Source organism: Drosophila nasuta, chromosome X (genome assembly GCF_023558535.2).
Source record: "Drosophila nasuta strain 15112-1781.00 chromosome X, ASM2355853v1, whole genome shotgun sequence".
Lineage (NCBI taxonomy): Eukaryota > Metazoa > Arthropoda > Insecta > Diptera > Drosophilidae > Drosophila > Drosophila nasuta.
The window spans coordinates 32,039,258-32,259,368 of record NC_083459.1 but is presented as its reverse complement, the minus strand read 5'-3'; the positions used below and the strand labels follow the sequence as shown (position 1 = coordinate 32,259,368).

The following is a 220,111-nucleotide window of genomic DNA, read 5'->3' as shown; positions in this document are numbered from 1 at the left end:
TGTGGAATTAATGAATGAACTCGAAGTTGATTTATCTAAGCATTGGTAATTAAAGTACGCATTTGCTTATAGGAACATTCCCTGCTTTTGTAGCATAGCTGTTATGCCCCACTTGTTGCACGCATTCGCAGCAAGACTGATTAAAAAATAAAACAAAATAAACATATTCCAATTTGCAAAGACAACAAAACCGATTCGATTGGCATGCCAAATAGTCGATGGGCAAAGTCGAAGAGAAATTTCTGCACTTGTATGCAAAACAGGTTGATGGGGCCAAAAAGTAACAGAATAACTAATGGGAACTTTGCTACAAACACTGCAATGAAAAGCTTAGCCACACGTTTTTCCCCTGAATTATGGTCGATGAGAATGTTTTTGAATATCGAATGAATATGTGAATCCCAAGACCATTTGATATCAAATATATTACATACATATAGTAGAAAAACTTGCTTTAATCAGCGAACATTTAATTCCATGGAAATATACCCTGTAAACACGAAAGAGAGCCGGGTATGTTAGATATGCGAATGCTGGTAGTAATTAACATATGACTGCTTGCTGAATTGGGCAATCAGTGCCGTTTAATAGAAGTGCTTACTAGGTATTTAAGAGTCGATCAAGTACAATGCGCTCTTAGATATTTGTTTGTAAAACACCCACATATTTTACACCCTCATCCATTATATAAACTCGGCAAGAATAAGTTGAGAGTAAATTAAAAAGCACAAAACTGAAATGTGAACTCATGTGAATGTGTATGTGTGTGTGGGGCATTGTTGATTATTATTTTTATTGTATTCGGCATTTACACATCTGCATGCATACGAACACACACACACACAGACACACATTCACACGCAGTAGTAGATTTTTCATTATTCTTTCTTTTTATTATCATTATTATATGTTTTTCAATTTCATTTCAATTTCATGTGCGCTTTTGTGCGCTTTCAAATGAATTATGCGATAGCGCCGCCTTGGCCCATTGTTGTTGCCACCGCACCACTTTTTATTTTTTATTTTTTTTTGCTGTAGTGCTCCGAAGCAGGGCGAGAGTGTGTGGGCGTGACTTAGTATGTAAAATTATAATAATTAAAAAATGTGCAAGCCGTTGGGGGTAACGGATAAATTGGTGAGGATAGTCCTTGGAGTTGAAACGCATTTAAATACACATTAGGTAATTAGGGAAAGATTAGAACAACTCATAACATCCCATTGACTGCAAACTAATGTATTCTCAACTATCGACAAACGACTTCAAAGTGCCGGCAAGCGGTGTCGTGAGTCACGTTACACGTTTCACGCATTCAGCCGCACATCTCTAAGCGCACACATGTGCGAACTTAATGAATTTCTCCAACTGTTTGTGTGCTTGCTCCTCTCTCTCTCTCTCTCTCTCCCTCTGGACATGACAAGGTGCGAGCGACAGAGCGAGAGAGTGAGAGTGAGGGAGATAACTAGTAGGGACAATGCAAATGTTGGCCCACAGTCGACGCCACTGATTATGACGTTGATTACATTGCGGCCACTGCGCGCCTCCTTCCCCTGCGACCATCGCCCTCCCCCTCTACACTCGTCAGTGGCGCCCAGTGACCAGGTCCTAAAATGTCTGTCGTCCGTCGTCAGTCCGTCAGTTTGTCAGTCAACGGCTGCTGCTTAGAACAATGCGAGATTAAAAACTGTAACAAATTACAAGCAAAACGGCAAATAAATTACAAAATAAAAAGCCAGCTGGAGCAAAAAGAACAAAAACAACAGCAACAACAAGAACAACAAAAGCAAGAGCAAAAAGTTGGCATATGATAGGAGTAGTGGGAGGGAGCGGATACGAGTATCCGGACGTTGAGTTCAGCGAACGGCATACATGTGTGTGTATGCGTGTGTGTGTGTGTGTGTGTATGCGTGTGCCTGTATCCCTTTCACACACAGCAAGCAAGGCAGTGCATGTAGTATGTGTGTGTGTATGTGTGCGTCGAAAACTTATGGCAAAGTTGATTAGCCAACGAAGTTCTAATTACTTTACAACAAAAGCAAGTCGCATCATTTGCCGCTAATTGATAAACAGTATAGGAAGTTTGCTAAACACAGTTCTATGTTCTTAAATAGACAATTGGTCACTAAGTATGAGCAAAAATTAATAAATAATTATTTGTGTATTTCAACAATAATAATCATAATTATTGTGCTGATAATGGAAGCATTCAACTGTGCAAAAATACACTGGTTATGGTTATCATTAATCGATCTTGCTGGTTATCGATTACCCACGCCGTTTATTGCCCAGTCGCTGTTGTTGTTTCAGCTTGTTGCTCGCATTGTTTCAGGCACACACACACACACACACATAGACACCCACACAAGGGTTAACTACAGCGAAATGAAATCAAAATTAACTCTCGTCGAATCATTGGAGTGTATGTGTTTTGTGTATGTATGTGTGTACGTATGTGCTTTTAATTCCCGCCAACGCTGCAAGGTGCCGTTTGTGAAAGGAGGAGAGGTGGATGCTGGATTGTGGATTGCAGGTATGTACGTACACACATATGTGCATATATACACAAGTGTGAGCGGGACGGTAGGAGGTGTCTGAGTGGACGAGGGGTGCACACTGTTTCTATTGCACATGTCGTACTCTCTATTCGTTGTCGTTCCGCAAACAATGCAAATTGCATGAATGAATGCCATTTTGCATTTGATTTCAATGCCTCTGCCTGCTGCTGCTGTTGTTGTTGTCGATGTCTTTGTACAGTGCCTGCATTCGTATTCGCATTCGCATTCAATTTCTCTTTTGATTAAATCAAATGCATAAAATGTTTTCAATTCAAACCGAAGAACAGCAACAGCAGCACAAGTGAAAAGGAGAAACTCAAATCAGAATCACAGCATCATCGGCCTCAGCCGCCACCACGCTTAATTTTTTTTTTTTATTTGCGCGCTAATAGCTGCACAGTTCTGCTTATACCCTGCATGCTGTAACCTAGTGACGTCACAAACATTCATTTCAATCATGGTCACTATTTTGCAGCAGTCTTGAAGTTAAGCATTGAATGTATGGAAGCGTTTACAGGGTATTTAGTTGTGTACTACTTGCGTTTGTCGCGTCTACAAAGTCAATGTTTTGATTTGATTTTTTTACACATATGCCACATGTATGTACATATGTATGTTTTTGTGAGTGTGCGGGTATATCTAGTTTTTTAATTAATTGCACTAAAATTTACCCCTCGACATTGCCCTTGTCAGCCATTGCTTTGGCTTTGTTTTAATTAAGTTTTGTTCTTTTTTTTTTCTTCTCTTCTGTTTTTTTTTCGACTGTTGTGTGTGCTTTTTTTATTTCATTATTTGACAATTGAGACTCAAGTTCAAGGCCCATTTAGCCATGTTGCTCTCTTTCTCTCTGTTTTCCTCATACTCCGACAATATCATAGATTACACAAAACGCGCAGTTTCTATTTTTGAATAGAACTTCATACATATATTTTTGTATTCTTCATGACAATGTTTTTCTCATTTCCTTTCATTGGCCTTCCAAAATTGATAGATTGAGATAGATAAAAATAGCATAATTTGTAATCCATATTTTCTAAACTTACTTAATTATCAATATTATACTGCCCAAATTTTTGACAAATATAAATTGTAAGTTACCTTTCTCTGAGTTTTCAGTATATTATTCTATAAAAGAAAACCAGATATCTAGCTGGGCAATGTTATTTCGGCTGTAATCTTATTAGTTAATAGTCTATTTATTGTCATGATAACTAAATGAAACCAAACATATTGGGGACAATATTGAGAAATAGATAAATGAATAAAGTAAAACATCGCTTATTGGGATTGTTTCAATTTCGAGTCTACCATAAATTGAAAAATTAATTTATTAAAGTAATTCAAGTAAATTTTGGTGTTTTGTTAAAAAATAAAAATAATTTATTGCACTGGACGATTTATTTCCCTATTTTCTTAAATAAAATATAGCACAAAATCTAAATCTGTTTGAAATTTTTTAAGCAAGTGTTTTCCGTTCATTTTTTACTTAAGAAGGCTTCGAATAAAATAAACATTCTGGATATTTAAATACATATATAGTATTTACATATATAAAAGTGGTTCTACTTTCCGTAGGTCTACTGTGTATTGATAAGCTATAGAGATAAACCCTATAATAAAACCCTTGAGTAAATATGGTGCTGGTAATGTAGAATCTGGAGCATTGAACTTGTAGGTTGTAAAATGTATTTTTTGTGCCAGATTTGATCAATATTGATGGTAGGTATCATAGAGATGTAAACTATATACTAATCGAAATATATAGTAAGTGTTAAACACATACAAACACAGATAGATATAAATTGATGAAAGAATAAACTAATTGGCAGTAATATTATACTTTTGTATTCGTTATACTAATTAACACTATAAACACAATTTCGTTTTGTATGAAATGGATGAAATCTAGATATTATAGATAGCTAAACTGAATTTACAATCACGTTTGGCAATAATTGCTATTGAGAGTAAAAGCTTTCGCGGATTTTGTCAATGATAAGAGAGAGAGAGAGAGATGGCGGGAGCAAGTTCTGATTACATATTATGATTTCATTTTGTAACGGAAATAGAAAACAACAACAACAACTGCATTACACACAGGCAAAGAAACAAAACATCATGGATGGCAATGCTTGTGGGGGGGGAATGCGCGGGGGAAGAGGAAGAAGGTAGGCTGGAAGTTCTGACAGCCTGTGAAAGCTTTGTTGTTGTTCCTAGTGGGGCTGCCAACTAGCGTAAACTTGACTGCCTCCGCCTCTGTCTGAGTTTCAATCTGTGTACGTGTGTGTGCGTGTGTCTGTGTGTGTGTTTTAATGCTGATGTGGTTGTGGATGCAATGCTCTTTAGATGAAATCTTCACCATCACTTGCGGGTCATATTCGTAACAAAGATTTTAAATGCAATAAATCTCTGAATTGCAGTGTCATAAATTAATTGATATTTACATATATACTGCATTTTATTATTATTATTTTATTAATACATTTTATGTTTTTACTATTTATTGCATTTTGTCTCTCATTATTTTGTTGATTTTAAATAAATTTAAATATTTGATGATTTTTACTCTTAAATATGAAAACATATTATATGTCTGTCTTAAATTATTCCTTTTTTTAAATGTCATTTAAAGTTTTTGTTCGATAAATTCTAATTAGAAACTATTTTAGTTTGCGAATAATACTAACTTCTAATATAATAATACTAAACTGTATACGCCTTTCTTTTGTCTCGTTGGGCTATCGATATTGTTATCGGAGTGGCCGCATTCATTCGTGTCTAACCTCACAAATCAAGTCTTGAGCAAGAGTATTCATCTGATTCACTTTGTATTGTTTGCATATTTTGTGTTGTGCTTATTTTCTGTTGTCTTGACGTGCCTCCCATTTCACTCACTCGCACTCGCATTCGCCGTGTCTTCCTGTCCCTCTCTCTCTCTCTCTCGTATTGCTGCTGTCTCTGTCACTCTGGGTGCTTGTCGCAAGGCGCCAACATAATCAGTATAACAAATGAGATCCTTGTCGACAGTTGTTTGCTGCTTTTGTGTCAGTGGCATCATCATCATCATTACAATGAGAGCGGGCGGCGCAAGAGCGAGATGGCACGCATGCCACTAGTGCCGTGTGCGAGAACGAGATGCAATGATTGGGGGTTGGCGTTCTGTCAACGCTCTGCGCTGTCGGCTCTTTTTTGCCTGACGCTCTACATTGTTATTGTTATTATTTTTGCTGCCTTTATGCAATGTTTTGATTAATTTTTGCCGCAGCCTCCTCACACACACACAACCCCAATCTCCCCCCTTCCCCACCCTCTTGTTTCTTGGCAAACTTCGTAGCTCTTGCATTTGCCTGACTGCATTTGCTGTTGCGTCGTAGGGGAAAAGGGGAGCTAACGGGGGGAAGGTGAAAGGGGGCGCGTCGCAGTGTTTTGTTTAGTAGTTTTATGGCTCGCTTTCGGTAAACAATGAGAGCTAACGGTGTGCATTGTCTCGGGCCATGGTAATAACGGCACAACAACAGCAGTGTGGAGTGAACGGAGGGCGGTGGGGGGAGGGGAAAAGAACGAAGACGTTGCCACATTGAGATTTAATAAATCAACATGGCGGCCACAGTTACAGTTGTTTGTTTGAAGCGAGCGAGTGAGCGAGAGAGATAGATGCAAGTTTTGTGTGGATTGGGAAGAAAGGAAAAGAGAGGAAGAGAAAGGGGAAGGGGAGAAGGGCGAATCGAGGTTGGCTGCTTTTCCATTTTGCAAATCAATTTTGTAAATTATAACGCATTTTATGCATTTATCCAACTGTTTTGCCAGCATTTCCCACTGACAATTCCCCATTGGCAGCCACAATGAACTCTCAACCAGGTCGGTCGAAATACACACACACACACACACATACACTGTTGGTGTATCAATTATATTGATTGCATTTGCTGCATCTGTCCCTCCTCTCTCCCCTGCTCTCCTCTCCCTGGAGCTCTTTTTATACAGCAGCCTCAGAATATAATGAAAATGCATTTTGTTGCAATTTTGATTGAATTTCGATATGTATTTTATTGGCCAACTACAGCTCTATCTCTTTCTCTCGCTGTGTCTCTCTCTCTCTCTCTCTTTCTCTTGATTCGTTGATGCGTATTTTAATGGTTTTTTGTGCAACGTTATCAATGCTTCCATTGATAAGCGTTTCGACTAATTTGATTAGTTTAGCATAAATCAAGTTGCATCATCAGCTCATCTATTAATTTCATATTGAGGCTAATAAATCAATGCCAATGAAATGTACTTAATATTTGAATCAAATCTTGATTTATTTAAGCAAAATATGGCAAACATTAAATGTGCTAAGCTGAAGAAAATTGACAAGTTTGTTTTAAGCACTTTATCAGTAAGAAAAATCATAAAAAATGTTTTTGGCTGTGTTTTAAATATAATAAATATTTTATAATGATTTCCATCTATTAAGTTACTAACTTTAGAGTGCAAAATGAAAATTCTTATTAAATAACACTTATTCTTATTGCAATAGCATTCAAGAACTCTTAGTTTAAAATGCATTTACAGTGCAGCTTAAAAGTATGCTACCATATTTAGTTGGTTTAAATATTTAACCATCTCACATTCGTCACATATTTGTAAATTTCTCTTCCATTTTTTTTGTTTTGCCAAAAATATTCCAATTTATTTGAGATAAGAGAAGTTTACAGAACTTCTTGATTAAATAAAACTGCCTTATATCAAGCACAATACGAATTTAATCAAGAAGATAACTAAATATCTCAATTAAATTGGAACGAGAAATGTACGTAAAAGTGGAGTTATTTAAAATAAGTAAGAAAGCGACAGTCGAGTGTGCTCGACTTTGAGATACCCGCTACCCATTTTGAATAAAAGCAAAATATTGCGGTATTTTTTTCAAATTATACAAAAATACAAAAATTCTAAAAAAAAAATACCAAAGGTATATTTGTTATATCGATATAGTACCGCATTCAAAATATACCGTAGACGGCACAATATACCAGATTATCGGCTAAAGCAACTAAGACCCCTAGTAAGTAGGCGTTTTTGTCCATACAAAAGTATTTCTTTAATAACTTCGACAATTTTAATTTGATCGCAACAAAATTCTCAGAAATCATAACTACAGTAGTAGTTAAAGTATATACCAAAATTCGCAACTCTAGCTTTAAAACTACGCTTGTTATTCGATTTTGGTTGATTTGCGGGGGCGGAAGTGGGCGTGACAAAAATTTGAAACAAACTTGATCTGCGTGCAAACATAACAAATGCTGTCGAAAAAAAATTATAGCTCTATCTCTTATAGTCTCTGAGATCCAGTGTTTCATACGGACAGACGGACAGACACACAGACGGACAGACGGACATGGCTTGATCGTCTCGGCTGTTGACACTGATCAAGAATATATATACTTTATAGGGTCGGAGATGCCTCCTTCTACCTGTTACATACATTTCCTGTCGGCACAAAGTTATAATATCCTTCTACCCTTTGGGTAGCGGGTATAATTAAATATTCTACATTATGACAATAATAAGCAAAGAAGAAAGTTACAGTCGGGTGTGCTTGACTGTGAGATACTCGCTACCCATTTTCAATAAAAGTAAAACTACTATATGCTGTATTATTCTTAAAATATACCAAATTAACCAACTGAAATTTCAAAAATATACTATATTTGGTATATTGACTTACTATTATTGTTAATTAGTATATTTCAAATATGCCTTTGAGTACAAAAGCAACTAAAACCATTTCTTTGTCTTATACAATTATTTTTAAAAATAACTTCTACAATTGTTATATGGATGGTAAGCAAATTTTCAGAAATCATCAACCCTGTAAGCCTGTTGTGCAATTTTTTTTCGTTTTTGATAGGTGGAAACTCGTCTAACTTTGCAGTTCATAGAATTAAAACACATTTATCGTACTTAAATATATAACGAATGAAATTCATTCTTTTGCTTATGATCTTAATAGTATTGAAATTAATTTGGCGAGTAAATAAATGTAACTGAGGTGGAGGCCAGTCGATAGAATCTATCGGCATCGGTATCGGTAAAAAGTAAATCATCAATCGTCAACGTAGAATGAAATCAGTCGACAGCAGGAAAAAGTATTAATAAAGTTTGAAAAACTTTACTTTCACACATTTTATCACTCATCCATATATTAAGTAATATTAAATTATATATGCAAATAAAATATGTATATAAATTGAATGAAATTATTTCATTTGATCTAAATAGCATTGAAATGAATGTTAAGAGTAAATGAATGAACTTCGTTCTTTTCTTTTTGATCTTAATAGTATTAAAATTAATTTTTCGAATAAATCAATAAATACATTTATGTATAAATTAAATGAAATTCATTCTTTTGCTTTTGTTTAGTATTGAAATGAATTTGACGAGTAAATAAATAATTATATAAATTGAAAGAAAATGAAGTATTAAAATGAATTTGACAAGTATTTTATAGCTGGAGCAGCTAAGATATGATAAATATTTTGCAAATATGTTGCTATATAGTACGTTATGCAGCAGGAGCATGATCGACTAGCAGTTACCCTAACCATCAATTTCGAAGCTGTGACAATACAAAAAAACAAAAACAAAAAAAAGAAAGAAAAACATGCCGAAATCAGCTTGAATTCGAAATTCGAATGCTTTTCATAAAAGCCACAAGGGATAGGGAAAACAACAATGAAATTTGTGTTTGACGACGATGATGATGAAATGTAGAAATGTAGAATGCAAAAATGGAAAGTGGGAAGTGGAAGGTGGAAATGGAATGATGATGGCTGAGGCCTGGCAAGGAAAGAGGGAAAGAGGGAGGGGAGGAGCTAAAGACGCTGGTTAATTGGAATTTTTAATTATGATTTGTCATTGCGAATGCGAAACAAAACAAGCGATGGCGATGACGATGACGAGATGCGGAAGTGGGGGACAAAAAGGAAATGCAAAATGGCATGCCAATATTTTTAGCAAGAAAGAGACAGCAGATATCCACAACAACAAAGAAATTGCATTACGCATGAAACTAGGACTAACAACAACAACAATAACTTGGCAAGAAAATTTGTGTTTTTTTTTTTGTTGCATTTTGTAATCATTTTAATTGCCCCAATAATGTGGGTTGCAACGGCAGCGGCGGGTAAAAAAAACCAGCCTCGACTCGACCCCCTAAACGAGGCCCCCTTCCCCTCTCCCTCCACCGTACCCCCCTGAGCGTCCACAAGCCGCACTTTATGGAAATCATTAAGTTAATTACATTTTTTGCACGCGCCCAAATGCGATGCTCAAAACAACAGCAATAAAGACAGCGAGAGGTGCGAGAGAGAGAGAGCAAGAGAGAGAGAATGAGAGAAGTGCATAAAAAGTATAAAAATACACCGACACACACACACAGACACAAACACATCAAAATTATAATCAGCGCCACACAAAAGCACACGGCGCGCCAGAAGTTAGCTCTGTGTGCGTTGTGGGAGCTGCATAAGGAGCAGCAGAGGGGAAAGGGGAGGGGGGAGAGGAAAAGGAAGAGGAAGAGAAAGAGGAGAAGGCAGAGGAGATGCGGCAACAACTGTAACAACAACGTTGGCGCCTCGGCTTTGCAATCTGTCGGGAATTCATCTAAATGCCACAAATTATCAACTCAATAATGATCGAATTGCAAAATACCCTGCACATACAGAATTAAATCTAAATTGAAATAATCTTGAATTAAGATCTTTTCGATCTTAAAAAGTACAATCTTAAAATAAGTTTTTATGCTTAATTTGTATTTTAAGATTAAAAAGATCTTATTCTAAAAAAAGTACAATCCTAAAATAAGATTTTTAGGTTGAAACAATCTTAAATCAAGATTTTTATGCTTAATTTATATTTTAAGATTCAAAACATCTTATTCTAAGTTTGAAATCTTGAGTCCAAAATTGTTTTATTCTAGATTGAAAAGAAGATTGCTTCATCTTGATTTAAGATCTTTTCGATCTTGAAAAAAAAAATAATTTTGTTCTTGTTTCTTCAAATGTTGGAACTCTCTTCCCTTAAAATTAGAACCTATTGTAATTTCTGGTGTTGTTGCTGTTAGCTCAGTATATAAAAAAAATGCTTTATCCAAAATGGTAAAATTTACTAAAAGTATTTAATCTTCAATTCCAAGAATGTGAATTTTTGTAGAATTTTGATCATGATTTAAAATGTTAGCTTCTTGGTTGAGTTTTGACTTCTTTAGACATTTTAAATTTTAGAATATGTAAGATGGAACTGTTCAAGAAGAATGCGAATACCAATTACAATAGTAGTAATTAATAGTTTAAGTCACAAATCTATACATATATCAACAATTTGAATTAGAAATGTGGAAACAAAAGTGTCTAAAAACCACAAAATTTTCTATAATAAATGGATTGATTTTTTCTGGTGTTTTTTGTTGATTTAGAGGTAGTAAAATTCGTGAATATTTGTTTACAATTTTACATTGATTAAATTTAAATTCATTAGTTTTAAAAAGAGATATATACATATTAAAAAAAATAAGAATTTGTAGTGCTAGTGATAGGAAGAAATTCATTTTAGATCGTGGAATATTTATCAATTTATTTCTAAAGAAGTATCGAAAGTAGACAATTTCATCGATATACCCTTAATCTTAATGGATACAGGGTATGCAGTTATGTATGTATGTATAATAAAAATAAGTAAGTAAAACAAAACAAAACAAAAAACGAAAAGAAAAGATGGAATGAGGAGGAAAACAAAAAAGTGAAAACACACAACATGAGAAATATTCTCATAATACTAATTGCATCGTCACAATGTCATTTTCAGCTGGCGGGAGGAGCGGCGAAAGGAACTGACGAAGGAGAAGGGACAGGAGGAGGAGATGGAGGAGCTAGAGAGAGAGAGAGAGAGAGATGCTGAGATGCCCATGGCGGCGGCTGTCTGTCAGGACAACGTTGACGACCAGGACGAACAGCAGAACAGAACAGAAAATAGTAGAGAACGAGTCGAGTTGAGTTGAGTTGAGATGAAACTGAATTTATGCTGAAATGCAGCCAAGCAAAAGAAACAACAACGAACGACAGCAACAGCAACAACAACAACAACAGCAGCTCAGCATCAGTGATGATAAGGACAACGACAAGCGACATTGCACGAGTCCTGGCAACAAGGACTCACAGTCAGAGACAGACGGACAGACGGACTGACGGCCTGGCACAAAAGAAAATGAGTTGGAAAAAAAAGTAATTAAAAAAGGAAGCCAGCGACAAACTGACGACGATTTGCCGGCCAAGACGAAGCTTAGCATGAGCTACAGCTCAGAGAAGACACATGATTAGAAAGAGAGGCACACAAAAGATAGATTTGTGGAGAGTGTGATCAGGAATAACATCATAGATATCAAAGCCAGAAGTTATAGCTTTGCTCTAAGTAAAATGAGTACGAAATGAACTGGAATGGAACACAACACATTGCAAGCAAGAAACGAAATGGAATGGAACATACAAAAGAAATATAGATATATGTATATAAACATATCTAAATAAAATGAATACGGAATGAACTGGAATGGAACACAACATATTGTAAGCAAGGATCAGAAATGGAATGGAACACAACATAATGCAAGCAAAGATCAGGTGAAAGTATGTATGGAACGAAATGGAATGGAACATACAAAAGAAATATGTATATATATCAAAACGAGCTCTAAATAAAATGAATACGGAATGAACTGAAAAGAAAAGCGTTACATTCTTACAAACAAAGACCAGGCTTTAGTTTCAATACACATAAATAAGAGCTCTAAAAAATATAAGTACGGAACGAACGGAACTGGAATGAAACACGATAAAATCTTGCAAGCAAAGATCAACTGAAAAGTACTTATAGAACGAGATGGAATAGAACACGCGAAAGAAATTGGAGCTCTAAATAAAATGAGTTGGGTACGAACTGGAATGAAACGCGCTATATTCTTGCAAATGAAGATCAGATGAAATGTGTGCATGGAACTAAATGAAATAGAACATCTAAAAGAACAAAATAATCTATCAGGAATTATAGCTTTGGTTTCAATACACATCAATAGGTGGCCTTAGTATGAAACGAACTGGAATGAAACACGAACAAAGATCTGGTGAAAAGTGCACAGATTCACAAAATAGTGTTGAGATTAAGAATAAGAATAACAGCTTAGTACAATTCTGTTATTAAATGTAATGGAATGAAATATAGAAAACAGAAATCAAATGGCCTTAACCTAATAGTGAAACGAAATACAGAAAATATAAATCAAATGGAACAGGTGAAAAAACTTTATCAAAACCTTATCGACCAACTTAAAATGTAGACAGAGCATCACAGAACCGAAGTGAAAGTGCAACGAAATGGAATGGAACACTGATTGAACACTTTGGCAATGTCGCAAGAGCCGAACCATAAAGGTAGCGCAGCTCAGAGCTCAGAGGCACGGAAGGCGGGCAAGAAAAATTCAAATGCATTAACACAACGTAACAATGTGGGCAAATGTTAACATTGAGCGCTAATTTGCCACATGCCGTTGCAGTTGCACTGACTGTGGCAGTTGCAATTCCAGTGTATGACCCGCAGCCAAGTAGGAGAGACAAGAGACGAGACACGAGACATGAGACATGAGACGAGCCATGTGTCAAGTGTGACAAGGATAGCGAATGTGTGTCCTGGCAATTTCAATTGCCTCAAGGGAACATCTTTGCACGGAAGAAAGGAAGGATCGTCGAATTTCAATGAATATTATTTATTTGTTTACCGAAATATTCGGAAAATGGATTTTCCATCATTTCACTTACGAGTTAGCATAATTGAATAATTAAACAAGAATTTTTCATTTCAAGTAATTTTATATTTTTGAAAAGTGATTTAAAGTGGTCCAAACCAACAGCTTTCACCATATAGTTTGAAACATAAGCTCCAAGTCAGCGAAAATATGTACTATTGAACTCAGTTGGAACTATAAAAAAAATTGCTCATTATTATTGTATGATCTATCGGAAATATTTACTATTGGACTGAGTTTAAATTATAGAAAAAAAACATTAAAAATTCGATTTGTTATCAAGTTTTATATCTATCAAACATTTTCTATTGATTATGATTTTGGAAGCTGACGAACAGTTGTAACAAATACAAAACAATACAAAATTTAAATCTATTGTAAATAATAAAAGACTGAAATATTAATTTACATAATTTGATAATCATATGTCAGTCCATATTATACAATGTAAATACTTAAAGATAATTCGACTTTAAAGATAATTATTACCGCGCTTGCAATATATGTTTTTAGAGTCGCATTTCAGTCTGTGCCTTATAAATGGCCCTTTAAGAATGATCAAATTATAGTTACATTAAATTATAAGCAATTTATAGGTTTTACGCTTTTTTGCTTCAAGGATTAAAAAGAAGATTCTATAAATTCATATATCACATAGCAAAAAGAATTTTAAAACATATATCTTGCAAAACTATTAACATTAAGCAAAGATATAATGCAAATGAAAGTCTTTTAACAATTAATACTACTTTTTTTGCAATGTATACTAATTTAGTTGTACAGATTTTGCACTTAATAAACATTAAAAGAAAAAGAATACTAATTATTTAAAAAAAAACAATTAAATGATAATTCTTATTTCATAATTTTTTCATAGCAGTTACGGTTCCTGAATAAAAAATTAAAACTCAAACTTATTTAATGATTATAAAATATTGAATATATCATTTTCGGCTCTTAAATAAAGATAAAAGCAGAATAAATTTATGTTTAATAAATACAAATTTGTTATTGAAACGATTATCTAACAAGCTGTCACTTTCATTTTCCAAATCCATAATAATAAAGATAGAAAACAATAAATATAATGTTAATACAATACATTTACAGAGTTTGTCGTCAGCTCCCTAAAGTATGCAGTGGAAAATGTGAAATCTGCAAGCGGGACGCCATTTTGTTTTGCGGCAACTTAGAGCTGCTGTGTTGCACGTGTTGTAAACATATTTAATCAAAATGCAGCGGCGACACAAACAACAAAAACAACAACAACAAGAAGTTGGCGAAAATAAATAATTAACAGCGATACAGTGGTAAGTGCGAGCGAGACAGCGATAAGCCAAAGTAGCGCAGCTCACACATGCAACGGCACTTGTGGCAAGTGAAAGACCAATCAGCGCGACAAAACAATGGACACACACACAGCAGCAGCAGAGAGAGCGAGATAGACAAAGGCAGAGAGAGAGAAAGTAAGAGAGAAAGGATGAGAAACTTGTCGTTGAAGGAAGGGTGGAGAGAAAGAGGGGAACGGCTTGCAAGTGCTCAGCACGAAGCGCAGGTGAAACGCGTTGCCTAATGAATTCTACTTCCAACAACAACAACAACAACATGGCAACAACAAGGACAACAGCATCAAATTACAAAATTAAAAATGGCGCGTTGTAGGCAAAGAGAAGAAGAAGGAGAACGGAATGAGCTGACAGCGCACTGTGGGGTGAGTGTGATTTAAACTGCTAAATATTTTTATTTTATTTTATTTAGTCTTAGCATAAATATTTTTTTAACCCATCACATATCTAGTTTATTATTATCAAATCACTTGCTAGTTCATTTCAATTATCTTCATAATATACGAAAATAAAAAATGTAGCCCACTGTGCAGCGGAAAGAGAGACAAAAGGCAACAACATGAAATCATTTTCATAATTTCAATGAGACGCTGTCAACGTTGACGTTCATCTCGTTGGTCAACCCTCGCACACGCACACATACACACAAAAGCACACGCACACATACAGCAAGATTCAGCTGAGCTCGTTTATGATTGGCTTCGGCGCAAAAGAAGCAAATGAAATAAAACAACAACACGAGCATAATGCAAACAAGGAATGCCAGCGAAAGCAAGCGGCAGAAGAAGAATGGTGTGGGGGGAGGGCGGGCAGCTGCCACGCCTATGCCTCAGTATTAATAAATAAATATAATTTTAGCGCAAGCGCAGGCAAAAAACACAAACAACAACGTCAGCAACACAGCAACAGCAACAACAACAATAACAAGAACAACAGCAAAACAGGCGAGTAAAACAATGCATGCAAATGAGAAAATTACATCCCTTCATTTGTTTGAACACACACACACACACACATACAAATGCACGCTCTCACATGCTTGCATGCATTGTTGTTATTGTTATTGTTGTGTGCCAGCATCCAGCTGTGGTGGCAACCTCATTTTTACTCCTATTCCCTTCTCACTCTGACTGCATATGCCTGCCTATCTGAGCATGTATGTGTGTGTGTGAACGGGGTGTTGCCGTATTGTTTTGCTGCCGACGCTGGTGTCGCTGCTGCTGCTGGTGCTGGCAGCATTAAGTGATTTGAATTTTATTATTCACAGGTGCATCTCATACTCACACACATTCATGCATTCACATACATATGAGACCATGCATGTGCATGTGCACAATGCAGAGCGCAAAAACAACCCGTTACAGTGGTTCAATGACCACAGAAATTGTAGTGAAAAGAAATGAATGAATAAGTGAAGATAATAATAAATAATTATAATAAATAAGTAATATAAAAATATTTTATTTTTAAATTATCAAACTTAGAATAGGATATATATTTCTTATTATTATTAACAGATCTTTACAGTGGTTCTGTGACGACAGAAAAATCAGTAAAAAGAAATGAATGAATAAGTAATGAAAATAATAAATAATTATAAAAAATAAGCATTGCAACATAAAAATATTTTCTTAAATTTATCGAAATTATCGTTACCATAAAATAAAAAGATATATATTTCCTATTATTAAGAATCCTAAATTCTTACGCTTACCCAAAATATTAATGAACAATAGTAACTAATATACAAAATGTTCTTTTTGAAATATTTAACCTATCGTATCAATTAGGTAAAATTAAATAAATTATTTTATACATATTTTTCTATATTGTATATATGGACATATATTAATAAATGTGTATATTATTTTGTACTACGTAGAAGCAGCAATATATACGACTTTCATAAGTATATCAATACAATACATTAATAATACATCACATTGCCTACTTTCCAGCATGCTTGGTCACACTATGCGGGCGCATAGTTTACCACAGCCCGCCTCCGTAAAGGAAACAACGTTTATAAGGTTTTTGTGCTTGTGCCGTAATTTAACGAAGTCAAAACGAGAAAACAATAAAAACCCGACGCAGCTAGCAAAACAACAACAACAACAACAACAGCAGCAGCATCGCTAGCTGCCTCTATGTGTGGGTGTGAGAGAGAGTGTGCTCATTAAAAGCCGAGCACTCAGCTTTATGCCTACAAATCTGTGTGAGTGCGCGCGTGTGTGTGTACTACTTATATTGTTGTGTGTTATATTTGTTTATGTTTTGCGACGAACGAGCGAACGAACTAGGAAACGAACAAGCGAACGAAGGAACGAACGAATGAGCGAGCTCAGCGAACGGAGGCTGCGCGCGCTCCTTGTCACCTGCCTGTTCTAAGTGGTTGGTCATGGAGAGCGAGATGGCGAGCGGCGAATTTGATAACATGGCGAAGGCCAGAGCGAGATAGTTTTTAACAGACGGCGACATGTTAAAACGATTAACATTAACATAATTATGCTAATGCGGTCGCCTCAAAGCGGGCAGTATTTAAATTTGCAAATAATTTCGTAATTAGCTTGAAATTGAAATCATTTCTTAGGCGCAGTCACATACACATACTTACTAACACACACACACACACACACACGTGCACTGAGAGAGTCGCACACACCCACACACACACACACACAAGCAAACAGCGACATTAGCTCGAGTGCAGCGAATGAAGCTGTTGCTGCTTGCTCGCAGGATAAAAGCCAAGGGACGCTGCCTGCACTTCCGCAGTCGCTGGCCAAACGCGCAGCTCGCAAGTCAAAAATCAAATATTCATTTCAATTTTTTTTTTTCCTTCTCTTGGATGCCATAAATCGTGTGCAGTTTTACTAAAACAATTGTGTGTGTTTTCTATAGGCATAATACTATTTTTTTTTTCAAGTACTCAAATTGTGACATATAATTGTGACAATTCTAAAAGAAGTGCTAAAATTGTTAATTAATTAATGGCTGGGCCATTCATATCGCCGCTACCGGGCGATCTGCTCACCGAATACATGTTCGGACGTCGTCGACAGCGTCGCAATCGAACCACGTTCACGCCACAGCAGCTTCAGGAGCTGGAGGCTCTCTTCCAGAAGACCCACTATCCGGATGTGTTTCTGCGCGAGGAAGTCGCATTGCGCATCAGCCTCAGCGAGGCGCGCGTCCAGGTGAATCACGAACCGCGAATCTCGAATCCCGACTCAAAGTTAATGTATGTCAAGTTGCGACTTTCCTCTCGAAAAGTGGAAACAACTTCAACATAATCTCAGGAATTGATAGATTTCTTTGGTCACAAATACTGTTGATGGGTCAATCACTTTTCCCTAACAAAGTAACTTAGTTTTCACTTAGTTTATTATGTTCAATTTTATTTTATGAACGATCTTGCAGCATTGTGTATTATCATTCATATGGTCTCTAAATAATTATTGAAATCTTTAAAACATTTTAATAGTATTACTTAAGTTGAGGATTATGAATAAAGCTATTCAAATTTATAAATTGACTGACAACTGATTATAAATTTTATATTAATCCATATTCCATTTCATTTGAATTCCCTTTTTTCGTTATTTTGATTTGTTAAGTAGCTGAGCCAGTAGCATAAAAATACAATTTCAATCAAATACATTTCTTTTTTATTTAACAGTAAAAGTATGCAACACATAAAAACCATTTCGTTTTAAGTTGATCCTAAAAGTATGCAACATTTTAAGCGAATTACATTATTTGACTGACCCTAAAAGTATGCACCGCAATTTTGTTCTTTAAATTGATTGGCTGCAATATCTCGTCCTAAAAGTATGCAACTGAATTTGATCTTCAATGTGTTAAGCTGACTATAAAAGTATGCAACATAATTTTAATTTTACAAGTGATTTTCTGCATTTCTGCTTGCTGCTGATTTATGTTCGCCTGGTATTCCACCTGGTGAATTGGCATTTTGATGCCGTTCGCAGCAGTTTCGAGCGGACAACAACAACGATAGATGAAGGCATGATTTTGAAGCATACTTTAAGGGTCAGGCAACGAATCCTTTTTTTGGCAATTCAAAACTAGCCATATCTCGGTCATATCCTAACGTATCCTGACAGGACTTGATTTGCTGAGATCACAAAAAATAGGTCTATCGATTGCCATTCAAGTATATGGAGATCATCTAAGAATCCAACACCTGCAAAATTTCACTCCAAGCGCCTAAGAAAATGTTTAAAATAACCAAATCAAGGATAACTTGAAAACTTAAAGGACGATTCAGATGTCATTTGGCGTGTTGATAGGCCTTATTGATACTAGTTTTTTGACATACAGCTAGACAGGATTAACAAGGATATAGGCGAGTTATAGCCTAATTTCTCTATACAAAAAAGTCCTTGTAACTTTGTTGTTGTAAGGACTTTCGAGGATGTTCCTTTTTAGTCGATCTGTATACGCTGCAAGCTATCTTTGGTCCAAAGGACATTGCGATAGTCCTTCAAACGGCCGATTTAGCCATGATTTTTGGCATTTCGCACAAATTTTCAATGCCTACCCGTTGAAAATTTTTCGAATTTTTTTTGCAAAGCATTTTGAAAATCCTTTAATGCCAATCGATAGCAGTTATGCTTGGGAGTTCAAAAAATGCGTCTTTTTGAAAATTCTTTTCGAAATGCAGTTTAACCAAAATGAATTTTTTGTTCGCATTTTCAAAGGAATAATCTGAATATCCTTTGCTCACATAATGCACCGTTTGTAGGTTTGCTTACTTGGTGCATTAAATTATATACTTACTGAACTTACATTTTTCGTTCTGCTTTTCGGTTTGTTTTTATCCTGTTTCTATATATTTTTCGGGTTTCGTTTTGTACTTACCTTTTTAATAAAAATGCCATTTAGTTATTTTTATTATTACTAAATTGGAATGTATTTTTTGATTACAAGTATACATTCTACAATAAATAATCACTTTAAAGTTCTTTTGGCATAAATTGGTGTTTCTTTTCTTTACATTACGTAGCCGACCCGTTGACGTATTAGGTATATCGTTCGGAGAGTCAAATCGGTTAATAGTCTTTTGTTTAAGCTAACTTAAAATAAAAAATAGTAATAGAAATTAATATTTACAATTATAACAAATTTTGTTACTGTGTTGCAGGTTTGGTTTCAGAATAGACGCGCCAAATGGCGCAAGCAGGCGCGTCTGCAACTGCTGCAGGATGCTTGGCGGATGCGTTGCCTCAGCCTGGGCACGCCGCCAGTTATAGCCGGAGCTGGAGCTGGAGCTGGCAGCCGGCCGCCCAGTGCAACGTCAGGCAGTGGCAACAATCAAATGCCAGAGAATCTGTCGTCGGCGGGCAGTGTCACTGGAGCTGGAAAGGATGGGCTGGGCAATGAGACGGGGGTTGGCGATGTGCCGCTGACCAATGGACAAAGTGCTGCGGCCAATTTCACAATGATGCATCCGGCATTCCAGCAGCAGCAGCAGCAGCAACATCAACAACAGCAGCAATCGCCGCTTGGACAGTCGGAGCATGAGAAGCTTTCGAAAACCTACACAGAACTGAAGCTCTACAAGGAGACGACCTCGCATGGCGTTTCGCAATTGGATTTGGGCGGCATGGCAGCGTTGGCACCCACCTCTGATGAGGGCTCTGATGGCTCCGATTCCGAGGAAATAGATCTCACCTCGGGCGCCTGCATTGATTTCTCACACAGCACCAAATTACAACAACAACAACAGCAGCAGCAACAAGCAGCGGCAGCCGCGGCTTTGGCTGCCACACAGTCACAGAGTTCGAATGGCGTGCATTAACCAGCATTTCTGTTTATATCTACAATTCCTCTCATTTGATTTAGAAATACAAATGCAATTTAAACATAAACGAAACAAGTTCAACTTCTTATTTGAATTCAAATGTGCGCGCCGATTATCGATACATTTCAATGCTAACAGCCTGCTGTAAAGTTAACAGTTTTCTGTAAATTTAACAGTTTGCATACTAAACACAGCTGGGCAGTGTGACCATGCCTGTCACTTTCAAATCGCTGAACACATTAACAATAAATATACACAAGCTTTCGCTTGCTTTAATTATTTAAAAGCAAAAACAATAACAGCTTAATTGATAAAACCTTTGAATGTTTATCAGTGCAATAATTGTGTCGCCAATTAGTGATGACATTTTCACATTTCTGCACATATCGATAACATTGCTAGTATTTTATTAAACAAATAATTTTATTCGGGGCGAATGGTAAATGTTTTGGATTGAACGTTATATTTGAATTTCTTTCCATAACGGATAATGTTTAATGTAATTTGAAATACGAATTCATGTAGAAAAAACATTGACATGATGAAAATATTGTTTGTTAATTATTTAAATTATTTATACGAAGAGTAGAGCATTTGGTTGTCGGCTTGGCCAGCAGCTGAAAACTCTCAGCTATTCATTCAGTGCCTTGTCTGATGAACTAACTTAACTGAGCTGATGATTTTTGTTTTGTTATTTTTTGTTGTTTCTTTTTTTTGCAAGTGTTATGGCAACTGTTTGTTCAGACTGCGAAAATGTGAATACAATGTGTATTATCTGCATTATCGTGTTCTGATAACAGGCCAAAAACAGCTTTGCCATTAGATTGCCAATGTTGTTGGTTGCCAGTTTCCAAATAAATAACGTGACCCTGTTTGCCATTCCACGGATTAGTCATTCCAATACATGTACCTTCCATTCGAAACTAAATGCAGTAATTAAAAAAAAAACGAAAACGAAAACGGGATACAAGCAGATACAAGATTAGAGATTGTAGTTCTCTCGGTTTCCACAGAATTCTATTGCCTCAATCTGGCGTCATTTATATTATTTTTTTATTTCACATTACGCTTGATAAAAAACGACGACTTGGATGACGTTGGCAACGATAAGCCCTGCACCGGATAAGCCCCAATGCTGTTGTGACCTCTCCTCGCACCTCTCTCCTCTACACCCTGCCTTCCTTGCTTGCAAGCGACCAACCCGAATTGCATTACACACAGACACACAGAAACATGCATTCAAGTCAGACTCGCATACACTCACATACGCACAGACGCATCGTCGACATTGTCGGTTAGTACGTGCGCACTTGATTGCAGCGTTCCAGTCTGCCATTGCGACTCTCTCTCTCTCTCTCTTTCTCTTTCTTGCACTTAATGCTGTTGTTGTCTAGGCGATTGTTGTCAAGGCTGGTTGCAAGGCTGTTGAAGCACTGATTGCTTTGCCGAAGATGCCGTTAAACCTACACCTGAATTTGCAGTGGTCAACTCTAGTCTCACATGAAACTAAAAAGTACACATAACCCTATTCTTTTTACCTTAAACTTAACACTTTATTTTCTTCGCTTCTCTGGTTCAATGTATGAACCAGTTTCATAAAGCACAAATAACGCAAGCAATATTTAATAAGTAAATTCCTTATATGTACTGTGAACATATACATACATATGTACACATAGTTATGCTTCTGTGTGTATACACAGCATTAATAGAATCCTTAATCATCCATAAATGAAATGCGGTTGCAGAGTGCTGCGGCGGCTGCAGCGTCAAGCGTGCCCCCGCATAGTGTGCACACACACACTCACGCACACGCACACACGATGGCCAAACATTTTGTCAACGTCTCGCTGCCGACGTCGCGGCGTCGCTGCCCGCGCACTTTCAACTCTGAAATTGAAACTGAAAATAAAACCGAATGCGGTGGCGTCGCTGTCGCTAACTCTATCTCGTTCTCTTCTTGGTACACATGTATGTATGTGTATGTACTATACGCGCTGCTCCACAATGCGCTCCCACTTGCACTCGGGTTGTTCAGTGTTGGGACGGCCAACCGAACACTTGCCGAATAGCAACCGAAGTATGCCGGCTGCGAAGTAACGGCGACTGCGCTGCTCGCTTCATTTTGCCTTGGCGCTTGGGCGCTGCTTCTGCGTCAGGCACTTCGTTGGAGTTGCACGCGCTGCCGGCCCCGCATTCGTGAGCAACAATTCGTGCGAGTCGGACGAAGTCGGTTTATTATTACTCCGATTTGAAGAAGCCTTTTTGCCTTAGCATTTTGCATTGTTTTCATATTATTTTTTTTTTTTAAATATATACATATATTATTAAAGTTTTTGTTGTTGTTTTATCGTGTGATATATTATTCGCTCGTTTAGCTCGTTTTGCGTCGCGCGTTTCGTTCTTGTTGTACTTAGTTACTATAACAAAAATAATAAGTCAACCAAAAAACACACAAAAAAAGCATTTCAAAAGATACGCCAAAGCCAAGCGGCAAAAATTCATTGAACTCTCACTTGAGTTGCAGTCCGAGCAGAGCAGTTAGCAGCGCAGCGCAGGAGCGACCCAGCAACACAGCAACACAAAACAGCATCCCAGCCAGCAACATGTCAGACGGCATTGAAGTTGAACAAATCGTCGAGAGCAAGCCGCGAAGGGTGAGACACTTCTTTTAAATACACATACAGACACATAAACATAAACACATGCATCTACAGTGTACCCTGTATAGTATGAATCGAATATGTGCATTGATTTTATTACTATAACTAATAATACAGGCAAAATCCTTACACAAATATCTTATTTAATACTTAAACAGCATTTCAATATCTGCAGTCTTGTAGAGAGTTCACTGCATTGAGCGAACACTGTAGTTAAGTATGTGAGTGTAGGCATGAAAGACAATATTAAGACAAGCAAAAAGAATTAGGTTCGTAAAAGATGCGACAAAAGGGGCGCAGAGCGCGTGAGAGCGAGCTAGCAAGATTGCCAGAGAGCAGACGAGGGCAAGCAAGAAGAGCACAACAAGAAGTGTGAGAGCGCATTAGTTGGCCCGAAAAAGGAAGAGGAAGCACGAAATGTTGGAGCCACAGACACAGACACAGCCACATTCAGAGCCTCAAGCCCAAAGTCAAGTGTGTGCGCACACATAAGAGTGTGTAAATACATACTTACATAGATATGTATGTGTGGCCGTATATGCATGGGTATGTGTAAGTGTTGGACTCCATAAGAACCGGCCAGAGAACCAGGGCCAGGGCCAGACACTGACACAGCCGGTGCCGTTGCCGTTGCCCAGATAATAAAATAAAATAAAAAAAAAACAGCCCGAAGAAGGAAGTATGAAAAGGCAATAAGAATAAAAATGGACATATTTTTTTACTTCTTATTTTTTTTGGCGTTTTGCCTTTGCTGCGGGGGAGGCTGCAGCAGCATACACAAAAGGGTTGAGCAGCAGCAGCACCAGCCGCAGCAACAGCAACAATAACAACAATGCCATATCAAGTTCAAGTGCGCAGTGGCAGCGGCGGCGAGAGCGACGTCGACGTCGACGTCGACGCAGCTGCACTTGTGCGCACAACAGTTATGTCTGCGTTAGTATGTGTATGCGTGTAAAAACATCAAATGCTAAATTTTCAGCTACTGTGCTGTCGATAACGATTGTTCAAGTCGATTGACGATTAACTGTGAGTCACAAAACAACACAGCTGCTTCATTGGCTTGGCTGCTGCATAAAAACGGGGAATCATCATGAGTCAAGACTTAATCACAGACTTTTTCCACCAGAGCTCGTTGCAAGCTAATAATTTCTCCCCAGTGTGGGCAAGCCTCTCTATGTATGTATGTGTGTGTGTGTGTGTGTAAGCTTAATCTGTCGGAACAGAAACGCACCATTTACGGTTATAACTCAATCAATAAGTCAAAACAAAGCGCACACAAAAAAAAAGAGCCATGAAAATTGAAACGAAATGCGTTCAAGCGAGTTTCAACAAGAGCAACAGCAATAACAACAACGATAACAATAGCAATTCAATGTCAATAAATAAAATAGTACATATTGAATATCGTTTTGACTCGAGGCGGGGGAAAACGCGTCGTATGCGCAATGCCGCATATCAATGGCAAACTAACTGTGATTGCAGCCAACTTAATGAGCATAGGCTCTGGTGCAGCCAACTTAATAAGCAGATCAGCTGAGTAGATGCATTACATGGATGATCCCATGATCTTCACAATCAATTGATCGATTTCGTTAGAAATGAATTGCATTTTTGATTTGACAACAAATAAACATATATAAAAATGACCTCGCAGAGTATTCACATTGTTTAGCATGTGACGATGACGCGACGAGGCTTCCTGATGTGCCAATTTTGGTAAACGAATTGCAACTTCTTATTTATTATTATTGTTTAAAGCATTTCTCAATGCGCTGTGAGTCACATCGCACATCAAGAACCCTCCCAATGCATGAGCAACAACATCGACAGCGACAGCGACTGCAACGCAAGTTCATTCCTTTGTGTTTTCAGCTAAAATAAAGAGAAATAAAAACACTGAAGAATTATTAATACATACGGCAATAAGGCAATAAAACAACAAAACTGAAACAACGACTGCTCCCGACTACAAAAAAAGAACAACTCCAACCCAATATACCACATGCTCTTCTCCCTCTTCTCTTGCTCCGGCCATGCATCCGTTCCTTCCACACTTGTCACGGGGCAAATGAACGCGAGCTCTGCTGTTTTTGTTGCCCCGGCTGCTGCTGATTCATGCGAATTTTGCTGTCAGTTGCATTTTTATTATTTTTACACACACAAACACACCCGAAGACAATTTGGAAAATGTGTTTTCGAGAGCAAAACAGCAAATAAGTATGCAAAACAAAACGAAACCCAAACACCCCACTAACCCCTTCGACTTGATCGCTAACAGCAGATGATCATGATGTTGGTGATCATGGATGCATGGATGCATCGAAAACCACAGCAACACCTTCTGCAACAGCAGCCACAACATGTGGGTTACAGCCAGATATACAGACAGATATAGAATCGCCAGAGATATTTATAGGCAGACCGACAGTCAGACAGGCAGACATTGATCATCATCATCCGCTACGCATTGTTATGATATACGATACAATTCAACATAACCTCACTCAGAATACTTAGTTTACTTATGTGGGGAATGTGTGGTTGGAATAAATTCTATTTATTTTCCTTATGATAAAATGGAAGTGAGTGCTAATAACAGATATTCATCATAATTCAATGTTCTACAATGAAATATCGTGGATAAACGATCCATACTTGACAACATAACCTCACACATTGTGTGTGGAATGCAACGTACGAGTATGGCATTAATATTTATTAGCCTCGCAGCAGATTTCAATGAAAAATACCTGAACAACCTGACAACAAAAATCACCATAAATAAACATATTGCTATGACAACAACAAAATACACACACACACATGAAACACAATCTTACTCACAAAGTGTTGCGAAATTTGAGAACTCGGAGAAATATTTTTTTTTGTTTTTTTTTGTGTTTTGTGTGAACGGATTTTCACTCGACTATGTTGCAAAGTGTTTGTTGCGGTGGCACGCACACATGGAAACTATAGAAACTTCCTGATTGCCTTTGCCAAGAACTTGACTGTGAGTCACTTGATTTTCTGCTTTCGGTTTTCGGTGGCACTTGCCACAGAACAGACAGACACACGGTTGCCAAAGTTTAAAGTTGTTGCCTGACTCAACCAACAGCGGTTTTTCAGTTGTCTGTTGTCTGTTGCACACAAAGTCACAAGTCTCATTGGATTTAAATGGGATATTTGAGGCGCCGCTTATCGCACAAATGGCATTAGTCAACATGAAACTGCTTTAAATACTAAGTATGTATATATAAAAATACATATTTTTATGTGAATCGGTGGTTTGGCCTTTAGAGTTTCGTTTTCTGTTCTTTTCGGTTTTATACCCACTAGCCACAGGGTAGAAGGGTATTATAACTTTGTGGCTGAAGAAGGAAGATGACTCCTCATACTCTTTAAAGTATAAATTCTTAATCAGCGTCAATAAGTCAGTTAAGAACTTCTTTTGAATGGGGCAAAAACAGGTCAAAGTTACTTTGGCTGACAATCTGGTATATTTAAGTACTCTATGGTATATTTCCAATGTAGTACTATATCAATATACCAAATATAACCTTTGGTATATTTCAATATTTTTTAAGGTTTAATCATTTGGTATATTTTGTACTCTATGGTATATTTTTAATGTAGTGCTATATCAATATACCAAATATAACCTTTGGTATATTTCAATATATTTAGGGTTTAATCATTTGGTATATTTGGATGCAAATATTGTTTAGTACTTTTGTGGTAAACTAATTTGGTATATTTTAATAATAATACCGTATCGCAAAGTCGAGCACACTCGACTGTATCTTTCCTATTTGAGTTTTTATTCATTTAGTTGCACATTTTTTTATTAAATCACAACGCCAAAGGAAAAAAGAACAACAAACTGCTGATATAGAGCTACACACAAAAATATGTAGATACAGTTACTGCTACTGATATCGATATTGATATTGATATTGATAGATATATAAACAATCTATATATAGTTTAACTCTTGTATGTGTACATTATTTAATCATTATCGCATGCCATTTGGTTTGAGTAATTGAAATTTGTTAAGTGGAGACAAACAATTGTTTGAAGGTTTCAGGACATCCGACTACTTATGAAAAGAGATTATATACTATATATGTAAAAACGTTAATAGATATAGAATAGATGTAGAATTCAGATATACAAGTAATATTTGGAGTGAATCATTATTCTTTTATGGAACCACTTCATTTCAACACACACAATTACGAACTACGAGATAAGTTGGCATATTTTTAGCTCTCAAGCTCTTCAGATTCGCAACGGAATATGCAAACATTGCACAGCAGCATATAGACTTAAGATTAGATAAAGATAACTGTGACTGCGACTGCGACGGCGAAAGTCACATGAATTAAGCAAAATGCAATGCACTTGGCAACAAATCTTAGCGACTTTGCGATAAAGAAGTAATCAATAAACATTGTTATATTAATAAATATGATTACAAATAGGTGTAACCCCCATATAGTATATCGAACACTATCGATCACTGTTACTTTCGTTACGTGCGTCATGTGGTTGAAGGAGAGTGAGAGAGAGAGAGAGAGAGTGAGACATTAATTAGAAGAACTACTGCGGAAGATTGAAAGATTGGGTGCAAGAACACTAATTACGAAGAAGGCGTGGAGTAAGAACAAGTGTCGCCTGAGTAGGCTATAAATCAATTTCGAAGTCGTGGTGTGGTGTGGCTTATCTGGAAAATACAGAATAGAGAATTGAGATTACGTTTGCGTCAATGCTGCACCCCAGAAAGCAAGTCACACCCCTCCCGCACCCTTGGCTGTGCCTTGACTTTCTTACGTACGTATGTATGTAATTCAAACATGCATAAAACGAAAATACTATATCATAATTGAGGTTATAGCCGACACGCCTCAGTCGGGCAAATGGCCTTATCACAAGTGCCGTTAATTATGGTGCTCCAAATTATGATAGCTACAATAATATAGATACATATGTATATGCGATGCGATCTGAGGCGATCGTCAGCGATCATAATACTAAAATTTATTTCTCATTTGCGCACAAATTATGCCAACAGTTATCTTCCACTCTTTTCATCTTTTCTGCCATTTGGCACACTTTGGCATCTTCATCTTTATTTCGTTGCTTCTTTATTTTGCTTTGTGGTTAATTAATTCAGCCAGAGTTGTGAGTTGAGAGAGCGCTAGAAGCTAGAAGCCAAAAAGCTGGAAGCTGGAAGCGGAGTTTTGTCATCGCCGCTCGTGAAAGTCATTTCATTTTTTTCATTTTTTTGTTGGGGGGTTTTCGATTCTTTGTCCGTTCTCATCTTTCTAATTGTTTCGCTTTTCAGTGCGCAACTTTTCTAATTGATTTTTCTCACAACTCTCGAACAACAGCAATCAAATCGGTCAATGAACGCATTATTATGTTTGTATGTCTGGAGACAGTTTTTCGTTCATCTCGTTCATCTTTCATCTCATATTCTTCTTCGTACCCAAAAAGCAGATCAAAAAACCCAAATAGAATACATTCACAGACCGACAAATGGACGGACGGACAGACAGACAGACGGACGTAGACATACATCATCGTCTGTGCTCAGCTTCACAACAACAACAACAACAACACGAACATTCGCCTCCGTTTCGTGGGGCGACAACGAAATTATATTTAAACCGTTTTTCAGTTTTTCCGTTTCTTTTTTCTTTGCCCCGCAAGCTGATTGAAAAATTTGTGAGGCTTAAATTGTTTCAAATGGAGCAAAACAATGCATAAATCTTGATTGAAGCCGCGCAAAGAGATCTGCTTCCAAATTCCAACTACAGTGAGCTGCAGTTACACTTTCCAAATGCACAAAGCAGCAGTAATATCTGTGGAAAGTCTTATTTAAACAATACTCGTGACATTATGTGGGCTCCCATCCAACCTACAAGCTCTGAATTATATTGATATATATAGATGCTGGTGGCACTCTAAATCTCATTTCGATAATACATAAATAAATGATGAATTCATATGGTTTTTTTTTTCCCCATCTCTGATTAGTCAACATCGTCAAGTTGTATCGAGTTTAGAGTCATAACTAGTTTCCATATTTATAATATCAACACATGCCTATTGCTCTCATTTAAATGGTTTGCATTGTGAATTGTCGTTGAATCATATTTATCATGTGTGTAGATTGGTCGCTTCTCAGAATTAATTAATCAAACAGAGACTGCAGAGAGTTTTACAATATGTTTCTGAGTAGCAAAACTATGGAAAGCTTAGACTTATCAAAGTTCTATATTCGATAAGAACTTTCAGAAGAACAACCGTCATATAAACACATTATTTCGACTAAAAATCTGCTATGATGAATCGAACCTAAAGAAATAAGTGTGTTGTATATATACTCTTTATATACTCTTTTGAAAATATAATAGTATATTGATATACCAAATATTGTTTTCGGTATATTTTTTGCATTTTGCAGCACCAGTATAATAGGTATATATTGAATAATAACGGTAGCATTGTTTTGCTTTTGTAAAACATTGGTAGCTAATTTTAGGTATATATTTTTTTAGTATTTTTCAGTATATCATTTTGATATATCTCAAAAAGAATACCGCATTGTTTTGCACTAGTTTTCGGTAAATTTTTTAGTATAGTGATTTGGTATATTAAAAAAAAAAATAATACTGCATTGCTTGGCTTTTGTTAATAATGGGTAGCGGGTTTTCGGTATATTTTTTAGTATTTTTAGTATTATGCTGGTATATTTTAAGAATAATACCGCATAGTTTTACTGCTATAGAAAATGGGCTGCGTGAATCGTCGCGTTCTTTTAATTTATGGGTTTGTACAGTAGGAAATACTAGACATGGCATATCGAGTATTTTTATTCTACCACAAAATACTAATACTTTAATAGAATGCAAAGCAACCTCAGCAGTTGTAAATAGTTATAGCAAACACATCGATTTGCCAAGCATTTCCATTTCCTATAGTACTCACACGCTATGCTAACATATATTAAGTACTCTTGATAGTTGAGGTAACAACTATATAAATATATAATCGTAGTTAGTTGTGCTTAAACCGCAGACAATGTTGCGCTGTTCGTTATAATTTATTGCATTTTAATTTTCAAGGAAATTCGACAACAGCAAGCAGCACAGTGTGTTGAATAATTTATGCAACACTCTTGAGTTGAACAAATTGAAGAGTTTTGTGCAGCAGAAAGCAGAAAGAAAAAAAATGCATTGGCGTGATTGATTTGAAAAATTTATTGCTATCATTATTATTATTATTGTTATTGTTATTGTTTTGGCTCTTGGCACGGAAACAAAACGAAACCGAGAGACGAAGCCAAACAAAACACAAGCGAAAACGAAAGTATCTGAGTACAGAGCAAAAAAGTATCTGACGGATACGTGCCATGGTTAAGACAAGTTGAAAGCACTTGGCGCGCTGCCTCAATGCGCCGACGCAAAAGCGAACATATAGTATGTACATATAACATAACATACATTAAACATCAGCCTTAATCCCACACGATAAGCACGAAATCTGAAATCGGCTGGCAAAGCAAATGAACTTTGCTGTGGGGAATTGGGATTTTGCAAAAAAAAACAACTGAAACCGAAACAGAAATCAAACAAAACGCAGCAAAGCGGGGCGGGGCAACAGTAAGGGGCGTATTTTTGTTTCCTGCACTGATTACATGCCACAAAAATAGCAACAACAGCAACAATAACTATGTAATCTTTGTAGATGCCACTGGCCACATCACTGGATAAGGACGCCATACGCGAGGCCTACGAGGATGTCCGCTCCGATCTCACAGACACCGAGTGGGCGGTCTTCAAATTCGATGGCGCACAGATCATTGTCCATGAGCGTGGCCAATGCTTCGAGGAGTTCCGCCAGCAGTTTGGCGATTCGGAGCGCGCTTTCGGCTACATCCGCATCCAGATGGGCGATGAGATCTCCAAGCGCAAGAAGTTCATATTCCTCACATGGATCGGACAGGAGGTGGGCGTCATACAGCGTGCCAAAATGTCCACAGACAAGGCGCTCATCAAAGATGTGCTAAATGTAAGTGTCATCCACATGGATGCATCCAAAGACTAATCTACAATTCTCTTTTTTCTCGCCCAGAACTTTGCCGTCGAGCTGCAGGCGGGCGTCGAGGCCGAGCTGGACATTGAGCTGTTCCGTGAGGCATTGAATCGTGCCGGTGGCGCCAACTATGGCACTGGCATCCGGGACAATTGAGCAACGAGTAGAAACAGAGCTGCCTTAACGTCGTCGCTTGACAATCTTCATAATTATTTTTTTTTTTTGTGCAACCTCTTCAATTGCTGACTTAACTCTGCTACTTTTTTTTACTTAATTATTATGAATTAATTTTATGCGATCTTAAAATATTTACTGTACATTTTATGTAATATGTAATAAACAATAATTAAACAAGAAACAAAAACAAACAACAAAAGAAACCATAAAACGTTATTAACTCGCCATCGATGAGAGATCATTTCAAATTCAGCACGATACTTTTCTTTTTCTTTTCTTTTTTTTTTTGCCCATTGTGTTTTAAATTCGCATTTGAAAAGTCAGTTCATTGACCTCTCTGGACGAGAAGTGAATTCTAGAAAGCTGCAGATTGCTTTAAATTTGTATTAATTAAATCCAGTTAGATTTTGCTCTGAACAAACGAAGACTATGCCAAAGTTGTGGACTATTTGTGCACAATTTTTCAAATAATAAAGAAAAAGATAATTCAAAATTGATATAAACAAAAAATGTAGCAATTTACTTTGAGTAACTATAATTTCTTTCTCATTTTTTCATTTTCAAGAAATTCACATTTTGGTAAAACAAAAAAAAAAGTTTCAAAGTTCTCTCCTAAATCACTCTATTTCAATTCCAATTGAATTCATTTTGAACCCCCGCTAAACTATATATGAAAAATCGCTTTGCTCACTTACTGTTTCCACTGCTGACTCGAATTTTCCCATGTTTTTTATGGGTTGCCTGTTAGGTGTTACTTCCGAATGTTGCACATAAATAAATCAAGTGAAATCCTTGGTTTAAACTTGGCTAAATTGTTTACTGAGTTGGCGTTAAACATATTCGGGGGCGGCGGCCAACGACAATACAAAATATGTGTTGTTATGCACTTAGGATCTAGGAATAGCATGTTATTTTTGTATTTTGTTGTGATTGTGTGGATTGGTTTGATGATGAGCATGACTGCGGTTTAATTGTAGATTAATGTAGAGTGTCAAGATGCTTTAAATGAACGTTGTTGATATTGATGATGATGATGATGATGATGTTCTGCTGCCTTAATGTTGTCGTTAATTGCGCTTCAGCGATCCCGGAAGAGTACAGAGTGTAAAGCATCGATGTCCACCTCAACGCCCGATGAGTTTGTGGTCACAGTGCGAGAGCTAAAAAGAACACAAAACAAACACACAAATAAGTTACAGAGAAGAAAGAGTTAGCAATTCGACGACGCTTTACTCACTTGACCGAGTGATTGCTGCGATTCGATGAGTGCGGATTGACGAGCACACAGTGCATGGGCTGGCCATCGAACTCGCGCTGATGATACGCATCCACAGCCATTTCGGCATGCTCCAGCGACTTGTAGATGACCTCGGCGGTGCCCGGACGCACAACACGCGCATCATACATCGGCCCAATGTCGTTGAACAGCTCGCGTATATCCGCTGTCGTTACATTCGCGTGCAGATTGCTGACAAGCAAACGATAGCCGGGCTTATTGTTCACCACACTCAGTGGCAACGGCATCGATATCGATGGCGGACTGCGACGCTGCGAATGCAACGATCCAAGGCCTGGAGCGACAATTCCGCCATGCGACTTCGATTGTCCGCTGCCATTCTCGTTGGCATAGATGCCATGCGAGACCCGAGGATCGGGTTCGCTGCCAAAGAGACGGGCACGCAACGAATCCGGTAAATTGGATGTGGCCACCAAACTGCGCTGTCGTGTATCCCCACTCTTGCCCACATGACCCACAACGTTGGGAGGCGGCGGCAGCGGTGGCAACGCTGGACGCTCCAAGCGATTGCGCGATGACTCGTAAATGGCAAACGGATCATCGTTGATCCCAGGCGATGTAATCTCAACGCCATCCATTTCCAAGCCATAGCCATCGTAGCCGCCATGCGTCGCCATTCGAGGACGTGATCCACTGCCCGGCTTTTGGCTTCCGCCGCTATTGTAGCTGCCCATGTGCAGTGTTCGTGCAATTTCCTCTGAAATAATGCAGCATAATTGATTCCATCTTCTATTCGCTAACCATTGATATCGACATACTCACCATCCTCCAATTGCTGCATGTTGTCATAATCCACATAGCCGCGTGGCACAAATGGCTTGGCCGCAGCGTTGAGGCGGCTCGTCTTGTAGCCGCCCAGATCATCCTTGGGATTCCAGAGCGTTTGCACCAAGCCACCGGGCCGGTTGCTCATCGTAATGATGCGTTGACCAAAGCGACCTTTGTGCACGGCAGCAGCATCGTCATCATCATCATCGTCATCATGCTGCAGGTGATCAAGGTCTCTTACCCGATCACGACCATGTCCGCGAATGCCAGGGTTGCCACCAACACGAGCATGGATGCGCGACGATTGTGGAGGCGGCATTGGCATCGGTGGCATAGGCAGCGGCATGCGTTCCTTTTTCCGCTCGATCAGCATGCTGCGGGCATCGATGCCCGAGTCGCGTATATTTTGATTGAGAATATCGCGTGCATCGATGATTTTGGCGCGTGTTTTCTGTATGATTTTATTGCGTGCATCAAATGTGTTGCGCTGATGTCCTCCAGCCGCTTTATTCAGCGGCTTTCGTGGCTTCATGTGAATGGCATTGCTGCAATAACGGAAAATGGTGGAAAAAACATTGCATGAAAATGAAAACTTGGCAACATCATCGCCATTTTCTTTTAGCGTTCCTTTTTTTTTTTCTTCGTCAACTTACAGCTTTTTCTCATTGGCCCGGTGGGGAGGATTGTTTGTGCGCTTACGCTCAATTATTTCGTCTAGGCTCAAGTCCACGTCCATAGTGTTTCTTTTTTATTTGCGTGCTTTGCGCACACCACAAATATTCTTATAGTCGGCAAATCCGACACCCCATACAATCAATATGATTGAAAAATGAATGGTACAACAAATTTCCACAGAACTCCGGTTTGCCGTCTGCAGTAGAGGTGGAGCATCATCGATGGATATATCGATATCTACATTTTTTTTAGAATATCGATTATACACGACAGGCATCGATTAGTTTTAAATAAATTTTTTATAATTTCACTTAATTATTTGAATAATGCCTTTAGATACAGGAATTTGTGGTTTGTGTATTTAAGGCTATTATATATGTCGTGGTGAGATAATACATTTATAGTACTTACATAGACTTGAAAATCGATGACTGCACAACTGCAGTATTTGTATATCAAGAATTATATTTTATATAATGAGCTGCATTATTTAAAGGTTTTAAAATCTTACTTTTAAAATATTTGAAAATTTATTTCAGCAAAAAAATATATATATTTAAATTAATCGTACAGTAGAGAAGTCGATGGATATTGTAGACTCACATCACCAGGGCCTCAGTTCTTTTGTGGACAGCTGGTTCACGAAATGAACTGCTCAATTGAACTTCTTGTGAACGCAACTACACAACTCTAGTTGTCAATTATTCTTTTGGTTATAATTATTTTCACTCTGCACTCTGCATACGAGTTCTTTAACCGCAACATCACGTCAACAAAAAAACAACAAAAAGTGCCCCCACCTACCACTGCTCTGCTGTAGACGTTGAACTGGAATAGTCAACTGCGAGAGAGATTTCACATCGTTTCGTTTCATTTGCTTCATTCAATCAGTTCCGAGACTAGCTGTAACAAACAGCATTCGCCGCATGCTGAATAAAAAAACACCGCTCCAACAACCACAACAACTACAGCAAAGACAACAAATACGTTATCGATATCAAGATGAATCCCTGCGCTGTGCCCACAGCCGTGCCCGATGTTGACGGAGACAAGCGCTGGCTGAGTATACATCGTCGCTTCATATGCGATTGCCGCGAAAAGGATCCGGATGTGATATTCCTGGGTGATTGCATATTTGAAACGCTGCAGGACACGGACACCTGGAACCAATTGTTTGCACCGCTGCACTGCCTCAACTTTAGCATACGCGACGATTGCACCGAGCATGTTTTGTGGCGCATCGAGAACGGCGCCCTCGACAATGTGAATCCCAAAATTGTTGTGCTACACGTCGGCACCAACAATGTGAGCAACAGTGCTGCCCAAGTTGCCGAAGGTTTGCTCGCCAATGTGGCCAAGATACGCGAAAAACTGCCAGGCGCCTACATTCTGCTACCGGTAAATAATAAGCCATTAACCATCATTTCAATTTACTATTATAGAGACTAGCTATCCGAAGAATTGTAGGAAAGCCGATGCTTATCGATAGGGCGAGCAGCCGGCAAAAAGAATTCTATATTTAAACTTTTATGTGCGTTCTTATACGCGGTAACTATTGGATAACAGGGCTGTGTTGGCTGTGAAGTAATCTCTGGATTGAAACTATATACTAGATATGCACATTTTTATTAGTCTGTCTGTTCGATTAATACCTCTTCTACCTACATATATCTAACAAACTCTGTCGCGCTAAACAATTTCCTTAATAATTTGCTTAGAAATAATGTTTCCTTAAGAGCTAGAGCTTCAATTGGATTCGAAATAGTAAATTGAAATTTCCTTTACCGGGTATATTATAGTGACTGTTAACTTTCTTACTTATTTTTTTCTTGCATTTCATTTGCAGTCGCTGCTTCCACGCGGTCAGCAACCGAATTTGTTGCGTGACAAAAATGCGGAGATTAATGAATTGGTCAAGGAACAGACAAAGGGATTGGATCGTGTGCAAACGGTTGCCATCGACAAGGGATTAGTGCAAGGAGACGGCAGCATTAGCCACCATGATATGTTCGACTATAAGAATCTAACGAATACCGGCGCCAAAAAAATACTCGAACCATTGCATGATTTGCTCTCACAAATTCTCAATGAAAACGAACTGGAACGCGATCTCACTCCATCTGAATAATAGTTTCCTCTCTCTCTTACACTCAATTCAACGTAACTCAATTCGCGAACTCAAGAAAGATAAAGGAGACTAATAATATTCACAATCAATGAATCCAAAAAAGGAAAAACAACACAAAAATCCAACACTCCAAACCTGCATGATCTTTAGCAATGAAAGTATTCACTCGTGTATTTGTTTCGGGATTTCATTATTTCCATTCACTCACACAAAACGCAAGTTTCCTTAAAGCTTCACAATGATATTTTATTTATCTATCCCCTAGGCTTAAGAAGAAAACTAAAAAAAAAAGAATTTGCTCTGCATACAGGATATATACAAACAGATTAGAATTTTGTATTTTGCATTTATATTAAATATTAAATTATGCGTACATACATATTTAATTTAATATGCATATTAATGAAAAGAAATGAAATTTACATTCCCCCCTAAACTCACTTCGAAATACAAAATGCGTAGGATTTTTTTTTTTGGTTTTTGCATATACATATTCATACAACAAGATGTAATTTTATTTGTGTGAAACGTATTTAAGCTCAACACCAGAAGAATCCCACTTAATATTGTATAAAAAAAGAAAAAGAAAAATGTGCGCCAGGAGTGTACACGGCGTACAGTGATGAAAATGTGAAATATGTATGAGATTTTTATATCTGTGGCAGGTAAAAATAATAGGCTTTCAGTTTTGCTGCTTGTAATCTGCAATAAATGAAATGTCTTAAGTATAACTTTGACTTTCATTTCTAGTCAACTGCTTGGTTGGGTTGGGCTGAATAATTTGCAAATAATTGATAAGCGCGCTCGTTTTATCGATAAGAAGATTGGCTTCTGATTGTCTTATCGATGACAGATAACCTACTTTTGAAATCGATGTTTTCCAACATCAAACTCGCAAAATACGACATTTTTCGATTTTCAAAAATGTTTTTACGGATAGAAATTTAAAAAAAAATGGCTGGCATGTAGAAAATAAAATCATATATTTTAAAAAATATAGGAAAATCACAGCTATCGTAACTATCGATAGCTCAGCTGTTCCCAAATATCGTGACTCACAATTGGTCTAATAGGAGACTTTTGTTTACATTTTATTAACTCCAATACTCGCAGTGCGCAGCAATTTATCTGCAACTGGCCACAAAATGAGTTGCTTTGGTTGCAGCCGCAAATATGGTCTCTTCTGCAAAGAGGTAAACTCGACATAAGTAAGCGTTGTTTGCTATTAATTGGATTTGGGCTTTCTTCTTTGTTCTTTGTATTGCAGTACGGTTGTCCCAACTGCGGCTATTCCTACTGCGCCAAATGTCTGAAGCGTCCCATGGCGGTGCCACGGCAAGCCAACAAGGTGCTCAACGTTTGTCTCATCTGCTATGACAAGTTGTCCAAAATGCAGGCGGTCGCCGATGCCGAGAAAGTGATCGACTGCGAAGCGCTGCCCGGCGAGCTTGTCACTAAGTTGCGACTTCCACCAAAGAGCTCGGACATTGAGGCAGCCGATGCGCTTTTCGAGTGAGTAACTGAAGCATTTCCCATTAGAGTTTCAACACATTTCAACACTTGTAGTAACGTACTGCCCTCGGAGGAGTTGGCCGCTGTTTTATCGCCCACCAACCAAACGGTACTTGGCGAGGCAACTCCAGCTCCAACTGCTGCTGCTGTGAGCTCCACAAATGCCGAGGATATTGATGAGAATCTGGACAGTGCAATTAGCAAACGTTTGCAGAATCTCAAGGCTGTGGCATCCACAGATGACGAGATACGCGCTCGTCTTTCAGAACTGAGTGGCATGCCACATCAGAAGAACTATGATAAAAAGGATTTGCTGCTGTCGACCGATCAACGCAGCGACCAAGATAAGATCAAAGATTTGCTGCAGCAATTCATGGGCGAAACGGAGCTCGATCAGCGCATCAATGTGGAGCGCACCGATGCCATTTCTGATATTGAGAGACGTTTGCGTGCGCTGCGCGATGCACCAATCGATGGAGTTGCAAGTGGAAGTGGAGCTGGCATTGGAGCCAGCACATCGAACACAAACACGCCCAGCGACAATGAGGATGAGAACGATGAAACGGTGCTGCAAAACATTATGAAAAAGGTACAGATCGAGGGAGATTAGACTAAAGCACTTTAAGTAATTGCGGATAGTTGTATAGCTTGCGACTTTCACTAAGTTGGTGAACGATTGCACAAAGAAATGCATAGTAGATATCTTTCAAAGTTAGTTAAGATTCCAAAGATGATGTCAAAAGTAACTAATAATATATGTACATATATCTGATTACAATTAACAAACACTTCCCCCTTTCACAGTACGTGGCTGAATCCCAACTGCCAGAAGCAGCAAATCCTCTGGACGCGGAACTCGGGACGACACCAATTCCAGTTCCCAAGGCGGAGACTGAGGAGCTGCCCTGGTGCAACATCTGCAACGAGGATGCCGTCTTCCGTTGCCGAGGCTGTGATGGCGAGTTGTTCTGTGCTCTATGCTATCGCGAGTGTCACGATGACGACGAGGAATATCGCGCCCATGTCAAGGAGAAATACACGGTGCCGCCCAAATTTAAAGAGAATCACTTTTAAATCAATTCTTTGTGCTACCAAAAACGTTTTGTTGAGTTTTATTGATATTTGCTGTGTTTTCGTAACATTCTCCAAAGTAAATTAGCTAATTTTAAGCGTGTGACGTACATTTTTGTGCAATGTACTGCAACTGTCAATATTAAAGTAAATATTTAGCTATAAATCCAAAAAACTGACTCTGAAAATTCAATGCAGCTGAGCTGTTACGATTTCATAAGTAAAATTTGGGCAAACTAGAAAAATTACCTCGAGAAATTATAGCGTAAATTCCAAATAAATGTCGAAGTCATGAATTAGAAAGAGAGGTTTCAGCATGACACGAAAACGGAAAAGTAAAGTACAAAATTCTTATTTCTTGGTAATTCCAATTTAGAAACTTCCACCACAATAAAAAGAACTTATATGGCTATAATTACAATTAAATCAGCTACGCATTTAATCCAATATCGTAAGGCAATAAAAGGTTTTTTAAAAAAGAGTGTCTTTAAAATATGTCTTGTGTGTTCGGATCGGATCGTTTAAAGCCTAAACAAAAGCAAGTTCAACTTATGGCTAAATGCATATTTTTTAATGACAACAACTTTGCAGACATATTTATTTAGCTGCTAACAATTGGCAATCAAATTAACAAGTTTATAGAGCGAGTTTTGTGATAAAACAAATTGGCAAACATTGACATAAAACTAATAAGTAAAAATGAAACAGAAATTCAGCATTAAGCTATATGTACTCCACAAATATATAGATATATATATTGCGTTGTATCTGGTAAATTGGTCAGTTATATATATAGTCTATATATACGTTACGTTATTAATTCGCTTTTGGCTTACAAAACTAAATTCGATGCGTATTGCACAAAACAGCAACTGGAATTCTCATCTAGTCTAAGATATTATGATATATATCTATATCTCTTTAAGGCCCCCAATGCCAATGCCTCTCTACACCGAAATGCGCATCTTTTCCAGATATTTGGGCACCAAATGCTGTGCCGAATAGCGCTCAAATGTGAAGAAATCAAAGAACTTGTCCCGAGTGTGTCGAAATACTTGCGGATTGCGACACCAATTGTAGAGCATTTTGATCAGCGAATTGGACGTATTATATAGATTCTCCTTGGGATAGATTTCAGGATAAACCAGCTTATTGGGCGCAATCGGATAGCATCCACAATATGTCGCCTCCAACATCGCAACGCCATAGAATTCGTGACCCGCTGTCGAGATCACAATGTCGCCGGTTAGCAACGTTTTCACATATTTCTCGCGCGACAAATGTCCAAAATTGATCAGTTTATCGCCCAGTTTCTCCTGCAATCCCTCAAAGGCCTCGGGTATCGCTTGATAACTTTCACCGCATATTGTCACCTTGAAGTCAACTTGTCGCTTATTCAATTCCATGAGTACTTCGACCAGCAACTTGGGATTCTTGTCATGCTCCCAGCGATGTGGCCAAATCAGATGCAGGCAATCCTCTGGCTCCGTATTCTCGGTCATGTCCATCATGTGTCGCTTGTTGGGGAAGGCATGAAACTTGATCGGGAAATACAGCACTTCGCATTTCTTTTCGATGCGCTCCCTGATGTGCTTCAGCTTGAAATCGGGTTGAATGTTGAGGAAGGGCTGCACATTGTCCAGAAACGACATGCGATTGAAGTTCGAATTGAAGAGCACTATGTCAGCGGCCAGACTGTGAATAAAGTGTGGCATTAGGAAATCATTTGAGAGTCTTAATTCAAATACACTTGGCCCTTGGTCTTGACACGTTCACTTTTAGCACGAATTCGGTTTAACATGATTTGAAACTAAGTTCTTTCTTCAATCTAAAAGAAATCGTACATGCTTACAACTAAATTTTGATAAACAATGCGGTATGAAGTTGTTAAAAGTTCCTTAACATCTAGTCAAAGTCAAAGACTAGAAGACATTTCATTATTAAGACCCAAGGGGAAGTGTGTTGGAACAAGCAGAACTTACCACGTGAGTATCTCATTTAGGCCGTATTGACAGTCACGCTCCTTCACCTCACGCACGGGATACACCAATTGATTCTCGTGGAAATAGACAATCTTGCGGCAGGTGACGAGATCGGGACGCACACCAATTAATTCGGCCAGATTGAGCACGGAGCTCGTGATGAGCACTTTATATTCATGCTCTGGCGGTATTAGTTGAGAGAAATATAGCGCTGAGGTGCGGGCGCGCCAATGCCACTTCTTTGCTGGCAAACTGAAGATCTCATAGTCATCCACATTGAGACCTGTGTTTCCAATAAGAAAATTTACAATAACAGCAGAAGCAATAAACATACTTTTACTTACATTCGATAAGTGTGTCGATTAATTGTTTATGGCTGCCGCCGAAGAACGGCTCAATGATTAATATAGGCGGTTTTGCAGACATCGCACTGGGCACTGGCACTGGGATTGGGATTGAGACTTGGATGGAGGAAAGTTGTGCAATTGATAAATATAAATGCGTTCAGTTTAACCTTAACCCTTGGCTAGACCATCTGCACATGTTTCCGCATAGTCCACTTAACGTACACACACACTGTATACACTATGTACGCATTCAGTCTAAGCACAAAGTGCGAAGTTAATTAATGTTGAGTATGAAACTGATAATATATAAATATTAACTTGCACTTGGTGGTCAAGTTGTTGGCAATACTCGACCATGAGTGTTAAACAACAACTGATTTGCCTGCGTGCAAGCGAGACACAACATAAACAAAGCTGTCAAGCCGACTACTACAACTGCATGCAGTCATTTATCGATAAATCGCTTCATCAATTTTATACATTTCATTTTGACGGCTAGAGCTGCAATAAAAATAATTCACATACCTATTACATTATTTTTACATCAATGTTAATGTTAAGAAAATATTTCAAACATTTTACAATAAATCGATGTCACAAACGATAGAGCCTGTTTGCACGAACTAGAATACAACCCTGCACTATCGATATATCGTTGTGAGTGTGAGCATCGGCATCGTCGAACATCAGCCCAAAAAGCACCTGCACTAGGAAAGGTCCGACTATTTTTTGTTCACCGAGCGAAATAATTTCCGAAAAAAATTTGTCAAAATGACCAACGCCTGGAGAGCAGCTGGAATTACGTAAGTTAATAAGATTCACACGCATTCCGCACTGCATTTGCAATATTAGCAAGCAAACAGCATTATTATGTATACCATTGCTTGCATTACGTAATTTGTTGTTTGCTAAAATTGTAACATAAAACTGCAAGTCCAAATGAAATGCATGTGAAAACACAGATATGCAGTAACTCAAATCACTGAATTGTGTGCGTCTTGTTGCAGCTACATCCAATATTCCAACATTGCGGCCCGTGTGCTGCGTGAAGCCCTGAAAACCGAATTCCGTGCGGATGCCACCAAGCGCAACGAGAGCCACGTGAAGTTCACTCCATGGGCTAACGGCAGGCCAGCACGTAAGTAATCGATCGTTGTTGTGTAATCGATAGCAGGATCAATAGCTGTAATCAAAAGGATCCAGGCTGGCGGCCTCTAATTCGATCCAGCTCCATAGTGAGCCTGGTTATTACATAAATACAAATTGAAGCAAACACACACACAGACAAGATGATGTTGTTTAGAGATTGAGATGAAGCGATTTCTAATCTAAAATTATCTTGTATATCTATGTATTAATTACAGATGAAAAAGCATAACTTGCTTGTTAACTGCCGAGTGTGTCAGTTGTAAGTTATATTATAAGTTGAACTGTATTCAACGTTTGCAATTGCTGCATCCACAACCCCAAATACTAATTTAGACTGAGATCCTTGCACTCCGTTTAATGTGTTATTCTTGTTGAGCCAAGCATTTAACAATGTTTTCGATCGATTTGTCCCCCCTCAAAATTATGTGCTCCACGCATTGTAACTGATCTAATAAATAGAGCACAACTAGCTCTTTATTGTTCTAAAGTTTTGTAGACCCTTCACTTTGGAACAAGTGAAAAGGGTTTATATTGTCTTACTAACTGCAAGTTTCATAAATTGTTGTTTAGCCCCACCGTTTATGCTTAATACATTTTTCTAATAATTCTCATATTCTCATTTATATTTAGCTCGCCAAACGGATTCTGCTTAGACGCTCCCATAAAAAACAAAAGATCAACTGGCGGCCCAAACGAAGTTTTGAATGGCAATCAGCTGAGATGTTTCCATAATTAAATTATAACGAATTACAAGCAAGAATTAAATATGAAAACACTTTAAACTCAAACAATACTTGTCGAATAATGGATTTTTTATCTCCTCGATTTTTTTGTTTTTCTTTTTTCTTTCAAATGATAACAAAACACACAAAATTAAATACTAAAAGCCAATAGTTGTATAGTTTGTCCAGGACAATCACCAGATAATATAAGTCATGCTCTGTTGCTTACTGCATACAACGTTCTACGAATCATCAGCCTGAGCGATATTATAGAAATGCGGCCATGTTTGTATCTCCTCGAACAACATGCGACCTGGACTCTCGGTGGAATTGCACTGGCAATGGCAAATCAATCGATAATCCGGATCGATGTAACCATCCTCAACACCGCGGGCAAGCAGATTGCGGCACATGTTAAGGGCATCCTGTGTGGGCAGCTCACGCATAAAACAGCCCACAAAACTAACGCCCAATGCAATCCGATTGTAGCCCAAGGTGTGAGCGCCAACCGCTTGCCAGCCGCGACCCTCGTAAATATTGCCATCGCAGCCGATAAGGAAATTATACGCAATGTCATTCCAGCCACGACTCTCGATATGAAAGCACTACAATAAAGAAAAAACCACAACAAACAAACGGCGTGATTTAGCTATGTAATTGTACCAAAGGAAGTTTATACGTACCTGAATGTCGCGTATTAGGCGCACATTGATGGCTCGCTTCTCAGAACTCTCGGTGGCAGTGTGTACTGTGAAGAAGAGAGATGGTAAAGGATTTACAAATCATTAAAATTGAATTTGTAATTAAATACTTTTCTCTACTTTCGATCGCGTAGACATGCTAAGCAACTATTCAGCATGGAGTTGTTATTATGAAGTAAATGAATTCTTTAATTTTAGCTCGTTGTTAAGCGGGCTCAACTTTAAAGCTGTGTAAAGCTTTAAGAAGTTCTGTCAGTAAATTTAATGAGTCTAGCTAGCTCTAGTCGTTAATATTAAAGTGTTCTTAGAAGCGGACATACATATAAGCATATGCAAGACGTTTTCTTTGCTGAGCTTCACACATTTTAGATGGTTAGACTAGACTTCGTTAAGGCGTTGAGGGTTACTCACAGATTACAACGTATTTAACAGGTAGCTGTAGCTTCGCTGGCTCCTCCATGGGCATCTGGGCCAGCCACGAATGACGCGGCACAATGGAGCACAGCTCTTTGGGAATTTTGAATTCTAAACAGATGCAAAATAATATTATAGCAATAATGGATAAATACAGAAAGTTCAGCACTACGCTTACTCTGACGCGAGATGAAGACATTCGCATTAACACGCTCCTCCGCCTCATCCAGTTCATCAGGCACATTTGAGGAATGCTGCTCGTCGTTGTCTGGACCTGGGGAGGCGACTTTGCGACGCACTCGATGCGTATTGCGTGTGGAGCGTGGTGCGCTGTTTGTGGTCGTTTCGGCAATGATCTGTATGTTGCCATTAATGTTGGTCACGTTGCCAATGTGGACGTTGGTCGAATTGCTGATGTTCACATTGCCAACGGTCTGAATACTGTTTATCGAATTCAGCAGATCCCGCAATGTGTCTCTGATGATGGTGCCTCTGCTATCGCCTAGTAAATTGTATTTATAAATTGAAATAATTATGTTTAATATATATAAATATATATGCTTTACTGACTCACCTTCTCGTGTGCCCAGCGCAATTGTGCTGACTTCTTCGCCATCATCGTCATCGTCGTCATCTTCTTGCTCGGTATATGTGTGCTCACTATATTTGTAATCATCCAAACTGTCGACCACAGATGATTCGGCAATGGATTCCAGTTCATCGTCCTCCTCCTGTGCCTCCAACCATTCTCTTGTGCGCTCCTGCGCCGCTGACAATCTTGGCATATTGGACATATTCTCGCCTGCTTTTGCTTTGCGGCCAGAAAGCTGCGTGTTAACGATGGTTTCTTTCTGCCTTGTGGCGCGTGACGTTTATCAATATTTTAATAAGTATGTTGCAAATATCTCTACTCTATATGTATATATTAACATACGCGTGTATATACTGATTTCGTACTTATTTGATAAGTTTCGACAGTGGTCGGCAGGCAATGCGATGATAAGATTACGGCGTCCTCTTCTTTGACTAGTTTGATGGTCAATGATATTATTATTATTCATATTATTATTATTACTATTATTACTATAATTGGGATGATGGATTAATTACCTTGCAGCCAGGACAGTTGCTGGGATTCACATTGATCTGTGAATTACATTAAACAATACTCAAATACTCAATACTATAAATACAACACCAACACTTGACCGTTTCGTCACATAAACAAAACAAAGTGATCGCTAATTTACGCCTAGTACGCTGTCACTCGATATTTTGCAAAGCAAAAAATCACGACGCATAAATTGTGCTTTGACGTGAAAATATAAAATTGCCTAAATTCGAATTTACCGCAATTCAAATATTGCTTGTTTGGCGCCATTTGATTATTATTTAATTCAGCTACACTATCTACTAATTATCATTAATAATTAGTGATATTCTTTATATTTATAGTCATTAAATTTTATTTATTAAAAAGCATGCGCTGCGTACTTAATATCCAAATATCGATAGGAGTTGCACTGTTGTGACAATGCGCTTGTTCACGCTAGGTGGCGCCAATAATAACTGAGCCCAAAGCTTTTTGTGGGCATGTTATTTTTTTTAGCCTTTGAGCAGCGGCACTAAGCTTATCTTTGTTCGGTTGAGTAATCTCAAATTAGGTGTTAATCGACTTTTTTTTTAGCAATTTACAAATTATGCTTGAATTGGTGTGAGATTTATTTTTTGGTTTTTCCAAGTTATTTATTTACATAATTTTAATGTTTTGATTTCCAGACATGGCAGTGCGCACGAGATCTGTTGGCATTAGTTTGAAGCCAGTGGGCAAAAATACTTTTAGTTAAGCTAGCCCATTGATTTGTTTGTATGCTAATAGGCATATGTAATCCACATATATATTGAAAAAAGGGGCGCGTTTTCGTAGTCGACTTATATGCAAAATGTATAAATTTGAAAATAATTGTTTAAAAGTTTTGACTCCCTTTCCCAAGCAATTTCATATATTTTGAAAAGGCAGTAGATGAGGTATATTTAATTAAGCTTGCTGGTATATTTACTTGAGCTGCATGGTATATTTTGACGGCTAAGCCGCGGTCATACTGCATACTGTAGGGTAGCGCAATGTGCGACCAATGCGAGCTGTGTTTGTTTGCTATATTTTGCTTGCGTAGATTGTGATTGTTTTTGTGTGTTTTTGTGCTAATTATAGAAATAGGTGGTGCCGCAAAAACATAAGAAATTTGAATTGAGCGAATAGCAGCAGCAGCACATATTCAAAATATGCAATGTTTTTAAGCTTATGGCAGGTGAGTGTGCCCCCAAAATTCAGTTAGCTATCAGCGCACGCAATGGAATCATCGTCATCGGCATCGACATCGTCATCGAAGACTGTTATTAAGCGCGGCACGCGAATTCTCAGCGAAAAACCCTTTGCCTATGTGCTGAAGTCGAAGTATCGCCTGGAACGTTGCGACAATTGCCTAGAGGCGTAAGTAGAGCAAGAAGATGTGCATATATGAATGGCATGCATAAATAGTTATCTCACTTGCAGCGGGAAGGTGCTCAAATGCTCCAATTGCCGTTATGTCGCCTACTGCAATCGCAGTTGCCAGCAACAGGCTTGGACGCTACACAAGCACGAGTGTCCATTCCTCAAGCGCGTCCAGCCTCGGATTGTGCCCGATGCGGCGCGTATGCTCTGCCGGCTGATACTGCGCCTGGAGCACGGTGGCGATCTGGAACGCGGCTATTACACAGAGCACGGCTCACGCAAGTTTCGTGATCTGATGTCGCGTAAGTAAACTCATTCGGCTGATAAAGGGTATTCTAAGCTAATCATTGGATGGGCAACCACTTGTGGACATCACTCAAGTAGCTGCTAAGCAGCTCATGTTTATTTTAGAATCAGATCACGCGTTCGCACTCGCTCGCTCAAAACGAACCAAATCGTATTGCAAGCATCATTTTAAATTTAGACATTGGAATTTAGGTGTATTGATTAATAAGCACAAACAGCCCATCATAATTTTGTTAGTTATGCAAGAAATGCAAGTGCTTTGATCTTTTTCACTTAACGGCCACTGTGTAATGCATTAGATGCATTTAGCGGCCTATATTGCTCACATATCTGTGGCACTAAAGAAAAATAAAATAAAAAATGTATAAATAATGAATGCATTAAAATTGTGTTTGCTACACTTTTTTAATGAACTTTGCACTTCATCGTTACCATTTGAGGCCGTTAAGCGAGATATGGCAGTTAACTGTTTTGCTTACCTCACAGTCAACTGTATCTAGCTTGGCTTTTCTTCATGCAGACTATGCGGAGATCAAGAATGATGCCAATCGCCTGGAACACTTGGAATCATTGCATGCGGTCCTCACTGAAATGATGTGTGACAACAAGAACAGCAGCAGCAGCATTGTGCCCAATAAAACCGAACTAATGAGCATTTATGGTCGTGTAAGTGCCACGAGCAAATCCTTGACAACTTCACTTATATATAATATTTACAACACTCTTTGTTCCTTGACAGCTAATTACGAATGGCTTCAATGTGCTGGACGCTGAGATGAACTCGATTGCGACAGCGATTTATTTGGGTGTATCGATCACAGATCACAGCTGCCAACCGAATGCGGTGGCCACGTTCGAAGGCAACGAGCTGCACGTGCATGCCATTGAGGATTTGCCATGCTTGGACTGGTCCAAGATCTACATTAGTTACATTGATCTGCTCAATACGCCGGCTCAGCGGCGTGCCGATCTCAAGGAGCACTATTACTTTCTGTGCGTGTGCAGCAAGTGCATTGATCCGCAGGAGATGCAACAAATGAATGCGGCCAGTTGTCCAAATCGCAATTGTGATGCCAGCGTCAATCCGGAGCTGAGTGAATGCGGCAGTTGTGGCGCCGCTGTAACGCAACAGTTGCGTCTCAACTACGAGGAGATTACAAAGCTAACACAAAGCAGTCTTGACTCAATGAAGGAGGTGGCCTGTAAGTAATTTTAAGCTAACCACATTGATTGTACATCGATTAACGCGCATGCTTTCATTGCTTTCAAAGATCTGGACATGTGCAAACTGTGCTTGGCCAAGCAGGCGGGTGTCTTGCATCCGTTGAACGTGTGGCATGTGAAGACACTGGATGCGGCTTTTGAGGCTGCCATCGATGTGGGCAAATGGTCGGATGCCTTGACATTTGGCCAGCAACTGTTGCCGGGCTTTGCGGAGTATCATGGCGCATGGAATCCATTGTTGGGACTGTTGCACATGAAGCTGGGCAAGATTCAGCTGTTCGAGCGCCGATACAAAGAGGCTGTGCATCATTTGCAGGAGGCACAACGCATTTTGACCGTCACACATGGTCGCGATCATCGCCTGCTATTGGAGCAGCTGCGTCCCTTAATGCTGCAGGCCAAACACGAGATGAGTTGCTAAATGTCGACGTATTTTCAATTCATTTTGTATTTAAATATAATGTAAAATAAGATATTAAAACAGTAGTTCAGAGCAGTTGGAGAATGGCCTAAACAATCTGTGTGATGGCCTTGGCACGTCGATCCGTGTCCTGGAAGAGGGCGCGTATCAGATGCTTGATCTCGTTGGCTTGATAGTTGGCCGTCAGCGGACCGGCGCCATCGCACCACAGTTCGGTGAACTCCTTGAGCGAGGCGTTCATCATGAGCTTGAGCTGTTGCAGCTTTTGCCACGAGCGCACTTGGACCACCTCGTTGGGATCGTGGAATAGTAGCGGCGCCTTCTCCAGCACCACATCGATTAGATCGCTCAATTCGCTGGCCATGGTGGCGGAAATGTCGCGCAGCTTGAACACACGCTGCACCAGTTCGTTGGCAAACGGATGCAACAGCTCACAGAAGCTGCTGTTGTACACTTTCTCCGGCAGCACCTGTTGCCACACGTTCTTGAGCAGCTCCAGTTGCCGCAGACACTGACGCACCAGCTTCAACGGTGCCGTGCCCAGCGTGTGCGGATTGTCGAACTCTACAAAACACAATGAATTAAGGAACAGAACAAACTGTCATTCAAATCATGGATTGATGCTCACCAAAGCCGCTCATAATGTCCATGAGTATGGACTCCTGGTAGTTGATTTGTACGCGCAAATATTTGCTGCCGGTCGACTGCAGCATTTTGACAAGCGATGGAAAGGCATCGATATCCTTGCTGGCATGCTGAGCAATCCAATGGGTGAGATACATGCAATTGTTGTGAAACAATGCCGATTGCTGTGGAATGCTCTGCAACAGTTTCTTGTGCACTTTGGGCACCTCATCAATGTACGTCTCGAGCAAGAGGCCAACAACGCCACTCAACGGATTCGGCGCATCATCGACCAAATTATCCGCTGGCTGTCGCAGTGTGCGATCCATAAGCTTCACATAATCCTGTAAATGGGGGCAAATGTTACGATACATTTTCTGTATACAGTAGCTAGCTAGCTGCTAGCTATGCAACCTCACCTGTGCACTCTTGGAGATCATGCAGCGCGGAAAGAGAAACGGATCGTTGACAACGTTGACGGGCAGATTGTTGGATGCCACCAGCGTCATGTCCTGCAGATCCCGTTGAATGATCTCGCGCGCCGTGGCAAGAACACGAGCCGACAACCGATTGCGATAGTAGGTGTCAAAGAGACGGGCAAACTTAGTCAGCGCCACATCCTGCTCGGGATTGATGACACACATGTCGGCCAGAAAGTGCTCAAACTGCTGGACATCGTCGCGCAGCGTACTCTTTTGGTATTCTTCCATGCTCTCGGGCACTGCGGGTATTAAGCACTGCTCCACCAGCAGCTCCAGCATGCGATCCTTCACATGATCCCCGATTAGTGCAAACACGTGATCATGTTGGCTGCCATTGTTGAGACTGCAATTGAGGCTGGACAACGTTTGCCACAGCAGTCGCAAGTGCTGAAAGACATCGGTATAGTGTGGACGCAACAGCTGCTGCTGTGCTGACGTTGTCTCTGTTGGCTCTTTGATGGCATACGACAGCTGCAGCTCCAAATATGTGTCATCCTTGGCCTGCTCATTGTAGGCCACGGAGACGGGTTTGAGGATCAAGGGCTCGATGCATTCTTGCAGCAGAAAGGCACATAATTTGGCGGGATTGTAGCGCTCTTGGAACAGTGCTGTCACAATGTCCTGCAGCTGTGATTCATCCTTGCTGACCAGCAACGTTACGCACTTGGACGTCTGAAAAGATTTCGACTGCAGCTGCAGCAGACGATCGAAACGTTCCTGCAGCTGCTGTTGCAACAGATGCGCCTGCACATGATACTTGACCTTAATGGACTCGTAGCATTCAAGCGATTGAAAGATGCGCTCCACATCTGGAGGAATATGGTTGCTATCGTCGCTGTATATTAGATCGCGCAGTTTGCCCATCAAATCGAGCACAACAAGACAATCTTTTGTGGCCTTAGCCTCCTCCACGCACTGAAACAAATCGTCCAGCTTAAGTATGTGCTCGCTGACACGCAATCCCAGCAAGAGTTCGCGCAGATCACGACTGCTGTTCGCCAGCTCGGCGCTGGCATCGTTTAATGCCGCCAGACCATCGTTGCTCACCGAGGAATGCAGTTCGCCAATTTCGTCGCACAGCGAACTGCACTTGTCGAGGAACATGTCCGGTGTGGTGTGATTGGGCATAAATTCGGTGTAGTTATCATCAATGTGCTTGCGTACGCGTCCTTGGAAGCGTTCCGTTCGTACAACCATTTTTGCAATTGCCGATTTCACTGAATCGATGCTGACGCCCGTCGACGTTCCATTCTTGTTGTCGTGTTGTTGTTGCTCTTGGAATGCCTGCAGCAGCACTTTACTCTCCATCATGTTCATCACACAATTGCTGCGAATTGGCAAATGGAATATTCAGCTCGGTGCAAAAAAAAATACAAATTTGCAACGACGACGCTTGTTTATATTGTTGTACGTACGTATCGATTATTATTTCTTGTTATCGAGATTAAATGTTAGCGCCATGGTAATTCGATTGTCTCATAATTTTTATCGACTTAATCGCCATCAACTTTGTATTCGCATATGTGATTAATCACATTAATTCAAATTGAACTTGAACTTAGAATTTGGCCTGTTATTTTACTTTTTACATTTGAAAGCATGCAATTTATTGTTTTATTACCTGTATTCCATTGCAGAAAAAATGAGCAACAGTTAATTTTGAGTGTGAACGCTTTCATGTTATGCTTGCATGGTATTTTAAATAGAGCAAAAGATGCAAACATAAATTTTCAAAAATATAACTTCTGTATTATTCTGCTACAATTAAAATACAGCGTGTGCAAGTTCAATAAATGTTGTCCAACATTTTTAATCGTTTTGCACTTTGTCGTCAATCCAGTGTTGTCATGCATTGGAAGCTGCACTTTATTTATTTAAATTTATGGGCATTGCATGCATTTATGAAAAGAGATCATTATATTTTGGTGTCTTTCATCTTAAGTTAATTATCTAATAAATTCCAATGTAATTAATAAAAATTCAATTCGCTTTGAATTTACGTGTTCAGGATCATATCAGTAATCGATAAGTCGTGCAATGCAACTTGTACTTGTGTTATTTTATTAATGTTTTTGTTGAAAATGCATTCATTTAACTAGAAGTGACTATTCATTCCCACGCATAAAATGTAATTCTTGCATTTTATTAAATTGCCGCTCCCTCCGCAATGGCACATTTTTATTCCATTGGCACTTTCGATAACAATTATCGGTAATCTATAATCGTGCATTGCCTTTGGTGCCTTTGTTTTTTTTTTGTTGTCCATTGAACGAAAACTAAATATGGCAAATAAGAATATATTTTGTTATTCAATATTATGCCTTATTCACCTAGCGGCAGTCAGTTGCGTGGAGCCGATAACAATTGGATTGGTTTCACTCGGAGCCGCCGGTATAGGATATCTCATGAAATCAGATATATTAAGCGGAAGCGGCGAGCGTTGCAATGAAGACAACATTTACTCTCATACATCACGTATGTACTTGATCTTGTCTATTGTGTTTGTGTTTTGTTTATACTTTATATGTTTTGCCGCAACAGACCTCGAAGCGAATCTGGACAGAAATCTATTTGGCCAGCATATGGTGCGGCAATATGTTGTGGCCGCCTTAAATGCTCATCTGCAACCAAATAATCCTTCGCGCAAGCCGCTCGTAATGAGTTTCCATGGTACTCCCGGGACGGGGAAAAGTTTTGTGGCCGATAACATTGCTCAATCACTTTACAAGCATGGCTTGAAGAGCCAATATGTGCACAAATATATGGGAAGAGCGGATTTCTCGCATCCGGCACGCATTAATGAGTACAAGGAGCGCATCAAACGTGAAGTGCGCGAAAGTATACAAAAGTGTCCACGTTCACTTTTCATTTTCGATGAGGTGGACAAGATGCCAGCGGGTGTCTTTGATACGCTCACCTCGCTTATTGATTATGCCGGCTATGCCAAAGATGCCGACTATACAAAAGCCATCTTTATATTCCTTTCAAATACGGCTGGCGTTCGCATTTCGGATCATTTGGCTGCACTGATGAAGCAGGGGAAACAACGCGAGGCCACACGACTCTCCGACTTTGAGGAGATGCTAAAGATGTCCGCCTATCACAGCGAAGGTGGCCTCAAGATGACCAATATGATTGATGCCCATGTCATTGATCATTATATACCATTTCTCGCGCTCGAAAAGGCTCACGTTGTGCAGTGTGTGAAGGCCGAGTTTGCGCGTTGGCATGCGGTGGCGGAGCCGGATAAGATTGCTGAAGTTATCAACAGTGCTGTGAGCTATGAGCCAGTGCATAGTCTGTTTGCCACATCCGGCTGCAAGACCATCGAGAAGAAGGTCGCTATAGTAGTCCATGGCCAGCGAGGAAGCTAATGAAAATGCAATTCCTAACTGCCTTTTGCATTTTTATTGTGTACATTTAGTAATAGTAATAGGCTGTTGGTACTTTTAGCATATCAATGCCTTTTACATTTTTTATTTTGTACATTTTTTTTCTTGTTTTTAACATTAAATAAAAAAACAATACAATAGGATGTTGGTACTTTTAGCATATTACCAGGGATTCAGCCATTTGAGGCGGGAATCCTTGCGCAGCAGTTCGGTGTCCCAGGCGTTTTGGCTGCTGATCAAAGTGATCGCGTGCCTCCAGGCGCACCTCGACCGCTCCAATGTCCTTGGTCACCAGGCATTCGCCATTCTCCTTGAGTATGGTGTGCTTGATATCATGCTCTGTGGGTTCGCCGTATGGGAATGTGATGGGTGTCACTTTGATCAAGTGCTTGATCTTCCATAGTCGCGCATTATTTTCGGGTATATTCTTGACGACAGCAAAATCACCTTGTTTGCCATCCAAGCCGAGATCTTTGAGCAAACGTTTCTCCCAATACGGATTGCCTTTAACTGGCTTAATGCGTTGAACGCGAAAAAGCTTGGCGGGCTCAATGGGTGGATCCTGATGATCGGGTGTTCTGTAAGTGTAAATGGCCAAAAATATTAAAATGCCGGGCATTGTTGATTGAGGGTGCTTTCGTTTACCTGGGATAGTAAATAACATTCTCGTATTTCTTACCATCTTTATACAAGAATTTTTTGTTGTGTTTGCCATAGCTGCGCACTGCAGTTACGCTTAATTGCAGCGGTGAGAGGAGTTTCAAAGAATTCATTTTATTTCACAAATATCAATACAAAACCAATTATAAACCAGCTGTCTGGTTGTTATGAAAGCGTGCCCAACAGCGTGACCATATTTTCTTTATTCGAAATATACCACTAACACCACAATCCTAATGCGCGACTGGTATTTTTATACCAATGGGCAACTGAGTTGGGTCAGAATTGCCATTCACACATGCTGTCATCTTATAAGGGATATCGATTGTTCCGATAGTGTTGGTAAACACACCACAACATTTAACGGTTACTTTAAGAATGTGTGTTGTTACATATGTAATTCATGTAAATTCAAATTTAACATACATTGAAGGCAGCCACTGCACCTAAAATAATGGATAACAAAACATTGATTTTTATAACACGTCATATTAAGTAACAAACTTTGTTTTCGCAATAATACATTTAGATCTGTGAAATATGTTCGAAGTATATTGGATAAACATTTTACTATATGTTTGCTTTTTATTTAGGGGCGTTGCTGCGACTCTCAACGCCATTTTGTAATGTCTGATTGGCTAGGGATGCTGCGCTGTCATTGGCTGCGCTTGCGACATCTTATAAGGGTGGTGAACCCTTGTTGAGGTCTCTATAAATGATGCTGCAACATCCGCACATTAACTCAGTGCGTCGGCAAAGCTTTACGTGTGCATAACACCATTGACTGTGAACTAAGAAAACGAAATTTCACAGCAAGTTCCGTGATTGCATTTCTTGTAAGTTTCACTTTTTAGATGTTTCACATTTCAAAAGGTCTATACCTTTTTTTTTTTTGTCAAGGTCTATGCCTGATTGTATTCTTGTGGGAGTAAAAAAAAACAAACGAAATTAAAGCATATTATAAAAGTAACGCGTTCTCTTTGATTTTGGCCATTAAATGCATACGAAATCCTATGTAAACCGCAAATCGTAAAGGGTTGCACCCCTTTGGAAATCCCGCGGGCCAAAACAAATAGAAACGTGACGATTGTTCAGTTATTTGTGTAGGTGTGAAAATATGTTACGAATGAACGAACGAATAACAATAAATACAATAAGCACAATAAAAACAACCGCAAATAATAGAAAACGCAAACAGGACACACACAGGACACACGTGACCCAAAAGGCAAAGGGATACAATTGAACACGGGGTGACAAAGGGTTATGAGGAGTGAGGAGAAAATTACAATCTTGTGTGCTCGACAATAAGATTGTTTTAATAACATTGCTGTTTTATTAAACGATTCTCGAGGGGTTCTCTTTAGTTAACAATTCTACTACTTGTGCTCCTTAAATACTTATAGAATTCACTTCGAATTTTTGTGAAATCATATTTGTGATCTAAATGAATACAAAGCTAAATCATAAACCAAATTTGGTAATAAACATAAACTTCATTTTATTCTGGATTTTTGAAATATATATTTAGGACTATGTTAAGTTCAATCCTAAATTCTGCAATTTTTATTACCTTTTTTTTCAAAAACCTCCATATTATATAAATTTGACTTGTCTATATGAGAACCTTAGCATTGAAGAGTACTTGGGATTATCTAGATATTCTGAAGTTTGTATACCCGCTACCCATAGGGTAGAAGGGTATTATAACTTTAACTGTCTGTCCGTCTGTGTGGCTGTCCGTCTGTCCGTATGAACACCTAGATCTCACAGACTATAAGAGATAGAGCTATAATTCTTTTTCGACAGCATTTGTTATGTTTGCACGCAGATCAAGTTTTTTCAAATTTTTGCCACGCCCCCTTCCGCCCCGTAAATAAAAAAAAATCGAATAAAAAGCGTAATAACAAAGCTAGACACACGAGTATTGGTATGTACAATAGATACTATAGTAGTTATGATTCCTGAAAATTTGGTTGCGATCAGATAAAAATTGTCGAAGTTATTAAAGAAATACTTTTGTATGTATACTTTTGTAGTTGCTTTGGCTGACAATCTGGTATATTGCGCCGTCTATGGTATATTTTGAAAGCGGTACCATATCTATATTCCACATATATCATTTGGTATATTTTTAGTATTTTTGTAGTATATTTGGTATATTTTGAAAATAATACCGCAAAATACATTGCTTTTATTCAAAATGGGTAGCGGGTATCTCACAGTCGAGTACACTTACTTGTTAGTTTTATGGTTCACATGATTATATTTGCCTGATGCTGTTATGCTTGCGCTTCTCACTCGACACCTCCTTGTCATATGTCTTATGCTTTGCATTCCTCTCGTTCCCTTGCAGCAGGTGCAGTCAACGCCATCAACGCCATGGTCTATGACATGACACATTTGGCACCGGCGCCGCCGCAAAGCATCTCGCTGAGCCGCTACTACAACATGGAGCAGGACGATGAGCTGGCGGCGGCCAACAATGCGCTGGCCAACGGGCATGTGGGTCAGGATTACGCCGCGAGCACCACACTCGACATCGATCAGCGTTTTCAGGCACGCATCGCATGCGAGACGGCAGCTCAGCCAGCTCCACCGCCGCCGCCAACGCCGGCGCCTCGACGTCGGACCACACCGATTGCCCACCTGGATCCCTCGGAGCTGGTGGGTTTGTCGCGCGAGGAGCGACGACGTCGCCGACGTGCAACACTCAAGTATCGGACGGCGCATGCCACAAGGGAACGCATTCGGGTGGAAGCGTTCAATGTCTCGTTTGCGGAGCTGAGGAAACTGCTGCCCACCCTGCCGCCGGATAAGAAGCTCTCGAAGATCGAGATCCTCAAGTTGGCCATCTGCTATATAGCGTATCTGAATCATGTCCTAGAGACACCCTGAGATACCGCCAACGCCTCCAGCTGTCGAAGCCAGTTGCCAGGCGCCATGTTTCTCACTCTTCCACACGATTATCAGCCAAACGAACTCAACTAATGATGAGCCATGTAAATCCACAACTATATACTGTATAGCTCTATATATATCTTTAGTCTATTAATGTGTACTATATAGTAAGCTTTAGATAATATCTTTTTTTTGTTAGCATCTAATTACGTGATATCTGTTCAAAAAAGGTACAGCAATAAATTGATTAATCATAATTATTAATCATATATAAATATATATGTATATATTGTACAAAGAAACAGTGTTTTTTTTTTCTATTTATTGAGCACAAGTGTTTTTCTACAGCATTGAAAAAGAAATTCTATTTTTCATAGCATACTTTTTTGGTCATTAAAATATTTCATCATTCTGTTCACTTGCTTATTACTTTTGAGAATATTTATTACACTTTTGATTTTTTTTAAATTATTTATTAAGTGAAGAAGTTCTATAACTTAATAAGTACCTTATCTCTACAGGAATAGTAAATGAAAATTAAATCCAATGTCAATTCCAAGTATGAGGAATATATTTTTGGAGTTGCTTATTAGTTTTTTTTTTTTAATATAATTTTTCTATTATATTTAGTTCGGAATTCAGCTTAATACTTCTATAACAATAGTTTTTTTTTAAATATAATTTTTCTATTATATTTAGTTCAGAATTCAGCTTAATACTTCTATAACAATAGTTTTTTTTTTTTATATATAATTTTTCTATTATCATTTTAAATATAATTTTTCTATTATATTTAGTTCGGAATTCAGCTTAATACTTCCATAACAATAAAGTTCATAAAGCTTTTAGATTGTTCACTTCAAAGAATTTTCAAGGAATGTTGAAAGTTGCAGTGTATCTGCTAGTCGTGCAAACAATTTCAAATCGCACTTTTATTTGCTATGCTGTGGGCAAATTTGGTACTCAGCTGGCGTTGTCAAGTTTTCCATTTGCTTTGCTGTCTGCCAACAAAGCGCCAGCTGCGCCACATAAAAGACACAGCGCCCAGCCCAATTCCCGCCCCCCTTTCTCGTCCCCATCCACTCCCCATTGTCATCTCTCCCAGCTTATAGATATGCAATATGTATGTGTTTTTTTCTCATTCTTTTTTTCTGGCTGTTGGGCCACGCCCCCAACATCCCCCATCCAGCCGACAAAGCATCACAGTAGCAGTTGCTTTCATAGTGTATCGAAATTCTCGAACATAAAATTCAGATATTTTTTTTGCTTGATTTTTGGCCCAAATCAAAAATATACAAAAGTAAAATCCCAAATTCAAGGACGAAATGTCGTTTAACTTTAGCGCGATGCAGGTGAGATATTGCACAGGGTTGTAACCTGTCAGCACAACTAATTGTATCCGCCATTTTGCTTAAAAATACCATGAGAGTAATTGGATGGCACGACTATTAAATACCCTGTACTAGGCACACATTAAGTGAGGTTAGGTTATACACACAGACTTACATATACCCCATTGATACTGACTGGGATTGGGTTTTGGGGCGCAACACGCCCACAACAAGCAGCTTGGCAACTCCCACCGTGGCCCCAATATGTACAACGTATTCGACGTACATATATATGTATGTGTGAATAACCATCACAACAAACAGTCAAAATTCCGACAGGACCCAGCAACCTGAATGTGTTCAGCTTGTCTCTGTCTGTCACAAGAACAACAAAAAGTAAACAAAGACAGGCGACAACATGATGATTTTCACATTCCATTTAAATGTGTATAAATAGATTTCCTTTTATTATGAATTTAAGTATAAGAACTATTTAATTATTTTTATATTTCTTTACGAAAACGAAATGAAAAATGTGATAAAAATAACAAGAATGAAAGTTTTTTAGCGAACATACATACATATAACGAATTGGAATATTTCAAAATTAAATACAATTTTGATTACTTCAAATTTTACCACATTTGTTATTTTTAAATACAAAATGGTTGCCTACTTTTTAATTTTCATTGCACGTAATTTAAATATTATAAAAGAAATAGGATTGTGAGGATTCTATTAATTGCGCTGCTGACGCTTTTGTCGCCTGTCAATTGCTGCGTAGCAAAGCAAACAAAGCTCTTTACTTATTCCCGTTTCCGTTACAGTTACAGTTACCGCTTTTTCTCCTTCCACCGCTTCGTGCTTGTCACCTAAGTGAGCCTCCTCTTGCTATCTCAGTCTCACTAACACGCGCTCTCTCTTGTGCTGCTCTCTCACATGCTGCATTTGGCGAATAGCGACAGTAAAGTTTATTTACTTGGCAACGCTATTCCCGCGTCCCGTTGCCCACAAGCGCCAATTGCCACGCAACTGGAACGTTTACAGTTATTTTCATATTTCTCATTTGCTTTATGCAAACGACAACGCGAATATCTAACGGAATTTCGCGCACAACAAACTTCCGCATGTGTGTGTGTATTGGTTGCACTGTTCTTCTTTCGTTGTGTTATTGTGAGTCGTTGTAGTTGCTGTTTTTGTAAGCCAGGTCATCGATTGTGAGCTGCTGGGGTCAAGCATCTATTTAATGGCATTTCGATTCTAATTGGAAATTGACAGCTGTTCGCAACTGTCCGATTGGTAAACGACGCCAGAGGAGAGCAGAGAGCAGTTGCTATTGTTGTTGCTCTGCTCTGTTGCCTTGCAGTGCGTGAAATTAGCTTAAGTGCTGGACCACAACAACAACAACGACTACGTGAGTGTAGAGAGTGAGAGAACAGCAGTCGCGTGGAGAATTTGCGTGAGTGTGGGGAATACAAGTGTGCGTGTGTGCGTGGGATGGGGAGTAGGCAATTCAAAGGCACAAGTGCAGCAGCAATACAAATAGAAATAGAAGTACAAATACAAATACAAATACACATACAAATACCAGTAGCAACAACGGACACCAGCAGCACTGTTGCACGTGCGTTGCTAGCTTTTTGACTGTCTAATCCGTCGACGCGCGCCACACCATGTGATAAATTGCACCCCAGAGGGTTGCACATTGAAATCATCGACAACGACAAAAAAAAGGGATTGCTGTTGCTGCAATGGCGAGGGGAGTGAACAGAACAGAACAAAGCAGCACAGAGGATAAGCAACTACTATCTGGGCTCATCCTTTAGACGTGGATCATTCATTGTTGCTAATTGAGTTTAAAATCAATTTGTATTTTACGAACGCGTGAACGTGTTGCCCTCGTGTGTCATCGAATCGATCAAGCTAACCTAACCTCACTTTCGAGGGGCTCTTCTTCTTTTATGTGTTGTGTAATTGCCGTGCAAATTTAATTACACTAGCAACGCCTTGCACGCTGCTTAACTACAGGCATCACACCACATCGCACCGCATTCTTCTTTATTGTATCTGCTCAATAGAGTTGAGAGTTGCTTCTTCTGCTTCACACGCACTCAATCAAGCCACGCCCCCCACCTCCCCTGACGACTCGTTCACAATCTTCAATCAAGTGTTGACAACTTGCCACGTGCTTGTGGGTGTCTCGGGGCGTGCCATCCAACGTATTGTATTACCAGCCACAATTTGCATTTTTCGCTTTGCTTTAATTGAAACTTACGAAAATTGCGTGGGAAGCCAAAATGTCTCCAAAATGGCGCCAAAGCGGGGAGCAGCTGCAGTTAACTCCCTCTCTCTCTCTCTCTCTCTCTCTCTCTCTCTGTCTCTCGCAATGTCCCTCTCTGTGTAGCTGCTCTGATAAATGATTGCACATGACTTTGATCCTGGTTAAGAGCAAGTCAAAGTCTCAACGTCTGCCAGCAATTCACAGTAGTTCCTGTTTCAGATACCCTGTATTCGTAACGCAGTGGGGTATGCTATACGAGGGAGAATTGAGTTATTATTATTATTGTGGTAGTTATTTACAAATGAATTCTTTAATTGCTTTGGTTGGTTTTGTTTTGATTGAGTATTTGAAAACATAAAATTAGGTCAATTTTATTTCATAAGTTTTATAATGAATTCGAAATTTATTGTACTTATTTGATATTTAGAATAATTATATACTCATTATATTTTTACTTTGCTTTGTATTTGAATTTATGGCTTTCAGTGATATGATAGTAGTAATGCAGCTTTCAAAAATTAAACTAACATCCAAATACCATATATTTATTGTATTTCACTCTTCCCTGTACTTCTAGGGTATTCGCTCTGGCGACTACCTTCGGGTAATATGCGTTTTTTTAGGCGTTTGTCCTTTTAAAAAGGCAAACACAAACAGGGCATTAAGTGGCATTAGACAAAATGCTTTTTTACACATGTTGCAACACAGAGATTACGATTACGCCGTGTAATCGTTGCACACCCAAAACTACTTCCGAAAGTCCTTCCTTCCTCCCAGAAGAGGGGTGAGTTGCTCCATGGGGTGGGTTCTGTTCTTCACCCATTGCATTGTGCGTTTGATATGGTTGATATGAGGCCTTGCCTCATTTTATTTCGGTTTTGTTTCTCGTTTTATCAATTGGTTTGCTTAGCGCCCATAAATAAAGGTTTTAGCTCCTTCCCGAATTGAAACAGGTGGCTGACTGTCCAGCTAGCTTAACCTGACTCCGAAGGCACTGTCAAACAACAACATCATCATAAATCATGGCAAATAAACGAAACCATCTTCAACTATCGCTTAGATTAAATTTTAATGTTTTTTGAACATTAACTTGAATCTCCCTAAAGGATATTATGATTGATTTTAACTGGTTTACTTCTTCAGGTGTTAAAAGAGTCGGAAGTTTCTAAGTTCATACCTCGACTCTCTTCAACACTCTTTGAGAGCATTTCAATTAAACGATTAGAATATTATAACTGCATCCTCTTAAAACTCTTCTTCCTGCAGTACGAGCGCAGCTTTAGAGCGAAAAGCCTCAGCAACTGGGAGTACCAACGCTTCTCTCCCCCGCGTCCGCGTTCGCTGCAAAAGAACTCGACGCCTGTTTGCGACAAGAACGGACACTTGCTGCCCTCAGCGAAGCGGTGAGTAACTTACGAGTCCCACAAGGGATAACCACTCCCCCTAACAAGCTCCCCCTTTTTCTTGAAGCAGGGACGGCAACTTCTTGGGTCAGTACAGAGGGACATACCATCTGCCGCCACGTATAACGCGTAGTTTTGCCAACAAGTACAATACCTGCCTGAGTGGACAGCATAAGTACGCCAACTATCCGAGAGATTTGTGCTGTTGCCAGTACGAGCAACAGAAGCGGAAGAAACAGTGCGATTGGCGCGAGACCCTTGGAAAACCGGGTGATCCACTGTGGCAGAAACCCGAATGCCAGAGCAAGTGTAAGGGACTGCAGCAATTGCTTGCTATTGACGATCTGCATCGTCGTTGCAAGCACGTCAAGTGTCAGCCCAAGGTAAGTGCCGACTACACCATCATCATGACACGATCCTTGCATCTTGCACTCAAACTGCACCCCGGATATAAATTGGTTCATCTCAGGGACAGGAAAAATTAGTGGCACGCATTGTTGACGCCTCGGCGAGGAATCGAAAACGTCTTCGCAAGCGTCATGTGACCGCTTTCGATTACAATCGCCGACAATCGACTGGTAATCCGGCGGAACAGAAAACCAAGTCTATCAGTAAGGATTCAACCAAACCGGACTCTGACTCAGCGGAGAGAATCACAACGAGATCAACCACTAATGCTCCACTAAAGTAAAAGCTCAAATAACTGACTAATAGTTATGCTAATAAACGACACCTCTCGGTAGTCCAGCTGGTAAACGAAAGGGGTATTTATTTATATATTGAACGACCCCGGAAAGTAATTAGTTACAGTCTAGGCATTTCAGGAGAGACTGGACGTCAGAAGTAGACTAAGATGCTGATTATTCAATGCTAAACAACATTCCAAGGCTAGCAGAAGGTCCCTAAGACAGTTAGGTTAGCTCCTATGTAAAGATCAAGCTGTCAGCTAGTTCCGCATGATAAGGTAGAGACTGGACTCAGAAGTAGACTAAGATGCTGATTATTCAATGCTAAACAATATTCCAAGGCCAGCAAAAGGTCCCTAAGACGGCTAGGTTAGCTCCTATGTAAAGATCAAGCTGTCAGCTAGTTCCGCATGATAAGGTAGAGACTGGACGTCAGAAGTAGACTAAGATGCTGATTATTCAATGTTAAACAACATTCCAAGGCTAGCAGAAGGTCCCTAAGACACCTCTCGGTAGTCCAGCTGGTAAACGAAGAGGATATTTATTTATATATTGAAAGACCCCGGAAAGTAATTAGTTATAGTCTAGGAATTTCCGGAGAGACTGGACGTCAGAAGTAGACTAAGATGCTGATTATTCAATGCTAAACAACATTCCAAGGCTAGCAAAAGGTCCCTAAGACAGTTAGGTTAGCTCCTATGTAAAGATCAAGCTGTCAGCTAGTTCCGCATGATAAGGTAGAGACTGGACTCAGAAGTAGACTAAGATGCTGATTATTCAATGCTAAACAATATTCCAAGGCCAGCAAAAGGTCCCTAAGACGGCTAGGTTAGCTCCTATGTAAAGATCAAGCTGTCAGCTAGTTCCGCATGATAAGGTAGAGACTGGACTCAGAAGTAGACTAAGATGCTGATTATTCAATGCTAAACAACATTCCAAGGCTAGCAAAAGGTCCCTAAGACAGTTAGGTTAGCTCCAATGTAAAGATCAAGCTGTCCGCATGATAAGAACGTAAATGCAACATCTCTGCAGCCGCACAAAATACCGAGCACCAAGCACTGAGCACCGAGCACAGTTAGTGGCAACTAATCAAATGTCTCATCCCCCATCCTTACCGATCATCGATCATCTTCATGTCCATATCGAACACACTTCACACTCCACCTAGAGATCCCACTCTCTATCTCTGTGACTAAAACCGTGCCACCGTCATGTCGCAAGCAGCTGTGGCCAGCACGGGAAATTACAAGTTGCCGGACCTCAGCTACACGCCCGGTGATCTAACCGAGCCGGAATATCGCTTCGAGCAGAAACGTGATCGGGATCGTGATCGTCAGCATGTCTTTGATCAAAAGTTACCGCTAAATCGTCTATACCTAACCGACGACAACGACTTTGCACCTCTAGACAAGCAACGCAACGCAGCGGAATCAACTCGGGAACGGGAACTTAACTCGGCGGCGGGACGACAATTTCCAGCTTTGGCGGCAGCCCAGGCCAAATATACCGGACAGCTGAACAATAGCCTGAACAATAGTGTAGAGCTCTCGGAATTTGATTTTTCACCCGGCAAGGATCTCATCTCGTTGCCACTGGTCCGCACAAGCACCCAAGCGGATCAACCGGATCTCATCAAGAAGATGCCGCTACACTCGATCACCGAGAAACCCAATGAGCGTTGTCCTTCGCCCGTGGTGCCGGCCTATGCCAACTTTGAGCTGGCCAAGCGCATGCATCAGGACAATCTCGATCATCAGCCGCTGCCCGATTGTGTCGCAGACTTGGCGTTCCGCAAAGCCCAAATCAGTGGCGGCCACGGCGGCCTCTCACTCGAAATCGATCCGATTGCAACGGGCGTCGGCGTTAAGACGCACAACGCGGGACCGACTCACTGCACGAAGATGAAAGTCTTTCGACCCAAGACCGGTGGCGGTGTGCTGCCCAAGGCCTTCGCTGGTGGCGACAATTTTCGCGGCATTGGCTCGGCGCCCACCAAAAAAATGGGCGCCATGGATTTGGCTATTGGCTGGGACTTTAAGCCGGCAAATCCCGCCGACGAACCGCGTCTGGCCCGACACATTGATGGCTCCAACGATTCAGCGGGCCCCGCAGTCTTTACCTGTGTGAAAACGCCGCGCGATGATCCACCGAACGCAGAGCTGGGACGTTCAGCGGGTGTTTTTACCAGTACCCTCGGTGAACCGGACTTTTTCGACAAGGACATTTTGCGGCGCAAGACGGACTTTGCCGGCCGCACCCTGGAGCGGGACAACGACTGTGCCTGCGACTACTCGCCGCCAGCGATGCGTGCGCGCAGCGTCTCCCGTGAGTCCAGCGCTTCGCACTGTCGTCGGGCTCCAACGTTGCTGGGCGGGGATCGCAATGGCGTAGGCGCGGCCGGGGGCGGCGGCGTAAGCTTCGGTTTGCCCAGCAACCGGCTGGCGAAGCAGTATCAATCGACGCCCATGCTGGGCGACAAGGCGTATCAGGCGCTGCGCGAAAAATATCTGGGACCCGATGACAACTGTCACACTGAGTCGGCGCTCGGCTGTCATCTTGGCTCGGCCACGGGACCATCGTGCAAGCGGGATCAGCTGCTGCGACGTCCGGCGCGTCGCCTCTGCCACAAGGTGGCGCCAGCACCCAAATGCTGTCCCTCGGCACATGGTCACGGCCATGGTCATGGGCATGGACATGGACATGGACATGGTCACTTTCTGAGCAGCAAAGCGGCCTTTCGAGCCGGTGTTCCCAAGTTGAATGCCAGCGGTGATTTTGTGGGCATCGCACCCGATTGTGGCGTCGGCGGTGGGGGAGCCGCTGGGCGTGTTTTGGTTGTGCCACGACCCCGTCAACCGTATGCCAAGAAGAACTATGACATTGATACGCTGGTGCCACCATTTCGTAGCCAAGGCGGCGGCGCCGGTCAAGGCGGCTATCCCGAGCACTGGCGTCTCGCCAGCGTCTATCAGCATGCCTACAAGCCCATCGATCAGCGACGTCGTCCCCTGCTCCAGACGGTCTACAAGTAGACGCTAAGAGTGGAAGGAACATAGCAAAAGTTTTCCACGTAGTACTTGCTGTTCTATGAATACGATAGCGATATCCCATATCTAGTCTATAAGATCTGAGAAAAGAACCAATGCAACTAAATGGAGGCCTTAAAAATCCGAATTCATTCCAATTGCTCTTACGATAAGCTTCTAATATATTCATCTTCAAATTTAGTAATTAAAATTTGAATAACATTTAAGGTCCTGTCCATAATTGCCTTATGAAACTCTTCCAACTCACAATTCGATAGATGATTCCGGAAATGTTTTAGTGTTTAAGCAAATGCAACTGAAAATAATTGTTAATCAACAAACTTACAGATCAGATTGATTAAATTTGTCCGCTAAATGATCTCCAACAAATTTTTATTAAATTAAGAACTGTAGTCACTTTTTTTTTGTTGTTGTTAGTCAAACCACTTTATAGAGAATGTAAGTTACAAAAATATATATAATAATATATGTATATCTGATAAGTCACATCTACTATAACATGTAGTATGCCTTCTTTCAAAATTTACGAGTTGAATAATAAAACATTATACTGTATTATCAATAAATTCAGTCAAAGAATTGTGCGTACATAATAACTTTTATGTAAAACACAAAAAAAAAAGAAAAGAAAACAAATGTATAAAAAGTCCATATAAATAAACGTGCAAACAAATTACATTTATAATATATTACTAACGAGTAGGTAAAAAAGATGAAAATATTAATATATATTTAAAACGTGCATTTAAATAAAAGTTCAGTTAACTGGCAACAAGTGGAATATAATATTGAATTCATTTATAAAGTGAAGTTAATTGGGTTTGGATAATTTTGGATAAGTTCAAAAGTTAAGTCTCTTTGATATTAAGTCAACTGTTGCAGTTAGAGAACGTCTCTATGAAATCGCAAATTAATCTGTATAAAAATATCAGTCTTTATCTAAACCAACCAGCTAACCGAGCTCCATATTGTATCATCAAAAATGATCGTAAAACTTACAACTAAGTAATGTTTAAAAAAAAAATGTAGCGCATAAATTGCGTTTGGGTGCTTTGTAGACAATCTTTGGGTGCTTAAAGAACTTGGTGATGTGAATGAAGAGAAGATGCTCCAGCTAAGGTCACTCTACTTGGCTGTCGCATAGGCATCCTGCTGACTCTTGTGGAACACATGACGCAACACATCGCGAGTGGAGCGACGCAAACTGTTGCGCAGCGTGTGCTTCTTCTCGTTGGTCAACTGTTCGATGCGCATGTATTCGGTTTGTGGCACATTCGAGCGCAGCTTCATTGTCCGCTCGCTGCTGTCCACAATGGAGATGTCCGCCGGCCGTTGGGATTCCTCCTCGACAAGCGGCTGCGGTTGCGTCTGCTTCTGCGGTCGGCGACGCAAACTGTGGCGTATGCTGCTAATGATGTTGCTGCCATGATGCTGATGCTGCTGCTGTGCAGCAGGCTGTGCAGCAGGCTGTGCTTCCTCGGCATGCTGATGCTGCATGGGATGCATTAGCTTGCGTATGGATTTACGTATAATGTTGCGCACGCCGTGGCCACCATGACTCTCTGCAGACTTGGCGGATTTGCTGGATGCAATCGATTGCAGCGACTCCTTGCTGCCGACATTCACATTGGTCGTTGCTGCCGGGCGATAAGCGCGCACAAAACGCGCTGGCGCCTTAAAGTCCAGCTCATCCTCATCCTCATCGGGTTCGGACTCAGAGGCATAGGCTACATCCTCAGTCACCACAGCAACATCCAGCTGTGGCTGTGGCTGCTCCTCAACCACCACAGCTTGCTCAACTTCGATGCGTTCCTCGATTGTTTCACGTATTTCGGTCAGCGTTTGGATGCGTCTGCAGCGCAGACTTCGCCGCGGTGGCAGCTGCTGTTCCGCCGGAGAAGGCTCCAACTCTTTGATCTCAGTCAAGACTGAAAGATGTTCTGGCTGCTCAACCTCGCTAATTTTTGGCTCCTCTAGCACACCATTCTTGCGCAATTTGGCCTCATTAATGCTATTCTCCAGCTCCAGCTGATAGCGATCCAGCTCCTTGCCAATGTCCATGGTGCTCTCCTCCTCACTGATGGCGCCCAGGGAGCGCTTTGGCTCTGACTTTGCCAGCGGCTGCACTGGCGAGAAGACCAGCTTTTCGGCAAACAGTTTGCTGGGCGTCAGATGAGCTAACTCCAAGCCATTGAAGTCAATGCGATAGCCCATCGAGGGCGCAAATGGTAGACCAATTTTGAGACTAGTCGGCAGCGGTTCCTCGCTGAGAGCCGGATTCTCTACACCGGCTGGATTGCTAGCGGCCGCGGAGATCTCGCTGCGGCGATGTATCTCGAAGGGATTAAGCGAAGCGGGCGCATCACTGCCACGCAAATTGAGCGCTTGATTAACAAAGCACTTGGATGGCGGTGTGGCCACGCAACGTACCACCTAATGGAACAAAATAGAGCGTTAATATGGTGATCACATTTGTTTTTTAGGTAAAACAACTCACCTCATAAGGATTAAACTGTCGCTCGGGCAGCTCAAGATTGAGTGCCGGATTCTCAAAGCAAACGGCTTCACGTTTCTTCTTCTTGGACGGCTGTCGCAACACTTCAAAGGGATTGTTAGACAATGATGGCTCCGGCTGTTTGGCCAGTTCCGAAATCGATTTGAATTCCAGGCCGGGATGACCAACAAATGGATTAATGTTCTCACTGTCTTTGGGCAAGCGTCGGCGACCAACAACAAGAGTTTTTGGCGTCGAGCTGAAGGCAGCGTTAGTGAAGCATGACGCAGTTACAGGAACTGGTGCAGCTGCGTCCTGTACTTTTAAGGGTGGCAGCGCCACAGTTTTGTTGCCAGTTGTTTCCCTTTTGCGTTTGCGCGGCGTCTCAATATTATTGCTTGCCAATGCAGCGATACTTTTTTTGTTTCCAGCATTTTAGCAGCGTCTTTTCTATTGCAACACTTTCTATTAATTAAAACTCGCACCAGTAATATTTACTACAATAAATAGTTAAACCCTTTAAAACAAAACTCTCTGTGTACAATAGCCAATTTGCATGCCTACACAATGCGCACCATTTTGAATTTTCAACCTTCAGTGTTGACAAACGCTTGCAATTACCGAAGCGTATCGATAAGCGCATTCATTGTTCCAACGAATGTCGATTTTCGAAGAAGAAGAGCGACAATTTTAGCGCCAACTTATAATTTCAACATAACTGACGACAACATTTGAGATTAATACATTAAATTACTCATTTATAGTAGAATTGCAACTAACAATCACTTCTATCAAATAATTCAAAATATTTTTTTTGGTTTGACAATTAAAGCGTACGTATCGATATATAAAACGCTGTCAATCAATGGAAAATTACAAATAGAAACTAAACTAAATATGCATAAATTGTGCTTATTACTTATTTAATAATAACTACTTAAATCTCAATGCAATATTTCATGATCTTAATTAAAAATTTATGCGCAATTGCAAGAATAATTCGCGAACGATAGATCGATACGTCCAAGAAAAATTCGCGATATCGAAATCGTCGCTTGACGATAAATTGAACGTAACACGTGTGCGGCGGCGAAAACGGTAAACGGCAGAAAAGTAGCAGCACTTTTTGCAGCTGCTGTCGGTGTGTGTGTGTACGGTGTGTTCCTGTTCCGTTGTAAAGCAGCAGCAGCGCTCGCTCGTCTAGCAGCAGCCCCCCAGAAGCCCGGACCAGCCAGAGCATTAAACAACCCAACAAATGCAAATTGGTTTCAATTCTTCTTGTGCGTGACACGTTCTTTTTTTTAAATCATCAATTAAAAGGTGAGAAGTGTGTTCTGTGCTATGTATAATATTCTTCAACCATCCGTGGAAAATTCAATAATGTGCACATGCACATACATATATACACGAATACTAATGTGTACATGTGAGTCTACGAGTGTGTGTGCGCGTGTGGTGTAACATCAGACAAGTGTTAGTGTTGTCTAGCGCGTGTATGTGTTGCAATTTCACTCCTTCCCACCACCTCCGCATCTTTGTCGCACTACTCTCTTCTCGCTCATCTAAAATGTATCAGCTGCACATAGGAATTCCTTTGTGTGCAATTCTCAGTCTGAGAGAAAAAGAAAGAAAGAAATGAAAAAAAAATGAGCGCGCGGCGTTCCCCAACAACAGTGATTCATAAGAAATTGCGTTAATGAAGGTGAAATGTGGCTCTCGGCAACAAGCAAGAACGAACGAACACAAAAGAAACAGCCTGAGCATCGGTCGCCAACGTCGCACAAAAAGCTGCTGCTGCTCAGCCAAAGTGTTAAGCTGAAAATTTGTATCGCGTCATTACCAAATTTTTTTTTTTTTCTTTTTTTGTGCTTTGCGTTTGTTGAAACAGTTGCTGCAGGCGTTCAATGTACAATGGGTGACATCTGCTTTTCGCTTGACAATAATATCATCTGGATATGTGTTGTCGCATTCTGTTTCCGTTCTGTTTTGTTGCTGCTGTTCACATGTTTCTTGCAGAATTATTGAAACTGGATATAACACACTTAGTGTGTGAGAGAGAGAGAGAGAGAGCGATAGAGAAGGCGGTAGGCGATTAGACTGTATATGCGCATGTATGGGTGATCAGCCAGACGCGGTAGCTTTCCAGCTTTGTGGTCGGCAGCATTCGTCACGATTCGTGTCTCGTGTATGTCTGGCCCGAAAGCCGAGCCGAAGTTCATTCATACACATTTTGATTGAGTAGCGATATGAGTAGAGTGATTGCAATGTTTATTATACCCGCAAATCAAAGAGCAGCAGGGTATGCAAATTGGGCGCCACTTTACAAATACATATAATGAATGATTTCTGCAATCTATTGATTATAACTTAGTTTGAATTAGTCTCTTATCATAACTTTTAGACACTTCTAAAGAATTCGATTTTTCTGGCAATTTGTTATGCGAACTAATTATAACCTTCAGGCTGTTATTATATTGTAAATTCCAGTTAACTGTTAAAACTTTAATCATTATCATTTACCTTTTGACATTTACAGCACAACACACAACATTCAAGGCGACAAATCAGTCGGCAAATATTCTAGACATTTTGATTTAGGCAAACCCTTAAGCTAGAGAAACTCACACCCACAACACAAAAATAAAAAGTATTGTTTTGTAAACGTTGTTGCAAGTTTTCAAATTATAAAAAAAGAGAGAGAAAATGCCGTCGGACGCTAAGAAACGTGATGCGCAACGCAAGAAGGATGCACGCAACAAGAAGATCCAACAGATCCCATCCACGAAGAAGACAAATGGCACCACCAACGGTGTGGAGCGCGAACTGACCGAGGAGGAGAAACTGTGCGCCAAATTGGAGGAGGAGGCACGGATCAGTGCCGAGGCACGCTCCTGCACCGGCTCCTTGGCTGTGCATCCCCGATCGCGTGATGTTAAGATTGCCAACTTCTCAATTACCTTCTTTGGCTCCGAGCTGCTGCAGGACACAATGCTCGAGCTGAATTGCGGACGACGTTACGGTCTGATCGGTCTCAATGGCTGTGGCAAATCATCGTTGCTGGCGGTGCTCGGTGGCCGTGAGGTGCCAATACCGCCGCACATTGATATATTCCATTTGACACGCGAGATACCGGCCAGCTCAAAGAGTGCCCTCCAATGCGTCATGGAGGTGGACGAGGAGCGCATTAAGCTCGAGAAACTCGCCGAGGAGCTGGCCATGAGCGATGAGGATGATGCACAGGAGCAGCTCATTGACATCTATGAGCGTCTCGATGACATGTCTGCCGATCAGGCCGAAGCCAAGGCGGCGCGTATTCTCCACGGTCTGGGCTTTGACAAGGCCATGCAACAGAAGCAGGCCAAGGACTTTTCCGGTAAGTGAATGCGAATAGAATTTTGGACTAAAACTAAATGGATTCGTTCACTTTGCAGGTGGTTGGCGCATGAGAATCGCGCTGGCTCGCGCTTTGTTTGTCAAGCCGCATTTGCTGCTGCTGGATGAGCCCACAAATCATTTGGATCTGGATGCGTGTGTGTGGCTCGAGGAGGAACTGAAGACGTATAAACGCATCTTGGTGCTCATCTCGCATTCACAGGATTTCCTCAACGGTGTCTGCACAAACATCGTTCATTTGACCAGCAAACGCTTGAAATACTACACTGGCAACTATGAGGCATTTGTCCGCACACGCATGGAACTGCTCGAGAATCAGATGAAACAGTACAACTGGGAACAGGATCAAATAGCGCACATGAAGAACTATATTGCACGGTTCGGTCACGGCTCCGCCAAGCTGGCGCGTCAAGCGCAGTCCAAGGAGAAGACACTCGCCAAAATGGTGGCCCAGGGACTCACCGAGAAGGTCACCGACGACAAGGTGCTCAACTTTTACTTCCCGTCGTGCGGCAAAGTGCCGCCACCTGTGATCATGGTGCAGGTAAGAGAAGAAGTTACATCAACATATTGCTTGATCAACGTTTAACGTTTAACGATTGCCTTAGAATGTGAACTTCCGCTACAACGACGAGACGCCCTGGATCTACAAGAATCTGGAATTTGGTATCGATCTGGACACACGTCTCGCTCTGGTGGGTCCCAATGGTGCGGGCAAATCGACGCTGCTGAAACTGCTTTATGGCGATCTTGTGCCCACCTCTGGCATGATACGCAAGAACTCGCATCTGCGCATCGCCCGCTACCATCAGCATCTGCACGAACTGCTCGATCTGGACGCCAGTCCGCTCGAGTATATGATGCGCGCTTTTCCCGATGTCAAGGAGAAGGAGGAGATGCGTAAGATCATTGGACGATATGGTTTGACGGGACGTCAACAGGTTTGCCCCATTCGCCAGCTGTCGGACGGTCAGCGTTGTCGCGTTGTCTTTGCCTGGCTGGCATGGCAGGTGCCGCATCTGCTGCTGCTTGATGAACCTACCAATCATTTGGATATGGAGACCATCGATGCTTTGGCCGATGCCATCAATGATTTTGATGGTGGCATGGTGCTAGTTAGTCACGATTTCCGTCTCATTAATCAGGTAAGTCGTCGCAATAGCTAGCTGGCTCTCGTATCTTATCAGTTTCGATTAACGATGGCTGTTTTTTATTTGAACAGGTGGCCGAGGAGATTTGGGTGTGTGAGAAGGAGACGGTGACCAAGTGGAAGGGCGGTATTCTCGACTATAAGGATCATTTGAAGAACAAGATCACCTCCGAAAACGAGAAGAAGGCCAAGGCGGCGAAATAAATTGATATTCACAAACACAACAACACTACACAACACATCCATCCACACACATCCACATAAAATACACACAGTGAAACACAACAAAACAAACAAACAGACAGACAGACACTTCACAACCTCTCTATCTCTTTCCAAAACGTTTGCCCAACCCTGCCGCTTGCGGAGCCCTGCGAATTGTGTATGTTATATGCGCAATTAGTTTTCTGTTTGCACTCACAGACACTCACACATACACACACACGTACATGCAACAACTACAAATTTCTAGGTGAATTTTTTTGATTTTCAGTGTCGATTTAAATTGAATAAAATGTGAAAAGAAAAATCCCAAATTACAACATTCAAACTACAACTATTCAACAGCTTGTGATCTTAAAGGTGAAAGCCACATTTTCATCTCACACTCACACACACACATAAACACACACACACTGAAGCATCTAGTCCTTGGAAGAAGAAGAACTTGATGAAAACGCGGCTTTGCCTTTGTTTTTTATTTATTTAGTTCAGTTTCAGTTAGGTTTCAACTTAATTTACGCAAAACTAAATACACAAGAACATAACAAAATACAATATAGTATAAAATATAAATACACAGATACTACTACTGCCCTTGTCTCCCTCACACACACAAGAAGTCGTAGCCCATATTGCATGGGTTAGACTGAGACAGCAGCTGCTTAGACATAAATAGTACATATACACACATATAGAAATGTGTATGAAAATGCTAGAAAATCAAATGGAAAACAAAACTAACTGATTTTATAGGTTATAAACAATTTGAAATATGTTGTGCATAGAGTATAAAAACGCAGTAAACATTTTTTTTTATATACAATTACTGAACAATTTAAACCGATTTTTAGGAACAGAATTATTTGTTCTCAACGGAACATAAAATTGTTTTGCAAAGTAAATGAATAAAATATACAATACATATACCATATGTGTGAATAAATGAATATTACTAATATAAAAATAAAAACAATTGGAGGTAATAAAGCAAATGAAATGCATTTTTTGCTGAGTAGATATGTTAACAAAAATATTATATATAATATGCTTGTGAACCGATTAAATTATTTCTTGAACAAACTATAAAATAGCAATAAATGGTTAGGTAGTCTTTCTAATAATCAAACTTAAAAAGCAGACTTTTATTTTCTGCAAGATTTCTGAATTTTTAAGAACTTAAAATATGAAGAAAAAATATCGTGGATCGTAATGAATAAGTAAGTTTAACGATATTTTTGGTAAGAACAGATAGTTTTATTGCATCGGTTGTTAGAGCTCGAATTTCTGTTTTGTTGTTATGTTGTAATTGAGACGTTAACACATCAAGAAACGTTTACAGACGATAGTTAATGTTTACAGTAGTTGGCTTTACGTTTGCATCTCGTGTAGGCACGTTGAAAATGTTAATTGGTAGACTTGATTACACTTAAGCGATATTTTCTTCACTATGTACTAGAATATATATATATATATATATATATATATATATATATATATATATATATATATATATATATATATATATGTATGTTAAATAGTATAATATACAGTTGATGATTTCTCTTCAATAGATCTTGGATAGTTCGGAATAGATGATTTTCAGCAATTGTCGCTCCGTCTGACTCAGAGAACTATGCTCTCTGCCAAAGTCGCGCAACAGCTGCTTTAGATCGCACATCTTGCGCTCCACCCAAGCGCACACGATCTCGGCCAGCGCATATTGCTGCTGGTGCGGCACGAAGGCGCCGGGGCGTTCCACCTGCTCGTTGTTGTAGACCAAACACGGTGCGGCCATCTGGTCTGGGTGAAATTGTGCCAACGTGTAATAGTATTCGATGAGCTTAATGTGGGCGGGCGATTGACGAGCTGGTGGCAAATTCAGATGGAGCAACAAGAGCAGGCGCAGCACCTCAACGCGGCGCAAGAGTTCGCCGTACATTAGCGGAGCACGTCGCTCATAGATATTGTCCACGATGTCGTCCAGCTGCAGCAGTGCGTTGCGATAGTCTTCGCGTTCCATGCTCATCTCGGCGCTCAGCTCCAGTTCATTGATGCGATGTGTGGGCGAGGCAAAGCTGCTGGTGCGTTCCAGCTGGCGTTGCTGCAACTGCTGCAGTTCGCGCAGCACGGCCGCCTTGAAGACGCCACTGTCGGCAACACGCTCCGCCGCATTGTGATAGCAATGCAGAGCGCCTTCACGGAAGCCATTGTGGCCGGTGCGCAAGTGCAGCAGCCGGAACTCGTTGTGGGCCAGCATAAAGGCGCGTGCGGCACGCACATATGCCTCAGCCTCGCGTTGTGGTGACCCGCCATATGATTCACACTTGGCATAGCCAATGTGACACATTGCCGCATATTGCATGATGCCCGACTCCTCGAAGCTGTAGGCGAGACGCTGGAAATCCGCCTGGACATCGGCCACGCTAGGCGCAAAACGTCTAAAGGGGACACGATATTAGTAAACTGTTTTTGCAACAAATGTTAAGTTTACTACTACTCTACTCACTTGAAGAAGACAACGCGTTCGATTTTCTTGATCTTTGTGGAGGCGCGCAAGTATTGTTCAATGGTGTTCTTGGGATACTGTTCCAGTTGCTGCAGCTGCTGATCGCCCAGCTGCGCGCTGCCACGTAATTTATCCATTTTGCTCAAGTACTAAGCATTGCTATTTATTTTGCACTATTATTATTATTGCCACTTAGCCAAACAATCCAACAACAACACAGCGCTATTAATCAGTGTTGTACAATGCTGCATAAATAACAGAAATGAAATACCAGAGGTTGCCGCTGTAACGTTTGTGACGTCACAATAAGAGCGGCGTTTAATAAAAGTGACGTACTAAAAGTGAAGACATTTTACTATATTTTTTTTAATATATTATCAATTTATAAAACCCTGGTTATAAAATCGTACTCTAACATTTAACATAATGACTGCCTTTAATTTTGCGACATTTTCCAACGCTACCTCGCACAAAGGCGAGAAGGCATTGCGACGTTAACCAGCACTGATAGCCACAGCTGTTTACAACTATACATACAGCGCCATTTTTTTGCACAACGCTAGAACAGAACGCAGAAAAATATTGCAGCGCACGCCACGTTCACGGTGCCGCAACTTCGCATTTAAATTAGTCAGCGGTCAGCGAACACATTTCGCCATATACCAATTTTATCGGAAGCGTTAACTAAAGCGGGTAACTAACAATGGCTATTGCCGAGCACGATAACGTTTTCATATTTGTGCCCAATCTGATTGGTAAGTTTCGTATAGGGTAAACAAATGTGACCGCGCGCATAGTGAACCTCAGTTGATTTGATTGCATCCAAAACTAGTTGGACAGCATGTAATTGACATGCAAGTCACGTAGCTGAAAAAATATTTAAATTCTTTTTTATACATTTTTGTTTTTGTGGTTGGAGCTTGTTTGTGTTTTGACGTATGTGATCCACTGTGCACCGTGCATATGTATTTATCTCAGTGTCTAATCTACATGTGTATATAACGCAAACTACACTTGTGTGCGTGTGTATACAATATGCAAACAATGTTATTGTTGTTTTGGCAACGTCTTAATTCAATTAGCGGTTGTTGTAGGTGGCGCTAGCGTTGCAACCTGTCAAATGCTACCCTCCCACTACACGCCCCGCGTTCCGGCTCAAGCAATGTCACCTATGCTGCGCACTAACATTAATACGTCATCGGTGTACACATATATTATTGATTAAAATTGCATTTTGTTTTGATTGGTTTTTCTTATGGATTAATTTGCAGGTTATGCACGCATCGTGTTGGCTCTTATTGCGTTTTGGTTCATGTCCACCAACTATGTGATCGCCGGTTGGTGTTATATAATCAGTGCATTGCTGGATGCTGTTGACGGTCATGCAGCTCGAGCCTTCAATCAGAGTAAGTACTGGCGCCATCTATATTTCACATTACTGCAGATCTCTGCTATCTCATTGGTTTGCTTTGGTAAACGTCAATCATCACACGCCATGCTGACTCACGAACCGGCAAAATGGGAAATGTTAATGCTATTTATCGGTGTTCATACATATGTATGTACATACATAGATATCAAACACACACATGTACCTGTGCGTGTGTAGCAAGTGCGCACTTAATGCTTTGTCTTACGTGTCCCAAAATGGATATGAAGCAATCAATGCCCTCTGGCCATAGGTGTGAAGGGTATGCCATCTTGATGGGATTCCAAATAGTACATTCAGTTATCTGTCTATCTATCTGTTGGAATATAGGTGTATTTGAAATTCAGAAAAGTCTGAATGGGTTCTACAAATTTCATAATGATCGCACAATAAAGCTGTTTACAAAAGAAACAGGTTTTGAAACAGTTCAGCTACTCGCTTTCTAAGTTGTTCAATTTGGATTTTTTTTATTTGCATTATAGGCACACGCTTCGGCGCCATGCTGGATCAGCTCACAGATCGTTGTGGCACCACAGGACTGCTGGTCACCCTGGCCTATTTCTATCCAAGCTACATGTTCTGGTTCCAGCTCTCCATCGCCATCGATGTTGCCTGCCATTGGCTCTACATGCAGACGTAAGTTGTGCAAATCAATTGTAAGTTTAAACTTTAATTGGAATTAATTTTATATTTGCAGGAGTGTTGTGGTTGGACGAACCTCACACAAGGTAAATGATAACGTTGTCATGCGCATCTATTATCAGAAGGATGTGCTCACCTTTATGTGCTGCGTGAACGAGCTCTTCTATGTTTGCCTCTATCTCTTGCATTTCACCTATGGACCCTTGAGTATGTGACAGTTGTGACATTGTCATTTGTAATTTATCTTATCTGAATAACACTTGTTTTATTTAACTTTTAGTACTCGGCGCCTCATTGTTCAAAATATTGGCCTTCCTCACCGGACCATTTGCGGTGCTCAAGGCAGTGATCTCTCTAATCCATGCTTATATTGCTGGCCAGGATTTGGCTGCTGTCGATGTGCGCGAGCGTGTGGAGAAGCGCCAAAAGGCTGAGCCTGTTGTCGGCAAGAAGTTGGAGTAAGCTGGAAAGTGGCTGAAGAAGCAAAGTACTAAGCAACACTATTGATTCCAAATAACTAAAACAATAACTTAATGAAAACAAAAAGAAAACAAAGAAGATAACAAAAAAAAACAAATGTAATTTATGATAGTCAATTTTTAGTTATTAGTACTATGCACTATTGCTAATCTGTTCTGTTGACTTTATTTTGTATTTTATTTAGTTTAAAATTTAATGCGAATTTTTTTCGGTATGGTGATTTGATGAAGCATTAGAATTGTGTATACATATTTATTTGCCTAAGTTAATTATAATTATAAACATTTATTTTGTGACGCTTATACAAACACAAACACAGTGAGAGAAGACAACCAGCTGCAGATGAATATATAATTTAATCTATATAAACAACTGAAAGAAAGAATTTGCAAAAGAACAAACTTGTTGAATGTGTTGAATAATTGATGTCATCCATTTTGAAATGAATTTCTTACTATATATGTATAACCAACTAATTGCATGTATGTGTATTTAATATTTAGTCGTAGAAACTATTGATACCTATTAATTACGAGACCTGCAATTTGAAGGAACCAAACAAAAGAACAAATCATGAAAACTAACTATACAAATGAATAATGTTTTCAAAATGGAATTGCTGTAAGGCGATATTAGTTCAAATCGATTTAAACTTACAGCACAAGCAACACAATATACAAAAGAAATTAAATAAATTAAATAGTTTTGTGTGCAAAATTCACGTTACCAATTTGTTGTTATTTTGTTTTCCGTAAATTGGGCAATTAAGTCGAGGAAACCGCAAACGCTTTGCATAATTTGTCATCTTGAAAACGGAAACGATGTTAGTCAAAAGCAACAAAAAGATAAATACATCCCGAAAAATAAGTAAAGCAAATAGTTTGTTGTGCAAAATTTATGGTGCTATTTGTTTTTTTTTTACACGCTAATTACCACTGCATATTTGAATTGCGCGCCAATCGATGAAAGCAATCGCGCAGCTGACAATTGCCGCCCTGGTTCAGAACAATCGAGCGAACAGCTGACGCACAGTGCTGTGTAGCCCTGGTATCCTGGTAATAAGAGCGCATAGGCAATTTGTTGTCATTCGCCATGGATTTTAATTAATGAATGATACACACACACAGCCAGAGACTGACTGTCAACACTGTGGAAACCGTGAGGATTAACGAAGAATTAAGGACGAACAGCGTAACAGCCGCTCATCATGAAGATGGGAATGGGCTACACAGTGATATCGCGTTTGCGCACCCTGGCACGCTACACAATCGCATACGCTTGTATAACCCATTGCACCTTCGAGTATGTGGGCGACTTTGTACTGGTAAGTGTCGATCAGTGGATCAGTTATGCCATGGCCATCATATGTATGTATATTTCCTGTTCTCCTTGCTGTTGCAGTGCAAAGGACCTTCAATGGAGCCAACGCTGTTCTCGGACAATGTGCTGCTAACGGAACGGCTATCGAAGTATTGGCGCAAGTACCAATCGGGCGATATCATTATCGCCGTTTCACCGATAAATGCCAGTCAATTTATTTGCAAACGCATTGTGGCCGTGTCCGGCGAGAAGATCACAACCCTAAAGCCACATCCCTTGGAAGCTGAATCGGCATCGAAACAACCCAGTGAAATGACTATGGTGACAGATTATGTGCCACATGGTTGTGTGTGGATCGAGGGCGATAACAAAGGCAATAGCTCCGATTCGCGATATTATGGTCCAATACCGTTGGGTCTCATACGCAGTCGCGTTGTCTGTCGCATTTGGCCGCTCTCTGAGCTAACAGGACTTTAGTAACAACAAATTTCTAGTTGCAGTCACAGTTTTTGTGTGTTTTTATCATTGTAAATTATCGAGCAGTAAATTGAACAGCAAAATATTGTGATCGTTAACAGATTGACCAATCAATAGTTCGTGTCCTGTGAGTTAAATTTCCCAAGTTGACAAGAAAGCTATTGATAAATTGCTTGTGAGCGATGTTCCAATTTGAGATGATACAAAATGCAATCGAAACTAATTTCAGTTTTGAGCTTTTGTGTTCTCATTGTAAATAAACAAGAAAATATTCGGTTTGAAACCCAATTTGTTTTCCAAAAATATTACGTATAAAAACATTTACTACAAAACAAAAGAAAAAAACGAAAGTTCAGCACTTTGTACAAATTACAAATCAAGCAATTGAATTTCCCATATTTGGCACTTTTTGTATAGACCACTATCGATCACTTATTGGATTCGTCCTCCTTCTCCTTCACAAAGTATAACTGATACTCCTTCTTCAGCACCTGATGCACCATATTGGCGCACGTAAAGTCGACGCCACGCTTCCGATTGTCCAGATAAGTGCGTGCTACCAAACGATTCGTCTCGAGCACCTCGGGATTGACAAAGTATTCGTCGAGTGGCATCCAACGCACACGCTCAATCTCACGACTGCAGGGCGTCAAATCCAGATTTATGGGTTTCAAGCCCATCACAATGTAAATGTCGGAGCATCCAAAGTTGCCGCTGTGCGAATGCCGCATACAAATCATCGATGTGAATGTGGTGCGTACGCCTGTTTCCTCCTCCACCTCACGCACCACGGCATCCACTAGATTCTCATTTGGTTCCACATAACCGCCGGGCAGTTTCCACATGTTTGCCATGATGGCATGACGATCCGATACAACCAACACCTCGTTCTTCTCGTTGATTACCAAACCGCCGACACCTAGCAGTGTGTGAGCATAATGTGGCAAATTGGAGGACTCGTCGGTGGGCAGCCAGCGATACATGATGACGACACCGGTGCGTGCATGATGAAAATCAAAGCCAGAGGCGGCTAGGATGGGAACCCAATCGGCTTGCTCCTTGTAGACGCGAAACCAAATCGCACGCTTCTTGTTCGCCAACCAATAATCCAGTGATTCTGCAGTGAAAAAATTGTAATTTTGAATTGCCACTGCATTAAACGATTATTATTGCATTTATCGATTACTCTGCAGTTTTTCTTTGAACTGTGTGTGATCGAGGTTCGTCTCTTGCTTGCCGTCGACGGTAACACCACCAAAGCGATCTGCTACGCCACTAAACACATTTTTTGGTGCATCCATGGCTTTAAAGCTGCAAAGAAAATGTTGTTAAATGAGGTCCGAGAGGATCACACTCTTTTTGCTTACGTTTGATATGTGCGAAAATTGCTGAGCGTGCCTTGTAGCTGACTATCGAGGAATCTATTATTGCTGTTATGATTGTTAATACGCTTGGCAGCCGCTTCACCAGCTGCAATGTGCACTTTGCGCCATCTATTGACGACGTTGAGTATGATTGTATTCCTGCGGCTTAACAACGCAACTGGCGACATTAAATCACAAACGCTTGCGGTACGCAATTTTTGAGAAGCCGCTCACTTCGTTTAAAACATACAAATTTTGAAATTATTAATGTAAGCACATACTATAAATATCTTGGCTCATAAAACTAAGCACAGCTGGTTGTTGTTACTACGACAACTAATGTGGATCTAACGCGTACAATTATTATTATCTCCGTTGGTAGCGTTGATAAGGATTACCCCGACCACTTCAATTGGGCGCTAGGTGGCGTTTGCACTAAACAACACGCACGTTACACCCACACACACAATATAAACAGATCAGGCGGCAACCTTGAATGACAGTGAATGTCTTTATGGGCACACATTGAGCGAGAGAGAGTTAGATAGAGAGCCACAAGTGTTTCCGTATTGCATTGACGCATTGTTATTGTTTATCATGCGCTTTTACAGTGTTTCCCTACTCATTTTATATAACGCACACAGCACACATACCCATGCACTCGCTCTTGCACAAACATGTTACAGTTATTTGCAAGCTGCGCTTTAGTTAGAGTTGAGATTTGCCGACAACAAGTTGTGCTAATTACAAATTAATTGTTACACTTACGATTTCGCGCCAGTTTTATTTATAACGTTACAAAGCTCACAATTTAGTGTGTAATGTGACCGAAAGATGTATATAAAAAACGGCACAATCAAATCTCGTTTTGCGGCGGTAAATCTGTTTTTTATTTTTTTTTCGGTGAATTTGCAATCAAGTGTTTGTGGTGCGTGAAAAATATTTGAAGTGTGTGTGTGTGATATAAAAACTAGAAGTGCAGCGTAAAGAAGCGGTAAGTGACTTTATTACTATACTGTTAAGGTAAATTTAAATTATGTTTTCAATTGAATAATTGCTTGTAGCGTTTAAAGATGTAAACAATTATGGATTTTAAAATTCAACCAATTATATGTCAAATCCTCATATAATTTATTAAGCAAATTATCCCCTTCACCTTAAAAATTCATTTCTAAAAATAAGATCTCACTTTTATTCTCTGAGGTGTGACCACAGGCAAAGATTCAGAAATATAAGTTTTAATTCTAATGGAAAATACCACTATGTAGAAAACCCATTTGGTTACACTCCAAAACTGTCCCCTAGATGGCGGCAAAAAATTTAAAAGGGAAACTTACTCATTGCACTTACTTGGTATCGAAAAGCGTATTCGCCACTGGCACGCGCTGTTGCTGCGCACGGTTGTAGTTGTTGCGGTTATCGATAAGTCAAGAGATATCGACGCGCGAACTTGAATTGCAAAGCCATTTATTTGAAACAAACATTGGGAATGTGTAGCTTGTGTGAGCGACTCAAATTGTTGTTGATCAATTATGCACATTTTGTTGTGTTACATAAAAGAGATTCATATAATGTAAATGCAAAATATATAGAATATGAAAAGAAAAATGCAATAAATATGTACGGTATGGTGTATGCCCAATGCTTTGCTGCTGCTGTTGCATCTTGTTTCAACATTGGTTAATTTCATGCGTCGAACTTAAGCCAAGGATGAACGAGGGACGAAATAGCCGATGAGCGAAGGCGCGGATCAAGGTGTAGCATGGGTGTCAGAAAATCGGCAAACTCTTTAGCTTGAACAGCCGACCAATTGTATTTCTCCACCAGTATCTTGTCCATGGGACGCGGCACCAAATGCTTGATCGTAAGCAGCTTGCCATACTCATCGAAAATCTCGTCGGCGTATTCGCCCTGACGAATCAGTGTTTTGGGAATGGGACCCAGCGTTTCGATGATTTGTGCAACATGCGCTTCATCCACCGAGGCGCTTCCTTCCCACTTACTCGGCTCGAACAAATACTCGCCTGTTGCCATCTCCCAGATCAAACAGGCGGCGCTCCACATATCCGCGGACGTATCATAGCCAGCTCCAAGGATCACCTCAATGGCGCGATACTCGCGTGTCTGAATGTCTTCGCTCACATGGCGATTTACGAAACACGAATTGCCCAGATCGGCAATAGCTATCTGCAGATTGCACGGACTCTTGGCCGGGTCCAGTTTCTTGATCAGATCTAAATTGGGCATCGTTTTGGAACGTGGACTTATCACACATTGTGATTTCGGTGGCCTCTTGACGCCCCTTGGGGACCACGATGCGGCCGAGGAACGCGATACTGAGGTTGGCGACGAAGATGACGATGGGGGCGATGATGGCGTCGATGTTGTTGGCGATGCCGTCGAAGCGGATGAGGAGCTTGGTGACGAAGTGGAGGCTATCGGTGCAGCAAAATTAAAGCGACTGCGCTTCTTGGGCACCCGATGATAGTCATCGGTCAGCTGCTGCTTCTCATGCTTGGCCACCATTTTGGCCACATGCTGCATGAAGTCTACCATGTTGGTGTAGAGCTTCTTACAGGCCTTGGAGTTCTTCAGCTGCAGTTGCCCCATGGCGGCATACGACTGCTCCAATTGTGGCTTGGCCATGGCCACCAGCTGAACGATCTCCTCACTCGTATTGGGCGAATCCTCGTCGAAGGCATCGCCCACCTGCTTAACGAGCAGCCGCTGGGTGAACATCATCACATCGTGCTCGTTGAGTATCTGCGGTCCCTCGAATGGCATAAAGGGCAGCAGTCCAAGCACTGCATCCACGGCAAATTTGCGAGACAAAAAGCCATGCTCGGCGAGCACTTGGAGATCGGCAATGCCGCGATCTCGCAACCACTTGCGATGCGTCTTAAAGAAGTTCAACGATGTCTTGGCCTTGCTGCGTAATTTGCGTTTCGCCGTCTTGCTCAGACTGGGGGAAGCCGTCGCCTCGCAACCGGGTCGGGAACCGAGTCCGGAACAGGGACGGGACAAACTCAAGCTGTGCTTGTGGAGAAAGTGAAACGAGGCCTGGGTGGCGAGCATGCGTGGTCCGATGTCATCCGAAATGAGCAGCACATTCTCCGGCTTAATGTCCGTGTGGATGATGTTGCCATTCATATGCAGAAGCACCAGACCCTGCAACAGTTGTTGGGCAATCTGCTTCACATTGTACATGGGCAGACCTTTGTAATTGGAGCGCTGTATCAGCATCAGCATATTGTCGCCGAGCATCTCAAAAACGAGACACTGATGGGTGCCATTCACGCCGCTGGTGGAAAAGTTATCGATCAGCTTAACGATGCGATGCCGCAACGGATGATCACGCAATGTGTTGAGGTGACGCAACAGCATCATTTCATGTCGCGCCGAGTCCGCATACAGCTCATCGGACTTTACAATTTTGATGGCACAATAGCGTTCCTTCAGCGTATCGAAGCAGAGCCAAACAATGGAGTAATGTCCCCAGCCCAGCTTAGAGATGACAAAGTATCGCTGCTTGAGGCAATCTCCGGGATCGATGGGATGATAGCCACCCCGGCGATAATCGTCTGGATTCTCCGATGGATAGTTATAGCTAGAGTTGGAGTTGTCCTCAGTTGTGTTGCCGCCAGCCTCGCCATCATTCTCCTCGGCATCGCCATCTCCATAGCCATTGCCCGTCTCCTGCTCCTGCTGCTCATCAGTATTGATCGTCTCCTGTTTTAGGGTCTGATGTGCCTCCATCTCGTTGTCATTGGTCATATTCTCAGCGTTCATCGCTTGGCAATTCAAGTCTAGCTTGCCCAATGCAAATGCACTGTCATTGATCGCATTCTCCTTTCCTATTGATGCTGTACTCCGCTTCCTATTGCCCTTGCTTGTGCCTTTGCCCGTGCCTTCGTCCTCCGTATCGGATGAAAATTCGTAATAGAAGCCGCCGTCAGCCATCCTCTGTTTAGCTTTGCGTGTTAGGTATTCTACAAGGGTTTGTAGATTGTCGGTTGTGGGATTGAGATTGAGATTGGGGCAGTGTTGTTGTCGTCGTCACATATGGGGGGAAAAATTAAAACGAATATGAAATTTTGTTAATTTTTTTTACACTAAGATTTGCATTTCAAAGGCTTTCTCTGTTCTCAATCTACGTTCGTAGAAATCAATTTCAAATGTGTAGGCAACAGTATATAACGCTGTCTATAGAGTTTTGATATTGATTTATAAATTGCGATAAAGACTAAGGATATCTAGAACATTGTATAGTCCAATTTAAAAGGAAATGTCCTGAATGCTTATTAAAAATGTCCTGAATATTCTTTAAAAAAATGTATAAACAACGATATAACATATATATAATATGTTTAACTTTTTTCGATAAAAAGTTAAAAGGAAACGTTCTGAATATGAACCTCAACATATGTGAAGAACCCAATTTAAACTTTATATAAAGACTTAATCTATATTTAAATGCAATATAAAAAATAAAGATATAAGACAACAAAGGATGCAACTTGAGCTCAAAATACAAATGAGATCTACGATAGAATTATGGTTTTCAATTTTAACCATTTCATTGATATTCTTTTCAGCTTATAGTACATTTTGAATCATATATATATTTTGTAAATTGTAAAAGTATATTTTTAATTTAGTATATTGTGTATTTTATAGTATTTATTTGGATTCTTTTACGATTGTGCAATTGAGGGCATAACCTGGACAGTTTTTTTTTTGTGGCATAGAAGTGCATTGATATGGAAAATTGTATTTGGGGCAACAAAGCGCGTCAATTGTTGTACAATGTAGGACCGGTTGTTGGCTTAAGAGGGGCAGAGTTAACTGTTAATAGTTGTGACAATGCCCGAAAGGGATTAAAAAGCAACAAAAAAATTAAAAAATAGGAAAGGGGATCGATGCAAAATGCACAATTAAACAAAGTCAGCTTGTTGCCTTTTTCCGCGGGGGGTTGCGTACTTCAGGTGCTTCAATTGCACAATTGCTCAATAAAAAGAAATGTGAATGTGAACATAAAATCCATATATAATAATAAAGCCGCCCCATTGAGTGAGACGATTTAGTTTTTCTCCCTGTCAAAACGTTGCATTCTTGGCTGCTGTTTGTATTTTGATTGCCGGCTTAGCGCATTTCTTTTTTTTTTTTTGGGAGAAAAACTTTCAAAAAAATGCGTTGGAAAAAAATGAAAACAAAAATGATTACCCCGACCCTTGTGAACTATTTGCACAGTTGTTTAAATAAATTTGCCGCTAGGGGTTGCGTCCCCCCTCCCCTGTCCCCCTCCCTCAACATCATCGTCATCGTCATCATTCAATAATGCTAGCTCAAATATTGATCAAGACTTTTGGGTTTCGCTGAAGAAGGGAGCCTAGTCTAGTAGCTGAGGGTGCATAGGGAAATTCCCATACCCCTTCCCTTCCCTTCCCTACTCTTCTGCTTGTTGTGTAATTCGTGTAATTGAAGCAATTGAAAGCGCATTTCCATTGTTGTGCACTCACATGTGCATTGTGCATTGTAAAGTCCAAAATTTTACTTTTTTTTTCTTGCTCAACAATTCCATAAAATAGAGTTTTGTTTTTGGGTTTAGAATTCTAAGTATTGTATAGTTAATGCTATTGCGTGTTTTGCAACACTGATTGGTGACAGCCCTGAAAGCAGGCCAAAGTTGCCAATGCTCAAATTGTGGGCGCAGAGTTGCATTTGGATCACGCTTATCGCTTTAGCTCTCTCTCTCTCTTTGTTCGTACTTTCTGTTGAAAGAGAATTCCGTTTGCCTTGTGAGTCATTCGTTTGTTTTCAATTGCCTTTGGGCAATAATCGACATAATTGGCACATTTTACAGAAATTGAACAATAACTCGATGCCGTAACAATGCAGCGACAGCTGCAGATGACAAAAACCCGAAGATGAAGACGGCGCATGCCAAAAAAAACAGAATCGCTGGCAAAAAGGAAAATGAACAGGCAGACAGACAATGGAAATGTGGAAAAATCTCGGCGCAAATAACACCCAAAGGACAGCTGTCTGTGTTGCAGCAGGAGGACACAGCATCTTGGCATCTTGTTTTTTTGTCGCAGGCGTTTGCAGGCGTGCAACAAACTGCGGCAACAAACTGCATTGCAACGCGGTCAATTGGTAATTGGATTAGACTAGCAACAACAACAACAACAGCAACGATTGACGACCAACGATCAACGACCCTTGGCCAGCTTTAGGCTAATCAAGACAACCCTTTATACTTTATACCGTTTTGGATTTCCATTTCAATTTACATTCGACCCGCTGATGAGATGCTGCCTAGAAAAAACAGCGGAAATTAATTTAGAGCCCACAGCGTCTTGATGCTCTTTGCTCTCTGAGGTTGTCCGTCAAACCAAAGAAGGCAAATAGACAGCCTTCTTGCCCCTTTTTTTTCCCACTTTGCCTTGCCTTGCCCCTTGTCCTCTGCCGTCCCGCCCTGTTGTCCGCTTTTACTTTGCTCCTCTGCTGCTGTCCCATAACGAAGGTTGATTTTTATTACATGTAAGTTATATCCATTCACATGAGCGCACACATCATTTGGCTTCTATTTTTTTATTTAACATTTACATGCAGTTAGTTCAGCTTGGACCCTTTGGGCAATTGCAATTGCGCTTAATTGTGTCGCCTGTTCTCCCATCATCAGTAACTCTTTCAACTTTCCCTTTCTACTTTTTTTTTTTCCTTACCAGGAAATATCTTTGTCTCTCTCTCTCTATCTCTATAATAAGCTAGCTCCCTGTCTAAATTTTTTAGAAAACTTGCTGCAGCTGCTGCGTTTTGATTATGCTTTACTCAGGGAATATACAAATTATTTTTGAAGAGTTTCAAATTAAGCTTGGATCTTGTTTCTGTAGGGATTTTAGGCATTTAGTTAAAGGTTCCTAGTCATTGTTTGCAAAGTAAATTAATTGATTCATCTTTACTAAATTAAATTTATGTTAGATCCCATTTTGTTCATTAATATTTTAATATTTTGTAAAGTCAAATATTTGAAATAATTTGAAACTCTTAAAAATGATTGAAATATATATACAAAATTGGTTTTTGGAAAACTTTTTCTTAATCAACACTTTACAAAATCTTTTTTTTTATAGTATTATTATTTATTGAAATAACGAATATTTTTATATAGTAGTGTTATTATTATTTAATGAAATAACGAATGCAATTCAGAGGGGCTAAGGTTTTTTAGTTTTTCCTATTTTCTATAGCAATTTTCTATATTAATTAGTAATTTTATCATTTAGTTGCTTCAACTTTGACAGCTACTTTCTTCCTCTCTCTCTCTCTCTCTCTCAGTATCAGTTTCTATCTCTTTTCTCGCATTTCGCGGATCCGATTTGTGATTCGTTGTGTCGTGTAAATGATTTTCTATGGTTGCGAGTAAGTGAGGGATTTTTGTTGTTTGATGGTGCTCCTATTTCTTCTTTTTTGTTGTTTTTTTTTTTGGCAGCCTGGGAATGTTGTGGGCTGAATGGGCTAGTTGAATCTCGCGATTCATTTATCATGGACAGGCGCAGAGAGTACAGGATATGTGACAGGATGTGACTGGGCACAAATGATTGTTGTGGCCGGTCGCAGCATCCGAGCGGCAGGACAATGGCAATAAAAAAACTGAGAAGTCGAAACACGGAACGAATGCACAGGAACAGAAGCAGGATATGCAGCTGGTCGCGGGTTGTGAGACGGAGGGGGGGAAAAGCGATTGACGGCGACCACAAGTTCGCGCCCATGTTGCGGGTCTCGTAATCCTTTAACGGCATCGGCATCGGGAGCGACATCAACATAAACAAACAACAAACTGCATGAGACCAGCGTGCGAAACTGACCTCTTCATTATGTATGTCAATGTCCTGAAGGACGACAACGGCAACGACAAAGACGACAATCTTCTGTGGGTCAGACTCGATGGCGGCTCACTGAACTGGAAAATTATGCAACGCTCGACGCGATGAGGATTAGCGATCGTTCTTACAGGACGAACGAAGAAGGGAACTTTAGGCTGACCCCTTTTGTCCAACTGCAAATCAAATCAAACGAAAACAAATCAACAACCCGAATCCGCATCCGAATCCGAACCCGACCTTGTTTTTATTGCTTTGTGTCGGACAATTGATTTTGTGACATCAATTTTGGTGTAAACAGCTTTGGTCAGCTTCCAATTTCGTGTTGTCTCAATTCTTTTGAGAATTGAGTTGTCAGTTTATCGCGGATATTCCATAATAAATCAGCACAGCGCATAGATCAACCCAACAATAGATCAACCCATGTCGCTCATTAGAACCAAGAAAATACAGCCCTATTATTGCACTACTTTGATTTGTTCACATTTCTGCTTAAGGATTTGTAATAAGAAATAATAATAATTACACTACAAATATATCAAATTTGTAGTGTAATTATTATTATTTCTTATTACAATTCCTTAAGGCTGCAATCATTACAAGTTTTACAACTCAAATTTCGAATATAATAATTTTTTATTCATAAAGTTATGCTTATTATTTTCACAACTTGATTTATTATTAATTATTTGCAATATTATTAAATTCTAAATGCAATTTTTTTGGTTTTTTGCAAATAAGCATTAAAATCTTTTCTACAATTTGAAGAAGAATAAGAAGAACCCATCTTAAAGAAATAGTTGTTTATGAAGATTAAAGATATCAAACAAATTATTGAAATATTTTGTAAAGTCGAATACATATTTGAAATATTTTGAAACTCTTAACTTTTATTGGGATTGCAATACTGCTCTTAAATAAAAGTAGGAAATGTTTTTTTTTAACAACTAGATTCTTTAAATATTCTAAAATTATGCAAATATTCTACAATTTTTAATTAATGGGTGCTTCTTGTAGAAGAAGTTAGTATATAATAGTCTGAAGACCTTCGTCGCTATAGCTCAACTTATTGCAATCAATAAAATAATGATAATAGTAGTTAGTATGTAAGGACTTTACTAAAGATCGTGAACCGTTTTTCTCTAAGCAATTTAATAACTTAAATAAATTTTATTTTCAAAACTAAACTTTACTTACAATTAAAATAGAGAAATATTAAAATCAGGCGTAGAGAAAGATTTATTTCAAATATTCGAGAAGTACTATATAGATAGCTAGCAAAAACTTTTTAAAATCCTAAATTTAGATAAGTTTTGTTATTTTTTTTTAAATCTTTCAAACTGGAGCACATTTGCCTAAGGATTTTTAAGGATTTTATTATGTTAAAGTTGTGAAACGATGTATTGTGATTTATATGACAGCTAGTAAACCCTTTAGGCTGTGAAAGAGAGAGCGAGAGAGAAGGTGCGAAAGAGATGGTGCATATGACGAAGCGAATCGGAAGTGTTGCATTGAAATTTGTGCAATTTTATAGTACGTATGTGTGTGTGTGTGAGTTTATTTGCAATGTTTTTGGATTCGGAATCCGGGATTCGGGATCCGGGATCAACCCTTTTGATGGGTCTTCTGATTGCTGCGCTGCGGTGGTTGTCAGCTGATTTTAAACGTATTAACCCATGACCGCTTTAGCCATTGTTTATTGCCTAATTTGCGGTTAAATTTTTGATTTTGCCACAATGATTTCATTTGTGAATTTCACAATTTTTAGACAGATTGAGATTTATGAGTGTGCGAAACATTTTTTGGTTTTCTGTTTTCTGTTTTTTTGGCGCGCTGTGCAGTGATGAGGAAAAATGAAAAATGCAAAATGAAAAGAGAGCAGAGTTGAGGTATAAGGAAAGAACCAAGGCAAGGAATTATAGAGAGCGCATTTATCATGGACTGTGGTCGAGTGTGCTGTTGTTGGGTTTTATTATCGCTGCACTGCGATCTGCTAATGACCTCGGCAGAAAATCAATTAAATATTGGGGGAAAGGAAAAAACAACAAGAACGCAAATGGAACTAAAATGTTTACATGTAATGACCCCCGACCACCCGGTAAAAGCAAAAACCAAACTCAAACCCGAAGCACTGACCCCTTGGGAGTGTGTGAGTGAGTGTGAGTGCTAGCAACCCTCTGAGCTTGTGATCCTTGAACCGATCAGCAACAGAACAGAGTTCATAATGATAAACTGTCAAAAGTGCAGCGTTAGTAGATGCATATCGACATCGGAAGGAACTCGAACCCACGCGTCTATCACATTAACACAGCGAACACCGAACGGGAACGGGAATGGGAACGGGAACGGGAACAGGAGCAAGAGGGGGGAGGAGAAGGAAGCGGAGACCACGTCGATTGGAAACTTTATGACATTTGCCACTCGTTTTTGTTTTTTGCCTTTTGTAATCAGCGGGTTAATTTTGCTTCGGTTTTACCTCTAATTTTGCCTCCCTCTCTTTTCTCCTTTTGTGTTTTTTTACGACTCTAACACAAAAAAAAAGAGAGAAATTCGTTGCACGTTGACAGTTTTCAATTAGGTTTACATATCGACAATGTTGCAGCGGCTGCTGTTATGTGGCATGTTGCATTGTCATTTCGTGTGGCAGGAAGTGCGCAACTTGCTTTCATTTCACTTTCGACTTTCGACATTAATGACACAGATTATCATCAGTGGCAACAACAACAAACGATCATTAGGCCACTGAACGCAAACACATAAAATCAAAGTCCAAAAATGTCACGAAACTTGCTGCAAAGGTCAATTTTATTGGCTTTGAGACAGGTGTCAACTCAGGTGGTGTTTTATTAGCTGCCACCAATTTGCGATTATCTCTAGTGAAAGTATATTTAATGAAGAAGTGAAACACTTGCTTAAAAATAACAGCAATGAGTAGAAGTCTTGGTAAAGGCTTCATAAAGTTCATGAACATCTTCACAGTTTTCTCTTTAAGTATTGAGCAAACACTAAAGTGATCTTAAGAAATCTTTTTTGTTGTGGTATGCCAGAAATTTGAATACTCTGATTAAAGAGAAAGATACTTGCTACGTTTAAACAAATTTAATTAAGCTTCCTTTTTTCCTTTCTATTCTCTTTAAAGTGAAGTCCAGGCTCTAAGTTTCATATAAATGAATTCAGTAAAAAACCAACTGAGATCAGTACTAAAAATATCAGTTGCTAAAATATAAAATATTTTATTTATTCTTCTGAGTTTAGCTTTAAAACCATATTATTACAACTACGAATATTTACTTTAAAGTATGCATTAAGATTTCAACTATTTCGGGGCTTTTTTTTTTACCACAAAATTCGGATTTCTGCGACAGAATTTATGATATAAAAAGTTTGATTTGTTATAAGCAAATCTTTCGTGAAAATTTGTCAGAAGTTGAGATCGTCTTTAGAGTTTTCCTGAAGAAGTGAGCTAACATTATTCGTAATTTAGATCATCTGCTTTGCATTTTTATAGCCAGCTAGAAGTTAGGCTCTCCTTTTTTGTTTACTTATTTATTATATTAACATATAAAATGAATTACTTGATTTAATTTACAGAAAAGAAAGTGCTGCTGGCGCCTTTCGATTCTGTTCTCTTTTTTTTTTGTTCTATTCTCTTTAAAGTGAAATCTAGCTTCTCAGTTACAAAAAATCTAAAATATTTTGTTTATTTCAATTCTAATTACAACTTAAGAATATTAGTATTTAAGTTTGGTTTAGCATTTCTGTTATTTCAAATCATTTTTTTTTCCAACAAAATTCTGAGAATAGATTTGTTCTGAAGGAATATTTTTTGAAATTGCCAACAGTTGAGATCGTCGCTTCCCTAGAATACAGTCTGTAATTTACTAGCAGACAAATAGATTCTCTTCTTAGAAGCAATGTTGAGCATTGGCCTTGTAGCCTGACGAACCATTTTGGTTGAGCATTCGGATCCCATGATGGAATCGAGCTGTCGCTCTGGCCGCCGGCTAATCAATTACGTCGAGTTGAGAAAGAAGGGTTAGACGTTGCGTAATACTCAATAAAGTTTGAAATTTTATTCAAATTTAATTGCAGGCATGCATTAATTTGCTTTCGGTTCCTCAAGACCTTTAACTGGGAACCTGATCGCGGCCCGCTGTCAAACGTTTGACAAACTTCCAAAAACAGCCAAAGACGACGCGAAGATGCGACATTCTGACATTTGATGTGCGTTTTCTACGTTCCTCAGTCCCGTTTCGTTATGTTTAACTCTCAATTTGCATTTTCCAAAACACCGCCGAGGGTTAGTTTTCTTGGTCTTTGTGGCCAAGTTGCTTGCGGTTGGGATGCGCGATCGCCAGTCGCGTTGTCGTTTCCACCTTGGAAAAACAACAAAACGTTACGTTGTCCTTGATCTTCACCCTCCTCCTTCCTCCTTTTAACCCCACACACCCTTTTGCGCGCTCTTTTCCACGGGTGAAATGAAAACGCATTTGATTTGTGAAAATTTCGATTTACTTTTCGGGGCATTTTTTGGGTAATTTTCTTTACAATTAAATATGTAAATGCCGCTAAACGTTTAGCGTTTTCTTTTCAAAAGGCGTTTGTTATTGTCATTCACACAGATTAGCCTCCGGGTGCAATACATTGTCCTTGGCCTTGATCCTGGTCGCGGCCTCGCGGTTCTATATCCTTGCCCTACCCTTCCTCCTGTCCCTGCCCCTGCCCCATGACCGCGCTTTCTATTTGTCCAACTCAGCTCTCTGACCCTAAAGAGACAATGCCTAAGTTGATTAGATTGCTTATGAACGCATCTTCGTTTTCGAAATATTTTAATGAGGTTTTTTCTTGATAATAATTCTTTTTTTTTGCCAGTTTTGGTATTTAAAGTTGATTAAAATTGAATAAAATGTGAATAATATAAATTTTATAAATCAAACGTTTAATGAGAATGCAATAATTAGCGTAATTAGAGTGTATTGTGTTACACTCGAATTTTTAACACCAACTCTTCTGTTCCATTTGAATAAAAAGTTGATTAAGGTTGCCATTTAAACACAGCGTAAAATACCAGAAAAAGAGAACACATAAACGACGCGCTCTCTTGCCAAAGCTTTTGCGCCATGTGGCAACATTGGCGTACAGTGTTGGGTAACGTGTGTGTTTGACAATTGTTTAATTGACGAAAAAGTTTTTATACCTAAAACAAATTGTCATTTTGGGCGAGTGTCAAATGTGAGCAATCACATTTTTTCACCAGAGATTTGGGCATTTCTTTTATGCCGCATGTAAGTTTTGCCATCAATGCAACGTCAGCCAAAACATGCAGCAAGTTGAAGCGGCACATGGACAACAACAATTTGAAAGCAGAGCTCCACGCGGTATTTTCTATAATGGCACCTGGTACAATACGCAAGCGTTGCAGCTACCAAGTTGTGTGCTGCCCGAGACGTGGCAGTGGCAACAACAACAACAACAACAACAGTATGCGCATGCCACTTTGCAACCAGGGCTGCATTTGCAACAGGGACTGCAACTAGTTGTGGCTGAAGTAACGCCTCAATTGCCATTGCAGTCATCACGTTCTCATTATCAAATATGCACCTGTCAGAGGGGGCAGCCGTTGGCAATGTTGCACGGTCTACACTTTGTGCAGCCGCATCAATGCAACTATGAGGCTGTGATCAAGCAACAGCAACAGCAACAGCATCTGCAGCAGTTAACAGCACAACACATACAAACTCCTTTAATGCCGCAATTCTCGCAGCAGTTCCACCAACAGTTGGAGCAACAGCAGCAGCCACAACATTTTATACAGCAGCAATTGGAGTTGACGCATTTAAATCAGCAGCCGCAATGTTTCTACTCAACTCAAGTGCAAGGTACAGACTCGCCTCAGCAGGAGATACAACAAGAACTAACTCAACAAGAGTTGCAACTGCAGCAGCAGCAACATTTCATACAGCAGCAACATTCAAATCAGCAACAGCACTTCCAGCAGCAGCTACCTCAACAGCAGTTGCATCTTGAGCTGCAGCAGCAGCAACATGTCATACAGTGGCAACAGAATTCTAATCAATGTTGCTACTCAGCTCAAGTGGAAGTCGCACAGTTTGCGCAGAAGGAGATGCAACAACAACTACCTCAACAGCAGTTGAAGTCTCAGGAGTTGCAGCAACATGAACAGCATACAAATCAGCAAGAGCAGCAGCAATGTTGCTACTCAACTCAATTTCAGCAGCAGCAGCAGCTTCAACAGCAGTTGGAGCATCAAACTCAATCACAACAACAACTGCAGCAAGCTCAACCACAGCAGCAGCAGCAGCAGCAAGATTTCGTGCAGCAGCAATTAGAGTCTCAGCAGTTGGAACAGCATCAACAGGATTCAAATGAGCAGCAGCAGTTGGAGCAATGTTCCTACTCAACTCAAGTAGAGTCCCCGCAGAAGGAGATGCAACAAGAACTACCTCAACAGCAATTAGAGTCTCAGGAGTTGCAACAGCATCAACAGGATTCAAATGAGCAACCACAGCAAAAGGATTTGGAGCAATGTTGTTACTCAACTCAAGTGCAAGACACACAGTCTTCACAGCAGCAGATGCAGCAAAAGTTGGAGCAGCAATCTCCACCTGAACAACAGTTCCAGCAGCAGCCACATTTCGTGCAGCAGCAATTAGAGTCTGAGCAGTTGGAGCAGTATCAACAGCAGCAATGTTGCCACTCAACTCAACTGCTGCAATCTCATCCACAGCAGCAACAGCAACCACTGATCTGTCAACAGCATTATCTACCAGACCAAACCAATAACTATTGTCCACAATCATCGTCAACGACACCAACATCGTTTCCGTCATCGTCATCGCCATCGCCATCGAGCATTTCAACGCCGCAGCCTGTCAACGATCCTCAAATTATCCAAGTCGATATGTCATCCGTAAGCAAGGTTCACATAACTCGTTCATTCGCCAGGCTGGTGATTTCCATCTACAGGCAGACTGAACTCGATGATGAGTCGCCCAATCGCGTGATCATCAATGGGCAAGTGCTCATCAGCGACAGCTCAGACAGCTCCAATGGACAATCGATGAGCCAATTGCATGTCAATTCAGCAACTCAAACGCCAACTAAGGAGGAGACACAAACCGAGGTGAGTAGAAAAGTGAATTTATCGTAGCTAAACAACTTAACTGACAGCAACTTCAAAACTATTGCAGACTCCGATGAGCACAGATGCCAGCGATGAAGTCGACAGCTCAACAGCCGATCTGGAGGAGCTTCTTCAATATACAACTGCAGCTGTAGCGACAGTGAATCAAAATCAATCAAAGTCCAGAGCACAAACCGAACCGGAGCAATTTCGTGCTCCGCGTCGTGTTGCCAAACAGCAGCCGATGCTGCAGCACAATCCTCTCAGGAAAGCACCCAAATGGACAAAGCCAGCTAAGATAATCGCAAGAGAGTTGCTGAATTCGTCAGGATCGAATGAAACATTGCCTAATCGAATTCAGCAAGAGAACGAGCAAATGCCGCATGAAAATTCGGAAGGTATTCTGGAAAAGTTCGAGTTGGTAAATTCAGAAACCATTCTGAAAGAGTCATTGACAAATTTGCAGAAGGTCGAGCAAAAGCAAATGCAGCAGGAAGAGTCTGGAAAAGTTCTGCAAAAGATCGAACAAGTGCAAATGCCACAGAAAAGATCGGAAACAATTCAGCAAAAGATCGAGCAAATTCCACTGCCGAAGAAAGAGTCAACGACAAATTTGCATAAGATTAAAGAAAAGGAAATGCTACAGGAAAAGATCGAGAAAATGCCACAGAAAAGTTTGGAAACAAATCTGCAAAAGATCGAACAAATACCAATACAGCAGAAGGATTCTGAAAGAATTCTGCAAAAGATCGATGAAGTGGGAGTGCCACAGAAAGAGCCAAGGACAAATCTAAATAACATCAAAGAAAAGCAAATGACACAGAAGAAGCCGGAAACAATTCTGCAAAAGATCGAACAAATGCCATTGCCACAGAATGAGTCAACGACAAATGTGCAAAAGATCGAACAAATACTGAAGGAAAAATCTGGAAGAATTCTTCAAAAGATCGATCAAATGCCACAGGAAAAGCCGACAACAGTCAAAGTTCAAACAATTTCAGTTACCGCAAGACTGCAAGATTCTGACTCTAACAATTCAGACAATTTGATTAAGCAAACAACACTTGGAATGGCATCACAGCAACCACAACTTGCTTTGGAAATTTGCAACCATTTGGGGCAACAAGATCGAGATCGAGAGGAGTGGCCAGACTTGAGTGTTCAGCAAACAACGCCATCGGTACGAATACGCAAATCACAGCCTTCTTCGCCTCAACCGATTGTCAACCAAAAATGCAATGGGATGCGCAGTCCGCCTTCATTCCCCGAAGATTATCCCATCGGTGAACCTAAATTGCCGCAATCGATATTCAAGCAAATGTATAAAAGGAAATCGAGTCAATCAAAAACCATCGAGCAATCAACATCCATGATGACGACCAAGCAAGAGACACCGCTACGATCGCAGTCTGTGGACAATGTTAAACGATCATGGAATCCTAAAACTTATCAACGGATCAATCATAATTCCGACGAGTGTCCACAGTTAAATGGCATTCGCCAGATTCTTTCACCAACAAGAAGAAATCAATCAGCACAGAGTTATCAATCGTTAGTCAATCAACAGAAAAATTTAACAAGATACCAACAAGGCGCTACTAAACCAATAACAATTAAACCAACAATGAATACTCTATCCAAAGCTCAATCAATAACAGTTCATCAATCAGATGTCAATCAAGCAGCAGCTCGAAATGATCAAGTTGTTAACCAACCAAAGTCTTCAAGCATTCAAGCATCAATTCAGTCAACTAGTGCTTGTGTGAAGGCTGGAAACCAAAAACACAAATCAACACCCAAGGCTATGTCGAAAGTAAAGTCGGAACAACAATCAAACATCAATCAAACAGTAAACTTAAAATCGCAATCTGTTCCAAGATTTAGCTTGGATGAATCGAAGACATCTAAGTCAATAACTGATCTACCCAAGAAGAAGTCAAATGGAGTTTTTGAGTCAAACGCCAATCAAGCAACGGACGCCAAAGAAAGTGAAGTGCATCAATCGATCAATCTATCAGCTGACAATGAAAAGTCAGTAAAAACTTTTGCATGCTCCGAATCTGAAAACCAATCTGAGGTATCTTTAAATCCGGAGATGGATAACGACACAAAGCCTTCAACGTCTCAGAATGCAGAAGCACATGGGATTAGGAAGACAAATAATAATAGAAAACAAAAGACACGGATGAGCAAATTCGAACGCAAGGCGCTGCGTCGTGAATTGCAGAATGTGCAACTGGCTGCCCGAAAGTCCGAGGAGAACTCTCAGTCCACGGAAGAAGTGCTCCAACCAGTGGAAGTGCAGCATGATGTGGAGGAAGTTAAAAGGAATCAGCAGTCCACCGAAGTAGATCAACAGCCTATGGAATCGGAAAGTTCCGATGAAATCAAACCCAAGGAGGAGCCGAAAGAAACTGAACCGAGTGACGAGGATCCAGAGCTTAATAATCCGTTGCTTAGCGGCATTAGCTGTAAGATAATGCGCGGCCACATCCTGAGAATAGCCAATAAGATCAATAGTCTTTAAAGGAAATATCGGGGTATTCAATTGTAACGAACATTTAAAGCGGGGAAAGGGGATAACAAGCAACCAATGTGATAACTTAATGTGAATCGGCAGCTTAAAGCAAACGATATTTTTTTTTTGTTATATGTTAATATGCCATATTTACAACTAGTTAACTTGCCTATCCCAATAAAAATAGATCTCAGATTAACAATTGAACTCAAATGTTGCAATCTACATGTTTATTTCAATAAAATTCTATACTTGAATAGCTTTTTCTCTTTACTACTTATAAGGTATATATAAATTCAAGAATTTGGCAAGTGTTCAATATGGGTTCTATAATGCATGTAAATTGTTTCAATTGTCTATGCTTAACCGAGTTTTAACGTTCGTAAAGTGTTGAAGTTTTGAAGTCCCAAGAGTTTTCCTCTGATCTGCAGGACAAATGGCGATTTGGAATGGATTGTAAATCTCAGTTTGCATTGTCCAAGTATTTAATTTTCTTCTAGTTACTTGGGTTCAGGTGTGGCTGCACTAATTAACTGTCGAAACGATTTCCAACGCCTACTGTTTCGGTAGTTTGCCATTGATTTACGATCGGTCGTCTACCTGCTCATTAGCATAAGCTGCCGGCGCACCTGAGTCTTTGTGAACTGTTGCGTGTGGCAAAGATCTTAATGAATGAATCATTCAACTTGCTACAGACGATATTCTAATTCTAATCCTTTGGCTTAGCTCATTGGAATCTTGCTTTTGTATTGCCACAGCTTGTGACAATCTTGCGACAATCTTGTTCGGGTCCAAACAAAAAAGGTGTTGGATATCCTTTCCTTTCCGTTCCGTTCCTTTCCTTTTTCCTTTGATTTCATTTCTGGCCCGAACTGCAGCTGTGCAAGATGCATTTGCAGATGTCTGTAGATATAGGAATACTATTTGTAAATGGCTTAGGATGTTCGCACTCGCCATTGTTGCAGCATCATCTTAAGATCTAAGATCTACAAATATCCGTTCCACTGCGTCCGTAAATCCCAACTTAAAACTGTCATAAGCAACGACTAACTGATCGGTGTTGGACTCTGCACAGATCCCTTTTTCTCCTTTTTAACCAAACATAATTGCACTCTTTTGTTCGACACGCTTTATTTAATTCTAGCAAGTTCTATCTTAACTCAATTTTGTTAACTGATCTTGGTAATATTTATTGGAATTACATGGAAATACATTATAGATATTCTATTATAAATTTTTATTTATTTTGTTTTTAAATTTTATTAAATTATTTAATCTTCTTCAAGTTAATTGTTTTTTTTTTACTTTATTTTATTATTATTATTTATTTTATTATAGAGATCATATTATACTTTTTTTTGGCTTTTATTGAATTGTAGAAGTTCTTTAAAGTTTATTGTTATATTTATTTAATTTCTTCACATTTTATCTCATTTTATATTTAACTTTGTTTCATTTCATTTCATTATATTTTATTTTATTTCATTCAAATTTATTTAATTTCATTCCAACTTATTTCAAATCATTTCTTTCCATTCAATGTTTTTATTTTATTTTATCTCATTATTTTGTTCTTATTCAAGTCAAAGGAGCAATTGTTGACATTAAATAGCAATAAAATGGAATCAAAGCTTTTAAATGCCTTGCAGTTATAAATTATAAGCTAAAGACTAAATTATTTGAATTCTTAATTCAAATTAAAGAATATTAGATCATTTGTCTACTATGCTAGACATATGTTAAAATAGTCCCAGAATCTTATAGACTTATTTATTATTATATATAAGATCATTTACTATGCTAGATTAGATCAATATCAGTCTACTATGCTAGAAATATGTTAATATAGTTAATATATCTTATATATTATTTTGTTCTCTCTAATTGCGGAGTCAGTTGGCGAACTGAAGAGTTAATAACTTTCCAATAAGAGAGTGTTTTTAGTTTAAACAGAGTCCGACTAAAATTGGCTCAACTCTTGAGTGTCGAGTGTCAGCTGCGAGGGCCACGTGGCCACGTTTACCGTGAGTGTGCCACCGAGTTGCAAGTTGCAAGTTGCAACCTCAATTTGGGCACATCAAACGGGCGACTAACTCATCTAATTGAGCCGCGACCTTTTAGTGCTGAACCATAGCGCTAGTTTTTATCGCTAATTGCCATCGAAGTTGTACTTCTAGGTTTTTTTTTTTTTTGTATTTTCTTTTTTTTTTTTTTTTTTTTGTACAATTTTGACTGCGTCATGTCACATGACGATTCTTAAGCACACTTGCAAACACTTATGGCATAAAAAAAACAGCTAAGGAAAAACAAGTCGGAAAAAACTCACGCATATCGATGTCGTAAGAAGAAACACATTGAAAGAGGGAGACAGAGGGAGGAAGGGAGGTGAGGAACGTTGGTTCTGACGCCCGAAACTCAAATCGAACCCTTTCCCTTTCCCTATCCCTTCAAATTTATTGCTCAATTTATATTTGCTTAGACTGCCAATAGTTCAATAATTCATAATGCGAGCCATGCACCTATCGAATGTCCTGGGAGATTTGCATAAATGCCATTTGCATATACAGACTTCTTCGACTTCGAGACTCGGGAGAGTCGATCAGAGTCGGCAGCTGTCGTCCTGCCCTCTCCTGCTCTTCCGTCCCGTTGTCCCATCATCGTCCTTTGCCTCTTTGGCGCGCGAAAGGTGTGAGCCCATGTAATGGAAATAGATGCAAATGGAAATCTTTTCTTCAAAATGGTAAATGCAATATGGAAATCGAGATGGAGATGGAGAAGGAAAATTTGGGAATGAAATGAATGGTAATGGAAACTCCCTAGATGCCTAGGCCGCACTGTTTTTGTTTTTCCCATCTTGTTGTGATATGTAAGTTGATATATGATATTTGATTTTTGGCTGTCGTCTTGCCCCTCGACTTCTCTACTTCAACTTCAACTTCAACTCCAATTACGTGTCGCCCTCCGTCTAGATGAAGGTAGCTTATTCTACCATATTTTTCGCATTTGCAGCTTTTTTACTTTTATTTTCTCTCTTTTTTTTGCAACAGCTGCCTGTCTTCTGAAAAACAAAAAATAAAGGGTCCTGCGTCTATGCAAAATAGTTAAAACCCCGCCTGGGCGTTTAGTCAGGCCTATCGGCTTAGGCCCTGACTGACTGCCATATGCAAAGTCCACTAGACAGACTCGGGTGTTTTAACTTTAACCGAAGCGTAACGCACGCCACACGCTATAGCCTGGCAACCCTGGAGAGTTACTTACTTATGATACTATTCTCCAGACAGAACGAAACACTTCACTTCCATTGTAAATTTGTTTGCGAAATCAATTCGGGACAAAATTGAGATCGAGGGTGACATTTTATATTTTTTTATGTGATAGTAGAGTTGGGGGGAGGAGGGTAACTCAGAACTTAACCCTAACACTGCATCTCTTTTGCATTCTCAAGGCGTTGAGCATTGAGCGTCGTGCATTTTCTTCATTAGCGCAAATGCGGAAAATTGCAAAGGATACAAAATCTTAATCCATCCGCTCGTCATTTAAATTTTTGCGCACTTCAACATAGGGTTGGGTAGTGTCAGGATCAGGGTCATACCCCAAGTTTAAGCTGTTTTCTTTTCTCTCACGGCTCTGCCGCAAATCCTATCGAAAGGGTTTTTACTCACTCACTCACTCGCGATCTCTGTCAAGTGAGCCGCACTTAATGAACTGCATAGCGCCCCTCTCAAGAAGATCTTCTAGATTTCTGCTCTGACAGTTTGCAATTGTTAAAATAATATTATCGGTGACATGACAGTCAGAAGGGTAGTGCAAAAAAAAAAGAAGCGAAAAGAATAGAACTCAGTGTGGAAGAACAGAACAGAAAAAAAACGACCTGACCCAGGCCCATAGATTTGCATTAATGATATGCTGCTGCAATGATGTGCCACATTTATCAGACTGACGTCTTATCCCGCTGCTCAAGTTATCTGCAAAAAACGAAGGTATCGCAGTAATTATTGCAACCCATCGATGCATGATGATGATATACGCTCTGATCTTCGCTCTAAAGGATCAAAGACATATGCAGATCAGTGTCTGCTCATTGATTGATCATCGTTTATCATTTATCATACAGAGCAGCGGCACATATTATTCATTTTTCTGTTGGCAACAGTTCAATTAGCTTTTCCGAAATTTAAATAAAATTTTAATTAATTTTGCAAATTTACTATGAGAAATTGAATCGCATTCCTTGGTATATTTTGTATATGGTATATACCAAGTATAGCTTTCGGTATATCCATTTGGTATATTTTATGAATAATATCTCAATGTTTTTTTATACCCGCTACCCATAGGGTAGAAGGGTATTATAACTTTGTGCCGGCAAGAAATGTAGAAGGAGGCATCTCCGACCCTATAAAGTATATATATTCTTGATCAGCGTCAACAACCGAGACGATCTAGCCATGTCCGTCTGTCCGTCTGTGTGTCTGTCCGTCTGTCCGTATGAACACCTAGATCTCAGAGACTATAAGAGATAGAGCTATAATTTTTTTTCGACAGCTTTTGTTATGTTTGCACTCAGATCAAGTTTGTTTCAAATGTTTGCCACGCCCACTTCCGCCCCCGCAAATCAAAAAATCAAATAAGAAGCGTAATTTTAAAGCTAGAGTTATGAATTTTGGTATATACAATAACTACTATAGTAGTTATGATTCCTGAAAATTTGGTTGCGATCAGATAGCTTTCTTACTTGTTCTTTTATTGTTACAGTTGAGCATACTTTACTGTAGCTTTCTTACTTGTTTATTTTTATATGTTAAGTTCAAGTTTATTTTATTTTATTTTCTTTGCCCTGTTCTTGGCTGACAGCAGTTGCTTTGCATTTTGTTGAACATGTGGCCAACAGCTCAACTGGTCAATGGATCAACTAGTCAACTAGTCAACTGCTCAATTGGTCAATTGGTCGATAGGTCGTTGAGCCAGCTCGTTGTTGACCTTTACACCTGCTGTCGAGAGCTGGCCAAATGCTGATGAGTGGTTAGAGCTGCAAATAACATGTTATATGAAGTGTGTTTTTGCCTTAAATTGGTCTCCTTTCTTTCGGTTTTTCGTCTTCGTCTTTGTTTTTATTTTCGAAGTTTCTCTTTTATGCGAGTGCGCGGGATGCGTCACAAACATAATAATTGGGGGCCAAGGATGTAGAGCAAACGGAGACGACAGGTTTTACTTAACAGCTATTGAGAATTTATGGCACGCAGAGCACAACAGGTGAAATTTGAGTTTAGTTTGTCGAAGGATACGGCTTGTTAGAGCCTTGCAGACTCGACTAAGGACTGAGGACTGAGGCTAGGACATGCATAGTTAGCGCCTTGATATTGATGGGCGTTATTAGGGATGCGATTACAAGATGCAACACAAAATATAACAACACCAACAAAAAAAAAAAATACTGTCGAGCGACCCGCACGTCCAACACATCGAACGCAGGACATGCCAATCGAAAGTCCTTTCTTCCTTTCCTCTCTTGACAGCACAGTCGCCATAACGGTTCTTGCTGACAGTGTCCTGCATATAGTACTTTCTGCCAATACCCTATAAATATCGTTTATAAACGGGTAGCAGCGATCTGATGAGATTCAATAGCAGCAAAAGTTTTATGTATGCACATTTTCTTGTCTCTCAATTAATTTCAAATGTGTTTAAAACACAAGAGTAAAGAAATTTTGTCTGCCTTTTGCTAAAGCTTAATAATATTTATGAAAATATCAAAACTCAAAACAGTGGTCGAATAACTTGGGCCTATATTATTAGGAAATTATTTGTTCGCTGGTTTTGCATGTTCACATTTTCATATACTATATTATATATTATTGAATTAATAATGATATATATGAAATTCTTATCATTAAAGATGATTTAAAAAATGTTAACCAGCTGAAGTGTTGAACTTTAAATCGATTTTGGGAGTAATTGTACATCTTTTGAACTGATTTCAACTTAGGAACAGAACTGAACTAAATATGTTATACGTACAATTTCTACTTTGGCAGGGTAATTAAACCTTCAACTAATATCAACATCTTAAAGGATTCAATACATATATAGAAAATAACGTAACGATCTGCAATTCGAACTCATCTACTAAACCAACCTCAAAACTATGGTAATTAAGATTTCGAAAATAAGTCGCAACATTCAGCTTATTGCGAAAGTATATTTAATTTTGTAAACGTTGTTTTTATACGATGACTAATTATATTTCCATATTCTTAAGTTATAGATTATAAATAGATTGTTACAGCTTACATCGAACTTTACAAGGTAACTGTTGGTGTTGGAGTTATAAATTAAAAACTTTCCAGAACGTTTCCACATTTTCATTTTCTTAAGTTAAGTTACTTACAGGGTAAGTGTTAGTCCACACTTGTTTTGAGTTTCTTGTTGCACATGTTTACACATTTGCACGTCGAGTGACGTCGACTTCCTGACAACAAACGCGAGTCAAAGACAGATCGACAGGACATGCAGGACATGCAGGACTTAGCAGTAAGCAACCGCCCGCTCGTTTGCTCGATCGCTTGCAGTTTCGTCCTGTTCTGTCCTGTGCTTGGGTTGTTTCATTGTTTTCGCCAGTTTTTGCAACTGTTTCGCCCGCGAATCGCGATGGCAATGCGGCGATAAGAGGCCGGAGGACAATGACAGCCAGGGGAGTGGGGCAGGGACAGAGGCACGCGTGCGTGGCCAACGCGACGCAAGCGGGCGGCCACTCTCTCTCTCTTTCTCTCTCTCTCTATCACTCTCTATCTTTCTCTCCATGCACCTAGCGAGGGGAGTGAGAAAACAACAAACGACAAACGACAAAAAAAAAGTGCGGGTCGAAAGGTGCGTCAAGAGTTTCGACTCGACTCGACTCGAGTCGACTCGACTTTTGTCACTCGCTGCAAAATCAAGCGGGTGCACTGCGAGTCTATTGAAGTAGATGGATTGGACTTTGTTGCGGATAGTGCAATGTTTGTTGCTGTTTCAATTTACAGACACGTTTTGTGGCACTCGACACGAACGTTTAAATCGCAATTAGAGTTGAAAGTGTGCCCGCTTTTACGAGTAATGGCCAACACATTTTCCACAATTTTCACAAACAAAAGTGTGCCATCAAATGGGTTTTTCAATCCAATGCGAGTGAGAGATCATCGTTTTGCCATTGTCCAGATACCTCACACCTCACTCTATTAACTGCAGCTACCCCTCGTTCACTTTAGAAAAGAGATAATAAGAGAAAGAGTGTGAAGTGTGCTAAATCTGTAGGGGCGTTTTCACTATAACATGAATTCAATTGATCCTCAGCGGATCTCGATTGAATTGTATTGCAATTGAGTTGCCAAATGTCGCTGTCTATTTTCAAGCACTTTCTAGAAATTATTGAACCCAATTCCAAAGTGTTTAACACATTTGATAATTGCATTTTCAGCTGGGTTCAAGATTCGAATCTTTTACTGTCTGACTAACTAACAATAGAATTTTTTCGATAGGTGCATAAAAACTATTATTATTTTCTTTTTTTAACATCGAAAAGTTCTTATATCAAGATTTGCAATCTTCTTTTCGAACTAGAATGAAAACGTCTTCTTTAATCAAGGTTTTAATCTTAAAATGCAAATTTAGCATAAGAATCTTGATTTAAGATTGTTTTATTTTAAGATTGCAAATCTTGATTTAAGAACTTTTCGATCTTAAAAAGAAATAATAATGATTTTATCAATCTAGATTTTTCTTTCTCTGTATGCATTTGAAAAATTATAAATAAAGTCGCAATTTTAACTTATTAAATGTTTTGCTATTTATTCTGAAATTTTTAGAATAGTTTTGAGCGCATTCTTTTTGAATAAATTGAAATTTATGGTCCCATGGTAATAGATTGTTATTAAGAATTTTAACTACAACATTTGAACAGAATTTAAGTGACAACTTCGCTAGATGTTTTAAAGATTATTGTGCAGAACATTTTTCAATCTCCCCTTATACATTAAGTGAACTTTAATCACCGGTTGTTAGTCATTAAAGTTAAAATTCATAAGTATCGCTGGGCACCTCGATTTCGAGCTGTTCATGTAGTTGAATTATAAACCGTTTCAATAACAATCTAAATAAAATTAAAGAGCTGCCTGTTAAATGAGACGGTAAGTCTGTGGAGTGGCAAGACGAGATGAGTTGCCTTGAGTTAAGTTGAGTTGAGTTGAGAGTCGCATCAGTGACAATGACAATGACGGCCAACAAAGAGGCCATCATTAGAGAACCAGATAATAATTGTGCAACTGCCCAAAACAAGTAGAAGTAGAACATATTATACATAAGTAGAAACAGAAGTGAGACGGACAGACGGACGGACGGACGGACGGACAGACGGACAGACTGAACCGAACATAAAAAGTGAAATGAAAGGTGAACGCATAAAAAACAATGATGTACGCGTAGTTGGTTGTTGTAACCTTTTCTGTGATTTGCCTTTGTTCGTCTCCGCTAAAAGGGAAAACCAAACCTGTCCCCGTCTAATAATTTGTGCGCTGACTGGAGCCTGTCCGGAAGTATGTTTTTTTGGGAAAAGGGTATGACATGAGGAAAATACCTGCACAATATTTGTGTTGTTCCGTCTTCTGTTTTCTGTTTTCTATTTTTTATTTATGTTTTTTGTCGTTGATCTGTTGAGCTGACCTTTTGGCAATTGTGAACTCGCATCAATGTCCAGACATATCACATCATAAGGTACTTATGTATAATAGTTTACAGTTGTTCCATCAGTCCCAAACAGATGTCTGGCCAGCTCTTTCTCCTCCTCCCTCTCCCTCTCCCTCTCCCTCTGTCCAGAGTCTTGGAATGCCGATGCATGTTTTCCGCTCTACTGAGCATTACCCTGGGAACTGATCTACATACGAGTCAGACAGGGAGAGAGAGAGAGAGTGCGAGTGAGAAACGTGTTAACGCTTTAGTTAGCCCATCTCTATTGGGCTTGACCATTGCAAGATTAAGACAAGGGCTCGGCTCATGGGATAGATGCATTGAATTTACATAACCCTCCGATGTTATGACAGCTCATTTAACGCCGGCCCAATTATGAGAACTGTCGCTTATTCCCAATTGAATGGCCAATGGGCCCTGAAGATACGCGTCGCACACACACATACACACACACACACACACACACACACACACACACACACACACCTGAATCCTCCGAAAACTTGACCAACTTCTTGAGCTAATGAGGGACGTCTACCTCAACATGCTAATTTGCTCAGCTGTGGGAACTACTTAAAGACTCTCATTTAACCCAATTTATTTGGCTCATTTCGCTGGCAAATTGGTTTGCGATTTCCAACTCCACATGACGTATTCGAAACTTTGAAAGCTTTACAGGTTTTATTCAACATATGACAGAATTTCGTGTATTCCTTTCTAATTACGAGTATGAAGGATTTTTTTTTAAAGAATGCATTTTAACTGGTTTTTAGTTGTATTTAATGAAGTGTTTATTGGGTCACAAAGAATATTTCTAAGAGTATCTTTTATATATTTCAGTTATATTATGTAATATTTAATTTAAGTATATTTTATTAATGCATTTTTATAATTATATTAATGTTTATCATTCTTTTTGTCCTTAGATTTCATGGCTTCATTTATACTACATATAAGTGTAAGTAGTACATTATTTATTATTATTTTCTTAATATATTTCAAAATCTCATATCGTAAGATCTCGCTCTTCAATTGAATAACTTTTATCTTTTATTTTTTGCTGCAATATTATTTTCTTTTTCTCTGCTGATTTCTTCTTACTTTCAAGTACTTTCATTTTTATCAGTTAGTTTCTTTAGTTTTATTCCGCAACTTAATTAGAGCTGATAAACCTGCATTCGTTATTCGTTTCATAAGCTCGTTCAACTGTTGGCCATAAACTTGGTTGGCCCACATAATATTAACCGCAAGCCCCTCAATTAGGTGCTGATATCGTTCCCTCTTTCTCTCTCTCTGTCTGTCTTGGTCTCTTTCTGGGCATTCTTGGGAGTTATCAAGGCATAAAAACGCCCATTACGACCCAGACGCTGTGGGAAAGACTTGTTCTTGCAGCGGGGTGCGGGGTGCGGAGTGTGGCCCGTGTATTCTCCTTTGCTTCCTTTGCTCGGTCTGGAAGACTTGAAGACTTGAAGACCATGCGCCACGCATCGTTGGACTTTCAAGAGGTTGTTTTGCATTTAATGCTGGTTCCTTTGCGTCTTTTGTGGTTTAAGCAAAGTCGTCATAAAATTATGAAGGCAACACCACGATCCATTGCACGATTCTTGAGTCAGGTAATCGGTGTACTGTGGGAATGCCTCAGGAAGAGTCAGGAACTCTGAAACTCTGCTCATTAAGAAACCCATTGAAAACATTTCCATTTCCATTTCGATTTCCATAATATAATTGTTTAGTTTTTATTTCTCAAAAAAAATGCTCTTAAATTAATAAAAAAAAGTAAAAAAAAAAGTTGTTATATCTAAGTGATCCGTGTGGGATTAGTTGATCCATGAACCCTGATATAAATTACTGTATAATTTATGTGGAATCAGCTGTCGTCGTTGAGCGAGAAACTTAGACGTCGCTTAGTCGCATCCCTCGCCTCCGAGTGCAGCCAAATCGCATCCAGCTTGCAGGCTGCCTCCTGCTCCTCATCGCCCAGTCCACATCCACGTCCACGTCCCAGCGACAGCTCCTCCTCCAGATCAAGCTCACAGTCACTTGTCGAGTTGTGACCGCTGTCGGGACTGATGTGGCGCTGCTTGGAACGCGAACTGCAAGTGCTGGATGTGGATGTGGCATGTGGCAGCTTCTTCTGGGCGGAGCGTGAGGCAGCCGCGAGCAGCTTCTGCGCCGATTGCCTAACACTCGACGAGATCTTCGTGGTGATCTTCCGCTTGCGTCGCACCACGCGCTGTCTCCTCAGCTGCAGCTGCAGCGAGCGGCGTCCCTGCTTCACTCCCAATCCTGACTGTGGCTGTGGCTGTGGGGAGCACACCTCTCGCTCCTCGTAGCCATCGGGATTGATGCTCGATCGAGCTGGAGGTGATGATTGCCAGTACTCGCGGAGATCGCTGGCTGGATCGAATGCGGGTCGATAGGTGGGCGAGTGGACGACTCCAGTGGAGAGGAGACGTTGTTGATGCTGATGCTGGTGACGATGTCGCAGTCGCTGGCGACATCTAGGACGACCTGCTGCTGCTCCTAATCCACTTGGTGGCTTACGCGTGCTCTCGAGAATGGCATCGATCATCCGCTCAAGCGTCACGTCGCCCATTTGTGTAGAACTCAAGGTGGGTTCCACTGAGGGCGCATCTCCCGCCTCTGTTGAGACGGAGGGCAAGGGTTGGGGAATGGACTTCTGCTCGAGGTAGCGTGGCTTCTCGAAGTAGCTGTCGGGGATGCCGATGCCACGCAGGGCGAGCAGAGGTCCTGGAATGATGTTGTTGCTCTGGATCTCCTGGTTCGTCCGGTAGCTGGGCGAGTACTCCGCCTCAAAGGTGGGCAGCGTGGATGCATAGACCGTTGTTGGCTTCAGCTGAAGCTGGCTGCGGCAGCGTTGCACCTGAGGAGTCGTTGTGGTTGTGGTGTTAGTTGTGGTCTGCAGTGGCGACATGTTGATGATGTTGCTCAGATCTCTGAGCAGTGGCGTCCGTGTCGAGGCAGCTGGCAATGGAGTGGAGGTCGAGGTCAGCTCGATGTTCTCCTTGCCCAGGCCAAGCGGACAGTGACGCTTCGCCTTGACGCGCTGCATCAACAAGGGCGTCGCAGTGGGGGAACGGCATGGGGAGCAGGAGGGAGTGGGGGAAGTGGAAGTGGAAGCAGCATCGGAAGCCTTGTCCAGGTAGGAAGGACGTGGCTGGTTGACAGCCCACTTGAGCATCTTTTTGGTCTGCTTCTACAGTTTATTCCACTTTTTTCCCGCTTCAGTTGGGTCCTCTTTAGTTGTTGTGGGTGTCGTCTGCAAAGTGCGGGAGGAAGAAAAGTGGTTCGGTTAGTTTCGCGCTGTTGAATAGTGCGTGCGTGTGCGTCTGAGTGTGAGCGTGTGTGTGTGTGTCTGTCTGTCTGTGTGTGTTCGCGAATTCCTTTTGTCGTTTAGTCTTTTGGCTTTTTGGCTCTTTGTTTGCATTCATTGGCAGCCTTAAGTTGCCGGACGAGTATTTTTTTGGCGCGCTTTTTGGCTCTTGCTCTATCCATATATGGATAAAATACACACACACGAAATCAACGAAGCGGCAGAAATGAAATCAGAACAAGAATTCAACAATTTTTGTGTTGTATAGTATGAAACACCGCCCGCCGCCGTAGGCTTTCGAATGAGAGTATTGGCATCCCTTTTCATTCCATTTACATGCAATTAACTTCCCAATGGGCTGCTGGGCGAAATACCCCCGTTTTGGGAAATGTTGGAAATTGCATTGAATTTGATATGCACAATTATGTTGATGGAATGCAAAACAACATGGCATAGAAGTGTGTTATATTCCAAGGAATTCCAAAAGCTCATGCTGAGCTTCCAAAGCGGCATTTGTCCAAGGTCCGTTCGGATTTGTATTTCGTTTTTCATTCAACACTTTTTGCTTTTATTAATTACCTTTTTGCACGATCTGTATGGTTTGCTTTTTGTGTATGTCACAAATAAAAAAAAATAAATAAATAAAATATTTGCAAATTACAAAGTGAGATTTGTGCCGACTACGCGATTGATTTTTGTTTCATGCGATTTTCGATGCGCTGCGAGGCGAGGCACGTGCGTTCTGTTCGAATAGCAATTGCAGACTGATTTGACTCTCAGCACAGCGTTCGCTTAGCTGCGCGCACTGAGAACGCCGGCTCTGCTAATGCAGTAAACGTGTTGCGTGGATAGCCGAATGGTGAGTATGAGAGAGCCCAAAACGAGAGAGAGCACAGTGGCTAGAGAGTCAAGGTGAGTGCGCAACTGCAACAGTGTTTTAATGCAAAAGGTAGTTCCGCATTGCAGAGAGAGAGAGAGAGAGAGGAAGAGAGCGAGAGTGGCTTAAGCGCAGGCGCAAATCTGCATACGTACGTGTGGGAGTGTGTTGGTTGTCAAAGGAGTAACAAGTAGAGTAAAAGAGTTAAGAACGAGCCAAAATGAGCGCTGCTTAAGTTTGGCATGGAAAATGTTGATTGATGTAATAGTTAAAAAAAAAAATGAATTAATAATACAAATATATTCCAAGCAAGGACAATGAAATATCACAATATAACATTTAATTTAATTTGATAATTTTCGTGATCTTTGCTGGCAGCGGTTTAGGGCAGTATAACAGCTTTGCCAAAATAACTGTCATATATGTATATGACAGATGTTCTCCGCTATATCTTACTCACATTTTGCACAACTCGATGTAAAAGATATGCTATCTTGACCATGTTAGCAGATTACATTGTTGCCATTCAGGGGCCCAAAACATTGGCCAAAAAAAAAAGGAAAAACAAAACAAAAACGGAAACTCACACGCAGTTGGTCAGTCAGCGTCAAGGTGAATGGCGAGTACTCACAGTATGGCAAAAGAAGGTATCGTCTGTGGTATCGTTTCATCTATCTTGATATCAGTCCAGTGTGTGTGTGCGTGTGCGTGTGCGTGTGTGTCTCTGTATGAGTGTGTGTGCTTAGCTGCGCCAGCTGCTCCTTTGCTGCTTACGCCACAAAACATAATTTTCAATTACCTTTCTCGCAGCGTGTGGCTCCTTTCACCTTCGAATTTTCGCCAAGAAAAGGACAACACACGCACACAAACACGCACACACACAGACCATTGTACAATTTAGCTCATTGTTTATGGGACAAGCGCCGACGCCGTCTCTGCCGACGTCGCTGCTGCTGCTGTTGCTGAGAAAAAGAAAATGTTGTGGAAAATTGTGCAATTGTTTCGCAATTTATTGGTGAAAGGGCTCGGCTTCATCCTGCGACTTCGACGACTTCGGCTCTTGGGCACCGAACTTCCTGCGTCGCTGTCCCCGCAGCAACGTCAGCGTCAGCGTCAACGCCAACTGCGACGCAAACGTTTCTTTCTCTCTCTCTCTTCATTCAGTGGAATGTTTATAAGCGTAAATTTATGAGACTTCTGAATCTGGATCTCGCGTCTCAAGACAGCTGTGCAGCAAACAGTTATTTCTCTGGAAAGAGATAGCAATATATTTATGTATAGTATATAGTTAGAGCAAGTCGAAATCATTTCGTCGACTTTATTGCCAAAAACTTCCTGCATGAGAATTTATTGCGTACTTTGGTCGAAATCAATTGAAAGGATTTCTTGCAATTTCTATTTCCGGATGGAGACCACACTGAGTGTGGACACTTGGCTCTCAATGCAATTGATTCTATTCCATTCAACTATTATTTCCCAGCTGAAGAACTATATAATAGTATTATCTCATCAAGTATTTTACGACCTGTCTACGAGAAGTTGTCAGCTATTTACTAACAATTGCATTTCGGAAATTAAAGTAAAGAACTTTTCGGTTGGTTCATAAATAAGTTAGTTTTTTTGCTTAGTTAGTTAAATTTCTAAATAATAAACGGAATTTAATAGATTGGTAACTCTTTAATGTAAAAACAAGTCAGAAAGCTACAGTCGAGTGTACTCGACTGTGAGATACCCGCTACCCACTTTGAATAACAGAAATAGATTTTGCGAATATACTGCAAAAATACAGAAAATATACCAAATGGTATATTTGGTATATCGATGCAGTACCGCATTCAAAATATACCATAGACGGCACAATATTCCAGATAGTCTTTCTAAAATAACTTCGACAATTTTTATTTGATCGCAACCATATTTTCAGGAATCATAAGTATTATAGTAGTTATTGTATATACCAAAACTCGCAACTCTAGCTGAAACAAACTTGATCTGCGTGCAAACATAACAAATGCTGTCGAAAAAAAAAATATAGCTCTATCTCTTATGGTCTCTGAGATCTAGGTGTTCATACGGACAGACGGACAGACACACAGACGGACAGACGGACATGGCTAGATCGTCTCGGCTGTTGACGCTGATCAAGAATATATATACTTTATAGGGTCGGAGATGCCTTCTTCTACCTGTTACATACATTTCCTGCCGGCACAAAGTTATAACACCCTTCTACCAATGGGTAGCGGGTCTAAAAACTATATAGAAGTTGTACTTTCAATAAGTTTGAACTTTATTTATGAGATAGTTTAATCCCTCTCAAGATTTATGCAATCTTTTCGATGTATACAAATAATTTAAATAAGAAAGAGAGAATATGAATTATTTCAACTGTTTTTTTTTATGCTCGTAGTAAATAGGTTTCATTATATTTTAGTTGTAATACAAAATTCTCAATTCTCACACTTTTAATGCGTTCTTAAGATCTACTCGAGTTTGTAATTTGCTCTCTATCTATGCAGATCCTTAGATTGTGCGTAACAAATAGTCCAGCTGTGTTTTGTTGATCGCAATTTGGAGCAATGAATAAATCTAAAAAAGTGACAGAACTGAGAATAAATCAATAGAACGGTCAAAGAATGGCCCGGTTTCAGAATCTACCGATTGTCCTGAAGACCGCGCGCGCTCTGTTCAAGAGGCAGCTGCAGCAAGGATCCTCACAATAATCTGTCGTCTTGTCAGGCATTGAATCAAAGCCAATTTAACGCATTGGTCACTATAACGCCCCTGCCCCAGGCGCGAGAGAAAGAAGGAGACGCAGAGGGAGAGGGAGAGGGAGAGCGGGGTTACCGGGAAGATAAATTAGGGCATGGGCAACGCCTTGAAGGGAATCCGTTCGTTGCCGTTGTCGTCTAATAAATTGCCCAACAATTGTGCAATTTCTCATATACGAAAATTGCGAAAAATGTTCTCCGATTTCCAATTTCCAATTTCCAATTTTCTCCCGACTTCACGCTCCGATTTGCTACCGTTTTTTTTCCTACCATTTTCTACATTATTTATTTATTTTTTTGTACTTTTCCTTGACGGGCGTTTTTCCTCGCACACGCAAACACAGGGCGAGAGAGAGAGAGGGGACATCAAGGACATCAAGATAAGGTAGGCAAAAGGACGAGAGGTAGGCTAATCTTAAATCACACGGCTAGCGCCAAGAAGTATTGTAGTACTCCCTGTCCCGAGAAACCGAGAAACCGAGAAACAGCTGTGTGGGATTAAGAGCTCGTGCTACCTTCACCCTCCCCTCCCCTCCTCCCTCTGCTGCGCGTTTTACCGTCTTGGCCATAATTTAGAATCTCAAACGTCGTCCCGCTTCGTCTCCCTCATATCATACGCATACACATATCCTGTCATATCCCCATATATAATATACAACTCATACTTTTCTCAACTCGTAGTTCCCTCAGGCAACGTCGGCATTTTGTTCTTCTCTTTTATTTCTTGTGTAATTCTCGGTGATTGATTTGAGAAAGGCGTGCGTTTCATATAAATTAGATATCAGAAGGCCATTTGTATGAATTTGTTATACAAATCGCTTAACACAATTTCAAGAATCGAAAATATGCACAATTATTATTAGGGACATTTATTGAAAAACTAAACGGGATAAAACGAAGGAATTTGACAAAATTATAGAAATACAAAATACATTTTAAAAGAATAATGCCCAATTTCTATTTAATACAAGGTTTCTTATAAAAATTCCTAATCTAATAAAAGTTGAACCCTTTTTTTTTAGGAAAACACCTCTTTAAGAGACACAACAAATCAACGAGTATAAAACTCTGTAAGTACAATAAATTTACTTATTTTTTAAAGTAGAAAACTCTTTTGAGATGTGAGATTTACATATATTATATCTCAGATATATTCAAATATGTAGTATTAATGGACATTAAGAATTTCTTTTAAGGATTCTTATTCCAATTCCAGTTTACAAGTAGTTTTATATAATCTTGAAGGTTGTTAAATCTTAAGAAACTTCTCTATACTTTATATGTTTAAGTAGGCTAAGGTAATTTCATTGAACAGTCGAGAACAGTCAGAATTGAAACTAATTCTGCTAGTCTCTCGAAATGATCAACGACTTAAGAAGATGGATAGATGGAGTGGATCTAGTAGATCTTATTCTGCTGGCCTTGATGATCTCAGGCATCCTGGTGATGAACGCTATTGAGGATGCATTCAAGAGTTGTGTGCTACTTGCCACAATGGAATATTACCTGGCGAGGAAAAGTGAAGTGATTTCCTTGGATGCTAACGTCGCTTTCACCGTGCTGATCACAGCAAGCGCATTGTTGTTCCTTGGCATGAATTGGCTGCGACGTTCCCTCTGGCGGGAGTATGAGGAAGTTGCAGAGGCGAACGATTACTTCCTCAACATATTCAGAATGCACATGTGGCAACACTATGTTAACCTTGCGCTGCTCGATGATAATGACAATCAAATGATTGCCAACGATTGAAGGCAACTGCTTTCAATGTTTATTTCAATTAAAGCGCGTGAGTTCAACTTGCAGTTTCCAGTTTCAATTCAACTACACAACGTGATCGTGATTTGCATTTGGTCGCTCTCACATTGTCTTGCTCTCTCGCTGCATGCCGGCACAGCAACACAAGCAACAGCAGTAGCGCAGAGAGAGAGAGAGAGTGAGCGAGTGTGAGAACGAGAGAAAGCGCGTGTTCTTTGCGTCGGTGGTTGTTGGTGCTCTCAACCAGAGCTGAGCACGCAATATGCCGTGCCAGCACAGAATCAGTCACATTGCGTCTGCTCAACTGACAGCACGTCGTCGTTCCAACGTTCCGTAATATAATTCTTTTTTTTTTGTATTTTTGGCGCATTGCTTACCACCAAAATTTGTGTTTCGCTATTTTTTTTTTGCTGTTCCGTGTGCCTGGGAATATTACGAAAATTATTTGACTTTGCCGTGAAAATATTGTGCATGTGAGCCAAAGTTCTTTTTTTTGGCATAAATCAAGAAGGAGAGAACGAAAAGGTAAAGATAAGACAAGTGCAAAAGAGAGTTAAAACTTAGTGGAAGCAGACAGTCAACGAAGCATGAGAAGCGTATCGAGAGTGTGTTAGTGTGCTGTGTGAGAAACTTAATTAAAAAAAAAAAACACCCCAACCCCAAAAGTCCCATTTCGAAATGCAAAAATCATTGCATAAAATTTCGTATAATTTAAAGCGCGTGCGCCGCGTTTCGCTTGCGCTTCGGCTGCCCTCACTTCAGCTTCAGCTTCAGCTTCGGCCTTAGCTTCGGCTTTGGCTTTAGTCGCGCACTGCGATACTGGAACTCGAAAGTCTGGAAGTGGAAGTGAAGTGCGCTTAAGAGCGAAACGTGGCGGCAAAATGCGCAAAATGCTTTTGGTCTCGAGATGCTCAAGAGATTTGCAAATTCAATTCCACTTTCCACTTGAAACCATTTGCGATATATTTCGCGTATATACATATATTCATATGCATATGTATTTGTTGAAATGGCCAGCAACAACACTTTTAACCACCCAAAAATACGAGACGAGGGCGACGACGACGCAGCTGGAAACGATCCAAACAGCAGTTAGAGCTTTTCACGTTTTTATTTTTTTTTTTTTGCGCGCGCCTTTGCCTTTGCTTTTGTTGCGTGAGCTTTCAATTGTTGTGCGCCGTGTTGCGGCGCCTCTCAGCTGCCTTCGTTTCAGTTTCAGTTTCAGTTGCCAGATGAGTGCGAATTTGAAATCCTTGCGAAAAATCTCAGGGATCTCAGCAAACTCGTTTCCTAGACAAGTTCAGCTGGTTTTTTTCTTTGTCAGCCAGACAATGACAGCCGCTAGACGTTAGACGAATTCACTACTCGCTACCTAACTAGCCAGATCCGCTTCCACTTCCATATCCACTCATCCTCATCTTTGACTAGCTACAAGTTTATCCTCTTTTTTTTTGCAGCTGCCAAGATGCTCAAGTGGGCTGTCAACCAGCCACGTCCTTCCTACCTGGACAAGGCTTCCGATGCTGCTTGCACTTCCACTTCCACTTCCCCCCACTCCCTCCTGCTCCCCATGCCGTTCCCCTACTGCGACGCCCTTGTTGATGCAGCGCGTCAAGGCGAAGCGTCACTGTCCGCTTGGCCTGGGCAAGGAGAACATCGAGCTGACCTCGACCTCCACTCCATTGCCAGCTGCCTCGACACGGACGCCACTGCTCAGAGATCTGAGCAACATCATCAACATGTCGCCACTGCAGACCACAACTAACACCACAACCACAACGACTCCTCAGGTGCAACGCTGCCGCAGTCAGCTTCAGCTGAAGCCAACAACGGTCTACGCATCCACGCTGCCCACCTTTGAGGCGGAGTATTCGCCCAGCTACAGGACGAACCAGGAGAACCAGAGCAACAACATCATTCCAGGACCTCTGCTCGCCCTGCGTGGCATCGGCATCCCCGACAGCTACTTCGAGAAGCCACGCTACCTCGAGCAGAAGTCCATTCCCCAACCCTTGCCCTCCGTCTCAACAGAGGCGGGAGATGCTCCCTCAGTGGAACCCACCTTGAGTTCTACACAAATGGGCGACGTGACGCTTGAGCGGATGATCGATGCCATTCTCGAGAGCACGCGTAAGCCACCAACTGGATTAGGAGCAGCAGCAGGTCGTCCTAGATGTCGCCAGCGACTGCGACATCGTCACCAGCATCAGCATCAACAACGTCTCCTCTCCACTGGTGTCGTCCACTCGCCCACCTATCGACCCGCATTCGATCCAGCCAGCGATCTCCGCGAGTACTGGCAATCATCACCTCCAGCTCGATCGAGCATCAATCCCGATGGCTACGAGGAACGAGAGGTGTGCTCCCCACAGCCACAGCCACAGACACAGTCAGGATTGGGAGTGAAGCAGGGACGCCGCTCGCTGCAGCTGCAGCTGAGGAGACAGCGCGTGGTGCGTCGCAAGCGGAAGATCACCACGAAGATCTCGTCGAGCGTTAGGCAATCGGCGCAGAAGCTGCTCGCGGCTGCCTCACGCTCCGCCCAGAAGAAGCTGCCACATGCCACATCCACATCCAGCACTTGCAGTTCGCGTTCCAAGCAGCGCCACATCAGTCCCGACAGCGGTCACAACTCGACAAGTGATTGCGAATTTGAGGCAGAGCAGGAGCTCGACTCATTTGGAGTTGTCACAAAGCGACGGCTGAGTTTCTCCTTTCATGAGGATGCGTTCGTGGAGAAATGAGGATTCCCGCGAGGGAAATCTAATACATTTTGGCTGTCCAAATAATTTATAAAACATTTTTTTTTTTGGCACATTGTTATTTTGTTACTTGAAGAAGAAATTCTAGAAATTTTGTTTAATTAAATTAGCAAATTTATTGCTAAAAGCGAATATATTAATTGCCTTCGTCAAGTTCACATTCCAAATTAATTTTAGATATAATTTTAAAGACATTTTTTTTTTTCGCCGAATAAAGTATACTATTTCGATTTTATTGAAAACAAACTCTTTAAGTGTATCTTTTATTTAATGGTCTAAGATTGTAAGACCCTCAATTAAGTTGGGAAACTTTAAGCGACTTTGAAAACCCTGTCTCCTATGATTCACATATCGCTCTTAGGTTCAAGTTCGGTACAGATAAACAGTTGTAACCGTTATAAATCCAAGTCAAAAGACTGCAACGTTACAAATTACGTACACACGGTCTGACTAAATGAAATTTGTTGCTGTATCAAAGGGTCCTACCGGAGGGTCGATGGCTGTGAACTACCCTAAAAGGAAGTAGGATATGCAGAGCCATATAGTACGACAGCCAGTGTATAAAGCATATCCTGTCTGTCGTTTACATGGCATTTATCACACACCTGTGCTGCAGTCGCAGGAATCGCAGGATAACATTCCGTCAGTCGTCGGTAGTAGCTGCTACTACCTTGTGGTATTTCACCTTTTGGACAAAACGTTGCAGCATTTGCATAAATTTGAATATGTTTTGGGTTACGGTTTCTCGGTTTTAGTTTCGGTTTCGGTTTCTGTGTTTTTTACGAGTATTTCTGTTTGGACTGCGGCTTGTTGGCCAGCGAGCCGTAACCGAAAACTTATGCAAAATATGCTCTATGGAAAATGTTTGACAGCAACAACAGCTGGTCTCTGGTTGTTGCGTGGGTCGTTAGCTTCTGGCTGCCGTTTACTGCCGACTCCAGTCTCCTTAAATGTGCATTAAATATGCCTTTAAGTAAATGCCATTGCCATTGCCATTGCCATTGCCATTGCCATTGCCATTGCCATTGCCATTGCCATTGTCATTGTCCTGTGCCGTTTGCTGTCCATTGTTGCTGTGCGCTCAATTGACTAAACCCCGGGGCAGCTGCAGTCTCGCACATTGCTACTGCCACGACTCCATCTTCGAATCCTACTCCTACTCCCACTCCTACTTCTGCTCCTTGTTGCTGCGGCGTCTTCTGCTCTGATTTTCTTTGAGCTGTAAATGTGTCACACACAAGAGCACGAGGATCCGAAGTTCCTGAGTGCCGCAGTCGCAGTCGCTGCCGCTGCCTCTGCGTCGGCGTCGGCGTTAGCCTGCCCCTTTGTCTGTCTGTCTGTCCGTCCGTCTGCCTGTTGGCACACCTTTTCGGCAATTGCGCCAAAAATTGGATAACTAGCTACAACAAATTGTGCAAGCATTTATCGAGGAGGCACTTCTACGGGATACCCTGTAGTCGGTAAAATAGCAGCTGAGATTGGTTCTATAAATGGATGTCTCATGATAGTTTATGGAAAAGGTTTGATAGATACTATCTGAAACTCAAGTGAATTTACAAATTTACGTATGGATTTTCCTGATATATTCCGAATATTTTGGCAATAATTTGGTATAGATTTAAATAATTTATAAAGATTAGGATTAAACACAAGAATACGAAATATTTCGCCAAGAATTTATTGATATATTGTGTATTATACATACATTTTTTTAATTCAATTTTTAAAATGTTTTGTTTACTATGTGGTTCTAGACTTTTCTCAACTCTTTTATTTTAGATGCATCAGAATATCTCCTTAAATTAAGTTATGTTTATCAATATTCTATGCTTCAGCCGAAAAGTTTTAAGGTCTGCAATTCTATGTTATAATTTGATCTCTTCAAACTTCTGAACTATTCTCTATATTAATGAAAAATATTTCAATGAATCTGAGTGTTAAGCTACCCATTTTTATAGATTTTACAATCACAGGGTAGCACAAATAAGCAAAAAAAAAGAACCTTTGAGCTCAGGGGACAGCTGTCAACAACGCACGAGTCGTTGTGTGTGTGTGTCTGAGATGGAGAGAAGGAGAAGAAGAAGAAAAGAAGAGAGTGTGAGAGGGAGAAATATAGAGTGTGTGGGGGTGTGAGTATGCAGAGTGTGTGTTGAGGAGGCTGTGTGGGCACGTGGATGCAGTTGAACACCAAAGCCAAAGGTACGCTCGGAAGGTTCTCAAGTGTGTGGCAAAAACTGGTTGAAGTGCCCGCCGAGTGGAGTGCGCGGAGAGTGTGGGGTGAGGTGGAGTGGAGAGTGAAGTGGAGAGTGCAGCGGAGCAGCGGAAAGTTGCAAATGGGTTGAGTGCCGGAAGCAAGAGGAAAGGAAAATGCATCGACTACTGTAACTGTATGTGCTGCAACTATTTGCGATATTTGCAATATTTCCCAGCGGAGAGCCAAAGGTTAAGGCAGCTGGCCAAATGAATGGCATAACGCTAACGATAAGGATCATCAAGGAAGCTATCAAGACGAGCGGGAAGATAAGGCAACTCAATCAATGTCAGGGAGCGTGGAAGTGGAAGCAATTGCAACTGTCAATAAATGGAGCAGAGGTAGAGACAGACAGAGAAGAGAGAGAGAGGGAGAGAGAGCGAGAGAGAAAGGCGACTCACACTAATCCCATGCGACGTGCGCGATAAGTTCTTAAAGGAAGCAGCTCCTTAGGCAGGACCTCATTTCGCCAAGCTATTTGTATTTGTCAAAAGGCTCTGATTTCCTAGCGTGAAAGAGAGGCCAAGGGTGTGTGCGACAGAGACAAAGCGGGAGAGACAGAGCGAGGAAGACGTGAAGAGACGAGGACGATTAATCAATGTGACGTGTGCGTATTTTTCGTCCTTCGTTTTGAATTCTTCTTTTTTTTTTTTTGGTTTTGATTGTTTGGTCGGCTTTTTGGAACATCTTGCCAGAGAGTTTTCGAGTTTCGGGTTTTTTGCGCGCCAAACTCTGAAAATGTCTCCCTGTGTCTCGTGTCCTTTGCTCATTCTGCTCTCATTCTGTCACAAAAGCAAACGTAATCACAATCGAAATCGCAATCGCAATCGCATTTGCATTCAAATGCAATTCAATGAAATAAATAATAAGATTCTAAACACCCGCAACTCGAGCAACAATCAAAGGGATCAATCGTTGCGTTTTGTCCTCCGTGATTGAATGCAATCGCTTCACCCACATGGGAAAGGTCCTTGCTTTTGCGGTTTAGGGTTGAGCAGCAATCGAAGTGCATTTGCATAGCAAAAGAGTTAAAAGATAAAAGACAGATAGCGCAAAAGGGTTGGCATTCAATATGTTAATGTTGTTTGCACGACAAACTTTGACACGGACAATGCCAAATGCCAAACTAATAGATACATTTACACCGATCGACGTCGACGTCGAGATTGAGATTGAAATCGTCAAAGAACTGGGCTACAAATCTTTCTACGGTCAGCAAAGAGCAAAGAAAAGGGGTCAAAAAGGAGCCGCTTTCCCAAGATGCTGCAACACTTTCACACTCCTCGCTACACTCGCTGAATTTTAATTGCTTTCCATTCGATGTCCTGTTTCTGGTTCGCTGCCTTAAGCGCCTAAGCCAATTTGCCCTCAAACTTCAGGCATTCGTTGTTTACTTTGCGGCTTTTGATTGCCTCGATAAGACTGAGGTCCGTTGAATTTGTTTTCTTTTGGGATACAGCTCTAACTGTATTAAGTTGAAGAAACCAGTTGAAATTGTTTTAAGATTGCTTAAGATGCGATAAATAAAATGTGCTTGGGATATCTTCATTAGGAGACCACAATCTACAGTTCAGAAGGCACTTGAGCTTACAACTTTGTAACGAACTGTGAACTTGAAGATAAATTGTTATCTTTAGGATATCGAAACATATTTTATTTACTTTTGTGTTTTATTTTCACCTCAAGAACTTAGGATTATTAATAAGTATTGTGCAGATTGATAAAAGATACTTTTTAAAACGTTTCCACAAAATTAACATGAAAAAAGATGGAAAGAAACACATAGATTATTATAATATTTTGATTTGAAGTTATGCTTTATGTTTAATTTAATTTCTTTCAAGTGTTAAGCTTTTGCTTTTATTTTATATATTTCTGTGCTTTATTTTCACCTCTAGAATATATTTATAATAAGGATCGTATTGACTCTAAAAGATCACTCTTAACACATATTCACAAAATGAAAATATCAAAAATATGGAAAGAATAGCCTTGATTATTACAACTGTTTGATGTTAAGTTATGTTCTACATTTAATTTAATATATAGTATTTTAACTGTTTAGCTTTTATTTTAAATTTAATTTTGCATTAAAGTTGTTAGTTAATGTTCTGTTATATTATCCGATCATTATTGTTTCTATTTATGCATCGTCGTTCTCTTCTGTCTTCTTTCACAGGATCACTTTTATATCCGAGATCGGATCATTAATGTTTCATATACGTAAACAAAGGACTGCACTTGCCTTTGAGGCACTTTGGGTGCGAATACCTGGTAAGTCTCACTTAATTTGTGTAATTGTGTTTGCCTCAGCGCAGCTCATAAATGATATGGCATATCATTACATTTACGACCCGCAACTTGAATTTTGAGTGGGGAAAATAAGAACGGGAAGGGGAAGGGGAAGGGGAAAGAGGATTTCTCCTATGCAGCCACAATATTTACACACACAAAAATTGTGTCACAAAAAGCGCGTAAAATAATTTGAATTGTTTTTGTAGTCGTCGTCGTAACGTTTCCTTAAACTGCTCGTAAAAATTGTGGCTAATGTTGAATGTGGTTGTGACAGTCGTTGAACAGTTTTTCGAGGACACAATAAGGATTTTCGCTGCATCGATTTACGATCGGGATGCGAGTTTTATGAGCTCGATCATAAATCGCGACGCGCGACGATTTCGTCTCCGCATTGCACACACAAAACGATGTCATTAAAATGTTGAGAATGCCTCTTCGGGGCGTGTGTGAGGCACACACACACTCACACACACACACACACACACACACACACACACACACACACACACACACACACACACACACACACACACACACACACACACACATACTAACACACTCACACACACGAACAGATCGGAAGTAGGGAAGTTGCACCTTGGCCCGCATCATCATCTGCTGCCGGTTTAACAAATGCCTTTTCTCATTGTCATTGCCCACTCGCAACATGTGCGAAAACGTGAAAATCATTTGGAAAATTAGCGTATGCAGCGACAAACGACGATCGACGAGCGACTAATTAACCGACTACCGCATAACTGTTATTTGTCCAGAGGGTTGTCTCGTTTATGCTGGTCCACTACAAACGGAAGAACTCCCCAACCAAAATGAAAAAAAAGCTGGCACTCTTCAGGGACTTGCCAAATATCCAATCGATTTCCAAGCGAATAAATCGCATTGATTGTCGTTTTTACAATGCTTTTTGCACTGCTGATTGACTGATTGATCAGTCTGCTTAGAATATTTTTTATTAGTTCAAGATTTTCAACTTATTTGATTAAACATAAAAGATTATTACCAAGCTTGTCAAGTCTCCAATTGATTTTCAAGAGAATAAATCGCATTGATTGTAGTTTCACAACTGCTGATTGATTGATTGATCAGTTGCACATGATCGTATTTCCGCTATCCAAATTTTATGTAATCTTTGTGCTTAAACATACAAGAAATTGCCAAGTATCACATTGATTTTCAAGCGAGTTTATTCGCATTAACTCTAACTTTACACTTGCTGATTGATCAGTCACACAAGATCGTGTTTCTGCTTAGAATATCTTTCATTAGTTCAAGATTTTCAACTTGTTTGAATAAACATAGAAGATTATTACCAAGATTGTCAAGTATCCAATTGATTTTCAAGAGAATAAATCGCATTGATTGTAGTTTCGCAACTGCTGATTGACTGATTGACTGATTGATCAGATGCACACCTATTTCCGCTATCCAAATTTTATGTAATCTGTTTGCTTAAACATACAAGAAATTGCCAAATATCACATCGATTTTCAAGCTAGTTTATTCGCATTTAATCTTTTCATCATTTAACTTTACAACTGCTGATTGACTGATTGATCAGTCGCACAAGATCGTCTTTCTGCTTAGAATATTTTTTATTAGTTCAAGATTTTCAACTTATTTGAATAAACATAGAAGATTATTACCAAGATTGTCAAGTATCCATTTGATTTTCAAGATTTTTGCATTGATTGTAGTTTCGCAACCGCTGATTGACTGATTGATCAGTCGCACACGATCGTGTTTCTACCATGAATACGGTTTGCTTCAAATTTCTTTAAATAAACTTGCTCAAGCTATTCAATCTTTATCAGATTTCCCTTCTCTCCTTTCTATATGTTATATAATCTTTTGTTGCCCAGATTTTGACTATGAACAGGTAGCTTTTTGTTCGATTTTCTGTCTTTAGCATTTAGCTGCTGTTAAACATTTCAAAAATACTATGTTCCATGTATCTGTAGTATATGTTATATTTTTGAATATATCATTTATCATTTTCCTATAGCTAAGTTCCAAAAGAAGAACAAATTCATTCTTACTCAAAAGTTTTCTTCTATTGTTTTTACGTAATTTCTTTTTTGCTAAATTGTTTTATTGGAATTATATGAAAATTTAAAATGTAATATATAGATTTTTAATTTTAATATACAATTATATTAAAATTTAAAAACTAACACATAGATTTGTATTTGTAAGATAATTCGTTAATGTTATTTACTCTTCTAATACTTAGAGTGATTATTTATAAAAGGTTATCATTGCATAAAATCTTTTTTACTTCTCTTATTACTGAGGAATTTGTTTCGTCTTTAAAGAATCCTTTTGTGATCTTATGCAATTATTTATTATTTCTTTGGAACCACTGTAGCTCTATCGTTCTCAGACCACTGTGCGAGTTCATCGTACATATTCTTTTGTATTCCAACACCTGTCTTCGTCTTCATTAAGTTGAATGTTGTTTTCTTCTGTTTTTTTTTTTGGGCTCTGCTCTTGTTTAGAGTCATCGCTCGGCACTTGGTCCTCCGATAGGCAATCAATAGCAGCGAGCGAGGGAGAAGGCGAGCAAGTGTGAGTGAGTGAGTGTGTGTGTGAGTGAGGATCCCTTTTGTGATCAGGACGAAACGAAAAGGAAAACGATGATCGCATCATCATCGCGTCAATCGTTGTTGGGCAACAACAGGTGCAAGTGTTTTGCAGGCGTTGTCTGCTCCAATTGCTTGCCCCGACTCCTCCACGAGTCCTGTGAGTCCTGTGAGTCCTGTCTAGTCTTAGCATTTTGCATACATAATACTATATGCTAATCTAAATGAGTTTTGCTGAATGAAACTGCATGAATGGCAGGATTAGCACCGCTTCAGCTTCAGCCTCAACTCGCGTCCTAATGGACACTGCCCGAGTAAGAGAGAGAGAGAGAGAGAGAGAGAGAGAGAGTCGTAAATAAGCTGCTATCGGCATCTAGGACTATGCATTAGCACTCTCCTCTGGCGTGGAAAGGCGTAACAAATGTGTCGCTAATGCCTGGAAGCTGTCACAGTTGCAGTTGCTGACGAGCTCCTCAATCTCTCAGACAGGTAAACATCCCGCAGGGGCAGCTCTTAGTTGAGAGGATTAACAGCAGCAGACCAAATAGTCACAGTCCAAAAGGCTTTGCCAAAACCGAAACGAATCGCCAAGAAAGGGTATTATTACGTAAAGGGACCAGAGGCAAAGACCAAAGACCAAAAACCAGAGGCACGTGTCCAGTTTGGAAATTCGGAAATTCTGCTGTTGAATTTTCTATTAGTTCAGCTCAGTATTAGTTCAGGCAGAAGAATAAGAATTGTTTATTTTTAAAAAATGCAGTTATTACATTGCTATGAGAGAACTATTATCATTATACAGGCATTAGAATAATAGTTGCAATTATTAAAAGACGAATCCAGCTTCTGTATTTTATCAGTTCAGTATTCAGGCCTAAAAATAATTGTTTAGTATACAACAACCATATATTTATTCGAAGTTCAATATGAAAATCTGTGAATATAAATACTACCATTTATTATCATTATTCAGACACAAAAATATTAGTTGCCTTTACTAAACATTGCTTCACAATATAAATGTTACAATCTTAAATGAAAAATCTCACTGTATTTTTTTTTATCAGAGTTCTATTATTTTTAGTATTTTCACTATTCAGTCACTAGAATAAAAGTTGCAATTATTAAAACAAAAATCCTTTTGCGATATTTTCCATTAGTTCAGTATTCGTCCCCAAGAAAAATAGTATTATTTATTTGAAGTTTAGTATGAAAATCTCTCAAAATAAATAATAAAAGTTTATTTTTTAAATACTAGTTGTCTTTATTAGAAGCTCAGTATGCAAACCTTACACTATGATTATAACAATGTTTCGAGAAAAATCTTACTGTATTAGTGTTATAATACTTACATTATTTTTACTATTCAGGCATTACAAAAATAGTTGCGATTATTAGAAATTCAGTATGAAGAATTTTACAAACTGAGATTGAAATTGAAAAGACTGACAGAAATAAAAATAAAAAAACAAATAGTTTTAGTGATCGACAAACTAAATTTGAAAAGGAAATCATTTAGATAACTTTTTCATTTATTTCCTTTAACTTTTCTTTTATAAGACACTGATGAAATTACAAACTTTTTTGAATTGTGAAATGAAATCCTTGTCAAGAAATTTGATGAATCATATGACATAAATTTTGTACTTTCCACTGCTAATCTCAATAGCAGTATATTGCTCTGTGCTCTTCTCTCCCCTCTCCCCCTCTCTCTATTTCTATTCCTCTTCCACTGCTCTCAGATGGGACACTGAGAATACCTGCCAACTGGCAGCAGGACTTCTAATCCTGCGCAAGGAGTTCATTTCATTTCCTTCCGCCAGCCTGTGTCGAATGCTCAAATGTAGCGCACAAAGTTTCGAGTTTTCGCTCTCTCCCTCACTCTGTATCTCTCTTTCGCTCGCTCTGTCGTGTTTTTCTCAATTTCCAAAAATGTTGCGAACCAGTTTTCCGCTTCGGTGCAACTGACGCATTAATTGCCTGCCTGCTTGCTTCAATGTTTGGCTGTCTAACTGCCTTGAATGCCTGTTTCCTATTCCAATTCCTATTCCTATTCCTATTGCTCGTTTTTTTTTCCTCGAAGTTCCTCTCTGTGTCCATTTGCCATCCTGTTTTGCCGGAGAGAACTGGATTCAGGACACGGGACATTCGCTGAGGAGGCGCAACAATTTCAACATTTACATTGCGGCCCAGACCAAAAGACAGTCGATTCGACTATTCAAATTGTTCAAATTGTTTGCCATGGCAATCTAACACGGTGATTTCTCATTTTCTCATTTTCTCACTTTCCATGCGACGCCCCAAGCTGGCCATTAATCAGCTTCTTCTTTTGTTTTTTTTTTTGCCACCTTTTCTCGCTCTAAGTCAACAATCATTTAGGCCTCATATATCATAGATCTTGACTGTAAAGCAGATCCACTAAAAGTCCACTATGGAGATATCATTGAAACTTTTCCTTCATTCAAGTTTACTAGTAACTTAATCAAAATTTCAATATATTATCAAATGCAATCTAAACATAACATATATATTTTAGTTATTTGGTCTAAATATCAAGTGCGACACTGTTTAAAGTAAAGTAAAATGAATAAATTTATCATAAAACAGAAAAAGTTCATAAAGTCAATCTTAGCTCTAATTTCGAATAACCTTTACCTCTAATAACATTTACTTATTTTCAAATTGTTTCCGTCTATGAGTTTTTCACATTTACCCATATCCACTCTTTGACTAATATGTAATATATCCAGAATAACAAATCCATTTCAAGTTGCTTTTGGTTATCATTGTTATGTGTCAGCAAAGTTTTAAACTTTTCTTCTGCTCAAATTTCCTTACAATTAGGATATTTTCGAATACCTTCAATTTACGATTTCCATATGATATCTTGAAGAAATCTTTTAGATTTCAAATATATATTATACTAACAGCAACTGCTTCAAATTTCATCAAGAAAGTGTACTTAAGAAAAATTTAAACTTTTGTTACTAGAATTTTAATTAAAATTCTAATCAATTTTAATATCTTTGCTATGACGAATATAGTAATCACATCTGTTTGAATGTAAAATGCAGAAGAACCATTTTAGTTATCATTGTTAAGCGTCAGCAATGTGTAAACTTTTCTTATTCTAATACCTTCAATCTATGATTTCCATATGATATAGTATATAAAAGAAATCTTTTACACTTCAAATATATACTAACAGTAACAGCTTCAAATTTCATCAAGATATCTGCACAACTGTGAAAATAGCGCGCTTGAAAAGTAACGGACAGACAGAAAGACAGATGCCAACAGCTTTATCGACTGTGAGAAGTTGAGTAGACATTTCACATTAAGCAGAAGCTATTTTTATGGTAAACGAATAATAGTGGGGCATAAAACCAACTCATTCCGAATAACTACGAAATTTATTCGAATATTCTAAATACAATCTTGCGGCACCTGCCGCCTCGAGTCGAGTCAAAGTCGATGGTTAATCGAATCGATTGCCTTGCCCCAAAGCAGGTGTTTTCTGTTGTCTTAGCGGCTTAGCGAGTGCTAGAATACCCCGCTGATATTTACATAAATGGCGCGTGGTTGTCAGGACTCCAAAGGATGCGGGTGAGAGACAGAAAGAGAGAGAGAGAAAGAGAGATGGAAAGATGAAGTGTAAGATCAACCTGCCTGGCAGAAGCAGATGCCGATGCCCTATGCTAAGCAGTTTGCCTGCCACTTGCCACTTTTATGTTGACATCTCATCGACCCTCATCAAATGCGTCGATTTTTATGTTTTTCCTCATTTTTCACGCTTACCCATGGCGCATTTTCCGCTGCTTTTGCTTCTGCTGCTGACCAACTGCTGCTGCATTGCCGAAAGGGTTGCACTCATAAATGAAAATGACCGTCTGTCTGTCTGTCTGTCTGTCCAGTTTTTCCTCACGTTTTGTTTTCCTTGCCTTGCCTTGCCTTGCCTTGGCCTGTTTTACTTGTTGTTGGTTTTTATATATTTGCATCACGGCACGCGCTTTTTGGTCAGTTTTGCTTTTGTCTACCCTGTTGCTGATTTAACAAAAGGGAATTTTCAACTTGAATAGATTGTCTGTGTAACCTTATTGAACTGAGCGATTAATAGATATTGAAGTATCTTTGCAATGCAGTTCGATGATATAATCAATTACAAATATGTATGTCGAATATTTTGTATAAATACATTTTATTTCTTGACTTTTGAGTAAATTTTTAAATCTTAATTACAGCTACTATAGTCAAGATGTACTTCTGAAGTTTGACTGATAGCCGTATTGATACCTCTGTGAAATATTCTCAAAATTTTATGAGAAATGCTTTAAGCATAAGACTTGTATCCTCATTGAACTGAGGGACTAATAGATATTGAAGTATATTTGCAATGAGTTTCGATCATATAATGTATGTCGAATATTTTTTGTGTAAATACATTTTATTTCTTGACTTTTGGTAAAATCTTTAAAACTTAATTGCAGATTAAAATTTGACAAATAGGCGAATTGACTCCTCTGTGAAATATTCTCCAAATCAGGAGAAAACTTGTAGTTTAATAGCACGATACGTTTTATTTCTTGGTATTACAAAAACAAGTGCATTAAACAAAGAACCCTTTCAATATCGAATGTATATATGAACATTACCAGAGAATATTTTACGAAAATCTAATTACAGGGTAACTGAGCGTCGCAGCATTGCTTTCACTTGTTATTATCTGTTCTGTCCAGTTGTAACCCTCGTATCTCATAACTCGCATCTCAGCGCTATTGAGCAGTTTGTTTTGACACTGCGATTTGACGTGATATGATGAGAAACCAATGTTAAGCATAAATCATAAGCGGAAACCTCAAGGCGTGTCCGCTGCCCATTGTCCGCTGTCCGATGTCCGATGTCTGTTGTCCTTCGCCTTTTGGTCAAGCTAAACAAAAGCTAAATACACGACCACCAATCGGGGAGAAAGGTCTCAATGTTTGGACATTCGTTAGTCGAACTGATGACCAGGAATCAGACGAATGAAGAACGAGGATCGAGGAACGAGGAACCAGAAACTTCCCATCACTGCATCGGAAAAGGGGAAGAGAAATGAAATCAAGTTGGCGGCAAATGAATATGATTGTCCCATGTGAGTTAGTTGGTCCTGAGATAGATAGAAAGAGAGGAAGGAATGAAATTCCATAACGGGACAACAGATCTATCAAAAGGGTGCACAGAGAGCGAGAACATGTCCTGTTCCCTGTTCCCTGTTCCTTGGCCCTTTTTTTCCACCCAAAAAATGTTGAGTAAGTAGAAAAGAAGCAAGGTAATGCTTCGATCGCTTTGGCTTCATTTGCATTTAACCCTTTGCCAGACGCCGCGGGGTTTCCACTTCTCCAACTCCAAACTTAATCTACATCTACTTGCATTTCCATTTTCGTCCTTGTCACTGACTCGTCTCTTGATCGTTGTGCTCCTTGAGGCACCAAAGCTGCCGACTCTCTCTCACTCTCTCTCTGGCTCTTGATTATTTTCAATGTTTTTATTAAAAAAAAAATAGAGCCGAAAATTGTAGAAAACAATTTTTGTGTTTGCTTCAATTAAATATGCAAATTGTCCCGATGATGCTGCACAAATGTCAAATGCAAACGATTCTCAAGTGATATACGACTTTCGATACTACAAGGACTCTTCTTACTCGTATCCCATAAGTCCTGAACGGGACACTCGCAAGTTGCGCTTAATTAACTAATTGCTGTCTCACAGGACTCGGCAAGAAAACTGTCGCAAAATGGAAACTCATGCGGTTCCCAGACTATTTGATATATGCTTTATACACCAAAACAGTTTGTATTTTGAATCTTTAATTAAATGAAAAGAATTTGGGGAAATTTTGAAAAAATTTGCCAAGAAAGTTAGGATTGTAATAATTTATTTTAGAGCAATTTCTTTAGCTTAAACTGTTTGTTAGAAATGAGTTCAAAGTTGATAATTGTTGATGTATATTTATCAGAAATTACAAGTGGATCTTTAAAAGCTAGTTAATCCAAATTTACATCTCAGTGCTTTCAATGTAATATCCGAAACATTAGAATGTGAGAAGAAATTCAAGATTAGACTGTTTCTTGTAATCAATTTTATTGATATCTGAGCGAAGAAATTCGAGGGACTTTTGAAAGCAAAATTAATAGAATGTTGTCAAAGGAATATTATGATAATTATTATAAGCCTTTCTTCTAGTTTTTTCTTTCTTTTTAAAGCATCTGCTTACCCTTAGCTTGACTAATTCGCAATCTTAGCTAACAAGATTTAAAGCAAAAAGCATGAAAATCGAAAGTTTCCAAATCACTGAGCCAAAAACATGCCGGCTGAGGGGCCAGCAATGAGTAGGGGTACTCAGGGGTAGGGCTTAAGGACACACACAAGAACAAAAATTAGAGGAGTAAGAAAAAAAAAACGTAAACTAAATAATTACAAGGCTCGACAGGACGCTAAGGAAAATAGAAAAACATACACACTAGGAGACGGACAAATGCTTGACACCCAGCCTACAAAAAAAATAGAACGAAAGGACATGGACGAAGGACATGCAAGCATGTAATCAGGCAACCAAGCACCTTGGTGGCGTGAGGAGAAACAACACAACAATGAGAAACAACACCCAAGACGAAATTGAAATCGAAATCGAAATCAGAATCAAGGACGCGAATTGAAAATGAAATCGCATGTGTGTGTGTGTGTGTGTGTGTGTGTGTGTGTGTGTGTGTGTGCTGCTTAGTGAAAGGACTAACACGGCCAAAAGGATCAAGAAAATTGGAAAATTAAAAAAAAAAAACGCAAAGTAAAAAGAAAATAATTTGAAAAACTAGACCAAGGTCCTGGCCTTCTGTGTGTGCTGTGATGCGGTGTTGTTTTGAGGGGTGAGCATCGCTGCGCGGAGGGAGAGTTTTCTCTCCCTCCCTCCCTCCATCCATCCTTGCTTTCTTCTCAGTTCCCATTTTTTTTTTCTTCCCTGATTTGATTGTGTCCCTTAGCCACTACCCCTTTGCCTTGGGAAAGTCGCTGCTTCGCTTTTCTTTTGCTTGATTTGATTTGATTTGTGTTATTTGTGGCATTTCGCTACTCCAACTCCATCTCCTTCCTTCTCACTCGCTTTCTTTCGGTTCGCATTGACGAGCTACATTTAATTTCTAAATTATCGACACGGCGCTGCGATGGGCGTGGCAATGGATCGCCTAGGTACCACACTTTAACCCCTGCTCCAGTGCTTTGCTGTTTTTGTTTTGATTAACAAAATTATATAGAGCAACAGCTCCCCAATGCACAGAGCAGCTTTCCAGTGTTGGTAAACGTCTGCAGTTGACTGTTGCATCGGAAAAAGTGCAACATTATCGACTTGAGTTAATGAGGCAATTTAAATGCTAATTCTCAACTCTAAATATCAAATTATAATCCAAATCATGTAACTCTCAACCTCTCTTCTCTCTCTTCTCTTTGAGGGTGTCGTGTCCTGCTTCTGTATGGGTGTGTGCCTACAGCATCAGGGTAGGGCTTACAGTTATGATTATGATTATGATTATGAATATGAATATGAATATGAATATGAATAGGAATAGGAATACGAAAATATGCATTTGAATGTGTCGCATGCTTTTCATATTCAAATCCTAAGTTGCCTAATAAGATTTAACTTTAATGTTAATGGATACACAAAATACCTTCACAAAATGTCCTTCACATCCCTCTTGAGAATCACTGAGAACGGCAGTTAAGTGTGTGCCGCAGCGAAGGGTTTTAAAGCATCGCGAAGTTTCACTAGAGAATGTTTTAATGCTATCTAAAGGTGCACTACGTGATCGAGAAAAGTATCTACGAGATACTTACGAATAATTAATCTCATTTATGTACTATTGTAGGCATGGATACAAAGTATCTATAAGATGTAATTGTATCTTATCATAAAAATACTTTAAATTATCGAGAAGTTTCGCTGTAGAAAATTATTCAACTATATCTAAAAGCTTCACTCCATGATTGAGAAAAGTATCTTTGAGATACTTAAGAATAATTAAAATAATTAATCGCATGTATGTACTATTCCGCGCATGGATACAAAGCATCTATAAGATGTTATTGTATCTTATCATAGAAATACTTTTTTTTATGTTTTAGACAGAAGGGTTCAAAACAACGTGAAGTTTAGCTGTAGAAAATGATTCAACTGTATCTAAAAGCTCCACTACATGATCAAGAAAAGTATCTGCGAGATACTTACGAATAATTAATCTCACTTATGTACTATTGTGCGTATGGATACAAAGTATCTATAAGATGTAATTGTATCTTATCATAGAAATACTTTTTTTTATCTTTTAGACAGAAGAGTTCAAAACAACGTGAAGTTTAGCTGTGTGCTAGCTGTAGAAAATGTATCTAAAAGCTTCACTCCATGAACGAGAAAAGTGTCTGCCAGATACTTGAATGCCAATAATGAATAAATAAGCCAAGTTATGTAACTTTGTGCGCAATGAACCAAAAGTATCTAACAGTTAGATGTAATTGTATCTTATCATAGAAATAATTTCTTTTACCTTTTAGTCGTTCGTCCTATTAAATAGATAGTTAATGAACTTCCAGATAATTTCATATTTTGTACTTATTTTGAATACAAAAGTTCATGGTAAAAAGAGTAACGCAGAATTCTGTGCATAGTTGTTGTTGTGAATGAAGAAATGCAAGATACATTAACTGTTGTTGTACAAGGAACAGGCTAAAAGAGAAGAAACAAATATCAATGAGTACATTATTTTACTATAATTTATCTGTTCACACTGAAACAATTAAAGCAAGCTTGCAACTCCACAAAGTATTTATAAAATTTGAATATTTGAAATTTATATGCAATTCATTTAGTTTTTTCTTTTTCTATTTTGTAGCTTACAGATGAGATCGTTGTTTATCCACGTGTCATTTTTTGATACTTGAAATGCGTTGAGCGAACGTATTTGTATATTCAACATTTGGTCAGCACACGAACCTCCAACAACAAAAGGACGCAGGACGCAGGACGCGATCTCTGATGTGATGTGTTACCTAAACAAACAAAAGCTGCTGCTGTTGCTGTTGATTCAACGGCTGCTGTGGAAGCGAAACTGAAATGAAAATGTTTAAGGGAAAGAGAAATGCAGAGAGAGAGAGAGAGGGGGAAGGGGAAGTGAAATGAACCTGATCTACTTACTGGCAAATGCGACTGACCGCGCGCGGGTTTAAAAGGTCAGCAACAACAACAACAACAGCTTCAACGGCAGCTGACTTTTTTAAAGCACAAACAAAAGCGAAAGCAAAAGCAAAAGCCTTTACCTTTACCTCCCTTTATCCTCCCTCTGTTTACTCTAGCTTTTTTTTGTTTTTTAATAAATTAAACAAATATGGAGAAAGTGCATTTTCATATTTATTTACTTTTTGATAATTTCGCCAGCGGCACAAGCGCAGATGATAAATGAGTTGGCAGCACGTCGCTAAGCCGCGACAATATGAGCATATTAGGGTAATAATTTGTGGGATTAGGTTTTCCAAAGTTGAAGTTGCAGTTGCAGTTGCACCACCCCGAGCAGCACCTTCCCGAGTGTTGCCTTCGCCAAAGTCCATGTCAATTTTTTGTATTTCTTGAACCGCGCAGCGGGTCGCGAGGTCCTGCCGCGAACTACTTGCGGTTTTCTCGAAATTATAACGAATTATGACATATTTAGATTTATAGCATTATGCATACTATATACTACATATATAAGTAAACTGAAGCTGCAGTCAAGCAAAACAAAGGACTCTTTGCCAAAACGGAGAAGAGGAATAAAATTGCGCACAGGAGGCGACCGCAAGATGCTATGCTGATCCTGCTGCTGCTTCTGCTTCTGCTCCTTGCGCCTGCTCGAATTTCAGGCTCTGACAATAGAGGCGCCGCGACTTGGACTTTGCACAGCTGTTCTTCGACTTTGCCGTCGTCGTCGCCTTGAAGGCAAGAAGTCCTGGGCGAGTCTTGTGTGCCTTGTGTGTCTTCCATTCGCCTCGGGCGCTGCCTCGTATTATTATTTCATATTTTGATTTATTGTTTTGCTTATTGTTTTGCAATACATTCACAGCAGTCGCTTTTGCTTCTTTTTTCTTTTTTTGGCAATGTGTTCGCCTTTGTTGCTTGCCTCGTCCTTGCACTGATCCTGATCTCAATGGCATGCGGTTTTCGGGTATTGCTTTTTGCAGTTTTTATGTTAATTCCGCCCAACGGTTTCTTCCAGCTTTATGCTCAGTCCATGGCATCATATCCCTTTTATCACATGACTCGAATTCCAGCAGAGCATTTTAGTTTAATTGATTGACGAGAGTGTCAAAATGGCTCCTAAGAAGACATCCGTGCAGTTTACGATTGAAATTTTATACTAAATACAAAAGAAATCCTTAAGGATCTGATCAGAATAATGAGTGCATTCAATTTATATTAAAGGATTTTGATAATCCTTGCAAAAAAAAACCGACACAATCACTTTTTTAAAAGGTAGGAATAGAAACATGGTCAATATTTCTTAAAGAACGCTGTATCTCACCCATTTGAAGGACGATTATTATGTCCTTTGTCAGAAAAATAGCTCTAATCAATGCAAGCCGGTTGTTTTACCAAAGAGAACGAAAATCCTTGCTTCAGTGGAGATAAAATGGCACGGAAAAGATCCGAAAACTCCTGAATGTCCTTGCGTATCCTGGCAAAGGATGTGTCAAACGGTGCGTATTAATAATGTCTATCGACTGGCCAAATATCCTTTTAATCGTCCTTGTAGTTCTCGAGTTATGCACAAATTACCATTTTGACCTGTGTCCTTCAATAATTACTACAACAACAAGCAAATCGTGTTGTTGTTGTTGTAGACTCGATGCCATCGCGTGCGTCCAAAAAATGCCAATTCAAAAAGTGAAATACCAGGCGAACATAAATCAGCAGCAAGCAAATTGGCAACAGTAGAAGTGGCGCCATCTATTGGCGTGTATCGGAAACACGACCAAATTTCTACTTCTTAAAAGTCAGCAATTATAAGGACGATCGTGATGTCCTTTGGTATGAGGATAGTTCAAAGGAATACAAATCGATTGGTGCACTCAAAAGGACGAAAATCCTTACAGGAGTCGAGATAAAATGCCACTGAAAATACGCTATAACTCCTGAATGTCCTTGCGTATCCTGGCAAAGGATGTGCCAAACGGTGCGTATTAATAATGTCTATCGACTGGCCAAATATCCTTTTAATCGTCCTTTTGGTTTTCGAGTTATGCACAAATTACCATTTTGACCTGTGTCCTTCAATAATTACTACAACAACAAGCAAATCGTGTTGTTGTTGTTGTTGTAGACTCGATGCCATCGCGTGCGTCCAAAAAATGCCAATTCAAAAATTGAAATACCAGGCGAACATAAATCAGCAGCAAGCAAATTGGCAGCAGTAGAAGTGGCGCCATCTATGGGTGTCTATTGGAACTACGACAACATTTGCGCTACCTAAAAGTATGCCACAAAAAATGTATTTACTGCACACTGCAGTGCACTGCTTTATTTGCAATGAATAAATTGGTCAGCCTGAAAGTATGCCACACAAAATATTCGTTTCACACTTTTTCATTTGCAGATTTGAAAAAGTCACATCCTCAAATTCTGCTACACAAATTTATTTGCTGCACATGCAAATTTATTTTGTATGCAGAAAAATTATGATAGCTCTGTCATATTCTAACGGATTTGGACGGAACAAGTTGCATTCGATTTGTGGGACCGAAATCTATCGATTGACATCATAGAAATATGGAGTCTTTTAAGAATCCAATGCTTCTAAAATTGTAGTGTTCGGATGATGGGAAAATCTTCAAAAACTCAAAATTCTGAATATCTTGGTAAGCTGAAGAACTATTTGAATGTGCTTTGGTCCGTTAATAGTCCGGTTGAAAATACTATGTTTGACACTTATTTCAACTTGATCAGGATTCTAAGGATATAGCTAGTAAAATAATATACCCTTTAAGGAGTAGCAGCTCGACATTGGTTTCAGTCAGAGTTTGGTTTGTTACTTAGAGTAATCGAAGAATAAAATATTGGGCAGCTGGGGATTCGTTGTCAGTAATTGACACTAGTTCGTTTGGCAAAGGGGGTTGAAAGCTATGAACACAATTTGTGGCAGGTAAATAATAAATAAAGGATCACGTGAGTTGATCGAAAACGGAATGGGCCTAACGAACAGCCATCAGCTGAGTGCCGCCGAGCTGCAGGCGCATCAAGCGGCCACCGGGCTATCAATCGAGCAGCTTGATCAGCTTCACGCTCGCTTTCTGGCGCTGGATCGTTGCCAGCGTGGATATCTAACGCCCACAGAGCTGCTGCGAATACCGCAGCTGGCACAGAATCCATTGCATCGCCAGATAATCGATGGCTTCTTTGGCCACACAAACACGGGGATGGGAACGGGAACGGAAACGGGGACGAGGTCAGATTCGGATTCGGATACGGATACGGATTCGATGAGTAGGGATCGCATCAATTTCGGACAATTTGTACGAACGTGTGCAACGTTCTTGGTGCCACAATGCGACCATCCGCCGCATCAACGTCTCGATGGACGTGTTCACAAGCTGCGCCTGCTCTCCCACATGTTCGACACCCAGCGACGCGGTCGCATCGAACGTACCGATTTTCGCAAGGTGATGACGACCTTGCTGAACGGTTCGCCGCCTCCCTCGGATGGTGTGGCCAATGTGCATCCGCACAGCAGCGAATCGGAGCTGCAGCTGCTGGAGGAGCTCGCTTTTGGGGAGCGAGAGAGCAGCACTTATGAGGAGTTCGAGGAGAGGCTGGCAACGGTCGATGTGGAGTCCAAATTGGCAGTTAGCAAATGGCTAGAGGAGGAAGAAAAGGAGAAGGAGATGGAGAAGGAGGAGAAGGGGAAGCGCACGTGATTTGAAATTTATAATCCTAATCAAAATCAATATCGAAGTTGTTTTCTTTATTTTTCACTTCCGTTTTTGCTTTCATAATTTTTCAATACTTTTTGCACTTACAATTTTTGCAATAATTAAAGTTAATATTTGAATTTGCATACATATCAAAAACACAATTAGCATATATATCATTAATTAGTGTTAAATATTTATTATTTATAATAATATTTTCATTTCTCTTTTTTGCTTTTGTTTTAGCTTTGTTTTTCTTTTGCATTTCGTAAAAACTTGTAAAGTGCTTGAATATATTTTAGCGAGATTCGTGCTAAAAAAAAAAATACATAGAATAAAATAGATAATAATATATAATAATATTTATATAATTGTTAATAATGAACATGACTTTTTATGGCAGGCCGCGTTTGCCTCTCGAAACACTCTCTCTGGGTTCTTTTGTATATACTTGTATGTATATGTTATGTATATATAATAATAATGATTATGTTGCATGCTGCATTTGATTTGATTTGCATTTTCATTAGCATTCTTTTGTTTTTTTGTTTTTACTTTGAGTGCTGCAGGATGAGCATTTTGACATTTGTAACGTGTCCTAATATATCGCATATGTATGTAGTATATTATGTAGTTATATAGTTATAGATATCGGTTTTTCTTTTTTTACTTTTGTCTAATTGCAAACACAATTGGAAAGGTACGCTACAATTTATGTATGTGTATATATGTGTGTGTGTGTGTGTGGGGTGTGTTTCTCATCTCATCGTTTTAAATTACAAATTACAATTAATATTTTTAGTTTTTTCCTTTTTTTTTGTAAAAAATTTGGTTTGACGCTTGCATTAGCTGATCTTCATATATATCTGCATGTATGTATATATATAAATGATTGTGGTATATAAATAGTTACAGAAGGAAACACAATAAAAAAAAAATAATAATAATTGGGGAAATACTAGCGCGCATTTAAGGAGAGGGGGAGGAGCTGCAGGGGACGCCTGTCTATTGACGCCTCACGGTCCGTTCACGTTCGCGTCCGCTCTCCTCACGCTGCAAACTTCCGTGTCGGGGTGGCGACGTTTGTCCCGGACCCGGCGCCGATCCGTTGAGCACACGCGCCTTGCGCGATCGCTTGAACTTGGCCATGTCCTCGCCAAAGACGTCGCCGGTGCGCAGGGCCGAGATCAGATCATCGAACTCGCCTTTGTTGTCGCCCTTGCCGCCGGCATCGCCGCTGCCCGTTGATGAGCCGCCGTTGTGGGATGACTTGAGGCCCAAATTGCGGGCGACGCTGCTCATGAGACCCGATTTGTTTTTGCGCTCAATCGTGCGCTTCTTGAGCTCCGCCTCCTGCTTGGCGCGCTTCTCCTCCTCCTCCTGGCGGCGACGGAAGCTCTCGTTGTCGTTGCGCGCCTCGGCAAACGAGGCGAGGAATGAATCAAAGATGCCAAAGAACTCATCCGGCTGGAGCACGGAACCATCTTCGCCAAACAATCGCACCGCCCGATCGAAGCGTGTCTTCATGTCCTGGAACTTGTCCTCCAGCTCGGCAAAACGCACCGATGCCTGAGCGTGGAACTCACGCATCACGGGCAAAAAGCGATCACCCTGCTGTGCCGGTCCCGAGCTGCGATGGAACTCGATTTCACGCGCCACATCCGCCAAACCGGTGCGCAGCATCTGTATGTCCTTGTCCATTTCGCCCAGCGACACCTTCGATGCCTCACGCACATGCGGTATATCGTCCTCCAGCTTAAGCAGATCCTTGAACTTCTTCTCAATCACCTGCACCAAATAGTGCAGCAATGTGGTGCCCTTGGCGGCACTCGACTTCGTGTCCGCCAAGCGATTCAACGAGGCGAGCCTGAAGCCCGAAGCATTGCCCCGAGCGCCGCGATTCATGTAGTTGCCTAAGAAAGAGAAGCTGACGTTAATCGGAGATTCGATTGGTTAAAGTGTGCAAAGACTTACCCAATGCAAGAACCAACTCGAGCAGCTTGCGCAGGCGTCGCGAACGTGCCACCTCGCGGGAGGCTTCCATGACGCTGGTGATGCGCGGTATCAGATCGTTGACCGTCAGCATGAAGCGTTTCTTGTAGTGCAAACTCTTCAGTCGCTGCTCATAGTGTGGTATTCTAAAAAAAAGAAGAAGATTTGTAAATTCCGATTTGCATTTCTTTAACAACTGCTCAACTCACTTGGATATCTCGTAGAGGAAGCGATCCGCACGCGCCAATGATTCAATGTCTTCGCTGTGCTCGTCCAGCAGCGCACGCTCCTCGGCGGAGGGCGTAAACTTCAGCAGCTGCTCCACCATGTCCAATGCCAGCTGCTCATTGCTGTCCATCGAGAGAATTGCTCTGTGAATCGAAGAATCGAAGAATGCATTTAGTAAGAAGTTCGCTTTGAAATCAGTTTCTTTATGTGGCTTACTTGGATATATCCATGTCGCTCATCTTCAGTTTGCTCAACAGAATCGTGCAGTTCTGAGCGCGTCGTCCATCGATGACCGAGAGCACCTTCTGCTTGTTCTTGCCAGTCACACGCAGATCCTCATAGGACCCATCGGTGGTCTGTAGAGAAACATACAATTTGTATATAGTTAGAGGGGAAGAAAGACAGTTTAGGATTATGCAATATGGATTTACAATAATTAGATTAGATTAATTAGAAGTGACTGCCTCACTTATCCCTTAACTAATTTAATGAAGCATGCAACAGCTCTGATATTGTGCTAGAAGTTACATCGGATTACTTCATAATATGGGTTCTTAGATTACTATCTTATGTTATCTATGGCCAACCGTAACTTAATTTATTTGCTGTTCATAACTATTTTGAAGTTGTCTTTAACCCTTCTTCACATTATTTTATTTCTTCCACTAACATATTTCAAAGTTCTCTTTGTCTTAAACCTTTCTCAAATTAAATTTTAGTCTTTTCCACTTACCGAAACGCCGTTCTTTTGGTAGGCTGAGAAGAGCTTGTCGATGGACTCGAGCTCCATGTTGTTGTAGAGCTTGCTCTCGTCCAGCTCGCTCCAGACGGTGCCCTGTAGCTTGGCATCGGGCAGCTTGGACCAGTTAAAGCTCTTCAGCGGATTCGCTGGCTGTGGCACGTTCTTCTTTGGCAACTCCACTTTGGGTGCAACGGGAGCTGCTTCGAGCAGAGAGCGAATTAGCGAGGGAGTTTAAAAAAGGAATCAACTTCGATAACTTACCCATTGCTGGTGCCATGCTAGGCGGCGGTGGAGGGGCACCGGGACATGGGGGCGGCGGTGGCGGCAACATGGCTGGTGCCATGGGCGGTGGCGGTGGTGGCACCGTCTTCAGCATCGGCGGTGGTGGCGGCGGTGGCGAGACGGCGCCATTGCAACCGGTTAGACCGGCAACCTTTTGATCGTCGGGTATGCTGCCCTCGGTGACGAGACGCTCGAGGCGAGCGCGCTCCTGTTGCTCCGTCTGGAGGCGATGCTGCAGATCCTCGGCCTTCATCTCGGCGGTCTGGGCACGCTGCACGGCCTGCGAGTGCTGAGCGGACTCCTTCTCGAGTCGCTCGCGCATTCGGGCCAAACCGGTCTCCAGATCCTCCTTCTCCTGCATGCGCAGATCGAGCTCTTGCTCCTTCTTCGCGAGACGCGACTGCACATCGAAGTTCTCCCGCTCCAGCTCATCGGCCCGCTTGCGTGCCTGGGTCAATTGTTCCTCCTTGACGAGCAGACGCACCAGCTTGCCCACATCGATCTGAAGTGGCGCCACATCCGGATCGTGCATCGTCGACTGTTCGTTGTTGAGCTTCAGCTGCTTGCCGGGCTCATCGGAGTCGGAGATGAGATCGCTGCTGGGACGTTGCTCCACCTGCAGCACCACCTGTTGCACCACGCGATCGATGAGTAGCCAGTGCTCTGTGCTGTGTCCGGTATCTGGAGGGGAAACAAATTGAATGAGCACCGTTTTTTGCATCTATTTCAAAAACTAATAAACTCCATTCGTTTAAAGTGCACAATAATAAGACGACATGATTAATCATTTGTATTCGTATTATTAGACCAAAGATTCATAAACATGTATTACATCATAGCAATAGTTATGATTATTTATTATTTATAATAATGATTATATTATATTAATAGTTAATATTATTATTTATATTAATAGTTTTCGAATTTCTGTGTAAAACTAAAGATTAAAGCTACAGCTCGACTATAAGATGCTCTTTACCCGTTGTCAATACAAAAAATCATAAAAAAAGAGTACGTATTGTTTAAATATACCAAATTTATATACCACAAAAATACTAATAAATATACTAAAATATACAGACATGTATATTAAGTTTATCGAAATACTTATTCATTCAGATTATAAATAGGACAACATTTAATTTGAAAATATACCGAATAAATATACCACAAAATACTAAAATATACCGTCATGTATATTTCGTATATCAACATATTACTCGATTCAAAATATAAATAGGGACAAATCTACCGGTATATATTGGTATATTTTTCCCTCTTATATAATAAATACACAACAAAATACTAAAATATACAGACATGTATATTAAGTTTATCAAAATACTTTTTCATTCCGTTTATAAAGAGGACACAAAATGCTTGGCAAAATATACCGAGAAAATGTACCGCAGAATACTAAAATATACTGTCATGTATATTTAGTATATCAAACTACTACTTCACTCAAAAAATATATGATATCGAAGGCAATATATGTCAGATTGTCAGCCACAACAATTGTCTAATGAAAAGAGTTCTTGAATTACATTTAAGATTTTTATCAGATTGCAATACAAAATTAGTTATTATTTCCGTATTATGTACACTTTTGCTTCTTTAAGATTACTTTGCTGACCTTATTGAACTGCCTCCAGTTGACGTTAAAGTTAACGACGTTAAAGGAACCTACTACATTTTTCTGTCAAAATATTCCATATTAAGCATATCGAAAGATGAAATACTTTTAACAATCCTGACAATTTGGCATACTTTGCACTTTATGGTATATTTTGAATGTAGTACTATATTAATATACCAAATGTAGTCTCTGATAGTAGTTTTCTGAATATTAATTTGCTATATTGCGAAATTAATACCGCACTGCTTTGCTCTTATTCAGAATGGGTAGCGGGTATCTCAAAGTCGAGTACACTCGACTGTAGCTGTCTTACGTGTTTTAATTTCTGGTTGAATGAAAGTAAATTGTACTTACAGGGTAGGAGCAGCATGTGCTGCAACAGCGAGAGCATGTGCGGATAGGCGGGCGAGTGGCTAAGCTTGCGACGCAGCAGCTCGAACATGGAGCCGGCGCTCTTGGTGTCCACATGCTCCTCATTGAAGCGGCGGGCAAACTCCTTCTCGTCCTCGGCGCGCACCATCTCGAAAAAGTCCTGCACCAAAGACGACACACAGATTAAGTAAAGAGATAGCGAGTTATTTGACTTCTGCGACTTGCAACTGACTTACCAAATGCCTGTCGAGCGTCTCGTTCTCATGCGTGCGCAGCTTGTCAATGACCGGCTGAATGCCAAGCATCAAGAACTCGTAGCGCAAGTGCAAACGAAACTCGAGATTCTCCTGGCCGGGTCCATAGTTGAGCACCGCATTCACAAACGACATCAGCGCCGTCTTCAGATTCACATTGTCGCGATACGCGTACGTCGAGCGATCCAGATCGTTGACAATGCTCTGGAAGCGCGTTCGCTCCGTGGCATATTCCTGAAAGTGCAGCATTGCCTGCAGCACCTTGCGATGTCCGCCCGGCACCAGACACACAGCTCCAAGGATCTCCAGGGCCGAGATCTTGGTGCGTATATTATCCGCCGCCAAGGAGCGAGCAATCGTATCGATTGCCGTGGGATGAGCGAGCACATGCGCCCGTCCCATCGAGTTGTTCATCAGCGCCTTGATGCAACCGATCAAACTGGTGTGCAGTGAACTGTTTGCCACCCGGATGTCCAGCTGCATCAGCAGATTGAGCAACGCCGGCAACCCGTCGAGCTCCACAAAGCGCAGCACAAAACTGTGCGTCGAGGTGCGCAACGCTGTCTTCAGGGCATCCACGAAGGCGGCATGATTGTCGAGCCGTGAGCTCAGCTCGTGGCTGGGCGAATCCTCTGGCGATAGCGACACGTGCACCACCAGATCCTTCAGACGCTCAATGTAGTGCTCCGCTGTCGGTGGCTGTGTGATCGCCGCCGCATCGGGTCCATCGTTTTGGTCCAGCGGCATTTTGCGTGAACAATAGATTTGCCATTTCTTTTGGGCCGGCAAACTGAGCATCGCCTCCTTGTTGGGCGCCGTCAAATCGAGTTCCTCCACCAGCTCGGCGAACTTTGTGTCCAGCTCATCGCCCGAGGGCATCGGCTGTGTGGGCGTGAGTGCTTGCAGCGTGAAGCCGCCTTCGACCACACAAATCTCGGGTGGTTCGTCATCCTGTAAAACAAAAATTGATCAGCGCATGTGGCAACAATGCAGAAGCGTAAGTCATGAGTCGCAAGTCGCAAGTTGCAAGTCGCGAGTCGCTCAAGCGGCAAGCTCCTCCAAGGCGTTAACAGTGCATGTCCAATTACACTGCACTACCAATGCGGTCTTTACTACAACGTTGTGTAGCTTAAGCCATTGCCCAACCTTGGTGCATTGCAATCAAAAGTAATTGTGGCTAGGTTCTGACTCAGCTGGAATTCTTAAAGACAAAGGCGGAAGAGTCACCTATGAAATCAGTGAGGAAAAGGGAAGGGATCGTTTCTGTGATGCTAGAGGGAAATCATCAAAGAAATCATTAGGGAAAAGGGAAGGGAAAGATTTCATAGTAGTTGTACTAAGCTGAAGAATCACCTATGAAACCAGTCAGGAAAAGAAAAGAGAGACTTTCTGTAGTACTAAGCAAAAGAGTAACCTATGAAATCAGTAAGGAAAAGAGAAGGGAAAGTTCCTGTAATGCTAAACGAAAAAGTCACCTATGAAACCAGTAAGGAAAAGGGACGGAAGAGTTTCATTAGTAAGTATTAACAACGCTAGCTGCGATCATAGCTCTCTTATGATTAAAATACGATGAAGTAATCATATAAGTTCTATTTAATTAGTCAATAATTGCGTCATTTCAAGCAATCTAATTGATAGACGCAATGTTGCAAAGCAAACTGAGGCAATGTCTTGATTAACACTTTCAAGCATGTTACAGAATAAACATTTGAAATTGCAGGCTCTAATTGAAGCACCAAAACAACATGACCAAAGATCTGACATAAAAGGAAATGTTGTTTTATGCAAGTTCTTCCAAATGACAAATTCATTTTGCCAAACTTGTCTTTGATAGAATATATAATAACTACAGCGAGATCGTCACAAACAGTTTAACTGAAGAAAAACTTGACTAGGCAATTCAACTTAATAATCTTTTTAATAAACAACGTGGAGCAACATTTGAAAGTGAGTTCAAGAAATTAGTTATCTTTTCGCTAGAGTTGAACTATATCCCTTGCACTTGCTTTTCAATCAGTTGCAACATTATCGCAGGGCTCTTAATTTATGGAGCTCACTTGGCATCTGGCACACGCTCTTTCTCTCTCACTCTGGATATCTGGGCTATAAGAAACACTTTTTTTTGCTTTCTTTCTTCTTTTTCTGAGTGATTTTTTGCACTTATGCAATTTCGTGCGCAATTTGATATGTCAAATCGTTGGCTCCAATTGCAGACGAGTGAAGAGCAGAGCAATTGGGTCAGGTAGCCAGTTAACTAATATAAGTAGATGACAATTGGCACGTGACTTGTGCTTGATTTGGCCAGCGCATTGCGAAGGCAGCTTGTTGACATCGCTTGTGAGGGAGTGAGGCTGTTATTTGGGTATTTCCTCAGTGAGTTAGGGAGTCAGGAGGTCAGTCAGGAAATCAGGAAATCATTCATGAAATCAGCCAGTCTATCAGTCAGTCAGGGAGTAAGGAAGTGAGGGAGTCAGTCTGGGTATCAGCCAGTCGGTTAGGAAGACAGTTAAGGAATCAGCCAGTCAGTCAGGGAGTCAGTCAAGGTATCAGACAGTCAGTCAGAGAATCAGTTAGGAAGTCAGTCATGACATCAGTCAGCCTATCAGTCAGGAAGACAGTGGGGAAATCAGTCTTGGTGTCAGTCAGGAAGTCAGTCATGAAATCAGGTGGTCTATTCGTCAGTCAGGAAATCAGGAAATCAGTCATGAAATCAGCCAGTCTATCAGACAGTCAACGAGACAAGAAGTGAGGGAGTCAGTCAAGGTATCAGCCAGTCATACAGAGAATCAGTCAAGGTATCAGACAGTCTGTCAGGGAATCAGTCAGTCAGGGGAGTCAGTCAGGAAATCAGTCATGGAATCTGTCAGGAAATCAGTCAGGATGTCAGGAAGTGAGGAGTCACGAGGTGAAGGAGTCAGTCAAGGTATTAGCCAGTCAGTCAGGAAGATAGTCAAGACATCAGCCAGTCAGTCAGGGGAGTCAGTCAATGAATCAGCCAGTCAATCAGAGAGTCAGAAAATCAGAACACTTACCTTGAAGCAGCCGCACCAGGCTCGTCTGCCCCTAAACACGGGCATCTTCTTCTTCTGCTGCTGTCTGTAGTGTTTTTGCAAAGGTGTCTCTGCGTTGTTGTTGCTACTGCTGTTACCCTGTAATTTCTTGAGGGCGTGACCAACACCAGCTACGCCTCCAGCACCGCCGCCGTGACTGCTGCTGCTGCTGTCGGCGTCGACGTCCTCCTTGAGGCCAAAGGGATAGCCAAAAGTATAGCCTAGGATATTATGTGTGTAGAATGAGTTGCCCAAGCCGTTGCTCTCATCGGCATGATCGCCACGCAAGGTGTTGTTGTTGCTGCTGCTGCTGCCACCGCTGCTGCTGTTGCAATTGTTGCTGTTACTATCGCTGCTGCTGCTGCTGCTGTTGCCGCTGTAGTGATTCCAATAGCGATACAAACTGTTGAAGCAACTGAAGTCGGTGATGATGCTCTTCCAGTTCTCGAAATCGAAACGCTCTTGGAAGTTGGCCGATGAAGTGTCGCTGCCGCCGTGGCCGCCGTGGCCGCCGTTGGGACTGCTGTTGCTGTGGGGGCGACTGTTGTGGCTGCTGCTGCTGCTGAGTGCAAGGGTTGCTGTGCTGCCGCTGCTTAAATCGCTGCAGCTGTTTAAGCTAGTTATCGATATCAAACTGTTGTTGTTATTGCTGCTGATGTTGCAGTTGCTGTTGCTGCTGTTGTTATTGTTGTTGTTACTGTTGCTGTAGCTATTGAGCACGATGTTGCTGTTGCTGTTGCTCTGACTGTTGTCACTGGTAATCGTTATCTTCGTTACACCCGCTGTGCTGCTCGTTGTGGCCGCTGTTGCTGTTGCTGCCGCTGCTGTTGCAGTTGCTGCTGTTGGTGCATTGATTGTTATGCAGCTGCTATTGTTGCTGCCGCTGTGCACAGTTGTTGCTGCTCCTCCAGCTACCGTTGCTGTTGTCGTTGTTGTTGCCCCAGTATTTTTAGGCTTCTCTAGCGTGCTCTCTGGCGACGTCTGCAATATTTCCGTATTCGTGCTGTGCGTATCGGGCTCGTTGATGCAAACAATCGGACACGACTGTAGCTTCTGCAATGAAAAACAATTTGGAAATTCTTATTCGATTCTGTTTTCAATAAGTTGCTAAGCCTCTCCCTCTCTCCCCCTCCCACTTCCTCTCTCCCCTCTCTGGCAATCAATGTCCATTGTTAGGTGTCGTGGTAGACAAATGGCTGTCAAGTCGCATGCCAAGGCAACAAGACAAATGCCACTCCAAAGCACGCAACAGTTGACACTGCAACTGTGCAGTGTGTGTGTGTGTGTGTGTGTGTGTGCAGGTGTGTGTGTGTGCGTGTTTGGCATACACTTTGCTGCCACAGAGTCCAATAACTTATGAGCTACAAATTCATCTCAATTAATTGCATTTGTACAACGGAATATTTTTTTTTTTAGAGATGAAACTTGAGATGTCACAAACACACAAAACTATCGCGTCAATACGATAGTTACGATAATAATTTTACGATAATATAATTACTATTAGATCTTTGATTTTTCAAGGAAAAGCAAAATCAAAAATTGAATATTAAAACTTTATTACTTAATTCAAATATTCTTTTTAAAACATCTAAAGCACTCTATTTTCTGTAAATTAAATGTTGTATTTGATACTAGATTTCATATAATAAATAAAAAAGCTCCGCAAATACTTTTATATTATATATTATAAATGCAAATATTCCTAACTTTGCATATAATAAATGCAATTTCATTTCTTACAATTTATTAGATTTTCAATTAAAATCATTCACTTTCTGGCATCACTAAATTCTGAAGCTCTTTTTATTTGGGCAAATATTATAAGCGAGAATATTCCAAATTTAATTTGCAATTTATTAGATTGCAGAGTATTTGAACATCGTTTAGTTCTAAGCCCATATGTTGTGCTCTATTAAGATTTATATCTGTCATTATGCAGTCAGTTGGAGTTTCGATATGTGTCTCGTTGTCTTGGGATTGTCTCGTGGGTTTTTCGTTATTCTTTGACGCGTGGGCAAAAACAGAAAAGAAAATTATGTATGTACAACTGAACAGTTTGTTGGTTTTCCAACTGTCATAACTGTCTGGCAATTGCGTTTGACATGTGTTGAAATTCTTCACATAGGATTAAAGTTATCCCCTCATTCCCCCCCATTCAACCACCCACTCTTCACCATCCACATCATCCTAATGCGTTGTGTGTGGGCTTCAGAATGTTGAAAGTATCAAGTACAATATATGTTACATACTTAATGCTTAGAAATATGCATGGGAATCAAGCGAGCGTCTTTTTTTATTGCATTTCTTTCAATTTTGTTTTACATTCAAGTCAATTAGCCATATATGCAAATATCTATTGGCCATTTAATCGCCAAACAACAACGATCAAATTATGCTGATTAATGCATAGATTGATTACAATAATAAACACAACTCTCGTCGTAATAATAACACGCTCGACTTTTTATTGTTGAATAACACTGCATGGCAAAACAGAAATTTGTGAAGTGAAACATGCTTGAATTTTGGTCGTATTTTATGATATTTAAGTTTCAATACACAGAAAGAAATAACGTGCTAAACTTGTCAAAATTGAACCAAGAAAAATGAAAATTCAATTAAAATCGAAATTGTACAAAAAATCTAGATTGCTCAATCTTGAAATTCAAAATTATAATCTTGTTTCAAGAATGAAAAAAATCTCAAAATTGAACCACATAGGCAAAATCATAAATCAAGATCAAACAATCTTAAAAAAAGAAAAGAAATTAGGTCCTAATTTAAGGAAGAAAATTCCATCATGTTAGGAAACAAAAAAATAAATTTTGATTTAAGATTCCTTCAACATAATAATCTTGTTTCAAGATTTTCCTTTTATAAGATCAAAAAAATCCTAAATGATGGATTTTCAATCCATATCAAATATCATGAAGTCATGCAAATTCTCCAGTTCAATTCTTCTTTAACTTTAAAATAAATTTGTGTCTTTCAAAAAGAAGAAACATTGATTAATTCCGTAGAATTGCAGGCTTGCTAATTTACTTCATTGCATAATTGAAGTATCATTAAAAATGATGATAATTGTAATTCCCATTTGATTTTCCACTCATCTTTTAATGTTCATAATTAATTGTTTTATTTAATGCAATTAGTTATCTGTCTTTAATAGCTCACTTTGAAACGCAATTATATCACTCGAATATCCATTTGAATGCACATCAAATTTGCAGCATTAAAAGTGTGTAATACAAGCTAATAAATATGAAATGCATAACATAATAACAAACATAACATAAAAATCACTTGGCGCCTTCAGTTGTGTATTTTTACTTGTCCGTCTGTTGTAATTTGAATACATCATAATAATAAGACGACGATGTGGTAGCAATAGTTGTAATATGCTCGATTTTATTGTTGGATAATCAGCAGTCGTCAGTTCCAGACGATTGCCCACTTGGCCACTTCTCCACTTGGCCAACTCAGCTCATCAGCTGGTTGATGGCTCTCGGCACTCTCGGCTGTCGACTGTTGCCAATTGTGTTAAGTAATTTTAGCCAATTGCAATTGTTACTACGAGTGGTAGTAAATATGCAAATGCAAATAGCAATAGCAACAACAACAACAACAAGTAAGAAAGCTACAGTCGAGTGTACTCGACTGTGAGATACCCGCTACCCATTTTGAATAAAAGAAATATATTTTGCGGTATTTTTCTCAAAATATACCGAATATACTGCATAAATACTAAAAATATACCAAATGGTATATTTGTTATATCGATATGGTACCGCATTCAAAATATACCATAGAAGGCACAATATACCAGATTGTCAGTCAAAGCAACTAAGATCCCTAGTAAGTAGGCCATTTTGCCCATACAAAAGTATTTCTTTAATATCTTCCACAATTTTTATCGGGAATCATAACTACTACAGTAATTATTGTATATACCAAAATTCGCAACTCTAGCTTTAAAATTACGCTTGTTATTCGATTTTTTTGATTTGCGGGGGCGGAAGTGGGCGTGGCAAAAATTTGAAACAAACTTGATCTGCGTGCAAACATAACAAAAGCTGTCGAAAAAAAATTATAGCTCTATATCTTATAGTCTCTGAGATCTAGGTGTTCATACGGACAGACGGACAGACAGACAGACACACAGACGGACAGACGGACATGGCTAGATCGTCTCGGCTGTTGACGCTGATCAAGAATATATATACTTTATAGGGTCGGAGATGCCTCGTTCTACGGCACAAAGCTTATAATACCCTTCTACCCTATGGGTAGCGGGTATAACAACAACAACAACAACAACAAAAGGCACCCCAGTAACCCAGCTTCCAGCTGTTGACGCGTCGTCAAAGTCAGCGGCTTTTTAGCCAACTTCCAATTCATGCACGACTCTCTCGCCCCAGTTGCCAACTCAACGCCAACTGTTGCCTTAGACGTTGCCTTTGCTGTTGTGACATGAAATCAGGTCAATGCTTTGGCTTTAACAGACTTGCACTGAGAACTGAGATCTGTTAGCGTCTTGTCATAGTTGGTCTGGCAATCTAGAAATCTCGTTTGTGGGCGAAACGTTTCGTCGCGTTGCGTTGCGTTGCGTTGCGTCGCTCATTTTGGCCTAAAAACTAATTAAAATCGCGTCTTCTGTCTTCTCGCTTTGTTTGTCATTAAACTATATACTCGTATTTTAGTTTTTTTTTGGAGCGTGGGCTAATATGTTGCCCATCAGTTGCGCATATTTGGACACAATTTGAGAGACAATATTTGATATGCTCATTAAAAAAGGGTCAACACACGATCTATCGTTGTCTTTTTTTTTCTCTTTTTGTTTTTGTTGTTGGGTACACAACCACAACAACAACATCAGCTTACGACGAGCTGGCCTAATGAACCGAAACCCTCAAGTGTCACTTGGCTTGAGGGTCATTCAATAAGTGGCCCACTTGAAGCGTTTAAAATATATATTTGACTTGTTGCACAAAAACATTCTAGAAGATGCAAAGTAGATTATGATGGCATACTAAGCTCGACAGAAATAATATACTTTCAGTATTTTTTCTTGTTAACAGTATAAATAATGTATACTATATATAATTATGTATGTTAGGCAATCAAAATGAAACTTCTTTTTAATAAAATATTACACTTAAATAAACTTCTGAATATGAAATGAAACCTTTTGAGATAGTTTGTGAAAATATAAATTCAATGATTTGTAGTATATTAATACTGACATACTAACATAAATGTGCTTAGTATATTACTATCAGAATCTTTCAGTATTTTTTCTTGTTAACAGTATAAATAATGTATACTATATATAATTATGTATGTTAGGCAATCAAAATGAAACTTCTTTTTAATAAAATATTACACTTAAATAAACTTCTGATTATGAAATGAAACTTTTGAGATAGTTTGTAAAAATATAAATTCAATGATTTGTAGTATATTAATACTGAGATACTAATATAAATATACTAATACCATTATACTGATATTATTAGTAAAGGCTTTAATCCTTTCTAAGCCAATTTATCAGCATCAGTCATATAATGAAATTTTGCAATATTTACCAATCTATTGTATTGCAAGTAATGAGCAATTTTAGTATAGTTTGTGAACATTTTAATTCAATGATTACTAGTATATTAATACTGACATACTAATACTCATATAAATATACTAATACTATTAGCAAAGTTTCTAAAGTTTCTCGTAGCGAATTTAATCAGTATTATAATGAAATTTTTAATAAAAGTATTGGAAAATTGTTTGTAATATTTTTTTTTATCAAATTTAATAAGCTTACATAAATCTTATGAAGTGTAGAATAGCATAGTTTTTTGAGTTTTACATTAAATAATTTCTATTAAAATTGTAGACTGAAAAATAAAATATACTAATGCAAGTAGACTACTGAATTTGTAATAAAAATTTCAGTTGTAAGATTGTTGACTGAAATATAAAAGATACTAATAGTAAACCTAAAATATTAGCAAAGTTTTTTATCTTCTCTAACCCAATTTAATCAGTATTCCAGCTAATGAAATTTCGAAATATTTCGCAAAACTATTTTCATTGCAAGATTTGCACATAATTGATACGGCAGCTGACAAAAGTCTAGGAATACATAAATAGTGTGTGTTGTTTTATATCTACTGATTGTATTGTTTCGTTATTAAGTATTGCCACTGATTATACAATTATGAGTGCTGCTGTTATTTTTGTATTTTCCTGCGACTGCTGCTGAGTTCATGCAGCTGGGAAAACTGAGTGCCAAATGGCTGTCAGGCTGTCTGTGAGGCTGGCGCCAAATCGAATCGCATGATCGTTACATTTTTCACACTTGTCTGTCACGCCCCTCGCCCCAAACCCGAACCCAAAAGCAAACCCAAACTCAAACTCAAGCCAACCCAAGCCTCCATTTCCGAGTACACCCACCAGCAGAAAGCACACAGATGCTTGCTTGGTAATAACTTTATAAAGTGGGCGCCGAAAAGTGAAATGGAAAATATGAAAATGGATGAAAAGTTAAGGCGCCTTGACAGGCATGTTGTGTGTGTGTGTGTGTGTGTGTGTTTGTGTGTGTGTGTGGCAGGCAGGAAGTGAGAGAAGACACTTGCGCGATGTCTCGCAATTTGGCACAAATATGTGGAAGCAAGCAAGGCAAGAGGGGGGCAGGGCAGGCAGGCAGCAACAATGCGAAGTGCCCTTAATACAAGAGACGAAAAATCAAGTGGCGCAAAAGCTGCATGAAAATGAAAACTTGTTTTTCCGCATGCCGAGGAAAAATACAACGAACAAGCAAGAAAGTCGACATGCGACAAGCGTGCCGCTGTCTAATACCCGGCAGCTTTTTTTATTGTTTTTCTTTTGATCTACGAATATGCTAAAGTTTGCAGTTGATGCTGCATTAAAATTTACGAAAATTGTTTATCAAATATTTCTATTGTTGAAATACTCCTCAAAGTACAAACAATAGGCATTGTGCAACGCTATGAATTATAATTTTTATTTTGTATAATTTGATCACACTTCAAAACGAAAAAATAGAGCTCAATTATTTCTATATTATTCATAAAGATAATCTAAAAGTCTGTTACCTAAAAACCTTTTGATAAAAGAGCGCAAGAATCTCATTAAAGTGCACTCTGATTATCCTAAGTTTTTCTTAAGAACCTATCGATAAAAGATTTCAATACTCATAAGGATAATCAAGTACTCAACGTGTTTCAGATTTCAACACATAACGAGATTTTTGCTGGTTTCTTATCTCTATGATCCATTTTTTAAAAAGAATGTGCTAGTGACCAACTAACAACTAACAACTAACAAAAAAAAAACACTGCTATTTCAATGTTCACAGTGTTGATATTGATTGTGTTGTAAAATAGAAAATAAACAGATTACAAATTGTCGTAGATATAGATATTATCTTTATAATTTAGTGATCTCTTAATGTATTAAATGTAAATTTTAAATAACTCATTCAATAATTTTTTGGTTAAAATGCTATTAATTGTTAGTTTGTATAGATTAAAAAATATATTTTTGTAATTTATCTGGCAATTAGCTTATTTTGGCAAATTTGTTAATTACCAAAAGCTTAAATCAACTTACAGACCTTCAAATATTGTGTTCAAAATTGTTAGTCTCAGAGATTCATGTGTTTAAAAGGGCAGACAAACAGACAGACAGACGGACAGACGGAGACGGATAAACGAAAAAGAGCGAGAAAAGCGACGCAGCAAGACAGAAATATTTATGGCGCCTGCTTCTGCTGCACTCGTTGCGCATTGTCACTAATTCAATATACCCTTGTGCCCAATGTTAGTGGGGTATAAAAATAAGCAAACGAATGTTGAAAGCAACGCGACGGTAGCTGCTGTTGTTGTTGTTGCTGTTGCTATGGTTGCACTTTTGTTGTTGCTCGGCAACAATGAGCAACTTTTCCTTTTTGCCTTTGCCTCGCAGACTCGTTCATCAGCTGACGCTGAAGTGGCGACGTGGGTCTAAGCGCATCTTTACCCACTTTTTATGCAGCTCAACGTCACATCACATCGCATCACACACAACTGTTGGCAACTGGTGCGTCCAGGCAGCTGATCAACACACACACACAAAAACACACGCATACATCAATCATACGACGCATTGGACGGACGCATTGAAAGCCGCTTTCCTTGCGACTGCGAATCCCACTGCGAATGCATTCCATTTGGTCACTGGCAATTTGCAATTGGCGAATCGGTAAAACGGCAATTGGCGATTGCATTTTGGTGTTTGGTGTTTGCTGTTTGGTGTTTGGTGTTGTCACACGGTCCAAAAATAGTCATTACGACCAACTAACGAAAGCATTTTACTTACGTTGTGTTGACAGTTGACAGTTAATTGCCCAGCATTTTGAGCACATTTCCACTGCATTTTCATTTTCATTTTCATTTTCATGCTCTATAATTGCATTTTTCTCTGTCCCATTTGCAAGCACACACACATACACACACACACACACTAACACACAATAAAAAGGCTAAGCCAAGCTGCTGGCGGCAATTAGATGCAACTGTTAAGCAAATTGCCATCCAAATGATTCATTGTCTGAGTGCGCAGAGGCAAAGACAGAGACAGAGACAGAGACAGAGGCTGAGGAATGCATTGCAAAATCTCTGGCATTTACTGTTATGGAATCTGAAGAAAAGTGCAAGTTTGTAGTGAAAGAGAAAGAGAGGGAGAGAGAGAGAGAGAGAGAGAGAGAGTAAGAAAGGGTCGAATGAGATGATAACTGAAGCTAGTCATTTGATTCTCATTGAGATATACCAACAAAATACTTAAATATACCATATTGTGCAAAATATACTGAAATGTTAACTGTAGCATGAAGAATATACCATATTACACAATATGTACCAAAAAGTTTCCTTAATATACCAAATGATATATTTCAGATAGAGGTATGTATATCTTGTAGAATAAACCGTATTGTGATATATCACTGCATGTAAAATATACTAAATTGTACTAAATAAACGGAAATGTTTCCTTAATATATCTAATGCTCTATATATCTTATCGATATACCACTGCATTTAAAATATACCATATTGTACAATGTCAACCAAAACATCATTAATTAACTTAGACGCTTTGTATCTAATTCACAACCAAGTTTACAGAAATCACAATGACTTCAAATACTATTGTCTATATTTTATAGTTATAGTTATAATACCCTTCTACCAAATGCGAAACTGCATCTGATGAAAAAATGAAGAGTAGAATGAGACGATTTCTTAAGGAAATGCTTTAATATTTAGTTGATAAACAATCTATATATTAGTGCAAGTTTATTGAGATAGAAGATGTAGAATGAAGCGATTTCTTGAGTTAATCTTAATACGAAATGAGAAGCTGTGTCTGATCATAAGTATAACTTAAAAGGGAAAGAAATGAATGAGAAGATTTCGGAAGAGAATAATTTGATTTTTAGTTGATAAACAATCAATATATAAGTTGACAAAGAAATACGAAACAGCAGTTGAACAAAAGAGCAATTGTTGAGAGAGTAAGAGATGATTTATAAAGTAAATAATTTGATATGATATGCGAAATTAAAAGCTTAAGAAAGAGCGAGATTAAAAAAGAGTAGAATGAGGTTATTTCTGTAGTATATAGTTTATTGTTTAGTTAATAATCTAAAAGGAGAGAGGAGAGAGTAGAATGAGACGATTTTGAGTTGATGGACCGTCAATATATTTATTGACAAACAAAAATCTCAAGTTTATAAAACAAGAAAGAGAGAGTACGAAATGATAGAAAAAAACAATTTCTTGAGATAACCATTTCACAAGATTAAATACAACATTGATTTTAAAAGTGCAAGTCGAATGAAAGGAGAGAGAGAGAGTAAGAAATGAGAACGTAGAATTTAATGATTTCTTCAGGTAGTAGAATCTTGCAAGGAATTCAGTTGAAAGTTGCTTTTTAATGAAGTGCAAAACTTCATCTGAATAAAATTGCACGTTGAACAAAAAGTCAGAGTAAAATACGAATACAATGGATTCGAGATCTAGTACAGCATTTGGTTTATATTTAGATTGCTTGATTTACAAGTCTATTATCAATAAAAACTGCATAAAAGTGCAATTTGAAGTAAGAGTAAAAGTTGATGTCTTGACGAGTTGTGAGTACAGCATTCAATTTATAGATAGTCAACTATCAAAATCAAAGAATGACTCAAAGTAACATATGTACAATGAGAAGATTTTGACTTAAGTGGAAAATAAAGTATGTATAATGAATGAATGATGTACTATACTATTCAGTTTTAAGATAATTTATGGCAATATTAGTGGACATCTTTGAGATAAAAATAGTTTCAACTCCACAAAATTGCTTAGTGTATAAAAAGAGCAAAATATGAATCTGCTTGGAATCTTAATTTATCGATATTACAATTGTTTACTATCTCCCACTTTTGGCAGTTCACTTGGCCATCAATTTTGTGCAGTTCGTGACGTTTCAAGTGCAGTCGAAAAAAAAGACGCTCGCTTAACAAGAAACTAACTGCACTTAATAGCACCACGCCTCCCACACTCAAGCACACATTGAAGGCGGAATATACAACAAATAAATCACAACAAAAAAAAAACTATCGTGTAAACTATCGCATTGCAGCAGGCAGTAACAACAGCAACAACAGCAACCAGAGGCCAGCAGCAACAAGATAATAAAACTACAAATAAAAGTAAAAACATAACAACAACAGCAGCGCTGGACCGTGATGAAGGTGTTGTAAGGTGTAGTTTACATGCAACAATAGTAGCAACATCGACAACAACAACAATAATACAACTGAAATTAAAGTCGAATCAAAAAACAAGCAAGCAAGCAAAAAAAAAGTAAAGGTAAATCCAAATCGCTTGGTAATCAGGCATGCGGGTGTTAAAATTATTACACAAGGCAATACCCCAAACACCTTCCCTTACATCCCCCTCCCCCCTTCCCCCACTTCCTTGCCCTCCTCCGCCACCTTCTACTGACTATCCCCAGCTATATATATTACAACTTTTGTGTCTTGTTCAGTTTCAATTTCAATTTCAGTTTCAGTTTTAGTCTCAGTTTCCACTTTAGTTTGAATTTTTCATGTTGTGTTCCCCCTCCATCTCTACCTCCCTCCCTCCCTCTCTCTATCTATCTCTCTCTTTCCACAAGTTACATTAAACTAAATGGGAACAGATTGAAGTTTTTGCTTGTTGCAAAAATGTAACAAATCAGCGCTCAACAGCCAATAACTAACTTAATTTAGTTTGTTTGTACTTAATACATTATTTAATACGAATTTAATTCATTAATTAAAAAACCTCTATCGATATAAAATATAACTTTGTGATACTAAAAAGTGAATGTTCTAATTTGAAAAACTTATTTCACTCATCACCTTTTTAAATATGCATTTTATGTTTACTGCAAATATTTTTGTGATTGTATTTTACAAATCTATTTCGAATTCACAAATATAACAAGAAAGTTACAGTCGAGTGTGCTCGACTGTGAGATACCCGCTACCCATTTTTAGTAAAGGCAAAATATTGCGGTATTATTTTCAAAATATACCGAAAATACTAAAAAATACCAAATGGTATATGTGGTATATCGATATAGTACCGCATTCAAAATATACCAGATTGTCGGCCAAATTAACTAGGAGCTACCCATTTTAAATAGAAGCAATATATTTCGCGGTATTATTCTCAAAATATACCAAATATACTGCAAAAATACTAAAAATATACCAAATGGTATGTTTGGTATATCGATATAGTACCGCATTCAAAATATATTATAGACGGCACAATATACCAGATTGTCGTCTAAAGTAACTAAGAGCCCTAGTAAGTAGGCGTTTTTGCCCATACAAAAGTATTTCTTTAATAACTTCGACAATTTTTATCTGATCGCAATCAAAACTACTATAGTTGTTGTATATACCAAAATTCGTAACTCTAGCTTTAAAATTACGCTTCGTTTTGCGGGGGCGGAAGTGGGCGTGGCAAAAATTTGAAACAAACTTGATCTGCGTGCAAACATCACAAATACTGTCGAAAAAAATTATAGCTCTATCTCTTATAGTCTCTGAGATCCAGTGTTTCATACGGACGGACGGACGGACGGACATGGCTAGATCGTCTCGGCTGTTGACGCTGATCAAGAATATATATACTTTATAGGGTCGGAGATGCTTTGTTCTACCTGTTACATTCATTTCCTGCCGGCACAAAGTATAATTATTTCTAAATGATATTTTCTATTATATATTATGACTATTTCCTTAGTCGCTATAAATGGTAAAGCGTTTATTTGCAGCTCACTTTTCCAAGTTTTTGCGCAGCTGCTGCCGCAACTAATCTCAGAAGAGGGAAATGTAGTTAGGCAATACAGATTTATAATAGGGAGCGTCTTATCAACGGACACGAGACGCGTATCTTAACTGGCTAACTGGCTAAACAACCTTCTAAATGCTTGAGCCCATAAATAACTCCAACACAGCAGCGGCAACAGCAACAGCAATTGCAACAAGCAACTGCGAAAGGTGCCACATGCGAGTGCAATTTATGAGTGTGTGAGTGCGAATGCGAATGCTTCGAGTACTCATGTGTCAGGTTCTAGTGCAGAATGCAACTAACTGTCTAGCTGGATTCTCTGCTTACAGTTCTGTTTGTTTGTGTGTTTTACGGCTTTGCTTTGACTAATTTGGCCCATTTGACATTTGAAAACTTTAAGCAAGCAAAAGTCCAGTGTGTGCCCGACTGTGAGATACCCGCTAAACAATTTTCAATAAACGGAGATCAATGCAAATATTCTCGTGAGATATACCAACAAAATACTTAAATATACCAAATGATACCACTATATATACCACTATATGACAAATATATCATATTTTGCAAAATATACTGAAATGTTACCTGTAGTATGTAGAATATACCATATTGCACAATTTGTGCCGAAAAGTTTCCTTAATATACCAAATGATATATTTCAGATATACCATTGCTTGTAGAAAAAACCGTATTGTGAAAAATATACCATAAAGTTACCTTAATATATCAAATGCTATATTTTTGTGATATGCCACTGCATGTAAAATATACTAAATTGTATTAAATAAACGGAAATGTTACCTTAATATACCGAATGCTCTAGTTTATCGATATACCACTGCATTTAAAATTGTATAATGTCAACCAAAACATCATTAATTAACTTAGAAAGCGTCTAAGCATCTTATTCACAACCAAGTTTACAAAAATCATTCAGTTCCTACCGCCACAAAGTTATAATACCCTTCTAGCATATGGGTAACGAGTATGAAAAACGCAGAAAAAATACTAAAGGCTTATCGCTGTTCGCCATTTGATATTTAAGCCAAATAGGCGTCGACAGGCCAAGAATTTATGGCTCTAACTCGAGCAGATTGCATTTGCAATTGTCGACTCTCGACTCTCAACTCTCAACTGTCGACTATCGATCTGGGTGCAGCACAAAACATTTTGTTGGAGGGGCCAAAAATCAAAATGCCAGCCACTTGCCCCTAAAACTACAAATTCGCCATGATCGTCGCCCCATCTGCGAATCATCATCATTGTGAGCAACCACAAAAAAAAAAAAAAAAAAAACAACAAAAAACTTTCACTGTCATTACAAATGCGATGCGGGCAGCTTAGCTTTGGATGGCCAACTTGGGGGCGATTCTCTTGATAGCATGAAGGCCCCATTGTCTTTGAGGATGAACGCCAAACGCATTCGTCATGCCAAGCAGCTATAATCCAGCAGCAAATCCAGCAAGCAACAAGCCACAATTACAACTGCAATTTGACATGGCTTGAACTCACGCTCATGCTGGTGTTGAGGATGTGATGCTCATCTCAACTCAGCTCAGTTCAGTTCAGGTGTAAACGAGGCGCCCAGCAAAAAAAAAACACACACAAAGTGCTTTTTAATTATTATTAACACCAGCGAATGCAACAAAACGAACTAGCACAAGAGTCGAATGGAGCTCGAAAGCTACAGATGAGTGTGTTCGACGGTGAGATACCCACTACTTAAAATATACCAAATTAATATACTGTAAAAATACTAAAATTAATTATAGCCTAAGAATAGCTTAGCTTGCAAAAATGTAACAAATCAGGGTTCGACTTTTAGATAGAATTATTCTTAAAATATACTAAATTAATATACCAAAAAATATACTAAAATAAATTATAGATTCAATCCTAAGGGTAACTTAAGTCTAACATTTAAATATAATTATTCTATAAATATACTAAATTAATATACCGAATATACCAAAAATATACTAAAATAAATTATAGCTTCAACCCAAAGAGTAGCTTAAGTTCACCTTTTAGATAGAATTATTCTTTAAATGTACTAAATTAATATACCGAATTAATATACTAAAAATATACTAAAATATAGTTTCAACGCTAAGGGTAACTTTGGTTTTCGTTAGTTACAGAAATGTAACAAATCAGAGCTCGACTTTTAGACAGAATTATTCTTTAAATATACTAAATTAATATACCGAATTAATATACCAAAAATATACTAAAATAAATTTTAACTTCAACCGAAAGAGTAGCTTAAGATCACCTTTTAGATAGAAATTCGACATTTATTCATAAAATATACTAAATTAATATACTGAATTAATATACCCAAAATATACTAAAATAAATTATAGTTTTTACGCTAAGGGTAACTTAGGGTTTTGTTAGTTACAGAAATGTAACAAATCACATATATATATATTTCCTTAAATATACCAAATTTATATACCGTTAAAATACTACAATAATTTATAGTTTCTCCGCTCTATGTAACAAATCAGAGCTCGTCTTTTAGACGCTCATCAGCTGCACTAAGACAAACAATTCTAGCCTTCATCTACCCCATATTAACAAGTGGTAGAAAATCACATAGATTGCATCGTAAATTGCGCTAAATATCTTTGAAATTCCAATTGTTATGGGCTTCCATAAAGTGAATCAATGCAGCAATGAAAATCAAGCCAAGTTTTGCACTGATTTTCTTAGCTCAAGAGCCATCAAATCAAGGCTCGTTTGCAGTCTAATTCCGTCTTGCAATGAAATGGTGAATGAAATCGGGGAGGGGGAGGGGAAGGGGAGGTGGATTAATGCAAATTGTATTGTAAATACAAATTTTTGAATGATTTGGCAAACACAGTTCACCAAAAAATGTGCAGATTACAGATCTGCATAAATTTTGGTTGATCGCTCGACAAACTACACGCAACATTTTTGGTGGGAATAAGAGAAATAAAAAGTGAATTTGATTTGCGAGATCTCTGATGAGTAAAGCAAACACAAATTGAAAAACTTGACCCAAGACTCGAATTGAATTTGGGGGAGGAGTTGAAGCTGAACCTGTGTGCTTTGTTGCCATTTCCCATTTGAATGCTCGTTTTTTGGTTTTTGTTTTTCTTTTTGGTTTTGTTTGTTGCAATTTATTTACTATACTCGTATTTGTTGCTGTTGCACATTTGAGCTGACATTTAAAGTTTAGGAGGCCAGCGCGAGAGTTATGGCCAAAGCTTGGCGTATTAACTTGAAAAGCATTGCACTCGGATTATGATGAATAAATACTAAAAGTTGATATATGCTATGGCTGAAGACTGGAGATTATAATCTGAATAATAGGCAAATTAATATTATTTAAAGTTTGAATCTGAATAATACGCAAATTAATATTATTTAATGATGTTCTTTAAATGAATCAAATAAATATTAAAAACAAAGTTTGAATCTGAATGATACGTAAATTATTATTATTTAATGATGTTCTATCAAATTAATAATAAATATTTAAAACAAAGTTTGAATCTGAATAATACGTAACAAAATGTTTGTTTAACGATGTTCTATCAAATTAATTTAATAAATATTGAAAACAAAGTTTCTTCAGCTGGGTTTTAGCCAAGTTCTTTAAATTTGATGTTTGCCGGAAAAAAAACTTTTCTTCAAATCGATATACTATACTAATCTACTATATATACTCTATATACTTCATACTATATATATTTCGTGGCATTCAACTGCCTATATCCTATATTTGTTGTGGGGCTATTTAAAGCACATAATTATCGATTGACTGAAATTGCTTTTCGAAGTATGGTCAACAAATTAGTCGGCGCAACCTTCGTTGGCAGAAGAGCTTGAAAAATGGAAAAACAATTGAAAACTGAAGCAAAACCGAAGCTGGGCTTTTACTCTAATGAGCTGCATCAGCAATGGCAATTAATTATATTTTTAACACATTTATTTCTTATTGGTCGTTTTGTTTTCATAAATGTTAATGAGCTTTGTGGGTCTAGAACTTGTTTGAGCTGCATAATAAATAACGCTTTGAACATTTAACATTCAACATTGAACAATCTCCCGCCCCCAACTTGAGTTGCACCAGTTTTGAGGAGTGATTGGAATTAAGTGGAAACATGTTTAAGCTCTCTCAACATTATTGCTAATGCAATAACTAAGTACCTAAGTATCTCTATGTGCTTGGCTGCCAAACACACATCCATATCATAAATAAATGTATATTTAAGATACGCGCGAGCACAAAGGCGGCGACAGCGGCGTTTAGTTTGTTATTTCTAGTTTCTTAACATTTTGTTTTATTTTCATCATGACATTTATTCCGCATTCTTGCAACTTGATTTAGGCTTGCCCCGTTTGCTGTTTGTGTCGCCGAGTCTCTAGCTTTGACTTTGCTTTGGCTCAGATTCAGATTCAGTTTCAGTTTTAGTTTTAGTTTCAGGTCTCAGTCGCAGTCGCAGTCACCGTCTCAATCTTCGCGTGCACTTTGCCTCTCAACAGCTTTGTCGCCATCGACGACATTGTTTCTGTTGCTGTTGTTGTTGTTGTTACAAAATTCGTCGATTAAATCGTGCAAAATTCTGCGGCATGTTTTCTTATATACCGTGCAAACGTAACGCTCACAAATGAGGCATGATGAAGCAAAAGCACATATTAGGTTGGCCAAAAAGTCTTGCGGTATTTCCGATAGGTGTCTTTGCAAGCGCGTAGTTCTAGTTCTATTTATCGAATCGGTTCATGCGATACCTTTTTGGAAAGCTCTTTTCCCGCGCTAACACGTGTTTGATTTATTGTTGTTTGTCTTGAGTCGTTCGTGAGTTATAGCGTCACAAACATGGAGCAAAATAAAGAGAAAATACGGCATATTTTACAGTACTACTACGATAAAGGCAAAAATGCAACTCATGCTGCCAATAAAATTTGTGCAGTTTATGGACCCGATACAGTTTCCATTTCCACCGCACAACGATGGTTTCAACGTTTTCGTTCTGGTGCGGAGGTGGTCGAAGATGCGCCACGGTCCGGAAGGCCTGTCGTCGAAAATTGCGATAAAATCACCGAATTGATCGAAAGAGATCGGCATAGTAGCACCCGTAGCATCGGCCAAGAGCTTGGCATGAGTCATCAAACCGTTTTAAACCATTTGAAGAAGCTTGGATTAAAAAAAAAGCTAGATGTATGGGTGCCACACGACTTGACGCAAAAAAACATTTTTGGCCGTATGGATGCATGCGAATCGCTTCTGAATCGCAACAAAATCGACCAGTTTTTGAAGCGGATGGTGACTGGCGATGAAAAGTGGATCACTTACGATAACGTGAAGCGCAAACGGTCGTGGTCGAAAAGCGGTGAAGCTGCCCAGACGGTGGCCAAGCTTGGATTGACGGCCAGGAAGGTTCTTCTGTGTGTTTGGTGGGATTGGCAGGGAATCATCCACTATGAGCTGCTCTCCTATGGCCAAACGCTCAATTCGGACCTGTACTGCCAACAACTGGACCGCTTGAATGCAGCACTCAAGCAGAAGAGGCCATCTTTGGTCAACAGAGGCCGAATTGTCTTCCATCAGGACAACGCCAGGCCACACACATCTTTGGTGACGCGCCAGAAGCTCCGGGAGTTCGGATGGGAGGTTCTATTGCATCCACCGTATAGTCCGGATCTCGCACCAAGTGATTACCACCTATTTCTGTCCATGGCGAACGACCTTGGTAGTCGGAAATTGGCCACAAGAGAGTCCTGTGAAAATTGGCTCTCCGAGTTTTTTGCCAATAGAAAAGCGAGCTTCTATAAGAGGGGCATTATGAAGTTGGCATCTCGTTGGGAACTCGTCATCGAACAAAACGGCGCATATTTGACTTAAATCGCATTATTCTAACCAATTTTATGAACAATTGAAAATTCAATAAAAATACCGCAAGACTTTTTGGCCAACCTAATACAAATTGCAATTTCAATTGATTAAAAGCGATTTACAGCGTATCTGCTAGTCGACTTATCTCACTCTCACTTTCGTCGTAGAACTTTTTGGTTGCAATCCATTTTTGTCGCTTTGAGTTTGCACGAAAATGTTGCACATTTTTGTTAGAACATCAAAGTCGGCATTTTATGCATACGTATACGTAATTTCATTAGAGTGGAGTCAGCGTATTTTCTATTATTGCAAATACTATTTTTCCTAATAATAGACTCTGTATATTTTCAATTATTATAAATCCTTAAATATATGCTGCTCAAGAATATATTTAAGGATTTATAATCGTCGAGTTTATCCGTCTGTATAAACACCTAGATCTCAGACACATTTAGTACATACAATAATACCTAGAGTTTTTTCAGAAATACTTTTGTTTAAGGGAAAAATGTCTACTTACTAGAGGTCTTAGTTGCGTTGGCTGTCAATCTGGTATATTTTAGTACGCTATGGTATAATTTCAATGTAGTACTATATAAATATACCAAATATAATCTTTGGTATATTTTAGTATTTTACTGTATATTAATTTGGTATATTTTATGAATAATACCGCGCTGTTTTGCATTATTTAAAAATGTGTACTGTGTATCTCAAAGTAAACCACACTTTACTGTTGCATGTTAAATCAGAATTTACTTTCAGTTTCTTTTTTCATTACCTTCCTTAAAACAACTTCTTGTCTCGACTGTCATTGATCAAGCTAAGCTTCAAGTGTGATTCTTGCGTATGTGATTTTGTCCTCCATTGCTTTGCGACATTATTTTTCGATAAATATCTGTCTAAAGCCGCAAGAAGACGGCACTTAACACGTGCTCAGTGCACTGAGAGTATCACATTGTCATGCTCATGCTGATGTGTTCAGTTATCTAGTCACCATGAACAGCATTATCATCAACTTGCACAAGACGATCATTATTGAAACGATCATCATCATCATCATTAGGCCATTTGAATGTCACGTATCTGTTTGAATGCATTGGCCTTTCAGTGACTCCCAAGCCGGAGGCTTTTCATCTCTTTCTCTGCATTGCACTCTCTATCTCTCTCTCTCTCTCTCTCTCTCTTTCTCTCGCTCACTCTCTCTCTCGTTTACACTCTTTTGTTTCTTCTTCAATTCGACAATCAACGATGAAAGTGCTGAAATGAAATGCACCAACATCTAATATCCAAACACAAGCCTCTAATGCCTTGGCTTGTTATTTTTATTTTTATTTTTATTTTTATTGTTGTTGCTTTGACTGTCGTTGCTAACTCGAATATTTGCTTTGCCTCACGGCCACATTTTGTGGCAGGCCAAATGACTTTTGACACTCCATTATAGCAGCATTATTTTAGTATCACGATCTCTCACACACATACACATAAACAGACAACCCATAATCCACGGCAATCATGAAGCAAATGAAAAGTGAAAATTAATTTATTTATTGCACACTTTGGTCATTTGAATTTATTGCTACCACAAGAATTCCTATCAGCGATCTCTAATGCGCAATTTTATATACAATTTCTAGTTATATTTTATTTACATTTCAACTTTTAATAACTGTACTTTTTATAATTTAAATTAAATTTCCTATAAAATAAAAACAAAGCACTCTGATCAAAAAAATAGAAGTATTGAAGTAAGCTGTCCAAAATATCTCAACCAAATCATTTCAATCTCTCTGAGTAAAAGGTTCACACAAAAAAGTTTCTAAAAATTCCATACAAATATTTTAAGGCATCAATTTTCAGAAAAAAGTTTGCATCCGCTAACATCACCAAACTTTTTTCGAGATTTGAAATTTTATTCTTTCAAATTGAATACAATTTTTGTGTACTTCCAAAAAATTTAATACAATGCCTGTGGCCAAATATAAAGATGGTCGAAAGAAACGTGAACGTGGAATTGGTTTGTCCAACGCCAGCAGAAGAATTAAACGACCTGAAAATCCAACAACAAGCAACAAAATCTATTGCTATTCAGATATAGCTAAACTTGAGCTAATCCATAATCAACTGACAGACTTGGCAACTATTGTAAAAGAAGTTTCCAAGTTAAAAGATGTGTTACAAACCATTCAATATTCTATAATATTAAGAACTAAAAAAAAAAGACCAAGAAAATGGTATGAAATAAAACTGAGACAAGTTTTGGAGTCTCCATTGATAGGGAAATTAAACCAGTTCATTTGGTTACTATATGAAGTTTTCAAGTTAAATTTGAAATTAGCTAATATTGGATAAGAAGTTTTCAAGTTAAAACATGTGACGAAGTTATAAGCCATTCGAAATTCGACCAAGTTTTAAACCATTTAAAATTGTTTCGAGTTAAAAAAAAAATAATCAAAATTATTTGCAAGATCAAGAAAATGTTCTAAAATAAAAATGAGACAAGTTTTGGAGTCTCGATTGATAGAGAAATTAAACCAAATTAGCTAATACTGCATAAGAAGTTTTCAACAATTCGACCAAGTTTTAAACCATTTGAAATGTTGTTTCGAGTTAAAATTATTTGCAAGACCAAGAAAATGTTCTAAAATAAAAATGAGACAAGTTTTGGAGTCTCCAATGCAATTTCCAGACAGACTTTTACTTTTGTGTGCGGGTTTGGAAAATGGTTTTCAAGTGTGTTTATCAATTCGTAATTGTCATGGGTCTAGGGCGTGTCAGTTGATAGTTGGCAGTTGGCAGTGAATAAACGTTGGCACTTGCTACTTGGAACTTGGCACTTGGCATTGTCTCAATGAGCAATTTTTAACATTTTTTGAAATTTTTATGAGGCTTACGTAAACGTAAAGCCCAACGAGCTAAGCCGAAGACTCGAAGAGTCGAACCGATTTGAGCTTCAACATCGACTTCGACATCGACATCGACATCGATGGCAAACGGCGACTTCAAGTTGGGCTTGGACTTGACCAGTTGGCCCGGCGAAACCAACAACAACAATTGTTGTGCAATTTATCTTTATTTAATTGAACTTTTACTTTCGTCTCTCGTTGTCGTTGTTTTTGTTGTGGCTGTTATTGTGAACGCGTTTCATAAATTGCAAATAATTTTTTTAAGCCAAAATCAACTTGTAAAGTGGATGAAAAAAACAAAAAAAAAAAGTAGTCGACATGGGTTCGACATCGACTATGGATCATACACACATACATATATGCATATGTATGCGAGAGGTATGCGCGAGAGAGTGTCTGTGTGAGTGTGTGTGTGTCTGGAACTCTCCATGTTTGTGTATGCTAATCCGGTAAATCAATTGATGTGCGCCGCGGGCTCTTATAAAAATCGATATAAGTTATTAATTTAAAACAATGCAAAACCAAATCGAACCGAAGAAAATAGCGAAAAAAAAAATCAAGTGAGAAAGCTGCAGTCGAGTGTGCTTGACTGTGAGATACAAGCTACCAAACCAATTTTTAATAAAAGCAAAGCAGTGCGGTATTGTTTCATAAAATATGTTATACCAAAATGAAGTATACCTAAATACATATATCAAATTAATATACTGACAAATTCAAAATTATACCAAGGTTTATATTAATATATTGAAAAATACCGAAATATACCAACTGTTATATTTTGTATGTCGATATTCTCGGTATACTATTATATTCAATATATACTGTGTTTTGCTTGGTATAAAATATACCAACTGTTATACATATTTGGTATAACGATATACTATTGCATTCACTACATACTATCTCTTGATTGGATCGATATACTATTACATTCAATATAGTCAAAATCAATGTGCGTTGCTTGGTATAAAATATACTAATATATATTCGGTATATTAATATATACTGTGTTTTACTTGGTATAAAATATACCAACTGTTACATTTGGTATATCATTATATGCTCTTTTGCTTGTTATAAAATATACCAATTGCTATATTCGGTATATATTTAACTGTGTGTTGCTTGGTATAAAATATACCAACTGTCATATTTGGTATATCGATATATTATAAGATTAATTATTATTTGTACAAATTACTGTCCGACGTTTTAATACACTATCTTTCAGGTTTCCAGCGCATAAATCACAATTTGCTGTTTGCATAATGTTGATTTTTTTCCGTATTTTTTTAACTTCTACATATAAGTTACTCACACCATCAGCTAAATAGATAAAGTTGTTTGAATCAGATAAGTTGAGAGATTGAGAGAGATTCAACACACACACACACACACACACACACACATCATAATACCCTCGACATGCGTTTGATATTAATGAGAGGAGAGCGCGCAAAAGAAAAGCTTTAGAAAAGCCGAAAACAAGCAACATTTGATCAAACTGCTTTTTGTCATAAATTTTGTCTGTTTTGTTGTCTTTTTTTTTTTCTTAGGTATTTCTTTATCTTTAGTGTGTTTGTATTTTTTTGGGTAGAGTTGAGTTGAGTTGAGTTGAGTTGAGTTGAGTTTATAAAATACTGGCTAGCTGGCTGGCGTTTTAATTGACTAAACGAGACGCATTGTTAATCAGCTCCACAGGGTTCAATTGGCCTTTAATTGACCGACCGGACACACTTCGCCGCCGTACGCCGTTATGAGATCATTTTCGTGCCCCAAAACACGATTATTGTCCGAGATTAACAACAAAACAGCCAACAGCTCGTCATGTTGTCCACGTTTTTTATTGTATTTATCTTTAGGTCTGATGTGGGAAGTGGCCATTTGGTCAAAAATGTTTCGAGAGACTCTTTTGTCGCCATTGTCTCGTAAATCAAACGGCGCAAAACAGCGCAAAATTCTAAGATAATACACCATATAAAGCCAAATGTCATTAATTAAACGCATTACAACGTGATGGGGAGTGGGGTAAATTTTGAAAACCGAAACCAAAACAAAAACAAAAAGACTAAATGACATTCTATAGAGGGTAACTAAGCGTCGAGGTTGCCGCTGTTCGCAATCAATCACACTCAATTGTATGGCTAATGATCTCATAGATTTCAGTTTTGTTGTGGAGCCTGCTTTCATCAGATTTCAACAGGATATGCAGACAGTTGATGACCCCCAACAACAGCAACAACAACAACAACAACAAAGCGCTTTCATTAACTTGAGGCACGTGCGCCAAGGCTTCATGATGTCTTTTTGTCTTCTTGTCGTCTTGTTGTGCCGCCCTTTTTGGCTCTTTGGCTGTCAGCCAACACACAAACACACACACACACACACACACACACACACACACACACACACACACACACAGTCGCAGATTTCAAGAGCAACATCTGCTGCCTTCATCAATCTGAGCCGATGTCTTTAACTCAAACTTCACCTGCAGCAATTTCAAGGTGTCGATGAAGCTGCTGATGAAGCAGATGATGAAGCAGATGATGAAGCAGTTGATCATCAAGATGATGCTGCTTCTCTTGTTGTTGTTGTTGCCGTTCGCTGATGATGATGTAGAAAGCCAAAGCCGTCAAGTATCTTGACCCTCATTAATTCAAGTAAGCCGCAACTTGCAAAAACAACACAAAAATACAAAACAAAACAAAACGAAGCGAAACACAGTTTCAGTTTCAGTTTCGGTTTCAGTTTCAGTTTCAGTTGGCAAATACTCTAACCCAAGCGAACAGCATGACAAATTATGCAGTCTGGCTGAATAACCAAATGAGTATAATTGAAATGCATTTATACTAAACTACAGTCGGTATTGTTCTTAAAATATACCAACAAAAAAAATGCAAAAATATACCCGAATCTATATTTTTAATACCGTATCACTCTTAAGGATGGCGGACTAATATACCGAAAGAAATACTAAAAATATACCGAAGGTTTTATTTGTAATACCATTTTACTCAGAGTGTTGCTGGATTAAACTCATTTCAGAAATGTATATACCAAAAAATCCTTAAATATACCAAAGGCTATATTTATAGTACTCGTTCATTCTAAAAGTAAAGGGTTATATACCGAAAAATACTAAAATATACCGAAGGCTAAATTGATAATACTCAGTTTGGACATAAATATACCAAAAAATACTAAAATATTTCAAGGAATGCCGTATCACTCTTAAGAATAGCGGACTATTATACCGAAAAAATACTAAAAATATACCGAAGGCTTTATTTGTAATACCATTTTAGTCATAGTGTTGCTGGTATAAAACTCAGTCCAGGAATGAATATACCGAAAAAATACTGAAATATACCAAAGGCTATATTTATAAAACCCTTTTATTCTAAAGGTAAAGGGTTATATACCGAAAAATACTAAAATATACCGAAGGCTAAATTGATAATACTCAGTTTGGACATAAATATACCAAAAATTACTAAAATATTTCAAGGAATGCCGTATCACTCTTAAGAATAGCGGACTATTATACCGAAAAAATACTAAAAATATACCGAAGGCTTTATTTGTAATACCATTTTAGTCATAGTGTTGCTGGTATAAAACTCAGTCCAGGAATGAATATACCGAAAAAATACTGAAATATACCAAAGGCTATATTCATGATAGCCTTTCATTCTAAAAGTAAAGGGTTATATATACCAAAAAGTACTAAAATATACCGATAATACTTAGTTTGGACATAAATATACCAAAAAATACTACAATTTACCAAGGAGTATATATGCACAACCAACTTTTAATCTCAGGGTAGCGGGCATTAAAAACAGTTCAGGAATTAATGTACTGAAAAAATACTAAAAATATACCAGGCTATGTTTATAATAAATACTCTTCTACTTTATGGTATAAAACTATAAAAATCAGTTCAAAATCTTCCTAGAAATTGCTTTAAATATAATATATAGAAGGTTATTATCTGACTGAAACAAATTTGACATTTAATAAATATATATTCAGTATTTTTTACATGACTACTCTACAACTATTCGGTAATTTTTTGCCATTACGTTAAATCTATATTTGTTGTAAGTAGTTGTAGTATGTTGTTTTTGGATAATTTCAGTTTGGTGAGCTGCTAGTAAATCGAAAAGAGTTGGTGTTTGTATTTTTTTTTGGTGGCCTGACTGCAATTAACATACGTAATTTATTTAAATTCAATTTTGATTTAATTTGCTTCTTGTCGGCCGTTTTCACTTTCGTTTGGCATCCGAAAATTCCAAGCATCCGGCCAAAAAAAAAAAAAGAGAAAAAAAACATGAGCTTGGCGTCCCCAAGCCAACAAGCCAACCAGTTTACATTTGGCGATCTCTCGCTTGTTTGGGGGACCAAGAGATCAAGAGACCAGCAGACCAAGAGACCAACAGACCAGACCAGACCGGGCCTGACTGACTGCCCGCTTACCACGATTATTGTGATTATTGGCCCGGCTAAGAGAGGCGGCCGTCGCAGTTGGTTTCGACTTTTTTTTGGCCAGCGCGAAACCTCAAAACACACAAATTGAAAACGAAAGTGAAAATGTTTAAAAGGCGACAAAAAAAAAAAAGAAAAATATAAAAAGAAAAGACACACAACGAAAAGAAAAAGAAAAGACAAAAAAAAAAACAAAGCAGAAGATTGCATAGATCGTGCTGGCCACATTCAAAATGCTGTAAATTAAGTTGGCGATTTCTTGTGGTTAGCCGTTGTCGACATTGTTGTTGTCGTTGTGGTTGCTGTTAGGTGAAATCTCTCAAGCTGCTGCTGCCAGTTACACCGTCAGCGTCTTCCTCTTCTTCAACGATTGTTGACACACTGAGAAGAAAACTGCAGTCTTTCCCCCCATCTTCCCATTGGTCTCTCCTCCTAGCGGAAAACTTTTACCCACAACTGTTTTTTCTCCACCTCTCTGCATTTCAAAGTTGAGCGATCACAATTGATGCCTGTCAATTTACCAATTTCGTTTTTTTTTTTTTAACAGAACTTTTCGGGAATCAAGTAAACAGTGCTTGAGTTATCAAAGTGAAATCTTGACAAGGAAATTCAACTAAACAATTTGTAGTATTCCATTACTCTTCAAGTAACGTCTATCTTCAAGGTACGTTTTTGTTAAAGAAATTAAGAATTTACATCTTTATAAACATTGCCAGCTATTCTAGATCAAATTTGTCAGCTCAAAGCAGCAAACATGACCATTGCCAAGCGCAACTTGTTGCAGAAGAAGAAGAGCATTTCTAACTGTGTGTCCTTGAGCATTCTAAGGAAATACAAAAGAATGCTAAGATCACGCATACGCCCCATGTTCCGCTTTAAATCGTCCACTCAGAACGACAACGATGACAACGAAGAGAAGAGGCAGCAGGAAAGGAATTCAAAGAATCCTCAAATGAAGCAGATTAGAAAACAAACTTCAAAACAATTACACATTTAATGATACCTAAAATGCATTTTATATAAAAATAAAATAATAAATTTATTTGTTTGTCATTAAACATCTTAATTTTATGCCTAAGTTTTGCTTCATATAAATAAGAATTTATAAAAAAAAATACTATGCAGTAGAAGCTTAACTGTTCTCGATAGAGCTTTTTAAAGATCACGATTCTTTTTATGCAATTTCTACCTTCCTTAAATGCACATTCTAAAGAAGCACTGAAACTATTCATTTAACATTTTAATTAATGTTTTTTTTGAAAAATCAAGGTTGGCCAAGAATCAACGTTGAAAATGTTGTTTGCATCTCAGCAAGCTGGTCAAAGCTCGAACATTACTTCTACAATATTTTAATACACAAAATCTCATTGTGAAAAGTTATATTTATTTTTAAGTACAAATTGAGAAATTTTTTATTTGTTTTATTTACGCTACGAAAATTTGATACCTGTGTATATTTTTTTACAAACGTTTTCTACGGTGCGTATACGAAATTAAGCTGAATTTATTATTTCATTCTTTTGCATACCATATTTTGTTCAGTATACAAAATGGCCATTACTAAGCGCGTGTCACGCCCCTCGGCTGTGCGACAGCATCCTTCTGCATTCAAAAGGAAGATGCGCAAACCAAAGGCGCAAACCAAGAAGCTGCGTCGTGAAATGGAGCAACAATTGCTTAATACACTCATCCAAATGGATGACAGCAGTGAAGACGAGGAAATGATGGAGATATGTTAGATCCAGTATACAAATCCATATCAGCAAGACGAACAATATAAAATACATATATATAGTATAATAGTCATAATTTCCGGTAGTGATGACACAATTTTCGTGTGATACTTGCAAAATTAAAGTTGAAAACATAAAATGTAACTACTTGGCTGCTCTTTTGATTTTGTGTTGCAGTTGCAGTTGCAACTTTGAAAGGGGCTTAGCAATGGCAACTCGTTAGTTGCCACAACACAACAAAACGAGTTACGCAACGGGAATGGCTATAAAATGCAGATACTAGAAATGAACTCGGCCGCCTGCGTGGCCAGCTGAGAAAACATTGACCCAGTCAACCCAACAGCATCTAAGAAGGGGACAGCATCAGCATCCAAAAGCAGTTGTTCAACAACATTCGGTCAGTTGTTCATGCTTTAAAGATAATCACTTGAGATATAGGACAATGAGGTGAGTGTATCATTTATTTACATTTATACAAGTATTATTTCCCCAGTACGTTTTATTTTAACCTATTCTCAGTGAAAGATAAACAGAATGGTATTGTCAAATAAGAAATATACCTAATCTATATACCGGAAAACTACTTAAAGTATACCGAAAGCTATATATCGCATGATAATTTTATACCATGATAAATTTATACCATTGAATACAAAATATACCGAGAAAATACTAAAAATATGCCAAAGGGCTATATTTCGCATGTCAATATACTACCACATCAAAAATATACCAAATTAATATACCTCAAAATACTTAACATATACTGCAAGTTATATTTCATATATCGACATACTTCCATATTAGAAATATACCATTAAATAAAAGAATATATACTGAATAAATATACCTAAAAATATACTGCAAGCTATATTTCAAAATATACCAAATCTATATACCGAAAAACTACTTAAAGTGTACAGAAAGCTATATTTCGCATGTCCATATACCATCGCATTTAATTTATACCATAGAATACTGAATACTGGACATATATTGCAAACTATATTACGTATATCGACATAATACTATATTAAGAATATACCATATAATACAAAATATACTGCAAGGTATTACACATGTCAACATAACACTACACATAAAAATACTGAAAATGTACTACAAGCTAGATTTCGTATATCGGCATAAATATACCATAGAATACAAAATATACCAAATCGATATACCTAAAAATACTGAACATATACTGCAAGCTATATTTCATATATCGACATACTACCATACTAAAAATATACCATGGAATAACAAATATACTGAATAAATATACTAAAAAAAATATTACAACAAACTTAATTTCGCATGGCGATACCACCTCATTCAAAATATATCATGGAATTCAAAATACACCAAATCAATATACCGAAAAAATACTTAAAACATACCCCAAGCTATATTTCGTATATCGACATACTGTCACATTCAAAACATACCAAATCAATATACCAAAAAAATACCGAAAATGTACTCTAAAGCTATATTCAGTATATCGTGACACTAGCACTATAGAACACAAAATATACCACATTGTCAACCAAAGCAATTAATACCCGACATCTGCAGACATATACAAATGTTTCTTTCACTTGTTTTAAAACAGACTTGATTTGGTTGGAACAAGTGAATCTCTACTTTTTTAGATGTGCATATTTAAACTATTTAAACGAGCTGTGTTCTCACTTTTAATTCACATTTAATCACTCTCACTCTTCTTATCGTTTATTACGCGAAATTTCGCAAACTGTTGCAAGTTGAATTCGAAATGAAACTGTATCTGCATCTGAAGAAAATGTTTAACAACTCCTCTGATTGCCATTCGGTTTATCTCATTGCTTGACACTGAGACTGAACAATAACAACAACTGATAGTTGACATTGAGAGAACACGCCGATAATAATATTGTCTCGAACACTTGTGCCAATAAACGAGAAACAAAACACGATAGAAATGTATTATCTCTGTTATCAGACGCAAGACTTTCACCACAGCTGTTATAAGTTTTTGGTACAATTTTAATATACAAATAACCCGCATGCATAACAATTAAGTTGAAACGATAAATGCGCGACTTGCAGATGCCCTGTAAAATAAGATTGGCTACTAAAATATGAATATTGTTGAAGAAAACGGAATTGATCAGGAAATATTATTGAAATAACAAATACAAAGGGATGAACCAGAGCGACTTCAGGCTACATAATCACGAAATAGGGAAATATAACTATTATCATCACGTAGTATTAACCTAAGAACTTCTTAGTTTATTACTATACATTGTGAAAATATGATTGTTATTAGAAGTTGCTTTTCCTACTCGTATTCAATTAAAAGAAATGCGCGAGCAGCTAAGATTGCACATTAAGAAATTAGCACGGAATTATTTATAGTTTTATGGGCAACCCTTTACAGGGTATACTATATACAGTATACAGTATCTCGTGTATGCGAACACCAATTGTGATTGTGTCATCTCACGTAGGTGGTGGTCTCTGTTTTGCTCTGCATTCCACGGTGGCTGCAATCTCTGTGCTTTTCAGCTGCTCGCCGAGTTGTCATTGCAAATGGCATCGCATGGAATGCGGTGTTTGAGAGGCGACTACAACAAGAGGGGGGAAGGGAATGATTGAGTATGTTTAACAAAACTTGCAGCATGCAAATCAGAGTCAGGAAATTATTATTACAACTTTTTAACAGCTTCGTCAAATGTTTTTCTTTTTTCTTTTCGTTGTTGCTAGACATGTTTGTGAGTGTTTTTTTTTTTTTGGTTTTTGCTTTTGAATTCATTAGCATTACATAGCTTCCGTATTTGGCACCGAAAGCATTGGCCAACGTTAGCCACAATATGGGTCAGAGCTACCATAAATGGGGCCCAGGCCTCAAGCTCTCCCCTCAAGTCTCATGCCTCGGGTTGTGTGTCGACCGTCAAAGTATTTACAGCTATACGAAAGCAACAACACATAATATTGATACCGAGTTGGAAAAAGAAAAAAAAAATGAAAAATTTTTTGCTAAATCAGGCATCATGGTCGGGTAACACAAAATCCGAAACGAATTCATATATGCCGCAAGTTAATTTACTTAGTTGTGGTATCTCGAATTGCGACCACCTTCTCTTCCTCTTGCTCCTCTTCCTCCCGCTCTGCGACTTCTCTTTTCTGCTTGCATAAGCAGAATCAGCAGTCGACTTAATGTACTCAGCATTTAAATGATAAGCGGCGGCATACAACACAATTGGTATCATTGCCAGGGGCCAGGGCCATGAGGAAGCGGCTTGACATTGGCGGTTTGTCTTGGGTTACACACGCGACACAACACAACACAACAGGGCACAACGGTACGTATGCGTGATGCAGCTAAATGCGCATTTCAATGATCCGAGAACAACACAACAACGCTGCTTCACTAGCCTCAAGCTCAATCTATTAAATGAATCACTTCTGATCGATGGAAAGAATCAAGATTTACAACATTCAAATTTGTCAGCCTAAAGCTGCAGAGCTTCCATTATTGAAACGAATTCATATTCGCAGCTAAAAAAAATTGAATGCCTATTTATTTTACTATGTTAAAGCACAGACGAGTGTGCTCGACCATGAGATACTCGCTAGGCATTTTAATTAAATGCAAAACAATGCGGAGTTATGCTTAAAATATACCGAATTAATACACTAAAAATATACTGAAAGGTATTTTGTACCTTTGATAAGTAAAATAATCACAATTTATTCGATTTCTAATATACTACAAATATACTGAAATCTAGTATAATTAATATACTGAAATCGACATTTGGTAGATTTATATATTGCTACAAGAAAAATAATCACAATTTATTTGATTTCTAATATACTACAAATATACTGAAATCTAGTATATTTATGTATATACTGAAATCTGGATTTGATATATTTATATATTAGTATATTTATATACTGGAATCTATATTTGGTATATTTATACACTTCTACATTCATCTAAAAAGAAGTACTCACAATTTATTTAATTTCTAACAAAATACTACAAATATACTAAAAGCTATATATGGTATATTTATATACTACTATATACGCACTTTTCATGTGATTTCCAAAAAAATCAATTCAGTATTTAAATATACTGAAATCTGGTATATTTATGTATATACTGAAATCGATATTTGGTATATTTATATATTACTACAATCATCTGTAAAGAAGTACACACAATTTATATAATTTCCAACCAAATACTACAAATATACTAAAAGCTATGTATGGTATACTGGAATCTGGTATATTTATATACCGGAATCTATATTTGGTATATTTATACACTTCTTACATTCATCTGAAAAGAAGTACTCACAATTTATTTAATTTCTAACAAAATACTACAAATATACTAAAAGCTATATATGGTATATTTATATACCACTACATTCAGTTTAAGAGAAATACGCACTTTTCATTTGATTTCTAAGAAAATCAATTTAGTATTTAAACATTCAACTTGTGAATAATTGTTTCCTAAATGAATGAAAACATTTTCTTGTTGTTTTTCTATTGTAGATCATATTTGCCACTACAAATTCACATTCATTATATACCCTGCATTATTTTACTTTAATTTAATCCAGTTTAGGTAGAAAATGACAATTAAGCCTGCATTCTTTTTGTTTTAATAATTTCAATTGTGAAGTTATCAACAAATGTACAACAAATTGCTTCGTTTGTAGAAAATTCTTATTCTGTTCTAATTGTCATCAAATTTACAACAAATTTCTTAAATTTGTAATTTTTTGAAGTATTTATCCAGCACTAAACATTTACAATAAAATGCACTTACAACTCTATTGCTTTGTCATGTGAATTGTGTCCCTACAATATTATAAAAATACATTTGTTGAGGCGTGCTTCCATCTTTGGCTAATGGAGATTGTTGTTTTTGCTGCTGCCGCCCAGCATGGGAGATAAACACACACAGACACACACAGACACTCAGACAAAGAGTCGTAAGTAGAGTGGCAGCAATGTTTAATGGCAAAGCACACACACACTCGTAAAATGCAACAATGCCAGTAGACAACGACAACTTCCTTGTGCCGTTGACATTCTGAGGGCAACCCCACGCACTTGACACTTGTTTACAGGCAACTTGATTCAATTCAACATTAAAACATTTAGAAAAATAATAATAAAAAAAAAACGCAGCTCATAATTAGCCCCAAAACCGCCTCACCTTCGACGGCGATCAGCGCAGTGCAGCAGCCAAGCCTATTAGCGGACTGAGAGAGGAGGGGGGAAAACACAGACAACAGACGGAGGAGAGACAGATTGTGGAGTGCTCACAAGTCGTCGCCCACTTTACGCAATTGCCCAGGCGTTGACAGCTGTGACTGCGATTGCGATTGCGATTGAGACTGCGACTGCGACTGAGACTGAGAAGTCTCAGCTGCTTGATGGATTTACGATCAAAAGATTGCCTGCCACAATTGCTGTTGTGTTATTTGAATATTGCGTAAGAAACGCGAGGCGACTTTTCGGATTTCTCGATGTTCGATATCGAGGCTGGGCAATAACTCAATCCAAAAATCTGATGACGATTGACTTGCGCGGCATCGTTAATGCTAATGCTAATGTTAACGGCACTTCTCGAATGCCCCGTTCGACGCTCTGGCCACACAAGTTTGTTGCCTAAGTCATTCGTTTTGTGACATCAACTACCGCAAGCTGCGCTAGAATTTAACACCGTATCACCAGCAGCAGCCTCCACTGCTGTTGCTGCTGCTGCTTTCTCTCTCTCCAGACTGCACTTTGCATGCGATTTTCGGTTACATAAGCATACGCATTGGAATCACGCTTCAAAACTGGTTCGAACTCTCTTTTCTCACCCCTCTAACTACTCGCCACTCTCTACCGGTTGCTGTCACCTCATCATCATCATCATCATAATCATCATCATCATCAAGCGAGCATTAAGTGGCATGCGCTTTCATGACGTCAGTTATGCCACACAGTTCTTGACTCAAGACTCTAGAGTCGAGACTCAAGACTCAAGACTTGCGTTATTGACCCAGAGCCAGTTAAATGCTCAAATATTCAAATTGATGAATTCAAGCGCGTTTTCGAGCTGTTCGCAAATGTTGTAACAACTGGGTTATCAAACTAATACAAAACAACTTTATAATCGCAAATGCAGTTCAGTTGCAATAAAGTTGCAAACATATTACTTAATTCGTTGAACGAAAAGTCAAATAATGTAAAAAACTATTTTAGAGACAACATTTGTAAAAAACTGAAGAAATGTCGTCTGCATTATCTATCAAACTAAAACAAATTGCTTACAATCGCAAATGCATTTCAGTTGTAATAAAGTTGCTAACATATTATCTAATTGTAATATATTTGTTCATATTGAAATGTCATTTAAATAAAGTTTGTTATATATCTGATTGAACGACTTATAAAACATTGTCAGAAACTATTTTTGAGGGAATAGTTGATAGAACTGAAGAAATGAAACTAACAAAAACTTCACAAAAGCAATTCAGTTGAAGTAAAGCATCAGATAGATTATCGAATTATGATTGGAACGATTTGATGAGATAAAAATGTAATATATTTGTTCATATTCAAATAGAAGAAAAATATCATTTAAATAAAGTTTATAACATATTTTTAATTATTGATTGTACGAAAAGTAAAACAATGTAAGAAACAATTTGTGAGAGAAAAAGTGTTATAAATATTATATAAAGAACACATTGCTTGAGGCTAGAGTCTCGAATTTCGGTACAGACAATAATAACTATAGTTTTTGTGATTCCTGAAAATTTGATGGGAAACAATTTGTAGAAGTAATATATAAAATATTTTAGTATATGCAAAAAAGACAACTTATTACAGGTCTTAGTTGCGTTGGCTGACAATCTGGTATATTTTGCACTCTATGGCATATTTTGAATGTAGTACTATATAAATATACCAACTATAGCTTTTGGTATATATTTTAGTATTTTCGCGGTCTACAAATTTAGTATATTCTAAAATTTATACTTCACTGTTTTGGTTTTATTACTTATTTATATTGAAAACGCTGTTGTTTAAATAAAGTTTCTCATACACTTTTTATAAATTTATTGCAACGTTTTTAGAACGAAAATATAAAAGAATTTAAACAGTATATTTTATATTGAAAGCACAATTGTTGGATAGTATAGAAGAGTCGATATCGGTTAGGAAATTCTGCAAGCAAATTTCGCAATTCGCATGCGTTATCGATAATTGTGCTTGATAATTTATCGAGCGTGCTCAATTGAGCAATTGGGCAACTCTCTTTGTAGGCAAACACACACACACACACATACACACTCATAAACACATATTACACGCTATTCGATGTGCGCAATGAAAACAAACAAATGAAAATTATTTATTAATTATTGTTGCATACACAATAAGCAATCACAACAACAACAACAACAACAACAACTACTGTTAGCATTGGCTGCATAAAATCATTTGTTAGCCACTTCTTTTGGACGCCTCGTTTATTATGCGCTGCGCAGCATTTCGTCAGTTCAATTCAATTCAATTGGGGCTCATTGAAGCCCAAGCCTCAAGCAGCCACTTGGCATAATGCAGAGAAAGAGTGGAAGGAGAGAGCGAGAAGGGGAGAGCGAGAAGGGGAGAGGGAGACACACCGTCTGGGTATAGAGCAAACACTTAATTTTTTTTGAAGCGCATTTCACTTTCATTTTATGTGCGTTGCGGCGATCAAAAATGCGACGAGCGATTGGGAAAACTGAGCGCGAAAAAATTCCAATTTCAATTTCAATTCCAATTTATTGATGACCCATCCACACTTCGCATGCAAATTCGAGTCGAGTCGAGTCGAGTCGAATCATTTCAACTACATTTCGATGACTCAAATCAGTCGCAAATCTACTTAGAGAAAGGAGTTGCCTGCATCAAATCAATATCAATAATAATAACAAGTCTCCCAGTGACATTGCAGAAAGGGAGAACGTGAGAACGTGAATGGAATGTCAAATAGTTGGATCTATAAAGTGCACTTGGCTAATGAATCACATCTTAAACTTAGGGGCTTTCCACACACCGATTAGTTCGATCTCATTATGGAGTAAGCAGCGCGCAATTAGTTTAATCGTTGCATTTATATTATAAAATAGTGACAGCATTTACTTAGCATTCAATGGAAATGCATAAGTCACATTTCATTTCTGCAAATTCTATCAATGTTTATACCCGCTACCCATAGGGTAGAAGGGTATTATAACTTTGTGCCGGCAGGAAATGTATGTAACAGGTAGAACGAGGCATCTCCGACCCTATAAAGTATATATATCCTTGATCAGCGTCAACAGCCGAGACGATCTAGCCATGTCCGTCTGTCCGTCCGTCCGTATGAAACACTGGATCTCAGAGACTATAAGAGATAGAGCAATAATTTTTTTTTTCGACAGCATTTGTTATGTTTGCACGCAGATCAAGTTTGTTTCAAATTTTTGCCACGCCCCCTTCCGCCCCCGCAAATCAAAAAAAATCGAATAACAAACGTAATTTTAAAGCTAATTTGCGAATTTTGGTATATAGAATAATTACTATAGTAGTTGTGATTCCTGAAAATTTGATTGCGATCAGATAAAAATTGTGGAAGGTATTAAATAAATACTTTCGTATGGGCAAAAACGCCTTCTCACTGGGGGTCTGGGGGTTGCTTTATCCGACAATCTGGTATATTGTGCCGTCTATGGTATATTTTGAATGTGGTACCATATCGATATACCAAATATACCACTCGGTAAAGTTTTAGTTTTTTTTTTTGTAGTATTTTGGGTATATTTTAAAAATAATACCGCAATATTTTGCTTTTATTCAAGATGGGTAGCGGGTATCTCACAGTCGAGCACACTCGACTGTAACTTTCTTACTTGTTTTGCAATGTTCAGGTCAAGAATTTATAATTAACAATCAACTTAAGATTGGAAATATAAATGACAATTTTTCGGTTTATAAAACTTGCAGCTTTCGAAACTTTGGAGTTATTTTTCCGAAACATTTAACATACAACTAACTTATGACACACTTCAGAGTAAAAGCTGTACATCTCATATTTGCTAACAAGAATGTTGTCTATTTATTTAATTTATTTAGTTAAGAGTCACCTGCGAAATAAGAAATATCACCAATATTTTTCCTCCTTTTTTTTTTGTTGATTATATAACTAACAACAGTTCCAGTAATAAACATTCCAAAGACGAAGTTTCTAAGCTGTTATTTCTTAGTGTAATAAAAGATAAATTGGGAGATTAAAGTTTATTTTTATTTTCAGTGAAAAATTTTTGAATTTATGCAAATATTTTTCTTGTCTTTTTTTTGCAAATAATCTCTTATTAAAAGAAATTTTGATATATAGTATATATCAGTTATTTCATAATGTAATAAAAGTAAAATTTCGTAAAATTTTCATAGTCGAAGAATTTTTTGAAAATTATGAAAAGGCAAATAAAACCTTTTCTCTCATACTCAAAATTCGTATTTAAATTTTAAGAAGCTTTTTTTGCTACTCTCTTACCCAAAATTCTTATTTAAATTGAAAAACAACTTTTTTGGCACAATTTCAAGCAAAACATTTCGAAGCTTCAAATCAAATGTCAACAATTGCTAAAGATTTCCATTGAATCCCACTCGATTGAATTGAAAACTCACCGTATTGAACTTCTCCATGAAGACACTCATTTGATTTTTCGCTGCCATTTTTTAGCGGTTGTCAATGTTGACTTTGAAGAAAGAAATGCGTGTGATAAAAATCTTCTCACAACTTCACTTATGCATGGGCGACATCTGGCGGCGAGAATTGTCACATGACACACACGCACACATTAACACACACATACACACATAGACACACTGAAGAAGTTAGAAACGCTGAAGCCACAAAGAATAATCAGTGCACATCAAATGCATTTGAACAATATTTATTCAACAATTGTATTTCGGCTTTTTCTCTTTTCTTTACTATTTTTGTGTGTAAACAATAAACCGATACACTGAGTGCAAAAAAAAAATTGCTTGGCACGAGCAAAAAAAGAAATAACAAAACGCGCGCGAGATTTGTGTTCACCAAAAAAAGTGTTTGTTTCTTTCTTTCTTTAGATTTCAGCACCCGGGGCTTTGGCTCGCGTGCGTTCTTATCGACGGCTGGCAGCGCATTGAAACGACGCTCAAAAGACGCTGAAGACCGCAGCGCCAACAACTTGAAGAAACCACAAAAGCAAAGCCAAAGCAAAAACAAAAGCAGCGACGTCGAAGTCAGCCGAACGAACAGCCGAACAAACGAACGACGAGCCGAAGAAGCGCGAACGCAAAAGACAAAAGTTGCAATGCGACAGGTGCCAAAAGCGAGCTCAGTGTGGGCGAGAGAGCCACCGAGAGAGAGAGCGCAAGAGAGAGAGCGCGCTTGAAACCGGCTCATTAGCTGCCATCACTGTGTCGCTGCTGCAGCAGCTGAGCAGCTGTGCAGCTGTGCAGCTGTTACTAATAGAAGAGACACCACTGTTGTCTTTCGTTGCTGCTTTGTGGGTGGCAGCGGGAATTGTGCATACCAAAGAAATACAAAAACTATCCCAAAAACTTCAGCTTAAGGTCAACGTTAAAGCACATATTTGTCTGTTTTTGTTTTTAGAATGCAAAATCAGTTTGATGTTTTTATAGATGACATTTTTCACAGCGCAGTAATTGTTTTGTGGCGTAAGGCCAAATTGTACTTTTGTTTTAACTTTTTGTTTTGTTTTGTTTTGTTTTAATTTGTGGCGTTTAACAAAAGTTGAGCAATAAGAATAATTGTTATGTGCAACGTTCTTATTTCCAGGAACTGCGTTTTATAATTGCCAGCTAATTATTTTAAGTAATTGTTGAAGGCTAACGAACATAAAACCATGTTTAAAAGTTACTAGCTTTGCGACTTTAAGATGCTGGCTACAGAACTTTTGCCAGCTATCAAGGCTATCAAAGCAGTTAGCTATGAAACTCCACTCAAACTAAAAGCTGCTAGCTACAAAAAAATCTTGGCTGCTATGACTCTCTAGGCTGTCAAAGCTGTTAGTTATGAAACTGTGCTTAAATATAAAGCTGCAAGATACAGAACCTTTCCTTCATATGACGCTCAAGGCTATCAAAGCAGTTAGCTATGAAACTCAACTGAAACTTAAAGTTGCCAGCTAAAAAACTTTGCATGTTGACTGATATGACACTCAAGGCTGTATTCAATTCACCTGTCATAGCAGTTAGCTATGAAACTCCACTCCAACTTTAAGCTACTAGCTACAAAAAAATCTTGCCTACTATGATTCTCTAGGCTGTTAAAGCTGTTGGCTATGAAACTGTACTCAAACATAAAGCTGCAAGATACAGAACTTTTGCTTGCTATGACACTCACTTAAAGTTCCCAGTCACAAAACTTTGCATGTTGACTGCTATGACACTCAAGGCTGCATTCAATTCATCTGTCATAGCAGTTAGCTGTGAAACTCCACTGAGACTGTACCGCAAAAAGCGCACAATTTGTTTTGCGCAACTCTTTTATTTTTAATGGGGTATTTTCATAACTCTTTAGCATTTGTTGTTCATTATTTATTTATACATACGTATGCCTTGTCTCTGTGTTTTTTTTCTTTTCCACTTTTAATAATAACAACGACAGCAACAATGAGAATTAAGAGCTTTTGCACTGCATGACTAAACAAACAACAAGTTCAAATAACTTAATTAGCTTTGCAAATCCTCAGACACAACAATCGGCCAAACAAACTTCGGCGTGCCAACAAAAAATAATAAAATAAAATAAAAATATTGAAAAAAAAAAACATACGCCAATAAAGTCAAAGTCAAAAACCATTTAAGGTCGACGGTTCCCAATAGTTTCCAATAGCCCCAAATTGTCCAGGCGACGTCGGCCGCTTAATGACAAAAAGTCGAAAATATTTACGAGTGTCATGCAAAAAAAAAATACACGTAGAGATCGAAAATTATATACTCTAGAGAATTTATGAACAGAATCATTCAGTAGTAAAATGTCGAAAGTATTATCGCTAAAGATTTCAGTGAAGAAACCTTCCGTAGTTGTTAAGAAATTTGTTGAAAGTTTTGTCTCATTCTCCATAGCGAAGTTAACTTAACTTTTGGCAGTGTATAAACTCAAGCAAGCGAATCGCAGAGGCAGAAAATCATGCGCAAATAGGTGTAAAAAAAAAGTATAATAAAAATAAAATGAAAATCCAAAACTCATGGTAGCTATTTTATGTAACGGTTCTCATCTAAATCGTTGTCAATGTCTCCAACTGTCTGCCTTTCGTTCCCTCTCTTTCTATCTCTGCCTCTGTCTCTGCCTCTGTCTCACTTTTTCTGTTTTTGCGCCCAATTCCTGGTCATGCGCAATTAACGGTTCGCACTTGCCTTCTTTTCTTTTCTGTTTTTTTTTTTGGCAACTCATCAGCGAGACTGGTTTACGGATTGTAAATACATACGAAAACGAAAGACTTAGGCAACGAACTTGCGATGCAATTGAGTATAAAGCGATTCCAAATTGATGCACTTACCGCTTAGCATAGTTCATTAAATGCACAAATTAGTTTCAACATTGTTGTTTCTTTGGCTGCAAAGAAAAAATAAAGAAAGAAAGAGTTATAGATTGAATTAAACATTTTCGATTGTAATGGATTAATGTAGATTTATTAAAGCTTTAATGTCTAAGTGCACCCCTCATAATTATGAATTTTCTCTCTCTCTCTCTCTCTCTCTCGAGTAAACGCCAACTCACTGATCATCACAGCCTCTGGAAAGTCGTTAACAACCGCAGCAGCAGCAGCAACTCGCTTAGATCGTAATCGCCTATAACTTTGACTTATCACTCATATAAACACATTTTCCATTAGCCACTGCGCGAATTGCTCAAGAAAACGTGAAAACGTGAAAACTTTCCGACTCACTCGAAAGAACTCGACAAAAACCCATCCCAAAAAAAAATCGACAAATCAAATACAAAATAAAGTGCAGCAGGTCTCGAATGTGCTCAGCTAAAAGATACCCATTAAATGAATAAATAAACCAAAGCAATTGTAATAAAATTATGTTACCTAAAGCCAAGAAAAATGCATTAAATTGAAACACTTAAGTAAAAGTTTCATATTCTCATAAATTCTTCTAACTATAATTCTGTGTTTAGATAGCTTAAGTATCAAATTAAATTACGGAAAAAAAAGGTATATACAAAAATCTTAGTTATTCATTTTAATTTCTAAAATGTATCTTAAAAAAAAGTGGCATTGATTTTTCTATCATTCCCCACTTCATTTTGGGTTTACTTATTATATTTTGTGCATTATTCTAATACATTTTTCTAACTATAATTCATTGTTTAGTCATCCAAAGTATCAAAGATTTATTGAATTTCTTAATTTATCTTAGCTTTACTTTCTACAATATTATTGCCCACTTAATTTGGAGACTCTTTATTTTATATTTTCATTGTTTAAACAACTAAAGTATCATTTACTTATTCAATGTTTTAATTAAATAAAAAAACCTTTGCCATGATTTTTCTATCATTATCCACTTAATTTTGTAAACTATTTATTATATATTTATTCTAATAAATTCTTCCAACTATAATTCATTATTAGGGTAGATACGTATTTCATTGCTCAATTTATTTTGATGGATTTTTCTATCATTGCCCACTTGCTTTTCAGCTACAGGGCAGCTACGAAAAGGGCCCGAAAAATAAATATTTTCTGGTTCATTTACTGCATCAAACACTTTCGTTTGTGCCTCGTCCCTCCCGCTCCCCGCTCCCCACTCCCCTTGTTTGGTTCCGGCTAATCAAATTTTCTTATTATTGTAGTTTGTTATTATTATTACTGTTGTTGTTGTTCTCGTTGTTGTTATTGCCACACCCCATCAATGGCGGCGCCATTCAAAAAATTGTTATCGCTAATCAGCAACAACGACGCACTCATCCCATTTGCGTGCATTGTGAAATTTGATTTATGCAGCTCAGACTCCAAAAAAACCAAAAAGCCAAAAAAAGCACATACAACATTAAGTTCGTCTTCTACTTAATTTCAAGTCCAAGTCTAATTTCGATGCATGCAGGGATACAAACTTTTTAGATGGCGAGATTTAGATTCGAATTTCGAATTGAAATTGAGTTTGAGAGATTTACTTTGGCGCATTTGCATTTTAGGAACTTTTGCTGTGGCTGAAAGTGAAATTTGTCAACAGAGTTTCGTCGCTTGTTGTTTTCTTTCGCATTTCAATTTGCTGCTTGTTATTAAATGCGTTTTCAATTTCACTAGAAAGCCCCCCCAACACTCGACTCGAAACGCCTTTTGATATTCTTGCTGAAGAAATTGAAGCGAAATGAAGAAATAAACACAAATTTTCGTGCACAACACGCGCCGCATAAACAACAACAAAATAAATAATAATATGCCGCTTTAAACCAAACACACACACACACACACACACATACACAGATAGTAACTATTGTGGCAATCACGCCACATGCATTACAAGTGGTTCGATGCCTGCGGCAGAGATCGTTCAAGATCGACTGAGAGCGAAAGAAAGAGAGAGCGAGAGAGCGAAAGAGAGAGAGGGAGGCAGGTGACAGGTGCGGTGCATCGTGATGAGTGCTCGTATTTACATGTCCATCATGCACAGTTAAAACTTGTGTGTGTGTGTGTGTGTGTATGTGACCGACTGACTGATTGACTGATTGAGCTACATCATTATTGACTTGTTCCGTGCAGCAAAAGCAAAAGACTCAGGCAACGAACTTGCCCGGTAACAACTTTCTGTGCACAAACAAAAAAAAGAATTTAGAAATCAGCTGCGGAAACTAAACAAATTATTATTATTTTTAGTCGATATTTGACTCGAAATTATCGATAGTTAATTGAACTAAGTTTATTTTTATCTCTTTTGATATGATATTTGATTTTATGCGGATTACATTTGATTTATTGTATTTATTTTTTATTTTATTTTATTCATTCTACGTAAATCTTTTATTTATCTTCGAGTCGATGTTCATTTATTTGTTTGTGCGTTATTTATTTTTCTTTTAATGTTTAATATTTTTGTTCTTATGTTCATAATTTTAATATTTTTCTGTTTCTCATTATTTTATTAATTCTTACTTATATTATTCCATTTCATTTCATTCAATTCCATTCCACTTCATTCCATATTTGACTCCGATTGATTGTTTTTTTTTTTATTTAATTTGAGTTGAGTTCATTTAATTTTATTTCAGTCCATTTCATTTGGCTTAATTTTATATTATTTTCATTACTTTCATTCCTTTAATTATTTTACGTTTACTTATTTTTATATAATATATTTTCTATAATATATTTGATTGTATGAATATTGAATTTAGGTTTTTTATTCTGTCATGTTAATAATTCGAATTAGTTTCTTATGTTTATTATAACATTTATATTTATTTTTTTACTCACATTATTGCATTTTATTTTATTTAAGTCCATTCCATTTCATTTTTTCCATTTTATTTTGTTTCATTTTATTTCAGTCCATTTCATTTCATTTCATGCAATTCCATTTCCATTCTATTTCAATTCAATTCATTTCATTTCAGTCCATTTCATTCCATTTGTTTTTTTTTCATTTTATACAATTTCATTTCTTTTAATTTCATTCCATTACATTTCGTTCCATTCCATTGTTTCATTTTATTCCATTTCATTTCATTCCCTTGCATTTCGTTCCATTCCATTCCGTTTTATATTATTCCAATTGATTTCTTTTCAATTCATTCCCTTACATTTCGTTCCATTCCATTCGGTTTCATTTTATTCTATTTCATTTCTATTCATTTCATTCCCTTACATTTCGTTCCATTCCATTCCGTTTCATATTATTCCATTTGATTTCTTTTCATTTCATTCCCTTACATTTCGTTCCATTCCATTGTTTCATTTTATTCCATTTGATTTCTTTTCATTTCATTCCCTTACATTTCGTTCCATTCCATTCCGTTTCATATTATTCCATTTCATTTCTTTTAATTTCATTCCATTACATTTCGTTCCATTCCATTGTTTCATTTTATTCCATTCCATTTCATTTCTATTCATTTCATTCCCTTACAATTCGTTCCGTTCCATTCCATTCCGTTTCATATTAATCCATTTGATTTCTTTTCATTTTATTCCCTTACATTTCGTTTCATACCATTCCGTTTCATTTTATTTCAGGCAGTTCCTTTTCATTTAACTCCATTCCATTCTATATAATTTGTTCCCCTTTCATATCATCTCATTTCATTTACTTACTTTCCATTACATTCCATTTCATTTCATTTCTTTTCATTTCATTCTGTTTAATTTTATTTCAGTCCATTCCATTTCATTTCATTCAATTCCATTTCCATTCTATTTCATTTCATTTCAGGTTATTTTATTAAATTTTTTTTAATTTTATACCATTTTATTTCTTTTCATTTCATTCCCTTACATTTCGTTCCATTCCATCCCGTTTCATTTTATTCCATTTCATTTCTTTTCATTTTACTCTATTTCATTTTTATTCATTTTATTCCCTTACATTTCGTTCCATTCCATTCCGTTTCATATTATTCCCTTACATTTCGTTCCATTCCATTCCGTTTCATTTTATTTCAGGCAGTTCCTTTTCATTTAATTTCATTCCATTCTATATAATTTGTTCCCCTTTCATATCATCTCATTTCGTTTAATTACTTTCCATTACATTACATTTCATTTCGTTTAATTCCACTTTTTTCATTTTATTTCATTTCATTTCATTTCTTTTCATTTCATTCTGTTTCATTTCATTTCATTCCATTCCATTCTATATAATTTGTTCCCCTTTCATATCATCTCATTTCATTTAATTACTTTCCATTACATTCCATTTCATTTTATTTCATTTCATTCCATTCTTTTCCATTTCATTTCATTTCTTTTTTGTAGTCATCGCTAATCTTTGTATATCTTAGGATCGAAAATCGTATCTTTTGCAATGAAATTTAGGAATTCTGCGCAGGATGTTGGTTGGATACATAGTATATCATATATATTTGGCAACCTGTTACCGATAACAACATCATAAAAATTCCCCACAAATTTCACTCGATCATTAGTCATCTGCTAGTCCAGCCGCAACAGCCGCACCACCCCTGAACCCCCTGAACCCCCTGAACCCCCTGAACCACCTGAACCACCTGAACCAGCCACCCACCCACCATCAACAGCAGCAGCGGTAACAACGAGCGGTACAATCCGTCGCGTTTACATCCGTCATTGCCTTTCCGGCTTGGCCAACAGAAGAGAGAGAGAGAGAGAGAGAGAGAGAGAAATTTATATGCTCACGATGTTATTAACATATGTCGTATGCGTTAATTAACTATTCCGCTCAGCTAATATCGGTTTCACCCACCAAAACAGCAACAACGAAAGCTCCTTTTACCTTGCGCGGAAGACGACCAAAGAGAACGGAGTGGTAGAGAGGAGGGAGGGGGGGAGGTAAAGCATAGGCGGGTGGCAAGTGGCTAGTTTTGCTTTAGCGTATTTCAAATTTTTTAAAGAAAGTAACACTTGTATCTCCCTCTCCCTCTCCCGCTCTCCCGCTCTCTCTCTCTCTCTCACTCTCTCGCTGGTTGCATATATGAAAGTTGAAGTTCGCTTGCGGCTCGCTCTTTTGTTGGGTTGAATGACTCAGGTGGGGTTTGGGGCATCGCAATCGGGAGCTGGAGCTGGAGTTAAGAGGAGGGAAGGCAAGAGAAGGGGAAGGGGGGAAGGAGGGGATTTGTGGGCTGGGCCTCGTATGGTGACCAGAAATCAAATTAAAATAAAAATTTGCTTTTAAGCAAAAGCAAAACACTCAAGGCAATAAATTTGTTTTTTGCTGTTGCTGTTGCTCTACGCATGTGGTTATAATTGATCCCCCCTTCCCCTCCGCACCCCTTCCCACCCTCGCACAACACTTTGCAATTTGTCAAAGTTCAAAGTAAAAGTTATATAGCTCTCTGATGCATAGTCCGGGCGTGTGGGCGTGGCATTGGCCATGCATTTGGCATTGGCGCTGCCCCCAACGATTTTAGATATCGCACAAAACGATAATGATGATGATGATGATCATCATCATCATGATGTTGTTTTGCCATGAAATTTTTACGCGCCGCATCGCGACTCACTTTTTAATTTGCAATTAAATTTGTGCACAACTTTTTCCCCGCATTTGCATACCCTGTAGCCATCAAAAATCGAACAATTTGCAAACAGTTCGATGAGCGAGAGATTGATAATAAAATAGTTAATAAAACTAAGAAACAAATAGTATTTTTTTATTCTAATAAACTAGTTACACTGAGAATTCATTTCTGAATCAAAAATAAATAAATTTTCAGTGCAAAAAGTTGCACTGCATTTGCATTAAAAAAATAACTATTTTATTAGAACCAATAAGAAATGACTTTTTTTATTTGAACTAAAAATTCATTTATGAATAAAATAAAGAAGGAATTCTCAGTGCTACTATTTAGAATCAAAAAGAAATGACTATTTGACTACTTTTATCAACAATTTTATTATTAATAAGTAATTTTCTTTACACTTTTTCCATTTTATAATTTTTATATATAATTCATAACTGAACTTTTAATTGAATTTAATTGAACTTAGTCATAATTTTTCAGTAGTAACTTTTGCTATCAACAATTTTTTATAATCAGAAGCAAACCTTTAAAACTTAAACTTAAAATTTGATTAAAGTGTTTCCACTAAAAATGAATTTATTTATGATTCTAATACAAAAATTAACTTCACTATTCGTTCAACGTTTTCATAACATTTTTCTGCAATTTTCATTAGTTTTATAATCACAACTAAATCTTTAAAACTTCAGTCTTAATTTTTGCTTTTCAGCAATTTGTATTAAAGTTTTTCAAACCTTTCTTTCCTTTTTATATTCGCAATGAAAATTCATATTTTTTCATTCGAATATAAAAATTAACTTTTCTATAAAGGTCTTCGTTAAATTTGTTGCAAATTTCAACACTTTTATTATGGAAACTAAACTATTAAAGCTTAAGTCATCTCTTTTGCTTTTTCTTCCTTTCCATCATTTTTATAATCCCAAGTGAACCTTTAAAACTTTAACTACAACAACGCTTTGAAGCTCTCTTCATAGAATAATCTGCAAAGCGTTATATTTATACAGGGTATTTACAAATCGTGTACTTTCGCTCCTTCTGTCTAATGCACACTGTTTAATTGTTTGTGTTTTAAACATGAATTTATTGAAATGCGCCGCGCTTCGGTTTTTCCCTATGCCCAGCATTTAATGATCGGTCAAAGTTCTTCGACTTCGGGATTAGTTGAAGTGTTGGGACATTAAATGAAATCAAGTTATCGCCACTTATCGTAAATGCATCGTAAATTTCATGGGACATCGCATTAGATGACAAGTTATTATAGAGCTTTACTCATCGTCATCATCATAAGTTGCAGACACTCCTTTATGTCCAGTTCAGGTTGAATCTGAACCCGAAAATCCGAAATCCGAATTCGAAACCCGAAAGCATTATGCAAAATGATAGCGATGAATGTGTTTCGACCTCAAAGGTCATTCCATATTCCTCCGAAAACAGTTTTGCGAAATTTTCGCACTGATCTCTTTTCTTTTTTTTTTTCTTTCTTTTTTTTTTTTGCTTGGCAAGCAATCCTCACGAGATTCGCATGAATTTAAGAAAAATGTGCCAAAGTCAAGTGGTCATTGTATACCCTGTAAATTTGGCAGCTCAATAAACGGCTATAAGAAGTACATTGTCGTGAAATTATTGCGAGTCTTTTCTCGTAATTGCAAAGTCAACTTATTTATATATTTGTATTTATATATTTAAATTTATATATTTATATTTACATTTACATGATATATATGATATAAGTATCATATATTCTATTTTATGAACTTCTGCTTTGATTTTTTTTTATTTATATATTTATATCATATATTTTATTTTAAGAACTTCTGCTTTGATTTTTTTTATTTTATATTTTTTCCATTATAAAATTTTGCTTTAATTTGAAATATTATTTTTATATACTTCCGCTTTATCATTTTCTTATTTTTTTTATTTATTTTAAGGCTATACTTTATTTCATTTTAGTTTAATCTGTTTAAGGTATTTGTTAGTCGAGCACGCTTCACTTTATCATTTCATTTATTTTGGTCTGCTTAACGCGCGAAAAGTATTTCAGGTAATTTTAATTTATGTTTTTGTTTCTTTTTCTTTTTGTCCCCCCCTTTTCAATTTATAATTGTTTATGTTGAAAAAACACGCGCAATAAAAACAAGACAAATTTAAGGAGAAGCCCCGAAAAAATGATACACAACGAAGTATTGAATGCCCTAAATTGAGTAGAATAATTTTATGAAGTACATTGTTTAAAACTAGAAACATATATTCAAATGTTAAAGGTTAGAAACTTTAGATTTCTAGGAAAGGAATCAACTAATGTTAAAGAAAGAAAGAAAACAAACAAGTTCCAAAAAAAGCAAATTGATTAGTCAAAATATTAAATGTAGTAGATTTCAAGATAGTTTTAAATATATAAAACAAACAAGTTGCCAAAAAAAAAGGAAATTCTTTATTTCTAGAAAAGGAATCAACACATATTTTAAACGCTATTTTACAAATATAAAACAAACAAGTTGCCACAAAAACAAAAAGCAAAACCTTAATTTCTCCATTCACCAAAAAAAAAAAGAAATGAATATGCATATTAGAAATATTAGAGTATTTTTTTATGCAAAACTTTCTTATTCAATTCGGCAGTGTTAAATCATTATAAAAAGATGTCGTTGGCATTTTAATGTTAGGCCTCCCATAATTTCTTTTTCTTTTTGCAGGTTAATCGATTCAGAAGCTCGATGGAACTTCTCTATTTCGAACAAGAGCTAAACTTCTTTTGCTTCTCACACAATTTACAGAACCCGTCTTAAAGTTCAGTTACTCTCATGTTGTGTAGAGAATATCATAAATATATTTTTATACACAGAAAGAAAAAACGCGCTAAACACAAAAATAAAATTTTGAATTTAGATTGTTTATTCTTAAATTAAGATCGAAATTCTGCAAGAAATCTAATCTAATCTCAAGAATGGAAAATCTTAAATCAAAACCATACAATCTTAAATCTAGATTGTTAAAAATAAACAAATTTTAAAGGAACGGAACATTTTAAGAAACTAGAATAAAATTCTTCTTTTTTTTTTAGACAAGATTTGCAATCTACTTTTGAATCTGGAATAAAGCAAGATTGTAATCTTAATCTTGTTTCAAAATTGTTTATTATTAAGATGGAAGAAATACTTGCTTGCAATATACTCTTGAATCAAGATTTTAATTCTAAAATAACATGTTTTTATTCTCAAAATGCAAATTTAACATAAAAATCTTGATTTAAGATTGCTTAAACCTAAAAATCTTGTTTCAAGATTGTTTTTTTTTTAAAGAGCGATCTCAAATTGTAGATTTGTTTCTCTCTGTGTAAAGTTGTGATGATCGCATTGTGTAGTGGGGCGGGTGGGCGTGGCACCGAGTGTGGCCTCAGTGTTGGCTTTAACGGCATTTTTTTATGGTGTAAGTGTTGCATTGAAAAACGTGAGTGCGTGAAATGTGAGCACAGAGCTAACAAATTGAGGCAGTTGAGCTTGTTATATGGCTTTTGTTGTCACTGTTGTTGTTGTTGTTGTTGTTATTATTACTGTTATTATTATTGTTGTTAATCATCAGTGTCGATTGTTCATTCGGTCAGCCTAAAATGTGTCATCAACTCATGAATGGAGTCGCGAGTCCAGAAGGAAGAAGAAAGCATGTTGCAACACTTTCTTTCGAATAGCATCGCTTCTCACGCTGAGCAGCAGCATAAATCAGTCAGTTGCTCGATCGTTAGCCAAAAAGACACGCCTCCTCTTCAAAACACTAACTCGATTGATAGACGAAGACGAGTTGAGCTACTAACTAACAAGTAACAGCATGAAAAAACAAAATCTATTACTTAATTTCGCTAAAAAGAAAATCGAAACATCGAAGCCAACATTTTTAAATTTCTTTCTTTGATGTGATTTTATGTAATCCACATCTGATCATCATAATGATCAGCAGCATCATCATCATCATCTTTTGTTTCTGCAGCCAAACAGCAAATTAGAAGCAAAGGAGGAACGAAAGAGACAGAGAAAGACAAACTCGCTGTGGGAGCAAACGAGATGACGAAAAATCAAACGCTTTCGATTTCTATTTGAATATGTAAAACGAACCCCAAAAGACCGGCAGCCGCACACTCACACTCACACACACTCACACACACACACACGAGCGAGCGCTGAAAAGAAATTCCCATCAATTAATCGTCTTTCTCATCGTCTTCTTCCTCTTCTTTGGATGCCTCCCAAAAATAAACTCTGAATTTGGTATCGAATTTTTGTTTTGACTGTAAATTTCTATACAACAATTTTTGCAACATAAAAGCAACAGCTGAGGAAGTGGAATTGGAAGAGCTAGAGAAGAAGAAAGAAGACTGAAGAGCAACTTAAAGTGAAATAAAATTTGAATGAAAATAAAATCAAATTGCCCATAAATTATGTTCAAAGGCGTCGAACCGTTTGCCGTTTGCCATTTGAGTTTTCGAGTTTATCTAAATTGTTTAGTTTTTGTATATTTTTTTTGTGTTTTTCGTATTTTATTCCCCCACCATTAAACAAAATAACAATTTTTGTTAAATGTTTTCCAAATTCATCCACTAATTTTATGCCAACTATTGTTGTTGTTGCTGTTGTTGTTGTTGTTGTTTGCCTGGCTGGCACGTTGGCGTATGTTTTGATTAACATTTAAAGAGCGTAACAATTAATTTGTTAACGGGCAACAAAAATACAATTAATTGCATATAAAAACAACATAGCGAGCAAAGCAAAGCAAATCAAACGCAAGCTGCTTGCTACGTCACCTAAGCTGGCTAAGTTCTAAGCTCATAGCAGGCAGCTACGAGCACCTAAAATACAATTAACTGCTTAGCTCCTTACTACGTCACCTAAACTTGAAAAGTTCTTAGCTCATAGCAGACAGCTAAGGTCAACAAAGATACAATTACATATAAAAACGATACATAACATCACCTGCTTGCTAAGTCACCGTTCTAAGCTCATAGCAGGCAGCTACGAGCACCTAAAATACAATTAACTGCTTAGCTCCTTACTACGTCACCTAAACTTGACAAGTTCTTAGCTCATAGCAGACAGCTAAGGTCAACAAAGATACAATTACATATAAAAACGATACATAACATCACCTGCTTGCTAAGTCACCGTTCTAAGCTCATAGCAGGCAGCTACGAGCATCAAAAATACAATTGCACATCAAAAGAATTCGGCAAGCAAGCAAAGCAATCGGCAGCTGCTTGCTACGTCACTTAATCTAGCTACGTTCTAAGCTCATAGCAGGCAGCTCAGGTCAACAAAGATACAATTACATATAAAAACAATACACAACAGCAACTGCTTGCTACGTCGCTGTTCTAAGCTCATAGCAGGCAGCTAGGTGAATCTAAAATACAATTAACTGCATAGCTGCTTGCTACGTCACTTAAGCTAGCTACGTTCTAAGCTCATAGCAGACAGCTAAGGTCAACAAAGATACAATTACATATGAAAACAATACAAAAACCCAGCTGCTTGCTATGTCACCCTTCTGAGCTCATAGCAGACAGCTACGAGCAAAACTCCAAAAGGAGAATTCAAATGCGTTTATGGCAAAGTGAAAACTTCCGAACATTTAGCTGTAATTTTTTACGAAAGCAAGACAAAGAAGAAAAAAACAAGAAAAGTGCGAGAGAGCGTAATTATTAGCAACTTATTATTATATTAATTATTGGAGCTATCATCATTCTATTTTACTAATTTGCAGAAACAAAAAATGTTTTTTGCCAAAGATTTCAGATTTGAGATTTTTTGCTTTTAACTTAGATCTTAACATAGATGAACTCTTTTCAAGCAATCTATTCTTCAGGCCATCATCCATTGTGTAGACCTATTGTATAACTGACAACGTGAGCAATTGAACTTTCTAGTCGACAGACATTCCATTAGCTTTAGCTGTGCCCATACACCGTTCAATTTATATCACATTTAATAACTACACATTTTCACTTGGCCCCAATAGTGAAAGAATGAATGAATGAATAACACAACGCAACACAAAATAAAAATAAAAAATAATTGTAATGAGAACAAGCCCAGTTTCAGACGAAGTGATCTACCTTTTTGCCCCTCTGTCTGCTGCGTCTCTCTCGTACGTGCTGTAAGCAACAACACTTTCAATTTTCCCATAGTTCCCATACATACATACATAGATAGTAGGTAACATCGTAGTTGGGATCCCCAAAGTTCCCAAAGTCGAAAGAGCTCTGCTTTCTAAGCGCATCACAAGAACTGCACAAGAATGAGGCTACAGCTGTCAACTGGCCACACAAATCACAAGCGATGCACAGATGCAGATCTCAAAAGCTGATTCTTACTTTTTTTTTTTTTGGTATTTTTTACGGCTGTCGCATTCATTGAGCATGTGTCAAGAGCACTCTTTTAATAGTTTCAAATACACTTTCGGGAATGGGGAGTATGGAAATTTAGTGGGAAAATGAAATAAATAAAAATAAATAAAGAAATAAACTAAAGTTATTTATTCGGTATATTAATTTGGTATATTTTACATTATATGGTATATTTTAAATGTAGTACTATATCAATATACCGAATATATGCTTTGATTTATTTTGTATTATTTTTGTGCTGCTTTAATTTGGTATATTTTGCATTCTATGGTATTTTTTATTTGCGGTACTATATGAATATACCAAATATAGCCTTTGTTTTATTTTGTATTATTTTTGTGCTGCATTAATTTGGTATATTTTGCATTATATGGTATTTTTTATTTGCGGTACTATATGAATATACCAAATATAGCCTTTGTTTTATTTTGTATTATTTTTGTGCTGCATTAATTTGGTATATTTCGCATTCTATGGTATATTTTAAATGCAGTACTATATCAATATACCAAATATATACTTTGTTTTATTTGGTATTATTATTGTGCTATATTAATTTGGTATATTTCGCATTCTATGGTATATTTTAAATGCAGTACTATATCAATATACCGAATATAGCCTTTGTTTTATTTTGTATTATTTTTGTGCTGCATTAATTTGGTATATTTTGCATTCTATGGTATATTTTAAATGCAGTACTATATCAATATACCGAATATAGTATATGCTTTGTTTTATTTTGTATTATTTTTGTGCTGCATTAATTTGGTATATTTTTCATTCTATGGTATATTTTAAATGCAGTACTATATCAATATACCGAATATATACTTTGATTTATTTTGTATTATTTTTGTGCTGCTTTAATTTGGTATATTTTGCATTCTATGGTATTTTTTAAATGCGGTACTATATGAATATACCAAATATAGCCTTTGTTTTATTTTGTATTATTTTTGTACTGTATTAATTTGGTACATTTTATGAATAATACCGCACTGTGTTACTTTTAATGGGCTAGCGGGTATCTCATAGTCGAGTGCACTCGACTGTAGCTTTTTTACTCTTACTCTTTATATGCATATTTTCTTTTAAATATATTCTCTTACTTTTATATACTATTATTTAATCAACTTTTCTATTATCTGCATTTTAGTATTGCCAAACTGTCGAAGAGTATTTGTTTTATATATACTTGTATTCATATAATTTTTAATACAACATCACACAATTTCTTAAATTTCCGAAATTTAACACGATCTTTAAAGGAATGAAATTTCGTAACTATCTGCATCTTTTTAGACATGTAAGTAGTATATTCTTGCAATTTTCTTTAGCTATTCATGTGTATAACTAAACTATTCTATTGAAAAATGAAAAGTGCTTTGCTAGTGTATTCAATCTTCTTCACATCGGGCAATTCTTGTGGCACTTGCGACAGTAGTCATCGCGTCGCTAAGACGACGCATCGCGTTCGCTGCTTTCACCGTTCGCTTATCGATGTAACTGCAAGTGTCAACAATCAGCCAACAAGCAACTAAACAACCAACAACCACGCTGACGACAACAACAACGACAACCACAACAATAATAAGAAAATTGGCTGCTGCCTCGTCACGTAGACGCAACGCCCGCCGCGCCCAGCCTTGACCTACAGCACTGCTTCGACTTTGGGTTTGGGCTTTGGGCAATGGTCAATGGGTTTGGTACTGCCTGAGTGTGTGTGTGTGTGTGTGTGTGTGTCTAGCTAGCGATCGTTATATATCGCACATATTTTCAAACACGACACACATTCCAAACCATATTGCAAAGTGTTTGCTTGTGCAACTCGGTTATTTATCAAGCGATCGAGATGAAGTTTTCAGAATATCAAGAGCAAATATGGAAGTTCATATTGAGGCTAAAACTTTAACTGGTAAATAGAAAATGAATTAAATATGCAAAAATAAAAGTTTGTATTGTGCAACTCGATTATTTATCAAGCGATCGAGATGAAGTTTTCAGAATATCAAGAGCAAATATGAAAGTTCATATCGAGACTATAACTTGTGTTGGTAAACAACAAATGAATTAAGTATAGAAAATTCAAAGTTTGCAATCTCATAATAATTGTGTCGCCTCGTGACACGCAGTCACGCTGCCATCGCTAGCACTCTGGGTATTTCTAGGCAATGTCTGGACACGTCTTAGACGCATTTCATGGAAAGCCGCCAATTGCAAGACTTGCAACGCATGTTTGCTGCCCACCTGAGGTGGCACTTCAAAGTGTGCAACGCTTTCTTTACCCCCGTCTTAAAGCCCAGACCCATAACCATTTGCTCACTTGGCCAGTGGGCCACACACACACACACACACACACACACACACTTAGGATACAAATATGCGACAAGGCATTGAGCAATCTTCTTCTTTTTTCTTGCGCCCGGGGGGAAACTCATCAGTTAAAAAGCTGTGCGAAAAATTGCAATTTTCATTACGCAAAAGAAGCAAGGCAAGAAAAATATATATACATTAGACTTGGCCACAACGATTGCTCAACCAAATGCGAGACGCCATCAACAAGAGAACTAGCTTCGCATTGCGTATAATAATAATACACAAAAAAATAAATAAAAGTAGAAGAAGAAGAAGAAAAACAACAAGTTGACTGCCTAATGATGACAACCAAATTTGTACAAAATGCTGTTAATTAAGTCCAAACACAAGAGCTCTCCTCCCTCCCCACTTCCTCTTCGCTGCAGCCACCCACGATCCTTAAATTGACTCCAAACTGAACTACCGAAGAGATTCCATCTCCATCTCCGCCTCCGCCTCCGCCTCCGCTTGGCAACGGCAGCAACATGCAAAGCACAGTAAAGCTGCCACTTAATTAAATGAGCAACAACACAAAGCAAAACAAACCGTAACAACAACAACAACAACAACACAAATATTTATAAACTATTTTGGAATTATTTACGTGGGCGCGCTGCCTTTTGTCGCTGATTCCGACAGAAAACAAATGCTATAAATTAAAGCAACGGAATAGGGAATACCAGATGCAGCGAAATTCTATGGTAAACGATTTGGCAAAGAAAATAAATGTAAATTTGTGGAATTAAATGTTGATTAGATAAATCGAAACGCGATAAAGATGAACTAAAAGTATACAAATTATGAAAAGTTATGAATTTTCGAATTTAGTTTAAAATTCTTTACTTCCAGCAGCTAAATTCATTGGTAAACAATTAGGCAAAAAATAAACGTAAATTTCTAAACACGAACAAGATTATCTGAGAAAGTAACGAAATTATGAAAATATTATAATACTTCGGTATTATAATACTTTTATGAATTTTCAAATTCAATTTAAAATACTTTTCTTCCAGCAGAAAAATTTAGCAAAGAAAATAAATGTAAATTTTGGGGAATTCAAAGTTAATTAGATAATTATCTGAAAAAGTAAAGAAATTATGAAAATATTATAGTACCGAATAATACATTTATGAATTTTCAAATTCAATTTAAAATACTTTTCTTCCAGCAGAAAAATTTAGCAAAGAGAATAAATGTAAATTTGGAAAATTCAAAGTTGATTAGATAGATCTAAAAGACTTATAAGTGAGAAAGTAAGAAAATAAAAGCAAAACATTGCAGTTTTAATTTTAAAATATACCAAATAATATACCATGAAAATTCTAAAATATACCAATGGCAATATTTGGTATATTGATGAAGTACTACATTCAAAATAAAACCCGATTGACCTTCACAAGTACTTCTTAAAAACTTATACACTTGTTAAGCGATCGCAATTTAATTCTGCCTGTTACATACATTTTTTTATAAAAAGATTATCTGAGGATATATAGAAGTTATGAAAATACTATAATACAAAAATACACATAATTATGAATTTTCAAATTCAATTTAAATATCTTTTTATACAGATGTATTATGTATTTGAACCAGTACAGAACTTAGTACCATAGAAATACTTTAAAGGGAAACTTACTGGGGTCAAACCTCAAGCACATATCATAAGGAAGTAGATAAGAGATATTGACTTGGTGCAAAGTTTGCCTGAAGTATAAACTTGCGAGAGATTTATGAAATAGTATGCAAACAAATTTGGCAACCGTAAAAGAAAACTTGAGCTGCGCGCCACATATCTCAACAGAGTTGCAGTTGCATCTTCAGCAAAACTCGCATGCTGAGCGCGAAGAGGAGGAAGAGGAGAAGGAGAAGGAGGTGACAGAGGCGGTGACTTAGGACAGCGAGAACTTGTTGCTGGCACAAAAAAACGGGTTACGCAGTAAAAGGCAAAAACGGCAACGGGAATTGCCATAAAATTATACAAATGAACTTTGCAACATACGACGAGGCAAGGCAACTCAAGTGGGGTAAGCAGCAGCAGAGGCAGCAGCAGCTATTCCCGGTCAGTGATTGCAACAGTTCTGCAGAAACAAGCGGCATTAACTCTCCCAAGTGCAATGATCTTTTGCGCTCACACGACAATAATCACATTGATTCTCTGGCACTTTAGAATTTATTCTCTTTTTAATATTATAATTTGATACTTTTCAATTTCATTTTTTTTGGCACACAAAATTGCAATTTGAAACGCTTGAAATAGTTTGTGAGTGGCGCACAAAAGCGCGCTATGTCTTGGCAACGGCGCAAAAAGTGTTGCATACTTTTCGCCTGCTTCGTGCAAAGCGACGGCCGCAAATTGTGTAGCATACTTTTGGGGCTGTCGCAATATGAGCGATTCCGCAACGACATGCAAGCCAGACACGCTTCATCAGCTTCGTACACACGAACACACACTACCGTGTATGCGTGTGTGTGTGTGTGTGTGTGTGTAGCTTTAATATGATTGCGCTTGTGAAGCGTTAATAAATAACAAAAGCAAGTCAGGCGAGTGTCAACGAGTAGAAAATACCCTGTGTAAAAGTTCAAATTTGACATACAAATCTAAAGGAATAATAGCACAGAAAAAAGCGAATAAAAGATCCCGAGGATAAAGATTCTGAAGAGGAGGATGATCAAAATAATGATACTGATGATGATTTTACGAATGGGGGATTTGAGAAACTAGCTAATGCCACTGTTGTGGAGGTTAAAGCCGTGCCAGAATACCAAGAGTCCGAAGAGGAAGCCAACGAGGAGACAACGAGGAGAACTGTCGGCAAACGGGGAATATTCCATGGATGAAAGCGAAGACGAGGAAGAGGAAACTGACGATGGTGACGAGGATGATCAAGAGAGTCCCGTAGACTCTCTTAAGTTAAGATGAACATTAAAATAAGTATTTGAAGGAAAAGTTAGCAAACTCTACGGAATGTGATGACTAGGGTATTTTGCAAGTGAAGACCCAAAGTAAAGGGTTGCAAGGCGCAGACTGTGCAAAGTGCGAAGAAGTGGGAAGTTGGGGGCGATGACAAAGTAAGGGCCGGGCTGCCTTTATGGGTGGGCCGTTAGTCGAGCCTCGAAGACATAAAAATTACAACACTTGACAGCAGAACAACGTAAGTGTGTATGAGTGTGTGTGTGTGTGTGTGTATGGCATAAGCTAAAATCAAAATAACCGCAAGCGTTAATATGCAGCAGCAGACGCACTCAGTCCCCCAAAGAAGAAGACAACAAAAAGAAGGAGGCTCAACAACAATGAGTTCTCGGGTAACTGGAAAACTCTTTCTCCTCATTTCTCCACTCGCCATTTCTCGCCATTTCTCCCTTTTTAAAGGTACGTTGGCATTGTCAATGTCGTCGCTTCCATATATTCTCAGCACTTCTACAGCGACTTTTCTTTCATTATCTGCTTCCCATTTGCGCCCTCAAGGCACGCCACGACACCCTTATGGCGACACCCTATATGCTGACTCCCCTTAGACTATATTGACTTACCTTAAAGTTGCTCCACGAATCCACAATAGACAAACGTTGGCGAAACTTCACTGCAAAATAAGAAGTAGAAAAGAAACCATAAATAAGCAAAGCTTGAATAAAACATGATTCCACAATTGTGGAGACGCAAATAAAAATAAAGGAAAATAACGGCAAATGACCAATTTGATAAGAAAGGAACCCTTTCACATACCATTCATGGAACAGTATTAAAATAGAGATCCCAAATAAATTATAAACATCAAGCTTCCTCAGCTACTTTTTAGTTAAATCTCCTCCTTGAATTATTTTACTCCACATCAAGATTCCTCAGCTAGTTTCTAGTAAATCTCTTCTTTAAACCATTCATGGAAAACTGAAGAAAAAAGATGCCAAATAAATTATCGACATCAAGCTTCCTCAGCCAGTTTTTAACAAATCTCTTCCTTAAATTATTTTACTCCCCATTTTTCTTCACATGTCTTTCACTCACATTATTTCATCCAAACTGAAGTGCTTTAGACTGCGTTAAGCCTTTTATAATGTTAAACTTGACTACTTCACACTGCTGCTTCACATTCTTGCAAACAAATTTGTTAGTAATTTATAAAGTTTTCTAATCTGAAGAGCCTTTAAAGTGCTTGCTTAAATGCTGTAAAGCTCTGACTAAACGTTGGCAAATGCCGAACATTAATCAAACAGCTGTTTGGAAACATTTGAAGGATGATTAAGAATTCAAGTGATTAGGAGCGACACAAACAGCGAGCGAACGAGAGAACACGGAAGGCACAAGTTAAAAGAAGGAGGAGAAAGACACGATAAGTGAGAGGAGGAGGAGGAGGAGGAGGAGGAGGACTGTCCAGTTGTCCCAGCTGTTTGGCACTTAAATCACAGACGCAGCACGAAATTCGCCAGTTAAGTGAGTTTTGCCAAGCCCCAAAACAAAAACAAAAATGAAAAGGAAAATAAAGGTGTGGGCAAACAAAAAATACTTTGCGACAAGGTCAACAACAGGCAGACGAACGATAACGATAACGATGGCGATGGCGATGACGCTGTCGCCATTAGTCGCTGCACTTTAACATAATTACGAACATGCATCGACATGAATCGACGAGGAGAAGAAGGAAGAAGAAGTTACTCAAATTAGTGTTTAGCTTTTGACCAGCCCAAAAGCATGCCACACAAAACGGATAACTGTCACGCAACAATCGTCCGAGAATTGCGTAGAACTTGTAAAGGCAAGAAGAAAGGACAGGGATGGCGAAGAGACAGGGATAGGAAGTTAGGGATAAAAAGATTTACGTATGATAAAGAGACAGGGATAGGAAGAGTTAGGGATAGAAAGAGTTACATATGATAAAAAGACAGGGATAGGAAGAGTTGGGGATGGCGAAGAGTCAGAGATGGCGAAGAGTCAGGGTTGGGGAAAAGGAAAAGGGGAAAGAGAGCAGCAGCAAGTGCGTGTGAAGTGGCGAAACGAAATAATATGCATAACGAAATCAAATCTTGAAAGCCAACATAAAAGCAGCTTCTTCTTCTTCCTCCTTCACTACTCAATGTGCCAGCAACTTGCCACTTAATGCTGCCACTGCAAAACTGTAAACGATGTGGCAACACATTTATTAGAGACTCAAGAGCTTCGATGAATTTGTATACAAAAAAATCTTTAAAGCAAAATTGATCTTGCGAGCTGAAGAAGTTGTTACTTTTATCCATTGTTGTCGCAACTATTACTTTGCATTGTTGTTGTTCTTGTTGTTGTTATTATTTCTCAGTGAAAGTGCTTCGCACTTGACAACGTTTTTATTTCTTATTTTGTCGTTTTCTGTTATTTCATTGAGAAATTTGTTGGCATTGTCATCGAATGTCGGCTCAATTGATTTTCAATTTGATGGGCAATTAAGCGCCAGCTCGTTCTCTCTCTCTCTCTCTATCTTTCTCTGTCTTTGTCTCTTTCTTTCACTCTTTTTCTATTGCTTTTCTTTGTTGACTCTTCGTTTTTATCCATTTTGTCAAAATATTTGCATGACACGCAACCATTGACCCATGTCGCCATAGCCCGCATCTTGAACATTCGAATTGAAACAACAACTGGCCCGCTAAGCCCTTGCCCCTTAATTGCTTAAATCAACGCCCCGGCTGTGGCTGTGGCTTTGGCTGCAGCTGCAACATGCAACGCACAACGTGCAACGTGCAGCTGGAGATGACACTGTGTGCTCCACAAGCCGACGCACACTCATTAAATCTCTATTTAAAAACAATAACTAAGAGTCTAAAGAAATAAAAATCAAGCGCAACACTTGAAGAATATTTTGTTTCTTTATTAAGGTAAGAAAATTTGCCAAACTTCTCAGAAAAAGATTAAAGAATTAATTCACAATACCTAAATAGTGCACACATACATACAAAAATTAATAATCTTTCGAGAAAGATTTAAATTTAAAAAAAAATAAGATTGATATAGAAAATACTGCAAAATATGATAAGGGGACTAAAAACTAAAATAATTTTAACTCAAAATGACTAGAAACAAGTTTGAGACACAAAATAGACAAATTTATTATTTTTTAACTTACAATGACTAAAAAAATTTTTTAAAAATTGTAAATAAAAATTAATTTTATTACCTATAATTGTTATGAGTGATTTAGAATTTCCATATTACTTTAGTTTGTAGACCTCTTAAGTATTTAAAAAATATTTAACAACAAATTTATTAAAATATATAATATATAACAAGTTCCGAAGATTTAAGGAATATGTATATAGAGATTTCTATTCAATGACGATCACGAACACGCGCTCATCTCTAGCTCATCTCTATAAAATATATATACATATTACTTTTACGATTTTAAGTTGACTTATATATTTATATGCTTTCTATATTTATATAAGAAAATGTGTATAGAGATTTCTATTCGATGACGATCACGAACACGCGCTCATCTCTAGCTCATCTTTATAAAATATATAAAAAAATGTATTTACTTTTACGATTTTAAGTTGACTTATATTTAACTGCTTTCTATATTTCCATAATAAAACAAGTTTCGAAGAGATTTCTATTCAATGACGATCACGAACACGCGCTCATCTCTAGCTGGGAGGAAACTATCAAATCCATATCTATAAAAGTGTAATTCCTTTTACTATTTTAGGTTTCTTTATATACAACTTTATTCCATATTTCCATAATATATATTAAGATTTCTATAGACCGATGCTTGGTGTAGTTATTCAATGACGATATATATCTCTAGCTATAAAATATATATAAAAATATAATTACATTTACCATTTTAAGTTGACTTATATTTAACTGCTTTCTATATTCATATAGGAATATGTATATAGAGATTTCTATTCAATGACGATCACGAACACGCGCTCATCTCTAGCTGCAGCACTGACAACGGGGGTGGCTCTGTGGAAAGGTCATTGCTTGCTGGAGGCTTGCCATGAGGCAGACAATGCGAGACAACGCGACGTTGCAACACTAAAACAGAGACTCAGAGAGAGGGCTGATAAGCAGAAGCAGCCACAGCAGAAGCAACAGCAGTTGCATCCTTTGGCAGAAGCCAGAAGCCACAGAGCAAAGCCAGTGTCAATGACGTGAGGGAGTCTGTTCATTTGCCACAACTCCGAGAACTCCGAGAACTCCGACCTGTCAGCGACATCAACTGTCAACGGTGTCCGGACTCGTGTTCATTAGCGCAGCTTTAACGCCAAAGCCAAAGCCAAAGGCAAATACACAAACTGAAAGAATCCGCGCATATGAAAAGCTTCTTTCGTCATGTGCTTCCCTTTTCAGGGCCAACTCACTCTCCCCTCTCTATCTTTCTCCCTCTCTCTCTCTCTCTCTCTCTTTCTCTCATTTGTTTAAACATTTGCTCGCGATAAGATTGCAAGCATCTGTTTTTGTACCCGCTTGCCTCTTTTTTTTTATTTTTCGACCCGTCTGGATTCAGTTGGTAAATATTTGCAAAACTCGTTCGCTTACCAAATAGATAAAGCCCCAAAAAAAAAGAAAACAGGGAAGCGTTGAACAACGCATGCAAATTGTGCAGCTCTCTATAATGCGCAATTCGCATGTTATCGATAAGCCAAAGAATCAAATAATGCAGCCACTAAAAGGGGCATTATTATGAATGCTCTATTAGGCGAATGCATTGTAGTATACAGGTGACTAATAAAAAATATATAAATTAGGGAGAACAAATGTGGTTGATTTATAAAAATCGAATTGTTAAAATATTATACAAATACTTTTTTATTTTATATATTTAATTTGTTATTGATTTGAAATATTTATAATTCCCTTAATGTTTGCCTTTAACACACAATCAGCCACAACAAGTTTGTTTAAAAGAAATAGTGTTATTTTAGAGTGTTATTTTTTAAGTAAGTTATTTACTTATCCGATCAGCATTTACGCATAACACAAAGAAAATAAAGAGTAACACAAAAAAGTGTTACCAACGGTTTCAAAGTATGGGATTATTTAGTGTGTTCATTGAAAATGAGCTACTTACTCAGCATTTGCACAGAATAAGAGTGCATATAAAGAGTAACACTAAAATAGTGTTATCGTGTTAAGTATGGGAGCGTTTAAAGTATGGGATTATTTAGTGTGTTATTACTAAATAAGCTATTTACTTATCTCATCAGCATTTGCATATATAAAATAGTGTTACTAAAGCGAACAAATTATATGCTTATTTAGTATGTTATTTCTTAAAAAGTTGTTTATTTATCCGATCAGCATTTGCGTAGAATACAAATGAAGAGTACAACTAAAATAGTGTTACCAAAGCGTTCAAAGTATGAGCTTATTTAGTATGTTATTTCCTAAAAAGTTGTTTATTTATCCGATCTGAAGAGTACAACTAACATAGTGTTACCAAAGCGTTCAAAGAATGAGCTTATTTAGTATGTAATTTATACATCAGTTATCTACTTATCAGATCAGCATTTGCCTATAATACAAATGTTACAATTGTTTGCTATTAATATAATTATATTTGCCTATAATACAAATGTTACAATTGTTTGCTATTGATATAATTTCTCTAACTTGGCATTAAACAAACACATCCATCAACTTTTGGCCTCGGGAAAGACCAATATCGCAAGCAGAAGATGACCAGAGACAGTGTGCTTGCAGACAAAATGAGATAGAGATAGAGAGAGAGAGAGAGAAAAAGAGGTAGAGGTAGGAAATAGACAATAAGCACTCGACACACAAAACGGCAATCGACACAAGTCAAGTTAACTCGCAACTCGAACTCGAAGTCGCAACTTCAGCTGGCAACTAATTGCAGAGCAGAGCAAAACAAGCATGTCTAGACGGTAACCATAGGTCCCAAGTACAAATACATATATACATATAACTTATACATATACAGAGATATATATATACATATATTGCCCACGGCTCGTGGCCATGTCAAACAACAATCAATTCAAGTGCAGCACCAAACAACAACAATGCTCAGAAGGTTTATTGCAAATGTATCGATCGCAGCGCCATTTGAATGTTGTTCCTGTTGCTGTTGCTGTTGTTGCATGCAATTGTTGCACAGCCTTTCAACGCCACCACAGACGCTAGACAGACAGCAGAGATCGAGAGATCAAGATCGCATTTCTCAGATCGAAGTTCGGCAGATCGCCGAGAGAGATCGCAGATATTTAGATCATTCCTTTTTTTTCGCTCGTTCGTTCTTTCTTTCTCAGTTGGTTGCGGCTATTTTTAGACTTGCAACAACAGCTGCCCCTGCTGGACGAGTCCACTGGCATCCTGGCCCCACCCTTCGACAGAGCAAGAGCGAGAGAGAGAGAGAGAGCGAAAGAGAGATCGCTGCACAATTGTCGCTTTACTAATAGATCGTAGCAATAACGTAATGGACGCACACAACAACAACAACAACAACAACTACCCGCTTTTGGGCTCAGTGACGATTTGGTTGATGCCACACGATGCGCATTCCCACCAGCCCACATATGGTGAGACAGCCAACAGAGGAGAGGCGTGGGGTGAGGGGTGAGGGGAATGCAGCTGGGGAAGCAGAGGAAGACCAGGGCCATGACTTGGTTTTATATTTAGTTCGCTTCCTGCTTCTGGCACTTGAGCAAGCGGAGGAAGAAACGAACAACAAAAAAAGAAACAGTATAACCAACTTGAAGATACCCGGTAAATCAAACTACAAGCACTAAAGTTGAGAACCACAAAATTGAATAGATTGTAAATGTTATAAAATTATATGAAATATACTAAATAGATATCAAAAAATGAAAAAAAATATAATAAACAAATAATTCATTTCATGTTTTTCGTATAACATTTATATGAAATATTTTTCATAAATAATCGACTTCTCTTTGTAAAATTTCCTGAACTCAAGCTCAAAGAGATCAAGTGTAATACAAATAGCTTAGTTTTTAAATGATTTTCAAAGAATGTAAAGTTTGTTGCAAAGTTTGTGACTTCCAACTATAATTTAGTCTATAAGAAATAATTCTTTATTCTAGATTTTGTATCCGGGACACTTTATGTTCAATAAAAAAACCTGTTAGCTTAGCTTTAGTATTCTAAGGTATTATAGCTACCATAACTCGAAAATTCAAAAGAATATAATCATTAATCAGAAAAAACAAAAACGTTTTAATATAAACAAATAAGCAATTACAATTAGAGAAGATAGCCGCTATCCATTTTCAATAAAATCAAAACAATGTGACAATATTCTTAAAATATACCTAAACAATATACCGAAAAATACTGAAAACGTGTGGAAGTATACATTTTATACCGAAAAATGCTGAAAACGCCAAAGTCTACATTTGGTATATACTATTAGGTTCAAAATGTACCGCAGAGTACAAAATATTATATATGGATTGTTCTATTCCTTTTCTTAAATATTCATACACATTTTCAATTTCAATACTTTGAATAAATATATTTATAATCATTGGATTACTGCACTTAAATTTGCTCTCTACCTATTATCATACATATTTTTATACTCTTTGCAAAGTCTCAACTACCGGGTATAAAAAGCAATGCGGACTTGGAAATTGTTGCATATCGATTGCACTTGAACATTATTGTGGACGAGTTGCCTTGCTCTCCACAGCCTCAGAGTCGGTCGTCTCTCCACTCTTGCCTCTCCACTCTCCTCTCTTCACTCTCGACTCTACTGTCTGCAGTCCACGCTGTCGTCTTCTGCTCCTCGCTTGTCCGTCGCACTTGATTTATGTTGATTTAAATGATCTTGGACTCGTACTTGGTAACTGTGCCAGCAACAACAACAACAACAAGAGAAACAACAACAGCAACAAACATTTCCTTATTACCTCATGTTGTAGGATTCTTTTCAAGTTTCTTTTTTTTTCGTTTTTGTTTCCTTCAATTGGCATGTTGTGTAACACAATAACACAACATTCTCCAAAAACAGAAGTCTGTCTGTCAAATCATAATTTCTGAGGGAATCATACTCCATACATATGTTATGTTATTTCTTTCCCCCTCTTTGTTCCAAACCCCAAAAAAGAGAAGACTAAAATTAGTTCAACCGAGGGGCCAGAAGAAACGTTTTCGCCCCAGGCACGTGCGGACTTAAATTAAGTTACATTTAATTGTTTTGCGGCAGACTCGGAAAATACTGTTCACAACACACATATATATATATATAGTATATGTATCTGTGTGTGGGATATATATAAAAAGATATCTGCTTACTGCAGTCTCAATTCGACAGACACAAAACAACACAATAATTCATTTGTCAATTATGTAAAATGTATTTAACATTCTGTTGTAATTTGAAAACTTTTGTACTCATACCCGGTAATTGTGGAATAGTAAGGTATATCCATACTATGCATGTTAATATAATCATTGATTATCAATATTATTTAACAAGTTTTGTATTCACACCCGGTAATTTTGGAATAGGAGGGTATATCTACATTATGAACGTGTTAATGATTTACATCGATCCTCAATATTGTGATGTATCACAACAAATATTAAATATTAAATTTATCTAATCTTTATTATCATTCTAAAATTCAATAACTAAATTGTATTTATTCAAAATAAATAATTCTTGTCTGAACTGATATGAAGATATGGATAATATATTACATTGATCCTCATTATAATGATTCTATTTGCATTTTTAATAAAAAAAACTAAAATTAAATATTAAATCATATCTGTATTATCTTTGTAAAAATCAATAACTAATTGCTTTATTTGAAATCCTCCAAATGTCAAAATCTTTAATCTATTAAAAAGCCTAATAAAATAGATCTTGTCTGAAATATTATTCTTATAATCTTTGCAATTAAACAAAACTTATAATAGTTGTATTGTCATTTTGAAAGTCGCAGCAATCGCAATTTCAAAACTTGTAACTTCATATTATTTATCAGAATTAAAATCGAGTGCAGGTATCTCAAAGTCGACTACAACTTTCAAATTTGTTGGCGCCCTAAAAATTGTGCATATTTCAATGCAAACTACTTGAGCAGCCCTCGCTTGTTATACACGACAAATGGCTGCTGCTTCTTATCACATGATCGAGTGCCTCCCTTGCAACTCTCCCGCTTCCCTTCCCTTCCCTTCCCTTCCTCCCGAGTCGCCTCGACTCGACTCGACTCGATTCCTAAGTGCCCTTGAGTGTGGCATCCACTTCTGCAGATGACAGTCGCTATTATTACGCACGCATTCGATTGAGACAGGGAGATAAAATCAAGAGCGAGAGAGAGAGAGAGAAACGGAGCAATTACTTAAGCCAAAGGTAAGCACAACAAGAAAAGCAGCTGAGAAAAATGTGAGGAAAAACAGCTTGGAAAGTTTTCCGATGCCATGACAAAAAGCAATAATCCAACGCCAAAGCCAAAGCCAAAGACCACACAAACCGCAAAGATCTTCGACTAGATCTGAAGAGATGGGAAAAGTGGGTGGCGGGAGGTTCGAAGCGGGGGATTTCTACCCCCCATAATGGATGCGATGACTGCGCAATTAATCAAATCACTTGGGATACGAGTATTTCTCAATTGAAAACAGCGCAATTTGTATGCTAAATTAATAGAGCGCAGAGGATAGTGAGAGAGAGAGAGAGAGAGAAAGAGACTGCTCTATCATAGGGCTTCAGTCAAAGTCGGTCGAGAGCTGTTTAAGAGGCCTTAACTTGGCATTAAATGTGATCTAAGCTAAGGCACAATTGTCTTACATAAACAACAACTAAAAAGAAGGATTTGCTAGAAAAATAGTTGATATGAAATGTAATATGAACAAGTGAGAAAATTCAGTCAAGTGTGCTCGACTGCGATATACCCGCTACCTATTTTTAATGAAAGTGAAAGAGTGTGGTATTAATTTTAAAATATGCCAAAATAATATACCACAAAAATACTGTTAATATACCGAATGGTGTGTTTAATGTACTACAAAAATACTAAGAATGTTGTATTTGGTATATTAGTATAGTACTATATTCAAAATATACCGACATAATATACCACAAAAATACTATAAATATACCAAATATTGTATTTAATATACTACAAAAATACTAAGAATGTTGTATTTGGTATATTAGTATAGAACTATATTCAAAATATACCGTACTCAAATATACCAAAGTCTACATTTGGTATATTGATATAGTACAACATTCAAAATATACCATAAATATAATAAAATATAACAAGAATATATGTGTGGTATTAATTTTAAAATATACCATAATAATAGTACTGTATTCAAAATATATATGTATATTGATATAGTACAACAGAGTGAAAAATATAACAAGAATATATATACTTTATAGGGGCGGCCTTCTTCTATCTGTTACATACATTTCCTGGAGGTACAAAGTTATACTACCCCTCAACCCAATTTGTATCTTTCTGTATCTCTATATAGTATATTTCTCAATCTTCAAATATTTGAAATACTCAACATATAGTTCTTGTTTTCCAAAATAATCAACTAAAAAGAAGTCGATTATTCAGAAATCGAAATCGAAATTATGTAAAAATTAGCTTCATATATCGGCATCTCTATTTTGTATATTTCTGATTCTTCAAAAATTTGTCATTCTTAATTTATAGCCCTTGTCTTACATAAGAAGTCAATTACTCAGAACTTGCTAGAAAACTAGTTAATAGAAATGTAATATGAAAAATATGAAATGAATTATTGTTAAATTCTCTGGAAACTAACCGAGATATTAGTATCTTTATTGAGTATATTTATCATTCTTCAAATGAAGAAATGAATGAATAAATTCTCTAAAAATTATCTTCATCTCTCGTTAATTTTATTTAGTATATTTCTCATTCTTCAAATATTGTTCATCCTCAATTTATAGCGCTTTTTTCACTAATTTATTAAAAACAAGTCAAGTCCAAGTATCTAATCGCTAGCTTATCTATCTTATCTAGCTGTTTACGAGTCTGTAGTTTTTATCTCTGCCAAAATAGATATTTTTTTCTACCAGCAAATCTTAATACTATATATATACAATGAACAAATTGCTTAGTAGAAAATTTCCATAAGCTATGTAAGATCAATTATTTTTGCCGTTAGAATTTTGTAAGTGCAATGGAATTAGCAGCTAAGATGACCCGAATAGATGAATATATTTGAGTATATATTCATGAATATTCATAGTTTGACTTGTTTTGCATGTGGTGCAGTTAATTTAATTTGCGCTTCAAGTGGACAACGCATCACCCAGTGGGAACAGAAAGTGACACAGTGGGAAAGCGAGATGCGAGATGTAGATCTGAATTTGCCATCATAGTATATACTATATTGTATATTATGGTATATTGTGCAATTTATGGGACAATTGAGAGACTAGACTAGGGAGAAGAGAGCAGAAAAGAGAGCAGAGCAGAGCAGAGCAGAGCAGAGCATCAGCAATTTAGTAATTTATGTTTGTTGTTTGTTTGTTGTTGCCCTTTTTTTTGATCGCTGATTACGGATGGACTCTTTGATTTGTTTCGAACTCGGGAACTCACGAAGAATGTGGAGCATGTGGAGCAATAAACTTTATGAATGGATGACGGCGACGGTCACTTGGTTCACCCCTTCCTCTTCCCCCTCCACCTCACTGACAGTCTTCACATCTTCTTCAGCTACATTCGACTGTTGGCTTTTGTTATAAACAGTTAGTTAGTTGGGCTCTTCGGGCGCTTAATTTGCAGACCATCCGCTTATGCTAATTATGTTTGGCAAACCAGAACACAATCAGAAAGAGAGAGAGAGAGAGGGAACACACAGAGAGAGAGAGAGAGAAGAGTGTGAATGCGGAGCAAAGAATTTCGACAAGCGGTTTTTTCATCTCATCACTGTCAGCAACAAAATCGCAACTAGCGCATAATTTTTTGTTTTTGTTCTGCGGGAGTTTGAAAGATATTTTGTTCATAGCTGTAACTAATGAATCTTTAGGCATAAATTCGACTGATTTACAGCACGACAAAAAAATAAAACGGCTAAATATAACACGCTTATTAAAATTTAATAAACATTAAAAAATAACTGAACAAAAATGACCAAGTTATAAAATCAAGAGCATTCGTCTTAAAAATTGTGTTCTTGAGCCATTTTAAGAATAAATTCTTAAAACTAAAAACATTAGTAACAAAAAAACCAAATTCTAGATTTAGGATACAAAATTCTGTAATTCATCGAAATTCATATAGTTATTATTTGAATTTTCGTTCATAAAAAAGACTACTATATATAAAATATTATTTGTTGCAATATTTTTATGAGATTTTTGGTCTTAAAACTATACAATTTTTTTTCTTCCTATTAATAAGAACTTGGGTTTTATATTAAATGTTCTTGAAATCAAGATGTGTTTTCCAGCACTGAGATGATCATGTTCTTGACGAATTTTTGAGACCAAAATCTTGATTTTAGAACTTTGTTTTCTGTGTACTAAGCGATTACCCTGGTAATCTATATATTTACCTTAAAAATTGATCGAACATTCTTTACCTTATCGAATCTATATTAAATTGTTCTCGTTTAATTATCTTTTTTCTTGAGTTCGAGTTATGTTTAATATCTTCTTTTATCTCTGACTTTGTAAATACCTCAAGTTGAAGCACTGCATTTGAGGTAAGATTGTAGCTGCTTCGACTCAACAGTGATTGCATTTGTATCTTAAATACCTTAGGTACAATTCAATCGTTAACTCCAATTCATATCTTAGCAAAATAGCAAATATATCTTTATCTGTTCAACTCGAGCTTCAACTTCAGCTGCATCTTTAGCTCTAGCTCTTCAATCTTATATGTAAAATTATTCAGCTTTGTCGACTCGCGTAATTTGCCAAGTCAGCGGCAAAAATAACAACAGCAGAAAGAAAAAAAAAACAAGTATAAAAACGAATCCCTCATTGCGGAGCGCCAGAAAAAGAGACAGAGATAGAGAGAGAAAGAGAAAGAGACACGACTTGGTTTCAATTTCAGTCTGAGATTTTTGTGTTTTGAACATTTGTCGCAAATGTGTGACATTGACGACAAACTCATAAACAAGATTGTAAAAATGCCCTCAACTCGAAGTTGAAGAGACGCCCAACGGCAAAGCGAAGCGAAGAAAGCAACGTGCAGCAGAAGAAGAAGCACGAAACAGTTAATTTCAGGGTGACCGTAATCTAAATACTCTTTGAAATGATTAATTGCAAAAAATAGATAAATCATAATAATAAATACTCTTTGAAATGATTAATTGCGAAAAGATAAAGAATAGTTGAACTCTCAATAATAATAAATTTGAACTGGAAAAGAACTGATTGCTTTAGAGTGACCATCAACTATTTCAAAAATGAATACAACTTTAAAAGATCTATGTAATAAATAGATAATAACTTATATAAACTAATAATAATAAATAAATATTTGCTTATAAACATAACTACCTAAAGTGAATAATCATATGTAGGGTGACCGTGACGCTTTAGAGTGACTCCAAACCTTTTGAAATTGTGAATGAAAAAAAAAAAGCTAATTGGTTTGGTTAGTTATTCATCTGATGAACAAACCATATAATAATTTAAATAGGAAATGATAAGACGTAAACTTTTCCAAATTAAACTTAATCGTCTTTAGGGTGACCATAACACATTTGCTATCAATTCATTTGATAAAATAAGCACCTAATGCTTGAAGACTACATAATCATTTATATTTATGAGCACTTAGCTTTAGAGAGACCGTAAACAAAAGTTTAAAAGTGCAATAATCGTCTTTAGGGTGACCATAACACATTTGCTATCAATTCATTTGATAAAATAAGCACCTAATGCTTGAAGACTAAATAATAATTTTAGAGAGACCGTAAACAAAAAGTTTAAAAGTGCAATAATTGTATTTAGGGTGACCATAACACATTTGCTATCAATTCATTTGATAAAATAAGCACCTAATGCTTGAAGACTAAATAATAATTTATATTTATGAGCACTTAGCTTTAGAGAGACCGTAAACAAGTCAAAATTGTGAATAGTGAAAAAAAACTCTTGATGATTTCAATAATTTTTATAAACAATTAGAAACTTTTTGAGTCCAATGGTAACTGATGAAGAAAGTCTTACATAAGACTATAAAATTATGATGAACATAATCATAAACAAATGTCTTATATAATACATTATTAGGGTGACCGTAGTCTTCTAAATTAAAATCAAGTCTGAATAAGATTTCTGTATAAATAAGAATGAACTAACGCCTCGACTTAAACGCAATACCCAACAAAAGAAGAGAAGAAGAGAATTTGCGGCAAGCAAACACTTAACGAAAATCAAGCCGAAACCTCACGCTGCAGCGCGATAAATTTAGCGGCAGCTTGAAGCTAAGAAGCTAAGCTGCTAACCGGGTAACCGGCTATCGAGTTATCCAGCTATCCAGCTACCCAGTTTCCTTGGAGCGTAACGTGGAGCACGCGCCGTCGTCCCCCAAACGATGCAATGGAATTTGCGCAGGCGAATGAACGTCAGCAGCAAGATCAGCAGCCCAAAAAAGGGCAGTAATTTCTGTAGACTGTAGAGAGAGAGAGAGAGAGAGAGAAGAATAAGCGGGGGCAACGGATTCTGATTCTCGTTTCTCAATCTGATTCGGCGGCTGTGACTGTGACTGCAACATTGGCTCGGTTCCCATGCGCCTTCTGCCTCTGCCTCTGCCTCATCTGCAATCGCTGAGACATAAACTCGAAAGTTGTATACACTATGCAATACCCTGTATGTTTACAAACTTCTAATTTATGAATCACACAAATATAATCTAAATATTTGCACTCTAAATAATAGAATGTTTGTTTAATATTATAAATATTTAAAAGTATTTCCACATTCCGAATAATCAAAACTATTTCAAAATGTTTACACATACCACATAATAAATAATACACAGAACATAAATCACAAAAGGAACTATTCGAAATTATTTATAATTTGTTTACTCTGTACAGAATTCAATTCAATTTCAAATTGGATGAAATCGTAAATAAAACTATTCGAAGGCATTTAAAATTTCTTAATTTCAAATTACTTGAAACTATTTCAAATACCTTATAATTTCTTGTTTCTTTAAAGAGTTTATCATTTCGAAGAAGCTTAGAAATAATCATTATCAGTTATGGGAAATTTTTCACGATTTTTAAGATTTTCTTAGAACCCTTTTAGATCTACAAATTTTAAGCACTTTGT

The 220,111-nt window shown here is 38.3% G+C and overlaps 26 protein-coding genes and 1 long non-coding RNA gene across 35 annotated transcripts; 16 read left to right on the top strand and 11 right to left on the bottom strand.

Annotated features, from left to right (window-relative positions):
- Nucleotides 1–17,384: 17,384 nt before the first annotated feature.
- Nucleotides 17,385–20,667, top strand: LOC132796639 (retinal homeobox protein Rx). The gene is made up of 2 exons (XM_060807883.1): nt 17,385–17,933; nt 19,901–20,667. Exons 1-2 carry the CDS (start codon nt 17,727–17,729, stop codon nt 20,555–20,557), a joined length of 864 nt encoding a protein of 287 aa, XP_060663866.1. The 5' UTR covers nt 17,385–17,726; the 3' UTR covers nt 20,558–20,667.
- A 2,099-nt stretch (nt 20,668–22,766) lies between these two features.
- On the top strand, nt 22,767–31,685 carry LOC132797362 (coactosin-like protein). The gene is made up of 3 exons (XM_060809083.1): nt 22,767–23,217; nt 30,979–31,302; nt 31,366–31,685. The coding sequence occupies exons 1-3, from the start codon at nt 23,167–23,169 to the stop codon at nt 31,480–31,482; spliced, it is 492 nt and encodes a 163-aa protein (XP_060665066.1). The 5' UTR covers nt 22,767–23,166; the 3' UTR covers nt 31,483–31,685.
- A 614-nt stretch (nt 31,686–32,299) lies between these two features.
- LOC132797357 (uncharacterized) lies at nt 32,300–34,457 on the bottom strand. The gene is made up of 4 exons (XM_060809079.1): nt 34,222–34,457; nt 33,563–34,113; nt 32,741–33,497; nt 32,300–32,663 (listed from the first exon to the last, which is right to left on the bottom strand). Exons 1-4 carry the CDS (start codon nt 34,302–34,304, stop codon nt 32,582–32,584), a joined length of 1,473 nt encoding a protein of 490 aa, XP_060665062.1. The 5' UTR covers nt 34,305–34,457; the 3' UTR covers nt 32,300–32,581.
- A 448-nt stretch (nt 34,458–34,905) lies between these two features.
- LOC132797361 (platelet-activating factor acetylhydrolase IB subunit beta homolog) lies at nt 34,906–36,505 on the top strand. The gene is made up of 2 exons (XM_060809082.1): nt 34,906–35,641; nt 36,090–36,505. The coding sequence occupies exons 1-2, from the start codon at nt 35,246–35,248 to the stop codon at nt 36,369–36,371; spliced, it is 678 nt and encodes a 225-aa protein (XP_060665065.1). The 5' UTR covers nt 34,906–35,245; the 3' UTR covers nt 36,372–36,505.
- Nucleotides 36,506–37,311: 806 nt separating this feature from the next.
- On the top strand, nt 37,312–39,265 carry LOC132797360 (abscission/NoCut checkpoint regulator). Its single transcript, XM_060809081.1, has 4 exons — nt 37,312–37,564; nt 37,639–37,883; nt 37,938–38,472; nt 38,688–39,265. Exons 1-4 carry the CDS (start codon nt 37,517–37,519, stop codon nt 38,955–38,957), a joined length of 1,098 nt encoding a protein of 365 aa, XP_060665064.1. The 5' UTR covers nt 37,312–37,516; the 3' UTR covers nt 38,958–39,265.
- A 96-nt stretch (nt 39,266–39,361) lies between these two features.
- Nucleotides 39,362–41,669, bottom strand: LOC132797358 (glycosyltransferase-like domain-containing protein 1-like). Its single transcript, XM_060809080.1, has 3 exons — nt 41,281–41,669; nt 40,937–41,219; nt 39,362–40,649 (listed from the first exon to the last, which is right to left on the bottom strand). Exons 1-3 carry the CDS (start codon nt 41,360–41,362, stop codon nt 39,902–39,904), a joined length of 1,113 nt encoding a protein of 370 aa, XP_060665063.1. The 5' UTR covers nt 41,363–41,669; the 3' UTR covers nt 39,362–39,901.
- A 258-nt stretch (nt 41,670–41,927) lies between these two features.
- LOC132795231 (protein stunted) lies at nt 41,928–43,225 on the top strand. Of its 2 annotated transcripts, XM_060805830.1 has the most exons (4): nt 41,928–42,086; nt 42,291–42,421; nt 42,648–42,691; nt 43,063–43,225. In XM_060805830.1, the coding sequence occupies exons 1-3, from the start codon at nt 42,055–42,057 to the stop codon at nt 42,659–42,661; spliced, it is 177 nt and encodes a 58-aa protein (XP_060661813.1). In that variant the 5' UTR covers nt 41,928–42,054; the 3' UTR covers nt 42,662–42,691; nt 43,063–43,225. The 2 variants fall into 2 exon arrangements, with proteins under 2 accessions (XP_060661813.1, XP_060661811.1); XM_060805828.1 differs by lacking the exon at nt 42,648–42,691.
- Nucleotides 43,209–45,515, bottom strand: LOC132795230 (peptidoglycan-recognition protein LE). 2 transcript variants are annotated; one of them, XM_060805827.1, is made up of 7 exons: nt 45,380–45,515; nt 45,227–45,295; nt 44,844–45,124; nt 44,448–44,771; nt 44,267–44,380; nt 43,838–43,902; nt 43,209–43,759 (listed from the first exon to the last, which is right to left on the bottom strand). In XM_060805827.1, exons 3-7 carry the CDS (start codon nt 45,061–45,063, stop codon nt 43,397–43,399), a joined length of 1,086 nt encoding a protein of 361 aa, XP_060661810.1. In that variant the 5' UTR covers nt 45,064–45,124; nt 45,227–45,295; nt 45,380–45,515; the 3' UTR covers nt 43,209–43,396. The 2 variants fall into 2 exon arrangements, with proteins under 2 accessions (XP_060661810.1, XP_060661809.1); XM_060805826.1 differs by having other exon boundaries at nt 44,844–45,295; nt 45,380–45,514.
- An 865-nt stretch (nt 45,516–46,380) lies between these two features.
- Nucleotides 46,381–48,789, top strand: LOC132795229 (histone-lysine N-methyltransferase SMYD3). The gene is made up of 5 exons (XM_060805825.1): nt 46,381–46,760; nt 46,824–47,065; nt 47,590–47,735; nt 47,809–48,271; nt 48,341–48,789. Exons 1-5 carry the CDS (start codon nt 46,621–46,623, stop codon nt 48,712–48,714), a joined length of 1,365 nt encoding a protein of 454 aa, XP_060661808.1. The 5' UTR covers nt 46,381–46,620; the 3' UTR covers nt 48,715–48,789.
- LOC132795228 (centromere/kinetochore protein zw10) lies at nt 48,634–51,250 on the bottom strand. The gene is made up of 3 exons (XM_060805823.1): nt 49,758–51,250; nt 49,343–49,682; nt 48,634–49,278 (listed from the first exon to the last, which is right to left on the bottom strand). Exons 1-3 carry the CDS (start codon nt 51,135–51,137, stop codon nt 48,803–48,805), a joined length of 2,196 nt encoding a protein of 731 aa, XP_060661806.1. The 5' UTR covers nt 51,138–51,250; the 3' UTR covers nt 48,634–48,802.
- Nucleotides 51,251–52,047: 797 nt separating this feature from the next.
- LOC132796401 (torsin-like protein) lies at nt 52,048–53,323 on the top strand. The gene is made up of 2 exons (XM_060807563.1): nt 52,048–52,295; nt 52,362–53,323. The coding sequence occupies exons 1-2, from the start codon at nt 52,103–52,105 to the stop codon at nt 53,192–53,194; spliced, it is 1,026 nt and encodes a 341-aa protein (XP_060663546.1). The 5' UTR covers nt 52,048–52,102; the 3' UTR covers nt 53,195–53,323.
- Nucleotides 53,265–54,080, bottom strand: LOC132796402 (large ribosomal subunit protein uL30m). The gene is given in 3 exon segments (XM_060807564.1): nt 53,265–53,428; nt 53,430–53,790; nt 53,858–54,080. Coding segments are annotated over 3 exon segments (543 nt in total). The 5' UTR covers nt 53,986–54,080; the 3' UTR covers nt 53,265–53,374.
- Nucleotides 54,081–54,626: 546 nt separating this feature from the next.
- Nucleotides 54,627–57,001, top strand: LOC132796792 (helix-loop-helix protein 1). Its single transcript, XM_060808088.1, has 2 exons — nt 54,627–54,708; nt 56,229–57,001. The coding sequence occupies exon 2, from the start codon at nt 56,255–56,257 to the stop codon at nt 56,768–56,770; it is 516 nt and encodes a 171-aa protein (XP_060664071.1). The 5' UTR covers nt 54,627–54,708; nt 56,229–56,254; the 3' UTR covers nt 56,771–57,001.
- A 975-nt stretch (nt 57,002–57,976) lies between these two features.
- Nucleotides 57,977–62,555, top strand: LOC132796524 (protein Flattop homolog). Of its 2 annotated transcripts, none has more exons than XM_060807722.1 (4): nt 57,977–58,125; nt 61,652–61,788; nt 61,856–62,171; nt 62,258–62,555. In XM_060807722.1, the coding sequence occupies exons 1-4, from the start codon at nt 58,099–58,101 to the stop codon at nt 62,477–62,479; spliced, it is 702 nt and encodes a 233-aa protein (XP_060663705.1). In that variant the 5' UTR covers nt 57,977–58,098; the 3' UTR covers nt 62,480–62,555. The 2 variants fall into 2 exon arrangements, with proteins under 2 accessions (XP_060663705.1, XP_060663706.1); XM_060807723.1 differs by having other exon boundaries at nt 61,859–62,171; nt 62,258–62,551.
- An 85-nt stretch (nt 62,556–62,640) lies between these two features.
- On the top strand, nt 62,641–66,005 carry LOC132796518 (uncharacterized). The gene has a single exon (XM_060807713.1). It carries the CDS (start codon nt 63,686–63,688, stop codon nt 65,504–65,506), a length of 1,821 nt encoding a protein of 606 aa, XP_060663696.1. The 5' UTR covers nt 62,641–63,685; the 3' UTR covers nt 65,507–66,005.
- Nucleotides 66,006–66,195: 190 nt separating this feature from the next.
- Nucleotides 66,196–68,447, bottom strand: LOC132796753 (uncharacterized; the record flags this gene model as incomplete). Its single annotated transcript, XM_060808016.1, has 2 exons — nt 66,196–67,954; nt 68,019–68,447. Coding segments are annotated over 2 exons (1,737 nt in total), but the record flags the coding sequence as incomplete, so codon positions are not given.
- Nucleotides 68,448–69,087: 640 nt separating this feature from the next.
- LOC132796517 (ATP-binding cassette sub-family F member 2) lies at nt 69,088–73,122 on the top strand. The gene is made up of 5 exons (XM_060807712.1): nt 69,088–69,335; nt 70,552–71,388; nt 71,447–71,952; nt 72,017–72,553; nt 72,631–73,122. The coding sequence occupies exons 2-5, from the start codon at nt 70,719–70,721 to the stop codon at nt 72,760–72,762; spliced, it is 1,845 nt and encodes a 614-aa protein (XP_060663695.1). The 5' UTR covers nt 69,088–69,335; nt 70,552–70,718; the 3' UTR covers nt 72,763–73,122.
- On the bottom strand, nt 72,881–75,525 carry LOC132796522 (uncharacterized). Its single transcript, XM_060807720.1, has 2 exons — nt 75,287–75,525; nt 72,881–75,218 (listed from the first exon to the last, which is right to left on the bottom strand). Exons 1-2 carry the CDS (start codon nt 75,421–75,423, stop codon nt 74,345–74,347), a joined length of 1,011 nt encoding a protein of 336 aa, XP_060663703.1. The 5' UTR covers nt 75,424–75,525; the 3' UTR covers nt 72,881–74,344.
- A 307-nt stretch (nt 75,526–75,832) lies between these two features.
- Nucleotides 75,833–78,558, top strand: LOC132796525 (CDP-diacylglycerol--inositol 3-phosphatidyltransferase). The gene is made up of 5 exons (XM_060807724.1): nt 75,833–76,041; nt 76,558–76,692; nt 77,198–77,351; nt 77,413–77,564; nt 77,638–78,558. Exons 1-5 carry the CDS (start codon nt 75,990–75,992, stop codon nt 77,817–77,819), a joined length of 675 nt encoding a protein of 224 aa, XP_060663707.1. The 5' UTR covers nt 75,833–75,989; the 3' UTR covers nt 77,820–78,558.
- Nucleotides 78,559–78,661: 103 nt separating this feature from the next.
- Nucleotides 78,662–79,917, top strand: LOC132796526 (mitochondrial inner membrane protease subunit 1). The gene is made up of 3 exons (XM_060807725.1): nt 78,662–78,892; nt 78,965–79,161; nt 79,239–79,917. Exons 2-3 carry the CDS (start codon nt 79,045–79,047, stop codon nt 79,632–79,634), a joined length of 513 nt encoding a protein of 170 aa, XP_060663708.1. The 5' UTR covers nt 78,662–78,892; nt 78,965–79,044; the 3' UTR covers nt 79,635–79,917.
- LOC132796523 (uncharacterized) lies at nt 79,906–81,865 on the bottom strand. Its single transcript, XM_060807721.1, has 4 exons — nt 81,767–81,865; nt 81,002–81,231; nt 80,821–80,945; nt 79,906–80,751 (listed from the first exon to the last, which is right to left on the bottom strand). The coding sequence occupies exons 2-4, from the start codon at nt 81,184–81,186 to the stop codon at nt 80,063–80,065; spliced, it is 999 nt and encodes a 332-aa protein (XP_060663704.1). The 5' UTR covers nt 81,187–81,231; nt 81,767–81,865; the 3' UTR covers nt 79,906–80,062.
- Nucleotides 81,866–81,905: 40 nt separating this feature from the next.
- Nucleotides 81,906–135,307, top strand: LOC132796520 (uncharacterized). Of its 5 annotated transcripts, XR_009633568.1 has the most exons (5): nt 81,930–81,992; nt 108,191–108,222; nt 115,269–115,316; nt 123,194–123,288; nt 134,822–135,302. XR_009633568.1 is itself a non-coding variant. In XM_060807716.1 (3 exons), the coding sequence occupies exons 2-3, from the start codon at nt 108,196–108,198 to the stop codon at nt 118,743–118,745; spliced, it is 1,314 nt and encodes a 437-aa protein (XP_060663699.1). In that variant the 5' UTR covers nt 81,906–81,992; nt 108,191–108,195; the 3' UTR covers nt 118,746–118,919. The 5 variants fall into 5 exon arrangements, 3 of the variants coding, with proteins under 3 accessions (XP_060663699.1, XP_060663702.1, XP_060663700.1); XR_009633569.1 differs by lacking the exon at nt 115,269–115,316 and having other exon boundaries at nt 81,935–81,992; nt 134,822–135,307; XM_060807716.1 differs by lacking the exons at nt 115,269–115,316; nt 123,194–123,288; nt 134,822–135,302 and adding an exon at nt 117,459–118,919 and having other exon boundaries at nt 81,906–81,992.
- On the top strand, nt 93,808–98,748 carry LOC132796682 (uncharacterized). Its single transcript, XM_060807935.1, has 2 exons — nt 93,808–96,028; nt 96,096–98,748. The coding sequence occupies exons 1-2, from the start codon at nt 94,205–94,207 to the stop codon at nt 98,553–98,555; spliced, it is 4,284 nt and encodes a 1,427-aa protein (XP_060663918.1). The 5' UTR covers nt 93,808–94,204; the 3' UTR covers nt 98,556–98,748.
- LOC132796519 (uncharacterized) lies at nt 109,042–112,186 on the bottom strand. 2 transcript variants are annotated; one of them, XM_060807715.1, is made up of 2 exons: nt 112,107–112,186; nt 109,042–110,544 (listed from the first exon to the last, which is right to left on the bottom strand). In XM_060807715.1, the coding sequence occupies exon 2, from the start codon at nt 110,464–110,466 to the stop codon at nt 109,132–109,134; it is 1,335 nt and encodes a 444-aa protein (XP_060663698.1). In that variant the 5' UTR covers nt 110,467–110,544; nt 112,107–112,186; the 3' UTR covers nt 109,042–109,131. The 2 variants fall into 2 exon arrangements, with proteins under 2 accessions (XP_060663698.1, XP_060663697.1); XM_060807714.1 differs by lacking the exon at nt 112,107–112,186 and adding an exon at nt 111,178–111,553.
- Nucleotides 127,449–131,396, bottom strand: LOC132796930 (uncharacterized). Its single transcript, XR_009633611.1, has 3 exons — nt 129,702–131,396; nt 128,559–128,789; nt 127,449–128,467 (listed from the first exon to the last, which is right to left on the bottom strand). It is a non-coding gene; the product is annotated as an uncharacterized LOC132796930 (long non-coding RNA).
- Nucleotides 135,308–138,040: 2,733 nt separating the features above from the next.
- On the top strand, nt 138,041–138,960 carry LOC132797365 (calcineurin B homologous protein 1). The gene has a single exon (XM_060809088.1). The coding sequence runs from the start codon at nt 138,141–138,143 to the stop codon at nt 138,867–138,869; it is 729 nt and encodes a 242-aa protein (XP_060665071.1). The 5' UTR covers nt 138,041–138,140; the 3' UTR covers nt 138,870–138,960.
- Nucleotides 138,961–139,139: 179 nt separating this feature from the next.
- Nucleotides 139,140–184,873, bottom strand: LOC132797363 (disheveled-associated activator of morphogenesis 1). The gene is made up of 10 exons (XM_060809085.1): nt 184,549–184,873; nt 147,405–148,475; nt 144,355–145,323; nt 144,101–144,278; nt 142,087–142,788; nt 141,817–142,022; nt 141,300–141,439; nt 141,065–141,226; nt 140,838–141,001; nt 139,140–140,776 (listed from the first exon to the last, which is right to left on the bottom strand). The coding sequence occupies exons 1-10, from the start codon at nt 184,594–184,596 to the stop codon at nt 139,869–139,871; spliced, it is 4,548 nt and encodes a 1,515-aa protein (XP_060665068.1). The 5' UTR covers nt 184,597–184,873; the 3' UTR covers nt 139,140–139,868.
- Between the last annotated feature and the right edge of the window lie 35,238 nt (nt 184,874–220,111).

What these genes read in the sequence shown, in the direction of transcription:
- LOC132796639 (XM_060807883.1), top strand. Translation starts at nt 17,727, where the DNA reads ATGGCTGGGCCATTCATATCGCCGCTACCGGGCGATCTGCTCACCGAA. An exon ending in TCAGCGAGGCGCGCGTCCAG is followed by an intron (nt 17,934 to 19,900) that starts GTGAATCACGAA and finishes ACTGTGTTGCAG; the next exon opens with GTTTGGTTTCAGAATAGACG.
- LOC132797362 (XM_060809083.1), top strand. Translation starts at nt 23,167, where the DNA reads ATGTCAGACGGCATTGAAGTTGAACAAATCGTCGAGAGCAAGCCGCGA. An exon ending in TCGAGAGCAAGCCGCGAAGG is followed by an intron (nt 23,218 to 30,978) that starts GTGAGACACTTC and finishes TAATCTTTGTAG; the next exon opens with ATGCCACTGGCCACATCACT. An exon ending in TCATCAAAGATGTGCTAAAT is followed by an intron (nt 31,303 to 31,365) that starts GTAAGTGTCATC and finishes TTTCTCGCCCAG; the next exon opens with AACTTTGCCGTCGAGCTGCA.
- LOC132797357 (XM_060809079.1), bottom strand. Translation starts at nt 34,304, where the DNA reads ATGGACGTGGACTTGAGCCTAGACGAAATAATTGAGCGTAAGCGCACA. An exon ending in CATGCAGCAATTGGAGGATG is followed by an intron (nt 33,498 to 33,562) that starts GTGAGTATGTCG and finishes GCATTATTTCAG; the next exon opens with AGGAAATTGCACGAACACTG. An exon ending in CGCAGCAATCACTCGGTCAA is followed by an intron (nt 32,664 to 32,740) that starts GTGAGTAAAGCG and finishes TGTTCTTTTTAG; the next exon opens with CTCTCGCACTGTGACCACAA.
- LOC132797361 (XM_060809082.1), top strand. Translation starts at nt 35,246, where the DNA reads ATGAATCCCTGCGCTGTGCCCACAGCCGTGCCCGATGTTGACGGAGAC. An exon ending in GCGCCTACATTCTGCTACCG is followed by an intron (nt 35,642 to 36,089) that starts GTAAATAATAAG and finishes TTTCATTTGCAG; the next exon opens with TCGCTGCTTCCACGCGGTCA.
- LOC132797360 (XM_060809081.1), top strand. Translation starts at nt 37,517, where the DNA reads ATGAGTTGCTTTGGTTGCAGCCGCAAATATGGTCTCTTCTGCAAAGAG. An exon ending in ATGGTCTCTTCTGCAAAGAG is followed by an intron (nt 37,565 to 37,638) that starts GTAAACTCGACA and finishes TTTGTATTGCAG; the next exon opens with TACGGTTGTCCCAACTGCGG. An exon ending in GCAGCCGATGCGCTTTTCGA is followed by an intron (nt 37,884 to 37,937) that starts GTGAGTAACTGA and finishes CAACACTTGTAG; the next exon opens with TAACGTACTGCCCTCGGAGG.
- LOC132797358 (XM_060809080.1), bottom strand. Translation starts at nt 41,362, where the DNA reads ATGTCTGCAAAACCGCCTATATTAATCATTGAGCCGTTCTTCGGCGGC. An exon ending in AATCGACACACTTATCGAAT is followed by an intron (nt 41,220 to 41,280) that starts GTAAGTAAAAGT and finishes TTGGAAACACAG; the next exon opens with GTCTCAATGTGGATGACTAT. An exon ending in CTAAATGAGATACTCACGTG is followed by an intron (nt 40,650 to 40,936) that starts GTAAGTTCTGCT and finishes CTTTATTCACAG; the next exon opens with TCTGGCCGCTGACATAGTGC.
- LOC132795231 (XM_060805828.1), top strand. Translation starts at nt 42,055, where the DNA reads ATGACCAACGCCTGGAGAGCAGCTGGAATTAC. An exon ending in TGGAGAGCAGCTGGAATTAC is followed by an intron (nt 42,087 to 42,290) that starts GTAAGTTAATAA and finishes GTCTTGTTGCAG; the next exon opens with CTACATCCAATATTCCAACA. An exon ending in GGCTAACGGCAGGCCAGCAC is followed by an intron (nt 42,422 to 43,062) that starts GTAAGTAATCGA and finishes ATTTATATTTAG; the next exon opens with CTCGCCAAACGGATTCTGCT.
- LOC132795230 (XM_060805827.1), bottom strand. Translation starts at nt 45,063, where the DNA reads ATGTCCAATATGCCAAGATTGTCAGCGGCGCAGGAGCGCACAAGAGAA. An exon ending in TGTCTTCATCTCGCGTCAGA is followed by an intron (nt 44,381 to 44,447) that starts GTAAGCGTAGTG and finishes GCATCTGTTTAG; the next exon opens with AATTCAAAATTCCCAAAGAG. An exon ending in TGTTAAATACGTTGTAATCT is followed by an intron (nt 43,903 to 44,266) that starts GTGAGTAACCCT and finishes TCTTCTTCACAG; the next exon opens with TACACACTGCCACCGAGAGT.
- LOC132795229 (XM_060805825.1), top strand. Translation starts at nt 46,621, where the DNA reads ATGGAATCATCGTCATCGGCATCGACATCGTCATCGAAGACTGTTATT. An exon ending in TGCGACAATTGCCTAGAGGC is followed by an intron (nt 46,761 to 46,823) that starts GTAAGTAGAGCA and finishes TCTCACTTGCAG; the next exon opens with CGGGAAGGTGCTCAAATGCT. An exon ending in TAATGAGCATTTATGGTCGT is followed by an intron (nt 47,736 to 47,808) that starts GTAAGTGCCACG and finishes GTTCCTTGACAG; the next exon opens with CTAATTACGAATGGCTTCAA.
- LOC132795228 (XM_060805823.1), bottom strand. Translation starts at nt 51,137, where the DNA reads ATGAACATGATGGAGAGTAAAGTGCTGCTGCAGGCATTCCAAGAGCAA. An exon ending in TGATCTCCAAGAGTGCACAG is followed by an intron (nt 49,683 to 49,757) that starts GTGAGGTTGCAT and finishes CCCCATTTACAG; the next exon opens with GATTATGTGAAGCTTATGGA. An exon ending in GGACATTATGAGCGGCTTTG is followed by an intron (nt 49,279 to 49,342) that starts GTGAGCATCAAT and finishes TGTGTTTTGTAG; the next exon opens with AGTTCGACAATCCGCACACG.
- LOC132796401 (XM_060807563.1), top strand. Translation starts at nt 52,103, where the DNA reads ATGGCAAATAAGAATATATTTTGTTATTCAATATTATGCCTTATTCAC. An exon ending in CATTTACTCTCATACATCAC is followed by an intron (nt 52,296 to 52,361) that starts GTATGTACTTGA and finishes TTGCCGCAACAG; the next exon opens with ACCTCGAAGCGAATCTGGAC.
- LOC132796792 (XM_060808088.1), top strand. Translation starts at nt 56,255, where the DNA reads ATGGTCTATGACATGACACATTTGGCACCGGCGCCGCCGCAAAGCATC.
- LOC132796524 (XM_060807722.1), top strand. Translation starts at nt 58,099, where the DNA reads ATGTCGTTTAACTTTAGCGCGATGCAG. An exon ending in TTAACTTTAGCGCGATGCAG is followed by an intron (nt 58,126 to 61,651) that starts GTGAGATATTGC and finishes TTCTTCCTGCAG; the next exon opens with TACGAGCGCAGCTTTAGAGC. An exon ending in TTGCTGCCCTCAGCGAAGCG is followed by an intron (nt 61,789 to 61,855) that starts GTGAGTAACTTA and finishes TTTTTCTTGAAG; the next exon opens with CAGGGACGGCAACTTCTTGG.
- LOC132796518 (XM_060807713.1), top strand. Translation starts at nt 63,686, where the DNA reads ATGTCGCAAGCAGCTGTGGCCAGCACGGGAAATTACAAGTTGCCGGAC.
- LOC132796517 (XM_060807712.1), top strand. Translation starts at nt 70,719, where the DNA reads ATGCCGTCGGACGCTAAGAAACGTGATGCGCAACGCAAGAAGGATGCA. An exon ending in CACCTGTGATCATGGTGCAG is followed by an intron (nt 71,953 to 72,016) that starts GTAAGAGAAGAA and finishes CGATTGCCTTAG; the next exon opens with AATGTGAACTTCCGCTACAA. An exon ending in ATTTCCGTCTCATTAATCAG is followed by an intron (nt 72,554 to 72,630) that starts GTAAGTCGTCGC and finishes TTATTTGAACAG; the next exon opens with GTGGCCGAGGAGATTTGGGT.
- LOC132796522 (XM_060807720.1), bottom strand. Translation starts at nt 75,423, where the DNA reads ATGGATAAATTACGTGGCAGCGCGCAGCTGGGCGATCAGCAGCTGCAG. An exon ending in GAACGCGTTGTCTTCTTCAA is followed by an intron (nt 75,219 to 75,286) that starts GTGAGTAGAGTA and finishes TGTCCCCTTTAG; the next exon opens with ACGTTTTGCGCCTAGCGTGG.
- LOC132796525 (XM_060807724.1), top strand. Translation starts at nt 75,990, where the DNA reads ATGGCTATTGCCGAGCACGATAACGTTTTCATATTTGTGCCCAATCTG. An exon ending in ATTTGTGCCCAATCTGATTG is followed by an intron (nt 76,042 to 76,557) that starts GTAAGTTTCGTA and finishes ATTAATTTGCAG; the next exon opens with GTTATGCACGCATCGTGTTG. An exon ending in TTTCACCTATGGACCCTTGA is followed by an intron (nt 77,565 to 77,637) that starts GTATGTGACAGT and finishes TTTAACTTTTAG; the next exon opens with TACTCGGCGCCTCATTGTTC.
- LOC132796526 (XM_060807725.1), top strand. Translation starts at nt 79,045, where the DNA reads ATGAAGATGGGAATGGGCTACACAGTGATATCGCGTTTGCGCACCCTG. An exon ending in ATGTGGGCGACTTTGTACTG is followed by an intron (nt 79,162 to 79,238) that starts GTAAGTGTCGAT and finishes TTGCTGTTGCAG; the next exon opens with TGCAAAGGACCTTCAATGGA.
- LOC132796523 (XM_060807721.1), bottom strand. Translation starts at nt 81,186, where the DNA reads ATGTCGCCAGTTGCGTTGTTAAGCCGCAGGAATACAATCATACTCAAC. An exon ending in AATTTTCGCACATATCAAAC is followed by an intron (nt 80,946 to 81,001) that starts GTAAGCAAAAAG and finishes TTTTCTTTGCAG; the next exon opens with CTTTAAAGCCATGGATGCAC. An exon ending in GTTCAAAGAAAAACTGCAGA is followed by an intron (nt 80,752 to 80,820) that starts GTAATCGATAAA and finishes TTTTCACTGCAG; the next exon opens with AATCACTGGATTATTGGTTG.
- LOC132796682 (XM_060807935.1), top strand. Translation starts at nt 94,205, where the DNA reads ATGCAGCAAGTTGAAGCGGCACATGGACAACAACAATTTGAAAGCAGA. An exon ending in AGGAGGAGACACAAACCGAG is followed by an intron (nt 96,029 to 96,095) that starts GTGAGTAGAAAA and finishes AAACTATTGCAG; the next exon opens with ACTCCGATGAGCACAGATGC.
- LOC132796520 (XM_060807716.1), top strand. Translation starts at nt 108,196, where the DNA reads ATGGCTTCATTTATACTACATATAAGT. An exon ending in CATTTATACTACATATAAGT is followed by an intron (nt 108,223 to 117,458) that starts GTAAGTAGTACA and finishes TTTTTTTTGCAG; the next exon opens with CTGCCAAGATGCTCAAGTGG.
- LOC132796519 (XM_060807715.1), bottom strand. Translation starts at nt 110,466, where the DNA reads ATGCTCAAGTGGGCTGTCAACCAGCCACGTCCTTCCTACCTGGACAAG.
- LOC132797365 (XM_060809088.1), top strand. Translation starts at nt 138,141, where the DNA reads ATGGGCCTAACGAACAGCCATCAGCTGAGTGCCGCCGAGCTGCAGGCG.
- LOC132797363 (XM_060809085.1), bottom strand. Translation starts at nt 184,596, where the DNA reads ATGGCAGCGAAAAATCAAATGAGTGTCTTCATGGAGAAGTTCAATACG. An exon ending in CCTGGTGCGGCTGCTTCAAG is followed by an intron (nt 145,324 to 147,404) that starts GTAAGTGTTCTG and finishes TTTGTTTTACAG; the next exon opens with GATGACGAACCACCCGAGAT. An exon ending in CGAGTTGGTTCTTGCATTGG is followed by an intron (nt 140,777 to 140,837) that starts GTAAGTCTTTGC and finishes TCTCTTTCTTAG; the next exon opens with GCAACTACATGAATCGCGGC.